Consider the following 281,845-nt stretch of genomic DNA (forward strand, 5'->3'; position numbering starts at 1 on the left):
GAGAGAGAGAGGCAGACATAGAATCCAAAGCAGGCTCCAGGCTCTGAGCTGTCGGCACAGAGCCCGACTCATGAGCTACAAGATTATGACCTGAGCTGAAGTCGGATGCTTAACCGACTGAGCTGCCCAGACGCCCCTTAAGTATCTGCCTCCAGAATGCTCTGCATCTTGCAACACTGAAACTCTGTCCCCATAAAACAGCCTCTCCTCACCCCTCCTCCCCAGCCCCTGGCGACCACCATCCTACACATCGTCTTAATCAATGTGACGAATCTAACGACCCCACATCATTGGAATCATTGAGTATTTGTCTTCTTATGACTGGCTCATTTTGCTCAGAATAATGTCCTCATGGCTCAGCCACACTGTAGCACATAACTGGGCTTCTTCCTTATTAAGGCTGATAACGTCCCATTGTATGGATAGACCGCATTTTGTCTCTTCATCAGCTGACGGACGTTTGGGTCGTTTCCACCTATTTGGCTGTCGGCCGGTCACCTACTGGCCATCACTTCTTCCGGATGTATGCTCAGAAAGGGGGTTGCCGGATCATACACTACGTCTGCTTTTAATTTTTTGAGGACCCACCACCCTGCTGTTCTCCATAGTGACCACACCATTCTACATTTCCACACCCAGTGCACATGGATTTCTGTTGGTTTTTTTCTGAAATGGATGTTTTTTGACCCTTGTGTATTAGGGCCAGTTTTGAGGACTGAGTTTGTCCAGGACAAGGGGAGGGAGAGAGGCCAGCAGGAAGCAGGCATCCTCCCGGACGGGGGTACTGAATTCCCCAGGGTTGATATGGGGCCAGTCATAACTGCACAGGGCACTGACCAATGAACCCAGATTCTCCCAAACCACACACGGGGCAGGCACTCAGGGCCTCTGAGAAAAACCACACGGGGTACGAGATTCTGAAGTCAGTGGACCCGCAACTCACTTCTCTCGTCTGTCAAGTGGGGGGGGGGGGGACAGTGATGCATACATCTGACCATAAACTTCTGTGAGAAGGAGACATAATAGTAATCAATTATAAAGGAGAGTTTGATGATTGTATTAGTCATGACACTTGGTTCCAAGTGAAAAAAACACCGATCTCGAAGTGACCTAGAAAAGGTGAGGTCCTTGGAATTAAAGGGGTCATTCAGGGCTGCCCAACCCGGCACTACTAACATTTGGAGTTGGATAATTATTCTGGGGGGCAGGTGAGGAAGAAAAGTGCCTCCTGTGTAACATAGGATGTTTGCAGCATCTCGGATATCTACCTACTCCACGTTCCCTTTTCCAGCTGTGACAACCATGGTGTCTCCCGACATTCCAGATGTCCCGCAGGGGGCCAGACTGTGCCCGGCCAGACACAGCGGGGATCCAAAGCTAGTGAATCTTGGGAAGCATGAGGATACCACCTGGCTTCACAAACTAGAATGAGGGACTGGAGTCTTGCCCAGATTCTCTTCCTTTCTGACACTTGTGTCTTTATTGTACCTGTTTCATTCTCTTTTAAACTTTTTAAAATGTTTTTATTTTTGAGAGACACAGAGCGTGAGTGGGGGAGAGGCACAGAGAGAGAGAGGGAGACGCAGAAGCTGAAGCAGGTGCCAGGCTCTGAGCTGTCAGTGCAGAGCCCGAAGTGGGGCTTGAACTCACGAACCGCGAGATCATGACCTGAGCCAAAGTCAGATGCTTAACTGCTTTACGGACTGAGCCACTCGGGCACCCCTGTTTCATTCTCTTTTAGTGGGGACCAGTTCCCTCTTTGGGGCAGAGAGCTTCGCTTTTAAAGCTGAGTTTCATAGCTCATAAATTCTACTCCTGGAGAAGCATCCGGCTCTCCTTCCCAGACCAGTTCAAAACAGACAGACAGATAGACAGACTGGGGAGGGCTGTGAATAGTCCTGGTTAGCTCAGCCTCTAGATCGATCCTAGGAAATGCTCATGGAAGGATGCCATTCAAGAAAACCCAGCCCCATCCAGGGAGACTGGAATGTAGGAGGGTAATGAACAGTTCCTAAAAGAATGAGAGTTGCTACCCTTTGATCCGATCCTATGGGCTGAAGGTCTATGTCAAACCCCACCCCCCCAATTTCATGTTGAAATCCTGACCCCTAAAGTGACAGCATTAGGAGGTGGGGGCCTTTGGGAGGAGCTTAGGTCATAAGGGCGGAGCCCTCATGAGGTCAGTGCCCTTCTAAAAGAGACCCCAGAAACTCCCTTGTCCCCTTCCTCCACGAGGGGCTCTAGAAGTCTGCCGCCCAGAAGAGGGCCCTCCCTGGACCATGTTGCCCCCCTGGTCTTGAACTTCCTGTCTCCAGACCTGTGAGAAAAAGGTATCTGCTGTTCATCGGCCCCCTAGCCTGTGGCATTCTGTTAGAGCAGCCCCAATGGACTAAGCCGACGACGGGGAGGTACGCCCAGCAAGTGTGTTTGCTTCAGAGTCACAGACCCCCGAACAGAGCAAGAAAATCCCAAGGTCCGGATGTTGATCTGAAGCCCATCGGCCACACGGGGTAGAGGAGAATGTTTGTCTCTGCCCCCTGCTGGGGCCATGGAGCCCAGGAGTGAGGCAGGGGATTCTCACATCTAGGATTCACCTGCTTCATGCTGTTTTCTAGGTCAGCGTGAAGGACATTCCATGTCCCCTCCACCAGGGAGAAGTAAGGCAACTGGGGGAAAGGGGAGAACAACCACGCAACCAGGGATGGGCACCCATCACTTGGGTACATGGCCCCACCGTCTGCAAGTGTATGTACGGACTCTTGCGTTGCAGATAATTATAACCGCTTGGATTTGGGCTGGGGCCAGTACCTAACAAGCTACCTTCCTACACATTCCTTAGCTTCCCTCTGTCTCAGCTTCCGTATCTGTCAGGGGTTCATAGTAGTACCTACACAAGGGACTCGTGCTTGGGATTTTGAGGAGTTATTTTACCTAAATCCCTCCTAAACTGTGTCCGGTGGACAGCAAAATATTATCTAAGGATCTGCCATTATTATCATTATGAAACACCCAAAACTTCCTCCTCTGACTACTGAAGCAGCTTTATCAAGAACTCCATTCCTCAGGGGAGACTTTCCAGGAAACAGAGAGCCTGCATATCCCTCGGAAGGTACCAGTAAATATCCTTATCGTTATAATGAATGATAAATATTAGTGGAAAATTCCATGACCTGTTAAGGGCTTCCTGGTTCTAAAAAAGCCCATGGGTGCGTGTCTGTGTCTTTAACTCAGTTCAACTGTACGTGACACGGTTAAGCACCGATGAGATGGTCCTTCCAAAACAGGATGATAAAACAGAATGGAAAGAAAAATACCACAAGCTAGATTGGCTCTCTGTAGGAGGGGGAAATTTTACATAATTTTGGGTTCTTCCACAGCTGGTGAATCATTTTTTTTCCCACTTCTTTATTTATCCTTGGCATATGAGGACACTTCTGAGTTTTTTCCTCGATGGTCATAAATATTGCTGCTTCTGACATGAATACATCAGTGACAGGACGCTTCACCAAGAAGGACCCGGGAAGCTGTTGTCAAGTTCAACGTCGACCTTTCCTGTCTTCCTTCAGCCACGGTTCCAACCCTGGCAACTGTCGCCAAGGGCAAGACTGAGGAAGAGAGGAGGACATCATGGCGGGGAGGGGGTGTTCGGCAGGCAGATGACTGGGTACAGGTGCATTGGCAGATTATTGAAAATGGAGCCCGAGGGGCGCCTGGGTGGCTCAGTCGGTTGAGCGTCTGACTTAGGCTCAGGTCACGATCTCGCGGTCCGTGAGTTCGAGCCCCGCGTCAGGCTCTGGGCTGATGGCTCAGAGTCTGGAGCCTGCTTCCGATTCTGTGTCTCCCTCTCTCTCTGCCCCTCCCCCGTTCATGCTCTGTCTCTGTCTCAAAAATAAATAAATGTTAAAAAAAAAAAAAAAAAGAAAAAGAAAATGGAGCCTGAGGGTTTCCCTTTGGGATTCGCCAGAGCCTTTTACAAACCCTCACAGTTTTACGCGGCTCTTGCAGGGGCCAGAACCGTGAAGCTGCAGCTACACCCCTGTGTTTGACTTGTGGGGACGTGAGCGTCACCTGACTGGCCAAGGGCAGGAGGCGGGGAGAAAGTGGGCAGCAGGAATCCTGACAAAGGACAAGGAAAGAGAAGTCCCTCACTTTTGGGTCACCTCTTATTTTCCTCAGGCCACTGGTTGTCCCCTGGGGGCGATTTTGCCACTCGGCAGCGTATGGCAATGTCTGAGACAGTTTTGGCGGTCACAGCTGGGGGTGGGGGATTCTTCTGGCATCTAGGAGGTAGAGACCACGGATGCTTCAAAACACCCTACGACGCAAGGACCCCTCCCCGCGAAGAATCATCTAGCCCCAAATATCAGTGGCGCCCAAGAGGAGAAATCCTGCTGTAGACCCACTGTCTAGTTTCCAGTTAGACACCAGAGTTCTTGCAGGGATCTCACAGGTGGAGACCATACTCTCCTCCAATTCCTGAAGACTCGAATTACTTAAACTACGTGCCCCAGACCAGTAGCTGTTTCAGAAAATACTTACCAGTGATACTGGCATCACCTGTCTTCCTTGAAGGCCGCTTGTGATGTTTGGTTTTTTTTTCTTTTCTCCCTTTATTCCGGTTTGATTTGTCTCCAGGCTCCCAGAGATTTCTTCGGAGCCAGACCCCAGGGTTTCGTGGGGTTTCCTCGTCATTTCCGAAGTTGGAACAAGACGAGTGCAGTCTCCGGTTCGGAGGAGAGCAGAATGCAGCTGGCGGTGGGGGAGGCTGAGTCGGCAGGAGGACGCTGGGACAAACGGTGTCCCACCTCCTGACGGTGTGGCTGTGCAGGGCAGAAGTGAAGAACCATAGGCGGTACCACAGGGAACAGAGGAGACAGTGGTCGGGAGTCAGCAGGCTTCCCAGGCTTGCCTTCTCTGAAGTGTAAGGCTGAGGGTGGAGGTCGCGGCTTCAGGCTCGAGGAGGCGGGGCCTACACAGCTGTGGATGATAAAGGCAATGAAGAGTCATGTGGTGTCACATCAGTAGAGCTTTGTGAAGCTTGGCTCTGCTACTCACTGCCTGTGTGACCCCGGGCAACTCTGGAGCCAACAAGCTAGAGACCCCGGGAAGAGGTGATGTCGAGTCTGAAGGCAGCCGGAAGCCGAATTCCTTCATCCTCAAAGGAGATCAGTCTTGTCTCCTTGGACCTTTGACCGATTAGAGGAGGCCCACCCACATGACAGAGCGTAATCTGCTCCGCTCAAACTCTACCGCCTTAGATGTTAAACACATCTTCTTTTTAATGAATTGACTTAAGATTGCATTTGCTTTATTTGACTGTAATTCCAGTGTAGTCAACACAGAGCGTTATATTAGTTTCAAGTGCCAGCTTCCTGGCCACCTTTCTAGGCTCGTATTAGACCCAAACAACTGGGTACCGCGGCCTAGTCGAGTTGACACATAAAACTAACCATCACACCCGCCCACACGGGAGTCTTGGGGTCCTTGAGTGGGGTCTGGACATTTCTGGAATACACTCACCTTCTCTTTCTGCATTCCATCTTACTTGTTTCCTAGCTAAACCTAAAACTCACAAAAATTTCCCTCCAGAAACCAGCAAGACAACGGATGAGGATTAGCTTCCTTTTGGGGCACCTGGGTGGCCCAGTCAGTTAAGCGTCCGACTCTTGATTTCAACTCAGGTCACAATCTCACAGTTTGTGGGCTCGAGCCCCGCATCGGGCTCTGCACACTGTCTGTGGCACTGTCCGTGCGGAGCCCGATTGAAATTCTTTCTCTCTCCCTCTCTCTCTGCCCCTCCATCACTCTCTTTCTCTCTCAAAATAATAATAATAAAAAAAAAAAACCTAAAAAGAAAAGAAAGAATTTCCTTTCTTTCTTTTTTTATTTTTTATTTAAAAAAAAATTTTTTTTAACGTTTATTTATTTTTGAGACAGAGAGAGACAGAGCATGAACGGGGGAGGGGCAGAGAGAGAGGGAGACACAGAATCCGAAGCAGGCTCCAGGCTCTGAGCCATCAGCCCAGAGCCCGACGCGGGGCTCGACCTCACGGACCGCGAGATCGTGACCTGAGCTGAAGTGGGATGCTTAACCGACTGAGCCACCCAGGCGCCCCAAGAATTTCCTTTCTTTTGAGAAATCTGAAAAAGTACTATCTAGTAGAAATAACAGTCAAATATCAGATAGTCACGTATCCACCACCCATAATTATACTTGTTCACATTTTCTCATATTTGCCCCAAAGCTGTTTTCTTTCCACAAGATAAAAAAAAAAAAAGAAGTCCTTTTTCTCTCTCAACATTACTTCTATTATTTTTCCCCTTTCCAGAACTTTCCGCCCTGAAGTTGGTGTTATTTCTGTGCAGGTGTTTACACTTTTACTACATAGACATGCCTTTGTAAACACAGCATAGAGTTTTGCATTCTATTTACAATTATTTAAGTTTAAAATTTAACTCTAGGGGGCGCCTGGGTGGCTCAGTCGGTTGGGCAGCCGACTTTGGCTCAGGTCACGATCAGTCTGTGAGTCTGAGCCCCACGTGCTGACAGCTCAGAGCCTGGAGCCCGCTTCAGATTCTGTATCTCCCTCTGTCTCTGCTCCTCCCCCTCTCACACTCTGTCTCTCTCTCTCAAAAATAAATACTTAAAAAAATAAAATAAATAAAATTTAACTCTAGAATTCTCTCTTCTAGATAAAACTGAAAGGAAATCACCCAAGGGAGCAGAAACAGGACTCGGTAGGAGCACGGATCTTACATACACTCATCCAGGGGTGGGATGAGATATCCTTGTGACGCTGTGAACTGTCCACACCTGGGAAAGTTCTCAAGGATGTCTGTCTGTCTTGTGGTGACGCCTGAAGGCTGTGGCTCAGTGCGAGGTCTTTCGAGGTGGGTAGGATTAGGGGCACAGCCCTGCCTAGTTACCTGGGCCACTTTGGAAAGGGAACTTCAAATCTCTGATGCCCAGCTTCTGCTCTGTGAAATAGGCATCACTCTGTCGCTCTCCCGGGATACTTGTGTGAAGAGAATGTCGTGAGAGCTCCAGCAAGTGGTAGGAATGTGATCGACGGGAGACACAATGAGGTGCCTCAGTGCACACTCAGGGAACAACTGACCCTCTCACCTACTATCCTCTCCCCAGGGACCACGGGGATTCCCCCCCCTCGCTGTGGTCTTTGCCCTTCTCTTCCTGCTTGGAGCCTTCCTCATCTACAAATACACCCGGTGGGGCGGGTTCAGGAAAACAAGGGCTAAGTACCTGGGAGGAAATGGGAGAAACAGAACGGGAAAGTAACATCACAGGGTCAACACTGTCTCTGTCTCTTTCATCCCCAGGGGCGGCTCCCGACAAGATGACCCAATGGTAGAGCTACTCAGCAAATCCCATCAGCCCATACCGAACCCTTCCCCCACTATTGCCTTGACCACTCAAGACCCCCTTTCTTATCTGAACCTTTCGTGTGCCCCCGACCAGCCCTGACGATCATCCCCAAGTGTCTCTCCACGTCCTCTCTTCTCATGACCACCTTCCACTTCTCGCTCAATGTTCTTCCCTTGGATCCTCTCCTCGTGGACCACACTGTCCCCAACCACTTCTCCTCCTCAGCTCTCAAGACTTTGCTGAGCACCTGAATGACGTGGGGACCCTCGTGTGGGGTGTATGAGCTTGGAGGAGGTTGGGGGGGACTTTGGTTTACACATAACCTTGCTGGGCGCCTCACCTCCGCCTCCCCGCAAGGATCCTGACGTCTCACTCCAATTCCCTTTGTCTCCGGTGCCTGTTTCTCTCTTTCAGCTCCTGCTCTTCTGAGGAAAAAGTGGGGACAAGTAATCAGCCCGGGAAAGAGAGCGATGGTGGGTACACATGTGTATGTGTGTGTGTGTATTTGGATGCGTGTGGTGTGCTCACACAAGCATGTATATTTGTGTGTGAGTCTGCACGTGTAGGTGTGCAGGGATGTATGTACGCGTGTGAACACGCATATGCACGTAGAGGTACGTGAATGTGTGTGCATGTGTATAGACGTGGATGTTTGTGTGTTGTGCGTGCACACGGGTGTGGTTTGCACGTCTGTTGCACGTGAATGTGGGGTATGTGTGTGTCATGTGCATGCCTTATTTGTGTGTGCACACACACGTGCGCGCATGTGTGTGTGAGGATGTATAATGTAAATGTGCATGTGAGTGGGATTGTGTGTCCAGAGTTAACCCCTGGGGCCTGGGGGTGAAGCAACAGCAGGACCTTTTCCCTCCCAGATACAGCCACAGCCACGATGAACCGTCCTCCTGCGTCGGTGAGTGTCCCCTGTGGACATCTTCCATCCCCTCCTTGTCCCAGGGTCTCCGTTCCTCCTGCCAGTTTTGTCAATGGTCTGGGTTCCCGCGTCCATCCACCGCCACCCTCACTCTACATTCCAGGAGAATCTGGTCTGAACCCTTCTGTGCCTTCTCTGGCCAGGGGACCTTCATCCCATGTCCTTTCTGAGGACATTTTCCCAGGTGACTTGTGATGAACATCACCTTTTTGTTTTTATTTTTTTTTACGTTTCTTTATTTTTGAGAGACAGAGAGCAAGCAGGGGAGAGGCAGAGAGAGGGGGAGACACAATCCAAAGCAGGCTCCGGGCTCCGAGCTATCAGCACAGAGGCTGACGTGGGGCTCCAACTCGTGGACCGTGAGATCATGACCTGAGCTGAAGTCGGACGCTTCAGGCACCCCCGCATCACCTTCTCCCTGGGATTAACAGGGTGGCTTAATGAGCTCAGAGACACAGAGGGGTCAGTGGGATCTCAGGCATGCCCTAAGCATTCAGTACCCTGAAGCTACTGCTATTATAAACCATTGGTTATAATCGCGGGTAAGTGACTCTCCCACCCTGAGCCTCAGGGTCTCCATGCGCACAATGGGGGTAATATGCCCCACCTGTTGGTGCAATTTAGGAAAACACGGTAAGAGCTCTTTGTAAAGCACATACCGTGAAGTACCCACACAGCACATTTATTAATAGTAACGCTTATTTTATCCTTTACAGTTCAGTTTCTTTTACAAAATTGTGGCGAAATGCACATAAGCCTAAAATCCACCATTTTAACCCGGGATATTCACAACTTTCGGAATATTCACAACGTTGCCCAGTAATACCCCACGAATCCAGTTCGAGAACATTTTCATCACCTCGAAGGAAACCCCACACCCTGTAAGCAGTCTTTCTGCACACCCACACCGCCACCCCAAGCCCCTGACAACCACTAGCTTCCTGTCCCTAAGGATTTGCCTACTCTGGACATCTCACATTCACACTAATGTGATGGCTGTCTATTTGAGTTATCTGAAGTTTCATAACAAATCATCCCCAAATGCAGTTGGTTAAGGCAACACTTAGGATCTCAGTGTCTGCAGGGAAGGAGTCTGGGTGTGGCTCAGCGAGGTGGTCTCTCATTGGGTCTCACAAGGCTGGGAGTTGGGTCTCACAAGGCTGGGACGAAGGCATTGGCTGCTGGTTCAGGCTTGAGTAAGAGAGGATTTGCTTCCACACTCACTCACTCAGGTGGCGGTTGGTGGGACTCAGGTCCTTGCTGGCTGTTGGCCAGAGACCACGTTGGCCATAGGGACCTTTCCGTACGGCAGCTCCTAACACAGCAGCTGGCTTGATCAGCATGAGTGAGGGAAACAGGTGTGAACAAGATGGAAGTCATAACCTTAGTCTTTCATAACCTAGTCTTGGACACGACACATGACAGCCCATCCTTTTTGTTTATTCCAACTGACAGATGCAGGTCACTAGGTCCCGCCAACCTTCGAGAGGGGAAGGGACTGCATGAAGGCTCGAAGGGCAGGAGGCTCTTCCTAACACAGCTGTCTACCACACTGTCATCACAAACGCTAAATCTCCACAATCTAACACTCTTTCTTGGGGAGACTTGATCCTTCTCTCCCTGCTTACCTTCAGGATGAAGCATCCCAGGTCTCAAGAGCTGAGGAACCCCACGGAGTGACATATGCTGAGCTGGACATCAGAGCCCTAAGTGAGGGTCCTTCCAGCCAGATGGAACAGCCCCTAGAAACCTGTGTGTACTTGACCCTCAAGACATAGCTGGGAGAGTGCCTGAAGCCCAGCAAACAAGATCTTCCGATGGATGATGGAGAGCCCTTGGGGCACCAGGCAAATGGGGATCCCTTTCCTCAAATCTGCAGTGAAGACTCGTTTCCTTCTAAAAATTTATTTTTTACATGAGAGGTATCAGGGCGCTGGGGTGGCTCAGTCGGTTGAGCGTCTGACTTCGGCCCAGGTCATGATCATGATCTCATAGTTCATGAGTTTGAGCCCCACGTCATGCTCTGTGCTGACAGCTTGGAGCCTGGAGCCTGCTTTAGATTCTGTGACTCCCTTTCTCTGTCTGTCCCTCCCCTGCTCATGCTCTCTCTCTCAAAAATAAATAAACATTAAAATTTTTTTAATAAATAAATAAATAAATAAATAAGAGGTATCATTTGCACAGAGTAAAATGCACAAATCTTGCACAGCTAAGTGACTACAGATAGATGACTGACAGACAGATATAGATATATAGATATCCCAATAATCTATCTCTACCTATCCCCTTTGGTATAACCGCCATCCAAATAAACACAGTATTTCCAGAACTCCAGAAGGTTTCCCTGTGACACCCTCCAGTCAACCATCACAGCCCCAGAGACCCTTCATTTTTTCTGCCTTTTCACCACCTTTTCATCACTTTTCAAGCCTGTTCTTCATATGCCCTCACATACACGCAGCCACGCTATGTGTTCTCTTCTGTGTCTGGCTTCTTTCACCCAAATACGTCATTCCTGAGGTTTATCCCCGATGTTACATGTAGTTGTGTTTTCTTCCCTATCTACCGCTGAGCATCACTCCAATGCACATTCGTGCCACGGTCACGGAGAATGGCCTCCAGGGGATGAACAATTGGGTTGTTTGAAGGCTGCGGCTTCTGTGGGCCAGCTTGCACAAACACTCTTAGCTATGTCTTTGCAGACGTGGGCACATGTGCGCACTTTCCCCCTGGATTATAAATAGTGGGATGGCTGGGTCAAAGAACAGGTGTATGTTTAATTTCATTTGCTACTTCTGAACAGTTTTCTAAGGGGGTTGTACTACTTCCTACTTCCTTCCTGACAAGCGCTCAGTGTCTTTCTTCATAGCCGCTCTTCTGTTCACACTCCCTTCTCGCCACAAAGCTGCCCCATCACCTTACACAAGTTTGCGGATGCGAGCAAAGCCTTCACTGTGACCTGTGACCTCCAACTATTCTCACTCCTGGTATTTGTGTCCCTGGGCCATCCCTCCCCTGGTTTTGTCAACTTGCTTCTAACCTACAGAATATGGCAAAGGAGATAGGATGTCACTTCAGTGGTTATGCTACTGAAGAATACAACTGCCATCTTGACAGTGGGCTTTTTCTACCTTCTTTGTTCATTTGGATGATGATGTGGAATCCCTGTTTTGGGAAAAGCCCACTTGGCAAGGAACCGAGGACCGTCTCCAGCCAGCAAGGAACTGGCTTCTTCCAACAAGCATGTGGGCTTGTGTTGTATAATAAAGAATTTGGCTGGTCGTTGTCCCTGGCTCCCGGGAGCTAATCTCTAAGCGCTTGGAATCTATCTCTCACCCTTTTTTGAAGTTTATGTATTTATTTTGAAGAGACAGAGGCAGTGCAAGTAGGGAGGCGCAGAGAGAGAGGGAGAGAGAGAATCCCAAGCAGGCTTCGTGCTGTCAGCACAGAGCCCGATGTGGGGCTCAAACTCACAAACTGTGAGATGGTGGCCTGAGCTGAAATCAAGAGTCAGACGCTCAACTGACTGAGTCCCCCAGGGAACCCCTTGGATCTCTTGGGTAACAGCAGCGTCTTTATTATTCACAGCAGGCACCTTGGACCACACCTGAGTTTATGGCAGTGAGATGACTCAGGATGGGGGCTGGTGGTGCCAGAAAGACCATGTGATTACAAGGTTACAGCCTTGACCTCTGGGGATGAGAAGAGGCTGCCGATAGAGTCAATCATGTGGGCAATGCTGCAATCAATCATGCCTATGTGATGATATCCCCAAGAAAACTGTGCACACTGAGGCTCAGGGAGTTTCCTGGCTGGTGACACATCCTGAGACCATAGGAAGCTTTGCTTTTGGGGCCCTCCCAGGCTTCACCCTATGTGTTTCTAAATCTAGATGGTCTTGATTTATATCCTTTATAATAGAAATTGTAATCATAAATATAGTGCTTTCTTGAATTCTTTGAGTGGTTCTAGCAAGTTATTGAACCTCACGGAGTAGTGGGAACCTACAAAAATTTAGGTCATCTGTTCATGGGTGCAGGTGGCTCGGGAACAGCTGAGCACTGCAGTGAGGACAGTCCTGTGGGCCCCTCACCCTTAGCCTGTGAAGTCTGTGCTCACTCTGGGTGATGCGTGTCAGAACTGCAGCACGGAAGTGGATCCTTCCCCAGCTGAGCTTCCGGATTAGACCCCAGCCCCGGCTGACTCGGTGATTGCAGGTCACAGACAACCCTGCTCAGCGATGCTTCGGCTCCTGGCCCCCGAAACAATGAAATACTGAAGGTGTGCTGCTTAAGCCGCTACCTTCGGGGTAATGCTGTTACACAGCAATAGATAACCGAAACACTCACACCGTTGTGGGCATCATTCCACAGAATGGACCCAAGACACAGAGACACCTTCACCACTGGGGGCCGGGGGTGGGGAGCGTCATGTGATTTTCTGGAAAGGAAATAGGCTTTGGAGACAGAGCTGGGTTCCAACTCCTGCACCTGCCTCTCCTCCCTCTGTGTCTTTGTGCAAGGAGACCTGCCTCACTGCCTCTCAGGTTACATATTCCCAGTTAATTTGCCCCCACCCGCCAAATTTTACCAAGTACAATTTGGAATTTTGTCAAATACAATTTGGTAAAAAATAATGGTTCACCTACACCATGAAGTCAGCAAGTTGGTCAAAGTGTGGGTAAACTGGGATTTACATTAAAAAAAATTTTTTTTTAAATTAGGGGTGTCTGGGTGGCTCAGTCAGTTAAACGTTGGACTTTGGTTGAGGTCGTGATCTCATGGTTCATGGGTTCGAGCCCTGCAATCTCACGTTTGTGGCTTTGAACCCCTCGTTGGGATCTGCACTGACAGTGTGGAGCCTGCCTGGGATTCTCTCTCTCTGCCCCTCCCCACTCACACTTTCTCTCTCCCACTCAAAACAAATAAATAAACTTAAAAAATTTGTTTTAAGCCCCGCCCAACTGGGCCAACCTCATTCTTTAGGAACACCATGCGTCTCTCTGCCTGCTTAGTTTATGGACTATAAAGTGCTTCATAGTTTGATTTCTAGGGGAAAACAATACAATTTCCATTGTATTTCAGTTTGCTGGTCCATCTATTCATATTTTTTCTTTTTCTTGGATACAGAAACAGAAAAAATTTATTTTTATTTTCAATGTTATTAAAAATATTTTAAATTTTTTTCTACCGTATTTTTTATTTTTGTAAATTTTTCAAATTCTACTTTACTTCCATCATTTCATCTTATTGTATTTCATTGTATTCATTTTTCAAATTTTCAAACTTTTTCCTTTTTTTTCTTATCTTTCCCTTTTTTCTCTAATCTATCAAGCTCCTTTCAACAACCAGACCAAAATACACCTAGGATCTAGCATCATTTGATTTTTTTGTGTATTGTTTTAAATTTTTTAATTTTAATTTTTTTACCTTATTAATTCCTTTTATTCTCTCAAAATGACAAAATGAAGGAATCCCTGCCTCAAAAGAAAGAGCAGGAAGAAATGACAGCCAGGGACTTAATCAACACAGATATAAGCAAGATGTCTGAACCAGAATTTAGAATCACGATAATAAGAATACTACCTGGGGTTGAAAATAGATCAGAAACGCTTTGTGTGGAGATAAGAGAAGTGAAAGCTAGTCAGGATGCTTGGAAGTAGGCCTCACGCCCAGTGTGGAGCCCAACGCAGGCTTGAACTCATAACCTGAGATCAAGACCTGAGCTGAGATCAAGAGTTGGACGCTTAACCGACTGGGCCACCCAGGTGCCCCTGAGGATTTACATTTTTAAGTCGCAGCAGTGCATTTTCCTACCTAGACACAAAATCAGTGGAGGAAGCAACAAGAAATGGAAAAGGGGCCGTTTCGGACCTTCTGATAATTTCATTTCTTGGCTAAGTAACAGCCTGTGAGTCCCACACAGCTTTTCCAGGAGACGAAAGTGATCTTGGGTGCAGAGAGCACGGCGTCCCCTGAACCACTGCGCATCCTGAGGAACGTGGCTCAGTGGCCACACACGAAGGTTACTGGAGCACTGTGCTGTGAGGGTCGTTCCAGCAGGAGCTGGTCTGAGCTATTTGGCTGGCATGACGAGGTATCCCATGACACTGACTTCTGGTCACGGGAGGAAACCTACTCACCCCTAGTGTTGCTCTGTGACCAGAGGTCCAAGGAGTCCCGGGGAGGTTTGTGCCAGCTTCTCACAATTACTTATTGGTAAACGTGAGAACAATGATTTATACCGGGTCCCGTGAGACCCATCCAGAGGGCTCTGCCCCTGGGGCTGGCAACATGCCCATCATGGAAGAAGAAACCCAAGCCCAGGACCCGTTTTGGGTCTCCTGGTTCTGAGGTGCTCTGTGAACGTACTGGTGGTTCCTGACCCAAGAGAGAAAGCCCATCTACTATACAGCTGTGAGGAAGGACAGAATTCCTTTTTGCCTGGGATACATACTCTCATTTTATTATTTTTTATTTTTAAGTTTATTTATTCATTTATTTATTTAAAAAAAATTTTTTTTAACGTTTATTTATTTTTGAGACAGAGAGAGACAGAGCATGAACAGGGGAGGGTCAGAGAGAGAGGGAGACACAGAATCTGAAACAGGCTCCAGGCTCCGAGCTGTCAGCACAGAGCCCAACGCGGGGCTCAAACCCACGGACCGTGAGATCATGACCTGAGCTGAAGTCGGACGCTTAACCAACAAGCCACCCAGGCGCCCCAAGTTTATTTATTTTTAATTTTTTTTAATGTTTATTTATTTTTGGAAGAGAGAGACAAAGTGTGAGCAGGGGAGGGGCAGAGAGAGAGGGAGACACAGAATCCCAAGCAGGCTCCAGGCTCTGAGCCATCAGCACAGACCTGATGAGAGGCTTGAACCCACGAACCGTGAGATCATGACCTGAGCCATGGTCGGACACTTAACTGACTGAGCCACTCAGGCGACCCTAGTCCTCAGCTCTTAAGACAGTGGACAATGTCCAGCAACCTGAGTGTCCAGCATTTTCCAGTATTCTCAACAGTGAAATATCTTCATCTTCTCTTAGGAATCCTTCAGGCTCACGCCCCAGCTACGTGGGGGGTCGCATGTCTGATGCATGCAATCTGAAGACAGACAAGGACTGAGGACTTCTGTGAGTCAAATCCTTGAAGCTGGGCGTGTGAGGAACATGTTGCAATCAGCAGCACTGAGAACGTTTCCAGTTTGTAGCTGTGAAAGGAGGAACTTAACAGTTAGCGAAACCTTGTTCCTGCCCACACTCTGGAGTCAGGAGCGAGGTTGTGGCCGTCCCAGCTCCGCTCCCTCCCACAGGCTGCACAGCTGAAGACGGGGCTCTGGACAGGCTGGTTTGCTGCCATGATCCCTAGGCTGCTCCCACTGCTCTGTCTCAGTAAGTCTCACAGGGCGACCCTAGAAAACAACAGACTCGGTAAGAGGTTTGGGCTGGGGATTGAAAGAGAAAGCAAAAGCATCAATCAGCCTTGGTTTATTGAGCACATACTACGTATCAGAAATCTTGCCGAGTGCAATCAATGCACACATTACTTCTAAACTGGTGCTTTACAAATTTCAATGAATGTTCCAAGTTCATGATTTCTGCAGAAAAGCCTTTGCTACCTGTACTTTATTGGCTTAACGTGTTTTTTTTTTAATTTAAAAATAATATTTATTTACTTTTGAGAGAAAGAGCACAAGTGGGGGAGGGGCAGAAAGAGAGGGAGTCACAGAATCCGAAGCAGGCTCCAGGCTCTGAGCTGTCAGCACAGAGCCCGACGCGGGGCTCGAACTCACCAACCGTGAGATCATGACCTGAGCCGAACTTGGACGCTTAACCGACTGAACCACCCAGGCGCCCCGGCTTAACGTGTTTTGCTTTTAATACTGACTTAGCCTTTTTTACCTAAATAAAAGTGCTTAGGAAAGAAACTTTCGATACTATGAATGAAAATCCAGGTCGGGGCACCCGGGTGGTTCGGTTGGTTGAGCATCGGCTCTTGGTTTTGGTTCAGGTCATGGACCTCATGGTTTATGGGATCTGAGCTGCGCATCAGGCTCGGCACTGACAGCATGGAGCCTGCTTTGGGGTTCTCTCTCTCTCCCTCTCTCTGCCTCTTCCCCACTCAAGAACACACAGACCCGCGCGCTCTCTCTCTCTCTCAAAATAAATAAATAAACTTAAAAAAAAATCCAGGTCAAATACAAAAACTATGAAGTAAATGCAGCGAGAAGGAAACAGTATTAGCATTCTCTAACTATACGCTGGTCCTTGTCAAGCTTCTGGGCCTGAGAGCTGCTAGTTCTCTGCTATGGAGGCAATTAGCCCCCATCCAGGTATGTCAGAGGCTAGCTTCAAGGAGGCTCTCTTGGTGCTTACTGCACACAATCACGCAGCGCTTGGACTGTCCTTCCTTCCGCCTCGAACTCATCACGTCTAACACTGATGGGACGTATTCCACATTTGGGAAATACCACGCTGGTCCCCACCCCTCAAAAAATAAAAACAACACTCCCCACAACACAAACCCTGCAAGAGAGAACGAGGTCCACGTCTGCAGATTAGGAATCCAATCTGAGTCTGCAGAGCGAAGTGCCTCGTCTCGGATCGCACGGGTGGTATGCAGGGAAGCCAGATCTCGACCCAGAACCGCCGGGTTCTAAAAACGTTTCCACTCAGCCAAGATGTTGAAGTAAGAGGGACACACACATGGGGTCCTTGGTATGGAGCACTTTAGGAGTGTCTGAAAGGGTTTCGGGGTTGGAAACCCCTGAGGAGGCAGAGATACGTGATTCAGAATGTCCCCAGTGATGGACCAGAGACCAGAACTGGTCTCCAGAAACCAACAAAGCTTGATATCCACAAACAGGAAAGGAGGACTCACGTCAGCGTGGCTCTTTGCACTTGGCTTCCTGCCATCGCCACGGATCTCTGATCCCAAGACTTCAGGCTCGCTCACAGAGGGCCCCTTATGTCAGAGGCTCGTCGTAGGAAGACACGCCTGTCTGTGTCCAAAAAAAAAATATGTCTACTATCCCTTTTATCGTTCATTCTCCTCTGGCTGGGTTAGGCACAGGTTCAGCTAGCAACACCTTCCAGAGATCGTCTCCGGACACATGTCTGAAATCTTCACTCCTTTTGATGGCTGAGTACTATTCCACTTATACATGGATCTCATTTTGTTTCTCCATCCGCCTGTTGGTGGGTGCCTGGGTTGTTCCCACCTTTTGACTATTCATTCTCTGCCTCACTGCAATGAGATAAACCTTTTTCCATGTTTGGCTTTGAGAGCGAGTGAGTCTCTCCTAAGAGGACTTCCTCTTGCCTCCATAAGCAACGAGGCCTCTAAGCAAGTGTCCTGCTCAAGACAGGGGTGAGATCAGAGGAGATGTGCCGGGAGCCTGGGGCCGAATGATAAACCCCACGTGGCCTGAAGGTGTGTCCAACCACCATCTACCAAGTTCCATCTCCTTCCTGCTAACAGAGCACAGGAGGCCACTGAAGCGATTAGGCCCATGTTTCTAACACATCTCCTTTTTTTTTTTTTTTTTACCCTGTGTGGACCACCAGTTTTGTGTCTCAGAAGTGAAAAGGGGGGAACTACCAGATCTTTTTTTTTATTTTTTATTTTTTTTAACGTTTATTTATTTTTGAGACAGAGAGAGACAGAGCATGAACAGGGGAGGGTCAGAGAGAGGGAGACACAGAACCTGAAACAGGCTCCAGGCTCTGAGCTGTCAGCACAGACCCCAACGTGGGGCTCGAACTTGCAGACTGTGAGATCATGACCTGAGCTGAAGACACGTAGCCTGCTGAGCCACCCAGGTGCCCCTAGAGCGGAATATTTTAAATGCAAAGGTAGGGGGCGCCTGGCTGACTCAGTCGAAGGGGGCGAGACTAATGATCTCAGGGTTGGAAGTTCAAAAGCCACGTTGGGCGCAGAGCGTACCTTTAAAAAGTAAAACATAAAGAGGGGTGCCTGGGTGGGTCAGTCAGTTAAGCATCTGACTTTGGCTCAGGTCATGATCTCACGGTTCATGAGTTTGAGCCCCATGTGGGGCTCTGTCCTGACAACTCAGAGCCTGGAGCCTGCTTTGGATTCTGTGTCTCTGTCTCTCTCTGCCCCTTTCTCGCTTGCTCTCTTTCTCTCTCTCTCAAAAATAAACACTAAAGGGGCACCTGGGTGGCTCAGTCAGTTGAGCGTCCAACTTCGGCTCAGGTCACATCTCACGGCTCATTGAGTTCAAGCCCCTCGTCGGGCTCTGTGCTGACAGTTCAGAGCCTGGAGCCTGCTTCAGATTCTGTCTCCCTCTCTCTTTGTCCTTCCCCCACTTGCCCTCTGTCTCTTTCTCTCAAATATAAATAAACATTTAAAAAAATAAACACTAAAATTTTTTTTTAACGTTTATTTTTGAGACAGAGAGAGACAGAGCATGAATGGGGGAGGGTCAGAGAGAGGGAGACACAGAATCTGAAACAGGCTCCAGGCTCTGAGCTGTCAGCACAGAACCCGACGCGGGGCTCGAACTCACGGACTGCGAGATCATGACCTGAGCCGAAGTCGGATGCTTCACCGACTGAGCCACCCAGGCGCCCCGAAACTACCAGATCTTTATGCTAAAACTGTCTCCCTCCCTCCATAGTTCTCTGATCCCAAGACGTCAGGCGGCCCCACAGAGCGATCCTTACATCACCTCCTTACCTCCCTCAAAGGTGTTTGGGACCGAGCGTCTTGAGGAGTGCAGGAGGGGGCTGAGGGACACAGGGCTGGGACTGCAAAGGCTCTGAATTTTCACAGGCCCTGAAATGTCCCGTGAGGCAAGACAGAGCACACGCTGACTTCTCTGTCCTAATCGCAATCCCCTTGTGAGCTGTCCCATGCCATCTAGAATTTATTTTTTCAGACTCCCACTTTGTCTGGCATTGGTGAGAATTTTCTTTTCAATACCGTAAACACACCCATTATGTTCTACTTTTTATTACGTTAAATATATGTAAATAATATTGATCCTCTTAACTCTCTGTAAGTACACAGTTCGGTGGCATTTCAGTGCATTCACAACGATGTGCAACCTTCACCCAAAACGTTTCTGTCATCCCCGACATAAACTCTGTACTCGTTCATCAATACTCCTTTCTGCTTCCTCCCCAGCCCCCTGATAACCATGCATTTGCCCATTCTAGCTAGGTACTTTGTGTCAGTGGAATCACACAGTAATTGTTCTTGGGTGTTGGGCTAATTTCACACAGCAAAGTGTCATCCAAGTCCACTCAGGATGTAGCATCTATCAGCATTTCATTGCTTTTAATGTTTATTTACTTTTGAGAGAGAGAGACCGAGTGAGAGCAGGGGAGGAGCAGAGAGAGAGAGGGAGACACAGAAACAGAAGCAGCTCCAGGCTCTGAGCTGTCAGCACAGAGCCCGCCGTGGGGCTCGAACCCACGAACTGCGAGAGCATGACCTGAGAGGAAGTCAGATGCTTAACCGACTGAACCACCCAAGCGCCCCAGCATTTCATTCCTTTCAAACGGCAGAAGAGTATTCCACTGTCTGTACAGACCACATACCTTTCCTTTATCCACTTATCCTTCACTGGATGCTTGGGTCTTTTCATGTTTTGGCTATTTATCACTTTTTCTTTTTCTTTTTTTTTCAAAACATGGAATGTAGTATTTTTGATTTCCCCAATTTTAGCACAAAGGCCTGGTAACTTTCCCCTTTTCATGACTAAGACACAAAACTGGTTCACACAGGGAAAGAAAGAAAGAAAGAAAGAAAGAAAGAAAGAAAGAAAGAAGAAAGAAGAAAGAAAGAAAGAAAGAAAGAAAGAAAGAAAGAAAGAAAGAAAGTCTAAGTCAACGGATTTTTTTTTTTAAGTTTTTATTTTTGAGAGAGACAGAGTGCAAGCGGGGGAGGGGCAGAGAGAGAGGGAGTCACGGAATCCGAAGCGGGCTCCAGGCTCTGAGCTGTCAGCACAGAGCCCGACGTGGGGTTTCGACTCATGGACCAGGAGATCATGACTGCAGCCAAAGTTGGACGCTTAATGGACTGAGCCACCCAGGTGCCCCTGGCATAGAGCAGCCTTCAGCATGGGGTGGGGAGGGGTTCTTCCGGTACAGGTGAGGCTGTCTGCAGACTGTCAGGCCCACTCAGGGTCTCAGACAAGATCAGAGGTGGCCCAGGGTCACATTCAAGTCCCATGCTTCCTGATCTTTTTCAGGGTTACTGCCTTCTACATCCAGGGTGAATTGGCGGGGGCCGGTGGGGGGGATGTTCAGGAACTGTAACACCAGCTTGACAGAAATGCAAGAACCTGTCCATGATAGAGGCTGAGAATCCAGGGGTCTGTGGACGTTTGTGAAGCCAGGAGAGCCCCTGGAGTGGCAGGTGGCATCTAAAGAGGAGACCTTCTGTGGGAAATGGGGCAGGAGCTGAGGGCGGAGTGGAAGCCTGGGTCCAGCATGGGGAAATGAGAACCCTCCCAGATGCGTGACCGCCAGGGTCTGGTCTCAGTGGCAGCACCCTCCCCCCACCCCGGGGAGGTCCCTTGAGACAGGGCTCAGGTCTCACAGACAGATGGTTCTCTTGCAGGACTGTGCACTGGCCAAGGAATCAGGGGGACTGACGGTGAGTGTTCCTTCAGTTAAACCCTCCCTCTCCTTCGCTCCAAATTCCCCGCATCCCTTCTCTTTCCTTCAAGGGGTTTCCTGACAGCAGGCGAGGGCACCAAATCCTGTCCCCAATCTGCTTCCTTCCAGAGCCCCTTCCCAAGCCCACCCTCAGGGCCTGGCCCAGCTGGGTGGTGCCTCCCAGAAGCAGTGTAAGGCTGCAATGCCAGACCCCGACCAAGGATGTCGACTTTGTTCTCAAAAAGGGTAATGTTGTTTTGGACGTTTCACGATCACTGGCTTCCAAGAAGGGCCTGGCTGAATTTCACCTCACTGACCTAAGAACCAGCCACGCTGGAGATTACACCTGTGAGTGCTACAGACCAGGGGCCCCGGACATAAGATCACCGCCCAGTGAGGTCATCCTGCTGCTGGTGACAGGTGAGGAGCAGGATGGGCCTGGGGGAGGGACCAGAGGACGGGACAGAGAAAGTGGAGAAACACAGTGACTTGGTCGGCCTCATCCAGGGCTCGTGGGGGCGGGGGGACCTCCTTCCCACAGAGTCGAAAGAGGGTGACACCAGGGATCTGTGTCCCACACTCAGAAGGAACCCCCCGTGGGAGAACAAGGGTGAGTGGGGGACCCCAGGCTTCTCCCCGTGACCTCGGAGCCCCCCTTCTCTTACAGGAGGTCTCCCTAAACCTTCCCTGCAAGCCCACCAAAGGGGTGTGGTAACCGCAGGAGACGATGTGACCCTGCAGTGCCAGAGGCCAGACAATATTTTCAGGCCCATGAGGTTCGCTCTGCTGAAGGCGGGAGTGGCAGAGCCCATCCGGCTCCGGACCCCAGTCGGCAAGGAGGTGGACTTCTCCCTGCAGACTGTGACAGTCGGTGACGCCGGGAACTACAGCTGTGTCTACTTCCAGACCGGGACTCCTTTCTGGGCCTCACAGCCTAGCGATCGTCTTGAGATCCGGGTGAGAGGTGAGGTTTTGCACGACTTTTCAGAAGTTGGAGAAATTCAATTCATTTCTTCATCAGCTTGTTTTTATTTTGGCTGTTTTGCTTGCTTTCCCAGTTGGGTGGACCCATCACTGACTTACAACACTATCCGTTTAAGGTGAACGACGTGCTCTTTTTTCTACCTGGAGAGCGTTGCTTCTGTTCCTTTCTGATTCTTCTTTCTCTTCTGATTTTGCTGTCATCTCCTCCTCGCACCTGCCCTTTCCTAACCTCTAGTCTTTGGCCTTTGTTGTTCTGTATTCCTGGAGAATTGCTCAAGTTGTTCTTGCCAACGATCCATCCCGCCAACCGTCAGCGTCCCTTCCCCTACGCTTTGCGTCTCTTAGACTTGTGGGTCGTCCCGGTGATGGCAGCCTCATGGCTTGCGGTCTCGTTCTTAGTGCGCGGTGCTGTCCCGGCCGCCGGGTTCTGGGTCACCCGTGGAGGATCTTCCACAACCATCTTGTGTGTCTGGCCAGAACGTTGCTTCCTTGGATGCCACACCCCGTGCTTCCGTGGCACCGTAGACGTGTGCATGTGAGCCGTGGTGGCCCAACACCCTCTGGTTGGAAAGCAGGGACCATGCAGCCAGCACACACAGGTGCAGAGAGCACCCTGGGCTCCGCGACGTCACCACGGGTTCCTCCCACGGACTCTGTCTCCGGGAAACGTTGTGGCTGGTGGGCTCACGCATGAACTCTGCACCCACGACCTGTGTGACATGGAAGCTTCACTGGTCCTCTTAGGAGCCAGGGCCAACCCCGAGCCCAGGTCCTGGTTAGGAGCCAGGGCCAATGCCCAGCCCAGGTCCTGGTTAGCAGCCAGGGCCAACCCCGAGCCCAGGTCCTGGTTAGGAGCCAGGGCCAATGCCCAGCCCAGGTCCTGGTTAGCAGCCAGGGCCAACCCTGAGCCCAGGTCCTCGTTAGCAGCCAGGGCCAACCCTTAGCCCAGGTCCTCGTTAGCAGCCAGGGCCAACCCTTAGCCCAGGTCCTTGTTAGCAGCCAGGGCCAATGCCCAGCCCAGGTCCTGGTTAGCAGCCAGGGCCAATGCCCAGCCCAGGTCCTGGTTAGGAGCCAGGGCCAATGCCCAGCCCAGGTCCTGGTTAGCAGCCAGGGCCAACCCCGAGCCCAGGTCCTGGTTAGGAGCCAGGGCCAATGCCCAGCCCAGGTCCTGGTTAGCAGCCAGGGCCAACCCCGAGCCCAGGTCCTGGTTAGGAGCCAGGGCCAATGCCCAGCCCAGGTCCTGGTTAGCAGCCAGGGCCAATGCCCAGCCCAGGTCCTGGTTAGCAGCCAGGGCCAACCCCGAGCCCAGGTCCTGGTTAGGAGCCAGGGCCAATGCCCAGCCCAGGTCCTGGTTAGCAGCCAGGGCCAACCCCGAGCCCAGGTCCTGGTTAGGAGCCAGGGCCAATGCCCAGCCCAGGTCCTGGTTAGCAGCCAGGGCCAACCCCGAGCCCAGGTCCTGGTTAGGAGCCAGGGCCAATGCCCAGCCCAGGTCCTGGTTAGCAGCCAGGGCCAACCCCGAGCCCAGGTCCTGGTTAGGAGCCAGGGCCAATGCCCAGCCCAGGTCCTGGTTAGCAGCCAGGGCCAACCCTGAGCCCAGGTCCTCGTTAGCAGCCAGGGCCAACCCTTAGCCCAGGTCCTCGTTAGCAGCCAGGGCCAACGCCAGCCCAGGTCCTCATTAGCAGCCAGGGCCAACCCTTAGCCCAGGTCCTTGTTAGCAGCCAGGGCCAACGCCAGCCCAGGTCCTCGTTAGGAGCCCAGGTCCTCATTAGGAGCCAGGGCTAATGCCAGGGCCAACGCCAGCCCAGGTCCTCATTAGGAGCCCAGGCCAACACTGAGCCCTAGCTCTTCTTGGGTGCGGTGGGAATGAAATGCACAGTGCTCTCGGTGCTTAGCTACTGGGCTTGAATTTTCTTGAGCTCACGGCCACCTGAAGTCTTTGCCGTGAGGAGGGGGTGCACAGACACCCACCGAATCATTTCCGAGCTTGGGGCAGCAACTTTGGGTTTTGGTCTTGGTCCTAAGCCTGATTCCTAATATCAGGAGGGAGAAGGGAAAAGGGACACGTGGGAGGGTCAAATGATATGAAGAGCCAATAAGTGAAGGAAGAGAGACCGAGCAGAGAGAAGACAAAGGACAGAAGACCAAGGAAGACCCACTAGAACCCTCACGAAATCCCACGTTGGGTTTTCAGTGATTACAACTTCAGGGCGGCCACAGCTGACCACTGGCCAGGGCACACAAGTGGGTGCAGGAGCGTCCCGTTGGGCAGATCCATGTGGGAAGGATGGGCGCTCCTCTACTGGCTGGTGCTGACGCTCTCCTCTCTCCCAGTCCCCCCAGGTGCCATATCGAGGGACTACACCACGGGCAACCTCATCCGCCTGGGTCTGGCTTCCCTAGTTGTGGTTATTATGGGCGCTGTCCTGCTGGAAGCCTGGTGCAGCCAGAAGGAGTCTCCACGTGGATCCACGTAGAACAGCTGAGCTGTTCTTGTCTTGTTCATGGGCTGGTATAGTGACGCGGGGTTCTCTGAACACCAAACTCCACCATGGGGACATGCTGTGTTTCTCACCATGGGCACAATTGGCACTTTGGGTGGGACTGTCCTGTTCCTTATGGGAACATTCAGCACCATTTCTTTTTCTCATTAAAGAGCGGCTGAAGCCCCAGTCATTGTGGGACAAGATAATGAGTGCTACCAGGACCTTTCCCAACATTCCTAGAGACGGGGAATGGGAGGTGGGGTGGTGTTCCCCTGGTGGGGAACCCTGTGTTAGGAGGCCAGGGAAATAATATTCTTCCTCTTCCTTCCTCCCCTGTCCTTAGGTCTGTACTACCCACATGCTCCAGGGCTTCCCAGGGAATGACGAGTGCGGATGGAGAGACCTGCCGATCCTTAACAGTCCTGTGGAACCTACATTCTTAGCTCTATGAAGAACCACTCAAGGACGAGGCTTACCTCTTGCCACAGCTTTGCCTGGGGCAGAGCACAGAATGGAACATAAAGACACATTCAAAAAATTTGGATGATTTGAAAAAAATACTTAAAACTTCAGAGTCTGGCTGGGTAGCACGTGCAGTTACCTCCATAGGAACCGTGATGCCATTGACATGTAGGGAAAACACTGCTTCCTGCATATTATCAACCCCCCTCCATTCTCTATTTTGTACTTCAGGACCAGCAATTAGTCAAGTGTGAAACTTTCCTTATTTATCCTATGTGTCTTTTCAATTTTATTTCATAGAGTCTCCATATTTTGCCTAATTTTGGGAGGCTCCCTCTCAACTTCATAGCATCAAGTTGCTTCTGAGCTGTACCCAGGATTTCTTCGTCATCTGGTGCAGGTGTAAAAAGGTTATCCACAATATTTTCACCTTCATGATCTGTTGCTGTTTGTTCATAATCCTGTTGTCACCAATACTCATTCTTATTTTAGAACTATTGTCTCCTCTCTTAAAACCCGGGATATATGCTTATAAAAATCGAGTTCTGGGGCCGCCTGGGTGGTTCCGGCAGGGGTCTTGACTGTTGACTGTGGTTCAGGTCATGACATCAGGATCATGAGATCAAGTCCCACACCGAGCTCTGCACTGAGCATGTAGCCTGCTTAAGTTTCTCTCTTTGTCCCCCTCTGCCCATCTCCCCCACGTGCTTTCTCTCTTTTTCTCTCAAAAAGAAAAAAAAAAAAAGTCCTGTTTGGAGTAGAGATGATTCTTGCAAATGTAATTCTTTGTTTCATCTGCTTCGTTTTGTTGCACTGGCTTTCATCAGATCATGGACGAGTCTTGCTTCGGGGTTCCGGGGGCAGACAGGAACTTCTCCCAGGCTGCAAATCTTTTGGCAGACTTTTTCAATGTGGACACTCTGGTAGCCTCAGGCACCAGGAGAATTTTTCTGTTCCTTCTACCCAATGAGTGAAACTCATGGTTCCTACTGAGAACAGACCCCCTTGGCTGGTGTTTGGCCAAGAGTGGTCAAATGGACAGAACTTTGGATTTATGCCCAGTATGAGTGTGGCACATCACAGAGACACCAGTTGTTCACTGGACAACCACATCTTGCTTCAGTCTCTGCCTTGGCTGTGCATGCAACAGACTTTGTGATGTTTCCACTCCCTAACGTGTGACTGCCCATGTCTGTTTTAGACTGCCTTTCCTCTTCAATCATATCTTACTTTTATTTTGAAGTCATTCAATTCACAGGAAGTTGCAAACTCAGGACAGATACTTGTACCCTGCACCCAATTTCTCCAATGGTTCCATGATATGTCCATTACAAGATCCAAACCAAGAAGCTAACACTAGCACAATGCGAGGGTAGGGTTTGATGTTGTTTTGTCACGTGTAGATTTGTGGAGCCACCAGCACAACCAACATAGCGATCCATCTATCACCTCATGCTGTGCCTTACTGTCACACCCACCGCTCTCCCCAACATCACCCTCCAACCTGGGCAACCGCTGGTTTGTTCATCTTTACCACTGTGTCATTTTCAGAATGTTTTATGTGACATCACCTGACTTTCTTTTCCTGACCTGCGGGTCACATGAGAGGAAGGAAGGGAAAGGCTGGAGGAAAGAGGTCACTGCCCACATGGAGCTGTCCTCCGTTCAGGGGTTGCAAAGCTGAAGAGGGATCCTTGGATCAGGCTGCATGGCCAGTATGACCGTGGAACTCCTTCCTTCCTTTGCTTTGGTACGTTCCTTAGGATGGTACGCTGGGGGGTTCAAGATAAGGGTGGATGGACAGGTTGAGAGACAAAAGACATAACACTGGTTGTATTTACAGACCGCTTCACACATGTCAGGGCCCACGCTGCAAGCTTTACATCCATTCATCACTCAAGTTTTTTCCAATATTCAAATATGTACATTCCACATTCATGACTGTGTGCTATGCCTGCACCACTGTTACTCATTTAGTAATTTACTAATAGGAGTCAACGTTTGTTCTTTAAATACACGTTTTTATTTGAAAATGGAAACAGTTAGCAATAATTTAAAAATGCAGTGTCACCTACCTGGTAAAGGAGGGTAAATATAAATATAGAATATGATGGAAAGGCAAAAAATGTTAGGACGTGCTAGCCTTACACTGTTGATGGTCAGGCTTCTGAGCCCACGGCCAACCACTCCCTAGTTACAAAGAGTGATGAGCCAGAGATAAAGGTGTTCTAAAGTCGGCTTGAAATGCATCTTCTCTCCTTGATGTGATCAGAAGGGCATAACGTGATTGAAAGGGTAATAACTTTCTAACGCCATGATCAAAGCTATAGAATACCACGTCACTGCATTGCCCAAAATCATCTCCTAGAGCATTCTGTGGGACATGTCACTCTGACCCTTGCAAACACTCCTGTGTGGTGGGAATTAGGCCCACTTGGATAAATGAGGACCCTGGGACCGATGGCTGAGGGTTCCTGCTCAGGGCCACAGGGAGAATGAGCAGAGAAGTCAAAGCCCAAGTCCATCTGCTTCTAAAGGCATTTCTGTTTCCACTGGGTTACAATGGGAAATTAAGACAGATACAAGTATGAGGTCTTCAAAACAGAAATGTCCTTGGGGTACCTGACCAGATGCTGAGGGGGGGACATTCCAAAGACACAAAAGGGAGGAGCTCATGATGCTAAGTGAAAGTCTAGTCATAAAGACCATATAATACACGATTCCACTCATAGGAATTCCCTCCAGAGGAGGGAAACCCACAGAGAAAGCAGGCTAGTGTTTAGGGCTGCAGGTGGTGGGGGTAGGGAAATACAGCAAAAGCTTTAGAGTAATGGGGGGTCATTTTGAAGCCATGAAAACGTTTTAAATTTGGGTGGTATTTGCACGCATCTGTGAATAAAGGAAAGCCGCTGGACTGCACGTATTACATGGGTGAACTGTATGGCATGTGAATTACATCTCGATAAAGTTGTTTTAAAGTTTCCTGGGTGTGGAACAGGGTACAGCTCAGGATGTCTGCCTACAGGTGCCAAAACCCCTGGTTTCATCAGGCAAGAATGGCTTGTGGTTCTCAGCTTGGTTTTGGGCACGTGACTGGATCCAAGTTCTTACCACATCTCTCTGATCCCTAGATTCTAGGTTAGTCTATGCGCTCTCTTTACATCAGACCCTCACCGTGGGAAAATGAAAAGAATGTCCTTCTTAGGCCTTCTAATTGTGTTTCCAGGAAAGAAGTGAATTCAACTCATGTTTTGGAGCCTCCTCTCCTGCGCACGCGGGTTGTGGTGCCTGGGCCCGATTTCCTTATCCATACAACGAGGACAGTTATGCCCGTCTGCAGGGCTGTCACAGTGATTAGAGACTGCTCATAGGAAGATTACTGCTATTTCCATGGGGGAATGAATCCTATCGTCCCCTCCCCCTGGCTCAGGAGCTATTTCTACTGGAAACCCATCACATAGGACTGTCCGTCGTCTGTCAGCAAAGAAAGCATGTCCCTCCTGTCTTCTGTCCTTGAGAGAACGTGTGCCCCTGTGATCAGGCTTCGAGGCAGCCCCAGTGAGATTCTACAATGGTCTACAAAAGACTTCTACAATGGTCCCCTCTGATCACTGTGGAGGTGCTGTGCAGAGTGAACCTGAGTTCTGTGGCCTGGGCCAGTGTGATGAGAAGCCACGTGGTCAAGCCTGTGTCCAACCAACATGTTCTTCCTAATCATATTGGGTGAAACCCTGGAGCCTCAGAGAGATATACCCCAGTGGAGAAGCAGGGAGAGGGTCCCCGTCCCTACCAGCAGCATCCATGGCAGTGAGTGAGGGCAGGCGTTGGGGAGGCAGGAACTGAAGAGCTCTGAAGGTTTCAGAACCTGCGTGGTCCTCAGTCAAGAGACGGCAGGTGGAGGGCACTGAGTTCTAGCAGGAATTCACTTGAAATGACTACATGATGCTTGCTGATATGTTTTCTTCACTAAGTTTAATTTACAGGGTAAGCTGGACTCTCACACTTGAGTGCCTCCCTCTACTCTGATCTTCCAACAGCTATGGGCAGCTTAAGGTCCTTTCACATCTGTGACTCCAGCCATCCCACTCGCTCCCATAGGAAATCTCATCTCCACCACTAAATCTGCTCACACTGTGTGCGGTCTGACCATGGTCTTCTGCCTTCTGCCCAGTTTCAGCAACATCATAAGTGGCACATGCCCTCCTGCCACAGTACGGCCCATCACAATGGGGACGGATCTGTTCTGGGGCTCTGCCCTCTCTGCAGGGACTGGGCAGGAGGGACAAGGGTCCAGGCCCCTGGTGCTTTGATGCACAGGGACCAGGCTCTGTCTAGACGTGGGGGTCATGCTGCTTCCCATGTGCAACTTCTGAGGTGTCCACAGGTCTCTGCTCTCTCTACATGTTTCTTTCCTCCATTTTTTGTGTTCCTCTGACTTTGCAACAGCAGTCCTTAGCATGCCTTGGCATACGCCCACTATCTTCCACTTTCTCAGACTTTCTTTCTTTAATAAAAAACCATTTTTAATGTTTATTTTTGAGAGAGAGAGAGAGAGAGGGAGAGAGAGAGAGAGGGAGAGAGAGAGAGAGAGAGAGAGAGAGAGAGAGAGAGAAAGGCACAAGCAGGGGAGAGAGGGGCAGAGAGAGAGAGAGACAGAATCTGAAGCACACTCCAGGCCCTGAGCTGTCAGCACAGTGCCTGACGCGGGCTCGAACTCACAAACTGTGAGTTCAAATTCAAACTCATGACCTGAGCCCAAGTCGGCTTAACCGACTGAGCCACCCAGGCACCCCTGCTTTTCTTGATGCGTGCACGTGTTTGCACCTAAAAGTCCTATCAACTTCTCACTTTCCCCCAGAAACACCAAACCGTTTTTCCATACGGGAGAAGGAAATTTCTCTTCTTAGAAATGCATGTCTAACTAAACTCCTTGTGAACGTAAAATCTTTATTACAGTAATATTCATGTACAGGCATGATGTCAATTTCCAGGAGCTCTTAGCACTCAGGCAAAAGTACGTACCCACACACACACTCCGCAAATCACACTATGACCGTTCTCTATCCCAAAGTGCACTTAATCTAGCCATTTCTTCTACAGCCCCTGATACATTTTTTTTTAATTTTTTTTTAACGTTTATTTATTTTTGAGACAGGGAGAGACAGAGCATGAACAGGGGAGGGTCAGAGAGAGGGAGACACAGAATCTGAAGCAGGCTCCAGGCTCTGAGCTGTCAGCACAGAGCCCGACGCGGGGCTCGAACTCACGGACCACAAGATCATGACCCAAGCCGAAGTCGGCCGACTAACCAACTGAGCCACCCAGGCGCCCCCCTCCCCCCCCCCGATACATTTTCTAGATTGCTCCAGCGGGGCAATAACCATGAGGCAGTCTGGGGAAGCCTGGTGACTGAGTCTAACTCTAGCCAAGTGTTGCCAGTATCTAAGGAAGTCTGTCATAAAGTGACTGGGAACCTTGTTCCACAACAATAGCTTGTATCTCATGGGTGATTCTTTTACAGGGCTGTGTTTGGCCAAAGAGACACAATAGATGGTGATTATTTTTCCTACTTGTTCTTTCATCCCAAATTCCCTATCCTTTCCATGTCCTTCTTTAAATTTTTTTTTTTTACATTTATTTATTTTTGAGAGACAGAGTGAGACAAAGTGAGAGTGCAGGAGGGGCAGAGAGAGAGGGAGACACAGGATCAGAAGCAGGCTCCAGGCTCCAAGCTGTCAGCACAGAGCCCGACGTGAGGCTCGAACCCACAGACCGTGAGATCATGACCTGAGCTGAAGTCAGACGCTCAACCGACCGAGCCACCCAGGCGCCCCAGAAATATATTATTTTTAATCAAAGACTGTTCTGTTAGTCTTTGATTCTCATTTCTCCATTGCGTCCATTATGTTCCTTTTAAGTCTTTCATCGTTTCCATTTGTTTCACCTTTTTTATTTTGCATTCTTGGATGATCTCTCCTGTCAGTCTTTAAAATCATTAAGCTGGTCACCAGCAGAATTCCTTCTACTACTGTCTGCAGCTATTACCATTTTGGTTTATCTTCGCGTTAACAATTTAATTTTCGATGACTCTGTCTTGTTCTCCAGATGCAGGGTTTCTACAGCACTCTGCTTTTGGGTCATGTGTGTGGTATCTACTTGGGTCGCCAGGCCCGTACTACATCGTTGAAAATTACCTTGGTTTCTACTATAATTCTACTTCACTGGATGCTACAAATGAATTTCTTGGTTTATAACTTTGTGTCTTCCTGATTCTTCCCACAGTCAATAAACGTTTTATAATTAGAAATGAAGGCCTGTATGGTCAGTAATGAGAGGGGGAGGGGACTTTCTAAATATGGTGGCATCATCGGGGCCTGGGTGGCTCAGTCAGTTAAGCATCTGACTTCGGCTCAGGTCACGATCTCACGGCTTCTGAGTTTGAGCCCCGCGTCGGGCTCTGTGCTGACAGCCCAGAACTTGGAGCCTGCTTCCGATTCTGTCTCCCTCTCTCTCTGCCCCTCCCCTTCCCATTCTCTCCCTCTCTCTCTCTCAAAAATAAACAATAAGAAATTTTTAAAAATATGGTGGCATCATTAGAAATTACTCTGCATGGACCTCACCTCAGGGAACGTGGTTACCACTGAGTTTACAGATAGACTCGGCAGTAACTGGGATGTGTGACGCTGAGAAATTCCCTGTTTATAGGCCATAGCTATTCCCAGTTCTACTGAGAGGGATGATGCACATACAGGCTCCTCCTTAGGAACCAGGTCCACAGCCAACTTCAAGCCCTACTTGGTTGCAGCTGATATGCACCATGACCCAGATGCTTAGCTTCTGAATTCCAAAATTCCCGGGCTCACTGCCTATATGAAGTTTAAGTTTTGTGCTATGAGGATACTGGGCCAGCTATGAGATTTTGGCACTCTGCTGGAGCCGTAATGGGTTGATTTTTGTCCCCCAAAAGGTGTGTGTGAGTCCTAACTCCCAGTACCTGTGAATGCGACCTTATTTGGAAATAGCATTATCTGGTCTTTGCAGATAATCATTTGTTAACTTCACATGAGGTTACACTGGATTAGGGAATACTCTTACTCAATGTGACTGGTGTCCTTAAAAGATGAGGAGTAAGTAATGACACTGAGACATACTGAAGGAAGACGGCCATGTGAAAACAGAGGCCGAGATTGGAGTGATGTGGCCACAGGCCAAAGAGTGCTTGGAGCTTCCAGGAGCTAGAAGAGGAAAGAGGGAAGGATCTTTCCCTAGAATCTTTGGAGAAAGTATTGCTCTGTCAACACCTTGACTTCAGACTTCTGTGGGAGGCCGGGCCCCGGTGCCAGGCTGAGACCGGGTCGAGCAACGGCTCCCTGTTGACTCAGCCAACCTGGTGGTTCCCCCTCCCATTCATGTGGGAGGCCGGGCCCCGGTGCCAGGCTGAGACCGGGTCGAGCAACGGTTCCCTGTTGACTCAGCCAACCCGGTGGTTCCCCCTCCCATTCCCCCACTTTCAAGGGCATACGAAAGCCTTGTCAAGGCTGAGAAAGTTAATTCCTGAAGCCTGTGGTCTGCAGGTGTTGGCAGTAATGCTACCTCCCTTTTTCTACCCCGAGTCAGATAGAAACAAACATGGGAATTGTGTTTTGCTAGCAATCTTATCAACAAGGTCTTGTTGTGACCCGTCTAGAAAATTCACAAGAAACACAGAACTAAATGTTTTGGTTGGCAGCGATTATGTGAAACCTGTTTATTCTTAGAATGGCCTGACCCATAAGAGTCTGGATATAAAAGATTGTGTACAGCAACAATAAAGCCGTCACTTGGGCCATCAGCCCAGGGGACCCTCCTGTTCCCAAACTTTCTTCTCTTCTTTTTTTCTTACATTCCCCTACCCTCACTCAGGACCCTGATCTCGGTGTTTGTTGCGCCGGTCGCAACAGACTTCGAAACTTCAGACTGTGAGAGAATACATTTCTGTTGCTTTATGTCACCCAGTTTGTGGCATTTTGTTATGACAGCCTGAAGAAGGCAATAAAAGTGCTCTGAGTCTTTTGTGTTGCTCCTAATCCCTAATCCCTGGAGGGAGAAAGGAGAAAGGAAATGCGGGAAAGTGGAAATGAGATAAAGACCAAATAAACGAAGGAAGAGAGAGAGGGCACAGAGAATATAAAGGAAAGAAGACAAAAAGAAGGGCCATTATAGACCTCATGAAATCCTACATTATGTTTTCAATAAAACTTGAGTGAAGGTACAAGACCACTGGCCAGGAAACACAAGAGGGTGTGTGAGAGTCACATTTGGTAGATCCATTTGAGCAGAAGGGATACCAGTCATGATCTCGTTCTTTCAGTTTTCTCAGGTACCACACTGGGGGATTACACCAAAGTCAACCTCATCCGACTGGGTCTTTCTGTCATGTTTCTGATTATCACCAGGACTGAAGCCTGGCATAGCCAGAAGGGAGTCTCCACAAGGAACCACGTAAAGCAGCTGGACTTTTGTAGCGATATATGGTTCCTTAAATCCCAAACCCTATCATTAACACTTCCTGTTTCTCAGTAGGAGGGCCAATGGCCTTGTAGGTGAGGTATTTCTTTACCATGTATGCCTGTCCTATTGATTACAGAAACACTTAGCATCTGCTTTCCCCGTTAAATACCAGTTAAAGCCCCCAATAAGCACGGGAGAAGAAGAAAAGCACATACTATAGCAGTTTCTCAAACATCCCTAGATATAGATGTTGGGGAATGGGGTGGTATTCCTCTGGTGGAGAACCTGTGTTTAGAGGCCAGGAGAAATAATATTCTTCCTTTTCCTTCCGCCCCCCACTGTGATCTCTTTCTGTCCTTCTCCCCACAGACCCCGCAGCTGCCCAGGGGAATGATGGGTGTTGATCAGATCAGACCCACTGACCCTGAACAGTTTCTTATGGAACACGCATTCTCACCTCTGTTGAGAATGTTGTCGCTCCAGGAGAAGATGACGGCTTCCTCTTCTGTACTCTTCACCTGGGACAGAGGACAGGCATAAAGATCAGTCCAACAAAGTATGAATTTATGCAACACATAACAATTAATCTTTCTCCTACTGATCTACCATTTCTGTCATAAACCAAAGTTCCATATGTGTGTGGGTCTGTTTCTGGGATCATTATTTATTTGGTCAGTGTGGCTTTTACTGTGCCTTTTCCTGACCTATGTTGTGAGCACTTTCTCGGGTACTACTGGAAATATGTATATATTCCTCATGAAGTATATGAAGTATATGAGTATATACTTTGCCCTTTTTAAAAAAAAATTTTTTTTTAATGTTTATTTACTTTTTAATTTCTTTTTTAACGTTTATTTATTTTTGGGACAAAGAGAGACAGAGCATGAACGGGGGAGGGGCAGAGAGAGAGGGAGACACAGAATCGGAAGGAGGCTCCAGGCTCTGAGCCGTCAGCCCAGAGCCCGACGCGGGGCTCGAACTCACGAACCGTGAGATCGTGACCTGAGCCGAAGTCGGACGCTCAACCGACTGAGCCACCCAGGCGCCCCTTTAATGTTTATTTTTGAGAGAGAGACAGAGAACGAGCAGGGGAGAGCCAGAGAGGGCGACACGGAATCTGAGGCAGGCTCCAGGCTCCGAGCTGTCAGCACAGAGCCTGACGCAGGGCTCGAATTCACAAACCGTGAGATCACGACCTGAGCTGAAGTCGGACGCTCAACCGACTGAGCCACCCAGGTGCCCCTACTTTGTCCATTTTTTAATTTGGTTGTTAATCTTCCTGATACTCTGTGGTAAGAATATATATAATCTGGGAATATGTCCATTATTAACAGACACATCTTGCAAATATTTACCTCAGTCTGTTACTTCTCTTCGCATTTTTAAATGAAACTTTGCATCTTCTTAAAAGTCGGAGTTTTGACAAAAGTTCTTCTTTTATAGCTAAAACTTTTGTATTCTAACCAGGAAGTCTTGCCACACATATACTATGCACCCTTATAGATGGTATCAGCTAAGAGTCAGTGTTCATTCTTTTCACATATAGATTAACTCAGTTGTTCCTGCACCATTTCTTGAAAGGATTCTTCTTTTTCCACTCAATTACCTTGGCATTTTTGTTTAAAAACCAGTTTGTCATAGATTCATGAGTTGATTTCTGAACTCTTGTTCCAGTAATCCATTTTTCTATACTTTGGCTTATACCACACTATATCGATTACTGTAGCTTTTTAAAAGTCTTGAAAACAGAGGCTATTGGTTTATCAGATTTTTAAATGATCCTGGCTATTCTAGATCTTTTTAATTTTCATGTACATGTAAAAAAATGTTTTAAGTATATATATTTAAAAATTTTTAAGTTTGGGGCTCCTGGGTGGCTCAGTCGGTTGAGCGTCCGACTTCGGCTCAGGTCATGATCTCGCGGTCCGTGAGTTCGAGCCCCGCGTCAGGCTCTGTGCTGACAGCTCAGAGCCTGGAGCCTGTTTCAGATTCTGTGTCTCCCTCTCTCTAACCCTCCCCCGTTCACGGTCTGTCTCTGTCTCATAAATAAATAAACGTTAAAAAAAAATTTTTTTTTAAATAAAAAAAAATTTTTTAACGCTTATTTATTTTGACAAAGAGAGAGGGAGAGAGTAAGTGAGTACAAGTGGGGGAGAGGCAGAGACAGAATCCCAAGTAGACTCCACATGTCAGCGGAGTCCTACATGGGGCTCAAATTGGCAAACTGTGAGATCGCAACCTGAGCCAAGATCAAGACTCCGACGCTTAACTGACTGAGCCACCCAGGCACCCCTTTAAGTATATTTTTAAGTTTATTTATTTATAGAGAGAAAGAAAACGTGTGTGTGAGCAGGGGAGGGCAGAGAGAGAGGGAGAGAGAGAATCCCAAGCAGACTCCACGGCGTCGGCACAGAGCCCAGTGTGGGGTCTGATCTCATGAACCTCGATATCATGTCCTGAGCGAAAATCAAGTTGGACGCTTAACTGACTGAGCTACCTAGGTGCCCCATCAAATGCATTTTAGAATCAAATTGTCAATTTCTCCCAAAGGCTACTGGGATACTGAATGGGATTGCGTTTACACCATACATCAACTTGGAGGGAATGTGAACCTTAATAATATTGAGTGTTCTGATCCAGGGGCATGGTTTATCTATTTTGATTTTCTCTCATCAGTGTTTTGCCTTTTTCACTGTTCAGCTCTGACATATGTCCACTTTAATTTTATCCTTAAGTTTTTCATGTTCATTGATGTGATATAAATGTTGCTGCTTTCTGAATTATCGCTTGCAGTGGTTCCCTGAGTGGGCATATGAATACAATTATTGTTTTTGTTACTGACAAATGCTGCTACTTTCCAAGTTCATACATTATTTCTTACAACTTTTTGTAGATTCCTTAGAAACTTCTACATAGTTTATCATATTCTCTGTGACTAAAGACAGTTTTACTTGTTCCATTTCTATTCTGCATGCCTTTCTTTAAACTGCCTAATTTCTTGGGGCGCCTGGGTGGCTCATTCAGTTAAGCATCTGACTTTGGCTCAGGTCATGATTTCGTGGTTCATGAGTTCTAGCCCCAAGTTGGGCTCTGTGCTGACAGTTCGGAGCCTGGAGCCTTCTTCAGATTCTGTTCTCCCTCTCTCTTTGCGCCTTCCCTGCTCACACTCTGTCTCTCGAAAATGAAAAAATGTTAAAAAAATTTTTTTTAAATATGCTACTACTTGTAGGTTTTTCACAGAAGCCCTTTATAAGTATAAGGAAGTTCCCTTCTGCGTCCTGATTTGCTGAAACCTCACACCTTATAAAAATGAAATCAGGGGCGCCTAGGTAGCTCGGTCAGTTGAGCATCTGAATCTTCATTTTGGTTCAGGTCATGATCCCAGGGTTGTGGGATCAAGCCCATGTCGGGATCCATGCTGGGCAAGAAGCCTGCTTAAAGTTCTGTTTCCCTCTCCCTCTGTCCCCCTCCCCTGCTCGTGCTCTCTCTAAAATAAAAATGAAATAAAAATAGATTATCTAAATGAAGCCACATTCATAGGTCTTGGAGGTTAGGAGTTCAACATCTTCTGGAGGGACACAAATCAACCCATTTGAAAGATGGCTGATGGCCTGTCTACCCCATTATTTAAGTGTTTGTGTATCTTTGGTTGGAATTGTTAGAACTACTTCTTCACTTGACTCTATTTATCAGATTTTGGAAAAAATACTTAAAAGCACAGCATATGGAGCATATACTGCAGAAGGGAGAGATTTCTGGTCATTTAATAAGGCTCTTATTCTTTCTTGTAGTCAGAGGACCAAACACTAGGATGTGAATTTTACCTAATCTTTATTAGTGCATTTTCTTTTAGTGAGTTTTTGAATTAAGAATCATTACGGAGGGGCGCCTGGGTGGCTAGGTCACTTGAGCGTCTGACTTTGGCTCAGGTCATGATCTCGCAGTTTGTGAGTTTGAGCCCCACATGGGGCTCGCTTCAGATCCTCTGTCCCCCTTTCTCTCTCCCAACCCCCCACACCTCTCTCTCTCTCAAAAATAAACATTAGGGGCGCCTGGGTGGCTCGGTCGGTTAAGCGTCCGACTTCGGCTCAGGTCATGATCTCACGGTCCGTGAGTTTGAGCCCCGCGTCGGGCTCTGTGCTGACCGCTCAGAGCCTGGAGCCTGTTTCAGATTCTGTGTCTCCCTCTCTCTCTGCCCCTCCCCTGTTCATGCTCTGTCTCTCTCTGTCTCAAAAATAAATAAACATTTTAAAAAAATTTAAAAAAAAATAAACATTAAAAAAATGAATATGAAGCAACAATTTTCCATTACCAGGCATTACAAAAGATATAAAATGCATTCAGTCTTCTTTGATATTTATCTTTCATGAAATCTATTAGTAATGGGAATGTTTCCACCCAATGGAGTGCCCAATTAAGGACACCTAAATAGCATCTATAAACTGCAGTGAAAAGGAGTGCATACTAAATTAGAAACACAGAAAATTAAGATGAAAATAATCTCACAACATACAAATTAACATCTTTTTAAAGAAAGGTGCAATCTGCAGATATCTCATCTGTAGCAACTTCCAGCCTACACGGTGTCCGAGTACAGGAGGAAAGCCTTCTGGCTTGCAAACCATTCCAGAGTGCGACACAGTGACGGTCATCGCCTGCACACTCCAGTGTGTGATCCCTGCAGATATAGGTGTTCTTTTCTACAACCACAGGACACCCCTTAGAGTCAGAACTCAACACGGATACATGGCTGCATTCTCGTACTCAAGAGCTCATTCAAGTTGTGCCAATGGTCCCAGGACCTCCCTTCCCAAGGAGAGAATCCAGTTCGGGGTCACGTGTGGCACTCAGCGGCCACACTTCCTTCATCTTCTTCCCTCTCGAATGGTTTTCCCTTGATTTTCGTGAGCTGAGACTACAGGCTAGTTACTTTGCAGAACGACCTCAGTTGGATTCGTCTCGTATCCACTCACTTTCAGATTCAGGTTATCTGTAGGTCAACAGAACCTTCAGAAACATGATCTTGCCTCCCAGCAAGTGGTACACCATTTTGACTTGTCTTGTTTGATGGATGTTTGACACCTCTTTACTTTCCCTAAAGATTTCCTAGAGAATCCACTTCTCCCAGAGCATGTAATTCTCTACAGAGATTTGGTGCAGAGTTACAGAGGGGGTACTGCACTCTGCTAGGCTGACCAGGGAGAATATTCCAAGGGCTCAGAGCCCATCCCTCAGGAGCTGCCAAAGTGAGCCCTGAGGGGAAGACAGGACTTTCTTAGTAACACATAGGTTCTGAGCAAGGCGGGCCTGCTGACTTAACCCTTCCCTGCACACCTGCCTGCCTTCTGGTTGTTAGAAGCAAGCCGCTACAAATGGCCCGTGTTCCAGAAGAGGAGAATTCGACTCTAACTTTTGGTGTGATGAACAGAAAAGAATATATAGACAGGTTTAAACCGTCGTAAGTCCAAAGTAACCGCCACACGCTCCAATCTCCTAAATACGTATTAAACTAGGACTTAGAGCCCTCACTCCCAGAGACACAAATCTTCTCTTCTTTTTGCTTTTTTTCCTTCTTGCTTTTTATTTTTAAGCTTATTTTTTTTTAACGTTTATTTATTTTTGAGACAGAGAGAGACAGAGCATGAACGGGGAAGGGGCAGAGAGAGAGGGAGACACAGAATCAGAAGCAGGCTCCAGGCTCTGAGCCATCAGCCCAGAGCCCGACGTGGGGCTCGAACTCACGGACTGTGAGATCGTGACCTGAGCTGAAGTCGGACGCTTAACCGACTGAGCCACCCAGGCGCCCCTAAGCTTATTAATTTTTAAGAGAGAGGGAGCACGAGCAAGCAGGGGAGGGGCAGAGAGAGAGAGAGAGAGAGGGAATATATCCCAAGCAGGCTCCTTGCTGTTAGCACAGAGCCTAACACTGGGCTCAGTCTCACACAGACTGTGAGATCACGACGAGAGCTGAAACCAAGAGTTGGATGCTTAGCCGACTGAGCCACCCAGGCGCCCCTAATTTTTATTTTTAAAAACTAATTAATTATTATTATTATTATTCTTTAGAGAGAGAGAGGCAGAGAGAGAGAATCCCAAGCAGGCTCTGCACTGTCAGCACAGAGCCTAACTCAGGGCTTGAGCCCATGAACCAAGACATCATGACCTGAGTCAGGTGCTTAATTGATTGAGCCACCCAGGCGCCCCACCTTTTTTGTTTTTAACAGTGCATGTGGCCTATTTTGGTTAATGCTTCATGCCTACTTGAAAATAATGTACAGGGGCGCCTGGGTGGCTCAGTCGGTTGAGCGCCCGACTGCGGCTCAGGTCATGATCTCACAGTCTGTGAGTTCGAGCCCCGCGTCGGTCTCTGTGCTGACAGCTCAGAGCCTGGAGCCTGTTTCAGATCCTGTGTCTCCCTCTCTCTCTGACGCTCCCCTATTCACGCTCTGTCTCTGTCTCAAAAATAAAAAAAGTAAACGTTAAAAAAAAATTAAAAAAAAAAAAGAAAATAATGTACATTTTGTAACTGCTGGGGGTAGTGGTGCTCTGAAAACGTTAACTAGGTCAAGTTGGTTAATCCTGTTGTTCTAATCTTCTTTAGCCTGATATTTTTGCTTGTTTCATCAATAACTGTGTGCAGATCAAAGTTTTCCATGATGGGGCGGGGGGGCACCTGGCTGATTTAGTTAGTGGAGCACACAACCCTTGATCTCAAGGTTGTAAGTTCAAGTGCATGTTGGGTGTAGAGATTGCTTAAAAATAAAATCTTAAGGGGTGCCTGGGTGGCTCAGTTGGTTAAGCATCCAACTCTTGATTTTGGCTGAGGTCATGATCTCAGTCGTGGGATCAAGCCCTGAGTCGGGCTGCACATGAAGTGTGGAACCTGCCTAAGATTCTCTCTCTCCATCTGTCCCTCCCCATTTCAGGCTGCCTCTCTGTCTCTCTCTCAAGAAACAAAACAAAAACCCTAAAAATAAAAAAATAAAGTCTTAATTAAAAAACAGGGAAATCTTTTTTTAAAAAGTTTTGCCATGAAAGGTGTGCCTGGGTGGCTCAGCTGGTTATGTGTCAGACTCTTAATTTCATCTCAGGTCACGATCTCACAGCTTCGTGGGTTCAAGCCCACATCGGGCTCTGTGCTGACAGCACAGAGCCTGCTTGGGATCCTCTCTCTCCCTCTCTCTCTGTTCTTTCCCCACTTGTGTTCTTGCTCTCACAAAATAAATCAACCTAAAAAAATGTGTTTTTTTTCCCATGATGGAAGAACCCTCGTGTGCCTGGATGGAGGGGTGGGGGTGTTTCACGCACTTTTTAACGACCTTAATGAAGGGTCTCGCTATAGCCGTTCAAACACTCAGCAATGTGGATGACCTCATTTCATACCAGTCTCCAGCGTCTTTTCCATTAGCCAGGGAATTAGCAATATTCTCCACATCAACCGGTTTCCGTATCCTCAAACAGAATCCTTTGGTCCCAGTGCTCGGGGCTAAGAGGAGTTAGAACTGAGACCTGAGCTCGCACGCAATCAGAGCAGGATTGCGACACCAGAAGTACTCGCTTGTGGGGCTGTTTGTGCACTCCACCTGGTTCTCACCGTGGGAGCATGGGTGTGTCATGAAACTCACGGGTCAAGAGAGAAGAAGGAAGAGCAGGGCGGGCCAAAGATACCACCGTGGGGGGCTTCCCTCCTTCCTATGGTTGCAAAACTGAAGCAGGCCCTTCGAGCAGGCTGCAGGGCCAGGATGATCCCTGAATTCCTTTGCCTCCTCCGCTTTGGTAAGTTCCTTGGACTGCTTGTACTGGGATTCAGGACAGAGGTGGGCTGAGTAAGAGACGTCGTTAAGGTAATGAAGTTGGAAAGAAATACCGTCAGTATGCCTTCATTGGCGGCTTTAGACATGCTTCCTATAAAGTGATGGCAATATTTAAAACTTACATTTCATATCCATGACTGTGCTCTATGCCTACATGGCTTCCACTTTATTTATTTTTAGCAACTCAGTATTTTTCATTTAAATGTAGTTACTCGGGGATGGACACTTTCAATATTCTTCCCCTTAAAAAAATTTTTTTGGAGCACCTGGGTGGCTCAGTCGGTTAAGCGTCCAACTACGGCTCAGGTCATGATCTCGCGGTCCGTGAGTTTGAGCCCCGCGTCGGGCTCTGTGCTGACAGCTCAGAGCCTGGAGCCTGTTTCAGATTCTGTGTCTCCCTCTCTCTCTGCCCCTCCCCCGTTCATGCTCTGTCTCTACCTGTCTCAAAAAGAAATAAACTTTAAAAAAAAATTAAAAAAATTTTTTTTGATGTTTATTTATTTTTGAGAGATAAAGAGAGGGAGAGAGAGAGAGAGAAAGACAGAGCATGAGGAGGGGAGGGGCAGAGAGAGAGAGGGAGACCCAGAATTCGGAAGCAGGCTCCAGGCTCTCAGCTGTCAGCCCTGAGCCCAACATGAGGCTCGAACTCACGAATGAGGAGATCATGACTGGGCCACCCGGGCGCCCTTCTAAATTATTTTTAATTCCAAGGGAGCCAAGAAGTAGCCAGGAGTAAGAACAACTGGGTTGGAGTATCCTACTTCTATGGACTGAATGTCTGTGTTTCCTGAAAGTTCCCATATGGAAGCCCTAACCCCCGAGGTGATGATGTTGGGAGGTGGGGCCTTTGGGCGCTAACCAGGTCGTAAGGGGAGTCTTCGTGCATGGGATTAGTCTCTTCTTGTGAGAGACCCAAGAGAGACGATCTGTCTTCACTGCAGGAAGATACAGAGGAAAAGGCAGCGGTCTGTAAAGCAGGAAGAATGTCCTCACAAGGATCCAAACACGCTCGTACCCTGGTCTCAGAATTTAGCCTCTAGAGCCAAGACCCCCCACCCAAGTCTAGGGTCTTCTGTTAGAGCAGCGGGAGCTGACAAAGACGCGGCAAATCCACCTGTGTGGGGGACAGAGGTGGATGGACCTTTTTCCTTTTTGAATATCCACTTGGATTCGGAGGTTTGTTTTGGGGCACCGAGCAGTGAGCCTCGTCCCGTCTGGAGTATCAAGGAATGAAGAACGACGATGGAAAAGATTGGTCCAAAAACCTTTCGATGCCAGAGCTAAGGCTGTCACTTGTTCCCTGCGATGATGGGGCTTTCTCCATCTCTGAGCCAGCCCTTCATCCCATCAACTGGAAGTGGTGACAACGGCGTGCTGTTCGAAGTGGGGTTCACCGGGTGGGAGGAAGATGGTGAGTTATGGCGAGTGTGCATCTTTTCACATCCTAGAAAAAATCTTTGTGAGTCGTGCTTACACTGGGCACCCTGTCAGTCTGCCACTGTGCATTTGTTGAGGTCCTACGACATGCCGGGACCTGTGCAGACATAGGGATGCCAAGGTGGATAGCACAGAGTCCGGGCTTTCTGGGTGAGTGACATCTTGTACCTCCCATGGCGTGAAGCACGTACACTTGGTATAAACACACGCAAGAGTTTACAACCAGAGCGATGTTAGCATCATGGTGACAGGAGTTGGTCCTTTCCTCTCTCATTTTTGGGCACAATGAATCCACATCTGTAACTGAACGACAGCACCTCTGCACAGCCCACTAGGACACCAGAGGTTCATCCTTCTGTGCAAGGAAGGTAGGTGGCCGGGGCCTGGAGGTGCCTGCAACATGACAGCAGTGGTGGCTTTGGCAGTGGAGGAGGTGGGCAGCGAAGGGGTCAGTGGAAGTCTGCATGCCTGGCTGTGGCCAGACGGTCCCCCGCTCTTCAGCAACACCCGTATTTCGGAGGAGAGAGTGCCAAGACCAGTGGGAAGGCTGGGGTGAGGCTGGGCAGGGGGAGGGTGCACACAAAACTGAGAGAACTGGCTCCTGCTGCCTGTGCTGTCTGCCCAGGAGGAGCTCTGGGACACCCCCTCTCCAAGGTGGGGACATACCCAGAGCCACAGCGCTAAGCACATACTTCTCCCCACTTTGTGCCACCCCCACCGTTTTCCCTCAACCTGCTTTTTCACATGCTCCCAACCTGAGCTGGAAGACGGCACTGGCAAGAGAAACCAAGACTTATGCCCTAGCGCCACCTTCTGGAAAACAAAAGAAAGGCTCCTGTGGGGCTCATCGGTTGAACCATTAGATTAGACTCAAAGTAAACAGAACCTTACCCAAAAGAGGGTCCCTACTTCAAGTGCGGGGTCAGGGATACTTCTCATCAAACACCATGAAAAATCACGGCCACATGGCCTCACAAAAAGCAAATGACAATTTTCCAGCAACCAACTAAACCCAAAGACACAATACTGTGAGCTGACTTACAAAGAATTCAAAAGAGCTGAGGTGCCCAGCTGGTTCAGTGGGTAGAGTGCACAACTCTTGATCTTGGGGTTGTGGGTTTGAGGCCCATGTTGAGTGTAGGGATTAGTTAAAAAAAAATAAAATATCTGGGAGCCTGGGTGGCTCAGTTTTAAGGATCTGAGTCTTGATTTTGGCTCAGGTCATGATCTCATGGTTTGTGAGTTCCAGCCCCACGTCGGGCTTTGTGCTGGCAGTGAGGAGCCTGCTTGTGATTCTCTCTCTTTCTTTCTCTCTCTGCCCCTCCCCTGCTCATGTGTGCATGCTCTCTCTCTCTCTGAAAATAAATAAATAAACTGAAAAAAAAGTAAATAAAATCTCAAAAAAAAAAAAAAAAAACCCACCCACAAAACCCTCCAAGAACAATCAGACTCCATCAGAGGAAACAACACAAGATTAACAGGTATGATGGAGAAGAGAGGGTGAGGGGAATAGAGACTGTATTTAAAGAAACAATAGCTAAGAACTCCCCAAACCTAGGGAAGAAAGTGGAAAGCCCATGAAGCTAACGGAACACCTTATAATCTCAAGGCAAAAAGACCTTCTCTAAGACACATCACAACAACACTGTCAAAAGACAATGATAAGGAAAGAATTTTAAAGGCAGCCGAGGTGGCAAAGGGAAGGTAGTAACCTATAAAGGAACCTCCATCAGGGTATAAGCAGATTTCTCAGCAGAAATTCTAGAGGTCAGGAGAGACTAACGTGACCTCTTCAAAATACTGGAAGACAGCAACTGCCAGCCAAGAATACTCTCCAGATATAAGGAGAGGAAAGACTTTCTCAGACAAAAGCTGAAGAAGCCCATCGCCACTCAACCTGCCTAACAAGAAATGCTGAATGGAGTTCTTCAAGCAGAAACAGGACACAAATACAAAAAAAATCTGATAAAGGTGATAAATAGCATTAGAAAAGTGTAACTCTTTTTAAGAATAGTATATTAAACACTGAAATACAGCATGAAGGTTAAAAAAAAAAGAGCATTAAACATAACCACAGCCACTGCAATTTGGTGATGAAATCACGGCATCCAAAGAGGTAATTTATGACACCAAAAATATACAGAAGAAGGAGGAGTAAAAGGATGGGGCCTTTACAGGCGAATGAAGATAAACTACTATCGGCAGCAAGGGCACTATTTCATCTATTCGATGTTTGGTGTAAACCTCATGGTAATCACAGGGCAAAAAACTACAGCAAAGACATGAAACATAAAGAAAGGACAGACAGAGCAAATCACAATGGAAAACCACCAACTTACAAAGACAGAAACAGAGGAAAAAAGAAACAACAGAGAGACAAAATAACCAGAAGGTAAAAAGATAAAAGGGAGTAGTGAGTCCTTACATCTCAGCAATCACCCTAACTGTAAAGTGGTTGAACGTGCCAATCAAAAGGCACAGACTGGCTGGTTGGATTTAAAAAAACCCACTCAACTCTATGCTGCTTGCAGGAGACTCATTTCTGCTCTCAAGACACAGAGAGGCCCGAGCTGAAAGGATGGAATTGCAAGCAAACATAAACCAAAAGAAGGCAGGCAAAACCATACTTCTATCAGACAAAACACACGTCCAGCCAAAAAGGGTAACAAGGGACAAAGAAGGTTATTATATAATGATGAACAGGTCAATACATCAAGAAGACAATAACAATCATAAATATATATGTTCCTAATGCCTGAACGACAAAGTATATGAAACAAATACTAACAGATCTTAAGGAAGAAACAGACCATGATACAATGATAATAAGGGACTTCAATATCAGCAACATATAGATCATCCAGACGGAAAATCAACAAGGAAATGTTGGAACTGAACCACACTTTGGAACAAGTGAACTAATACAGAACATGCTATCCGACATTTACAGAAACCACATTCTTCTCGAGTGCACAGGGAGCATTCTCCAGGACAGATTGAGACAGGCCACAAAATAAATCTTGGCAAATTTAAGAAGACTGAAACCACACCAACTATCTTTTCTGACGACAATGGTCAGAATGACCAGTGAAACATAAATCAACAACAACAAGAAAATGAGAAAGAAGATCTACAAATATGTGGAAACTAACCCACTTCTAAACAATGGCTCGAGAAGAAATCAAAGGGAAATTAAAAATTATCTTGAAACACATGAAAATGGAAATCAAATCTTTTATCAAATCTTGTGGGACCCAGCAAAACCAGTTCTGAGAGAAAAGTTATAGCAATAGTGGATATATTAAGACGTTAGAAAGATCTCAAATAATCAAGTTAACTTTACACTTCAAGAACTAGAAAAAGAACACAACCACAAGAAAAGTACAAACCAATATCCCTGATGAATATAGATGCAAAAATTCTCAGCAAAAATCAATAAATGGGACTGTATCAAACTCAAAAGCTTCTGCGGAGCAAAAGAAACAATTAACAAAATGAAAGGACAACCTACAAAATGGAAGACAATTTTTGCAAGCCATATATCAGATAAGGGGTTAATATGCAAAATATATAAAGAATTCACACAACCTAGTAACAACAATAACAAAAACCATCCAATTAAAACATGGGCCGAAAAAGTAATTGACATTTCTCCAAAGAGGACATCCATTTGGCCAACAGGTACATGAGAAGATGTTCAATGTCACTAATCATCAGGAAAATGCAAACTAAGACCACAATGAGATATCACCTCACACCTGTCAGAATGGCTCTCATCAAGAAGAGGGGTGCCTGGGTGTCTCAGTTGGTTATGTGTCCTACTCTTAATTTCAGCTCAGGTCATGATCTCCCCGTTTGTGGGATCAACTCCTGCATCAGGCTCTGCACTGACAGTGCGGAGCCTGCTTGGGATTCTCTCTCTGCCTCTCTCCTATTGGGGCATGCACACATGCACACATGCTCTTTCTCTCTCTCAAAATAAATAAACTTAAAAAAAAAAAGACGAGACAAAAAGTGTTGGTGAGGATGTGGTGAAAAGTAAAACCAAAAACAAACCCTTGTTCACTGCAGTGGAGATGTAAATTGGTCCAACCACTGTGGAAAATAATATGGAGATTCCTCAAAAAATTAAAAATAGAACTCTGTATGACCCAGCAATTTCACTTCTGGGAAGATCCCCAAATGAAATGAAACAGGATTTCAAGGAGACCTCTGCACACCCATGCTTATTGAAGCATTATTCACAAGAGCCAAGATACGGAAACAACCAATGCCTATCAATGGATGGACAGATAAAAAGATATAGTATACGGGCACTTGGCTGGCTCAGTTGGTGAAGTGTTGGTGACTCTGTTGGTCTCAGAGTTGTGAATGGCTCAGCTGGCTCAGTTGGTGACTCTGTTGATCTCCGAGTTGTGAATTCTAGCCCCACATCGGGTATAGAGATTAATTGAAAATAAAATCTTAAAAAAAAAAAAGGTGGAGTATGCATACACAACGGAATATTAAGGGAAGATATCCTTGCCATTTACAACAACGTGGATAGACACTGAGCACATCACGATAAGTGAGATAAGTCAGACAGAAAGACAGGTACTGTGCTATCACTCATATGTGGAATCTAAAAAAAGTCAAACCCATAAAAAAAACCCCAGAGAGTAAATGGTGATTAGCAGGGGATTCAGGGATTAGACGAGGCTGGTTCAGAGTACAAACTTGCAACGAGCAGGGAATAAACCAAAGATCTAATGCTCGGCATAATGAATATAGACGATAATACTGTACTATAATTACACAATGTGATAAATATCGCTATAATCATGTTAACAACATATAAATGTCAAAATGATATATACACCATAATTTTACACAATGCTACAGGTCATTTTTTTTAATGTTTATTTTTGAGAGAGAGAGAGAGAGAGAGAGAGAGAGAAACGTGAGCAGGGGAGAGGCAGAGAGAGAGGGAGACAGAATCTGGACAAAGCAGGCTCCAGGCTGAGCTGTCAGCACAGAGCCCCATGCAGGGCTCGAACCCACGAACCGTGAGATCATGACCTGAGCCCAAGTCGGAGGCTTAACTGACTGAGCCACCCGGGTACCCCTAAAAGTCAAATTTATCCAATAATAATAAAAGGTCTGGCATGCCCCACTTGAAGAATCTAAAGTGTTAAGGGGCTCGCCGGGTGGCTCAGTGGGTTGGGCGTCCGACTTACATACTTAGGGCGCTCTTTGGGATGCACCCCCTGAGCGCCTGAAGTCCCGGAACCCCCCTTTCCCTGCGAGGCAGGGGCGGAGGAGGGTCCCGCGGGTGCCCCCGGCCCTCCCGCCTGGGGCTACGGGGCGCCCCCTAGGCCGCGAGCAGCGCTCTCCAGGGCCGGACTCGGAGGCGTCCTCCTGGGAAAGCGCGCTCCTCGGGCGGCGCCGGGGAGCTCGCGGCCGCTACTCACCCGTGGGGCCACCGCTCCTTCACACCAGGACGCGAGGGACGCGCCCACGCCGCTCCCACGCCTCTCCAGCACAGACGCGGGCGGCGCCAGGGCGCGGACGGCGCGCACCGAAGCTTCCCGAAAGCGCACGCGGCGCGCACGCTCGGGCCCCCGGCGGAGGGAGCGCAGGTGCGGAGCGCGCGGGCCGCGGGTGCCCTCGGCGCCCTGCTCGCCCGCCCACGCTTAGCAACAGTGCGCGGTGCGTCCCGGGCAACGTGGGGCCCCGACCCTGCGCCGCGAGAGACTCCAGCATTTTGTCCGGCTGGAGCCCGCTCGGAGGAAAAACGCTGCGCGCCCCCTGACCCCCACCCCGGGCACGCGGTCTGGCCCGCAGGGGCCGCGGGGACTTGTAGTCCCCAGGGCGGAGCCTACGGATCCGTCATCCCCTCTGGGAATCTGTAGGGTAGGGGACCAGTCCGTTTGCTTCACCTGCACCATTGAGTGCTTGCTCTGTGTTCAGCTCCTTGCTGGGATTGGTAGGTGAGCTCGTGCCCACTCGAGCTTAAGCAGGAAGATGAACTTGGAAGGTAGGAGGGAAGGGGGGAAAAAAATGACAAAAAAAAAAAAAAAAAAAAAAAGTGCTGTTTGAAGGTTGCACTCCTCTTTTGAGTTTTCCTCCAGGGGAGACTATCAGTACAGGCAGGGAGATGCGTCTTGAGGCTTAAATAAAAGATGGCATCTCCCCGTTTGTTTCCAGGTTCTCGACCTTGTGGCCTGTGTTTGTAAACTGTTTCGGCATTTATCGGATTTTTAATGTCCCCCAAATCCCAAGGGAAGTGGACCCAAATCTTTCTTGACTTAAAGGAGCACGTTGATGCTTTAGGACTTGGTCCTGAGAGCAATGGATGATTTCTGAGAGCAGTTTTGATGTCTTTCAATGACTTATACATAAACTCACACATCAGAAAATCCTTTGGGGCACCTGGGTGGCTCAGTTGGTTAAGTGTCTGACTTCGGCACAGGTCATGATTTCACCGTTTGTGAGTTCAAGCCCCGTTTCAGGCTCTGTGCTACAGCTCAGAGCCTGGACCCTTCTTCATATTCTGTGTCTCCCTCTCTCTCGGCCCTTCCCCACCCCACCCCCCAAAATAAATGAACGTAAAAAAAAAATCCCTTGCCAGACCACTTGCTCTTAGCTTTTGATTTCGGAAAACAAAATCACAGTTAAGTAAAGGATATTTATTCTCCAGTTTGTCAGCTAATGGAACACCTAGAAGTCAAGATGCTTTTACTAGAACGTTGCTGAATGCTGTATCACAGTTAAGTAATTGTAGAATTTTTTTGGTTAAAGTCTACCTTTTCCATATCCTAGTACTAGTGAAAGACAGCTGGTGCCATACATTTTATTAATTTTGATTTTGACATAAAAAAATTACAACCAAATGATTCTAAATTTATCTCATCCTAAGCACCAAGAAGCCTTTAATATTGGGGACAGTTCTTGGTCACTTTATCTCAGGTGTCACTCTTAGGAGACATAGGGGCCACTTTGTGTCTTTGATATTGTCAGGAGATGAGTGAGATCTCATCTCATCTGCAAACTTTCCAGACCTCCCCCCATGGTATGCCTTCTGTCCCAGGAGGGAAGAGAACCAGTAAAATCTCACACAAGCTGGTAACTTGATCAAGGACTCATCATTCCCCATGGTAACTGTGGAGCCATTGCATGCAAGGACAGACCTGAGGACAGGGAGTAAGGAAGAGAGGAAGTATTTCTCCTGGCCTCCTAACACAGGTTCTCCACCAGGGGAACACCACCCCACCTCCCATCCTCCGTATCTAGGAATGTTGGCAAAGGTCCTGGTAGCACTCATTATCTTCTCCCACAATGACTGGGGCTTCAGCTGCTCTTTAGTGAGAAAAAGAAATGGTGCTGAATGTTCTCACAAGGAACAGGACAGTCCCACGTGCTGAAGAAATATCCCACCCAAAGTGCCAATTGTGCCCATGGTGAGAAACACAGCATGTCCCCATGGTGGAGTTTGGTGTTCAGAGAACCCCGTGTCACTATACCAGCCCATGAACAAGACAAGTGCTCAGCTGTTCTACATGGATCCAGGTGGAGACTCCTTCTGGCTGCACCAGGCTTCCAGCAGGAGAACGCCCATAATAACCACAACTAGGGCAGCCAGACCCAGGCGGATGAGGTTGCCCGTGGTGTAGTCCCTCAATATGGCACCTGGGGGGACTGGGAGAGAGGAGAGCGTCAGCACCAGCCAGTAGAGGAGCGCCCGTCCTTCCCACGTGGATCTGCCCAGCGGGACGCTCCTGCACCCACTTGTGTGCCCTGGCCAGTGGTCAGCTGTGGCCGCCCTGAAGTTGTAATCACTGAAAACCCAACGTGGGATTTCGTGAGGGTTCTAGTGGGTCTTCCTTGGTCTTCTGTCCTTTGTCTTCTCTCTGCTCGGTCTCTCTTCCTTCACTTATTGGCTCTTCATATCATTTGACCCTCCCACGTGTCCCTTTTCCCTTCTCCCTCCTGATATTAGGAATTGGGCTTAGGAGCAAGACCAAAACCCAAAGTTGCTGCCCCGAGTGTGGAAATGATTCCGTGGTTGCCTGTGCACCCCCTCCTCACGGCAAAGACTTCAGGCGGCCGTGAGCTCAAGAAAATTGAAGCCCAGTAGCTAAGCACCGAGAGCACTGTGCATTTCATTCCCACCGCACCCAAGAAGAGCTAGGGCTCAGTGTTGTCCTGGGCTCCTAATGAGGACCTGGGCTGGCGTTGGCCCTGGCATTGGCCCTGGCTCCTAATGAGGACCTGGGCTCCTAATGAGGACCTGGGCTGGCGTTGGCCCTGGCTGCTAACAAGGACCTGGGCTAAGGGTTGGCCCTGGCTGCTAATGAGGACCTGGGCTAAGGGTTGGCCCTGGCTGCTAACGAGGACCTGGGCTAAGGGTTGGCCCTGGCTGCTAACGAGGACCTGGGCTCAGGGTTGGCCCTGGCTGCTAACCAGGACCTGGGCTGGGCATTGGCCCTGGCTCCTAACCAGGACCTGGGCTCGGGGTTGGCCCTGGCTGCTAACCAGGACCTGGGCTGGGCATTGGCCCTGGCTCCTAACCAGGACCTGGGCTCGGGGTTGGCCCTGGCTGCTAACCAGGACCTGGGCTGGGCATTGGCCCTGGCTCCTAACCAGGACCTGGGCTCGGGGTTGGCCCTGGCTGCTAACCAGGACCTGGGCTGGGCATTGGCCCTGGCTCCTAACCAGGACCTGGGCTCGGGGTTGGCCCTGGCTGCTAACCAGGACCTGGGCTGGGCATTGGCCCTGGCTCCTAACCAGGACCTGGGCTCGGGGTTGGCCCTGGCTGCTAACCAGGACCTGGGCTGGGCATTGGCCCTGGCTCCTAACCAGGACCTGGGCTCGGGGTTGGCCCTGGCTGCTAACCAGGACCTGGGCTGGGCATTGGCCCTGGCTCCTAACCAGGACCTGGGCTCGGGGTTGGCCCTGGCTGCTAACCAGGACCTGGGCTGGGCATTGGCCCTGGCTCCTAACCAGGACCTGGGCTCGGGGTTGGCCCTGGCTCCTAAGAGGACCAGTGAAGCTTCCATGTCACACAGGTCGTGGGTGCAGAGTTCATGCGTGAGCCCACCAGCCACAACATTTCCCGGAGACAGAGTCCGTGGGAGGAACCCGTGGTGACGTCGCGGAGCCCAGGGTGCTCTCTGCACCTGTGTGTGCTGGCTGCATGGTCCCTGCTTTCCAACCAGAGGGTGTTGGGCCACCACGGCTCACATGCACACGTCTACGGTGCCACGGAAGCACGGGGTGTGGCATCCAAGGAAGCAACGTTCTGGCCAGACACACAAGATGGTTGTGGAAGATCCTGCACGGGTGACCCAGAACCCGGCGGCCGGGGCAGAAGCGCGCACTAAGAACGAGACCGCAAGCCATGAGGCTGCCATCACCGGGACGACCCACAAGTCTAAGAGACGCAAAGCGTAGGGGAAGGGACGCTGACGGTTGGCGGGATGGATCGTTGGCAAGAACAACTTGAGCAATTCTCCAGGAATACAGAACAACAAAGGCCAAAGACTAGAGGTTAGGAAAGGGCAGGTGCGAGGAGGAGATGACGGCAAAATCAGAAGAGAAAGAAGAATCAGAAAGGAACAGAAGCAACGCTCTCCAGGTAGAAAAAAGAGCACGTCGTTCACCTTAAACGGATAGTGTTGTAAGTCAGTGATGGGTCCACCCAACTGGGAAAGCAAGCAAAACAGCCAAAATAAAAACAAGCTGATGAAGAAATGAATTGAATTTCTCCAACTTCTGAAAAGTCGTGCAAAACCTCACCTCTCACCCGGATCTCAAGACCATCGCTAGGCTGTGAGGCCCAGAAAGGAGTCCCGGTCTGGAAGTAGACACAGCTGTAGTTCCCGGCGTCACCGACTGTCACGGTCTGCAGGGAGAAGTCTGCCTCCTTGCTGACTGGGGTCCGGAGCCGGATGGGCCCTGCCGTTCCCGCCTTCAGCAGAGCGAACCTCATGGGCCCGAAAACATTGTCTGGCCTCTGGCACTGCAGGGTCACATCGTCTCCTGCGGTCACCACACCCCTTTGGTGGGCTTGCAGGGAAGGTTTAGGGAGACCTCCTGTAAGAGAAGGGGGGCCCCGAGGTCACGGGGAGAAGCCCAGGGTCCCCCACTCACCCTTGTTCTCCCACGGGGGGTTCCTGCTGAGGGTGGGACACAGATCCCTGGTGTCACCCTCTTTCGACTCTGCGGGAAGGAGGTCCCCCCCCCCCATGAGCCCTGGATGAGGCCGACCAAGTCATTCTGTTGCTGTGTTTCTCCACCTTCTGTGTCCCGTCCTCTGGTCCCTCCCCCAGGCCTGTCCTGCTCCTCACCTGTCACCAGCAGCAGGATGACCTCACTGGGCGGTGATCTTATGTCCGGGGCCCCTGGTCTGTAGCACTCACAGGTGTAGTCTCCAGCGTGGCTGGTTCTTAGGCCAGTGAGGTGAAATTCAGCCAGGCCCTTCTTGGAAGTCGGTGATCGTGAAAAATCCAAAAGAATATTTCCCTTCCTGAGAGCAAAGTTGACATTCTTGGTCGGGGTTTGACATCGCAGCCTTACACTGCTTCTGGGAGGCACCACCCAGCTGGGCCAGGCCCTGAGGGTGGGCTTGGGAAGGGGCTCTGGAAGGAAGCAGATTGGGGACAGGATTTGGTGCCCTCGCCTGCTGTCAGGAAACCCCTTGAAGGAAAGAGAAGGGATGCGGGGAATTTGGAGCGAAGGAGAGGGAGGGTTTAACTGAAGGAACACTCACCGTCAGTCCCCCTGCTTCCTTGGCCAGCGCACAGCCCTGCAAGAGAACCATCTGTCCGTGGAACCTGAGCCCCCATCCCGAGGGGACCTCCCCAGGGGGCTGCTGCTGAGACTGGACCCTGGAGGTCATGCATCTGGGGTTCTCATTTCCCCACACTGGCCCCTGGCTTCCGCTCTGCCCTCAGCTCCTGTCTCAGTTCCCCCAGAAGGTGTCCTGTGCGAATCTCACCTGCCATGGCCCCAGGACTTCTGCTGGTTCCACAAACATCCACAAAACCCTCAATTCTTTAGAGTTTATGTACTTCATGCCACAGGAGATACAAAGTGTCACTGTTCTGTGAATACCTGGAAGGTAGCTGCTCTGGGCTGTTCACCTCAGCTTCCCCAGTGTCTGTACACATTCTGTACTGTACTGAGACTCAACAAATGCATGTTGATCAACTGAAGAGATGCCCCAATGGAAGCATGGCTCAGAGAGATTTTTCAGGTGGAAAAACCAGTGACTTTGGAGGCGGACAGGCCTGGGTTTGAATGTTGACCTTTCTGCTAATTCTCTGCATGGCCCTGAGCAGGAACCTTGAGCTGTCAATCTCAGAGTCCTCATTTCTCAATGTGGGCCTAATTCCCACCACGCAGGACTGCTTGTGAGGGTCGAAACGGTATTTCCCACAAGGTGGATTACAAACCATGGATGCTCTAGGAGCTGACTCTAGGGAATGCAGTGACATGGTATTCTATAGCATTGAATACCTGGGAAAGGCATTGAAAAGGAAAGGCATTACCCTTTTAAATCACTTCCACTTCTTTGATCACAACAAAGAATTTTTCAAGCTAGAGATCAACCTTTTCTGCCTTGTTGCCCTTTGTAATAAGGAAGAGCTGGCCGTGGGCTCAGAAATGTGATGGGCAACAATGCGTGGCTAGAATGTCCTATCATCTTCTTCTTTGCAATGTATATATGTTTACATTGACCTATTTTTGGTAGTGACCCTGGTTTTTCTTTTAAATTTTATTTATTTAAAAAAAATTTTAATGCTTGTTTAATTTTGAGAGAGAGAGACAGAGCATGAGCAGGGGAGGGGCAGAGAGAGAAAGAAACACAGAATCCCAAGCAGGCTCCAGGCTCTGAGCTGTTAGCACAGAGCCCGACATGGGGCTTGAACCCACGAACCGCAAGATCATGACCTGAGCCGAAGTCAGAGGCTTCACCGACTGAGCCACCAGGCACCCTCAAATTTTTTTATTTAAGCAATTGGCATATCTTCAGATGAATGTACTTGTTTAAAATAAAGATATTGAGCCAGTAAAATTTTAAATAAATAGGGATGAGGTAGGCCTACAGGATAGACCATGGATGTGGAACGTAAGGATTTGCATACTGGAAAACATTTGATGTACCTAAAGCCTCTGCAAGGTACCTAACACATACGAGGCAATCAATGAAGACAAGCAGGTGGTCACATTTCTTTCCAGCCGCCCCCACCTCTAATCCCAGTATACAAGCCCAAGAAACTTACCAAGGCAGAGGAGGCAAAAGAATTCAGAGATCATAGTGGCCCTGCAGTCTGCTCTAAGGGCCCTTCTTCTATCTCAACCACGACAGGGAGGTAAGCTGCATGTGGGTGGTGACATCTTTGGCCAACCCTTCCTTTCCTTCCTCTCATGTGACCTACACATTTTGTGTCCCACCCACATTCAGGAAACAAGAAGGAATAAAATGCTCCATGAGATCATACTTCACGCAAGCTCTTTACGTGAACATGGTGAATTCAGTACACAAATTCAAACCCACTTACAAGAGCAAGAGGTGCTGGAAACCAGGACCCAAACAATTCCACTGAGGAGATGGAAACAGGCTGGTGCAGAGACCACTGGAGCTTCTCTGGCCTATAGGAAAGATACCGGACTTTGGAAGTGAATGAAGGAATTGGTGTTAGTGACTCTTTTTGAATGACTGTAACAGATGAGGTGTTTCTCTGAGGTCAATATGCAGAAATGGAGCAAGACTGATGGTTCATGGGGGTGTCTGTCTGGCTGGCTCAGTTGGTGGGTCATTGCAACTCTTGATCTCAAGGTTGTGAATTTGAGCCTCATATTGGGTGTAGAGCTTACTTTAAAAAACAAAAAAGAGCATGATTCATGCATTTGAAACAAATTTAGTCTGGAGAGTTATACTGTGTAAAGATTTTTTTTTTGTCTTACGTGGAAAAATATGACATAGCTATTAGTAAGTCAAACGTACATGTTGCCAGCCATAGGGTAATCACTAAAAGAAATGAACAAAAAACAAATAGAGGTAAAAAAAATAAGGTGGGGGGAGTTAAAATGGCCTATTAAAAATAACAATAAGAAAAAAAATAACAATAGGGGTGCCTGGGTGGCTCACTTGGCTAAGCATCTGACTCTTGATTTCGGCTCAGGTTGTGATCTCATGGTTCATGAGATCAAGTCCCAAGTCGGGCTCCACACTGAGCACAGAGCCTGCTTGCGATTCTCTCTCTCCTTCTCTCTCTCTGCCCCTCCCCTATTTGTGCTCTCTCTCTCTCTCTCAAAAATAAATAAATAAACTTTAAAAAATAACCATAATTGTTTTTAAAACAAAGGCTTTGGAAATGAGGAAACATAAAAGAGATGCACAAATAGAAGGATTAGCAAGATGATAAACTTATATTCTGTGAATAAGTAATTACATTAAATGTAAATGGGCCCAAAAATTCAAATGAAAGACTATTAGACTGGGTGTTTTTTTAAAAACCTAAATATGTGCTGTTTTTTAAAGACAAACACTTTAAGTATATGCAAAGATGAGTTGAGAGCCCAAAAAACCCCCCACAAAAATATATAACATATAACCAGAAAAAGAAAGATGAAATGGCTCTACTGGTAGATTTTTTGGCAAGAAATAGCATTAGATATGAAGAGGAATATTTCCTAATGATAAAATAGTCAATTCAAGGGAAATACATAATAATTCTAACTTTGTATGCACCTACTAACATAGACACAAAAATCCATAAAAGAATTGTCGATACCATAAAGAAATAAACATATAATCACTTTATCTTGTAACACATCTCTCTCAGTAACTGCATTCCACATGGAAAAAAACCAAACCAAAACAAACAAACAAAACCCACACAAGCCCAAAGAAAGAAAGAAAAGAAAGCCATTTGCTATTCCAAGCAATCAAACCAGGAGAAGGTAAATAAGATACCATTTCACTCTATCTTTTTGACAAAAATTTAAAAAAAAATTTTTTTACATTTATTTCTTTTTGAGAGACAGGGCCCAAGTGGGGGAGGGGCAGAGAGAGAATGAGACAGAATCCGAAGCAGGCTCCACGCTCTGAGCTGTCAGCACAGAGCCCGACGCAGGGCTAGAACTCACAAACTGTGAGATCATGACCTGAGCCGAAGTTGGACGTTTAACCAACTGAGACACCCAGGTGCCCCCAAAAGTTTTTAATGCTAACATGTAATGTTGAATAGAATTTAGGAAAATATACATGCGCATAATCAGTTTTTAGGATGATAAATCAATATTCTTTACTAAATGGCAACTAGCTTATGAAGCTTATCTGCCTTCCCCCACCACTACACAAAACATTTATAGTCTTTCACCTGGGAGTTTAAGTCCCAGTAGCTTGCCCTGAGGAATAATTAAAGTTGTCCAAAAGATTTACAAGTTGCTCATTTTAACTATGTTTATATTAGCAAGTGAATTGGAAGCAATATAAATGTGCAAAAGTAGGAGATTGGTTAGGTACAAATAAGTACTTACTTCCATAGAGGGGAACACTATGCATCCATTTGAGTCACATTGTGGAGTATACAAATAAAATTTCAATTTTCCAGGAAGATATGATAATGTATACAAATATGTATAAACAAATGAAAGACTCAAAATTCTAAAAAATTTCTATAAATAAATCACACTGTGGAAGCAATTTATGGTCATGTTGTGAGAAAGTACTCATTGGCATGGAACACTCTTTAAAATGTATTGGTTTGTGACAAAACAAGATAACAGTATAGGATATACATACACACACATGTAAATATATATTCCCCCCAAACATTTCTAAAGTACGTGAGCCTTTTAAAATGAAGATCTTCGGGGCACCTGGGTGGCTCAGTCGGTTAAGCATCTGACTTCGGCCTAGGTCATGATCTCATGGTTCGTGGGTTCAAGCCCTGTGTTGGGCTCTGTGCTAACAGCTCGGAGCCTGGAGCCTGTTTCAGATTCTGTGTCTGCCTCTCTCTCTGCCCCTACTCCACTCATGCTGTGTCTCTCTGTCTCTCGCTCTCTCTCTCTCTCTCTCAAAAATAAATAAACACTACAAATTGTTTTAAAAATAAATAAAATTAACACCTTTCCTGAGCGCAGTGGTGGGTTTGGGTATGAAGGTGCAAGGGGTCAATTGGTAGATGATCTGAACTGTTCTGTATAAAAATGAGTTAACAAATTCAGAGTGGGGCTAAAGATGGAATCTAGATGAATGACATCATAGAAACCAGGGACATGTGCAGTGGGGAAAAAAATGGGAGAAAATCAACAGTGGGGAGTGTGATATAAAACTCCTTCTCGAGCTCCTCTGTGACATAGCAGACACAAATCTCCACGGACCACTCATGATTTCTGTGTACATGAAATCTTTCAGGAAAGTGAAGAAGTTGGCTTGAAACTTTTTTTGTTAAGGCCTTTAGGAAGACTAAGGTGATATCAAGTACATTGGCTAGCTGGACAGAAGATTTCTTGGAGAAAGCTTAACAAAGTGTACCCGCAGGATCCCGGTTTGCCCAAAACACTATCGTTAAATGTACGGAGAGAATTATGTCTCAAAAAGAATGGTGGCTGTATGTTCTACCATATGGGATGGGTTGGTGTCAGATGGATAGAAAGCCACAACATTTTTGAGAGCTACGCTGGCAAAATTGCTCCCAGAACTACTTAAAGAAATTACACAAAGGGGCGCCTGGGTGGCTCAGTCGGTTAAGCGTCCAACATTGGCTAAGGTCAGGATCTCACGGTTTGTGAGTTTGATCCCTATGTTGGGCTCTGTGCTGACAGCTCAGAGCCTAGAGCCTGCTTCAGATTCTGTGTCTCCCTCTCTCTCTGGCCCTCCCTTGCTTGCACTCTCTCTCTCTTTCAAAAATAAATAAACCTTAAAAAGAAAAAGAAAAAGGAAATTACACAAAGACTTGAAGGCTCAATTTTCTTTGGGCAGAAAGCGAGCTGAGAAATCGTACCATCCATCAAGAGGGTCATATTCTCCAGGGTCCTCTTCAGAAGTGGAGAGGAGGGTTGATAAAATAAAGATAACTCAGAGGGAGGAACCAAGAGCTGTGAAGAACAGTGGGCTGAGAAGCCCTTCTCAGAGAATAGAACTGAAACTTTATGAAGGAACATTTCCATCCCCAGAATTGTGGCATCTTGCAACGTTTGCCCAGAGTGATTTTGCAATTGCTATGAACCAGTGACTGCTGATGTTTCCCACAGGGAAGAAGCCTTTTCACGTGGGAGTGCTGTGGTTATCCCACTTCTGTTTTGCTATTATATGGAAGATGTATGGGACAGCTAATTTTTCTTTTTAGTGCGTGTATCCTGGATCAAAAGGAGCCACATATAGACTTGATAATGATCAGTAGATCCTAAATTTGAAGACTAATGCCATTATTGGATGAAGATTTAGGGGAGCAGGGCCTGGGATGGAGATGAGCATATTTTGTACATGGGATGGATATGAATAACTGTGGCCAAGAAGTCATAGTGCAATAGATTTCATTAAAGCCCTTTGACTATGGGTTCACCATGTTATTTGCTTTGGTCAAGAGGATAAAGTGCAAGTGACAATATTTTAGCTCCAGCCCAGGTCCTCAGGGGCATGGCATGTTTTGATTCGGCCCCTAGTACATCTTCCATTTCCACCAGAAGAATGTGTGAGGGCTAGCACATTGTTCTCAGCAGGAAGATGAAAGAGCCAAGTCACCCCATCTGAATGCAGAAAGGGCTGGACAGAAATAAGTAGATCTGGGAAATATGGAGAGCATGTGTGCACATGTGCATTCACACACACATTCTTATTACTAGTTAGGGTTGAACCTCGGTGATTTCAAATCTTAATGAAAATCAGAACTCACTTTCCACTGGTGTTTTGTTGGAAATTTAACCTCTGAAAAATTGTACTTAAAAAATAGTTGCAGGACAAGGTTGAGGTGAATCAGAGGGCATATAAGTATCAAACAAGCTATTTTTAGTAGACATGGAGTGGTCCAGGGTTGGGGCTTTTCTCCATTTCCGAAGTCTTCCCTTCCAATCTTAATTCCTCCAATACTTTCAATCCAAGTGGGATTTGTGGGATTGAGCCCCATGGCGGGCTCTGTGCTGACAGCTCAGAGCCTGGAGACTGCTTCAGATTCTGTGTCTCCCTATCTCTCTACCCCTCCCCTGCTCTCTCTCTCTCTCTCAAAAATAAATAAATATTAGAAATTTTTAAAAAATGAAGTGCTGGCATCTGCTTTGAGGTGTAGTATACGATTTTTCAACCCTTGTGTATCTGCAAACAACCATGTTTCCTCCCAACTCCCCTTACCTCCAGGCAAGGGACCTAATAATTCTAGAAAGCTGATGTATAGCTGTTATAACATTATGGCACCTGCACACAATTTCAGCAATCTCATGGTTAAATATTCATGGTTAAGGGAGAGAAGAATCATAGATTAGTTCTGGGAAGGAGGCAAAATCTTGCCTGGGCACAGCCTTACATGGGCAGACGAAGGCACATAGTGGACAGTATTGACTTTTTGCATGTCTAACTACTCATATCCTGTATATCCTGGTAAGACTATCTTTACTGGGACATTGGCCAACTATCACTTACTCTCTGTGGTTAAATAAGATTGATCCAACTTTCTAGCTGCAGGTGTGCTCATTGCCCCAGAAAGGCCAATCAGCATAATCTATCACACTGGCTACATTGATCAATTTAGGAACAGACATGTAAACCAAGATCAAGCAATGTTGAGTCTGCCTTATGAGTTTTGTTGCAAGTGTTAGTGCAAGCATACTATTTTTTTTTCAAGTATATTATTTCTGCCTGGATATGCTGGTGGATATCTTCCCAGAACATAATGAGAAATAACCTGAGAGTGAAGTCTACACAGTGGGAAGTGGCGCCCAGACATGGAGAAAGACAGAGTTCTATTATTTGAGCATTTGGATCTACCCATGCTTGAACCCATTACAACCCTAGTGTTTTCAGTTATGTGAGGCAATCATTAATTAACAAGAGTCTTAACTAACTTGGGAAGCAATGAGTAGCTGGGAAAGAAAGATGTGTGTTGTACTTCTAGAGAGGAATTTTCTCCCTTAATTCATCAATATTTCCTCCTTGTTCCCGGAAAATGGAATTACACTCTCCCCGTGAGGGGAAAAAAAATTGAATGGAAGCTTTCCAATTTCCCTTGATTACTTTCTCTTCTGTAAAAGACAGCACACTAAAAATCCAATGTGTGACCCATTTGTCAAGGTTTACTAAGAGACAAGTTTACTCGGCTTCAAAGGCAGACATCCATTTCTGCTTTCTTGTTGACCAACCTGCTCTCACGGGCAGCGGGTGCCCAGCTTTTACCAGAGACTCCTGCATTTTAGACGTTACCATGTGCTTGCCCAGCCACTGTATTGTGCTGATGCTAAATTTCTGGGTTTGATAATGTACTGTACTTCTATTACCATTAGGGAAAGCTGGTTGATGGGCACATGGGAACCCTGTATTTTTTTTTTTTTTTTGCAACTCTAAAACGTTTTCCAAGACAATTATTATTTTTTTGTAAAAGAAAATATCTTGGTCAGGACTTTAGATGAGATAAGACAGATCTCGGGGTGGGTGGAGCTGGAGCCACACACACCGGATTTATGAAGGAGATGTTGTCATTGATCATTTCCTGGCTTGGTTGTGAGAAGGAAACTCTACACCAGGTGGTGGAGAACCAAAGTGTCAGGGTGAAACCTCTACCCACACAGCCTGGGCACAAAGTGGCAGGAGGGAGCCATGATGGCCCAGTCCCCCTTCTTCCTTTGAACTATAAAACTGAAGACAGGATCTCGGTCTGGGTGGAAGGGACACTATGATCACAGAATTCCTGTCCTTGCTTTGCCTCGGTAAGTCTCCAGGACCGGGATGGATGGGTTTGGGTGGGTGAGAAAATTTACCATGAAGTGGAGGTTGATGTGAATTGATGGCTTCTGTGTCTTAGACACATGCCACCTGTCAGACTTTGGTGGGCTGTGGTACAACATGCCTCTGTACTGGTGCTTGCACATAAGGAATGAGGAACCAAGGTTCAGAGATGTGTAGTGACACCCTGGTTTACTCAGCTGTGAAATGCAGAGCTCCCATGGGGTCCCCAAACCTGTTTTGTCTAAATACCAGTCTTGCCATGAATGCTTGTAGGCATATAGGAGGGTGGGGTATGTACAGTGTAGAGTGGTGAGTTTGGGTACAAATCAGGAATTCAGTGAAGAGTTATGCTGCAGACAATGGATGACATGAAAATTTTCTGGCCAGCCCTATCCTCAGCCTGATTTTAACTGTCCTCAACTTGAACGTGATGTAATCAGATGGATCTGAGCCTGTAGAAAGGAACGCCTCGATTATAACTGTGACTTGGTCACACAGGAGCTCTAGACTTTGAACCAGCAGCTCCACTGACCAAGCCCCCACTTCCTCCCTGTTTCGTGAGTAGGAGGTGAAGGGTGTGTGTGGAGGACAGCAGGACTTCTCATCTGCCCCAGTTCCTTCCTCCTTCTTCTGGGGTATAGACCTTCCCTTTGGGGTATTGTTCCTCCCACACACACATTTGAACTTCTGGGGTGGCTGTCAGTCACTGTACCCCAAACCTCCCGCTGTAGGGCAGAATAATCTGGGAAGTCAAGAGACTGACCTTTTCCTGCCCATATTCACTTCCTGGGGCTGCTGTCACAAAGTGCCACAAGCCAAGTGGCTTAAAACCATAAAAATGTATTCTCTCACAGTTCTGGAGGCCAGAAGTCCAAGATCAAGGTGCAGAGCTGGCCTTGTGAGGGCTCTGAGGCTCAAAGGGAGAATCTGTTCCCAGCTCTCCTCGCTTCTGGGGATGGCAGGCAGTCCTTGGGCTCCTTGTCTGTAGATACTTTGCTGGGGTCTCTCGTGTCTTCAAATGGCCGTCTTCCCTCTGTGTCTGTTTCCATGTCTCTCCACCTCTTCTTATGCAGACTTAGGGGGCCATCCTACTCTCCAATAACACTATTTCCAAATAACATATTAGGACTTGAACATATCTTTTGAGGGGGACACAAATCAACCCATAAGACTGTCCTCCTCTTTGACCATAATCATTATTCCAGGGATGATGCAAAGCAAGCCAGCCCAGTTCTGTCGGGAAGTTTCTCAAACTGGCATCGGGACACAGATAAATTTTGGTCCTCTATGAAGTGACCTTCCAAAGATGCCAGACTGTAGTTGCCCTCAGCCCCGCTCCCAGGCTCTTGGTCCTATCCTGACCATATTCAGAGGGAGTGATGCATGCCAGTGAAGAGAAAAGGCCCTAACAGCACTGAATCCCTGGATCAGATGGCTCTAGAGGCCAGCCAGATCCACCATTGCACTTGATGGAGGTTGCTTGCGATACAACTAGGCATTTCCACTTAATCTTATTTCAGGTGGACTTTTGATACCTGAATCTTTGTGCATCTTTAGGGCAAAAGTACCCAACTTACATAAAAATGTTTAAATGTATTGAGGTACAGTTCACATGAGAGTAACCATTTTAAAGTATTCAATTTAGTGGCATGGTAGACATTCACATTGTTATGTAACCATCACAAAATGACTTCATCACCCTTAAAGGAAATACTATACCTACAAGGCAGTCACTCATCATCCTAACCCTAACCCTAACACTAACCCTTCCCCCAGACCCTGGCAGTCATCAATCTACTCTGTCTCTCTAGATTTAGCTATTCTGGACATATCATGTAAATGGAATCATATGATGTGTGACCTTTCATGTCTGGCTTCTTTTTCTTGGTATATTTGTAAGGTCCATCCATGGTGCAGCATGTATCGCTGTGACATTTCTTTCTATAATGGAATAAGATAATATTTTATATAATATACTATAATCTGAATAATCTTTTACATAAAAATTTTCAAGCTTTCCAGATGATGAGTTCAAAGGATCTGTTAAGTTGTAATTTAACGGTAACTGGGAGACCCAAGTTTGGCACCCAGTTCTAATGTGTGAGGGTGGGACCCTGACACCACCAAGCAAGTCTTGAACACCAGTTGGGTATACTATAATTTCACTCAATTGTGATACTATCTAGCTGGAGGTAGCATCAGATCCTATAGGTAAGGTGTCAGTTCTACAAGAACGCCCCCTCTCCATTTCAGACGCCAGTCACCAGTTCAGGTGGTCACCTGGGCTTCTGATCAACTGTCTATATATCAGGAGTTCCCATGACCCCCTCTTTTGTCCAGTTAGTTTGCTAGAGAAGCTCATAGAATTCACAGAAATATTTTACTTACTATATTACTAGAATATTATAAATATAAAAATATAAATATAAATGGCTCTGGAACAGCCAGATGGAAGAGGTGTGGAGGGCCAGGTATGGGAAAAGAGCACAGAGTTTCCATGTCTTCTCCAGGTGCACCATTCTCCCTGCACCTCCATATGTTCACCAACCTGGAAGCTCTCTGAACTCGTCCTTTAGAGCTTTTATAGAGGTTTCATTCCATAGGCATGGTTGATGAAATTATTGGACATTGGTGATTGATTCCATCTCCAGCCCCTCTCCCCTCCCCAGAGGTCAGTGAGGTGGGACTGAAAGTTCCAGCCTTGTCTTCCTTGGGTTGATTCCCTTGGCAACCAGCCCCCATCCTTAGGTGTGGTCCAAAAGTCCCTTCATTTACATAATGAAAGAATGCTTATCGCTTTCAACACTTAGAAAATTCCAAGGGTTTCAGGACCTCTGTGCCAGGAACCAGGACAGAAACCAAATGTGTTTCTTACCATAAATCACAGTATCACATTAGTTTTTAGGGAACTGTGGTTTCTAGGGCCCCCACTCCTTCCTATCTCAGTAAAGGTAATAGCCCCTAACTAGGCTGGACATTGTACAGCTCTCCATTTGATGTCTGTAAAGGCCATTCTAAGTGTTAGATGTAGGATACGTGGTAGAGGTGGGCAAATATCAGCCAAATGTAAAGTCTCAGCCAAATGACAGATACTTGATCATTGGTAGTTTCTCTATTGTAATTACTTCCTGGGAAATGTGCTTTTTCAGGTTATCCTGAATGCCAGTGGGTTTCTTCCCCTTAATGACAGCTTTCTCCATTTCAGTCTTCCTTGTCTAAGTCAGCTGTCATCCGTTAGGAGAGATGGACAAGTTCTGAGGAATCCAATGCGCCGTATGGGGACTTGAGTTAATGATTCTGTATTCTCACCACACACACACACACACACACACACACACACACACACTCACAAAGGGTAACTATATGAGGTGATGGAGGTGTTAACTAGCTTGAAGGTGGTAATCATTGATTGATAGATAGATGATAGATAGATATAAAATCATCATATTGTAGAACTTAAATATACACAATTTTATTTGACAAAGAAAGAGGACCCCTCCCTCACTTTCTATTCTCTGGTAGGGTTTCACAATGTAAAATGAACTAAAGGCAACTGTATGTTTGTGTGTGTGTGTGTGTGTGTGTGCGTGTGTGTGTTTAAGGGAATCACTATTTGAGCAGAATATTGGCTGATATCAGAGCTGAGATATCATGAGTCTGAAAGCAGGATTGGTGTGTGTGGGGGGGCACTAAAAAGGGACCATGAGACCTAGGACTCCCTGACCACCCAGAGGATGATTTCCTACCTACTAATCCCAGACATTGTCACTGCAAGTGCCCTCTCAGCACACTGTCTACACTCCACCTCCTTCCTTCTAGGTGAAGCTTGGGGGTCCCTGTTGTGAGCTGACCTCTGAGTTTAAACAAAGGCCAGATGTCTTGAGATACTCTTGCATTGAGAAATTCTAGCTTCAACTCTTGGCAGACCCCAAGACTGGTTTCCCATATTTTCATCCATGGGATGATGTTCCTGTCCCAGAATGAAATAAATAGAACAGAACACAGGAGAGGGAGGGGCTGATGTTTGTCAAGATCAAAGCCAAGAGTGAAGAAAGCATTTAAGACCACGAATGTCTTGAATTCTTCGTGAAAAGAAGAACTTTGTTAGAGAGAGCAACTTCCTCTCCAGAGAGGAAACCCTCCACTCATACTCCACAATAAAATAACCATTGCATCATTTAAGTGGTAAGGGTGAAAACTGCCATCATAAAAGACAGGAGAGGAAAATATAGGTAAGTGTGCAATGATTTCTAGATGGTGAAAGAAAAGACTAATTGTGAAAGCAACACAATAAATCAGGAAAGGTTACTGGAATTTGGTACATAAACATAACTCCTGAATGAGAAACAATGGGACATAAGCAAAAGGTAAAAAATAAACCCAAGGAGGGACACCTGGGTGGCTCAGTTGATTAAGCATCTGACTTCGGCTCGGGTCATGATCTTGCAGTCTGTGAGTTTGAGCCCCGCATCGGGCTCTGTGCTGACAGCTCAGAGCCTGGAGCCTGCTTCGGATTCTGTGTCTCCCTCTCTCTCTCAGCCCCTCCCCTGCTCGTGTTCTGTCACTATCTCTCTTTCAAAGGTAAATAAACATTAAAAAAAATTTTTTTTAAATCAACCCAAGGAAGTACCTTCAAGAAATGGGATGGATCTTTAACAAATTAGTCACGCATCATCTGCCTGATTTGTACTCTAAGATGAGTATATAAACTCATGTCTAATGAGAGTTTCTCTTCCAGGGCTTTCCCTGGGCTTTGAAGATGAGAAAAAGAATGGTGAGTTTTCTTGCATACACTTGATCTGTTCCTGCATCCCAAGTTTTCTGTCTGATCCTCTGAATTCTGGGAGGGCATTGGCAGTCATCACTTGGAAGATTCAGACTAACTCTGAATTCTTTCCAGAGACACTTACCAAACCCTACCTCAGTGCCTTGCCCAGCCCAGTGGTTGAACAGGGACGTAACGTGACCTTGAGGTGCCTGGGTCACCGCCACAATGTGACATTCATGCTGGGGAAGCTGCAGGACTCTGGGTACAGACAGGAGCAGAGATCTGCAGGATATGAGGCTGAATTCCTCCTCACTCACCTGGAGCCAAAGGATGCTGGGACGTACTTTTGTGCCTACAAGACAATGGACTCCCAGGAGTGGTCAGAGGCGAGTGAACACCTGCAGCTGGAGGTCACAGGTGAGAAAGGCAGCTTCAGGTTTGCCCTTGAGGCCCATATTCCTTTTCCTGTGATGGAACCTGGCTGGGGAGAGAAGAGTCCAGGAAACAAAAAGACAGCTGTGACCGCTTGAGTGTAGAGAATTGGGGGAAGGCGGGCATGGGAACTGAATTTGGTGACCAGTTCTCATCAGAGATTCCGAATGGGTATCAATGAGGTGGGTGTGGAGGGTGTTTTAGAATATAGGTATTAACAGAAAATTTGAAGTATGACCAAAGATGGAGATGTGATTGTCACTGGGGAAAAAAAAGTGTTTGTTAGAGTTTCCAAGAGGGGGATGCCATGCAGGACCACACAGAGAAGCACCAGGGCTAGTCAGGAAGCAGAGGGAGGGAGAAGATGGGGCAGGAACCTTTACTGTGGCTTCTGTGGGAAGGAACAGGCTTAAGATTGGCTCTGGGGTATAGAGGCTGTCCCTGAGTGTCTCGTATCTGACCCTGGAGTCATTAGGGCAGGGGAATAGTGGTCCAGAGGGTGGGAGCCATAGAGGAGGTGGTCAAGAGTGTGAGTTCTGGATTGCTTGGGTTGCATTTGAGAGGCGTGCTTGAGGGAGAGCTGTCTCCTATCTCTAGGAAGTAGATACCCTGGGAGGGGAATATCTCCAGGGTCAGCAAGGTCCCAAAATGTAAAGAATCAAATACAGAAAATAAAAGACATGGTTAATACAGAGATGGGTAAGAATGTCCCCAGGGAAACCCTGGTCCTCCCCTTTACCCCCGTTGCTTTGTACTCTTCAGGATCAATCCTAAAACCTTCCCTCTTACTCAGCATAGATCCCGAGACAATTCCAGGTCACAGTGTGAGACTCTGATTCCATACAGCAGAACCAAATGTATGGATATTGTTCTGCTGAAAACGGTGATGGCAGAGCCACTACAAGTTGAGAAAATAAGAAAACCCAAACTGAGCATCGTGGCAGCATAAGACATCCCTCATTTTTGTACCAATCTTCCATGCCAACAACAGAAATGTGGCATCCATGCACAAACAAAAGTGCTTTTGTGGGAGTTGTGGGATCCGGCACCAAACACCAAGGGACCCAAGAGGAGTCTCACCCACCTGTGAGTTGAGTAGTAGGCAGACAGACCTCAGTACCAGCTGTGGAACCTGCAGGAGACTGTAAATTATTTCCAGGTCCTATTGGCCATGGTCTGGAAGCACCTGGAGATGTGATCAATAACTTATGGACAAGGGAACCTGTGTGGACATCTACAAACCAAGACTGAATCATGAAGAAATAGAAAATCTGAACAGATCAATAACAGAGAAGGAGAGTACCTCAAAAATCAAAAACCTCCCAATGAAGAAGAGCCCAGGACCAACCAGAAGGTTTCACTTATGAATTCCACCAGACATTTAAAGAAAAAATAATGCAAATCCTTCTCAGAGTCTTCCCAAAAATGGAAGAGGAGGGAACACTCCTACTCTCATTTCATGAGGCCGGCATCACCGATACCAAAGCCAGACAGCAACACTAAAAGAAAACTACGGAGCAATATAATATCCCTGATGAACATAGATGCAGACATTCCCAAAAAAACATTAGCAACCAAGTTCAACAGCACATTAAGGTTACACGTCATGGTTAAGTGGGATTTGTCCCTGTGGTATGAGGATGGTTCAACATATACAATCAATAAATGCGATAGACCACATTAGTGAATGAAGGACAGAAGTCATACGATCATCTCAGTAGATGCAGAAAAGGTATTTGACAAAATACAACATACTTTCAAAATTAAAAACTCTCCACAAATGGGGTATAGAAGGAATACATCTCAACATAACAAAGGACATACGCAAGTCCACAGTTGGCATCATACTCGAAGGGGAAAGGTCGAAAGCTTTTCCTCTAACATCAGAAACAAGACAAGGATGTCCGCTCTCACCACTTCCATTCAACATAGCAATAAAGCAATCAAACAAGACAAAGAAGTAAGAGGCATCCAAACTGGAAAGGAAGAAGTAGAACTGTCTTTATTTGCAGATGATGTAATCTTACATATGGAAAATCCTAACGACTCAACCAAAAAAATGCTGGATCCTGAATGGTCAAAGAAATATGGAGAAAGAACAAAGTCGGGGGTATCACACATCCTAATTTCAAACTATACTAGAAAGCTACAGTAATCCAAATGGTACGGTACTGGCATAAAAATAGACACATAGACCAGCAAAACAAAACCAAGAGCCCAGAATTCAAGCCTCACGTATACAATCAACTAACATTTGGTAGGGGAGCCAAAAATACGCAGTGGGGTGAGGGTAGTCTCTTCAATAAACGGTGTTGGGAGAACTGGATGCCAGAAGAATGAAATTGGACCCCTATCTTACACCACTCACAAAAATCAATTCAAAACGTAGTAGAGACTTAAACATAAGACCCCACACCATAAAACCCCTCGAAGAAAACAGGGGAAAACTCCTTTGCTTAATCTTGGCAATGAGGTTTTCAGATATGACACAAAAAGCATTAAAAAGGCAAAAATAGGGGCGCCTGGGTGGCTCAGTCAGTTGGGCGGCCGACTTCAGCTCAGGTCATGATCTCGCGGTCCGTGAGGGCTGTGAGTTCGAGCCCCGTGTCGGGCTCTGTGCTGACAGCTCAGAGCCTGGAGCCTGTTTCAGATTCTGTGTCTCCCTCTCTCTGACCCTCCCCCATTCATGCTCTGTCTCTCTCTGTCTCAAAAATAAATGTTATAAAAAAATTTATAAAAAAAAATTTAAATAAGGCAAAAATAAACAAGTGGGAAGGCATCAAGCTAAAAAGCTTCTGCGTGGCTGAAGAAACAGTCAACAAGATAAGAAAACTTAACCAAATGGGAGAGAATATTTGCAAAATGGCCGTGCTCTTGCCTGAGATAGGGAAGACTGGCAAGGAACAGGATTGGAAGGGGAGGGGGGAATTAGTGGGGTCATATAAATATTTTTGTTATTAGAAATAATATCAAAACTCCAAGAATATTAGAAAGAGCAATCTCATATTCTGACCCTGGTTTGCGAACCCAGTGAGCATCCCAAGAGTGGGGAAGACATTTTCTGCTTCCCAAAGAAGGCATAGAGTCCGTAAGTGGGACATGAGGACATAGGACCCCAAGATCCCCACACAATCATTGTGATTTTTTTTCTTACCTCCTGTTTTCTAGATGACCGCAAAAAACGCAGAGCCCCTCCAGGGGGAAAAGGTAAGATAAATTGAAGAATGCTTTTCCAAATTATACCCACCTCATGAGACAGGGGATCCTTTTTGATTAAAAGGCACAAGAAGCATCTCGATGCATGATTTCTCAACGCGATTGGGAGGATGATTGCCTCTCTTGGGCAATGACTGCTGAGCTCCTCCTGGGTTCATAAAAATCTGATGAGTAAGACAGCACAAGGTGCATCGTTTGTCATTTTACATAATGAAAACACTATGGTGGAGTTTTGGGAAGAATGGGGATGAGCTTGTGTGTCTGGTTTGGGCAGCACGATCCCTATGCTGTGGAGTCCACGTGCTTTGGGAATATGTATGACCAAAGGACTTGCTAAAACTTCTAAATTCTCGGGGCACCTGGGTGGTTCAGTCGGTTAAGCGGCCGACTTCGGCTCAGGTCATGATCTCGAGGTCAGTGAGTTCAAGCCCCGCGTCGGGCTCTGTGCTGACAGCTCAGAGCCTGGAGCCTGTTTCAGATTCTGTGTCTCCCTCTCTCTGACCCTCCCCTGTTCATGCTCTGTCTCTCTCTGTCTCAAAAATAAATAAGCGTTAAAAAAAATTATTAAAAAAAAAAAACTTCTAAATTCTCAAACACAGCTGAACATTCAGTTACTTTTCTCTGATGCTGCTTTTCCATGAAGAATTGGCTAAGATTCTATCCTCAGAGATGCCTGTAAAAGTTAGAGCTTTTGACATCTTTGGATGAAAACAGGAGCTCATCCAGATTTTAATGGCCAAATATATAATGTAAATTGGCAACTAGGTGCTTACTCATCTTTAATTTCTGCAACTTGTAACCTCCCTATAAGCTACTTCAAAGAGCCAAAATTGTTCAGGGCTGTCATTAGAGTTGACACTGACATAACCAGCTTTTTTTTTTTTTTAAAGGTATCTCCCAAAATGTCCTTGCAAAATAAGTAATAGTCTTTGAAAATGTGTTTATTCAGGATTAGCAGACTTGGGAAATGATTTCTACTCCAGCTTTAGGACCATAATGCATGCCAGGAATGTCTTCTTGGAGAGATATGAAATCTGATAGCATCCAGGAGCATGAAAGGGTCAGAAATAGAGCAGGAAGAGCCAGGGATGGTGTCAGAGGGGAAAGAGGAAGAGAAACGGTGATTTTGGCTCTCGCGTTATTTTCTTTCTTTTTGATTGATACATAACTCACACTCCCTAAATTCACCCTTTTGAAGGATATGACTCAGTGGCATTTTAGTATGTTTGCAAGGCTGTGCAGCCACAGCCACTATACAATTCCAGAACATTCTCATCACCCCCAAATGAAATCGCCAGCCTGTTAAGTGGTGTCTCCCCATCCCCATGGTGGACATTTGGGTTGTTCATACCTTTTTGGTATCGCAATAATTCTACCCTGAGAATTGGTGTGCACGTACCTGTTTGAGTCCCTGCTCCCAATTTTTCTTCCGTATCTACCCATGGGTAGAATTGGAAGGGCATATGTTAACTCTACATTTAACTTTTTGAGAAACGGCCAAGTTATTTCCCAACGTGGCCGCCCCATTTTACATTCCCACCAGTAATGCATGTGGGTTCCAATATCTCCATATCCTTGCCAACCCTTATTTTCCTTTTATTATAGACACCTTAGTGGGTGTCTTAAGATGTGCTTTCTGAGTTCAAATTTATACCACCGCAATTCTAAACAGAATAAAGCCTTTAAGCTCAGACAGGATGTCCCCAGCCCGCATACGAGGCCAGTCTTCTCTTCTGTGCCTGTGACTTTATTTACGCCCCATGTCAAGCTGTATCCCTTTGCTCGTCTGATTCCTTCACACCAACACCAGAGACCCTTTGTAGTTTATTCTGGCAACTTGTAAACATGGATGTGAAATTTGGCCAGGAAATGTGGACATCTCAGGGTGAGCTCAGATCGATGGGTGTGGGGCCATAGGAAGAGGAAAGTCTTGTAATAGTTTACTTCTCATTTCTAGTGAGCTGCTGTGGGAGAGAAATCTAGGCTAGATGAAGGTTGAAGCTTCTCTGCATCCATTCGGGGCCTTGCTAGTCCGGGAAGAGCTGCTCCTGCCCTGTGTCTCACGTCCCTGGTGATGTGCTGATAGATTGCTGTGTTTGAGGGTGTGTTGGATTCAGGGCTGCTAGAAGCAGACTCTCACATAAGTATGAGCGTGGAAACGATATTGTAGAGGGCACGGGGGAAGAAGGCATGAGAAGGAAAGGACAGAACACGAGTGAGTGTCTTTTGCTCAATGCCACGGGAAAGTGCAGGAGATGGAGAAGGTGACACACACGGGCAGCCAGGGCTTAAGGCAGGAAACCACAATCCAGAGTGCATAAAAACGGCAAAGGGATCTGGGGGAGCAGGGAAGGAGGAGTATCAGCATCATCTGCTACAGAGGGAGACAGGTGTGGGCGGGATATCGGGGGAGAAAATAATCATTATCACTGCGATCTCATTATCCTACATGGTGAGTCAGATTCTAGACTGAGCGTTGTAAAGCCAGTACTCGCACCTCCCATCATTATCCAGCTCTGTGAGTCAGGTATTCTCACCCCACCCCTCTCCTTCCGGCCCCATCTTTATGGAGCTGTAATCGGGAAATAAAAGAAGGTATTTAAAGTGTGCCCCGTGATGGTTGGGAGTACAAGTACGCCGTGAAAGGAATCCCCCCATCAAATGAATGAATGCACCTGCCCCTCATGTACTCACTTCTTTTTTTTTTAGTAAGAATGCTTAACATCTCTTTAAGCAAATTTCAATTATACAATAGAATATCGACTACTGTCACCATACATTACATGTCCAGAATTTATTCACCTTTTTAAAAAAATTTAATATTTATTTATTTTTGTGAGAGCGAGAGAAGGAGTGTGAGACAGGGAGGGGCAAAGAGAGAGGGAGACACAGAATCCGAAACGGGCTCCAGGCTCTGAGCTGTCAGCACAGAGCCCGATGTGGGGCTCGAACTCACGGACTGTGATGTCATGACCTGAGCCGAAGGCAGATGCCCAACCAACTGCGCCACCCAGGCAACCCATGTTGTCTTTTTTTTTTTTTTTTTAATTTTTTTTAACGTTTATTTATTTTTGAGACAGAGAGAGACAGAGCATGAACGGGGGAGGGGTAGAGAGAGAGGGAGACACAGAATCGGAAGCAGGCTCCAGGCTTCGAGCCATCAGCCCAGAGCCCGATGCGGGGCTCGAACTCGCGGACTGCGAGATCGTGACCTGAGCTGAAGTCAGACACTTAACCGACTGAGCCACCCAGGCGCCCCCCATGTTGTCTTTTATAAGTAATTTTTATTCGCTTCTTTTGAATGCAAACAGAGTCGATGTGTTCACATTCTTTCCAAATTTAAAAGACTGAAAAAAAGTACTATCAAACAAAAAAATTCAGTTCTTATGGTCTTCTGTATAGGAGGCATTTTGGAAGAAAAATTCCACACGAAAGATGATTCTAGTAAGCCTCAGTCAGCAAGAGAACCCTCCTGTGAAAATACTCACTAACTGGTGTGGTTCTGTTTAGAAATAAGACATATCTAGATAATTCAAAAATAATGTTCCTAGCAGCCAGGAAATGTTCATTGTAAATTCAAGATCTCACGTAAAGGGAAAACTTCATGTGATTGGCAATAAAATTGCTTATTATGTGCCATTTTGACTTAAAACGCGTATATGTTAGATATTAAACAGTTACGAATTTGCATGAACATATTTCTCCTGATTGGCGTTCCCGTTGCCCCAAAAGGTGAATACCAAGGAAAGTAATGTATTTTATGAACTTGAATAATCACTGTACACATCCTGTATCACCTCTGGATTTCTCTCAAAACTTGTTTTACTCCTTTTTTTTTTTTAAGTTTTTTTTTTAAGTTTATTCATTTTTGAGAAAGAGAGAGAGAGAAACAGAGCGTGAGCGGGGGAGGGGCAGAGAGAGAGGGAGACACAGAATCCGAAGCGGGTTCCAGGCTCTGAGCTGTCAGCAGAGAGCCCGACGCGGGGCTCGAACTCATGACCTAAGCTGAAGTCAGATGCTTAACCGACTGAGCCACCCAGGAACCCTTATTCATCTTTTAACTGGAAGCTTCTCCTCACTTACCCTGCCCTCAGCCCCTGGCAACCATCTACCCTCTGCTTCTATGAGTTCAATTTAAAAAAAAATTTTTTTTTTTTAAATTTTTTAGATTCCAAGTGTAAGTGGAATCCAATCATGTAGTGTTTGCCTTTAGTTCATGTCACTTAGCATAATGCCCTCCAGGTTTCATAGGCTTTGTTGCAGATGGTCGGATTTTCTGAATAATACCCCAGGGGTGTATAACATTCAAACAACCCTTGAACTGGGAGAGAGTTGGGACTTCCATTCATGTCTGATGGGACTTGCCTCTGCCAGCACCGCCGTGATGTGGGGAAACGCGTATCTGCCCAGACTGTGAGCTCAGTTCTCTGGGGTTTCCACACCCAGTGGCCAGCACAGAGCTGCCCAGACCCGGGGCCGCCTGGCCTGAAGGGTTAGACATCCCAGGACTTGAAGCCCATCCCGGCTGTGTGACTTTTTTTTTTTTTTAATTTTTTTTAAACATGTATTTATTTTTTTAAATTTTTTTTGACGTTTATTTATTTTTGAGACAGAGAGAGACAGAGCATGAATGGGGGAGGGTCAGAGAGAGGGAGACGCAGAATCTGAAACAGGCTCCAGGCTTTGAGCTGTCAGCACAGAGCCCGACGCGGGGCTCTCACGGACCGCGAGATCATGACCTGAGCCGAAGTCGGACACTTAACCGATTGAGCCACCCAGGCGCCCCAACATGTATTTATTTTTGAGAGACAGAAAGAGACAGAGCATGAGCAGAGGAGGGGCAGAGAGAGGGGGAGACACAGAATCGGAAGCAGGCTCCAGGCTCTGAGCTGTCAGCACAGAGCCTTGAACCCACGAACTGTGAGATCATGACCTGCACCGAAGTCGGATGCTCAACCAATTGAGCCACCCGGGTGCCCCATAAATCTTCATTATTATTGATATGGCTGACACACTGATTGGGAATTTCCCTTGGGCGAGGCCCTCTCTGGGAGTGCCCACCTGGTTACCCCCCAGCCCCCCACCATGCAGTGCAGTCAGTAGCTACTATTCCCATCCTCGCTTTGAATGGGGAAAGGGAGGGGCGCCTGGGTGGCTCAGTCGGTTAAGCATCCGACTTCAGCTCAGGTCACGATCTCACGGTCTGTGAGTTCGAGCCCCGAGTCGGGCTCTGTGCTGACAGCTCGGAGCCTGGAGCCTGTTTCAGATTCTGTGTCTCCCTCTCTCTCTCTGCCCCTCCCCCATTCATGCTCTGTCTCTGTCTCTGTCTCAAAAATAAATAAACGTTAAAAAAAAAAATGAATGGGGAAAGGGAAAGTCAGATTCACTCCCCTAAGACATGGGAAGTTCCAGCTCGGAAGCAGCAGCTGAAGGCTTTAGAAGCCCGATTGTCTGGCTGCTGACAACTGTCCTGCCACATGCAGATCAGGGTGTCTGGGCAGCCAAACTGATGGTCTGACCTGCTCTCTCCCACCAGCCACCAGATCCACCATTGCTGCCACGTGCAGCTGTCTCTCCATTTTGCTCCTCTTCCTCTCCGTCTTCCTCATCAACAGATGCACCCAGCATGGTGAGTTCAGGGATGCACTGATTTAAAACACGGGGGAAGGGGAGTGAAGTGAAGGATTTTCTCATTAGATAAATTCCTCCCTGTATTATTATTATTATTATTATTATTATTATTATGTGTTTTTTTTTGTAGATTTGTCACATGAAGAATCCACCAAGAGGTAGATAAACTCGACGTATCTCGTGCCCCCTCCCACCTTTCACAGACCCTCTTTGCGTGTCTGTGATTCCCACTCCCGTCCAACCCGTGCTGTGACTCTCTTCTTCTCTCCAAAACCCTATCCTCTCCCCCAGTCTTCATATCCCACACTTTAATGTGTTTCTGTCTCTCAGAACCAGCCATTCCAAACTTCCCCAGCAGGAGGCTATGGGTGAGTGATAAGGGAAGAAACCACATGGGCATGGTGGGATGGGAAGGGTAAGTCTGACTCCTGCACTCTGAGAACTGATTTTTTTCCCCCTTTCTCTCACAGATGCAGATTCATCTGACCTGGAAAGGACATCTGTCTTGGTGAGTTCTCCCCACGAGCTCACTTATCTCCATAGGCCGACCCTGTTCACCCGCTGGTTTAACCCACACTCTGGTTATATGACTGCCCCCAGCTCACACAATTGACTGGAGGCCAATGAACATTGTGTTTAAAAACATATGCTTCGGCCAAACTCATATAAACTGAGGGCAGAATGGTGGTTACCAGGAGGTGAGAAAGTTGGTAGATAAGTAAGTTCTGGAAATGAAATGCACAGCATTGTGATCATGGTCCATAACGATGTATTCGAACTTCAGAGTTGCTAAGAGATTACATCTTAATTGTTCTCACTGCTTGGAAAAGACATGATAATTATGTGACGGGATTCATGTGTTAGCTAGCACTATGGTGGTAATCGTGTTGCAATATATAAATGTATCAAATAAACACTTGGTACATTTATATATTGCAACATGATTACCACCATAGTGGTAAAACCTATACAATGTTATATGTCAGTTATATCTCAATCAACAAAGATACATGGGCTTTTTGTTCCAGAGTAGCAAGACTCCAACTGCCCATGGCTACTATTTATTACCAATATGGTCTGAGACAAAGCATGAAACCCCTGTGATCTGGACCCTTCATTGCCTCCCATATCGAGTGGGAATCAAAATCCCCCATGAGAAGGCCTGTGTGAATCCACTGATGTGCTAATCATAAAGGGTTTGCTGGAGTTTCCAGCAAATTTTAAACGTCAGATGGCATAAAAGCATCAATTAACAAATGTTAACCAATGTACATTATTTTTTTCTATTTAAAATACTGTTTACTTGTGATTCAACATTAATTAGCATTACCTTGGGGCGCCTGGGTGGCTCAGTTCGTTAAGTGTCTGACTTCAGCTCAGGTCATGATCTCGTGGTCTGTGAGTTCAAGCCCCGCATCGGGCTCTGTGCTGACAGCTCGGAGTCTGGAGCCAGCTTCGGATTCTGTGTCTCCCTCTCTCTCTGCCCCTCTCCCACTCACGTCCTGTCTCTGTCAGAAATGAATAAACATTAAAAAAAAATTTTTTTAAATTAGCATTACCTCTAAGAGCAATAACAGATAACGTTTATACATTTTTCCCATAGGACACAGAGGTCCATTGGTTTATTCTTTATGTCAAAGCAAGTAAAAAGAGGCATTAGCAAAAAGTACAAATGGTTCAATGTTGTGTTTAAAAAATATTTATGCACATGGCATTCACTTAGATATGCATATAATTTTTTAAGGTATGGAAAAACATAGTTCACAGATTTGCAAATAAAGCCTCAATGAACAAATCTGGCCTATTTTAAGCGTTGGATTAATGACATTGATTAGCAAATTGTTGATCATAATATGAAAATAATATAATATTACGATGTGCTACCTCCATACAGTGAAATTCTATTCAGCAATAAAAAAAGGAAGTAGTGATAGGTACCTTTGGTACAAGGATGTATTGCAAAAACCATTTTGCTAAGTGAAAAAAAGCCAGATACAGAAGACTGTCCATGGTGGTGTTCCATTGTGTAAAATCTCCAGAAAAAGCACATTAGTGGTGGCCTATGGCTGGGGTGGGGAGAGCAGGTGTAACTGCACATAGGCACGAGGGAACTTTTTTGGGTGACGAATGTTCTAAAACTTACTGTGGCGATGGCCAGCCACATCATTCTACCGATTCACTAAATGTCATCAAATTTCACACATGGTACATAAATTATATCTTAATAACACTGTTTTTTTTTTAATTTTTTTTTAACGTTTATTTATTTTTGAGACAGAGAGAGACAGAGCATGAACGGGGGAGGGTCAGAGAGAGAGGGAGACACAGAATCTGAAACAGGCTCCAGGCTCTGAGCGGTCAGCACAGAGCCCGATGCGGGGCTCGAACTCACGGACCGTGAGATCATGACCTGAGCCGAAGTCGGACGCTTCACCGACTGAGCCACCCAGGCGCCCCAATAACACTGCTTTAAAAACAGTGTAATATTACATAACCAGTCGGAATTTTTGAAGGATAGTAGTTCTTATTCTCAAAACGATGCATTTGCAATGACTGTTATTAGTCCCACTTACACTCATTAGCATCGTTTCATTAAAACCAGAGTCAAAACCCTCATCGTCCGTGAAACATGGCCATTCCTAGAATGGCTCTGTCCAGTAGGACTTCCCGCCATGATGGAAGTGTCCCAAAGCTGTGCTCATACAACAGCCACTGGCTGCATGTGGCTTGTGCACATTTGAGATGCATCTGGTGTGACTGAGGACCTGAGTTTTGAGTTCAATTTAATTCACTTAAATGTAAATAGCCATATGTGGCTTGTAGGTACCATATGAGACAGCTAAGCTCTAAATGCCCATCTCTCTTCCCCAAAGGCTGAAAGACCCCCAGGGAGTGAGCTATGCTGATCGAAACCCCAAGGCACCACCTGCGGTAGCTTCTGTCCCCCGCCGAGGAGCCCCCAGGATCCTGTGAACGTACAGTGCTGTAGGATCCCTGGAAGGAGGAGAACTTGATTTTAGATGGTGGAGGTGACTGAACACATGGAAACCAGGTCACTGTGTGTCCTTGGCTCACAATCCATAGTAATGAAATGAAGTTTCTGCTTTTTTGCTTCCACACCTCTCAACAATTACTGGTCTCAAAAATAAATAAAAAAAAAAAAGTTAAAAAAAATTAAAAAGAAAAAAAGAATTACTGGCTGGATTTCCCCAAAATTTGGAGTGTGACTTTAGTACAGTTTGGCTTAAAACATAGGCTAAGAACACATACCATGTGTATGGGCTGGTAGTACCAGGATACCCACTTAGGGAATTCTAGATGGCACCCCATACATAGAAAACTGTTCCCCCAGAAAACTCCATTGATTGCTGTGGGGTGAGGCATAGAAAACTGTTCCCCCAGAAAACTCCATTGATTGCTGTGGGGTGAGGCATAGAAAACTGTTCCCCCAGAAAACTCCATTGATTGCTGTGGGGTGAGGCATAGAAAACTGTTCCCCCAGGAAACTCCATTGATTGCTGTGGGGTGAGGCATAGAAAACTGTTCCCCCAGAAAACTCCATTGATTGCTGTGGGGTGAGGCATAGAAAACTGTTCCCCCAGAAAACTCCATTGATTGCTGTGGGGTGAGGCATAGAAAACTGTTCCCCCAGAAAACTCCATTGATTGCTGTGGGGTGAGGCATAGAAAACTGTTCCCCCAGAAAACTCCATTGATTGCTGTGGGGTGAGGCATAGAAAACTGTTCCCCCAGAAAACTCCATTGATTGCTGTGGGGTGAGGCATAGAAAACTGTTCCCCCAGAAAACTCCATTGATTGCTGTGGGGTGAGGCATAGAAAACTGTTCCCCCAGAAAACTCCATTGATTGCTGTGGGGTGAGGCATAGAAAACTGTTCCCCCAGAAAACTCCATTGATTGCTGTGGGGTGAGGCATCCCACAGACCAAGGGATTTTGAAAAGGAGCACAAGATACAAGCCACAAATATAGACACCTAACTGCGATCTATCCAACACAACCCTAAGTCGCATGCACCAGGGTAAGTCACTAAACGTGTTTGGTTCATGATCCTTCCAAGCCGTACTGGGCAGAGCCATCCAGTCTTAAAGTTAGGACCAGTTTCCTTTCTGATGCGAATGGGAGAGTTTTCTCAGTGCCATCGTGTTTCTATCTATATTATTTCTTTGGAATCGAAGGATACGACGAAGCTAGACTTGCCAAGTATATGTTGGTGTTGTCATTGGGCACCCATAACTTCATTAATTTATGTATTGTGTCTTTGTAAGGATTTTTCTGAGGGTGGGCTCTTTTGTGTGACAATGACACCGAATGGCCAGTTACGTATCAACACAAATACACGAGCTCTGATTCCAAAGTTATGTCAGCCAATCAGGTTTGGAAGTCACTGTTTAATATGTGAATGAACCAAAGTATAGGCATTCAGGATGCACATGTAAATATTCTTAGCTCACAAGCATATACAGGGTAACTCTTCTCTTTCTAGGTTAGGTTTTTAATTATGAAGTGATTCAACCATAATGGAAAACACCCAATAGTATAAATGGAAACAGGCACACTGACCTTACTTTCTAGACATTAACATTTTGCTGTGTTTCACCACTACCACATCCACTCTCTTGTCCTTCCTCTCTCCCCAGAGGTGAACATTATCCAAGCTGCTATATGTTATTATTATTATTTTTTAATTTTTTTTCTTTAACGTTTATTTATTTTTGAGACAGAGAGAGACAGAGCATGAACGGGGGAGGGTCAGAGAGAGAGGGAGACACAGAATCTGAAACAGGCTCCAGGCTCTGAGCGGTCAGCACAGAGCCCGACGCGGGGCTCGAACTCACGGACTGCGAGATCATGACCTGAGCCGAAGTCGGACACTTAACCGACTGAGCCACCCAGGCGCCCCTGTTATTATTTTTTTTTAATTAAAAAATCTTTTTTTAACCTTTATTCCTTTTTTGAGGGACAGAGAGAGACAGAGCATTAGTGGGGGAGGGGCAAAGAGGGAGACACAGAATTGGAAGCAGGCTCCAGGCTCCGAGCTGTCAGCACAGAGCCTGACGCGGGGCTTGAACCCACGAACCATGAGATCATGACCTGAGCTGAAGTCAGAGGCTTGACCGACTGAGCCACCCAGATGCCCCTGCTGTATGTTATTCTTATGCATTTTTTCACTTTCACTACACAGACATCTACTAATATTCAATATAGGGCAAGATTCTCTGTGTTATTAGTATGTATACAAATATACGGAATCATGTTGTATATTATAATTCTGTGACTTAATTGTCCTCAATATTATGCTTTTGGAAACCGCCCCGGGGGAATTTTGTGGGTCTGGCTCAATATCCACTGCATAGAATTTAGCTGTTAACCATACCAGGGAATATTGTTCAGCCACAAAAAAGAATAACATGCCACTACACGAATGAACCTTAAAAAGATTGTGCTCAGAGGGGCGCCTGGGTGGCTCAAGTGTCCAACTTCGGCTCAGGTCATGAGCTCACAGCTCATGAGTTCAAGCCCCGCGTCGGGCTCTGTGCTGACAGCTTGGAGCCTGGAGCCTGCTTCGGATTCTGTGTCTCCCTCTCTCTCTGTCCCTAACCCACTTGCATTTTGTCTCTGTCTCTCTCAAAAATAAATAAACATTATAAAATAATGAATGAAAATGGAATTATTACAACCAATCCCTCAGAGATACAAGCAATTATCAGGGAATACTATGAAAAATTATATGCCAACAAACTGGACAACCTGGAAGAAATGGACAAATTCCTAAGCACCCACACACTTCCAAAACTCAAACAGGAAGAAACAGAAAGCTTGAACAGACCCATAACCAGTGAAGAAACTGAATCAGTCATCAAAAATCTCCCAACAAATAAGAGTCCAGGACCAGATGGCTTCCCAGGGGAGTTCTACCAGATGTTTAAAGCAGAGATAATACCTATCCTTCTCAAGCTATTCCAAAAAATAGAAAGGGAAGGAAAACTTCCAGACTCATTCTATGAATCCAGTATTTCTTTGATTCCTAAACCAGACAGAGACCCAGTAAAAAAAGAGAACTACAGGCCAATATCCCTGATGAATATGGATGCAAAAATTCTCAATAAGATACTAGCAAATCGAATTCAACAGCATATAAAAAGAATTATTCACCACGATCAAGTGGGATTCATTCCTGGGATGCAGGGCTGGTTCAACATTCGCAAATCAATCAATGTGATACATCACATTAATAAAAGAAAAGATAAGAACAATATGATCCTGTCAATCGATATAGAAAAGGCATTTGACAAAATTCAGCACCCTTTCGTAATAAAAATCCTCGAGAAAGTCGGAATAGAAGGAACATACTTAAAGATCATAAAAGCCATTTATGAAAAGCCCACAGCTAACATCATCCTCAATGGGGAGAAACTGAGAGCTTTCCCCCTGAGATCAGGAACACAACAGGGATGCCCATTCTCACCGCTGTTGTTTAACATAGTGTTGGAAGTTCTAGCATCAGCAATCAGACAACAAAAGGAAATCAAAGGCATCAAAATTGGCAAAGATGAAGTTAAGCTTTCACTTTTTGCAGATGACATGATGTTATACATGGAAAATCCGATAGACTCCACCAAAAGTCTGCTAGAACTGATACATGAATTTAGCAAAGTTGCAGGATACAAAATCAATGTACAGAAATCAGTTGCATTCTTATACACTAATAATGAAGCAACAGAAAGACAAAGGAAGAAACTGATCCCATTCACAATTGCACCAAGAAGCATAAAATACCTAGGAATAAATCTAACCAAAGATGTACAAGATCTGTATGCTGAAAACTATAGAAAGCTTATGAAGGAGATTGAAGAAGATATAAAGAAATGGAAAAACATTCTGTGCTCATGGATTGGAAGAATAAATATTGTTAAAATGTCAATACTACTCAAAGCTATCTACACATTCAATGCAATCCCAATCAAAATTGCACCAGCATTCTTCTCGAAACTAGAACAAGCAATCCTAAAATTCATATGGAACCACAAAAGGCCCCGAATAGCCAAAGTAATTTTGAAGAAGAAGACCAAAGCAGGAGGCATCACAATCCCAGACTTTAGCCTCTACTACAAAGCTGTCATCAACAAGACAGCATGGTATTGGCACAAAAACAGACACATAGACCAATGGAATAGAATAGAAACCCCAGAACTAGACCCACAAACGTATGGCCAACTCATCTTTGACAAAGCAGGAAAGAATATCCAATGGAAAAAAGTCTCTTTAACAAATGGTGCTGGGAGAACTGGACAGAAATATGCAGAAGGTTGAAACTAGACCACTTTCTCACACCATTCACAAAAATAAACTCAAAATGGATAAAGGACCTGAATGTGAGACAGGAAACCATCAAAACCCTAGAGGAGAAAGCAGGAAAAGACCTCTCTGACCTCAGCCATAGCAGTCTCTTACTCAACACATCCCCAAAGGCAAGGGAATTAAAAGCAAAAATGAACTACTGGGACCTTATGAAGATAAAAAGCTTCTGCACAGCAAAAGAAACAACCAACAAAACTAAAAAGCAACCAACAGAATGGGAAAAGATATTTGCAAATGACATATCAGACAAAGGGCTAGTATCCAAAATCTATAAAGAGCTCACCAAACTCCACACCCAAAAAACAAAGAACCCAGTGAAGAAATGGGCAGAAAACATGAACAGACACTTCTCTAAAGAAGACATCCTGATGGCCAACAGGCACATGAAAAGATGCTCAACGTCGCTCCTCATCAGGGAAATACAAATCAAAACCACACTCAGATATCACCTCAAGCCAGTCAGAGTGGCCAAAATGAACAAATCAGGAGACTATAGATGCTGGAGAGGATGTGGAGAAACGGGAACCCTCTTGCACTGTTGGTGGGAATGCAAACTGGTGCAGCCACTCTGGAAAACAGTGTGGAGGTTCCTCAAAAAATTAAAAATAGACCTACCCTATGACCCAGCAATAGCACTGCTAGGAATTTACCCAAGGGATACAGGAGTACTGATGCATAGGGGCACTTGTACCCCAGTGTTTATAGCAGTACTCTCAACAATAGCCAAATTATGGAAAGAGCCTAAATGTCCATCAACTGATGAATGGATAAAAAAATTGTGGTTTATATACACAATGGAGTACTATGTGGCAATGAGAAAGAATGAAATATGGCCCTTTGTAGCAACGTGGATGGAACTGGAGAGTGTGATGCTAAGTGAAATAAGCCATACAGAGAAAGACAGATACCATATGGTTTCACTCTTATGTGGATCCTGAGAAACTTAACAGAAACCCATGGGGGAGGGGAAGGAAAAAAAAAAAGAGGTTAGAGTGGGAGAGAGCCAAAGCATAAGAGACTCTTAAAAACTGAGAAGAAACTGAGGGTTGATGGGGGTGGGAGGGAGGGGAGGGTGGGGGATGGGTATTGAGGAGGGCACCTTTTGGGATGAGCACTGGGTGTTGTATGGAAACCAATTTGACAATAAACTTCATATATTGAAAAAATAAATAAATAGATAAACATTAAAACAATTTAAAAAAAACATTATGCCCAGTAAAATAAGTTGGTCACAAAAACCTGCATACTATAGGATTCCATTTATTCCATTATTAAATAGCCAAACTAGGCAAACCCTTAGACACAGAGAGCAGATTCATGCATGCCAAGGGGCTGAAGGAAAAGAGAATAGGCATGGGGTTCCTTTATGGGGGTGATGGAAATATTGTGGAATTAGAAACTGGTGATGGTTGCACAACCTTGTGAATATATTTTTAAAAACCCACTGAATTATACACTTTAGAAACAGATTATGGGGCACCTGGCTGGTTCAGTCAGTGGAACGTGCAACTCTTGATTTCGGGGTTGTAAGTTCAAGCCCCACACTGGGTGTAGAGATTACTTAAACGTCTTAAAAAAAAAAAAAGCAGCATAGATTTTTTTTTGATGTGTGAATTAGATTTCAATAAAACAAATTTTTGAAAAGAACTTGGTTAAATTGCACAAACCATGATTTCCCTTTGTTCTTTCCTTGACTGCTAGATGTTTGGGTTGTTTTTAGAGTTGTGCTATCAGAAAAATCCTGCAAAAGACATCCTTGTACCTACCCTCTTGTTCACAAATGTGATCTTTCCATGGCATACATTTAGAAGTAAAATCTGTCTTTTCTGATGTGCACACCTTTAATCCCACGAGGAGAGGCAAACTGAAAAAAACTAAGGTACTTTTCCCTATTTATACTTTCACCAGGGATGTATAAGTTCCCAATTCCCCCATGTTCTTGCCACTTCAGAAATATATTAAACTTGATAATTTTTTTGCTGATTAAAATAGATGAACTCATAACCCAATTTAAGCCTCCTATATAAAGGTATCTCATTGTTGTTTTAATTTGAACTTTCCTGACCATTTGGGGTTTCTTTTCTGTAAATTGATGGTTTCTATCCATTGTTCATATTTCTGCTGAGCTGTCGGTCTTTTCCTTTCTGATTTTTATAATTTTTTTAATGTTTATTTATTTTTAAGAGAGAGAGAGAGAGAGACAGAGCATGAGTGGAGGAGGGGCAGAGAGAGAAAGAGACATAGAATCCAAAGCAGGCTCCAGGCTCTGAGCTGTCAGCACACAGCCCAATCCGGGGCTTGAACCCACCAACTCTGAGATCATGACCTGAGCCGAAGTCGGATGCTTAACCGGCTGAGCTACCCAGGCGCCCCTGTTTCTGATTTTTATACAGCAGGCACACCTTTCCTTTGTAAGCCGTGTGCTGCAAACATCTCCTGGAAGTCTGTGACATATTTTCATTCCTTTTGTATCTTTTAAATGTTAGCTACTCAAAGTAACTCATCTTTTCATCTATATGTTGAGAGACTTCTCTGTGTCCTGACTAGCTTTACATGACAAATATACTCTTCTATATGTTCTAAATTTAAAACATTTTCAATTTTTGGGCGCCCGGGTGGCTCAGTCAGTTAAGTGTCTGACTCTTGACATCAGCTCAGGTCACGATCTCACGGTTTGTGAGATCGAGCCCCACATTGGGGCTGCTTGGAGCTGCTTGGGATTCTTTGTCTCCCTCTCTCTCTCTGCCCCTCCCCTGCTCATGCTCTCTCTCTCTCTCTCTCTCTCACATACACACACATACACAGAGAAATAAATAAACATTAAACAATGTTTTCAATTTTCTTTTTTATATTTCATACATCTGATACTAATTTTTGTCTGAGGCATGAGGTGGGGATCTAATTTTTTCCACTTGCAAAACCAATTGCCCTAGTGCCCTTTATTATTGAAAGACCTGTTTTTTTCCTTCAAATTGTGTCTTCATAGTGCCTGAGTGGCTCAGTCAGTTAAGCGTCCAACTCTTGGTTTCAACTCAGGTCTTGACCTCATGGTTTGTGCGTTTGAGCCCTGTGTCTGGCTCTGTGCTGACAGTGCAGAGCTTGCTTGAGATTCTCTCTCTCTCCCTCTCTCTCTGCCTCTTCCCTGCTTGCTTTCTCTTCTGAAATAAATGAATAAACTTAAAAAAATTGTGTCTTCAATCTGATGAAATATGTTCACTTGTTTTTACTTTTTATTTTATTTTTAAAAATAAAAATAAAAAATAAATATTTATTTATTTTCGGGAAAGAGAGGGACAGAGTGAGTGGAGGAAGGGAGAGAGAGAGAGAGAGACACAGAATCCAAAGTGGGCTCCAGGCTCTGAGCTGTCAGCACAGAACTTGACGTGGGGCTCAAACCCACAAACCATGAAATCATGACCTGAGCAGAAGTTGGATGCCCAACCGGCTAAGCCACCCAGGTGCCCCTTCTTTTTTATTATTTATTTGAGAGAGAACACAAGCAGGGGAGAGGGGCAAAGAGAGGGAGGGAGGAGGGGAGGGAGGAGGGAAGAGAGAGAGAGAGAGAGAGAGAGGGAGAGAGAGAATCTGAGGCAGGCTCCACACTCAATACAGAGCCCCACATGAGGCTCAATCCCATGACCCTGGGATCATGACCTGAGCTGAAATCAAGAGTCAGGTGCTCAACCGACTGAGCTGCCCAGGCGTCTCAAAATATGCCCCCTCCTATTCCACCATGCTGCCTTCCATTCTTAGCATAGTTCAAACTCTTGGTAGGAAGTGACAAAAGGAGAAACCTAATTTGGAAGGGCTTGAAAACAATAAGGAAAAATGGGGTGGGGGTGGGGGTACTGGGCTTGCTTCAGTTGGTGCAACATGTGACTCCTGATCTTGACTTGAAGCCCCATGTTGGGTGTAGAGCTTACATAAAGAGAGAGAGAGAAAGAGAGAGAGAAGGAGGGAAAGAAGGAAGAAATTGAGTCATGTAACCTAACTAAGCAAAAGACAGAGCTACAGATATCTTCTGACAATTGCATCCACAGGCTCAAATATCATTTACACTTCTCTTCTCTGTATCTCTCTTCCCTATTTCTATTTCTGGGTTATCATTATTATTCAGACCAGCTGTCCCGAGGAGTCTGGGACTGACAGTGACAATTCTAGGCTTACAGCCTTGCAGACTTTTAGCCAAAGAGGTAAGGGGGGCTTTCACTTACTAGATCAATTTAGAAAAAGATATTATCGGCTACCTTTGGAACATGCTAGAAACCCAACTCACAAAAGTGTTAAACACAGAGGAAAGAAATCAAGCATTTATCTTGCCTTTCACTTATAACCTGCACCTCAGGAAAACTACACAGTTTAGGAGGCCAAACTTCCACTCGTACATAATTACAACTAATCCATGAAGAAGAAAGCCTCCAGCACTTATCTTGGGTGAATGCATGCCCCCACCTTATCAGGAATAATAAGGGTTTAGCATCCTTCATCCATGTATCTAAACAATGGATAGAAAACTCAAGCCTCCCAGCTCCTAGACCAGAGGTCAGCAAATTTTTCTGAAAAGGACCAGAGGGTAGTATTTTCAGCCTTTGTGGACCACAGGATCTCTTATGACAACTCACCTCTGCTCTTGAAGCATGAAAGCAGCCATATCTGTTATGTGAAACAAATAGATGGGGCTGTGTTCTAATAAAACTTTATTTACAAACACAAGTGATGGGCCTATGGCCAACACCCGTCCTAGACCATCGCTTTTTGAAATCCGAATGCATCACCGGAATAAGAATTGAATTAAGCTAGGACATATGTGTTCTGGGGTGCAACGGGAGACCTTTTTGCCCCTTCCTCAGTTTTCAGATCCAACAGAGTGGGAAACAAGCAGGATAGAATGGTTCCTGGGGTCCTCTCTGTCTTGACATGCAAAGCCCCAGGGGCCATCCCTCCTACCACAGAGGTGGTTTTGCCTAAAGGAGGGGCCCATGAGGTCATAAGAGTGGGGCCCCGATCTGCGAGGATTAGTGTCCTTATGAGAAGAGCCACCCAAGAGTTTGCCCTCTCTCTCTGTCTCTGTCTCTCTGTCTCTGTCTCTCTCTCCACCCACTGCATGAGCACAGAGAAAGGTCACATGAAGACACAGCAAGAAGGTGGTCATGTGCAAGCCTGAAAGACCACTCTTGCCAGATAGTGCATTGGCTGTCACCGTATCCTGCACCTCCTGCCTCCAGAATTAGGGCGATAAATGCCTTTTGCTTAAATCACCCATTCTAGGGACGCCTGGGTGGCTTAGTCGGTTAAGTGTTGGCTTTGGCTCGGGTCATGATCTCACAGTTCGTGAGTTTGAGCCCCGCCTCAGGCTCTGTGCTGACCGCTCAGAGCCTGGAACCTGCTTTGGATTCTGTGCCTCCCTCTCTCTCTCTGCCCCTCCCCCACTCACGCTCTGTCTCTCAAAAATGAATAAATGTTAAAATAAATAATAAATAAATCAATAAATCACCCATTCTACAGCCTGTTATTTTGGCAGCTGGAGGGAGTCTCCTATGGTGTGTGTGTGCATGAGAGAGAGAGGAGAGAGAGAGAGAGAGAGGAGAGAGACTTTGTAGAGCAGAGGCCCCTCTAGGTTCACAATCCAGAGTGTGTCTTCTCTTTTCCCTTTTTTCCCTTTCTCCAAGCTTACTGACCCCTCACCCTCCTCTGCTTCCTGTCCTCACCACAACCCCCCCCCCCCCCCCCCCCCCCCGTGCCCAGTGCCCTCCCCCAACTCACACAGTGGGAGCAGAGAGGCAGACACACCCAAAGAAGGTGGGAGAATCTGGGACAGGCCAGGGCTCCAAGATTCAGGAGGCCTCTCTGCTCTGGGACTTGTTCACCCCCTTCCCAAGCCAGTTGCTATAGTCAGTGGCAGCGATGCGACCGGGACTGTCAAGGTGAGGCCAGAAGCTGCAAAATTCTCCTGGAAACAAGCTCGCATCCAAGTTGCAGAACCAGCTGTCTCTCTTCACAACGAGAGTAGGAACTTGTTCCCAAGATACACGCCTAAGAGGTTCAAGGTGGCAGGAGTAGAGCAGGAAGCCCCAAGCCCGGGGTCCCTTCTGGAGGTGAGCTCCTGTGACTTGCTCTGTACCCCCTGGAGCTGGCTTAGCTGGCACCCCAGCTTCAGCCAGAAACTCCCAGGATCTGGGCCCCTGAAGGAGCTTCCACTTTGCTCCCCTCTGCTCCCCACACAGGCTAATGAGGTGCTGGAGAGCCCCCTCCCCCCCCCGCCTCGGGGAGAGGGTGGTAGCTGGGGGGAGGGTGATCGTACCTCTGTTCCTCAAGTCCAGGAAGTCATTCTCTTCAAAACTTGGGAGTTCTCAGCGCCCATCTGTCTCACCATGTGGAGGAAGCCGCTCTTTAACAAGAAACCCGAGGATGATTCAGAGCCCCCCCCCCCCCTCCAAGGAGAACAGGGAGTGCCTGTCGCTTTTGTTTTCTTGCTCTCACTGCTTCCCAAACTCAGCACCCCCTCCCTGCCCTCCATCCGCACAGCTTTCTCGCTCAGTCATTCCTGGAACCCTCTGAGCCCAAAATAAATTAATTAATTACATAAATGGCACCCCCCACCAAAAAAAAAAAAAAAAGGTTTTTGAGTCAGAGCTAGTCTGAGGAGGGATTTTGTTTTCAACACGGTCTTGACAAATATCGTTAAAACCGATGACCCCGACAGCTATCATTCCTGGACATCCCCTCTGGTGTTCCTCCTAAATTACTAGAGGACATCTCCAATTTTATTTTATTTAAAAAAAATTTTTTTTTCAACGTTTATTTATTTTTGGGACAGAGAGAGACAGAGCATGAACAGGGGAGGGACAGAGAGAGAGGGAGACACAGAATCGGAAACAGGCTCCAGGCTCTGAGCCATCAGCCCAGAGCCTGACGCGGGGCTCGAACTCACGGACCGCGAGATCGTGACCTGGCTGAAGTCGGACGCTTAACCGACTGCGCCACCCAGGCGCCCCCCAAAAAAATTTTTTTTAATGGTTGTTTATTTTTGAGAGAGAGACAGAGCGTGAGTGGGGGGAGGGGCAGAGAGAGAATGAGACACAGAATCCGAAGCAGACTCCAGACTGAGCTGTCAGCACAGAGCCCGACGCGGGGCTCGAACCTACCAACTGTGAGATCCTGACCTGAGCCGAAGTCGGGCGCTTAACCGACTGAGCCACCCAGGCACCTCTTCAGTTTTAAGGAAGTGACTCCTGATTGCTTATTTTCTAAAATTCTAAATGCAGCAGCCAGGGCACGTCCACTGTTGTTCTCCTAACTTGTGTCCAGTGGGTGCGACCCGAGGGGGAAGAGGCCAGGACTGTGGAAAGGGAGTGTCCTTTGTTTTCAGATGGTGTTGGGTATATGTTCGGGTCATGTGAACCTAAGGAAGATTTCTTAAAATCTCTAGGACTCCACGTCCTTGCCCTAGAGAGACAGGCATCCGATAGGGTTGCTGTGAGTGGAAAGACCCACTGTCCCAGTTTTCCCAGGACTGGGGGGCGGAGGAGGAGGGGGTGCGGGGGGGGGGGGGTGTCCCAGGATGTGGGAACAAGGAGTTTCACAGGACACGGATGTTTCAGTTTTGGGGGCTAAAACTGAGAACATCGCGGGCAAATAGGAAGACTGTGTCACCCTCATTGTAAGCATACAAGCTGTAAAGACGGAGGTGTGATAAGTACATTGGCTCAGAAAACCGCTCCTTCCTTCCGCCCCCGTTACCCTAATGCAGCCACCTCCCAGGTCTCCTTCTTTACCTGTGCCCGTGGGGGACATCTAAGGCAAGTCTCGCGACCTCCACGGTCATCTCAGGTAATAAAGGCGTCCAATTAGGTACATGCAAGGGAAAAAGAGTGTCAGTTCGGTAATTGAAACGCTTTTGTCAGGTTGCAGGCCGCTGCAGCGAGCACAGTCAGCTTTCTCTTTATTTCCCCAGCTGGTGCTTCTGTCCACTCTCCAGCCCTGGTTCTCACCTGCAGTCCCCCTGATGCTTGTAAATGCACCTCTTCTGGGCGTTCACAGAGGGCCCCCCTGCTCTGCCTTTGGGGTCCATCACATCGCCAGCCTCTCTGCAGGGCTCACCTTCTACCTCCAGGTGGCGCCGGTGGAAAGGACATAAGACACCTGATTCATTCATTCTGTCCCAAGTGTCTTCAGAGGCATGGTCTCGAGCCCTTGAAAAGTGTCAAAGGTGGACACGATCCCATTCTTCTCTGAGCCTGCTCTCACCCCAAACCAAGTGGAAGCTTCTTCCCCCCATGAAGCTTGGAGTGAGAAACTGGCAACCTTGTTACACTCCCACGTTGGGACTCCCAGCACCCCAAGAGCTCTCGGAAACAAACACACGAAAACAAAACAAATCAAGGGTTCTAGTTCCGACACCCTTTTTTCGTACCTTCAGGCGAACACGAACCCTGTCCCTGGTCGCTGACTGTCACTCTTCAAAATCGTCAAGGTCATTCAAAACAAGCAAAGTCTGGAAACCATTGCAGTCAAGATGAGGCACGATGTATCAATGTCATGTATCCCCGAACAGGACAAAGGATGTTATGTAGAAACTAAGCACATCTGAATAAAGCATGGACTTTAGGTAACAGTAATGTATCAGTGTTGGTTCATCAACTGTGACAAATGTACCATACTAATGGAGGATATAGGGGAAATTGATAACAGGTCATAGAGTAAAGGGGGATCTTTTTGTACTCTCTTTGCAATGTTTCTGTAAATCTAAAACTATTTTTTTTAAGTTTATTTCTTTTGAGAGAGAGAGAGAGAGAGCATGTGCACGCACGAGTGGGGTAAGGGCAGAGAGAGAGGGAGAAGGAGAGAATAAACCGTGAGATCATGACCTGAGCCAAAAAAGCAAGACTCTGATGTTCAACTGACTGAGCCACCCAGGTGCCCTGATCTAAAACTATTCTAATTAAATGCTTCGTTGTTAGGGGCGCCTTGGTGGCTCAGTCGGTTAAGCATCCAACTTCGGCTCAGGTCACGATCTCATGGGCGGTGAGTTCAAGCCCCGCGTCGGGCTCTGTGCTGACAGCTCAGAGCCTGGAGCCTGCTTGGGATTCTGTGTCTCCCTCTCTCTCTCTCTCTCCCCCTCCCCCACTCATGCTGTCTCTCTCAAAAACGAATAAACATTAAATTTTTTTTTAAAAAAATTAGTTGTTAAAGGGTGAGAGAAAGCGTGTAAGTGCAGGGTGCTGGGAACAGCCTGAGTGCAAGGTGCTGGGGACTAGCATGGGCGCAGGGTCCTGGAACGTCACTCCCAGCCATTCAGGTCCTCCTGGCTGATGCTGGGATATTGTGGAGCAGACATCCCCACCCCCACTGTGCTCTGCCCAGATTCCCAACCTTATGATCCAATGGTGACAGTTGTTTTAGGCCACTTAGTTTTGGGTGGTTTGGCATAAACCAATAGATAACCAGAACAGGGAAGGAGCAACACTGGGAGCTGGCAATTTGAAGGGAGGAGGGGGGGAAAGCCTGTATTCCCACGGCCCCTGCTCCACGTCTAGGTTGCTGCTGCCATTTTTTGCCACTAGGTGGCGGCTAATGATTGTCTCCAGCAGAAAGGAAGATGGGGAAGAAGGTCCTCCCCCCCCCCAGTCCACGCAGCCCTGAGTCTAGTGTCCAACAAACCTCACTTAGAACCGTAATGGCGATTTCCTAACAGAAACTCAGTCCCATCCTGCACATCTCCACACTCATACCCTCATTTCCAGCCTCAAGCTGTTTGCACGATCCCAAGAGGCTCCCCAAAGCAGATCAGGAGCCACACACACACACACACACACACACAGGGGTCCCTTTTCCTTGTTCCAAAAACCCCAGTTCTGCAGTTTGAGAGAGAGAGAAAAGCTGGGGAGGTCATGCTTCCCCCCCCCGCCCCCGCTCTGCTTTCTGCCCCACGGTTGGTCTTTTGCTGACCCTTCAGGAAATGAGATATAGTTTATTGCGACATCATGCTCCCCACTGAGCCTGCCTCTCTCTCTCTCTCTCTCTCTCTGTCTCTCTCTCGCTGTGAGTCCTCACTGACACGACAAAAATCCAGACCGTCAGATTCCAACTCATCAAATAAGACTTACCATATGCTCCAGCTGTTCTGTGTCTGGGCATACAAGCCAAAGAATCAAAAGCCGGGACTCAAATGTGCAGATTTGTATCAGATATTTGCATGCCCGTGTTCACAGCAGCATTATTCGCAATAACAGAAAGGTAGAAGCAGTCTACCAGCAGATGAATGAATAAACAAAATGTGGTGTGTGCATACATATTAGTTAGCTTAGGCTGCAACCCCAGAATATCATAGCTGGGCAGCTTAAGCAACAGAAATGTATCTTCTCGGGGGCGCCTGGGTGGCTCAGTCGGTTGGACGTCTGACTCCGGCTCAGGTCACCATCTCACGGCTCATGAGTTCGAGCCCTTCATTGGGCTCGGTGCTGACAGCTCAGAGCTTGGAGCCTGCTTCCGATGCTGTGTCTCCCTCTCTCTCTGCCCCTCCCCCCCACTCATGTTCTGTCTCTCAAAAAAAAATAAACGTTAAACATTTTTTAAAAAAAAGAAAAGACACCAGTCCTAATAGGGTGCCGTCCTTATGACCTCATTAAACCTTAACTATCTCCATAAATGACCCAACTCCCAATATAGTCACATCGGAGGTTAGGGCTTGAACTTACGACTTTGGGGCAGACAGATTCAGCCCATTAAACCACACACTGGAATATCATACAGCCCTTAAAAGGAAGGACCTTCTACACTTCCCATGTTACAACATGGATGAAACTCAAAGACATTATGCTCAGTTAAATAAGCCAGGACGTAAAAGGACAAATCCTGTATGATTCCTCATACATGAGTGCCTATGGTAGTCAAACTGATAGAGGCAGAAAATAGTCTCCAGCGGCTGGAGGGAGAGAATGAGGGGTGATTGCTTCATGGCTACGGAACTTCACTGTGGGAAAATGGAAGCCCTTCTGAAGGAAATGGACAGCAATGTGAATGGACTTCCTGCCACTGATCTGTAGCCTTTTTTAAAAAAAATTATTTAAATATTTATTTATTTTGGAGAGAAGGAGAGAGACAGCATGAGCGGGGGAAGGGCAGAGAGAGAGGGAGATACAGAATCCGAATCAAACCCCAGGCTCCGAGCTGTCAGCCCAGAGCCCGACGTGGGGCTCGAACCCACAAACTGTGAGATCATGACCTGAGCCAAAGTCAGACACCCAACCGACAGAGCTACCCAGGTGCCCCTGAACTGTATGTAACCTTAATAATGATTAAAATGGTAAATGTTATGATTACACATCTTTTACCACAATAAAAAAATTTTTTTTTCCTAACTCGTGTGGATTAACCAGAAAATCCCTAGGGGCCTGCATCTGATGCAATAAGATGGAGAAAATTAACAAGTAAGCCTGCAGGAGAAGAAACTTGTAATCAAGTCAGGTGGCCCATCAAGGAATGACTCCTGCTTTAGGGCTTTCCCTGTACTTTACCAGGGTTGCACCCATAATGGTTAAACTCCCTGTAATGGTTAAACCCCTGTCAGGGAAACAGGAGACAGAGGCTGATACAGCTCCCTGTCTTGAGCAAATCCCCCATTTCTGGAATTATTTTATTTATCTAGCTATTTAACAAACATTTGTTTAACACCTACAATGTGCCAGGTTTTTTGGTTTTTTGGGGGGGGTTTTTTGCAAGGGCTATTACTATTTTTTAAATGTTTATGTATTGATTGATTTGGGGATGGGGGAAGGACAGAGAGAAAGAGGAAGAGAGAGAGAATCCCAGGCAGGCTCATCAATGTCAACACAGAGCCAGACATGGGGCTCGATCCCAGGAACTGAACCATGAGCTCATGACCTGATCCCAAATCAAGAGTCAGACGCTTAACCAAATCAGCCACTCAGGTGCCCAGGGCTATTACTATTTTTAAAAAAAGAGCCAAAAATAAAAAATAAAAAATAAATTTGAAAAAGGGGGGCGCCTGGGTGGCTCAGTTGGTTAAGCTTCTGACTTCAGCTCAGGTCACGATCTCATGGTTGGTGAGTTCCAGCCCCTCGTCTGGCTCTGTGCTGATAGCTCAGAGCCTGGAGCCTGCTTTGGATTCTGTGTCTCCCTCTCTCTCTGTCCCTCCCCTGCTCACACTCTGTCTGTCTGTCTGTCTGTCTCTCAAATATAAATAAAATTAAAAAAAAAAAGTAGTCAAGGTCCCCACCTTCATGGAGCTTATATTCTACTTGGAAAGATGGGCAGAACCAAGTAAGCAAATATTTACAGATTATGCTGGATATAAACAGGGTGATATGATAGAACCTAAAAGATGTGTGGAGGGTAGGTCTTACCTTTAGGAAGGGAGTTAGGGAAGGCTTGGAAGGAAAGTGTTTATGAGAATTAAACACCGTGAAGTATCCAGCCAAGAGAAATGGAAAGGGAATTGCCATTCAGGCAGCCATTCAACCAGTGCAAAGGCCCTGAGGCAGGGGAAACTTGGCATATTACACTTCTAAAAACTGATACAAGACCAGTGCAACCCGGGGCAGCACAAAGCACAGGAAGAAAGGTACAAAGCCAGATCATGCGGAGCCAGGAGAAGAAATCTGAATTTCCATCTAAGCGGAAAGTGCCTTCGTAACACTGATAAGGGAGACGCGAAAATTCCTAAGAGCTCCTTATCTTGTGGTTTTTTACGTCTCACACTAGAGGGTTCCTTGTTTTTCCTTGAGTAGACAGTGAAGGTTTAGAGCTGATACCCTCAGATTCTGCGCTGTGCCCTCCTCTGACACCACATAGACCTCTCTGGGCTCCAGTGGATAGTGCTGCCACAATGTTCATGGACAGGTCTTTGTTGCAACACCTGTTTTCAGTTATAGGAAACATCCAGCATTGGTCAATCCACAGAGACAGAAAGTAGACAAGGGGCTCTCAGGGACTAGGGGTAGGAGGAAATGGAGAGTAGGTGTTCGGTGAGGCCAGGGTTTCCTTCTGGGGCATAAGACATCTCGTAACAACGTTGGGAATGTACTAACTTCTGCTGGGTGGTTTGCTTAAAAATGGTTAATGGTTGGGGCGCCTGGCTGGCTCATTTGGTGAAGCATGCGACCCTTCATCTGGGGGGTATGAGTTGGAGCCCCACGTTGGGTGCAGAGATTACTTAAAAATAAAATCTTAGGGGCGCCTGGGTGGCGCAGTCGGTTAAGCGTCCGACTTCAGCCAGGTCACGATCTCGCGGTCCGTGAGTTCGAGCCCCGCGTCAGGCTCTGGGCTGATGGCTCGGAGCCTGGAGCCTGTTTCCGATTCTGTGTCTCCCTCTCTCTCTGCCCCTCCCCCGTTCATGCTCTGTCTCTCTCTGTCCCAAAAATAAATAAATGTTGAAAAAAAAAAATTTAAAAAAAAAAAATAAATAAAATCTTAAAAAAATTTTTTTTAATTAGTTAATTTATTTTGAGAAAGACGGAGAGAGCGAGCCGGGGAGGGACAGAGAGAGAGAGAGAGAGAATCCCAAGCAGTCTCCACAATGTCAGTGCAGAGCCTGACGTGGAGCTCGAACTCACGAACCATGAGATTATAACCTGAGCCAAAACCAAGATTCGGATGCTTAACCGACCGAGCCACCCACGCTCCCCAAAAATAAAATCTTAAAGAAAAAAAAAATGGTTAATGGTTAAGTTTACATTGTGTGAATTTCACCTCGATTAAATAAGTAAACAACTTTGTAAATATCATGACGTCTAAACAAATACGTCTGTGGGTCTTATCTGTCCCTCTGGCCATGAGTTTGAATCTTCTACTTCGGGCTTTAAAAAAAATAAAAAGACAAATATTACACAGAAAAATTTACAGGGTTAGACTGCATTTTCATGAAGTTCAAACATAAGCAAAATGAAACAACTTTCTTTAAAGAATAGAATTATAGTTTGCAAAACTATAAGGAAAAGGGAAGGATTTGGGGTGCCTGGGTGGCTCAGTCAGTTAAGTGTCTGACTTCAACTCAGGTCATGATCTCGTAGTTCATGAGTTTGAGCCCTGCATGGGGCTCTGTGCTGACAACTCAGAGCCTGGAGCCTGATTCGGATTCTGTGTCTCCCTCCCTCTCTGCCCCTCCCCTGCTCATGATCTGTCTCTCTCTGTCTCAGAAATAAATATTTAAAAAAATAAAAATAAAAATAAATAAAAATAAATGATGGGCCGCCTGGGTGCCCAGGTGGTTAACTGTCTGACTTCAGCTTGGATCATGATCTCACAGTTTGTGGGTTCGAGCCCCGCGTCGGGCTCTGTGCTGACAGCTCAGAGCCTGGAGCCTGCTTCGGATTCTGTGTCTCCCTCTCTCTCTGCTCTTCCCCTGCTCACTCAGTCTCTCTCTCTCTCTCTCTCTCAAAGATGAATAAATGTTAAAAAAATTTATAAATATATAGAAGGTGAAGTGATGCAAGTTAATGCTTCAATAACTGGTCCCGTATCATGATGTGTTTCCAGTTACTGGTCTTTGCTGGGTCTCCGCTCCCTTCCCCCACCTCCGAGGAGTCCACCAGACTGCAGGTGGCAAAGAAGGTGCAGAGTGAAGGCCTTGCTGCACAAAGAGCCATTCCCAAGACCAGAGGACTCTCCCCCGAGGCAGACAGCTCTCAGGGCATCCCCGAGCCGGCTGGGCTCAAAGTCAAGAAGGAAAAAAAACAAACGTGTTGCTGATCCCCTTCCCTGGCTCTGACCGGAGTTTATAATTACACGTCCATTACTGTGATTATGTGATTAATATCTGTTTCCCTCACCAGACTGTCAGCTCCCTGGGGGTCCCTTTTTTGCTCTCTACTGTATGCTGAGCCCAAAGTGCCACTCGATAAATAATAACAGCAGGGCTGATCGAGTCATGACCCCGTGCCAGGTTGTCCTCCAGGGCTCTGCAGGGATTAGGACAGCATTACTCCTGGCAGCGGCTGTAGGGGTAGCACACAAGGAGCTCCTGTAAGGGATGAAGAAGTGGCGAAAAATTGCTCGGGCTGTGTAAGGTGGAGCCAGGGTTTCCCCACCAGCCCCTGCCCCACGCTCCCGCCACCTGTCCAAGGCCGTGAACCCACCTCCCCATCTCTTCCCCAACAGCATCCTCAGCAAGGAGGCTGCTGGGAACCCTGGGACAGTTTGTAATCATATAACATGTCGTATCATACAAATATTAACTTACATGTTATATTATAAATATCGTACGGATACACTACAATAGATTATATTGTATGTTATGTTTCATATATGTAACGTTATGAATGCTATAGTCATATAACATGAGAGGCTACTGGGCGCCTGGGTGGCTCAGTTGGTTGAGTGTCCGACTCTTGATTTCAGCTCAGGATTTTGGCTCACGCCATGATATGGTTCGAGCCCCACATTGGGCTCTGCTCCAACAGTGTGGAACCGCCTTGGAATTATCTCTCTCTTTTCTTTCTGTCCCTCCCCTGCTCTCTTTCTCTATCTCTCAAAATAAATAAACAAACTTAAAAAAAAAAAAAAAAAAAAACGAAAACAAAGGGGCACCTGGGTGGCTCAGTCAGTTGAGCCTCTGACTTCGGTCCAAGTCATGATCTGGCAGTTCACGAGTTTGAGCCCCATGCCTGGCTCTGTGCCGATGGCTCAGAGCCTGGAGCCTGCTTCGGATTCTGTGTCTCCCTCTCTCTCTGCTCCTCCTCCACTCATGTTTTGTCTGTCTCTCTCAAAAATAAATAAACATTAAAATTTAAAAAAATGAATAAATAAAAAATTATATTTAAAAAAACCATGATAGGGGCGCCTGGGTGGCTCGGTCGGTTAAGCGGCCGACTTCGGCTCGGGTCACGATCTCGCGGTCCGTGAGTTCGAGCCCCGCGTCGGGCTCTGTGCTGACGGCTCAGAGCCTGGAGCCTGTTTCAGATTCTGTGTCTCCCTCTCTCTGACCCTCCCCCGTTCATGCTCTGTCTCTCTCTGTCTCAAAAATAAATAAACGTTAAAAAAAATTTTTTTTTAAAAATAAATAAAATAAAAAAACCATGATAGGCTATTAATATAAATCATATTTATGTAATGATTACTATAATATATAATGATGCTATATGGCTATATAGTTACTTAATTGTATTTATTTAAAAAATATTTTTAATGTTTATTTTTGAGAACGAGAGACAGAGTGCAAGCAGGGGAGAGCCAGAAAGAGAGAGAGACACACAGAACACAAAACAGGCTCCAGGCTCTGAGCCGTCAGCACAGACAGCTCGCAGGGCTTGAACTCATGAACTGCGAGATCATGACCTGAGCCGAAGTTGGATGCTTAACCAACGGAGCCACCCAGGTGCCCCTATAATTGTATTTATAATATGTAACTAAACATAGAAAATGTTAAGATAACATATCAACATATTAAATATCCATATTATTAATATAGTAACCAATTAACTATAATCACACACTATATATTATTAGTATATAAAATATTATATATGATATGTGTAATTATCTTTAAGTTGTAAATATAACATTTAAGAAATCAAACTCATGATGTTAGCACATTTGTATTCATAAATCAGCACATTTTCTCTATTGTAATTTTTTTTTAAGATTTTATTTGTCAAGTAATCTCTACACCCAACGTGGGGCTTGAACTCAAGACCTCAAGATCAAGAGTTTGCTGTACCAGCTGAGCCAGCCAGGTGATCCTATTTCAAACATTTTTAAGTTTAAGAGACTTTGGCCTTTGAGAGGTAACAGACGAGCTTCAGCTATTCCTGTGACACCAAAGAATGCACTCAAGCCACGATTTTCTTTCTTTCTTTTTTTTTTTTTGGCTGCGTCTACAGAAAGGCAACTTTCTCTTTTTTTAAATACTCATTTATTTTTGAGAGGGGAGGAGGGGCAGAGAGGTGGGGGGCAGGGGGACAGAGGACCCCAAGCAGGCTCTGCTCTGACAGCAGAGAGCTCCAGGTGGGGCTCGAACTCACCAACAGTGAGATCATGACCTGAGTGGAAGTCAGACGCCCACCCGACTGCGCCTCCCGGGAGCCCCCTCCAGCTGTGACTGTGGAGTTGAAATACACACCTGGTCTTCCCAAGGTGCGAGGCCGGTCCTTGGGCCTGAGCGCTGGAGCCCTGGACGTGGGTCTTGGTTCTCTGTAGCATCAGCTGGTGCTGTTCTGGTTCCTACCAGCTTTCTAGTGCACAGTGATGACAGCGTTCCCTGAGAACACAGCCACTGTCCCTGCAACTCTCCCTGCCTCCTTCTGAGCCCTGGGGATGCATGTCCCCACCAACCGTCTCCTGGAGCCCAGGGCGGCTCTTCTGTCAGGCACCTCCAAAGCCCCCTGCCTGTCCCTGGCCCCGTCCCAGAGCCCCGTGTGTCACACCGTTTCCAGGCACTAGAATCTGTCCAGCCCGCTGGGGCTGCCCTAACAAAGCACCACAGACCAGACCGGTGGCCTGAAGGACACTGTGTACTGTCTCCGGGTTCTGGAGGCAGGGAGTCCAGGGTCAGGGAGTCTCGGGGTTGTCTCCTTCTGAGGACCGTGAGGGAGAATCTGTTCCCGGCTCTCTCCTCGGTTCACAGGCAGCTGAGGGCCTCTGTTTCTTCCCTCGGCGCCTGTCTGCGTCCTCCCCTCCTTACCAGGACTCCAGTCATACTGGAGGAGAGTCCACCCTGATGACCTTGCTTTCACCTGGGTACCTCTGTACAGACCCTGAGATCCTGGGGGTCGGGATCCCAGCAGAGGCGTCTGGGTGGGATGCAGTTCAACCCACGATGTGTGTGCTCTAAGCTGCTGAGTTTTCTGGTCACTCTGTGGGTTTGTTGACATATGACTTCGGGGCTGCTAAGTAGGTTTCTGGACAGCACAAGGGGTCACTCTTCGCCACCCCGGAACACACAACCATATCCAAACAGACTCCAAATCAAAGCTCTTAAATTTCCAAACCTTTAATCCCAAACCAGACCACAGCGAGGCCAGACCCAGCGATTTCCCCTCCCCCTCCCCTGTTTCCCCAAGGTTCAAATTAGTTGGAAGATGCCTCTCCCACAAGTGAATACATCCAGATCTGGGAAATGAATCGGTCCAAGTCCGTCCTAAGACCCCCTGACCTCATCCCTCCCACCCTACTCCCCAGTTACCCCATCAGGTCCCCCTGCAAGCCTTCCCTGGGGACCCTCGTTTGTAAAAGCCCTCTCTCCATCGTACCCCATGCATCCCAATTCGGCCACCGAGAAGAACATATTCACAGAGGGAAAACATGAGGCAGGAGAGGGAGGTTTGTGCAAACAACGTGTGCCCCACAGCAGGCAGAACACAGTTTCTCCAGGACAAGGGGAAAGACTTTGAGGGATAAGAAGAAGAAAAGGAAGGAGTTAGAGAAGGCACAGTGCTGGCTCTAGGTGGCCCTGTGCCCCACCTTGGGGCAGAGTGAGCCCCAGGGCCCCGGAGGCAAGGTGAGCAGGAGGAAGCAGCCACTGGCCAGCAGGAGGACCAGGCTGGCCCCCATCCCACAGCCCAGGGACCAGGAGTATTCGTAGGCCAGGGCTGGGGCTGGGGGAGGCTCAGGGCTGACTCTTTGCAGCAGGGCTTGGACAGAATGCCGGAACACCTCCAGGCTGACCAGGAGCAGCAGGCCTGTGGGGAGAGGACAGGCATGGCGCTCAGGCCCCCGGGGACCCCGACCTGGGTCTGAGCGTCTCCCCAGCACACCCCATCTCATGCTCGTTCAAACAGGAAACCTGGGGGGCCCTCAGCACCACCCCACCTAATTCCTTCGACAGCTACTTACTAAACACCAACCCTATAGCACGAGTCTGGAAGCTGGAGATAAAGAAGGAACACAACACAGACAGAGGCAGAAGGGAGAGTAGTGGTCACCAGAAGCTGAGGGGCTGGGGGAACGGGATGGGGGGTGGGGGCTGCTGTTTGATGGGGACAGAGTTGTGCTTGGGGAAACACGAAAGTGAAAAGGCTCTGGAGATGGATGGTGAATGTGCTTAGTGCCACAGAACTGAGCACAAAACAGTTGAAATGGTAAATTTTATCTTATGTGTGTTTTAGCGCTTTAAAAAAGAAAAATGTGGGGGCGCCTGGGTGGCTCGGTCGGGCGGCTGACTTGGGCTCAGGTCATGATCTCACGGTTCATGGGTTCGAGCCCCGTGTCCGGCTCTGTGCTGATGGCTCGGAGCCTGGAGCTGCTTCAGATTCTCTCTCTCTCTCTCTCTCTGCCCTTTCCCCGCTCACGCTCTGTCTCTCTCTCTCTCTCAAAAATAAACATTAAAAAAATTTTAAAAAGGAAAAAGCAGGGGTGCCTGGGTGGCTTAATTGGTTGAGCATCCAACTCTTGATTTCAGCTCAGGTCATGATTCCAGCGTCGTGGGATCAAGCCCTGTGTCAGGCTCCAAGCTGAGTGTAGAGCCTGCTTAAGATTCTCTCTCTCTCTCCGCCCCTCACTCCTGCTCACTCTCTCTCTCTCAAAAAAAAAAAAACAAAAAAAACAAAAAATCAAAGTCCAAAATCAAAAACATGAAAATCAATTAAAGACTACATTAAAGAAATTGTTTGAAAAAATAAAAGGGGCACCTGGCTGGTTTGGTGGGTAGAGAATGCGACTCTTGATCTCTGGGTCATGATTTCAAGCCTCATGTTGGACATGGAGTTTACTTTTAAAAAAGTAAGGCTTTTGGAAAGAGCGATAGTAAAATCTGGAATAGTTGAACTCACCATGGAAGCACAGAACAGAAGGTGGTTGCCAAGGGCTGGCGGGGGAGGGGAAAGGGGAAGATGTGGGGCAAAGGTACAGAACTCAATTACGCAAGACAACAAAGAGTGGTGGGGATTTCATGTGCAGCAGGGTGACTATAGTTAGCAATACTGTATCACACATGTTACAAGATGAGAGCCTCGGTTTTCTCACCACACACACCAAGGTGGCCACGTGAGGTGATGCATGTTGTTAACTAGTTTAACTGTGGTGATCACTTCATGACGTGCATGTATATCAAAACCCCAAGTTGTACACCTTAAAGATCTACAATTTCTACTCACCATTCATACCCCAATAAAGCTCATCAACCATACCCCAATAAAGATGATGAATCACAAAACAAAAGGAAAGGCAGTCAAGTTAAGTTGCAATGAAATTTGATTTAAAAAAAAAAAAAACATGACACAAAAACAGACTCTCAGATCAATGGAACAGAATAGAGAACCCAGAAATGGACCCACAAACGTATGGCCAACTAATCTTTGACAAAGCAGGAAAGAATATCCAATGGAATAGAGACAGTCTCTTCAGCAAGTGGTGCTGGGAAAACTGGACAGCGACATGCAGAAGAACGAAGCTGGACCACTTTCTTACACCATACACAAAAACAAATTCAAAATGGATGAAAGACCTAAATGTAAGACAGGAAGCCATCAACATCCTCAAGGAGAAAGCAGGCCAAAACCTCTTTGATCATGGCCACAGCAACTTCTTACTCAACACGTGTCTGGACGCAAGGGAAACAAAAGCAAAAAGGAACTACTGGGACCTCGTCAAAATAAAAAGCTTCTGCACAGCGAAGGAAACAACCAGCAAAACTGAAAGGCAACCGACAGAATGGGAGAAGATATTTGCAAATGACATATTAGATAAAGGGTTAGTATCCAAAATCTATAGAGAACTTATCAAACTCCACACCCAAAAAACAAATAATCCAGGGAAGAAATGGGCAAAAGACATGAATAGACACTTCTCCAAAGAAGACATCCAGATGGCTAACCGACACATGAAAAAACGCTCAACGTCACTCATCATCAGGGAAATACAGATCAAAACCACAATGAGATACCACCTTGTACCTGTCAGAATGGCTAACATTAACAACTCAGGCAACGACAGATGTTGGCGAGGATGCAGAGAGAGAAAGTCCCTTTTGCACTGCTGGTGGGAATGCAAACTGGTGCAGCCACTCTGGAAAACAGTATGGAGGTTCCTCAAAAAATTAAAAATAGAACTACCCTACGGCCCATCAATTGCACTACTAGGCATTTATCCACAGGATATAGGTGTGCTGTTTTGAAGGGACACATGAATCCCAATGTTGACAGCAGCACTATCAACAATAGCCAAAGTATGGAAAGAGCCCAAATGTCCATCGATGGATGAATGGATAAAGAAGATGTGGTATATATATACAATGGATTATTACTGGGCAATCAAAAAGAATGAAATCTTGCCATTTACAACTATGTGGATGGAACTGGAGGGTATTATGCTAAGCAAAATTAGTCAAAGAAAGACAAATATCATATGGCTTCACTCATATGAGGACTTTAAGACACAGAACAGAAGAACATAAAGGAAGTAAAACAAAAATAATATAAAAACAGGGAGGGGGACAAAACATAAGAGACTCTTAAATATAGAGAACAGAGGGTTACTGGAGGGGGTGTGTGAGGGGAGATGGCTAAGTGGGTAAGGGGCATTAAGGAATCTACTCCAGAAATCATTGTTGCACTATATGCTAACTTGGATGTAAATTAAAAACAACAACAACAACAAACAACAAGAAAAGAAGAAAGTACAAGACAGAGACCCTAACCTCATGGAGTTTGTATTTTAGATGGAGGGGACGGGCGGTAAACAAATAAACCAAGGCTTGCAAAACTCAAATGTCTGCAGGAGGCAATGAGAAAGCAGGAGTCAACAAAGCAGGTGAGTGCAGTGGCTGGTGGGGGTGGGGGGAGACAAAGAGTCCAAAACTCAGCTTCAGCCAACTGCAACCCTTCAGAAATGGGGACTTAAATTGCCAGATCTTCTGAGTTTTTAAGATTAGCTGGAATTTTTTAAATGATTACTATTTTTTATGGGAATTTGCCCAACCTTGAAACATTGGCTCAGAGAAACGTTATGCCCTGCCCGCCAAAGTCCATTTATGGGTCATCGCTGGCTACAGGCTGCCAGGTTGTAACATCCAAAGTAAACACATGAGAAGACGAGATAATTTCAGAGAGTGATGTGTGCCGGGAAAGATAGAACAGGGTGATGGGAAGGCGAGTGACATCCAGGAGCAGAGCACAGACTTTGAGATGATGTCACCAGGAAAAGCCATTTGAGCTAAGACTTGGAGGATGAACAGAAGCCAGGTTCTGGAGCAAGCACAAAACTAAGTGATGGCCGGTGCAAGAGGAAGGAATGGCTTGTGCAAAGGCCTGGTGGTTGAATGAGTACAGTGTGTCTGGGGGAGAGAGAGGTCAGTGTGGCTGGAGAAAAGACAGTGGGGAGGGGAGAGTGGTGGGGAATAGACGTGCAGAGGTGGGCAGGGGTCAGATCTTGTAGGACCATCTGATAGCCCATGAGTCATGGGTCCTAGCTACCCCCTCTCTCAGACCCCGGACTCTTCTTCCCCCACCCCACTCCCTGGTACTTCGTTCCCCCCATGGTTTTTAATCGGGGTCCTGGAGAACGTAGCCAGGCGTCTGTGATCTGTGGGTCAGTAGCTCCCCTCTGAGGCCTCCTTGGCCCCACGCAGCTCAGCTTGAGGACCCAGAGGTGGAAGAGTATTCAGACAAGACACTCTCCAGTCCCCTTGATTCCTCTGCAAATTCATGCCTCATTGATTCATTCAACACATCTTAATTGAGCCCCCATTATAAAATATATAAACAAGGCTAACAGGGGTACCTGGGTGGCTCAGTCAGTTGAGCGTCTGACTTCGGCTCAGGTCAGGATCTCGCAGTCTGTGAGTTCAAGCCTCCTGTCGGGCTCTGTGCTGACAGCTCAGAGCCTGGAGCCTGCTTCAGATTCTGTGTCTCCCTCTCTCTCTGCCCCTCCCCCACTCACACTCTGTTTCTGTCTTTCAAAAATAGGTAAATATTAAAAAAAAAAAAAGACTAACAAAGGCCTTGTCCTCTTGGAGCTCCATCCCAGAAGGAGAATTAGACAATAATAGGGCAAATGTATTGCTGTGGACTGAATTGTGCCTCCAAAAGTTCAGCTGTTGGAGTCCTGACCCCCTAGTTTCTTGAAATGTGACTATATTTGAAGATAGAATTTTTTTTAAGTTTATTTTTTTGTTTTGAGAGAGAGTGTGAGGGGGGAGGGGCAGAGAGAACAGGAGACAGAGAATCCCAAGCAGGCTCCCAAATTCACAGATGCAGGGGGCTCTCACTCAGGAACTGTGAGATCACAACCTGAGCCAAAACCAAGAGTTGTCGGACACTTAACCAACTGCCACCCAGGCGCCCCGAAGGCAGAGTCTTTAAAGTAATAATTAAACAGACATGAGGCCACTAGGGCCTTAATCCAATATGGAGGGCAATATGGTGGTGTCCCCACAAGAAGAGGAGAACACAGATACACAGATTGAGGACACGGGGAGAAGACAGCCGTCTACAAGCCAAGGAGAGGCCTCGGAGGAGACCGACTCTGCCCATGTCTGGGTCTCAGACCTCCAGCCTCCAGATCCATGAGACAACACATTTCTGTTCTTTAACCCTCCCGGGGTTGTGGTACTTTGTTATGGCAGCCTGAGCAATGGAATACACACACAGGTATGTAATTTCAGGGAGTGATCAATTCCATGAGAGAAGAAAAGGGGGCAAGGTAGGGACACTGCAGGCAATGGGCCTCCTAAGTGGTCAACCAGATCAGAGACTTAAATGACAGGAAGGGATGAGACATGGGATGATCTAGTGGAGACTGAGGGGATAGCAGTGCAAAATGCTCTGAGGGGGAGATGAGATTGAAGTGTCTGAGGAACAGCAAAGAAGCCAATGAAACCAGGACAGAGGGAGCAGGTGGTAAGAGACAAAGTCCCACGGAGCCAGGAGCCAGGCCACATAAGACCTGGGAGCCACATTATTCTAGTGGTAGTAATTGATTGTGAACCTGATTTGAATCAGGTAGGAACCACAATAGGATTTATGGTTTAAAACTAAGACTAACCCCAAAGCAAAGGGCAGGTAGGATTTGGCCATGGGCTGTAGTCAGTAGACTCTTAGCCTTGGCTTTGTGAAAAGAATCTAACCAAACACTCTCTCATCTCATCTCTTCCCACTAGACCTCATGAGGTACGTATTATTATCCCCACTTTACAGAGGGGAAGATTAAAGCCTGGAGAGGTGGAGCTCAGGTTTGATTAAAGCCAGGTCTACTCCATAGCTTCTTCTCTTAGACACGCCTCTGTACTTCCTCCCCGACCAAGCCTGACATGCCTTGTATGACCTAGAAGGGCCTACGTGATCTGGCCCCTGCCTCCTTGTTTGTGCTCATCTCCCCAGCTCTTCCCACCCTAAAATAGTGGGGAGTGCAACGTCTTTCAGTCTGTATGTTTTATTGTAGAGAGAGAGAGAGAGCGGGGGAGGGGCTGAGAGAGAAGAGAGTGAATCCGAAACAGGCTCCATGCTTGGCACGGAGCCAGATGCGGGGCTTGATCCCACAACTCTGGGATCATGACCTGAGCTGAAACCAAGAGTCAGTCACTCAACCGACTGAGCCACCCAGGCGCCCCTCTCTCAGTCTACAAATGCACCAAATTCTTTCAAACCTGGAGACCTTTATGCTGCTTGGAATAATTTTCTGCTTACCCTTCTCTGAGTACTGCCTTACACATCCCTACTGTTGCTATTACTATCACTATTACTATTTATTACTATTTATTACTATCACTATTACTATTACTATTTATTACTATCACTATTACTATTTATTACTATCACTATTTATTACTATTACTATTTATTACCATTACTATTTATTACTATCACTATTTATTACTATTACTTTTTATTACTATCACTATTACTATTACTCTTTATTACTATTACTATTACTATTTATTACTATCACCATTGCTATTTATTACTATTACTATTACTCTTTATTACTATTTCTATTGCTATTTACTGCTATTGCTATTGCTATTGCTATTGCTATTACTATTACTATTACTATTACTATTACTATTACTATTACTATTACTATTACTATTACTATTACTATCACTGCTTTTGCACTTCTGAGAAGCCCTCCTTAAGCACTGCCACTCAAGTCTATATCAGATCTCCCTGTTACAGATTTTCCTCCACACTCTTTCATTTTCATTTGTAGCATTTATCACAGCTGGTAATTATTAGCATATATTAATTTATATTAGTATTGTCTATTTGTCCCATGGCTATCTCCCTCGCTATCATAAATCCATGAGAGCAGGAAACTTGTCTGTCTTGTATCTCTAAAACATGAACAATACCTGATGTATATATTTCATGGAGAGAAACAATATAATCTGAACATGTCCCTTTATTTAAGGAGATCTTGAAAATTCAATCTGTCCAGGGCCTGATACCAAATATAGCCAAAATACTTACAGCATCAAATCCACCCCCTCACTCTCACTTGCTTGTACAGTTTGCAGAAAAATTTCATGCCTGAGACTTCCATAAAACACTTTTATATCCTCACTTTCATGGCACCCCCTGGAATAACATGAGTATGAGTTCAATAACCAAATTCCTACCATGCTATAAATTCTACAAAAACAGGGATCATCTTAATATTATTCATCATTCTATCCCCAGTGGTATCAAGCACAGCATTGAGCACCTACTGGATAAAAAAAAAAAAAAATACTTGTTGAATAATTGGATGGATGAATAGAAGGAAACAGGTAAAAGAGAAAGGAGAATGGAAAAGGAAGAAGGGAATGGGAGGAAATTAATGAATCAATGGATGGATGGATGGACGGACGGATGGATAGATGGGATGAATGGATGGATGGATGGACGGACAGATGGATGGATAGACAGAAAACAGATAAAAGAGAAAGGAGAATGGAAAAGGAAGAAGGAAGTGGGAGGAAATTAATGAATCAATGGATGGGTGGATGGATGGATGGATGGATGGACGGATGGATAGATGGGATGAATGGATGGATGGACGGACAGGCGGATGGATGGATGAATAGACGGAAAACAGATAAAAGAGAAAGGAGAATGGAAAAGGAAGAAGGGAGTGGGAGGAAATTAATGAATCGATGGATGGATGGATGGATGGATGGATGGACGGATGGATAGATGGACGGACAGATGGATAGATGGAATAAAAGGATGGATGGATGGACGGACGGGGATAGATGGGATGAATGGATGGATAGAGGGATACTTGACAAATGGATACTTGGATGACTGACTTCATGGATATGTGGGAACTTGAGCTCAGAGATAAAAGATTTGCCCAAGATCACACAACTTGTCAGAAGTTAGACACCAACCTAGATGTTTGGATTCCCTGTTGATTTCCTGGTCCATCTTTGACCCCAGTGTCCTCCTCACTCTCCTTCCTCCAGCCACACTGGCTTTCCTTCAAGACCTTAAATTCACCAAACTCTGTCTAGCTTGGTTACTCAGGGAGGCCCTCACTAACTCTCTGCTTTAAATCAGGTGCTCTCATTATGCACTCTCACAGAAATCTACTTTTCTTTTCCTTTTATAGCACCTAGAAGTTTGTAATTGTGGGATGATTTGTGTTATTTCGGTGTCCTTAACCAGTAATCTCCCTAAGGGAAGGCACCTTTCTGTCCTGTACATTCTGATAATATTACATATACAAAAACGTACAAAAGTGTGTAATATGTCTGTGTGTGTATCAATGAATAAAATGAATAAATGAAAGAAAGGAAAGGAGATGATTGAATTTTCCCCTTTATTTAGGAAGATCTCTAAGGGAACAAAATAATAAAAATTGATCATTATTATTTTCCATTCATATGTTCATGTTCGTGAAGACTTATCATTTCTCCCTTATCTTGTACTAGAGTCTACCCCACTTGTTAGTTAAGGTTACCATGTCCATTTGTGACAGATTTTGCCTGCTTTATGCTCTGACCTTCATTCTGTTCCTCAAACTTGTCAAATCGCTATTCTATCACCATCACCACCAACATTGTCACCACCACCACCACAATATACAACATCATCAATATAGTCACCACTACTGTCACCACCACACTTTGGATGATTCCTATTCACCCTTCAATTACCAGCTTAAATACCACTTTCTCTGAGTTTCTCTGATACACCCTCACTGCAGTGTCTACCCCTAATATGCTTTATCATGACTTTCATCACAATTATAGTTGCATCATTATATGTGTAATTACTGGCTACTGTCTATCTCTGCTAGGCTCTGTGAGGGGCAGACTGTCTCTGTCTTGTTAGTCATATATACCCAGCCCTTAGCACAGTGCATGGAACATAGTAAGTGCTCAGTAAATTCACAGAGGATGAACAAATGAAGCTTATATAATTAGTGACCTTTCTATCTACCTTAGCAAACATCTGATCCAATGAGCACTACATTGACAAGATGTAGAATTTTTTTTTTGACCATCAGCTCCAAGAATGCAACATTCATTGAAGACCTAAGTTCCAAAGCTAAAAGAGTATTTGAAGACTTTCCAATTCCCAGCCAATAATAGCACTTAGAACTCTCACATTGAGCCTACTACAGTCCTGGTGCTTCCCAGCATGCAACAGTGCTTAGAGTTGTCCTCCAACTTCCCAGCATGCATCAGTGCTTGGAGATGTCCTCTAACCTCCCAGCAAGCAACAGTGCCTGGAGATGGCCTCCAACTTCCCAGCATGCAACAGCAATTGAAGACCTCTGGGTTCAAATTGGAGACCCCTCTGGGGACAGCAGGGCTTAGAATTTTCCATTCTTTGAGACCTCTATAGCCCTTAAGATTCCTCCAATCCCCATGGTACAACTGTGTTTGTGGACTCTATCTCCAAGCAGGCAACAATTCTCAGAAACCCTTGGTCCAAATTTAAAATAGTGTTTGGAGACACTTTAATCTCTAGGCAACAATAAAGCTTGGAATTCTCCCATTTTTGAGAGTACTACAGCCAGTGGGTTTCCCTCAACTCTCAGCATGCAACAGTGCCCTGGAGATTCAAACTCCCAGCATGCAACAGGGCTTGGACACTCTACCTCCCTGCATACAACATTACCTAGAGTTCCAAACTCCCACCATGCAACAGTGCTTGGACACCCTACCTCCTAGCATGCAAGAGCTCTTGGAGATCCAACCTCCCAGCATGCAATTCCCTCAGTCTCCAGGCTCCCAGCCCTCACCTGAGAGGCCAAAGCAGATGGCTCCAACTCGGAGTAGGAACTCTGCACCTTTGCTGAGCACCATGATGATACAGAGGCACCCCAGGGCCATGAGTGCCAAGCCTACCACTGCTATCACGGCAGCTGCCAGATTCACCTCTGCAAGGAGAGTAAAGGGAAGAAGTAGAGAACATGGGAGGGAGGAAGTGGGAAGGACTCCCCTATAGAGACCCAAAACCAGGAAGACGGAAGATTCAGAACTAGAGAATTTTCAAGTACGTCATTCAGTCCAATATTTTACTTACACTGTTGAAGGAACTAAGACACAGAGAGGCTCAGTGATTTGCCTGAGGCCACAAAGCAAAGAGGAGACACGGTCAGGATTAGAAAGAAATGGGAACTACCAATTATTCCTTGGGATCTGGTCACTGTTTGTTTACAGGTGAGGAAACTGAGGCAGTGAGCATGTGGGTGACAACAGAGAAGGTAGCTTGTTACAGTGAAATGATCCAAGTCTGAGTTCTGTACAGCCACTTCCTTGCTGGAAGCTTATAATAATGTCACCAAACTTCTCTGAGCCCCAGTTTCCTCCTCTAGAAAATCAGGATCGAAATCCCTATTTGACTGGGCTGTTGTGCGGGTTAGAATTAGTTTATAAAAAGTGCTCAGTGCAGTGCTTAGCACACAGGAGCTGTGCTATACACGTGCACTGTGATTATTCACTATCCCAGAGAAGCACAGTGTCTTGCCCAAACTCACTTAGCACAAAGACAAGACAGAAAGGAGCAGGGAGGGTGGGAACCACTATTGACTGAGGGCCTCCTATGTGCCAGGCATCACACTGTACGTTTCAGCTGTATCATCTCATTAAACCCTTACAGAGGCTGGATAGGAGTCATGACATGACCACAATCTCTTTACTGGTGTGGATGGACACTGAGGTACTGGGGTGACGGAGAGACTGTGGCTATAGCAGAAAGGGTAAAACCTGTGCTGACAGCAGAGAACCTGCTGCAGGGCTCGAACTCGTGAACTGTGAGATCATGACCTGAGATAAAACCACGAGTCTGACGCTTAAACGACTGAGCCACCCAGGCTCCCAAGAAAGGGTATAGTCTCTTTTTCTTTTAATGCTTACTTGTTTTTGAGGGAGAGAGAGGGAGAGACAGAGCACGAGTGGGGGCAGGGCAGAAAGAGAGGGAGACACAGAATCCGAAGCAGACTCCAGGCTCCGAGCTGTCAGCGCAGAGCCTGATGCGGGGCTCAATCCTACAACCCTGGGATCATGACCTGAGCCGAAATCAAGAGTTGGATGCTCGGGGCGCCTGGGTGGCTCAGTCGGTTGAGCGTCCGACTTCGGCTCAGGTCACGATCTCACGGTCCGTGAGTTCGAGCCCCATGTCCGGCTCTGGGCTGATAGCTCGGAGCCTGGAGCCTGCTTCCGATTCTGTGTCTCCCTCTCTCTCTGCCCCTCCCCCATTCATGCTCTGTCTCTCTCTGTCTCAAAGATGGATAAACGTTAAAAAAAAAATTAAAAAAAAAAAAAGAGTTGGACGCTCAACTGACTGAGCCACCCAGGTGCCCCAAATTGAAACGAAATTTTAAAAACTTAGTCTCTGCATCACACCAGCCACATGCACCCAGCAGCCACATGGGGCCAGTGGCTACCACATCGGTCAGCACAGGTACAGAGTATTTCCATCTCACGGAAGATTCTACAGGAGAGCATTGCTTTGGAGTCAGGATTATTTGGGACTGATTCTGCCTCTGCCTCTGCCCCTTCTGGAAAAAGTAAATGTAACCATTTTCTGGACTATCGTTTTTTCATCCACAAGATGAAGCCACCTCCCTGCAGGGTCATGGCAAGGACTGGAGTTATTATCAATGAAACACTCAGCACTCTGCTTAGCATGTGGCAGGTGGACATCTTTAAGAAAGTCCCAGAAAGGGGCTGTGACTGTCCCAAAGTCACACAGCACATGACAAAGGTGGAGCTGGGGTAGGAGCATCAGGCACAGGGCTCTGGAGAACCTCTTTCCCCCAAAGATGGGACCTCCCCTATCCCCTCCTGCCACCCCAGGGCAGAGCAGAGAGGAAGACCATGCTATCAGGAACTCTTCCGGCATGGTCCGCGTACCCCTCCCACCACCCCACCACCCCACCGCAGGGTGGTTCTCACCTTTCTTTGTAGTTCTCTGGAAGATGTGTGCATTTTCCCCCGTGGTAAAGAATTTAAAATAGGTGCAGTTTGCTTCTGTGGGAACAGGAGAGAAAAAGAGAGGTGATGATACAGACATTGCTGGCGTAAGCTCAGGGCTGGGCATTTAACAGAGCTCACAGCAGCCTAAAAATAGGATATCAGCATCCCTGATATACACAGGAGAGAACGATGCTCAGAGAAACAAAACCCGCCTGCCGTCATCCAGCTATACAGGAGCTGGGATTCCAGTCTGGAGCCTAGAGGTCCAGATCTGTGGCCTTGTGAAGGCTGTTGACCTCTCTGCAGCCTCTGAATCTTTCTCTATAAAATGAGATAATAGTCTCTTTCCTGGCTTCATCAGATGGGTTTGTTGAGGGGTCAAGTGGGATTAGAAACGGATGATCACTTTATTCAACAAAGGACACGAAGATAGAGGGAACAGAAGGCTAACAGACTCAGAGGAGATTCTCATCCCAGAGAGGGTTTCTAACTAGAACACACAAAGAACACCTGGAGACCAGCAAGAAAAGAGAGGAAACCCAATTGATAAATGGGCAAAGGACAGGAATAGTCAATTCACAGAAGAAGAAGTCTGAATGACTCACAAGTATATGAAGAGATGCTTCACCTCACCAGGGATCACAGAAATGCAACTTAGATCAGCAGGGAGAGGGCACTTTAGATCAATTAGATTGGCAAATATTAAAAGGATAATATCAAGCACTGGAAGAATAAGAGGAAACAGCTGGGGACCAGAAACTGGCACTAATGTCTTTCTGGAAAGCACTCTGATATCCTTTATGAAACGAGGTACGTTTATACCCTATAACCCAACAATTTCGTTTCTGGGTCTACATCCAGAGAAACACTACAGGCAGGAACATATGTGTGGATAATTGTAGCAGCACTGTTTGTAAGAACAGGGAGTCAGAATCAACCTAAGTGTCCATCTCAGGGGGATCAAGAAAATGGGGCAGATGTCCTCTGTGCAAATCTCTGCAGCATGCAGTAGCCATGAACTACGAGAGCAGAAAGCAAAGTGGGGAGATCCGAGAAATAGCGTCGAGCAAATAGATAGATAAATAAGTAAATCACAAACGGGGACAATCCACAGCGCGATATCATTTATGTAAATTAAAACACATACAGATGTAAAATAACACTGTATAGTTTCCAACTTAAAATATATACTGATGTATGGAAACCAATTTGACAATAAATTTCATATATTTAAAAATATATATATACTGATGGATATATATCAAACACATTAAAGAGATAGAAAGAAATGGGGGGGGGATAATACTGTAAAATAAAGCAAGAGAAGGCTGGCGATGATTTTGTGATGTAAATGAAAGAGTAAAGTTTGCCCATCTTTGAGGTCCCAGATAAACCTAAACTTAAAAAAAAAAAAAAAACCAAAAAGGCTGGGGCGCTCTCTAAACTGTATTTGAGGGGCGCCTGGGTGGCTCAGTCAGTTAAGCGTCCGACTTCGGCTCAGGTCATGATCTCGGGGTTCGTGAGTTCAAGCCCCGCATTGGGCTCTGTGCTGACAGCTCAGAGCCTGGAGCCTGTTTCAGATTCTGTGTCTCCCTCTCTCTCTCTGACCCTCCCTCGTTCATGCTCTGCCTCTCTCTGTCTCAAAAATAAATAAACGTTAAAAAAATTTTTTTTGAAAAAAAGAAAAAATATAAACTGCATTTGAAAGCTGGAACTTCCCACAAAATTCCTCTAGTCCCATGTTCTCATGCTACGGATGGGGAAACTAAGGCACAGGAAGGGGGAGGAAGAGAGGTAGACAATAAGACAAGTACAAGAAGACGAGCCAGGTGGGCTAGAGAAGCAGAAAGGAACCTTCCAGTTCAAAGAAAGATGTAGAGGGACAAGAAATAAAGTCCTGAGTCAGGTGAGGCAGTGGGACACTGCACCTGCCCTCTGAGGGAAGGAGAAGTGCAGGACGTGTTCTATCAGGAGCAGTGGGACGGGAGTCCTTACCCCACAGCATCAGCAATCCTGCAGCAACAAGGAGGAAAGGATACCTCTTGCAGCAGGGCTGATGATGCTATTGGTAGCAGTCAGTGGGGGACACATGGTCTTCATCCATGAGGGAAGCGTGAAGTCCCATCTAGAGAGTAAGAAGGTGTGGTCCACCTTTCTGAGAGAGCGTGGGGTGTCTGGCCTCCCATCATGGCTACTGGTGATTTAGGACATCTTGTCTCAGACTCCAGATGGCATATGCCATTTGGAAAAGAGTAGGGTGGGCCACACACACCGTCCCCCCCACTTGTAGCCAAGGGAATTAAGGGTGTCCTTTGATGGACAGGGCAATGTGTGGGATATTTCTGAGAAAACAGAAGTTGTGAACTTTTGGACGGTCCCCTCTGGAGGGTCAGGACTGTGGGATGATGAGACGGTCCTGTGAGGAGGCTGAAGTCCTCTCTGACCAACAGGGGGACATCAAAGGATATGAGGAGTCCTGTCTTATGGAGTGGGGTTGGGGGGGCATCCCTTATAGGGCAGCGAGGACCTTTGGGGCATCTTTATGGACTCCTGGGATGCGATAGAGTGCAATTGTGAAGAACAGGGACAGCCAGGTTCAAATCCCATATGACTAGCCTGGTGCATAGATGGAACCACTTCCATTCCTTACTCCTCATGTTTGGTTTCTCTAAAATGAGGATGATGGAGGGGCGCCTGGGTGGCTCAGTCGGTTAAGCGTCCGACTTCGGCTCAGGTCACGATCTCACAGTCTGTGAGTTCGAGCCCCGCGTCGGGCTCTGGGCTGATGGCTCAGAGCCTGGAGCCTGCTTTGAATTCTGTGTCTCCCTCTCTCTCTGCCCTCCCCCAACTCGCACTCTGTCTCTCTCAAAATATTAATAAACACTGAAAATAAATGAATAAATAAATAAAAATAAATAAATAAAAATAGATAAATAACTAAATAAGTAATAAATAAAAGGTCCCATGGGGCGCCTGGGTGGCTCAGTCGGTTAAGCGGCCGACTTCGGCTCAGGTCACGATCTTGCGGTCCGTGAGTTCGAGCCCCGCGGCGTCGGGCTCTGTGCTGACAGCTCAGAGCCTGGAGCCTGCTTCCGATTCTGTGTCTCCCTCTCTCTCTGCCCTCCCCCAACTCACACTCTGTCTCTCTCAAAATATTAATAAACACTGAAAATAAATGAATAAATAAAAATAAATAAAAATAGATAAATAACTAAATAAGTAATAAATAAAAGGTCCCATGGCTCAGATGCCTGGCTCAGAGCCTGGAGCCTGCTTCCGATTCTGTGTCTCCCTCTCTCTCTCTGCCCCTCCCCCATTCATGCTCTGTCTCTCTCTGTCTCAAAAATAAATTAAAAAAAAAACACAAAAACGTTAAAATGAGGATGATGGTAACTATTCATAAGGTTGCTAGGAGGATATGAGGATTAACGAGTTAACGCACATGACGTACTTCAAACAGAGCCTGGGTGCTACGTAAGCATCGAAGCATATTACATAAGCATATTATTGCCAGGGCACCCCATTTTGCAAAAGTTTGGGAACTTCCTGCTTGAGGCCGTGAGGGGCAAAAAATTAGCCCATCTGCAGAAGTGAGGTGTTGAATCTGGACGTTGAGTGTGTGGATACCTCACATGACGAGGGGTGGGGGTATCCCACTCTGCTATCAAGGGTTTGGGATGTCCTATTTTGGACCCTATGGGTGGAAGATAGCATGCGTGGATAAGTGAGGGGGGAAATCCCATTGGAGCCCAGAGGGATAGGAGATCTTCTGTGGGAGGCACTGAGGTTATAGGACACTGTTTGGAGATCTCACATGGGTGATCAAGCCTGGGACATCCTACATGGACCGTGAGGGGTGTCAGATAGTTTCCTTGGGTCAGTACGTGTGGTGCAAGAGCCCATTCCCGTTCCCAGGGGGTATAGGATGTCCCAATGGTGTACGTAAACGGCATGGCATGTCCTGTCCGGGAGAGCAAGGGGTATGGGAGACCTGTGTGGCATTGCCACGGATGAAAGGCCATTCTGCGGGACCGTGAGGGGTGTGGGGTGTCTGGAAGAGAAAATAAGAAGGGCTGGAGGGTCAGGTCTGGGCATCTGCAGGTGACAGGACCAGGAAATGGAAAAGCACATCTCCCAGAAGCACGAGGTCTCCCGGGGGGGGGGGGGGGGGGGGGGGGGGGGAGGGTGTTGAGGGGTGTTCGGTGAGAGGTGTGTTTCCCAGTATCGGCCGTGGGGGTCCAGCACAGATTCCATTTTGGGGTTGGCATTAAGGTGATCTGTCTCCCCGGGGCCCACGGGATAGGAGTGCGGCCTGTCTCCAATGTGGGAAAAGCAAGCTGACCCCGGGAGCCCAAACTCTCTCTCTCTCTCTAGGGGCACAGGCTGGTCTAAGGGTTTGGGCGAGTTTTAGGGTACAGACTAGTCTGGGGGTACAGATGTAGCTGCGGACAGGCTGCTGGGGAGGGGGGTGGACAGGATGGCCGGTACACAGACTAGTCTGCACGTACAGACTTTCTCTCCCAACCCCCCCCCCCCCAGCCCCCAACTACCGCCCCCCAGCACACGCAGTTGGTGCCTGGAGCAAAGGTTACTCGGGGAGCACAGGTTGGTGTAGGCTTGGGCTGCTCTCTCCTTGGGGCTCGGGTTTCCCTGACTCCGCCCACTCTCGCTGTCTCTGGGAACAATCCCCGGCCCGGGGGCGTGGCCTCTCACCTCCGGGCAGCTCCGCGGGGCCACAGGTGTCTCTGCCCGCGGGCACGTCCGCCTGCCACAGTCGCTTGGTGCACATCTTCCAGAGCCCCAGGTGGACAGCGTCGCACACCGCGCTGCCATTGGCCTTGTAGGTGTTGAGCTCCACCCAGAACTCGGTGCCCACGGCCAGCACGGCCAGCGTGGCGCCCACCGCGCTCAGCAGGAGTCCCAGCTTGATCTTTCCCTCCCGCTCCGGCGTCAGCCGGGACTGGTGCTGCCCGAGAGCCCGCCGCCGGCCTGCCGCCTCCCGCCGCCGCCGGTCCTCCTCTTGCATGAAAAAGTTGGACCACATCATCATCCTCGGGGCCGTAGCCGAGCAGGTGCAAAGGAGGCAGAGTCCTGAGGGTGGCCCGGTGGCCCGGGGCGGGGGAGGGGGGGGCGGTTGGAACAAGTGGGGTGCTGAAGGAAGTGAGGGGCTCACTTTCCAGTGGATTCTGAGAAAGGAAGATCGGGATCTTCCCCTGGAATCTCCAGTGGGGCAGTGGAGGTCGCCTCTGGAGCTTGGAAGAGAAAATAGATCTTCTGGCCCAGGAACCCTCTAAGTTCAGGGGAGGCCCCAGGGAGCCCACAGAAACTCGGGGAGGAGCGTGGGACCAAGAAGAGAAAAGCAAGGTACCCCCAAGGCCCAGAGCTAGAAGCTGGGTATCCAGGAGGGGCACCTGAGGGCCCGGGAGAAAGGAGAACTGAGTACTAGCTGAGCCTTTGAGGGGCTGCTCTGGGTCCCCACTGGGAGGAATCTCCAGGAAACTGGGTGTCCTGGGGGACGGGCTCTGAGCACCCCACTAAGGCTCAGAGATTGGGGTACCCAGGGAGGGTTGCCGAGGCCCTCTATGTATTGGAGAGGAGATGCCTCCTGGTTTCTCTGGGGCTCAGGGTCTGGGGAGGGAGAAGTTGGGTCCCCACTGCGGTTCAGAACAGGTCAGAACTCCTTCTGGGTCTCAGAAAGGCAGTAGGACGCCCCTCCCCAACATTCACAGAAGGGGGCTGTAGAGTGCCGGCTGGGCTTCAGAGAAGGGGCGGGCGACCTCCTGGAAACCAGGAGAAGGGAGTGGGTGTCTCCCCGGCCATTCGGGGAAGAGAGGTCAGAGAAAGTCTCCCTGGGTCTCAGACAGGGGACTGCTGGCTCAGAGACATAATGGGGTCCGGAGAAGGGGGCTGGGGGACGCCCCCGGGGCTCAGGAGGGGGACCTGGGGTCCCAATCCGGGTCAGGAGGAGGGGCTGTGGTCCCCCACAGCGGCTCAGGAAACAGGGACGCAACCCCCCGGGGTTCAAAGGACCACGGGGACCCGGAAGGGATTCGGCGTCCCTTCGGGATCACTCGGCTCCCCCTCCCCCGGGCTCCCAGGGCCGGCGGGGCCAGGACCGCTCCAGGCTCAGCTCCAGGCCCGCCGCCCCCCTCAGGCCTCCCGCCCCGGGCTCCCGGGCAGGGCCCCGTCTCGCTCTCCTGCCTCCGCGCCGCGCCGGCCCCAGCTCCGCGCCGCCTCCCAGCCGGCCTGTCCTGCACGCCACCGCCTGCTCGGCCCGGACGCGCCGCTGCGCTCGCTCCGGCCTCGGCCCCAGCCACCCACCCCCTCGCCCTCCCGGGCTATTTCAGGCCCGACCCGTAAATAACACCCACACCTGTCGCCCAGCGCCTGTTGCCATAGGGACCCCGGGTATTTTAAGGGGACGCGGGGGGAGGCGGGAGGCTGTCCCGGGAGGAGGGCCTAGGGGCGGGGTTCTGACCCGGCTGGAGCCTGGGGGGACTTTTACCCCCTTAAGGGGCAAGCGTCTGAGCCGCGGGTCCCATCTCCAGGGTGGCCGGAGAGGGAGCGGGCCTGGCTGGGAATCTTAATTGCTGGGTCTGAGAGAGGAGGGGCCGGGGGGCTGGACTCCTGGGCCTGAGGGAGGAGGGGCTGGAGGCCAGGACTCCTGGGTCTGAAGGAGGAGAGGGTGGGGGCCTGGACTCCTGGGTCTGAGGGAGGAGGGGCTGGGGGTCAGGACTCCTGGGTCTGAGGGAGGAGGGGCTGGGGGTCAGGACTCCTGGGTCTGAGGGAGGAGGGGGCTGGGGGCCAGGACTCCTGGGTCTGAAGGAGGAGAGGGTGGGGGCCTGGACTCCTGGGTCTGAGGGAGGAGGGGCTGGGGGTCAGGACTCCTGGGTCTGAGGGAGGAGGGGCTGGGGGTCTGGACTCCTGGGTCTGAGGGAGGAGGGGGCTGGGGTCTGGTCCCCTGGGTCTGAGGGAGGAGGGGCTGAGGTCTGGACTCCTGGGTCTGAGGGAGGAGGGGCTGGGGGCTGGACTTCTGGGTCTGAGGGAGGAGGGGCTGGGGGCCAGGACACCTGGGCCTGAAGGAGGATGGGGCTGGGGGCCAGGACTCCTGGGTTGAGGGAGGAGGGGCTGGGGGCCTGAACCCCTGGGGCAGAAGGCTGGGGCCCAGCTCCCTGGATCTTGATGGATAGAGCTGATTCTGGTGCTGGATGTCTTCAACTCCCCAGAAGTGAAAAGGGCTGGGTGTCAGGGGCACTGGAACCAGAGCCACAGTCCTCATCATTGAGTTTATTAGACAGGGCACCCCCGGGGGACCTTCCATGCAGTTTCAGGTCCCCCAGGGGCCAGGACGGGGACAGCCATGTGGAATGGCAGCAGGGCCTGATCTTCACCCCATCACCCCCTCCCTCAGCCCTTCTGCGCACAGGCCAGGTGGGACCCACCTTTCACCAACTCCTTGGTCCGTGGCTGGTTGCTCTGGTGCACCCTGGCCCTATCTGTCCACCCTGCTCTGGACGCTCACAGCGCCCTGTGCTGCTTGTATTGGAGCATGAGTCAATCTGGTGTGATTGTGTGTGTCTGTGTCTGGCTCTCCCACCAGGCTGGGGCAGGGGGGGGGGGGGGTCCAGGAGCAACTCAGCTCCGTGTCCTCAACACCGCCCAGCCCAGGGCTGGGTGCACAGAGGCCTCAGATGTGCATTAGGTGATTGGATGAGTGGATGGACAGATGCAGGGAGGAATGGATGGATGCAGGGATGGATGGAGGGACAGAGGGATGGATGGAGGGAGGGAAGGAGGGATGGAAGGATGGATGGAGGGAGGGAGGGAGGAGGGCAGGATGATGGAAGGGTGGATGGAGGGAGGGAGGGATGGAGGGAGGGAAGGAAGGAGGGAGGGAGGGAGGGATGGAAGGATGGATGGAGGGAGAGAAGGATGGATGGATAGAAGGGTGGATGCATGGAAGGATGGAGGGAGGGAGGGAGGAAGGGTGGATGGATGGAAGGATGGAAGGAGGGAGGGAGGGATGGAAGGGTGGATGGATGCAGGGATGGATGGATGGATGGATGGATGAAGTAAGATGGTGACACACAGGCATGTCCTCCCAAGCTGTGCCCCATCAGGGAACAACTCCCTCTGCCTTCTCATTGGCCCGGCCACCTGTCTCCTGACCTGCAACTCGGAGATTACGCTGCCCAGCACCTGGAAGGCCCAGAAGTCCTTAACTGAGTTCCACCTGCTCCTTCCTTCCCCTCACTGGGTTTTCCCCGGGCCTTGACAGGGCCGAGAGGGGAACCAGAGCATTCTGAGCAGACACAGCCGGCGAGGCATGTCCGTCTGTCCTGCCTGAGTCCATCTTCCCCTCCTGGCCCACCTCCCACCATCCTGCGTCTTGTGTGCTCTAACAGTTCTTAGTTCAGAGTGTATTTTTCTGTTTTCCATCCCCTTGCCCTCTTTTCCCAGAAAGGGTATGAACTTTCTTTGGTATAAAAGCTCTTATTATTTTCATGCCAAGAAGATGGGCTTCTCCCCGCCCCCCACACCCTGCCACCAAGCAGAGCTCCGGTCCCTACCACTGCACTGAGATGACCTCTTACCAGGTCAGACCTAGCAGTCCCCTTCTTGGCTCAGTTCTCAGCACGTCTGGCCACTTCCTCCTGGCCTCCGCCTACCTCATCGTCACCCCTTGTGGCTCCCTTTGCTACATCCTCTTCTTCCCTGTTGCAGATGTCCCTGAGGCACTAGCCAGGGTCACTTCTCTGTCCACCTTCTCCCCCTGGGTCACCTCATCCAGCCCCATGGCTTTCAATATCTCCTATATGCTGACGTTTCCAAAACTTATATTTCTAGCCATGGCCTCTCCCCCAGGCTTGCATATCCAACTGGTTACCGGATACCCAGACTTGGGTTTCTGGCAGGCATCTCCAACTTGACAGGTCCAAAGAAGGACGCTTGGTCCCTACCACCCAAATTCTGATTCCTTGCCCCCCGGGGGGAGAGGGGGGCCCTTCTAGGCAATAAACCACAGCATCATGTAATCTGTGCAAGCCCGATTAAGAGTTCCTCTTTCTGGGGCGCCTGGGTGACTCAGTCGGTTAAGCGTCCACTCTTGGGTTCAGCTCAGGTCATGATGTCACAGCTTGTGAGTTCGAGCCCCTCATTGAGCTCTGCGCTGACAGTGCGGAGCTGCTTGGGATTCTCTCTCTTTCTCTCTGCCCCTCCCCTGCTTGCTCTATGCCTCAAAATAAATAAACTTAAAAAAAAAAAAAAGAGTCCCTCTTTCTGTCAGTCTGACTTCTCATTCCTTCTTTGTCCTGCTACGTTCGCATCCCTCCCCACCACTGTGGGCTCCACCTGCAAAATCTGGGCCCCATTCCTCCATTTCTCTCTGTCCTCACTGACGCCACTTCGGTCCAGGCCATCGTCAGCCTCAGCTGGACAAGGACAACGGTCCCTAACTCCTTGTTTCCACGTTTCATTCCTAAATCTATTCTCAGCACAACCATGCCGTTCTGTTCTGTTGTTGTTGTTGTTGTTAAAAATAAAAGTATGATGTCATGTATGTGCTCAAAACCCTCTAAAGGCCTCCCGTGAAGTGTAGAATAAATGCAGATTTCTTTGCTAGACTACTAGACCCTACATGCTGGGCGCCCAGCCTGCGCTCTGACCTCACCCGGATTTGCTCACCCCTTGTTAATCTGCCTGCCGGGGGGGGGGGGGGCTCCTCCCAAACCTGTACCCCCCCACCCCAGCTTCTGTGCTGCCTTTGGTGGCCCAAATGCTTGTCCCGTCCCATATCTGTCCAAACATAGGGCTCCCCAGGAGAGCAGGACCTTCATTCCTTAGGCCTAGCCTGGGTCTAGAACAGGTTGGTGCTCAATAAATACTTCTTGAATCCTGAAGACAAAACCAAAGACATGGGTCATTCCCATCCTGTCCGCTGTGCAAGCTTCCAAGTCTCCACGCTTCCTTCTGGGCATGTCTCTGGATCCTTCTCTGTAGATCCACCTCCCCATCTCTGTGTGGTTTTGTGTGTCTGAGACATCTCTCCTCTCCAGGTCACCCTCAGTGTCTTCAACTTTCCCTCATCCTTCCTTCCTTCCTCCCCCTCCTTCCCCTGCCCCCTCCCCCACTTCTCTCTCCTCCCCCGCTCCTGCCCATCTTCCACCTCTTTCCCGCTCTAGGTTTGGCCTTTGGACCTAGACTCCACTGCCGTAACCAGGCCTTCCTCCTCCCAGCAAACTCTCTTTTGACTCCACCTCTCCCTGCCCTTCTCTCCATGCATCTTCCCTACACTCAGTTCTCCTCTGACTCTTGCTAACTTGTATTCCTTTCCCCACACTCTCCACCCTCTCTCCCTGGAACTGTCCCCAGGGAGTTCCTCCCTGGCCCTCTGCCCTCCAGGCTCCCCCTCTTTCTAGTCTACCCACTACCCACAAGGTGCCTGAGGGGAACTCCCAACACCCAGCCTGATCCTGTCCCTCCTTTGCTCTACCCCTTTCTGCTGCCTCACTTTGTCATCGTCATCGGGACAGAGGCTGCCCCTGGGCACCACCAATTACCACCCCCTCCCCATTTGTGTCCGTGTCTGGCTTCCCACAAGACTGGGGGGCCTTAGAGGGCAGGGCAGGGTCTGAAGCATCTCCAACCCCCAGCATCGCCCTGCACAGGGCCTGCCACACAGGAGACCTTGGGAGATATTCACTGAGCAAAGGAAGGGACATCCACTAAGTCCTATGTGCTTCCTCCATCGTCCATAGCCTTCAGATGCATCCCCCTGCACCCCCACAGCCCTTGGTCAGCTCACCGGCCACATCCCACAGCACCAACCTCCTGTTCACCCCTTTCCCGAGTGGCTCCTTCTCACACCCACGTCCAGTCCTGCCCTTCTGCTGCTCAAAGCTGTCCCCCGTCTCCCCACTACCCTCAGAATAAAGCCCAAACCCCGCAGCCTGGAACTCCAGCACTTCTGACTCTGGTTTCTAGCTGCTTCTCTGACCTAACCACCACCACCACCACCCCTGTCCTCCAGCATCCCAGATCTCTGAGCCCTGTCTCCAGTACAGCATGCTATGTCGCCCCCCTGGCCTTTGCATGAGTCACCCCCCTTCATCCCTTGGCAGATTCCTACTCATCCTTTTTAAACCTAGGCTGGGACTTATGTTCTCCAGGAAGTCTCCCTGAGTACAGCCCACTCCTGGGACTTGGTCACTCTGTTCTCCCCATTGTGGTCCCTGTCACAGCACCCATCACCCTGCCTGGACTGCAGTTTTTGACGACTCCTCCTTGAGGGCAAGGAGAGGGTCTGTTTCATCTGGGGCAATCCTGATTCCAACATACTGCCTGGTGTGTTCACAGAGGCACAGAAATGTCAATGAGTGAATGGCTGAATTAATGAATGGATGAAACACAAATGTCTAAATCGCACCAGACACCATGCCTGTGCTTCAGTATTTTGTGTGATTATCTGCGTCCTCCCAGGAGTGTGAGTTTCAAGGGCCAGTCCCTGTGTTTGATGCTGAATTTCAGCCTGTCTCTGCCTCTCACTCTCCTCTTTGAGTTCCTGCCTCCCTTTTGTACTCCATTCATGTTATGCTTCCTTTGAAAGCCATTCCAGGGCCCCCTGCTGCCCTCAGAATAAAATCCAAACTCCTGATGTAACTTCTGAGGCCCTGGGCAGTCTGGCTCTGTTTACATCTCCGGCATCATCTTGGCCCATCTGCATCCAGCTCACTATGCCGTAGCCCTCCCTTAAGCTCTTCCTGCCCCAGGGCCTTGGCATATGCTGTTCTCTGGCTGCCACACTTCCAGCCTCACCTGGCTGGCTTCCTGTCATCCTTTCAATGTCAGCTAAAATATTTCTTCCTTTTAAACTGGGTTACCCATCCCTGACAGAACATTTTGTAGCATTTCAGACTTCTGTGTCCTAACTGTACCTTGCTGCTTGTACACACAGTTCTTTGATTAATGTCTGTCTCCTGCACAAGATGCAAACTCTGTGAGGACGCTGGGGAGACCCTGTCTGTCTTCCTCCTTTCTGTAGGCTCAGCATCTGGCACAACGCCTAGTGCTTAGGTGCACAAATAAATTTCGGATAATGAATGAACCAGTCACTCTGTTCGCCTGTTTATGTTCCCTCTCCAGCGCCTTCCTGGTACACAACAGGCACTTAATAAACCCTTGTGGAATAATGAATGAAAAAATGAATGAATGCCCACATCCACTCTTCGTTACTTTGCCTTTCTGCCTGCCTTCTCTTTACCTTTCTGTCTCTTTACAAAGGGCATATATATAGTTTGTAGGTATAACTATATATTCGTGTGTTATGGGCCCCTCTCCAGGAGTTGGGCCGGGCTGGGCTGGGAGTCCCTCCCTCCCCCACCGCCCCGCCCCCACATGCACACAGCAAAACATTAAAAAGAAAACATCTCAAAACTGCAAAAAAACTCCACAGCCCTCCCCCCGCCCCGCCAACCCACAAAAAAAAAAGTAAATAAATAAAACACGACGCCCCCTCCCGACGGCTGCCTCCCTCAGGGTCCCCGACCGGAAGGCGGGGCGTGGGGAGGGCCACGCAGTTCTCCAGCGCGCTCGCGGGGAGGGGGTCGCCCCCGCCCCACCCCGGCAGCCTCGTTGCACGCGCGCCCGCGCACGCGCCCCGGACACGCCCCCTCGGCGCCCCCCGGCGCGCCCCTACACCGGCGTGGTTTTCCTGTTGAGCGTGTTGGTGTTGGAGGCGGCGGCCTCCTTGGCCAGGGTCCCGGGGGCTGGCGCCGCGGGCGCAGGCGGGGCGGGGGCGGGCGCGGCGGGCGGCCCGGTGACCGTGACCGTGACCCCGCCGCCCGCCTCCTTGGGGAAGGCATTGTGCAGCGTGAGGAAGCCGGGCGCCCCCCCGCGGTCCCGCTCGGCGCCCGCCCCGCCGCCGCCGCCGCCCGCGCCCGCCGCCGCGCCGCCGTACGCCCCGCCGGCTCCGCCACCGCCGCCGCCGCCGCCGCCGGCCCCCGCCAGCCCCGCGGCCACGCTGCCCTTGGACGGGTCGCGGCTGAGAGTGTACATGGAGATGTCCGTGGAGGCGAAGCCCGGGCCCCCGGCGCCGCCGGGAGACGCGTCCCGCGACGGCGACGGCTCGCTGGAGCGGGAGCTAGAGCGGGAGCGGCGGCGGTAGCGGAAGCGGTAACTGGGCAGACGGAGGATGGCCGAGGGGCCGCTCCCGCCACTGCCGCCCGCGCCCCCGCCGGCCTTGAGCAGGTCCGAGCGAGACTGGCAGTGCGCCTCGCGGCTGCGCTCGATGTAGATGTTGACGGCCAGCACGCCGATCACCTCGGCCAGGATGAACGACAGCCCGCCGAAGTAGAAGGACCAGCCGTACGAGTAGTGGTTCTTCTTCTCCTCGTCCCGCTTCGGACCCGGCTCGCCCGCGTTGGCCGAGATGTACACGATCACGCCGATGATGTTGCTCAGGCCTGGGCGGGGACGGTCAGACGGGAGCCTGGAGGCCACCCCCGGCCCCGCCCCCGCCCCGCCCCGCCCGTCCCAGCCCGGCCCCAGGTGCCCTGAACTCTTCCAGGGCTGCCCCGGGCCCCGCCCCGGCTGGTCTAAGCTCCACCCCCGGACGGTGTAGGCTCCGCTCTAAGTGCTCCCTGTCCCGTCCCAGGTGCCCTGAACTCCTCCGGAGCTGCCCAGGCCCCGGAAATCGTCTGGTCTAAGCTCCACCCCCTGGCGGTATAGGCCCCGCCCCAAGTGCCCCCTGTCACGCCCCAGACGGCCCCTTCCAGTCCCAAGTGCTGTAAACTCCTCCCCACCTGGCCCAGGCCCCGCCCCAAGTGCTCCCTATCCTTACCCACCAGTCCCAGCCCCGCCCCAGGTTCCCGGAACTCCAACCCAGCTGGCTCAGGCCCCGCCCCTTCTGGCCTAAGCTCCACCCCCAGGCGGCATAAGCCCTGCCCCAAATGCTCCGTCCTGACCCGGACGGTCCATGTCCTGTCCCAGGTTTCTAAATTCCTCCCCGGCTAGCCCATGTTCCACCCCGCATTGGTCTAAGACCCACGCCCCGGTGGTGTAGGCCCCCTCCCCAAATGCTCCCTATCCCGCACTGGATGGTTCCTGTCCTGTCCCAGGTGCCCCGAACCCCTCCCAACCTGGCCCAGGCTCCGCCCTGCGCTGGTCTAAGCTCCACCCCCAGGTGGCATAGGCCCCGCCCTAGATAGTCCTCACCCTATCCCAGGTGTCCTACACTCCAACCAAGAGGTGCAGACCCCGCCCAGGCGGACCTAAGTCCCACCCCAGGGCGGTGTAGGCCCCGCCCCTGTTGGTCTAAGCCCCAACCCCTGGAGGTGTAGGCCCCACCCCGAATAGTCCCTGCGCGGTCCCAGGTCCTCTAAACTTCCCCCTGCCCCAGCTAACCCAGGCCCTGCCCCAAAACAGCCTAGTCTGGACCACGCCCCAGCCCCACGGCCCTAGGCGGTTCAGGCCCTGGCTGGCCCGAGTCCTGTCACAGATGGTCTAAACTCCTCCCGAGTTGATCTAGGGCCCACCCCTAGAGGGCCGAACTCCCAGTGAGCCCAGGCCCTGCTTAGTCTGGTCTAAACCCTGCCTGTGATGAGGTGATCCCAGCCTGTGTTTACAGGCCCTACCCCGGCTGGTCTAACTCTACCCTTAACGTTATAAAGCTGGGTTTTCTCTTGGGCCCTATGCTCCTTTAAACTCTGTTAATGAGGTACTTCTGTCTGATTCTCTAGGCCCGGTACCTTGCTGATGTAAACTCTTCATGGTATTAACCCAGACTGGTTATCTAGTCTAGGCCCTCCCCCTGCTGGTCTAAAATTCGTCTTTACTAGAGCACGTTCACACACACCCACCCACCCGTCTACCCTAAGCCCGCCTCCAACTTGTCAAACCCCGCCCCCTGCGGGTCCCCTCTTACTCCTGGCCCCCGCCTTTCTAGTCCTCTGGCTCAAAAGCATATCTTGACCCACCGCCAAAGCACACCCTGCTCTTTATGCTAAATCCTTCCCCTTCTCCGAATTCTGCCCCCTGGAATTTCCGAGCACTACTCATTTCATGTAGAAAAGCGGGGGAGGGAGGAGGGAGAGGAGCGTGGGGAGCCTCACTCCAAGTTGGTCTGGATGGTTTTCCAGCACCAGCCTCTTCTTGGATCCACCAAGGTCCACGAGGCCCCGCCCCCTAAAGCAGGTTCCTCCCCCTCTATCTGCAGCCAAATTACTTTCTCCCGGTCCCGCCCAGTCCTCGGATGCCAGCCCCACCCATCAATCCCCAAGATCCCGACTGTCTCAAGGCCCCACCCCCTTCACCAAGCCCCGCCCCTTCCGTCTCCATAACCGCGCGGGTTTTGGAACCTAAACTCCCGGCAATCCCGATTACACGCTAGACACCTGTCAGTGCTGGGTTGTTCCCCTCCCCCCCACTCCGAAGACGGCGCTAAGGCGACACCTACCTTGCCCAGCGGGTGGCGATGGAGCTTAGGAAGAGCCTAGGAAGGCTCTAGGCCCCCACAGGCGCCTGGGGCAGGGTGGCTTTGCAAACGCGCCGGCACACACACACACACACACACACACACACACACACGCACACACGCGCGCGCACACACGCACACACGTGTGCGCGCGCGCGCGCAGGTGGGCCGCCCCAGCCGGCCGCCCCCCTCCCTCTGCCTCTCACCTGCTGCCACGAACAGGATCCCTGCGCCCAGAATGATGTTCCTCTTGGATTTGTAGACCCGGGAGGCCGCCACGCACACGCCCCCGAGCAGCAGCAGGATGGCGCTGAGGATGGGAAAGATGCTGGAGGCCCGGACGACTCCTGCGAGGGAAAGGAGGGGAGAGAGAGGGTGGGGAGCCAGGGAGTCAGATGCGGCCCTTTGCTCCCCTCACCAGTTTTCGTCTCCGCTTCTCTCGCTGGAATCCTCCCATTCTCTCTCTCTGCCTGTGTTCTGATTATTTCGTTTTTTGTTTCATTCTCTCCCCTTTAAAATTTCTCTATTTCTCGGTCTCATCTCCTCTCCCGCCTTTTTCTTCGTCCTTTTCTTTCTCCCTCGGGCTATTTTTCTCTCTCCTGGCGTATTTATTTTTCTTTTTCCTTTCTCAAAATCACTCTCCCTCTCTCTGAACTTCTCTGTGACCCCTCTCTCTTTCTCTCTTTGCCCTCCTTCTCTGCGTATTTCTTTCCTTTCTCCAGATCTATCAAATCTTTTAATATCTTATCCACCACCCCTTTCTGCCTGGCTTCATGTCCCTCTTTGGGCTCCCCTCCTTTCCTCCCCTTCTGTGTCACCCCCATGCTTCTGCTTGGCTCCATCTATTGCTCCGGTCTTCGCTTGTGTGTGTCTGTCTGTCTTGTCTGTCTTTCTCTCTGCAGTCTTTCCCACCCACCCTCCAAACCACAGCAAACGGATTTTGCGATTTCTGAGCTGGCTGAGGCCGCAGCCAATCATAATTCAGGATTTGCCGCGTTCTCGGCGTAGCTACCAATCGCATCACCGGCTTCCCCAGCCTGCTCGAGAGAGTGGCCAGTCCGCGCCGCAGATTGCCTCACGGCCCAGGGCGCACTGGCCAATCCCAGCCCAGACACCGACAGCCAGTCACAGAGCAGTGTTGCCAAGGGCGCCGAGCAGCAAGGCGGCCAATCCCCTCCCAGGATCCCCCATCAGCCCGCCTCGAGGTGAGAGGAGGGGGCGGGAGAGGGATCACTGAGCCAATAGGGAGCCAGAGGATCTCAGCATCTGGATTTGGATTGGCTGACAAGTTCATCTCCGCGTGTCGATCTAAGTGCCGCTCCCCAGCCCCCTCTCCGCTCTCTAGGCGCCCCTCCCCGTCCCAGCAGCGCCCCCACTCTGACCCAGACCCCCACGTACGGAGCAGATACTCCGCGCTGTCATGGTCGTAGTCCGTGTCCTCCGGGAAATGGTTGATCTTCACGCAGACACCTCTTTTCAACCCTGGAGGGGGATGGGGGTGATGGTGGGGGGTGTACTTAAGAGTTGGGAGAACTCCCCTGTGAGAGACGACCCCTCTTCCCCAAATCCCTTCTTCCTTCTGGGCCTACTGAGAGACAGGACATCCTTGCTCCTGGGCCTGTCAGCGTCTGGGACAAACTTTCAACCTCTCTGGCCTCGGTTTTCCCACCAAAAAAGAAAAAGAAAGAAAAACCCACGCAACACTCGCTAAAAGGCCACAAGGACCCTTGCCCTGCAACCCGAGCTAGGACACTCAACCTCTCTGGCCTTCTGCCTACCCCTAAGAAAGAAGGTGCTGGTTTCGGCAATGTCAAGGCGCTCTGCAACTCTGAACTCGACGGGTCTGAAAATGCGTGAGAAAACCAAGGAGGGCACAGAAGGGGAGGACTACATTTCCCATGAGGCTCCATGGAGTCTTAAATCCAATTGTGAACGCTCAGCCCCAGTGGATCATGGGAGTTGTAGTCTCTTCTGTTCTGCCTCTAGGGAAAGGGATTCCGAGCCTCTTACCTGGAATCCTCGGGAAGTTGGAGTGGCTGGAACAAGTAGAGGCATTCGATGAGGTATGCCTCTAGACGTCATGCAGTCTTACCCCCTTCTTCCATCCCAGACTCCTCATCCTCACACCCTTTGGGGACCCGTCTTCTCTCTCACTTTGGGGACTTGGGGACGGTTCCTATTCTACTACCTCTAGCACACAGCTGGAGATTGATATGTAAGCATAAATATAAATACACTTAGTTTCCTCGATTCTCCAGGCTCCTTTCAACCTCCAGGCCTTTGCCCATGCTGTGGATTCCGTTCACATTCTTCACTGATGAAAAACTTACCCTGCAAGTGGGAGGCTCACAGGGTACCTGTTTGAGGAAGCTCTCCCTGTGCGCGCGCACGCCTCCTACCAAAGTTGGGTCAGTCTCCCCCTCCAGGAGAGCGGAGTTCCTCCGGGAACAGCGCCCTGCGATACCCCTCCCCCTCCCTTTTTTTTTTTTTTTTTTTTTTTTTGGCATGCATAGGGTTCATTTATCAGCTCCTTCCTCAGCAAACTGGGAGTTTCTGCAGGGGGAAAGCATGGGGTCTGATTCCTCGTGTGTCCCTAGCATTGCCTGGCACAAAGGAGGCCTCAAGAAATGGGTGTTGAATGAATGAATGAAATTATGAATGAATATAAGGATAGCAGAAGGGGAGGCTGGAGGCAGAAGATGGCAGGGAATGGAGATAAAGGAAAGGATTGGGAAGAAGGAATATAAGGCAGTGAGTAATTCCACTAATCGCTAACACTTGCTAAATGCTTCCTAGGTGGATTAACTCCCAAGAGTCCTATGAAATAGATAATGTTATTGGTGCTGGGCAGTGGCCAAACGTTGGGAATTGGAGCCACGCTGCTTGATAATGAAACTCGACGCCCTCGTGTCCTTATTCTGTGACCTTGTTGGTATTACTGAGGCCAATTGGCTTCAATCCTTTCACCTATAAAGAGGGGATGATAGGACCTATGTCATGGGGTTGTTGTGAGGATTGAATCCAGGTAAAGAGATTTAGCACTTTCCATAGAACATAATTAAGTGCTCAGTTGATATCAGTCGATATACCCATTGTCCAGATGAGGAAGCAGAGACACAGAAAGGATTCATCAATTCACAGCTGATGGGGGGAGGGGTGGAAGCAGAATTAAAACACACAGCAGTTTGCCCTACTGGAATATAGGCTATGGGCTGTTCACCACTGTATCCCGAGCATCTACAACAATGCCTAGCACTTAGTAGGTGCTTAATAAATGTTTTTATGAAAGAATGATTGAATGGGCCCAAGCACTTGAAAAGAGGCTCCACATCACTCATCATTAGGGGAATGCAAATCAACACCACAATGAGGTACCACATCATACTCCTTAGGATGGTTACTATTTAAAAAAAAAAAAAGTAAAACAGAAAGTAAGCGTTGGTGAGGATGAGAAATTGGAATCCTTGTGCACTGTTGGTGGGGGTGTAAGATGTTGCAGTTGCTACAGAAAACAGTATGGAGATTCCTCAAAAGATGAAAAACGATATCACTATATGACCCAGCAATTCTACTTCTGGGTGTAGACTCAAGAGAATTAGAAGGCAGGGTCTCTAAGAAATATGTTCACACCCATATTCACAGCAGCGTTATTCACAACAGCCAAAAACAACCTAAGTGTCCACTGACAAATGAAAGGATAAACAGAATGTGATCTCTACGTATAATGGAATATTATTCAGCCTTAAAAAGTAAGGGAATTCTGACATGTGTTGCCACATGGATGGACCTTGAGGACATTACGCTGAGTGAGACAAACCAGTCATAAAAATACAAATATTTGTACGATTCTATTTATATGAGGTCCCTAGAGGAGTCAAATTGATAGAGACAGAAGGTAGAATGGTGGGTTCCGGGGGCTGGGGGATGGGGGATGGGGAGTTCTTTAATGGGAACGGTTTCATTTTGCAAGATGGAAAGAGTTCTGGAGAATGGGTGCACAGCCATGTGAGCATAGTTAACACTAACTGTACTCTACGCCTGAAAACAGTTATGATGATACTGTTTAATGTTATGTTTTGTTATGTTATATTTTACCACAATTTTTTTTAAAAAGGAATGAATGATTGATTGATTATATACCTCTCAAGCGCAAGTCTTATCCATCAGCCCATGCATTATGGTGTGGTAGGTAAGACTGTGGGTTCAAGTTCTCTCCTTTTCTTGAATGGGATCACATCACTTCTCTCAAAACATGAATCATAATTAATTAATTAATCATAGACCCTCTCAACAGATTAGTGATGACAGCAGTAATGATAACTAGTAGTTACTGAGGGCTAACCACACACCAGGCACCTGTCCAAGCATCTGACAGGTATTGACGCACGCGATAATTATGACTAGTCCCAGGGCTACTGGACACTAACGATATCCCCACTTTACAGATGAGGAAACTGAGGCACAGAGTGGAAGAAGTTGCTCGGTCCCATGTAGATGGTAAATCATGGGGAGATTAAGTGCAGCTGAACTTCAGGGGGCAGACGTATTTAAGGCAGGGGAGCACGGTGGCTGTGGTGGCCAGGAGCACGGACTCTGGACTCACATTCCCTGGGCGGCCACTTCCCAGCTGTGTGGCTTTTGGGCACTTGAATGCCCCTGAGTCTCAGCCTCCTCCTATGGAAAATGAGGACAATGATATGACCTCATAGGGTTTGAAAAGTGTTCAGTGAAATACAGAGTTGAGTGCAGAATACAGGGGGCTGTGCAGCATGCATCTGTGTATCATCTGACCTGACGGGGCTGAGCCAGGAGGTTTCATGTGCAGGGATGGCAGTGATGTGTCCCTGGGTCCCCCCAGAGTCTGCCTAGCACAGACCTTGGTGGGGTGGGTGTGAAAGGGCTGGGTGCTGCAGTGAGGACATGTGGGGATGTGGGCTCCAGCCTGCTCTGACCCTCACATGTTGGGTGGCCATGTGGCTGACTCACTTCCCTTTCTGACCATCAGCGTCCTCCAGTGACAAACTCGAATGGTCATAATACCTTCCCCCCTTGGCACAATTAGCAGAATTCGGTGAGATAAGGCATGAAAAGTCCTGAACACAGGGGCTTCAGATAACCTGCTCCAATAAATGGAGCTGTGGGTCCATTGAGGCCTGACAGGCGGCTTTTGGGCACCAGAAACGTGGCAACTGAGGTGAGGTATGAACATAAAATACGCACCAAATTTCAGACTTAGTATTAAAAAAAAAGCATAATATTCCATCAATAATACTTTATATTGCTTACATATTAAAATGATAATATTTTGGCTATGCTCGCTTAAAGAAAACATATTATTAACCTTTATATTGATTTATTATAAATTTATAATTTCTATTTTTAAAATTATATTCATTGAACCTTCTCCCTTTTCCTTGTTTGAATGTAGCTCCTGGAAAAATTTAAGTCATATATGCATTTCTGTCGGGGAGTGCTGGATCAGAGAGGCTGGGGCTTCTGGGCTATCAAGGAAGGGGAAGGGGGGGCCTCAGGGCAGTCACCTGAATTCTGAATAATAATTAGAAGAAGAACTACAACAAAATGAAATGACATAATCCAGCCCTTACTCTGTGCCTGCTGGCCTTTTAAGTGCTTTACAATGGTAGCTCACTGAATCCCTCTGAAATCCCTATGGGTTGGGGGAGGGAGACTATTCCAATCCCCATTTCACAGATGATGGAAAGGAGGAACAGAGAGGTTAAATATGTGGCCCTAGGTCACCTTGCTGTGCGTGACAGACAGGAGGTAAACCCAATCAGCCTGGTCCTAAAGTCTGCCACCCTCAGTCACTCCATCTACCGCATCTGTCGGGGAGACTCACAGGGACATGGGAATGAGACCCCAAGTCGCCGGGGAAGACGGTGCCTTCAGGAGGCAATGGCTCAGGGGGTTCGCTTTCTACATTCCCAGGTCCCCGATGGGCTGGGGGCTGATGGATGCATTGTTCTGTTCTCCTAGGAGATAAACCAGACCTGGATTCAAATCCAGACTCTAGTACATACTGGTTGTGTGACCGTGGGAAAGCCACTCGGCTTTCTCTGAGCCTTAGCTGCCATTTCTAGAAGGTGGAGATAACAGGGGTCCGTATGAAACAGGCTTATCGTGGGATTTCAGCGGCCAATAAATGACAGTTACAGTAATAATAAAGCCAGCCTTCGTCTACACCCTCCTTAAGACACTTGGACACTTGCTTTGGTTTCCAGGACACCCGCTTACCTCATCTTCCCCAAACCTCCACAGCCCCTGCTTCCTGGGCTCCTTCGCAGGTGCTCTCATCTCTGTTAACAGTGGACTAGCTCAGGCTGCAGCCCTCAGCTAATTGGTTTGTTTCCTTCCTCATTCTCTAGGTGACCTCATCCATCCATATGCAATGACCCCCTCCCATTTATATCTCCCGCCCAGACTGTCCCCTGAACTCTGGCCTCCTCAGTCATATCACTAACAGCCTAGACCAGGGGTCAGCAAACCACAACCTAAGGGTCAAACCCAGCCTGCCAAAGCCAGTGAAAGAATGGGTTTTATGCTTTCTGAGTGATTGAAAAAAATACATATATCAAAGGAGGCTATTTCGTGGCACGTGAGAAAGATATGAAAATTCAGAAGCCGGTGTCCGTGCACGAGTTTAACTGGAACGTGGTCTCTCTCCTTCACTCGCGAGTGGCTGTGACAGGGACCGGAGGGTCCACAGACCCTAAAATACTGACTGTATGGCACTTTTCTATGCTTGCCCCTGTCCCAGGTGATAGCTCTAGTAGGCATCCTAAATTTAGCGTGGCCAAAACAGCTCATGATATTGCTTCTCACAATAAATTAGATCAGAGATGATAAAATAAAGGAAACAAAACCCCCGCTGTTCCACCCTTTGGGTGCCCCCCCACCCCCATCCCGCCCCGTTCTCAGTCTCCCACAGCCTTGGGAGCGGTGACTCTCAACTAGGGGTGAATTTATTCCTAGACCAGAGACAGTTGACAATTTGGGTTGTCACGACTTGGGGACTGCTCCTGGCATGGAGAACGTGGAGGCCAGGATGCCGCTAAGCAGGACGGCCCCCACAACACGGAGCGATCCACACCAAAGTGTCAACAGTGCTGAGGTTGGGAGATGCTGTTTTAGAGATTCCTCTCTCTCTCTCTCTCACATCCCACAGCCACCCTGCCACCGCTTTAGCTTTGGGACACGCTCTGAATTCAAATCACTTCTTCAACTCCACGGCTCCCCCTCCAGAAAAACCACCTCCCGTTCCCCCTCTTGCCTGCCTGTTCGCCTTTTGTCTCTCAGTGTAAGTCAGTTCTTGTTTCTCCTCTGCTCAGGAACCCTGGTCCCAGGACCTAGAACTCGGGAGACAGGGTCTGTTGTCTCTTCAATTGCCCCATCACGTCCCCTTCACTCACTCTGACCACACACACAGGCTCCCACCTCAGGGCCTTTGCACTGGCTGTATCTTTCCTCCAGAGAGTCACATGGCTCTGTCTCTCACTTCCTTTAGACCTCCACTCCAGGGTCACCTGCTCGGCAAAGCCTGACCTAGTCTCCTCACCTGCAACTTCACGTAAGTGTCCTAACACATTCCATCCCCTCCCCTGTCCCCCTTAGCGCTGAGTGCCATCTAATACCCTGAAACTTTTGCTTACTTATCTTTCTGATTATTTGTCTGTCGTTCTGGAATATAACACATACAAATCCAGGGATCTTTTGTTTTTCACTGCTGTAGCCCCAGAATCAAGAACAGTGCCTGGCATATAGTATAAAGTCAATAAACATCGGTCATTGGACGGATGAACGAATGAATGAATGAATGGTAGTTTTACTATATGCCATACACTGTCCTAGGGTTTCAGGATGCCAACTTCCACATGTGGCTGGTGCCTGGTGCTTGGTCAGACCAGTGAAAGGACATGGACTGCACGCCTGGTCTGAAGGAGCGCATGCCGCTTGGGCTGGCCCACCGTGGCCCCTGCACAACGAGGCTGCACAACGTCCACTGGTTCAAAGCTGGAAATCAGATTTCCAATGTGAAGTCTCCCTATTTTTAAACGTTGGCAACTGATTCAGATTTGGGTTTCAGTTTTAAATGCTTGGCACACCAGACAAAGCTTATCTGCACATCACTTCCCTTAGACCTGAGTTCTCTTGGTTCTGCCCCCCATCACAGCTGGGCGACCTTGGGCAAGTGGCTTAACCTCTCTGAGCCTCAGTCTCCTCATCCCCCAACGGGAGGGTGCCCCTGCCTCGCAGAATTAAACGACGGACCATTGCGATGCACTCCTCGCTCACGCAGAAGGAGAGCTGTGAGGCTCAGGGGGGTGAACAGACAGCGATCACAGGGGACAGACGCACGGTGGGGCATAGTGGGCCGGTGGGGCATGGTGGGCGGGGACCCCAGGTCTCCTGCCTACCCAACCCCCACCCCCAGCGCCTCTGTGCTCTGCAAAGCTGAGTGGGAGGGAGAGGGCAGGTGAGCCAGCGGAGGGGAGGCAGAGGGCCCGGAGCAGGCAGAGCAGGACCCAAAGACACAGCAGAGATGGAGACTGGAGGACGCAGTGGCCTTAGGGTCCAGAAATGGGGCCTGGGAGGAGGAGGAAGAGGAAGCGGGTGTGGCGGAGTGGGGATGAAGCAGAGCAGTGTGGAGAACAGAGGAGGCCGCGGGCCGGGATGGGAGGTTGGCGGAAACCCTAAAGGGGAGAGGCAGGCAGGGCCGGAGTCTACAGGAGGGGGCCGAGGGTCAGGAGCTCTGACCTGATGGGGCACGACCCACCGTGACGTCTGGGGGACAGCGGGGAAGAAGGGGGTGGGGGTGTGGGGAGAGGCGCAGGGCACCGGGAGGATGGTGGAGGGTAGGGGGAGGAGGTGAGACTGCCCAGGAGAGGGACGGAGGCTCCACACACCGGGTGGGGGGCAAGCGAGGAGGAATTGCAGAGGGCTTGCAGAGGGCGCAGCGGAGGAAGGAGGCAGAGGGAGGGACGGGAAGGGGCAGGAGGGTGTGTGTGGGGTGGGGGGGGGGGATGCAGGCCGGGATCCCAGCAGGGAGGGCGGGCGCGCGGGCACCCACCGCGCAGGGGAGAGGTCCGGAGGAGGGGAGGAGGGGCGCGAGGCGGCCCCCCCCCCACATACCCTACCTTCCAGGCAGCATATCCTCCAGAGCCCCGAGTGGGTGAGGCCGCCGGGGTCCTTCTTCTCCGAGGAGCCGCTGCCCCCGCGGTGGGCCGGCGCGTCGTCGCCGGCCGTGAGGTTGGTGGTGTTGCAGATGAAGGCGCGCGTGTACAGCCAGTAGTCGGTGCTGATGGCGATGGTCATGAGGCCGAAGGCCGCGAAGGCGCCCACCGTGGTCAGCACCACCTGCACCCCCTTCTCGCACCAAAGGCCCCTCTCCTCGTTCCAGCGCTTCAGCGACTCCAGTTTGACCACGGGCAGCCGGGGGGCCGTGGGCCACCACCGGGGCAGCGGGGGCGGGGCCGTGCCGGCGGCTGGGTGGGGGGCACAGCGCAGGCAGAAGTGGGGGCCCGGGGCCGGCCGGGCTGGGCTGGGGGGGGGGGCGGCGAGGAGGAGGCGCGCGCCGGGGAGGGGGTCAGAGGGCGGCCATGGTCGCCGGCTGGGGGGGCGGGGGGGCGGGGAGCAGATACAGGATTAGTGGAGAGGCACGGTACCTCCCCCACCGCCGCCCCCACCCCACAGAGCACCCCCCACCATTTCCCGGGGGCCGGAGAAACTCCTTCCACCGTGGTTCCCCCTGCCTCCCTTTTCTCTGAAAAAGTCTCCCTCCTCCCGGGGCAGTCTTCCCACTTAATCCCACTGGGAGAAGTCGCCCCCACCCCCACCACAGTTCCTGCCACTGTACATCCTCCCGGGCCCTCCCGCTCCAACCCCCACCCCCACCCCTCCCCCGTCCTCACCTTCCCCAGAGGCCGAGCCACCCCGCACTTTAGCCCCTGGGCTCCCCCTTCCAGAGGAACCCCTCTCCCCTCCCTCCCTCATGTCCTACAAGACCCGCATCACCATCCTTGTTTCATGCAGTGCTGCCCGGCTCCCCAAGTCCCCTGAAAGTTTCACCTCCTCACCTACTACGTCCTCTACTCAAGAAAAATAAACCTCTCCATCTCTCAGCTAAAAAAACAAAAACAAAAAAAACCCCCAACCTCTTCCCAACTAATCCTCGCTGTTTGCACAACTGAGAACCACAGGGTGACCACCACTGCCACCCTCGACCCCCGCAGTCTCTCCTGCATGGGAACCCGCTTCCCCACTCAGACCCCTGAGTCTCTGGACCAAGCTTCTCAACCCCAATCCCTCAGTCGCACCTGGAAATCACCAAAGGATCTCAGACACCAGGATACCGGTGCCCCACCTGAACCCCACCTGAGCAATCCCCATTTCATTGGTCTGGGGTGTGGCCCTGAGCATCTAGGTTTTTAAAAGTTCCCCTGGGGGGATTCTCATGGGCAGTCAACACCTCGCACCGGACCGTCTGGTTTGGAAGAATGCCCCCAGCTGCATCACATCCACTCCACAGCCCCCACGGTCTCCCTTGGACCACCTCCCATCTCCTACGTGTCTTGATCTCCAGGAACACCTCCCCCCCCCACCCCACCCCCCACACACACTCCTTTTGCTTAAAGAAGTCTTTGAGTCTGGCCCCTACTGTCTTTACAACTTAGGCAAACTCATCAGTGCCATCACTTTCTCCTCCTCCATTAAGAAAAATTTCCTCCATGGGCTCCTTAGAGGAGTACTCACAGGAATCCTCCCCCCAGACCCCCAGTGCCTCTCCATTCAGGAATGGCTCAGTGTTTGGCCTGAGCTCCCACTGCTGTCCAGGGAGCTCCCCGCCCCCTCTGCCCAGCTTCTCCTCTGCCCCTTCCACCATCTCCCACTGCCTGAAAATCCCCTGACTATACCCCTTGCTGCCGGTTATCTTTATCACACCGATGAACACCCCCCCCAACTCTACATCTCCCCAATTCACTTGGACCTCCTACTCTCCTCAACTTACAGGAACCTCTTCCCCCTTCCCTGACTTCTCTCACATCATCAAGAATCCCCTTCCTCCACCAACATCTCATCTACTCAGGAAAATTCCCCAGATGAATCCTCACCAACTTCCCTTCTTGGGACACCCCCCGCCCCCCCCCCCCCACACACACACCCTTTCACCTGTGCAGGGACATGCTGTATAGATAACTCTACTTTCTTCCAAATTTACATGGACCCCCCCCCCCGCATAGTCAGTACCCCTTAGAAAAATTTCATCCACGAGGCTACAACTCTTTTAGTTACACATAACTGTACACTCTGCAACCCCCATGTCTGTTCATTCCCCCCCAGGCACAGCATGCCCACCACCACACCCCCAGCCCTCCCTTCCAGGCAAGCGACCCTAACCCCCTTCCACCACTCACTGTTTCCTAGACTTCTTCCCCAAACCCCCAGTTACAGTTAAGAGCCTGGGAGCCAACAGGGGAAAACAGAAGAAACCCTGGGTCCTAGCATCAGGGTGACCTTGGCCTTTTCCACCCCCATCAGCTGGCCCCGCCTGGGTCTGCTCTTAGGAGGGGCTGCTGAAAAAGGTTGTCTATGGGGGGTGTCTCCATGGCAACTGGGCCTAGTGCCCCACACGAGTGTTCCCTCCCCCACCTCCACTCAGCTGCCCACACGAAGCCCCTACCGTCCCCTTCATCAGCCCACTGGACACTCATGCCCCCCAGCCCCTGTCCTTGGTTCTGGCCCCTTCCTCCTTCCTCTCCAGACGGATGCCGAGTTTCCTCTTCTTATCTACTGGCTCCTTCTCCCCCATCTGTGCCCCTCACCACCAGCACCACCACCTCAACTGTCCTAGCAAATCTCTGCTTCCCCCCCCCGGAGTGATCCCATGACCCCGAGGTGCACCCCTCCCCCAGCTGGGCCCCCCCCAACCCAGGATCAGCAGGGGATGGAAACGGGGTAAGTGAGGGAAATTCTCCCATCAAAAAAAGATTTGAAGATCTTTTCATTCTGTCGATTTGAGGGGCAATCTGTTTGGTTTTAGGGACTCTTCCTTTAGTCCATCTGTCAGCGGCAGCAAAGAAGGAGGGAGCAGGGGACCCCCAATTCTAAAGCTTCCGGATATGACAGGGGTCACCAGCCCTTCTCCCTCTGAAGGGGCTGGCTCCTTCCTCCAGAATTAGGGGGGTCACAGAACCTTCCTTGTACATCCACCCACCTCCGATTAATAAAAAGATCTGTCTCACCTCTGTTAACGATAGGTCAACTCTCCGATGCACTGGGGAGGGGGACGATGAGCCCCCCTGCCTGCACCCCCCCCAGAAAAACCCTGGTGGCTCCCAGTTCTCACTGCTCCCCCTCCCCCAGCAGCGAGGGACCCAGGCGTCCGACCTGGTTGGGGGTGTTGAGGTGGGAGGGGAGGCTGAGGGGCTGCTCTTAGCTCGGGCCCCAAGGGAGTGGGGGTCGGGATGAAAAAAAAAAAAAAGGTGAGGAGACAATTTGGTTCCCGTGTCGCTGGGTAAAGTGCGGAGCTGGAGGACGAGAGAGGGAGGGAGGAGGGAGGGAGGGGGAGGGGAGCCGCTGGGGATGGGGGAGCCACAGAGAGGAGGTGGGGGGAGGGAAACGATTGGGGGGCAGGGTCTGGGTGGCAGAAGGAAGCTGAGGGAAAAGAGAGAGAGAGAGACCCAGAGAGGGAGGGAGAGAGACACAGAGAGACAAGGAGAAGCGGAAAGAGAGAAACCCAGAGACTGTGAAACAGAAATGGGGGAGGGAGAAATTTGGGGGAGGCAGCGGCTGGTAGCAGAAGGAAGTTGGAGAGAGAGACACACACAGAGAAATATCCAGAGAGAGAAGGGGACAGAGACAGAGACACAAAGAGAGAAACCAAGAGACTGGGGGACAGATGGGGGATGGGGTAAGGGAGAGGATGGGGGGGGGTCAGGATGGGATAACAGAAGGAAAGAAGAGACAGGGACAGAGTCATCCAGAGAGGGGGAGGAGAGACAGATGGGGAGAGACAGACAGAGACTGAGGATGGGGGAGAGAACGAAACAGAGAAAGGGAGAGAGAAATTGGGGGGTGGGGGCAAGGTCTTAATAGAGAGAAGGATGATTTAGAGAGAGAAAAATGGAGAGAGAGAGCGGACAAGAGAGTGAATAATAAAAGAAATTTAGGGGAGAAGGTTCTGAGTGGCAGAAGATGCCTGGACACAGAAAAGCCGGTGCAGAAGGAAAGAGAGAGATAGGTGGAGAGAGCCTGCCTGGGAGAGACCCCGGGAACGAGAGACAGAGAGAGACTGAGGAGGCATCAGAAGGAAGCTGGAGGAAAACAGGAGAGGGGCCAGGCTCCGATGGATGAAGGAGGTCAGAGATCGAGGACACCCGCGCCCCCTCCCCCACCACATCCCCAGCCCCCATCCCTGCCCCCATCCCCATTCCAAAGCCACCACCCCACCCCCACTAGCCTCCTTCTCTCCACAGCATCGCTTTTCGCCGCCACCGCCTCTTCCTGTCGCCATAGCAACAGGATCCAGGCGCCCAGCCAAGGCTAGCAGCGGCGCCGGAAATAAGGGGAGGGCCTTTCCAAAAGGACCCCAGGAGCTGTCCCCTTTCCCCAAATCCAAGGGAAAGCTCAACTTCCCGGGCCTCCTCCCCCCCCCCCCCCCCCCCACACACAACTGCCAAGGGCAAAGAGCCCCTGAAAATAAAATTCTATTCTATTCAATTTACCAGGATAGCAAGCCCTTTGAGTTTCACCAATATATATATTTTTTTAATTTTCATTTCACCCTCTACCTGCCCCTAGCTCAAAGAGTTAGATTCCCGCCCCCCCCCAGACAGGGACTGGCATGAGGGGGGAAACAGAGTATGAGAAGCTCGGGTGGAAATATGCCTCAAAGAAATCTGCCTGGGGTTGGGTGGGACAACTTTGCAAGTTTTAAGAATAATGATGGTTGGAGTTACAGAACTAGCCAGTAGCCAGGGGGTGGGAAAATCTGAGATGAGAGTCAGAAAGTTTGGTTTTGGACTCAAATCTCAGAGATGGCCGTAGCCACCCTGTGACTTTGGGCAAAACATTTCCTCCTTTCTAGACTCGGTGATTATGGGAACAAAACCCCCCTCCAATTAATCGAGAACATCGGTGAGACAAGGTCTTGCACACTGCTCTACACTAGCAGTTTGTTCCGGGCTGTGACCTCAGGCAAATGGTATCCAAAACCAAAAGCTGGCCATGACCACAGACTTGGGCTAGGCAGTTTGCAAGCTTCCTTGTCTCCCAGAATTCTTACGGTATCCTTGCAATGTGGACGCTGACATTCCCATATTACAGATGAGCAAACTGAGGCCTGGAGATGTATCGTGATTTGCCCAAACCACTCAGGGAATAAAAGGCAAAGTTGGAGATGAAGCAGTTTCTTTGTGGGGGTTGACAGTGGTGGTCAGCAGTGGGTGAACTTCAGAGCCACTTAACATGCTGTTTTGGGGGAACAGGTCCTCCCTTTTGGGGACTGGTGGAGACAGAGAAAACCTGTGTTCCCCACTCATCCAATCCACTCCCCCAGAGGAGCCAGAGCCTTCTGTACACAGCATCTCACATTTCCAATGGAGTTTCCAGAGGTCAGATTACTTAATTCTCACCATGCCCCCCCCCCAGGGGATGGGGGGGAGTTTAGAGAGGCATTCTGACACCCCTGGTTTAGAAGTAAGGAAGCACCAGCCTCAAGGGAAGGGGCCTGGAATTCATTCATTCGAGAATTATTTGTCCCTCTTCTGCTCTTTTGCCAGGGAGAGGGACGCAGCTGTGCACAATAACGGTAACCGACATAAATTGAACGCTAAATATTACGGACTCAAAGTCATTTGCAGGCATCGACTTGGTCCTCCAGCTTCTGCGGTTAGCCCCCATTTTCAAGACGTGTAAACTGAGACAGAGAGGTAAGCACATCAGGAAGGTAGGAAGTGCGGTGGCAATGAGAGCCAGGGCTTCAGATCCCAGAGCCTGCGCTGTTTTCTCTGCTAAAAATAAACAACAAAAAACAGAAACCTTCAAAGGGTGAACACAACGATGAGGGTAATAAAACAAGCCAGGGTTTCTAAACCTAGAACCAGTGATGCTAGCTGGGTATTTCTCTGGGGGAGAGGGGGGTGGCATCCCAGGCCACTTCAGAATGTCCACCAGCATCCATCCACAGACTCTACCCACCAGATGCCAGGAGCAAGGGGTATAATAAAAAGAACTCAGGGGTGCCTGGAGGGTGGCTCAGTCGCTCTTAATTTCAGCTCAGGTCATGAACTCAGAGTTCCTGAGCTCGAGCCCTGCATGGGGCTAGGTGCTGACAGTGACGACCCTGCCTGGGTTTCTCCTTCTCTCCCTCCCTCTCTGCCCCTCCCCTACTCACCCCTCCTTCTCTGCCCCTCCCCTACTTGCCCCGTCCCCCTCCCTCTCTCTCTCTCAAAATAAATAAATAAACTTAAAAAAAAAAAGAATTTAGTCTGTCCCACCTCAAATCTTGTTCCTTATTGGAAAAGCCTTTGAATGTTTTTAGCTGTTTCTTCTCTTACTTCCTAAATAAGGAAGTAAATAATAATTATCTTTTGAATGTGTCAGCATTATACATTCTAGATTCCTTTTCTCTGATAGATAAGGATTTAACTCATGTAGACCTCACTTTTCCCTTCCTTCCTCCCCATATAAATATTTTTAGTTCTTCTACTGGTTAATTTTGAGGCAGTAAGTGATAGACTATTTACATCATGATTTCTTGCCTCAGAGACCATATATCTGGTTTCTTGTCAGCAGCTTTATTGAGATAGAATCCACATACCATACAATTCACCCAAGAAAAGTGTATATAACTCAATGGCTTTTCGTGTAATCATAGAATAGGGCAACCATCAAGTTTAGATCCATTGCAGAACATCCTTCTTAGCCCAAGGAGTAACCTTGACTTGGTCATCGTCCCCATCGCCCAGCCCCCCACACCCTATCCTAGCCCTAGGCAATCACTATGCTACTTTCTGGCTGTATTGGTTGGCCTGGTCTGAACATTTCATATCAATGGAATCACACAATATTTGTTTATTTGTGTCTGACTTTTTACTTAGCACAATGTTTCCAAGGTTCACCCATGTTGTAACATATATCAGTACTTCATTTCCTTTTCTTGATGAATATTATTCCATTGTAAGGATACATTATGTTTTACTTATCCATCGGGTATTTGGGTCGTCATTTTGGCCGTTGTACACATACTGCCGTGAACATTTGTGAGTTTTTCCATGGACATATGTGTTCACATCTCTTCGGCATGTACCTAGGGGTGGAATTCTGCCTCCTCTGTTTACTTGTCCTCTGGAGAAATGAGATATCACCTCTGGACTTTGTGTTGTAAGATACAAATGTTAGACCCAGTGGTCAACCCTTCTGTCCGTGGAAGGACCCCTCAGAAGTAGTGTCACTGAAGGTGCAGGGATTTTTTTTTTATTTGTTTGTATTTTAATTTCTTTTTATTTTCTATTAATTAATTAGTTTATTTATGTATTTATTTTGATAGACCCAGTGACCAACTTTTCTGTTCATGGAAGGACCCCTCAGAAGGAGTGTCACAGAAGGTGCAGGGGGTTTTTTTGTTTGTTTTTTAATTTCTTTTTATTTTCTATTAATTAGTTAGTTTGTTTATTTTGATAGACCCAGTGACCAACCCTTCTGTTCATGGAAGGACCCCTCAGAAGGAGTGTCACAGAAGGTGCAGGGGGTTTTTTTGTTTGTTTTTTAATTTCTTTTTATTTTCTATTAATTAGTTAGTTTGTTTATTTTGATAGACCCAGTGACCAACCCTTCTGTTCATGGAAGGACCCCTCAGAAGGAGTGTCACAGAAAGTGCAGGGTTTTTTTGTTTTTTAATTTCTTATTTTTTTTAATGTTTATTTATTTTTAAGAGAGAAAGAGAGAGACAGAGTGTGAGCTGGGGAGGAACAGAGAGAAAGGAAGGTATAGAATCCAATCAGAAGCAGGCTCCAGGCTCTGAGCTGTCAGCACAGAGCCTGACAAGGGGCTTGAACTCACAAGCTGTGAGATCATGACCTGAGCTGAAGTCCGATGCTTAACCGACTGAGCCACCCAGGCGCCCCCGGAAGGTGCAGGTTATGGCCTCTTTCAGATCTCATTTCTAAATTTGCTTATAAAGTCATGTCACATTATCCAAGGTTTCCCGTAGGTTTAACCTAGAGACCTGTAGGCTGTCAACTCAGAGATAAGTCTGCTAAGCCCCTAGCCTAGAGAAGGTCCTCCACCCTTACTTCCCTTGATCCCATGTGGTTGGCAGAACTCCAAAATGACCCCTAAGAAGATCCTAAGATTCCTGCCCACCCCCCCCCCACCCCCCGCGGTATACACCCTGTAGGATCCCCTCCCTTTGAGTCTGGGCAAGACTTGTGAGTAGGGTGGGGTGTCATTCCCGTGATTGGGTAACATTATATGGCAAGGTGAAGGGATTTTGCACATGTAATTAAGGTCCGCAAATCAACTGATTTGTAGTTAATCAAAAGGGAGGTTATCCTGGGTGGGCCTAACCTAATCAGGCGATCTCTTTTCAAATGGTCGAGAACTCAGAGAGATTCAGAGCAAGGGATTCTCCTGCTGTCCTGCAGGAGCAAACCCAAACCGCCCTGCTCCAGAGAGGGCCATCTGAGGATGCCATCTGCTACCAAGAGCACAGAAACGTCAGTCGTATGACCACAAGGAAATGATTCCTATCTCCCGGAGGGAGCTTGGGAGTGGATCTCTCCCTAACTGAACTCCCAGATGAGGACACAGCCAGTTGGCATCCTGACTGCAGCCTTGGGAGACCCTGAGCAGAAGACCTCCCTGCACTGTGCCGGGTTCCTGAGCCATGGAAAGTGTCAGATAGATAAGAAATAGATGCTGCTTTAAGCCACGGCATTTGTGTTTTTTGTTACGCGGCAATGGGTAACTGAAACACTCTGTAAAGCAGGCTGCACTGTGAAGGTCGCTACGGCTGCTCAGCCAGTGTTGCGTTAATGCCCCCTCTCCATAACTCCCTGGCCATCACTCCCAACAACCAGCCAGTCCCCGTGTGCAGGGCCCTCTCCTCCCTGGATTCCAGCCTTGTCTTATGCCATCCTCACAACTGCCTCCCACAAACAGAGTGGATTCCCCTACTCTGCCCAGCTCCTTAGCACTTTTGAGGTTCCTGAGTGTGGTCCCCCGGCCCGGAATCTCCTTCCATCTCCAACATGAAGGTTCAACTGAAATGCTTCTTCCTCCAGGAAGCCTTCCCTGACTTCCCAAGGCTGCATCAGAGGAGACAGCTGTACCTCGCCCTGGAGTGCCCTCCATTAAAGCACAGTCACTCTGCATTGTGATTGGCTTGTCGGTCTGTCCCCCACCTTCCAGTAGAGCCAGGGACTGTTCAAGACAGGCACGGGGCTGGTTCACTTCCATATCCCCAGTGCCCAGTTTGGTTTTGGTAGACCGGAAATCTCAGTCTGCAGGTGCTGAATGGATGGACAGACAGATGGATGGAGGAAGGAGCAAAAGACTCCGGGAACAAGTGGATACATATTCTAGAGTCCTCTGGCAGCCAATTACAACCTCCCATCCCTGTCCGACCCCTCTCCCCGCCTCATATCCTGAGTGAGCGTTCTCCCAGGTGCTTGAGCATATCTGGTCAACAACAGCTGGGGCCTTTGTGTTTTCTCAAGAGGAACAGAGTGGTGGTGGCATGTTTTCCCGCTGTACCAGGAAGAGAAGATCAGCGTTTCTCAAACGTCCTCATTCAGGGTGAAGTGGAAATATTCCAGTGCTGAGGAAATCAGGTGGCCTGAGTTCCAATCCTTGCTTTTCCTTGCCTCCCTGAGGGACCCAGAATCAAATACTGTGCTCTGGGCACTTTATCTGCTTGTCTGTAAAGGTGGGGAGGGGGTGAGGGAAGTGATCTCACTGCAGATGGGAGGTCCTGGGACCATGATTCAAAATCACACATCCTGGGAATTCTGGCAGGGTTTTTAGGGTGTCTGTGAAGCTCTGGAAATTGCTGATGAAATTGTGTGAATGTGGGTGCTCTTTTCTGGGGGCCCACAGCTTTTCTCCCGTTCCCAAAGGGACCTTGAGTCCCCTACAAGAGTCACTGCCTATTGACAGATTTAGCAAAATCTCACTTGTGTCAATAACAATTGTGAGAAAGCAAGGCAGAGTATATGAATGCATGGATATTGTCTAAAGCCAGTTTCCTCGACCTGAGCACTAGTCCCATCTTGGACCTATCATTCTTTGTGCTTGGACTAGTCCCACCTTGGACAGATCATTCTTTGTGCTAGCCGTCATTCTGTGCACTAGAGGGTGTCCAGCCACATCCCTGGCCTCCACCCACCCCATGGGAGGCCAACAGCACCCCCTCCCAAGGATGACATCCAAAAATGCCCGAAGACATTGCCTGATGTCCCCCCTACCCCCCGGGGGCATCATCACCCAGGCGGAGGGCTGCCTACTGGACAAAAGGAAACTGATAACAATCACTCCCTCTGGGAAGTGAAGCTGGGGTCGAGATCAGTAAAAAGATGAAAGGTACTTTTTTTCTTTCTATCCTTCTCTGCTGCTTAAATTTGAAATTCATGACTAGGTATTACATTTATAATAAAAATGAGTTTATTGCTAAAATGAGTTATCTCCATTCAAGGGACACACACAGCCACTGAAAAAATGACGTGAATCTCTACATCTGACAAGCTGTTTGCCTCCGTGACATACAGCCACAATGCTTAACGTGTTTGGTCTCAGTACCCCTCTATATGCTTAAAAATTGGGGGGGGGGGGCTCAGTCAGTTAACTCTGGATTTCAGGATTTCTGGATTCAGGATTTCTGACTCATGATTTCAGGATTCGTGAGTTTGAACCCAGAATCAGGTTCCGTGCTGCAACTCAAAGCCTGGAGCCTGCTTCGTATTCTATGTCTTCCTCTCTGTCTGCCCCTCTCCCACTCTCTCTCTCTCTCAAAAATAAATACATATTTTTAAAAAACACTTTTTTTTTTTTTTTTTTTAATTGCAGGGGACCTGGGGCTCCTGGGTGGCTCAGTCGGTTAAGCATCTGACTCTGGACTTTTTGACTCAAGTCATGATCTCATGGTTCGTGAGTTTCACAGCACAGAGCCTGCTTGGGATTCTCTCTGTCTCCCTCTCTCTCTCTGCCCCTCCCCTGCTCTCTCTCTGTCTCAAAATAAATACATATACTTTTTTTAAAAATTGCAGGCACCCCAGAAGTGTTTGGTTATGTGTGTTATGTCTATCGATACATTATGTATTCAAAATTCAAACAGAGGAGATGTAAAAAATCTGTATTGTTTTCAGCAAAATAATAGTAAACTCATTGCATGCTTACATAGACAACTTATTTTAGCGAAAATAACTGTATTTTCCCAAGCAAAAAATATATAATGGTGTTGGCTTATATAAATACATATTTATAAATGTATATAAATGTTTTAATTTATTTTTGAGACAGCGAGAGAATGGGGGAGGGGCAGAAGAGAAGGGAACAGAGGATCTGAAGCAGGGTCTGTGCTGACAGCAGAGATGAGCTAAGCCAAAGTTGGAGCCTTCGCTGACTGAACCACCCGGGGAACCTGGCTTATATTTTTGAAAATCTGGTGCACCTGGGTGGCTCAGTCGGTTAAGCGTCCGACTTCGGCTCAGGTCGTGATCTCGCGGTCCGTGAGTTCGAGCCCCGCGTCAGGCTCTGGGCTGATGGCTCAGAGCCTGGAGCCTGCTTCCGATTCTGTGTCTCCCTCTCTCTCTGCCCCTCCCCCGTTCATGCTCTCTCTCTGCCTCAAAAATAAATAAACGTTAAAAAAAATTAAAAAAAAAAATGGGGATGAAAATAAAAGGCAGCGACTTCCTTGGGTTATTGAATGCAAAGTGGTTGGCATGTAGAAAACACTCAATAAATTATGCAATTAACTTATGCAAACTATCCTTATTAAGCATCCTTGAAAAACAATAAGGTAGAGTTACATAACTCTTACTGATTCTCCCCAATACTTTGCCATGTGCAATTGGAAGGTGCAGAACTATGTGTATAAAATGATAAATGCTGTGTCAAATAAATATATATGGGCTCCATACCTGGGCGGATTGAAACACATGTGTAAAGACCTCCCTACGCATATAGTAATGTTGAAATTATACATGGTAAGAAGATAATTCAGGGCAAGGGGGACTTCTGGAGTTCAAGAAGTCAGAAGTAGGACTGACTTTTCACAGCATGTATTTATTTATTTATTTATTTATAATGTTTAGCTATTTTTGAAAGAGAGAGAGAGAGCGCGTGAGCAGGGGGCAGGCAGAGAGAGAGAGGGAGACACTCTGAAGCAGGCTCCAGGCTCTGAGCTGTCAGCACAGAGCCTGACAAGGGGCTTGAACTCACAAACCGAGAGATCACGACCTCAATGCAAGTCAGACCCTCAGCTGACTGAGCCACCCAAGCGCCTCTCACAACATTTTTTTTGTTTATAATTTTTTTTTAATGTTTATTTTTATTTTTGAGACAGAGAGAGACAGAGCATGAACGGGGGAGGGTCAGAGAGAGAGAGGGAGACACAGAATCTGAAACAGGCTCCAGGCTCTGAGCTGTCAGCACAGAGCCCGACGCGGGGCTTGAACTCACGAACCATGAGATCATGACCTGAGCCGAAGCCTGACGCTTAACCGACTGAGCCACCCAGGTGCCCCTCACAACATTTTTTTTTTTTAAAGATAAGCAAATCTTTAATCTTTAAGATCCCATTCCATTTTCAAAATGTAAAAAACACAAAACAAAAGAAAATGAAAAGCTAGCTTGGTTCTTTAAAAAATAAAAATAAAAAAGGGAGGTATACGTTTAGGAAGCTGGGTTGTCAAATTCTGGACAAAATTTGCAAATACCCAGCACTTGCGCTGAAACTACCCTTCCTGTGGGCAAGACAGCACCAATCAATGGGAGATCCTTTCCCACTGAGAAGATATGCAGAACCTTTCTCAACACGGAGCTCCAGCCTGCCACTAGGAATCGATTCGTCTTGACAAAGAAGCTGAAACATCTTTCCACCCCAGCTCTCAAGCATGACCTCCAGAAATTCCTGAAATCATTGGAAATGACTCAGAGTATTTCCCTCAGGGAGTCTGATCCTGCTGAATCTTACTTTCCTGCTAACCTGCCCCTGCCACTCTCCCTGTTCCAGAGGGATTTGGAGTCCTTCTAGCCCATCCCCCTTCCTTTTTACAGAAAAAAAGTAACTGAAGCCCCAGAGTTTAAAAGACTTCTCAAGGTCACAGAATGAGTTTGCATCAAAGTCGTGGTAGTGAAACATAGTGGCTGAGAGAGAGAGAGAGTAGGTTCTGGGATCGGACAGGCCTGGGTGGAAAGTCTTTGCTCCTTACCGGCTGGGTGATCTCAGTTCCCCGAGGGGAGTGCCCAGTGCCGGTTCATCTGCAAAGTGGGGCCGTCTGCAAAGCCTCGTTCCCAGGAGGTTTGGGAGAACCCATGGAAAGCGTGCAGCAGTGTCTGGCACCTAATGGTAGCTTGGTAAGTGTGTTGGTGACGGCCAGAGCTGTCCTGTTTGTACCCAAGAGGCTAAGCCCGGACAAGGCAAAGAGCCAAAGGGCTAGCACTGTGTCTCCTCTGGAAGACACTTCAAGAAGCAGCTCGTTAAGCATCCAGGCTGTTTTCAGTCCCTCTGTGGAGCAGGCGAGATCACAGATCTCAGGACTCGCTTTGCAGCCTCTGATACAGGGCTGTTGGGAGCATCTGGTGAGATCCAGTACAGGAGGGGAGTGTGCAGCTCACAGTAGAGGCGCCCTACGTGGTGGCATTGATTTCTCAGCACAGTCACAGAATCAAGCCTTAAGAAGACCCACTGTTTCCCAGTGCAGGGGGAAGGAAGCTCAAGCTTTGGAACCAGATGAATCTCCTTTCAGCTTTGCCTCTGCCGGGTTTCCACCTGTGACCCCGGGTGAGTCATTTCACCTCCGTGGCCCTACCCGCAAAATGACTTCAGCAAACTCAACGTGAAGGCTTGGGGAGAAAACTAAATGAAGCAATGAATGTAGAAGGGAGGCAAGTAATAGTAACAGTACTCTAAGTGGTCACGGTTAACACCAAGAGTTACTTTTTATTGGTCCTGGTGGGTGTCATTTGCTGTCCTACATGCTTTACACGCACCGAATTATAAAGAGTTGCTGTTAATAACGATGAAGCAACTTAAACAGAAACCAATCTAACCTTATTCTGCAGGACTCGAGGCCCCGACCCCTGGGGGTTATAGAGACCTGGACCCCAGACCCTGTATCCAATGCCCTCCCCCTGGGCAGGCGGAGACGTGTTTGAAATAAAGTTTATTGAAGTTTCTCTTGGTATTTACATATGATACACGGCAAATAACAGAGCCAGGCCCCCCACCCCACCCCTTCCCCCACCCCAAAGCCCCCCTCCCCCCAGCCTCGTTAAAAATCGCTGCGTAAAGACAGGTTAACTGCTGCAGTCCCCCCTCCCCCCTCCCACTTAAGATGCAAACTAAAAGCCCCCGTCCCTCCCCCTGCCCCCCTCCCCCCACCCCGGGGGCCTTTCTGGTTCGTTGTACAACACTGTGCTACCTCGCCCTCTCCCCCCCAATAAGGGTGGAGGGCGAGTTTCTGGTGACCTTCCCCCCAAATCTGTCCAAGGGGGCGGACGGACCCTTGAAAGAGGCCAGAGTTGGGGGGGGGGGTTCTGAGATGGGAAGGGGGACTTCAATGAGGGGGGGAGTGCCAGAAAATGGAAGACTTCGAGGTTTGGGGGGTTTCGACCCCCGCTACTGCCTCTCCCTCCCCCAACGGGGCCTTGAGGGGGAAGAGGCGGGCACAGGTGTGGAAGTGGCACAGAGGAATTCCCTCGAACCCTAGGGTCTCCATCCCTGTCCTGTGGTGTGCGGGGCTAGATGCACCTAGGGGCTTTGGATGCGCGGGCAGAAAGGAGGGAGACAGAGTGGAGGAAGAGGAAGAAGAGCAGGAAGAAAAAGAAGCCCAGGGCAGCTGAGAAAGCAAGGAGATCCGTTAGACGGCGCCCCCTAAAAGGCAGGCGACCTTCAAGAGGTCCAGAAGAGCCCAGCCGGTGAGGAAGAACGGGGCCTCCCAGGGGAGCGGAGAACTGTGGGGGGGCGGGGAGGGAGGGAACGCCAGGTTAACCGCGCCCCGGCGTCCAGTGCCCCGCTCCACCCCGCAGCCGCGGGCACAGCAGGAAGGCCGCCCACCGCATCCAAGGACCGGGAAGGTCGGGAGATGAGAGTGGGCGGGCGAAGAGAGAAGTCGGGGGCCCAGGGGAGAAGAGAATGGTTGGCATTCCAGGTGGCTGCCGAACCTACTCTCCAGCCCAGCGCCCCTGCGGCGAGGCGGCGGCGGGTTGCGGGGCTCAGGGTGGGTGGGCGCTGGGCACCGCGGGCCCTGCGCGCTGGGTGCGCGCTGGGTGCGCACAGGAGGGAAAGCGGTGGGGAGGAGACTGGAGGGCGGGGCGGGGCCCGAGGAAAGGGGCGGGCCCCAGGGAGAGGAGGCGGGGCCGTCTGCAAGTGGACGGGACCGGTAGGGGGAGGAGCCCTTGGCAAGTGGGAGGGGCTAGGGCGGCGGGGCGGGGCCACCGGGAAGCGGACGCGGCTGTAGCGTGCACGCAGTCCTCCGGGACGCATCCCGAAGCCCGGAGGGAGGGTGCGGAGCTGTGGGGCTGGAGACCCCTGAGAAGGAGGAGGAGGAAGAGGAGGAAGAGGAGGAGGAGGGAGAGGAGGAGAGGGGGGCTCCGAGGGGCAGGCCTCAGCACGGCGAGGTGGAGATGTGCAGGTGGTCCGGGTACTTGATGGCTGGAGGGTAGTTCTGAGTCATCTGGATGGAGACGTCGCTGGAGATGTCGGAGGGGCTGCGGCCGCGGCGCCACGCCTCGGGCTGCAGAAACTGGCCGGAGTAGTCCGAGCAGTCGCTGAGTCGCGGGCGGTAGAAGGCCGGGTGCGGACGGTACATCTCCTCCTCCGCGTAGCGCTTGGTGAACAAGTACACGGACATCACGCCAGCCCCCTGTGGCAACGCATGATCAGAGTCCCAGAGGCTGGCCCCCCCACCCCGAGCTCCCGATGACCCCAAGACTCCAGACCCCCCACCCCCATCTCGCTCAGACCCAGGAGTCCAGCCTCCCAGCCCCTCCTCCCCCAGGACCCCAGAAGTTGGGAGCTCCCAGACCCCTCCTCCAGGACCCAGAGGTTAGGCCCTCAGCTGCCACCTCCCTCTTAAATCCAAAGTCTACACCCCCAGCTTCCTCTTCCTCCTGGACCCAGGAATGAGGGCCCCCCAGAGCCCTCTCCATTCAAGTCTGGGGCCCGCAGACATCACCTCTTTCAGTAGGAAGGAGGAAGCGGCGAAGGCAAAAGACCACCCGTAGCGATAGTGGAAATACTGCTCAGAGCTGCTGGGCCGGTTCATGACCTCGTCATTGATGCTGGAAATGTAAAGGACCAAGCCCACCACCAAGGAGAGGCCTGGGGGAGCAGAGGGGGCCCTTGGGCCGTTAGCAGTGAATCCCTTGCTCCAGCCCCAGCCCCTCCCCCATATCACTGCCGCCCCTTCCTGCCCCCTCCCCTCTCTTCCCTGCTGGGTCCTGAACTAAATTCCTTTTTTTTTTTTTTTTTTTTTTTTTCTGAAGCCCCTTGTGCTGGGCCTTGGCTGGGTGCAGGGATCGCAGAGATGAATGAACTTCCTCTCCTCACTCTTCCCCTAATCTGCTGTCCAGGAGCTCACAGAGCAATTGGGGAAGGCAGATGTGGGCATTGGTCAGTCGTGGCATACACGGTGATATGCACAGTAAGGGAAGTAGTAACACAGAGTTCTCTAGGTCCAGAAGAGGCACCAGCCCACATAGGTGAGGGGCAGGGACAGAGGCAGGGGCAGGGGAAGCCAAGGAAAGCTTCCTGGAAGAATGGTCTTTGTCTGAGTCCTAAAGGATGAGGCCTGGGTTGAGACTGTATGAATAATAATAACAACAACAAGCAACTATGCGCCATGGGCTAAATCCCACCCACATCCTGTTTTTGTATGGCCCTTCTAGCTAAGCATGGCTTTCATAGAATTAAATTGTTGGGAAAAAAATCAAAAGAAGAATGATATTTTGTGGCATGTAAAAAGTATGCGAATTTCAGTTGGCAGTTCCTAAAAGTGTTAAAGATAGAATTACCACATGACCCAGCGATTCCTCCACTGGGGATCTCCACCCAAGAGAATAGGAAACATATGTTCACACAAAAACTTTGCATGAATGTTTGTAGCAGCATTCTTAATAGCTGAAAAGCGGAAACAACCCAAATGTCTATCAACTAAGTGGATAAACAAAATGTGGTATAGCCGTATAAAGGAATATTATTCAGCCAAAAAAAGGAACGGCATACTGATATATACGGCCACGTGGATGAACTTAGAAAATCAGCTCAAGAGAAGGAAGACAGATGCGTGCTGTAGGGTTCCATTTATATGTGATGTTGAAAATAGGCAAATCCGTAGACACAGAGAGTAGATTAGCGGCTGCCAAGGAATGGGGTGGAGGGGAGATTCCGACTGTTGTTAAAGGGTAAGAGGTTTCTTTCTGGAGTAATGAAAATGTTGTGAGATCGGGTGATAGGGATAATTATACCACCTTGCAAATATACGAAAACCACTGAATCATACCAACTTTATGTTTTCTGAATTAGAATACCTCAGTTCAAAAAGTATATGCATTTCAGGGGCGGCCTGGGGGCTCAGTCGGTTAAGCATCTGACTCTCGGTGTCAGTTCAGGTAATGATGTCGCGGTTCTTGAGTTTAAGCCCCGCGTTGGGCTCTGTGCTGACAGCGTGGAGGCCACTTGGGATTCTCTCTCTCTCTCTCTCTCTCTCTCTCTGCCCCTCCCCAGCTTGTGCTCTCTCTCTCTCTCAAAATAAATAAGTGAACTTAAGAAAAAAGTATATGAATTTCTAATGTCAGGGTCTATAAATAAAATTTTATTGGTGCACAGCCACGCCCCTTTGCTCCTGTGTGGCCCGCACTCACAGTGGCAAGCACAGCCTGTATAGCTGAGGATATTCATATCTGGCTTTTTACAGGAAAACTTTCCTGACCCCTGAATTGCAACGCATACACGATCTGAGTGTCACCAGCCTCATCCCTGGTCAGTTTCTCTGAGCTCCCTCTACTTAGATCGCATGACTGTCTCACCCTGCCTTGAACTTGTCCAGCTTATTTCTGTTTCAGGACCTTTGCTCTTGCTGTTCCCTCCAACTGCAAGACTCTTCCTCCAGGCTTCTCCAAGTCTCTCTTTCACTTCATTTACATCTCTCTTCCTTTGTCCCTTCTTTGAGCTCCTTGTTTAAAAAAAATGCTCTTGGGGTGCCTGGGTGGCTCATTCGGTTAAGCATCCAACTCTTGGTTTTGGCTCAGGTCATGATCTCATGGGTTCATGAGATGGACCCCTGCATCGGGCTCTGTGCTGACCGTGCAGAGCCTACCTGGGATTCTCTTTCTCCCTCTCTCTCTGCCCCTCCCCTGCTCTCTCTCTCTCTGTCTCTCTCTCTCAAAATAAATAAACATTTTTAAAAATGCTCCTTTACTCAGAATAGAAGAAATGGGAACCGTGAAGAGATACTGTTTCTCAACCATCAGGTCACCAAAAGTTAATAACCTTCACAACATGTTCTTTTGGTGAAGCTGGGGAAACGGCAGCTCTTACGTGTTGCTAGTGGGAGTGTAAAATGGCCCAGGCCCTGTGGAGGGGAATCTGGCCAAATCTAACAAAACCACACATGTATCTGTCCTTTAACTCAGCCATCTCACGCATAAGAATTTACCCTGAAGCTATCTGTCCAACCACACAAAAGCGCATATGCACATGTTAATTCACCACATTACTCATAACTGCAAAACAATGGAAATGACCTAGATGAACTTACAGAGAGGATGAGTGGGATACATTGTAACACATCCCAGAGCAGACGACTGTGCCACTGTGAAATGAGAATGAGGATGGTCTCTATGAACTGGTGTGCCATTCAGTGAGAGTTCCAGACACTGTCACTCAGCTTAACAACAACAACAACAAGAAAGAGTAATGCGCAGAAGAATCTACGAGTATACAGAATGCTAGCTTTTAAGGAAAAAAAAAAGTACATAAAATGCATATGTGCATCTGTTTATTTTTGCAAAAAGAGACATGGTAAGGAAAACAAAAAACGAGGCTGATCGCCTGCAGGAGATAAGGGAGAAGAGGAAGGAAGGGATGAGAGAAAAGTGGCGTTGCTGATTTTTGCATGATCTGGACCCTTGGAACAATGCTAATGTTTTATATGTTCAAAAGATGAAATCAACAAGGATGGAGAAAAACCTAAAATTGGATACAAACAAAAATAAATGAAGCTAAGTTTGTATCAAACGAGTAGCACAACCACAGGAAGGAGTAAAAGTATTATTCCAAGTGACTTTTGAATACGGTACTTTGATTATATATTTCACTCTAAAGACAAAAGATCTGCAGAGAAATCTTGAACCTTAGTGGATTTGGGGGGCAGTGGTCTAGAGGTAGCAGTTCTTAAGCAGTGTAGGGTTGAGCAAATGTTCAAATATACTGATATTTAGGGAGCTGGAATTTTTCATTTGGAAGAAAGGAAGACACAGATAAGAATGGGGTGAGGTAAGGAAGAACCCTGGGGCGTCAGTATAAAACTCCTGTTTTACAAGCACATGATTCCCCACTTTGTGCCCTGAAGCATCCTAGCAGCAGTGACACCCCAGCAGCAATGAGCACAGCAAGCACCCAGAGTTTGGTCTCTAATATCATCCCTCACTAAATAATAAGCTAGGGCTTCCAGAAGAAGTAGCTAATTTGAAGCCTGGGGGAGAGGCAATAAAAGTGTAATTGTGCCATAAAGCAAAGAAATATGCAAAAAAAAAAAAAAAATGATGGGGACATATCAGAAAAGGATGCAGGGACTAGTCTGAAGAGAGTTCCTGGGGCACCTGGGTGGTTACATGTCTGACTTTGGCTCAGGTCATGATCTCATGGTTTGTAAGTTCGAGCCCCACATTGGGCTCTTTGCTGTCAGTGCCAAGCTCACTTTGGATCCTCTGTTCCTCCTCTCTCTGCTTCTCTCCCATTAGTGCTCTCTCTCTCTCTAGAATAAATAAATATTTTTAAAAATGAAGAGGGTTCTTGGGGTATCTGGGTGGCTCAGTCAGTTGAGCATTTGACTTCAGCTCAGGACACGATCTCACAGTTTATGGGTTTGAGCCCTGTGTCAGGCTCTGTGTTGACAGCTGCTTTGGATTCTGTGTCTCCCTCTCTCTCTGCCCCTCCCCTGCTAGCACTCTGTCTCTCTCTCAAAAATAAATTAACATTAAAAAGTTAATGTTTATTTTTTTTTGGGGGGGGAGGGTCAGAGAGAGAGGGAGACACAGAATCCAAAGCAAGCTCCAGGCTCTGAGCTGTCACCACGGAGCCCCACGCAGGGCTTGAACTCATGGACCATGATCTCATGACTGAGGGATTGTGAGATTGGCTCAGGTCATGATCTCGAGGTTCGTGGATTCGTGTCCCGCATTGGACAGCTCAGAGCCTGGAGCCTGCTTTGGATTCTGTGTCTCCTTCTCTTCTCTCTTCTTCCTCTCCCACTCACTCATCTCTCTCTCTCTCTCTCTCTCTCTCTCTCTCTCAAAAATAAATAAATAAAAAAAATAAAAGCTTCTTTTATCATAAAGGAACTTAACATACCATCTCAAGCAAGTGACCAAAACGAACATCACCAATAGTGGAGTTGACTGACACCATTACCTCCTGATGTGAGCGTGCCACAACTCCATTTACGTGGCCTTCCTGCTGGAAATGTGTAACCTGAATCCACTCCTAAGGAAACTGTGGCCATTCCACTAGACAACTGGCTGAGCTCTTCAAAAAAAGTCAACATGAAAGATATTTCTTCTTTAAAAAGGCACAGGAACTATATAAAAGATGAAAGGCAACGAAAGAGACAGGATGGGGATATACAACGTATGCTCCTAGATTGCAAACTGAATTGGGATGAGAGGGGGCAGAAATGACTACAAAAGACAGCATTGGGACCATTGGTGAAATTTGAATATGGATGGTGTTTTAGCTATAATATTGTATAAATGTTAAACTTCCTGAATTTGATTATTGTACTGTGGTTAGAAAAGGGAATGGAGGGGCGCCTGGGTGGCTCAGTCGGTTAAGCGTCCAATTCAGCTCAGGTCATGATCTCACGGTTTGTGGGTTCAAGCCCTGCATCAGGGTCTGAGCTGACAGCTCAGAGCCTAGAACCTGCTTTGGATTCTGTGTCTCCCTCTCCCTCTGCCCCTCCACTGCTCATGATCTGTCTCTCTCTCTCTCTCTCTTTCAAAAATAAATAAAAACATTAAAAATGAAAGAAAAGGGAATGGATACACTTGTTTTTAGGAGATACTTGCTGAAGTATTTAGGGGTGAGGTGTTTGCTACTTATGTTCAAGTGTATACATATATTTAGGTTTATATATATATATCTCAGATACAATATGGATAGAAAGAGAGAGAGAACATGGCAAAACATTAAAATTTGGTCCACCGGAAGGGTATATGTGAGTTTACTGCATTATTTTTGGCTAATTTTTCCGTAGGTTGAAATTTTTTTCCAGAACAACAAAAAGAAATTCAACAAACTAGGTATTCCAAAACAGGATTTTTCCTCCCCAAGGTACCAAAGTATCACCCGGGAAATCACTTATTCATTAGAAAGAGGAAACTCCCTTTTCAATGAACAGCCCTGATGACCATTACCTTTACCAAAGTTTCAAACTTTGTTCCCGTCATGGGGAACGACCTGACATTATTCACCACCCGAAGTGATGGGACATACGAACGCAGCACTCCTCTGTATCTGCTTGCCAAACATTTTTAACCTGGATCTAATAAAGCCTCTAGTGTAGACATGACTCCCAGTTTACAGAGAAAGCAAGCAACAAGGAACAAATCAAACGACGCCATGGAAAAACAATCAAACAGATCTAAGACGGGGACCTTCTATAGTAACTGACACCTTGGTCAGCAGGCTTCCAAAGGACAGTGATACGGGTCAAGCCAGTAACACTGCATCCAGTGATCATTCTTAACACCCCCCAAAGACAGACAACCAGGCATTGTGTCTCTGGATGCAGTGCGGTAGGATATAAACAGCACCACCTATCTTTGAAGTATTTTTTTGCCAAACACACACACACACACACACACACACACACACACCGGAAACCCATAAACCTGGATTGGATCAACAGTTTTATAGGTAAACACAGGGATGAATGAGCATATTACACAACATGAGAGGGCAACGGGAAAAATCCTGGAGGTGGGAATTCTACAAGACACATGACCAGATTTCAGCAACAAATAAGTGGCAAGGAAAAAATAGGAGAGAGACTATTATAGATTAAAAGACGCTTCAGAGATCTATCAGCTAAATGCACAGGTGGAATTTGAATCCTGATTTGCAACAAACTAACTGTAAAAAGGCAGTTATTTATGAGATATGTGGGGAAGGAGAACCCTGAGTAGATATTAAATGATATTAAGCAGCTATTCTTAATTGTTTGGGCATGATGGCTATGTTAAATAACAAAGTACTTACTTCTCCGAGATATACTGAAATATTTGTGGGTAAAAATGATTTAATGGCAGAGGCTGGCCTTAAAATAACGTAGTGAAGTGCAGAAGGGAGATACGGCCGTGGGACTAAAAAAAGATTCGCCATATGTTGGTAACTTTTTGAAGCTGAGGGAAGGATACACGGGATTTCACTTATTTATACTATTCTTTCTGTATTTTTATAATGAAGTACATTTTAGAAGTCAGTGTTGTAAAAAAAAAAATAGTGGGGGAACTAGTCTAGAGTAAAAGAGACGTGAACTAAATGCTGTGTGTGAACCAAGCTTGAATCCTGGTTTGGGGAGGGGAGCTATAAAAGGCATTCTTGAAACAATGGGACAGTCTGCGAATGGAATAAATTATATTATGGCATTACTGGAAGATTTCTTGGTATGATAATGGTGGTGTAGTAGAATGCCCTTCCTCTTAAGAGATGCATCCTACAGTGTTTAGAGATGAACTATTGTGATGTCCATAACTTAATTTTAAATGGTAATGTCGGGGCGCCTGGGTGGCTCAGTCGGTTAAGCGTCCGACTTCAGCTCAGGTCACAATCTCGAGGTCCGTGAGTTCGAGCCCCGCGTCGGGCTCTGGGCTGATGGCTCGGAGCCTGGAGGCTGCTTCCGATTCTGTGTCTCCCTCTCTCTGCCCCTCCCCCATTCATGCTCCGTCTCTTTCTGTCTCAAAAATAAATAAATGTTAAAAAAAAATAAATAAATGGTAACGTCCCAGAAAAGCATGGGGAGAGGGGAGAAAAAGAGGAGGGTGGAAAAAAAGAGAAAGAATATGGCAAAACATCAGAAAAGTGCAGGATTCAGGTGGAGGAAAGTATACAATGCTCATTGCACTCTTCTATTGATTTCAAAGTTTTCATTAAAAAATTGGACGGATTGGGGCAACTGGGTGGCTCAGTAAGTTAAGCATTGGACTCTTAATTTTGGCTTAGGTCATGATCTGACGGTTGTGGGATTGAGCCCCACATCAGGCTCTGGGCTGACAGTGGGGAGCCTGCTTGGGATTCTCCCTCTCCTTCTCTCTCTGCCCCTGCCCTCTCAAAATAAATGCATAAACTAAAAAAAATTGGAGTGAGGCGCCTAGGTGGCTCAGTTGGTTAAGCGTCCAACTTCAGCTCAGGTCATGATCTCATGGCTGGTGGGTTCAAGCCCCTCATTGGGCTCCATTCTGATAGCTCAGAGCCTGGAGCCTGCTTCAGATTCTATGTCTCCCTCTCTGTCTGCACCTCCCCCGCTCATGCGCTCTCTCTCTCTCTCTCTCTTTCTCTCAAAAAATAACATCTAAAAAAGATTGGAGTGATTGAGATAATGCCCCCCATTACTCTCCTTCCCCTGTCCTATTTTTTTGTCACTCTGATTACTACCTAACATGTAATTTGTATCTGTAATTGTTTCCACCATACATCTCCCCCACTGGGATGCTTGGAACTAGACTACCTTGTTCCTGTTTGCATCGCTATCATGTAGCACAATAATAAATACCAGTTGAATGGATGAGTATACTTGCCAAGCAACTCGAGCTTCTAGCAAAGCTCATTAGTTGCTTTCTTTTTTTGAATGCACGCTAAATCCCCCCATTTCTCCATTTCCTCTAGGAATTAACTTTTCCTTGCTCTGAACATCCATAGCACTTTCAATTTCTAGAATTCCATAATTTTGGTATTCAAGAAGAGTGGGCCCACAAAGTGTGGTGGAAAAGCATCCAAGATAGATCCAGAAAGATGACCAGGCTTAAAGAAAAGAAATAGCAAAGGAATCCTACAATCCACACTCACTCAAGTACGCATGTCCCTAGTACCCTAGTCAGGTACCAGGGGAGTCATCCTGATTTTACTCTCTCTCTCTCTCTCTCTCTCTCTCTCTCTCTCTCTCTCTCTCTCTCATCCACCAAAGATTCTCAGTCATCAAGTTATGTCCATTTTACTTCCTGAATCTCTCATAAATCAAAACCCCTTCTTGTGGGGTAACTGGGTGTCTCAGTTGGTTGAGCATCCAATTCTTTTTTTTTTTTTTACATTTATTTATTTTTATTTTTATTTTTTTTTTTCAACGTTTATTTGTTTTTGGGACAGAGAGAGACAGAGCATGAACGGGGGAGGGACAGAGAGAGAGGGAGACACAGAATCGGAAACAGGCTCCAGGCTCTGAGCCATCAGCCCAGAGCCTGACGCGGGGCTCGAACTCACGGACCGTGAGATCGTGACCTGGCTGAAGTCGGACGCTTAACCGACTGCGCCACCCAGGCGCCCCACATTTATTTATTTTTAAAAGAGAGAGAGAGAGAGCAGTGGATGGGCAGAGAGAGAGGGAGACACAGAATCCAAAGCTGGCTCCAGGCTCTGAGCTGTCAGCACAGAGCCCAATGTGGGGTCCGGACTCACAAAAGTGAGATCATGGCCTGAGCTGAAGTCGGATGCTTGACCGACTGAGCCACCCAGGTGCCCCATATTCTTTTTTTTTTTTTTAACGTTTATTTATTTTTGAGACAGGGGGAGACAGAGCATGAATGGAGGAGGGTCAGAGAGAGGGAGACACAGAATCCAAAACAGGCTCCAGGCTCCGAGCTGTCAGCATAGAGCCCGACGCGGGGCTTGAACTCACGGACCGCGAGATCATGACCTGAGTCGAAGTCAGCTGCTTAACCGACTGAACCACCCAGGGGCCCCCAGGGGCCCCATATTCTTGATTTCAGCTCAGGTCATGGCCCCGGGGTCATGGGATAGAGCCCTGTGTTGGGCTGTGCGCTTAGTGTGGAACCTGCTTGAGATTCTCTCTCTCTCCCTCTGCCCCTTTCCCCTGCTCTCTCTCTCTCTCTCTCTCTCTCTCTCTCTCTCTCAAAACAACAAACAAACAAAAAAAAACCTTCTTGTAACCACAAATCCTCTGGCCCAGTTAAGGTTTATTGTCAATGCTTATACCATTGCCCTTAAACCCCTATCTCCCTGCTTTAGGTACTGGTTCTTTCTAAAACCCATACAAACTCTAGCCTTCTCTTGTCAAAATTCTTCCTTGGCTCCCTGTTGTGCACAGTTTTTCATTCCTCAGCCTGACATCCCAGATTCTGCGATCTGACTCCTGCTAACCACCTTGATTCCGTTTTAGATTACAGTTCTAAACAACAGACATTCTGCATAAGGCAAGTCAGGAACAAAGGTTGATAAGGAAACAAATAAACAAATATTTCCAAAGAGAGAGAATTTTTTGTGGCTTTTTTTTTTGCTTTTTTTTGTTTTTAGTAATTAAAAATCATGTAAAAACAATAGCAAAAGTTATTCTCATCATTCTTTCTACTTCCTGGATATTTTGTAGTGGCTCTGGTTCTCCAAAAATAATCTTTCCCCTTTTTTTCTCCTTTCTTCTCTTTCTCCCTCCTTCCCTCCCCACTTCCTTTCTCTGTGATCCAACTCCCACTACATCCCCCCCCCCCACCTCGCCCCACATCTGGTTCAGAATATCACCCTAGGCAAGAATCACCTACATTCCAAGCTGAATAGAAACAACCCGGCCTTAGAACAATACGGTTTCAGGACCATGGAGAGCTGCACATGAGTCTACCTCTGCCTTAGATGCTTTCTAGGGCATTAACACCTGCTGTGAATTCCACCACCGTAGAAGGCACTATTCTTTCTTCATTTGAAAAATTCCCCCTCGCCCTTTCAGCTTCATCTATTCAGATGTCACCTCCTCTTGGAAGCCCTCCCAGGTCACTCCACCACCACCCTCCACCACCCTACAGTACCAAGTTAATACATCTTCCCCTTTCCCAGAATGCCTTAAGCTGTCCTTATCATTCATCCTTCATACAAATATTTCAATGTGTAGTTTGTACCAGAAACTCATCTAGGCTTTGCAGACACAAATGAGAGAATGTTTGTAAGTGTCCATGTATTCTGGAGGGTACATTCTGGTAGGAGGCAGGAAGCAAATAAGATGACAATAGCAATAAGTGTGATGAAACAAATATAAAGTTTGCAATGTGGTACATAGTATAGTGGGGGTGAGGCAATATTACATACTGTTGTCAGGGAGACAAACTCTGAAGGGAGAAAGTTCAAGCCCTTTGAGTACCAGGAGGAAGAGACTTCCAAGCATGAAGGGATAATGAGTGCAAAGTCCTCATATGGGACTGAGATGAGCATTTTCAAGGAATAGAAGGAGGCCAGTGTGGCTGAGGTTGTAAGCAATGAAGAGAGTGTTAGTGGGTTAGGAAATGAGGTCAGAGATCTGAGCAGTAGCCAAATCATGGAAAACCTTGTAGGCTAGCATGGGGAGTTTGGATGTATTCTAAGTGCAATGGGAATCCACTGAGCATTGAAGGGATTTAAGCAAGTGTGTAGTTTTGATTTGCTGGGTAATTGGGGCTGTTTTGTAACTGACTGCATGTGAGCTCTCACTTAGGATTCAGCCACATCTTCAGTGCTCTGTTCAGGACCTGGCATGTAGGATGTCTGGGTAAATGTTTGATGAGCAAATGAATGAGTAGATGCATGTTGCGGGTCAGGGGTTAATATGGGCTTTGCATGGGAAGCATGCTTCTTATGACCTGGAAAAAGAAAATCAATGACATTCCATCCTCCTCCCTGCTTCTCTCACCAACCATATCGAGTCAGTCATCTGGTTCTATTGATTCTTCTGTCGATCTACTTCTCTGTCAAAGTCATCCTGTTGCCTTTAGCTTTCCATCCCTAGCCCAGCTCAGGCCCCAGCTGCTCTTGCCCAAACCACTGCATAAGCTTCCTCCTTGGTTTGCCAATTTCTTTTCTTTTCCCCCTACTAGTCCATTCCCAACATGCTCCCTGAAAGATGCTTAGCACCCAGGTGTGACCCAATCCCTCCCCTGCCCCAAATCTCCCACCACTTTATCCAGAATTGAATGCCAAACCCACCATTTACCAGCCCTTGGGCAACTAACTCCTGTCTCTCTCTCCAAGTCTTGGTTTCCTCACTGGGAACATGAGGCAGATAGACTAGATTATTCTGTTCTAGGATCTAAGAAGCTGGTACTGTTTCCATCCTTTCCTCTACTTTTAAATCTCTTTAATTTTTATGATTTTTTTAAAAAGCTTTTTATTTTTTATTTTCTTATTTTTTTTGAGTAATCTCTACACCCAACATGGGGCTCAAACTCACCCCAAGATCAAGGGTCCCATGCTCTACTGACTGAGCCAACCAGGTGCCCCATTTTTTGTGTGTGATTTTTCATTTTGGTGGGGCAATACAGTGCCATAGTGAAAGCTTGGGTGGGGGATCCTGCTTCCACTATGGAGCAAGGTCACCTGTGAGTGCTTCTGTTTCCTCACCTGGAGAATGAGAATCACAGTGGCATCTGCCTTACGAGGTAAAGAAAATGAAATAACCTGCATAAAGCACTTAAGACTTCCCCAAACCATGGCACTCCATGAAGTGCTTATTATTTTGGCTGTTGCTGTGATTAGTACCATGTATGTATATATGTATGGTTGCCCTTCACATCTATGATCTGGACCAGGGGTCAGCAAACTACCGTTTGCTCCAACACTTGTTTTTGTATGGTTTGTGAGCTAAGCATGGTTTTTCCATTGTTAAATGGTGAGAAAAACAAAACAAAACAAAACAAAACAAGAAGAATATTTCATGGCTCGTGAAAATTACATGGAGCTCAAATGTCAAGATCTATAAATAGTATCGCTGGGACACAGCCATGCCCACCGCTGCACCTCTGGTTGTTTTGACACCACAACCCTATGGCTCACAAAGCCTGAAATAGGTACCATTTGGCCCTACATGGGTTTGGTATTCCCTAAGATTTGTCTTCTCCAGACACCTGGGTGGCTCAGTCGGTTAAGCGTCTGACTCTTGGTTTTAGCTCAGGTCATGATCTCATGGTTTCATGAGTTCGAGCCCCATGGGCTGACAGTGTGGAGCCTGCTTGGGATTCTTTCTCTCTGCCCTTCCCCCACTTGCATGCTCTCTCTCTCAAAATAAATCAACTTAAAAACATTTTTTTAGGGGCGCCTGGGTGGCTCAGTCGGTTAAGCGTCCGACTTCAGCTCAGGTCACGATCTCGCGGTCCGTGAGTTCGAGCCCTGCGGCGGGCTCTGGGCTGATGGCCCAGAGCCTGGAGCCTGCTTCCGATTCTGTGTCTCCCTCTCTCTCTGCCCCTCCCCCGTTCATGCTCTGTCTCTCTCTGTCTCAAAAATAAATAAACGTTAAAAAAAATTAAAAAAAAAAACACATTTTTTTAAAGGGGTGCCTGGGTGGCTCAGTCAGTTAAGTGTCTGACTTCAGCTCAGGTCATGATCTCACAGTTTGTGGGTTCCAGCCCCATGTCAGGCTCCGTGCTGACAGCTCAGAACCTGGAGCCTGCTTTGGATTCTGTGTCTCCCACTCTCTCTACCCCTCCCCTGCTCACACTCTGTCTCTTTCTCCTTCAAAAATAAAAATAAAGGGGCGCCTGGGTGGCGCAGTCGGTTAAGCGTCCGACTTCAGCCAGGTCAGATCTCGCGGTCCGTGAGTTCGAGCCCCGCGTCAGGCTCTGGGCTGATGGCTCGGAGCCTGGAGCCTGTTTCAGATTCTGTGTCTCCCTCTCTCTCTGCCCCTCCCCCGTTCATGCTCTGTCTCTCTCTGTCCCAAAAATAAATAAAAAACGTTGAAAAAAAAAATTAAAAAAAAAAAATAAATAAATAAAAATAAAAACATTAAAAAAAAAAAGATATTTCCTCTCAGCAATTCCATACTGTAGCCCATGAAGTTAAGGGGAAGAATTTGAATGCAGGGTTTTCTAGGTTCACAGCAGTATGAACTGTCGGTCACTACACCCCAAAACCTTGAAAGCACATGACCATAGGCCGTATTTTGTGAAATGAACTCAAGGAAGGGCTTTAGGAAGCAGTCTTCAATCTCCCCAAATTGCTCTGTTGGTACATCAGAGGCCTGACCTCCAGCCATGACGGCACCATTGATCCTCAGCCTGATCTTGGGAAGTCAGGTCCTGGGGCACCACAGGAGCATGAACCTGGGTTTTGGGAGGAGAACACCCTCTATGCTAACCGACTACTGTGTCACTGGGCTACGCTACCCCTTCTGTGAACAGCAAACAATGGGATTTTCCTTCTAGTGTTTTGGGTAGATTGAATAAAAGCGACTACCCTTGCCCCACTTCCTCTCTCTCTCTAGGACACTATTTTTCCATATGAAAAACGATGAGCCCTTTCGGCTCTGACGCTCTGGGATGGTGATATTCTATGTGCCTTATTTTAGCTCAGTGTCTGGCTCCACATGCTGCGATTCAAGTTTACAGGCAGGTTGCACCCTGGTTTCTTTGGAAAACGTCTCTTCAGGTTAGGTTGGAGGCAGGGGGGAGGTTTGTCCTGGAGAAAGCTGGCTGAGGAGCAGGGAGGAGATTGGGGGTACCCAAACATCCATCTTCAACTATCTGTGGAGCCAACACTACAGAGGGATCCAAGTGCAGGACCCAGGGGACAGAATGGAAATGAGACGTATGCAGGCTTTGTTCATAAAATATCAACTGAATTAGAAGGACCCGAATGGAGTGTAACTAAATTATGTTGAATGAATCTGAGCCAAGTTGAAGAACTGAGTCAAAATACACTGGGGTTAGTTGGACCAGATTGATGAGTTAAATGTGTTAGGGCTGAGTTGACCTGGGCTGAACTGAGCTGAGATGGACTGAAATGGACCATGCAGTGCTGACATTGGAGGAGGGTAACACCTAAGACAGAACTCTGCAGGGGAGCTCAGGACACTCGGTCCCCCAGCACCAGTTTATGCGTCTTGGGCAACTCCCTGCACAACTGTGGGCCTCAGTGCCCCCATTTTATCAAGTGAGTGCTAATAATAACACTCCCTGGCAAAGATGTGATGGAAAAGGTGTGAGATCACTTGTGCAAAAGATCCTCATGTCTCAAAAGAAGAAACAAACAAATATTGAAATGTAGCTAATGATGTGCATGGTGAAATACTTTGGGTGAGATTTATGGACACTTTTCTTTGAACTGCATAAAGAAATAAAGGTAGATTCATGGATGGATAGAAATATAGATAGATGGACAGATACGGGGCAAAGCAAGTCTAGTAATAGGGTAACAGTTGACTCTAAGTGGTGGGTCCGTCCATGGGTGTTCATTCCAAAATCCTTTCCACTTTTCTATTTGAAAAATTTTCGAATACAATGTTGCACAGGAAATAAAGAGCCTTATGATATGTTAACTGCTAAAATATCGGGAGTGGTTAAAAAACACAGCCTCTGGAGGCGCAAGGTGTGAGGCTGAGTCCCAGCTCTGTGTCACTGGTCGTATGGGCCTGAGCAAATTACTTCATCTCTCTGATCATTTGTTTCTGCATCTGTAAAATGGGGCTGTTGATAGCATTTACCTCACAGGGTTGTGGAGAGCATCAGAACAGAGCCCCATACCTAATTAGCACCCCATAAACATTCGCTATGATTTGGTCCTCCCAACAAGCTGTGAAATGGGTGCTGTGATTTCCATTTCACAGAGAAGGAAAGTGGGGGCTCAGAGAGGTTCTGCAACCCCTCCAGATCACGCAGCAAGGAAGCGGCTTTCTTAGTGGAAGAGAGACCACAGGTTCCTGGAACCAGCAACAGTCCCCCAGCCCCTAAGTCCTTTCCTTGGGCTCACCCGAGAGGATGAAGAAGATACCAGAAACGAAGGCCAGAATGGTCCTCTGTGGGCGGATGTGGCCGATGTTACTGATGACGAAGGCCGTGAACACTAGGAAGAGACTGACCATGGGGAAGGGGGTGGCTGTGCGCACCGTCTCTGAGAGAGGGGTAAAGGGAGAGACAGGGGGTGAGGGGAGACTCTGGGGGGGGGGGGTGACACCTTCCCATTCCCCCTAACTCTCCACTCCCACCATCCCCACCCCCTTTGTGGCTCCTCCCCTTTCCCATACCTCCACTGCTGGCCCCATTCCTTAGCCCAGGCCCCACCCCTTTTGGTTTGGCCCCACCCATTCCTGTTGACTCCACCCACTGCTCAGGCCCCGCCCCATCAACCTGGACGGTTCTCTTCATCCAGCCTCTGCCTTCTTTCAAGCTTCCACTCCTTCCCTTCCACCCCACCCCTTCCCTGGTGCTGCCCTTTCTCCCAGGACTCTCCCTGTGATCCTGCCCCCCTTTGCCTGCCCCCCGCCCCCGCTTCCCCTCACTCAGAATATTCTCCGTGTTTTCCGTCACCAAGTTGATCTCCGGTTCGAGGAAATACTCCGAGGCCACACAGCGACCCTTCTCCCGGCCTGGAGGGGGGGAAGACAAGAAGGTAAAGCTGGATGAGAGGCTCCTGAGTTCCGGAGAGGCAGGGTTTTTATTCTGCCCATTCAACACTGGAACTGTCCAGGAGACAAGGACTGATGGACTCTCCAGGGATTGGGGACCCTGGAATTGTGTGAGCATGGGGCTCTCAGATCCAGGACATAAAGGGCTAGAGGTCGGGTCTCCAGGAGAAAAACAGGACCAGTTTCTGGACTTCTGGAACCCAAGGGATAGAAGTACAGGTAAGGGCTCTCGGGTCCCAGGCAAGGCAGGGGCAGTTGAATGGACGGCAGGTGAGGTCCGTACCTGCAAAGAAGCAGACCCGCCAGAGGCCTGCGTGCAGGGCCATCTTGACCTCCGTGGTCTGGTTCTGTGGCAGCACCGTTCCCTCTTCCATGTACAGCCAGTAATCAGTGCTGACCGCGATGCCCACGAGCAGCAGGCCACACGCACCGAACACGCTGCTCAGCAGGGTCAGGGCGCGGCTGCTGCAATGACTCATCGTCAGCGGCGGGGGGCGCCCTGCGGGGCCTGAGTGAGAGACAGAAAGCTGGTGTCCTGGAGAGCCCTGGTGGGGCTAACTAGATTCCCCAACCCCAAGCAAACACCTGGACACTGGACCCAGGCTCTGACCTCTGTGCCCTAATCCATGACCCCGTTTCTGGATGGGAACCAGTGACATCAACTGTTGACCTTCAACCCCAGGCCTGGCCTTCCCACACGTGACACTTGTGTTCTGGATCCTGATGAGAGGCCCCACACCAGATCGCCAGCCCCAGAATAAGATTTTCAACTGTAACCCTTCAGCCCAGATCCAGAGATTGGACCTTAGCTCCAACCATGTGTCTGGACCTGGGTCCCAAATATCATGACTCTGACTAGAAGCTCAACTCCCATATTCTCAATGCCAGAACCAGGCCCTCCAACCCTAACCTTAGGCCCTTTCCCGAGCCCCCCACCAGAATCCTTAACCTTGAGCCTGGTCCCATGACTCAAACTTACACTGACCAGGCATTCCAACATAAGAACCAGGCATATCTCCCCAATCCTGACTCGTGGTACCTTAACCCTTTTCTCTTGGAGTCTGTTTCTGAATAGTTACCAGAAACCCCCCAAGTGGGTCACTAACAAGAAGAACCCTAAGTAAGGGTCCCACTAACCAAGGACCCACTAACCAAGACCTTGAGCAGAGGCTCCTGCCCAAGTTAAAACACTTGGACTCTTCTCTTGACATTTAATACCCAATTCTGACACCAGGACCTTGACCCCATGACCTTCTGACTCTGTTCCTGTGCCTTGACCTCAATTTGATAACTCAATCTGATACCTCAATCTGAGATCGTGGCCCATGACTCAGAGGTAAGATTCCAGAACCCTAATCCCCCCCATCCCAGATCCAAGCAGGTTCACCTGGGATGCTGGGGCTCCATCTCAAGCTGCTGGATCCCAGAACACTGGGACTCAGAGACCTGGAGCCTGGATTTTGGCTAGAGATTCCAGAATGTCAAAACCATGAGCTGGGACCCGCCCACCCCCTCAATTCAGCACCCTAGCCAGAGTACCCTAGACCATCTTTCAAACTAGGGATCAGTGCTCTGAACCCTAAACCCCCAAATCAGGAAGTCCATGATTCCCCCTTCATGTGCCATCACAAGGTCCCCAAATTCCCTACCAGAGATTCCAGATTCTAACTTCCAATGTTAGGACTTCCAATTACACATCCAACCTGAAATTCTGATCCCTCTAACGCTGGAGCCTCAAAACATGAGAGATCTCCAGTTCATAGCTGTGGCCTTCCAAATTCCAGTTGGGGAGCTGGAGTTTCGAGCTAGGGAGCTCATAATCCCATACTTTCCACTCTTGTCCCCCCATCCCCCAGCCAAGAACTTTCCCCTGCACCACACAATCCCATGATTTGGGGGGACTCAACTTGGGATTCCCATCCTATTTCATCCAGGGATCTCTGCGTCCCTGAATACCCGGGATCCCCACCATCTTTTTAAACTAGGAAGGTGAAGGGGCGCCTGGGTGGCTCAGTCAAGCGTCCTACTTCAACTCAGGTCACGATCTCGCGGTCCATGAGTTCGAGCCCCGCGTCGGGCTCTGGGCTGATGGCTCAGAGCCTGGAGCCTGCTTCGGATTTTGTGTCTCCCTCTCTCTCTGCCCACCCCCCCCCCCCCCCCGTTCAATGCAGCCAAGACTTGAGACCCCGCTTTCTTTAATCAGAATTCTTGGAGCCTTGAAACTCTGCCCCATGCCAATAAGGATCTTGGAATCAGACAACTTTCATCACCGCCCACCCCCCATCTCAGCACCCAGAGCCCTCACCCACCCCCAGCCTCCTGGAGGAGTCAGGGATGCAAGTCTGGCAGAGCTCTGTCCAGCTTTTCCTCCCATCCCCCATCCCGACGCTCCGGGGCTTAACCGCCAGCTACTTGCTCCCCTTCCAGTCCACTCAGCTCAGAAACAAGCATCAAAACCCCAGTCACCCTGACTGCCTGAGTCCCAGGTAGCTGACCTCAGCTCCCCCCACCCGCCATGACTCCTTGGACTCTCAGCTGGGACCTTGCCCACTGACACCCTTCTCACTTCCCCTCAGAAACCCCCTCCTGCTGTGCTCTGATTCCTCCTGACTCCAAGTGGCCTGCCCAGATCTCATTCTCCTCTAGCCCTTTTTCCTTTGGGACCCTCCCCCAGGCCTGGAGCCACCTTCTTATCCTTCTGTATCGCAGCCTCTTCTGGATTCAGGATCCCTCGGATCCCAGGGGTCCCATTCTCCAAGCCCCAAGTCCAAACTCCGTCTCCCTCCAATCTCTTGAGGAACGTATTCCCCGTTCGTGGGGACCCCTTCTCAGACTCACATCCTGCTCTCACCGGGCCCGGGCCCTCCCCCCTCATCCAGGACGGCCTCCCTCAAGGACCTGGCCTGCACCCTCCTCAGGGCCCACGGTCTCTAAGACTCGGACATTAAGAGTACAGTTGCCCCACTCCAGGACCCTCGGACCCTGTCCTCCCGGATTCCCTAGGCCCGATGTCCCCCCACCCCTCATTGCCTCCCGAACTCGGGCGTCCGGACCGCCAGAATCCCACACCCCAGGTCCCTTCAGGGCCCTTTTAGCCCCAACCCCTAGCTCCCAGCCACCTCAAGGGGACCCCCCACTCCTTCCAGGACCCTCCCCTCGCGCTCACCTCGCTCAGGGCTGGGCGGACGCTCCGGGCCGCGGGCCCCGCAGCCGCATGACCGGCCCCGCGGCTTCCCCCGGCCGCCGCCGCCGCCACCGGGGTCGCCGGTGCCCGCGCCCCCCGCCCCCGCCCCGGAGCCCGGCGTCCCGGCCCCCTCCCGGCCTCCCACCCCCCACCCCCCGCGCCCGCGGCCTCACTCGGCGGACGGCGCCGGGAGCTGGGACCGGCGGCCGCTCATTGGCTACTGCGGAGGAGGGGAGGGGCGGGAAGGGAGGGGGAGGCTGCAGGGAGGGAGGGAGCTGGGCCTTGAGAATGGGGGAGGCAGGGAGGGAGAGAGAATAGAAACAGAGGCAGAGAGCCCGAGAGGGGCAGGGGCGCACAGAGAGGCAGAGAGACGGGGCCGAGGGTCCGGGACACACGGAGACCTCGAGGCTGAGAGATGCTGAGACTCGCAGGTCTGGGGACCAGGGGAGACACAGAGACGGCCTAGAAGAGACAGAGAGAGAGAGAGGAAAGGAGAGACAGGATCAGCTCTAAGACCCCCTCTGCCCTCAGGCTCAGAGATTCCGGGGCTCTGGAAGTGGAGAGGCCAGAGAGACAGAGACAGAAAGAGACAGGAAGACGCTCAGAGGCCCTGGGCTGAGAGATGCTGAGACCCAGAGACCTTGAGCTAGGGAAAGAGGCAGAGAGAGAGAGACAGAGAGACAGGGGGGAGAGAGAGAGAGACCCTGAGAAGGAGAGAGCGCGGGGGCAATCCTGGGGCTCCCCTGAGGAGGACTGGGGCTCTGGCCAGGCCTGGGGCGGAGCCTGGGGTCTGGGCGGCTGCAGGAGGCGGGAGGGGGCGTCCCGGGCCGGGGTCCCCAGAGCAGCAGGCGGGCGCAGAGCGGAGCCGGGTCCTGCAGCCGCCGCGGAGCCGGGAGCCGGGCCAGCCCACCCCCCCCCCCCCGCCGTGATGTCAGCGGGGCCACTCTTAAAGGGGCAGGCCGCCCGCCGAGGGTCGGAGCGGGGCTGGGGGCCGCGGGCAGAGCATGGGGGTACCCCCACGGTGCTGGGGGAGCCAAGGGGGTCCCCAGCATCCAACTGAACCGAGTCCCCGGAACCCAAGAGTCTGCAGAGACGAGGAGACGCCGGGGCTCCCCGAGGGAGCCTGCGAAGCTCTGGGGCTCAGTCCCCTCCAAACACACAGACACAGGCACACCATTCAACCGGCCTGCCCCGGGTCTGGGACTACATTTTCCATCAGCCCCGGCGGAGAGGGGCCGCACTTGGGGGAAGGGGCCGCCGCGGTGTCTGCTGGGAACTGTAGTCGGCTGGGACTTCTTTCCACCGCCCCCCACCCCCACCCCCCTTCTCCGCAAGTGGGTCAAGGCAAAGAGGCCCGGAGGGCGCGTCCGCCGGTCTTCGGCCTCCGTGGCTGAGTCTTAACCTCACAGGTTCTGGGTGTCTGCCTGCTCTGTCGTGGGGTCTCCCAGCGATCAAGTCTCCAGACCCCTCAACGGGAGGCTGGCCTGTCATCTCCCCGCTCAGGACTGCTTCCCCCCACCCCCACCCCCATCCCCCGCCCCGCGCCAGACTCTGGGTTTCAGTGTGTCTGTGAGCGTATGCGTTGCTCTGGGTGAGTATGTGAATGTTTGTGTCTGTGCTGGGGCGGGGGACGGGCTCCACCGGGCATCCCCAGTGGTCTGCGTGTCCATTCCTACCTCCTTGTGCATGTGCCCACTTTGGGCCCTCGCGCCCCTCAACCCCCACCCCGTCTCTGCTCTTTCCCTCTCCCGCTGTGGGTCTGTTCTGCCCACTTTATGGGTCTCTCTGCTTTCCCTCTGTCTCTCTGCCGCCCCACCCCCAGCCTGTATGTATGTGTGAGCGCGCGCGCGCGCGCGTTTCCGTGTACGTTGTCCCACCTCCACACCCCGCCCCCCTTCCTTCTTCAAGCTTTAGAAGAAAACATCCCAACACCCAGCATCAGCATCCCAAATTTATTCTCCAGCAGCTGTGGCCGGGCGAGAGAGCCAAAGAAGAGGGCAGTGGGCAGGGGGAGGAGGACAGAGCCCCCCCCGCCCCAGAGTGGCAGGCACGGGAAGGGGGGGAAGGGGAAGAGGGAGGGGAGGTGGAGGAGGTTCCGAGCAGGACTGGAGCCATGCACCTGGCAGGCGAGCAGTGACGGGTTCGGGGTAGGGGCGTCTAGAACAAAAGCTGATTGAGAACAGCTGGGGTAGGGATCCTTCATCCATCCCAGGAATCCCTAGAGTGTGGACGAGGCGCACGGGAGCGTGGGGGCACAGCCTCCCACTCACTCCAGAATGGGGTGGACGTCGTTGGTGGGGGGAGTGGGGGGCAGGTCAGAGGTGAAGGGTTGTTCTAGAATCCAAGTCTAGAACAGCCCACCCCATGAGACTATTTCCCAGAAAGAAAGGAGAAGAAAAAAAAAAAAGGGGGGGGGGGAGACAGAGATTCTACCAACACGGAGTCTAGAACCCCACGGAGTTGGGACCGTGGTGAAGGTTCTGGTAGCGCAGAGTCCAGAACACCAAGGTGGGTGAGAATCCCGGGCTCAGCACAGCAGAGTCTAGAACACAGTGAGGCTCCAGAGACTGTATGGAGCTTAGAATGCCAGGAACGCTTGGGAGGGGCATCTAGCACCCACGGGGCAGAGGCCAGAATGCTGGGGAGCAAGATCTAAATCGGAAAGGGGGTGGAGGTGGGGGTTGGGGGGAAGGTGTAAGACTGGTGCGGGGAGGGAGCAATGGGGACACCTAGTGGTGGCAGGTGAGATTACATGACTGGCACCGGCGGCGGGCTGACGGGGCTGCGGGCGTCGGGGTGCACGAAATCCGGGTTCACGTAGGTGAAGCCTTGGAAATCGGCCTGGTCGATGCTGGCCAGAACAAGGCGGTCTGGGGGGGTCAACGCTGGCGCCGCCCGCGTAAAGAACTTGTCGAAGTTCTCGCCGCTGCGTCCACACTGTGGGGAGCACGGGGAGGGAAAGATGAAATTCCGTCTGCTCCTTGGTGTCCCTCTGTGTCCCCTGTGACCATGTCCTGTCTCCTCTGGAATCAGCGCATCCTCCGTGGGCTCTGCATCTCCCGTTGGGGCGTCTCCGCAGAGGGAGCCCCACCCCACCTCTACATATGGGAATGGGAGCTCCTGGGTCCCCCATCCCCAGGGACCAGGGTTCCCGCAAGGTGGCTAACCGGACGGGGTCTGAACGGAGGCGCGATCTCCAGTCGTTCCAGCCGCTCCCAGTCCATCCAGCGGAAAAAGCCATGAGCACGGATGGCGGGCTCCCCGTCCGGCCCTGAGCCCAGGCGTTTCGCTGGGTGCTTAGTTAGGAACTGTGGAAAACACAGAGACAGACAGACAGACAGGGTCCCGGACAGGGAGGCACAGAGAACGAGAAAGGCAGAAAAGCAAAAACAGCAGAACAGAGACACAGCATAGAGAGAGGGGGGAGAGATAGAGACCCAGGGCGAGTGCAGAGACCCAGAGAAGGTGGGAGATAAAGCAGATGGGGGGGGGGGGCAGAGATGCGGAAAGAGAGAAGGGTGGAGATCCACGAGACAAAACCCCAGAGAGGATAAAGACACAATATGAAGGCAGAGACTCAGAGAGGAGGAGAGTTCCAGAGAGAGAAGGACCCAGTGTGTGTGTGTGTGTGTGTGTGTGTGTGTGTGTGTGTGTGTGTATGGCAGTCGGGGTAAGTGGGTAACAGATGCCCAGAGAGAGGGGGACACAGATACAAGGGGTTGACAGAGAGCCCAAGGGACACAGAGAAATGGTAGTGACACAGGAGGCCCCATCAAACGTAGATGGAGGCAGAGATAAGAGACAGAACCCAGAGAGTGAGAGTCAGAGAGAATGGAGACAGGAGCCAGAAACACAAGTGTGCTAATGCTCTTGGAAAAGCTGCCATAGGCTAGGCTCCTTATCCTGCATTAGCTCCATAACCCCAAGAGAGGAGACAGGCTCCCAGAGTGTCAGTGGCTTGCCCAAGATCCCCGGAGGGAAAGTGGCAGGAGTTAGGTTGACCTGATCCACCCCCTTGCAGAGGCAGGCCCTGGCCTTCCAGCACTCCCTGCAGTGAGCTGAGGGGTGGGTGCAGCAGAGAAGGAGACAGAGGCCATCATGGGACAGGAGGTGACAGCACGGCAGTCAGTAATTAATGTTCTAACAAAAGCTCTGTATTACACTTTTCTAATGTGCACAGGGACACTGCCCAGGCAACCCTGGATGGCGGCGGTGGGGCAAATGGGTTGTGTCAGAGGGTTCTTACCCCCTTGCAGATGGCCACAGCTTCCCGGGAAAGTGACTTGGGGTAAGTGACGGTTTGTTCCATGATAGCCTGAAACAGCTCTTCCTCATCCTCCCCATCGAAAGGGGGCTGAGGGAAGAGAGAGGAGAACGTGTCAGGACTTGACAGACTGCCTTTCCCCACCTTGCAAACCCTCAGCACCCACCGTGAACATGAACACCCCCCTCCAACATCCTGAGGAAAATTTTGACCAAACCACCAAAGCATTCTCTCCCTTCCTCTCAGACTCTTGTTTCCTATCTCAAATGGACCTTGTTTCCTATCTCAGCTCTCTGCACCTCTTTGCTGTTCTGTCTTTCTCTGCTGTGCAAAATCAGCAGGGTGTTAATTAGACAATATGTCATTTAAATAGAAGACAGGAAAAAGTGCAGGAAAACTGTAAAAACATTCTCCTGGTTGGATGAGTGGCCTCCAGTCTTCTGGAATTAGGAGACACAAAAGCAAGGCAAGGATTCTTAATGTGGGCTCTAGGAAGTCTGTTTGTGCAACTGAAGGGGCCTGTGAGCTTGAATAGGAAAAAAAGCATATCTTTATGTTTAAAAATCACTAACTGCAATTTCTCATTCCCTTCAGTTATGAATGGTGGGCAAAAACCACAAACAGTTATGAAGTACTTATAACTTCATCACCAACAGGAATCACAGATAATTTCTTATCACATTAGAGTTGCAGATATCTCAAAATATTAGTCATCTCAACTTCAAGATTACTGGTAGACTTGCCTATTTACTTCCCATCACCATGAGCTATCACTATTTAATTCATGAATAGGAAATCACATATACATCCACATCCCTATGTGTAATATTTAGGCAACTGTATACATTTAAATTAAATGTATTTAGTTGGCTGAACTAAGTTAAATCAAAATTTTAAAGTTTTGATAACCATATTTCAATATGACTGATTTCCTTTGTAATCCTATTATTTTATTTCATAGATTTAAACACATTATTCTGGGGTGTCTGGGTGGCTCAGTCAATTGAGCATCCAACTTTGGCTCAGGTCATAATCTCGCAGTTCGTGAGTTCAAAGCCCCTGCTTCAGATTTTGTGTCTCCCTTGCTCTCTGCCCCTCCCCCACTCGTGCTCTGTTTCTCTCTCTCAAAAATAAACAAACATTAAAAAAAAATTAAACACGTTGTTCTGAGATGGGGTCCTTGTCACCAAAAAAAATACAAAAAACAAAAAACGTTTAAAGAACCCCAGGCCTGGGGTGCCTGGGTGGCTTAGTCGGTTAAGCATCCGACTTTGGCTTAGGTCATAATCTCACAGTTCGTGGGTTCGAGCCCCCTGTTGGGCTCTGTGCTGACAGCTCAGAGCCTGGAGCCTGCTTTGGATTCTGTGTCTTTCTCTCTGTTCCTCCCCTGCTTGCACTCTGTCTCTCTCTCCCTCAAAAATAAAGATTTAAAAAACAAACAAACAACGAATTTAAAGAACCCCAGGCCTATGGGAAAATAATGCTTCAGGACCAAGGACAGCGCTATCCAGGCGTGATATTCCCAACTGCTTAGCACCCCTCCTTAGATGACAGACATCACTTCCTACCCTGCTCCTTTAAGATAAAGGCCTTGTAACAGGTGGCATCCCCCGCTGTGTTGCCTTTAGGCAGGCCAGCCTGTCCCCAGCTTCCCTTACCTGTCCTGCCAACATCTCATACAACAGAACCCCAAAGGACCACCAATCAACAGACTTTCCATAGGGTTGGTAGGCAATGATCTGGTGAGAGAGGATGGAAGGCAAGGTATCATGGTTTGTGCTTAAAGAAGCCTAAGACCCCCTCTAGCCTCACCCCCAGAGAACCCTACCCACACTAAGTGTTGTCAACACAAACTCTTCCCACTCAGAACACTTCAGTTCCATCTTTTTGGAAAATTCAGAAACAAAATTTTCCTACTTAGAATGTTCCTTTGGTCCCAAATATGAAGATTATCTAAGGACCAAGTCAAAAGTTCCACCCAGCCAAAATATTCTGGTAACTAGACCCTCTCCTTACAATAACAGGTGCATGAGGGCTAATTTTCAGACACCAGAGATTCTTAAATCTGGATGCATTTAAGATTCACCTAGGGGGCTGTTCCCTAGCCCTAAAGAATTCCAGCCTCAATAGACCAGAGTGAGAGTCAGTAATATGTGTGTATATTTCAAAATGTCCACGGGTGATTCTGATTCCCAGCCATGTTTTGAAACCATTGACATTATTTGGGCATTAGCATTGAATCACCCAGAAAGATTAAGGATGACACTTCCTCCTTCCACTGAGAAAACTCAGGACACTCTATCTACTTACATACAGTCAGATCATTAGCTCCACCCCTTTAACAAAAAGTTAGAGTATATTCCACCCACCTGAAATATTCAGGAAATGCTTAGGGCTGGGGGGGTGGGTGGTGGAGAGACACAGGCCCCACCCACTCAAGAGTACACCTTCTTAGAATAGTCCTGTAACAGGTGCTATTGTCTGAGAATTGTTACCATTAGAGAGGGTTCCACTCTTTTAGAACACTCACCCAACTCTCTGCCCACTTAGCCTGTTTAGACACCCAGCTCTGCCCACTTGGAATGCTAACACGCAGGCCTTTCTGCTCTGTTTGCTGTTAGATCACCCATGACTCATGCAAAGACCCCAGGGTTAGGGGGCACCTGGGTGGCTCAGTTGGTTAAGCAGCTGATTTCGGCTCAGGTCATGATCTCATGGTTTGTAAGTTAGAGCCCTGAGTCAGGCTCTATGCTGAGAGTTCAGAGCCTACTTCCGATTCTGTGTCTCCCTCTTTCTCTGCCCCTCCCCCACTCGCCCTCTCTCTCTTCTCTCTCTGTCTCTCAAAAATAAACATTAAAAAAAAAAAGACCCCAGGGTCAGCCCCCCGACATTCTGAATGTTAGACAACTGGCCATACCCACTCGGCGAACTTGTGTAGCACCAAGGACAGCCAAGGGAGGGTTACCTCAGGAGCTATGTAGTCTGGGGTCCCACAGAAGGTGCGGGTGGTGGTCCCAGGGAAGACGTTCTCCTTACACATGCCAAAGTCAGTGATTTTGATGTGTCCTTCAGCATCCAGCATCACGTTGTCTAATTTCAGGTCCCTGGGGGTAGGGGGTTGGATGGACAGGCATTGAAGGAAGGGTAGCGTTCAATGGGCTGGAGTTACAAGGTTTTGATCTTTGTTTTGTTTTTGTTTATTTTAGAGAGAGAGCACGCACATGTGTGAGCAGAGAAGAGAGGCAGAGAGAAAGAAAGAATCCCAAGCAGGCTCCACAATCAACGCAGAGCCCAATTCAGGGCTCAATCCCACAACCCTGGGATCATGACCTGAGTCAAAATCAAGAGTCAGATGTTCAACCGAGTGAGCCACCCAGGCACCCCTTTGTTTTGTTTTTCAAGTAAGCTCTAGGCCCAACGTGGGACTTGAACTCAGGATGCCGAGATCAAGAGTCGCATGCTCTATGCACTGAGCCAGCCAGGAGCCCCTAGAGCTGTAAGTTTGATCCCTTTCCCTCTAGGGGCCTGACTGCCTCCACTGAAAGGCCCAGACTGCTCACCGGTAGATGATGCCCTGATTGTGAAGGAAGAAGAGGCCGATGGCGATTTCTGCTGCGTAGAACCTAGAGAAGGAGGTGGGAGTTAGAAGCTCAAAGGCTGGGGTCCCCCTGGCCCCACCCCTCCTCTCTCAGCTGAGACTCACGCTGCATGGGGCTCCTTAAACTTGCCCAATTGCTGGATGTGGTACATCAGGTCGCCCCCGGTGACATACTCCATCACAAAATACAGACGGTCCTGCCAGAGAGGTGGGGTGCTGGTGCTTAGAGGGGGTAGGACACGTCCATTCCTGCCCACTCGAGACAAACTTGGAAGGCTCCAGATCCACCCAATCAGAACTGGGAGGCCCCAATGATTCTAACCCAGCCAGCTCAGAATCTCAACCTGACATATCCCCTATTACTCCGAACTGGTCCTGCCCTCTTAGAATTGAAGGCTGAGGCCCACCATTCCCTGGAAATCCTAAGGATACCAAAACCTCTTTCCATAGCTACTCACACACAAAAGCAATCCTGACCACCTGCTAGGAACCAAAGATTTTTTTTCAGGCCTCATTTGCAATGGATACTAATTTCTTTCTTTCTTTCTTTTTTAATCCAGGAATCTAACTGTGCCCATCCAGAGCTTTTTTGAAGCACTCATGCCTTCTCAAACCTCTGAAGGTTTCTGGGGCACCTGGGTGACTCAGTCGGTTGAGTGTCTGACTTTGGCTCAGGTCATGATTTCACGGTTTGTGAGTTCGAGCCCCGCATCGGGCTCTGTGCTGACAGCTCAGAGCCTGGAGCTTGCTTTGGATTCTGTCTCCCTCTCTCTCTGCCCCTCTCCCACTCATGCTCTGTCTGTCTCTGTCTCAGAAATAAATAAGCATAAAAAAAATTAAAAACAAACAAAAACCTCTGAAGGTTCTGACTTGTCGTCCCATTCCTCAATCTTTGGGACACGCACCGTTTCTGATGAGACATTTACTCAGAATCCAAGAGTGACGACCACATTACTTAGCGCGCAGCTATTGGCACACCACTCACGTACTCCTTTACTCAAAAATCCTTCACTCAAAAAAAAAAAAAAAAAAAAACCCCACCCACTCAAGACCAAGCTGGCTCAGGTCCCGCCTAGTCAGGATCCCACCCATCTGGCCACGCCCAGTCAGAGTGCGGGGGCGGGGAAGGTTCTTTTTGTCTGTAAACTCAGAATCCCAGAGCAGACGCTCGACCTGAGCCGGACTCCGCCCCCTCCTTCCTCACCGGGGTCTGGAAGGTGGAGTGCAGCTGGGTGAGAAAGTGGGGCCGGCCTCCCGGGCCTCGGCCCCCTAGGGCCAGCACGCGCTTCTCCACCAGGGTGCAGTCCACATCATCATCCTGGACGATCACGTCTTTCTTCAGGATCTTGATGGCGTAGAGCTCATCAGAGCCCCTGCGCTCAGCCAGCATCACCTAGCGACAGAGGCCCCAAAAGGCCCAGTCCATCATGGGCCTCCCCCATGCCCTCCCCCTTCAGAGACACAAAGAAATGAAATCCCAGGTCCTCCCCCTCTCTCTCAGGGACTGGGCACCCTGGTTTTGCTGACCACTCCCTCAGGGAAAGCATCAGAATCTTTATGCCTGTCCTCTCAGAGGCACTCAGGTGTCCCACTGACCCCCCTCTGGGGGGCTCAGTAGTCTAGTGTCCCTCCCCATGTACCTCCTTCCTAAGGACCAGAAATCTGATCTTTCCCCAGACATCTTCCCCTTCCCCCAGAGCCCCAGGAATCCAACCTTCCCAAAGCTGCCTTTTCCTAGAACCATGAGGAAGCTGAAGTCAGAGATGTGCAGACGTCCAGGGCTTGTCCCAAAGAAACAGCGTTTGGAGTCCGTGGGACTAGGGGATGGGGAGGGGATGGGAGAGGAAGAGGGACCCATCCGCACCCGCTGTGAGAAAGGAGAGAGATCCGAAGGTAGTCAGACCCCAGATGGGGACAAGGAGATGTCTCTAAGAGAGACAGCAGCCAAGAACAAAAGGGATGAGAAGAGAGGGAGAGAAAAAGGAAAACTGTCTCTGCACCCCCCCGTCCTTGGCTTTAGAACTTGTGCTGATTTTCCATAACCTGGAGGGTTTATCATTTAACACTCAGACAGATCACTCTATGCTGTTAGATAACCCTGTTATCACCACCATGCCCCATTTTAGAGAAGAGAAAGTTGGCACAGAGACACTAAATAACTTGCCCAAAGTCACACAGCAAATAAGCAGCAGAGCCAGAAATCAAAATCCATTAAAGCCAGAGACTGTGTCTCCCCCCTTTTTGCATCTTCAACATCACCCAGCACCTGAACACCTTTACCACTCCTCCCACCTGAGTCTCCACAGAGCCTCCTCCCTCTTTCCCCCTTTGCCTCCACCATCTATTCTCTACAAACAGCATTTGTCTTGTTCCGACCTAAACCATCCTAGGCCACCTTCGATGCTCCCACGGCCCACCGGTTTAAGATAAAATCCTTCCAGTGAAGGACAAGGCACGCTCCTTCCCTCTCTGGCTTAATGTCCTACTTCTTCCCACTCTCTCCCCCCTTCAGCCCCACTGTCTTCCTGGTGCTACAGACACGCCTCACCCGCTCCCACCACAGGCCTGCTCTTCCTGCTGCCTGGAAGGATTTCTAGCCTTCAGCCTGGAAATATGGTCTCCCTCTCCTTGCACTTCCTCTGGGGCTCCCCTCCCTAGGAAGCTTTCTCTGGCGCTCCCAGGCTGAGCCAGGTGCTTCCAATTCTCCCTAGTGCCTGAGGCTACTACCTCTATTACCAAACATCTTCCTTCCAGGAGAATGTCTCCATCTGTCACTTTCTCCTACTTTGAAAACGGAGCTCCCCAGGGAATGGACTGATTCTATGCCCAGAACAGGGTTTGGCTAACAGGAAATAGGTGTTGAGAGAGTGAGAAAATGAATGGAGGAGAGAAAGGCCACAGTGACAAATAGAAAAACTCAAAAGTTCAGTTCAGCAGTCACCTCCTCAAGGATTCACCCTCCCCCAGCACCTTCCCCCCAGGCTGGATGAGTGTCTCCTCCAGGCTCCTGGGGGAGGGGGGGGTGCTCTACCTCTAATGCACTACATCATCCTGGAATTTAAGTATCTGTGACTGTGTCTCCACCTTGGGGACTTGGTTAAGGGTCAGATTCACCTCTGGAATGCTAGGTTTACTCAACAAGCACAAGACCACCTCCAAACCTGTGCTCATCCCGCGTGTGTGGGTGTGAAAACTGATACCAGGGGAGGGAGAAGACATGGGGAGACAGACATAGACCACAAGGGATGAAAATGTCTCCATTCCAGGCCTGAGCTTCACGCACCTCGTACAGTTCCAGGGGGTAGTTACAGGCCTGCGGGGAGAGGGGGTGGAGGAGAAAGCCAGAGTCAGAGCCCCGAGAGAGGTAGGGGGATGCCCTAGAGCAGGGGGTGGGGACTCCAACCCCCCAAGCCAAGGGGATGGATAGGAACTCTAATTCCCATCATACCCTGGGGCAGGAGTCCCCTAGAAAAGCAGGGGGAAGGGAGCGCCAGGGTCTTCTGGGAATTGTAGTCCCAGGACCAGTGGGCAACAAGTGGGTGCAGGGAGGGGGCAGCTCTGAACTGTGGGTGGCAGGGCTGGGCTCCCCCTGGGAGAAGTGGGGCCTGAGTACCTCAAACTTCTGGAGGAGGCTGCAGTTGTCAGCATCAGCCACTGGCACATTGTAATATTCGCCCTCCTCCTGGTTCAGTAACTTGTACCTGACATACAGAAGGAGACCAGAGTCGGGCAGGAGTTGGGCAGAAGGGGGGCACCCGCGGGAGAGGCAAAGGTATCAGAGGGGGGAAAAAGACACAGAGAGAAAGACACGGAGTGGAGAGAGTGGGATAGACGAGAGAGACACGGAGTGGGGGACACAGGAAGGGAGGAGGAGGGGAGAGGGATGGGGACAAGGGAGGGAGAAGTGCAGGGAGGCAGAATGAGGGTGGCCCGAGGAGACTGCACACAGAGATGGACAGGCCAAGGCACAGCCTCCGCCCCCGCCCAGCCCTCACCAGCCGTCCACCGGTGCCTTGAGCAGCTCCGAGACCCCGAAGGACATGGCGCCCATGAAATCGTTGCGGGAAGTCCGGTCCCAGTCCCACACCTCCACGCTAAGCCTGCGCTCCACGTCTCCTGGCTTCAGGTTGCTGCGGGAAGGGGGCGGCGGAGTGAGGGTCCAGCTCCCCGCTGCCTCTGCTCCCCATCCCTGGTGCTGGTGGAGCAGGCAAGCCCTTCTGGGGCGAGCTGGGGTCTGTTCCTGCTCTCTAAAGTGTCCTGTCGTCTCTGATCCTCCACGAAGGGGGTCTCCCCCAATATCAGGACCTTGAGTACATGTAGACAGCTCTCAGTCTCTCTCCGGTCCTCCCACATTCTTGGCTCCTTCCCATCCCTGTGTCCTGTCTTTTCTCTCCAGATCTCTCTCCTGAGTCTCTGTGCCCCCCTCCTTCCTCTAGGTCTCTGTCCTTCTGTCTTTCTGTTGATTGGCTTCTCTTTCTATTCCTGCCACCCTCCCCTGCTCACACCCACTCCCCATTCTGTCTCTTTGGGTTTGTGCCTTCTTCTGAGAATCCCCCCCCCCCCCCCCCCCCCCCGATCTCTGTTTCAATCTAAAGTAGTGGGCTTTGATGGAGATTAAATGCACAGATGTCTGTCTCTCTGTTTCTCTAACTCCAGCCCTCTCCCTCAGCCACTCTCTTCCCTCTCCCACCGCCTTTTTTTGGGATCCCCCTATCCTAACACCTCCCACACTTTGCTCTCTGGGGTCTTGTGGGCCACCAGGACCCTCCGATCATTCTCTGTCAGTCATCACAGCATCCCCTGCACCCGAAGCTCACAACACAAAGGTCTCGTTCCACACAGGGTTTAGCGTGGCTTTCACGGTCCGGGTCTTTTGCTTTGTCAAGTTCCGAGGGTCTGGGATGAGCTTCAGCTTCACGTAGGGGTCAGACAGACCATTGGGGTCCATTGGGATAAGGTTACGGGCCTCGCCAACTGAGAGAGGAAGTGAAGGGGTGTAGGCTGGGTTAGAGATCCAGGAAGAGGCCCCAGAGTTTTCCCCAGCGGCAATCCCAAATCCAAGCGCCCAGCCTTTCTCCTGACCCAGGCATCCAGAAGATGAGGCATAAAGCCCTTTCCCCAGCCAGGGACCCAGAAATCGGACCCAAAGCCCCCTCCTCCCTTAGGACCCCAGAGTGAGGACCCTGGCCACGTCACCCATAGTAATCCCAAGCCTCCCTCGGAACCAGGTTTTTTCTCATCCCCCACTCCCAAGGACCTTGATCTAAAATGGCCATTAAGAGGCCCTGAAAGGGGCACCTGGGTGGCTCAGTTGGTTAAGCATCCAACTTCCGCTCAGGTCATGATCATGGGGTTTGTGGGTTCGAGCCTCACATCGGGCTCTGTGCTGACAGCTCAGAGCCTGGAGCCTGCTTCGGATTCTGTGTCTCCCTCTCTCTGTCTCTCCCCTGCTTGCCCTTTCTCTCTGTCTCTCAAAAATAAACATTTAAAAATTTTTTAAAAAGGGGCACCTGGGTGGCTCAGTCCGTTGGACATCCGACTTTGGGTCAGGTCATGATCTCACAGTTGGTGAATTTGAGCCCTGTGTAGGGCCCTGTGCTGACAGCTCAGAGCCTGGAGCCTGCTTTGGATTCTGTGTCTCCCTCTCTCTCTTCCCCTCCCCCTCCGCTCATGCTCTGTCTCTCTCTCTCAAAAATAAATAAACATTAAAAAAATTTAAAAAAAAATAAAATTAATTAATTAATTTTTAAAAATGGCCCTGAAAGTCACAAGTCAAGGCTAGAGTCCAGGCTACAGGTTGGAAGGGGCGTGGCTGGGTGGCGCTCAGCCTTTGCAGACGGGGGTCAGGATTGTGGGCGGGACCTTCCGGTTCGGCTGGGTGGGCCGCTCAGGTGCACCCTGCCCTTCCGGCGGGGGTGGAAGGGGAGGGACCGGACAGAGGGGCGGGGCCTCACCTGTGACGTGGATCTCATCCGCGGTCGGTGCTCGGATCTCCAGCTGCAGGCGCCCTCGGCGCTCCGTGTGGTCCACCCCGCACAGAGAGGGCACGCTGCGCACACAGCGGCGGTGCACGTTCATTTCGCAGCCTGGGGGAGGGGAGGGGGGGACAAAACGGGAGGTGGCACTTCTGGCCGCCCCCCAACTCCAGACTCCGTCCCCCGGCCCTACCCGGAACCCAGACACTGTGCTTTGACCCCCCCCCCCACCCCCCCGACCCCCCCCACCCCCCCCGGAGCGCCAGGTTCGGCCAGGAGCGGCAAGCGTGGACTACTCACAGGAGCATTTCATGCCCTGGTGCACCAGCCCATAAAGAAGGGAGCCACAGTGGTCGCAGAAGGTGGGGCTGCTGTAGCTGTGCAGACGGAACTTGTGCTTGTTCCGGGGGTCCTGGGGGCCGAGGGGAGACATCAGAGGGGGTAAGGACAGAGAGAGAGAGAGAGAGAGAGAGAGAGAAGCCCTTTGAACGCTTCCTCCTTCCGCCTTGCTCTCCCAGTCCTGCTCCTCCTCACTCATTCACGCTACAGTATTTATTGAGTGCCTGCTGTGTGCCAGGCACTGTTCTTGGTGCCAGGACCAGCCGTGAACAAAGAAACAAAAACTGCTGTCCACATGGAGTTTACTTTCTAGGGAAGGGAGACAGAAAATAAACACTGAATAAATGAAAGAGTATGATGCATGGTAACAGGTGCTCTGGAGAAAAACGAAGCAGGCAAGTGTCAGCCAGGGGTGGGGGCGTTTAAATTTGCATAGAGTGATCAGGGTGGGCTTCGCTAACAAGGTGGGATTTGAACAGAACCTGAAGGTGGTGGCGGCTCCCATCGTCCCATAGTCCCTATGCTCCACCCCCCTCCCCAAAGCTATTTTCGAGCACTTGTGGGCCACAATGAACGCCAGATCCCTCACTGTCAGCCTCTGTCAATGTCTGCCCACTCTTGATCTGCCTTCTCTGAGCCCCTTGTGAAATGGGGAATAGAACCTCTCCATTAAAAGGACCCCTCAGTTAATGAAAGACCAAGTGTCGGGGTGCCTGCCTGGCTGGGTCGGTAGACATGTGACTCTTGATCTCGGGGGTTGTGAGTCTGGGTCCCACATTGGGTGCAGAGATTACTTTAAAAAATAATAAATTTGGGGGCTCCTGGGTGGCTCAGTCAGTGAAGCATCTGACCTTGTCTCAGGTTGTGATCTCACAGTTTGTGCGTTCAAGCACCTCGTTAGGCTCTCTGCTGTTAGCATGGGACCCTTTTGGGATCCTCTGTCTCCCTCTCTCCTCTGCTCCTCCCCTACTCATTCTCTCTCCCTCTTCGATAAATAGAACGTTAAAAATTAAAATAATAATAATAATGATTTAAAAAGAAGAAAGATTAAATGTAAACTGCATAGCAGGGCCTGGCATGTTAAATGTGTTAAGTACGGTTATTCTTAGTGCTGTGGTTACTATTAGTGATTTTATTGTGGTCCTCACATAGACCTGGGTTTAAATAAGGGCGAGGCCATTTACCAGCTGTGTGATTTGGGGCAAGTTAGTGCCCAATTTTGAGCCTCAGTGTCCTCCTCTACCCAGTGGAAATAATCTAAATCTTGAAGCAATGCTAAATGTCCAGAGTGCAATTAAGCATGAATTTAGGACACCAGTAAGACATTCCTTCCCCACCCCTGGCCATGTCTGAGTGTTAAATAAGTTGGTATTTGTCTCTTTCTAGGAATGCATTGCAAAAGTTATGATAGGTGATGAGGCACCTCAGTGGCTAGGTCAGTTAAGCATCTGATTTCGGCTCATGGGTTTGAGCCCCGCGTCGGGCTCTGTGCTGACAGCTCAGAGCCTGGAGCCTGCTTCAGATTCTGTGTCTCCCTCTCTCTCTGCCCCTCCCCTGCTCACCTCTCTCTCTCTCTCTCTCTTAAAAATAAACATAAAAAAAAGAAGAGTTATCCGAGGTGAAAATTCAGGATATTCTTGGGCTTTTATTTATTTTACAGGTTTTTTTTAAGTTTATTTAAGAGAGAGTGTGTGAGCAGGGGAGGGGCAGAGGAGAGGGGGGAGAGAGAATCCCAAGCAGGCACCACACTGTCAGTACAGAGGCTAATGTGGGGCTTGAACTCGCAAACTGTGAGATCATGACCTGAGCCGAGATCAGGAGTCAGATGCTTAACTGACTGAGCCACTCAGGCGTCCCCTACTTTGCAGCTTAGTGGGGACTCTAATTTGAATGACACTCAGGTGCGGTGATCTCTTTCGATGCTCCCGGCCTCTAAAGATCTTCAGCTGACCCTAACTCAGCTGCACTAAGTGATGGTCTACATAACAGCCCTCAGCAGGACACCGGACACAGACACACAGGCTCCACCACTCCACAGAGAGAAGCCCTTATTATTCTCAAGGTGAAATCACTACTAAAAAGGAGACAGGACCACAGCTCCAATTAGATAGATTAGCGTCCACATTTTGACTCTGCCCACCATCTAGCTCTGTGGCTCCCCCACCCCCCCCACCGCTTTGCAGAGACCCAGCCATCCTCCCTATAAGATGGGTCCATGAGGCCTCCCTGAAAGGGGTCTAAAGGAAATCATGCTTGCCAAGCCTTCACCATTTCCTTAGCCCTTGATCCACGTTACTTACAACAAGATCAAAAGCATTAAGAAGAAGAAGAAGGGAAAAAAAGCTGGAGTGATATAGAGGAAGACCCCTCCTCAGTTTTTGCCTCTGTTTCTTCATGGGATATAGTCATAATTCTACAAGGATGATAACGGATATATTGTCTCTTGTCATATATCAGGTACCGTCCCAAATACTCGACTCATTTAGTCCTCAAAGCAATCCTGTAAGGCAGGCATGATCATCAGCCCCTTCTATAGATGAGGAACTGAAGGGGTGCTCAATATATGTTCTGTGAAATCACATTCTCTATGCAAACTTCAATTTTCTTCGCCTAACCAGCTGGCAAAATGTCCCATGGACTTCCGTAGATTTCTCTCTCCCTTTCTGTCTCTCTCTGTCGCCATTTTTCATTCTCTTTCTCCATCTGCTAATCATAAAACTATCTCCACCCCTCTGTCAAAAGCTGGGCTAGACTCTGAAGTCACTCGGCTTCATTGGACTATCAAAACAAGCCTGGGGGCGGTGGGGGACGGTGCCTGGGTGGCTCAGTCAGTTGAGTACCTGACTTCTGTTCAGGTCATGATCTTGGTCATGATCTCCAGGTTTGTGGGTTTGAGCCCCATGTTGGGCTCTGTGCTGACAGCTCAGAATCTGGAGCCTGCTTTGGATTCTCTCTCTCCCTCTCTCTGTCCCTCCCCCACTCATTTTCTCTCTCTCTCTCAAAAATAAATGAACATTAAAAACAAAAAAACTAAAAACCAAAAAACACAAGCTTGGGTATGTCTAGATTAATGCTGTCCCACCCAATAGCCACTAACCACAAGTGGCTATTTAAATTTAAATCAATCCTGGGGTGCCTGGGTGGCTTGGTCGGTTAAGAATCCGACTTTGGGACTTCGGCTCAGGTCATGATCTCACGGCCCGTGAGTTCGAGCCCCGCGTCGGGCTCTGTGGTGACCGCTCAGAGCCTGCAGCCTGTTTCAGATTCTGTGTCTCCCTCTGTCTCTGCCTCTCCCCTGTTCATGCTCTGTCTCTCTCTGTCTCAAAAATAAATAAATGTTGAAAAAAAATTTTTTTAAAAATAAAATAAATTTAAATCAATCCGGGGCGCCAGGATGGCTCAGTTGGTTAGGTTAAGTAAGGTCTGACTCTTGATTTCAGCTCAGGTTATGGTCTCAGTTCATGGGTTCAGGGCCTCATGTCGGGCTCTGCACTAAGAGTGCAGGCCTGCTTGGGATTCTCTCTCCCCCTCTCTCTCTTCCCCTCCTTTCCTCATATGTGCATGTGTTCTCTCTTTCAAAATAAATAAACATGAAAAAAATTTAAAAAATAAATTTAAATCAATTCAAATTAAATGGAATTTTAGATTTCCATTCCTCAGTCACAGTGACCCCTCTCAAGCGCTCCTCTAGCCAGCTATGCGGGGCTGGTGGCTGCCATATTGGACGGCATAGATAGAGAACATTTCCATCATTGCACAAAGCTCTATTGGTCAACACTAGACCTTCAGCCCCATTTTATAGAGGGGAAATTGAGGCTCAAAGAGAAAAGCCCCCAAGCCAGACAGAAAGTGAAGGGGCACATAGGATCCACTGTTCTTGTAAGTGAATCCAACATCCCCCTGATGTGAAGGGTGAAGGGGAGGGAGGGAGACAGAGGTGTGTGTATCTGTGTGTGTTCATGGGGGACCTATAATGCACATGTGTGTGCTCATGGGGGAGATATATATATATATACACACACACACACACACACACACACACACACACACATATGCATATGCACATGTGTGCGTGTGTGTGCATGAGAGATCTGTACTTGCACATGTGTGTGAATGTGCATTGCAGGGTCTCTCTGGGCCTGCCTCCCTCTGGGCAACTTCTAAGCGATTCTCCATATCTACCATTTTCTATTCTAGCTTCTCTCTCTGGGTATCTGCAGCCCTGTCTCTCTGAGTTTCTTGTCTCTGTCTGTCTCTCTCAGTCCCTGTGGCTCGCCTTTTCCTTCCGCCTGCGTTGCTGTCTCTGTTCCAATCCTCTGTCTGTCTGTCCGTCTCAGTCTCTCTGTCTGGGTCTCTATCATTATCTTTTTCTGCATTTCTGTGATTCTGTCTTATCTGTATCTGCATCAATAGTTGTCTGTCCCTCAACGCTCTGTTTTTTTAAATCTCTTGACCCCTGGATGACAGCCCATCCTCTCCAATGTTGGTCTTTGGTCCCCTCACACCTGCCTCCTCTCTGTCCCCCACCTATGTCCCCAGCCTGTCTCAGCCCCTCTCATTTCCCCTTTCCAGGCCAAGGGCAGGGAATCTGGGCCAGACTAGCTCCCCCTATCTCTCCAGCCCCCCTCCCCTCCCAGCCTTAAAAATAGCAGGAGAAATTGGGACGGACGCCGAGGGGGTGAGGGCGGGGGTGCGGCCCAAGGAGGAAGAATCAGGTGTCCGGGCACTCACATCCGTCTGGGGGCCCTTCCCAGCGCCTGGACACTCGAAGGTCACAAATTCGTGGCATCGTCGATGAACCACAAAGCTGCAAACTGAAGGTGAGAATCATAGAGACACAGAGACAGAGAGTGAGCCTAATGGACAGAAAATCAGAGAGAAGGAGACTCCAACAGAAAGAAAACCAGAGGGGGGGCCCCAAAATAGAGTTCAATAGAGAGCAAATCAAAGGAGAGACCCCAACATGGAATGGGGGAGAAAAACCAGGACACAGAAATTCAAGAGATGGACCCCAAAACAGGCAAGAGAGAATCACAGAGCAGAGAGAACCCAGTGCCTACACACAGCCAAAGGGAGACACAGAGACGCAGAGACGGAGTGAGGACGACAGAGAGACAGGGACACAGAGAAAATAGGATCCCGTCGACAGAGACAAGAAAGCAAGAAAAGAGCAGGCCAAGGAGGAGGGAGAAACAGAGAGATGTCCTCTCATAGAACGGAGAGAGCAGCAACTTGGGCAGAAGTGAGTCTGGGGGCGCCATTGCAGCCTCCCCCTCCCTGACTCACTCTGTTCTCAGCAGTGGCAGCTGGTGCTTTAGGACTCGCCCCCCTCTCCCGCCCCCCAGAACTGCCAGCCCCGCCCGGCCCCCACCCGCCCATTGGTGACCCCGCCCGGGCCTGCCCCTGCCTAGGACTGTTGCTGTTGTCATGGCGACAGCAGCTTGAAGGGGGGGGGGGGCTCTGACTTCGCATCTCCAGCCCCCCCCTTTCAGCTCCCCTTTTCCAAATCTCTCTGTTCCCATGGCAACAGATTCTCCAAATATCTGTCCCCACCTGGAGCCGGCCGAGGGAGGGGCCCCCAGCACCACCTCCGCGGTGGCCCCGCCGTCAGAGCTCCCTCCCCACCGCAGGCTGTGTCTTTGCCACACCCCCCGCCCCGGGCTCCCCCGCGCCTCTCTGGGGACCAAAGAACACGTGTGTCAAGCCTCCTGGGCCGTGGGTCCCCAGCCTCCACCCTCCTGAAGGTCCCAGGAGTCCAGATCCCCAGCTCTTACCTTGACATTGCAGGCCTTGTTTCCCAATGCCCCTGCAAGATCAAGGATCAGAGGTCAGTGCAGATAAGGGTACCTGGGCCTCCCACCTCTGCCGGCCACACTGCGTCTGACTCCCTCCTGTAGCAAGACCCCGGAGTCGAGCCCCAGCTGCCTCGTTTACTGGAACCCAGAAATTCTGACCTCCAGCCTTTCTTCTCTCAGACCCAGGAACCCAGGCCCCCAGTCCTTCTTCTCTCAGACCCAGGAGCCCAGGCCTCCAGCTCCTCCTCCCTCAGAACCAGGAATCCGGGGCCCCAGCCCCTCCTCCGTCAGACCCTGGGGTCCGGGTCCCCAGCCCCTCCTCCCTCAGACCCAGGGGTCCGGGTCCCCAGCCCCTCCTCCCTCAGACCCTGGGGTCCGGGTCCCCAGCCCCTCCTCCCTCAGACCCAGGGGTCCGGGTCCCCAGCCCCTCCTCCCTCAGACCCTGGGGTCCGGGGCCCCAGCCCCTCCTCCCTCAGACCCAGGGGTCCGGGTCCCCAGCTCCCTCCTCCCCTAGGACCAGGCGCCAGGGTTGCAGCCCTCTCCTTCCCGAGCACTCCGGGTCTGGGGTGACAGGAGTCTCTATCCCTCGTTGCCTCCTCCCTCAGGCCCCCAGCCCCTTCCCTCACCAGATGAAGTCTGTGCAGTGGCTGCAGAAGGTTGGCTGCTTGAAGAAGCGGGCGGTGAACTTGTGGCTCTTGACTTCGTGGACCACCTTCTGCCTCAGAGCCCCCTTTCTGCAAAACAGGGGCCGGGGTCCCCCCTCTGAATCGCCTCCGCCGGGGCCCAGGCCTGCCATGGCCCCAGGAACGTAGCAGGGACCAGGGTCCCGCCTTGCAGGGGCAAACAGGTAGAAGGGCGAGGAGCCGGAGACTCGGGAGAGCACTGAGCCACGGGGAGACTGCGAGGAGGGAAGGAGAGGGGCGAGGCACCTCCAGGCGCGGAGCGCAGGGCAGGGAGCGGCACCCCGGGGCGCGCCCGCTCCGCCAGGGGGAGCGGGCGGGCAGGGCGGAGAGCCGAGGGCAGGGGCGCCGAGGAGCCCGAGGCAAGGGCGGCGGCGGCGGCGGGAGCTCCAAGCTCAAGCACCTGCTGAAATGTGGGAGCCCCGGCTGGGGGGAGGCGTTGCCATGACGACCGAGGGGCGGGGTTTCAGCTTAAAGGCGTCCCTCCGCCCCCCCCCCCCCCACCCCACTCCCGGAGGCTCGGGACAAATGCCCTCCCCGCTCCCAACACACGTGCGCACACCCGCTCCGGGGGCTGGCTGGAGGGAGGGGGGCATCCTCTGAGAGGCGCCCTCCCCGCCCCCCACCCCCTCCTCCTGTTGCCTGGCCGGGTCCTCCTCCCCACCGGGGGGCCTCGGTGGGCCCGGTTAGCCCTATGAGACGCCACCCGGATCTCGGGGTTTCTGACTGTGTCACTCGGCCTCATGACACGAACTTTGCCGTCAGTGCTGGGGACCCAGTGCTGAACGGGGAGGCCTGGTGTCTCACTCTCTCGTCTGCTGCTCAGGCCTTGATTTCTGTCTCCCGGCCTGGGTCTACGTCTCCCTCTGGGACGATCTCTTGTTCTTGGTCTCTCTGTCTCTGCTGCGTGTCTCCTTTATGCCTGTCGCTCGTCCTGTGACCCTCGCTGGGTCTCGGGGTCTCTCTCTTTCTCAGAGGTGTCCGTCTCACTGTGAATCAGTGTCCCTCGGCCTCTCCCTGCAGGTCTCCTAAATTCCTGCTTCTCTCTCTCTCCCAGAAGCTCTCCCTCTTCCTGACTCTGTACGTCTTTCTGGCCCTGTGACTCTCTCTCTCTCTCAATCGGGGACCCAGTCTGTGATTCTGTGGGCCTCTGTGTCTCCCTCCCTCTGCGTCTTTCTCTTTTGAGAGGCAATCTCTGTCTCCCCCACCCCTTCAGTCCTTGCTGTCTCTCCCGCTCTCCCACTGTGTCCCTGTCTCTGTAAGTACTTTTGTCTCTGTCTCTGCAAACCTCGCTGACCCACTCTTGGGCTCAGTCCCACCCTCTGTCGCTGGGGGTCTCTCTCTGAATGAGTTCATTGGTCTCTGTCCTTCTCCCCCTCCCCCCCCCCCCAAACGCCCCCCACCTTTCTCACCCTCCCTGGCTATGAACCTCTCTCTTCGTCTCTGGGGGTCTCCCCCTCCCTCCACGTCTCTCCCCCTCTCTGGCTCTGGAAAACCCTGTGCCGCTCTGTCGGTCTCCTCCTGTCTCCCGTCCGTCGCTCTGCCCGCGTCTTTGCCTCTCTCAGGTCGCGCTCCGGCCCCGCCACCCCCACCCCTACCCCCAACTCCCGTGCGCGTCCGGGTCCCGGCTCCCGGAGACCCGCTCTGTTGCCAAGGGCAACCACGGCCCTCCTCGGGCTGCGGAGTGCAGTGCATCCTGGGACCTGTAGTCTGAGCCTGCGGACCGCCTGTTGCGGCGACGCGGCCGAGAACTTCGTTTCCCGGCGTGCCCCGCGATAGGGGGCGGGGCGCCACGGGCGGGGACCCAGGGAGCCCACCACACCTTCTCTGGGAATTTTGGGGGTTCGGGTCGGGCTTCCCGAAGCCGAAGAGGAGGTGAGGGAATCCGACTCTCCTCCTAACCCCCCCCCCCCAGATATGGGGGCGTTCTGGCCTTGCCAGCCACCTCCAGGCGTGCGCCCTGCCCAAAGGCAAGTGTAGGGGTGGGAGTGGTCCTGGAAGCTGACCTGAGAATCCCACCTTGGTCTGCTTGGCTGCTTTCCTCCATCACCAGCACACCACCCCCGGGGTCTGGAGCTGCTCTCTCTGGTGCCTTCCAGAGTGGGTTCAAGCATGGGATGGGGTGGGGAGGGGGCGAGACGCCCTTGCAGGAGGCAGGCATCGGTGTAGGTCGGAATTCTGGGGTGCACGCTGCACAGATCAAAAGGAGACTTCTCCTGGCTGGAAATCGGTGCGTCTGTTCCAATTAGCCTTTCCCGCCCTTCCGGAGGGGGGGGGGGACCCCGGGGGGGGACCCCCTCCCTCCCTCGGAGTAATTCGTTTGCTCTTTATCGAGGTCTTCTGTGGAAGGGTTGTCAGGGAGGTTAGAACTAAAGGAAAGAAGGAGCTGATGATGGCAACGCAGGCAGGGTCAGATCCTGAAGGCCCAGACTGGAGCTTTGGTATTACCTGTAGGCAGTGGGTAGTAGGATGTGGAAGGATTTGAGCAGGGGAGGGCAGTATCAGACCTGGATGCTACAAGCATCCCTCTGGGGCCAAGGTGGGCTAGGGGTGGGCTAGTCAAGGGGGGGGCTGAGATGCTAGTTCAGGAGAAACAAAATACCTGAGCTAGGTCAGGAGCCTGGAGAAGGGGACAGTTGAAGGAAGGACAGACAGACAGTGGCTGGTGAGCCACTGACAGAAGTCGGTGAAGAGCCAGTGCCTGGGTTCTCAGCTGTAGGAGCCTGTTCCTGAGATTGGAAACCTGAAGAGTTGATTTTGGAAGAAACATTGCACTCAGATGGAGACACTATTTCTGAGGTGCTCCTGGACTCTGAGGAGGGATAAATCTTGTCCGTTTCGATCCTAACTAGTTCTGGTTGGAGAGAGTAAACTGGGAGATTCAGAAGATAGAGTTGTCCCCTTCTGGGGCACCTGGGTGGCTCAGTCAGTTAAGCGTCCGACTTCAGCTCAGGTCATGATCTCACGGCTTGTGGGTTTGAGGCCCGTGTCAGGCTCTGTGCTGACAGCTCGAAGCCCGGAGCCTGCTTCGGACTCCGTGCCTTCCTCTCTTTCTGCCTTTCTCCTGCTCCCCCCTTCTCTCACTCTCTCTCAAAACAAAACAAAACAAAAAGAATAAACATTAAAGTTGTCCCCTTTTCCCACCAGTCCTAAGAATCTAGTCCTTGCCCTCTCTCCTGGAGCCCTCCCCAGTAATAAAGCAAGCACAATTTTTTTATCTTTATATTGATGTAAAAAAAAAAATTATGGATGTGGGAATAGGGCGACGGACAAGTCTTCCCTCTGTGGTCGACAGAAGGGACCCATGGGGACCAGAAGCTCCAGGGAATTAAAAAAAAAAAATAAAATATATATTTATACATTTATATATATGACGTTATGCATGTGAGTCCCAGAGAAGCAAGGAAGCAGCTATAGGAAGCGACTAACACACAGAAACACACCTGTGTGTGTGTGTGTATGTGTGTGTGCACCACACTCCAAGTAATGCAATCCCTCTAAGGCAACAGCAACCCCGCCCCCCCCCCCAAGAAAAAGAAATTGAAAAGCAACTTCCCCTTTTAGAATAGGGCCACTCAATGTAAGTTTTGCCCTCGTAACCAGGAAGAGGAAAAGAGAAAAAACAAACCCAGGCTAGCATTGCCGTTAAGGCACGCAGTGGCCATTTTTTTTTCTCCCAGCAAAGGCAGGACGGGCTATTTTTAACACTAAGGCTGGAGGGCCACATCGCTGCCCCTCACAAATACTTCGGACGGGTTTTTGATAACGCAGAGAGCAGTCGGGCTGGAAAACGTTCACCCTTGATTTCCTTTAAGATGGCCTCTAGGCAGTGGATTCTTAGTAAGCCTGGCAAAAATTCTGGAGCCAGTCTCAGGCGAGGCTGGGTGCCGAGCAGGACCCAGGGACCCGGGGTCTGTCTGTGGGTTAAGTGTCATACCCACCGAAAATCTTTGGCCTCCAGAGATTTTTTTTTTTAACTTAAAGGGGACCTGTACGGTACACCCCCCTCCCCTGGGAGAAAGGGAGCCCAATCCCTAGCTACCCTCCCCCCCTCTCCCCCAAACACACACGTACACACCAACAAGGCACAGCCAGGGCGGGCAGGCATGCTTTGGCAATGAGGCCCCTCGGGGAGGCCAGGGGTATTAACAGCTGCAGAGAGAGGTGTGGGACAGGTGGAGCTCAGCACCTTTGGAGGTGGGGGTAGAGAAGAAAGGAGTCTTGGAGCTCCCAAGGAAATTGGAAGAAAGAAAACGGGAAGGGGTGGCTAAGACACAGGCAGATGAGAAAATGAGAGGACCAGAAAAGAGCCGGGAGAGGCAGAACAGGTCAGAAAAGAAGACCATGAAAACAGAAGGGCAAATGGGCCAAACAGGATACGGGCAACCAAACAAAACAGGAAGGGAAGGAGAGAGGAGCCCAGAAGCGAAAGAAACGGAAAAGAGCAAGGGGAATTGGGAAGGACAGGAGAAAGGTGGAAGAGAGGGAGCCCGGAAGAGGAAATGAGAACCTGGGCACAAGGGGGGAGTCAAGAGCCCCCGGCCGGAGCCTCACACCCGAACAAAAACCAGGCGGGCCGAGTACACGAGGTCAGCCACATAAGCCAGCAGGTTGATGGCCGTCAGGATGGCCACGGCCAGCCGGCGGTCCCAGGTGCACACGTAGGAGGTGTGCCTGTTGCCGCAGTTCACATCCCTTGAGCGCCGCGGTTGGCCGCCGTACTTCTCATCGAACTGGTAGAGCGGCCAGAGAACCAGGGCTGTGGCATACAGGAGGACGGACAGCAGGGCCAGCCCGGACAGGAAGCTGGGGAAGGAGATGGGCAGCACGTTGGTGCAGTCACCCAGGTTCAGCAGGATGGCCACGGCCGCCAGGATGAAGCAGATCGAGTACACGGCCACGCACCACTCCAGCGCCGGCTGGTGCTGGTACAGGTACGGGCTGCTGATGAAGGCAAAGATGACACAGGCCACGAAGGTCTCCAGCACCTTGAGCAGGCCTGGCACGGTGGCCATGTATCCGGTGATCTCCCCGGGCCGGGCCCGGGTCCAGGCCACTTCGGTGGCATAAGCCACGCAGGCGATGCAGGAGAAGGCGGTGGCGGCGATGGCGTGGTCCCGGGAGCGGCCATGAGACAAGAACTGGACGTAGGTGGTGGGGTAGATGATGGAGGCCGACAGGCAGAAGAGGGCGGCGTAGCAGGCGTAGGTGATGGGGAAGTTTCGCCAGGACAGGGGGAAGCGGGCCTGGAGCCCGCCCAACTCGACTATGAGGATGATGAGGGTCACGGAGAAGCAGAAGCACCACGTGAACATGGACCAGTTACCCATGGACCCCGTCCAAGCACCCACACTGGCCACCAGTGAGAAGGCCACGCAGGTGGACACCAGCTGCAGCAGGCGGAGGAGGCCCAGGGGCTGGGTCAGCGCCCTAGGGGACCCCACGATGGTTGGGGAGCCCAGGCCTGAGGAGGACGACATGGTGGTGGTGACGGTCGTGCGGGTCACGGTCACCGGCATGGCTGGGAAGAAGGGAAAGGAAGAGTCCTAAGAAGGTTCCAGATGTGGGAACCCAGGCCCTCAGCCCTTCCTCCCCTGGGGACAAAGGACTCAAGCTGGCGGAGGGGGGAGACGCGGCAGGCCTAAGGGGCTGAGTTGGTCACCCAAGTGCCAGCCCCCTCCTCCGACCTGACTGGGGTTTCCCACATCCTGTGGCAGAACCCAGGAGTCTGGGCCGCTGTCTCTGCTTCCCTCTCTCTGCAACCCAACTACCGTGAAACCACCCCAGACTCTCAAAACTGCCCTCCTTCCCCCAGGGACTCAGCCTCCCAGCCACTCAAAAACCTCCCCGACCACACGTCAGAACAAGAGGTTCTGACCTCTTCAGTTGGGCTCCACCTCCTCCCTCTGGGTACCCAGGGCTCCACTCCCCCGGCTCCTTCTATCTTCTAAGAAGTGCCCACCTTCCTTCTATCACCCTGCAGGCATTTCCAGCCTCCCTGGGTGAGAACGTTCTCTGGGACTCACAGGTGATCACAGGTGATCAGAGCCTCTGCCCTCCCGACCTGTCTCTGGAACTGGACCTGAGATCTCCACAGCACACACGCCCTCTCACCTCGGAGATCAAGAGTCTGGGCCCTCAGTCTGAATCCCACCTGGGATTTGGGTGTGGAGTACTTCACCCAGGGACGCCGAGCTTCCGCCTGCCTCTGCCCCTCCCGCCTCCCTCTGCCCCTCCCGCACGTGGAGTCCAACCTCCAAATTCCCCAGAGCGCCCAAGAAGCTTGGCTCGCCGCGACCCAGCCCCTTCCACGGAAACCTCTCACGTCCTGTTACACAGCTTCAGACCCCAGGACTCTGGGCCCTCAGCCTTGGGCACACCAGACACCTGTGGTTTGGGAAATCCACTTCTTTCTTCTGTCCCTCCAGAACCTTCTGTCTCCTTGTCCTACAGACCCTCAGGAATAGAGAGGGTCCAGCCTACTGGGGACCAGGTGTCCAAATCCTCCCCCAGGTCCTGAAACCTCTAGTCTCTCAGCTTCCACCCTAAGTTCAGAAGGCCTCTCTCAGCCACAGGGAAATAAAACTTCCTCCTTCCAGGGTCAGGCAGTAGAACAGGCTTTAACCTTACCTAACTGTCCCTAGGAGAGGCCCCGAGGGCGCAGGAGCCCAGCTCCTGGGCACACTTCTCCCTCGGGTACACAGGTGTCTGGGTCTCGTTCCTTGGAAACCAAGCTCCCAGGTCCTTCTCTCGGACCCAGGAGTCCAGGCCCCCAGATGCTCCTCCCTCTGACACAAAAGTCTGGGCGGGAAGCCCCCTCTGCCCTCAGACCCAAGGAGGCTGGGCCCCCAGCCCCTCCTCCCTCAGACACGGGGGGTCCCGGCTCCCACTCACCAGCAGTCTTTGCGGAGGACCCAGACGCAGAAAGATCCGGCTCTGGAGGTGGATTAGGTCAGACACCTGGAAAAGGCCAGTCAGAGCACTGGAGGGAGGGAGGGAGAGTCCGCGCCCAACCCAGCCCCCGCTCCGCCCCTCCCGGGACCCAGGCGACCAGCCCGCCCAGAACGCGCCGCCAGCCTCCGCAGCCCCGGCGCCCTCCCAGCCAGGGCGGGGATTTGGCCTCGGGCCGGGAGAGGTCCCGGCGGTGACCCCAGGGAAGCCCCGCCCCTGCCCCGTCCCCAAGGCCCCAAACTGCAGAAGCGAAGTGGAAGGAACCCGGTGAAAGTGCACGCCCCGCGCGCGGGCCGGCGTGGGTGTGAGTGATCTTAACCTCGCCCCAGCCCAAGAAAGTCGCGGGCCCGGCCGGCGGGAGGGCCCTGGGCGGTGGCTGCGGGGGCGGGCGGCCTGGCCGGGCGCAGCGTCTCCGTGCCTTATAAGGGCTTCAAGTCGGCCCAGCCATCTGGAATGTGCCGGGGACCAGGGGGCGGTGCTGGGACCTCCGCCCCGCGCCGGCCTCCGGGATCGCCGCCCCACTTGTGGATTCCGGGGAGGGGGGTGGGGCGCGAGTCCAGACTCCAGGTCCCAGGAAGGGAGGCCCGAAGCCTGAATTTCTGGGGCCTCCAAAATGTGAGTCCTGGGTCCCTAGAGCATGGACTGGGAGCCTGGACCCCAAGAAGAGACCCCCGGGTTTGCCTAGGGGAACCCCGCCCCCCCCACCCCATCCCACCCCAACCTCGAAGCTGGAAACCGCACTGTTGGAATCCAGTCCAGAGATTACTAGGCACACCTCCCACCGGCCCTCGGAAGTCAGGTCTCCCTGCGGGGGCTGGGCCTCCGGGGCCACCTGGGAGGTGCTGGGCGGGAGGCGGCCGCCTCCAGCTCCCCGCCACGCCCTCCGGGAACCCGTTAGGAGGAAGTCAGGGCTGGCCTGCGCTGGGGCGCCCTGGAAAGCGGGTACTGCCGGGTCCCGAGCGGGGAAGGAGAAACAGGGCGGGCCACAAATCCAGAAGTGCCCCCAAGGAAGGAGGGGGGTGGTGCAGGGACCACCCGGAGGGGAGGGGGGGGGTCCTTCTCCACCCTCCGCGCCTCCAGCCGCCGCCTGAGGTCAGAACTCAGGAATGCATCTCCGAAGACAGGCGGAGGGAGAGGAAACACCCCTTGGCCTTCTGGGCGCAGTTTAGGACTCCCCCGGCCACGCCCCACGCTTTCTCCACCTCCACGCCAAACACCACACCCCATCACCCGCACAGAATCGCGTCCCTGAACCCCAGCCTCCACTCTGAGCAACCCAAGGCCTCTGGCCTCAGCCTTGGCTTCTCCCAGCCTAGGACACCAGCTTCCCAGCTTCCTCTTCGCCTTTGCGAGCACGGTGCCGGACCTCAGCCCACCGCCTGTCTGGCCCGAAGTTCGAATTCTGTCTTCGGAATGGAGGGGTGGGGAGCAGGGAAGACCCCTCTCTTTCTCAAACCCAAGCTCCCAGCTGCAAGCGCCTCCTCTCGTGAGGACCTCCTCTTGCTAGATTTTAGCCCCCTTCAACCAGGGCACTTAGGAGTCCCCATCCCTCCTCCTCAGACCCAGGAGTCCAGGCCCCCAGCCCCTCCTCCCTCAGACCCACCCAGCTCCTCTTCCCTCAGACCCAGGAGTCCTGCCCCCAGCCCCTCCTCCCTCAGACCCAGGAGTCCAGACCCCCAGCCCCTCCTCCCTCAGACCCAGGAGTCCAGACCCCCAGCCCCCTCCTCCCTCAGACCCAGAAATCCAGATCCCCGGCCACTCCTCCCTCAGACCCAGGAGTCCAGACCCCGGGCCCCTCCTCCCTCAGACCCAGGATTTCAGACCCCAGCCCCTCCCCGCTCAGACCCAGGAGTCCAGGCCCCAGGCCCTTCCTCCCTCAGACCCAGGCGTCCAGACCCCCAGCCCCCTCCTCCCTCAGACCCTGAAGTCTTGAACCCCAGCCCCCTCCGCTCTCAGACCCAGGAGTCCTGACCCCCAGCTCCTCCTCCCTCAGACCCAGAAGTCCAGACCCCCAGCCCCCTCCTCTCTCAGACCCAGGAGTCTAGGCCCCCAGCCCTTCATCCCTCAGACCCGGGAGTCCAGGCCCCCAGACCCCTCCTCCCTCAGACCAGCAGTCCTGCCCCCAGCCCCTCCTCCCTCAGATAGATGACATGTGAGTGCAGGTCTGAAGCCCTGTCCTCTCCAGAATCCGAGTCCTGATCCATGACCCAGTCTTTCTAGACACTCAGACACTCGGAACCCCAGCCCTTCCCTCCCTCTGCACCCAGGAATCTTGACCGCAGCGTCCGCGCCGGGGGGGTCCCCGCAGCCTCACCTCTCGGGCTGTGGCGGCTGCTGCTGAGACAGAGGCGACAGCTGCAGACTGGAAGCGTTTGCTAACTGGGTGGGGTTGGTGGGCGGGGGCGGGGCCGGGGCGGGGGCGGGGCCGGGGACCCGGCGCGAGCGCAGGGCCAGGGCTGAGAAAGGGACTCCCTGAGCCAGGGGTATCCCAGGCCCGCCCCTGAGGCGGAGCCGAGAAAAGACCACGCCCCTCCCCGGGAAAAATGGACCTGGGCTCTCCGGCCCCGCCAGTGCGGGGGGGGGGGGGGGGGCGGGGAGCGGGGTGGAGGGCTGAGGTCACTGTTGCCGTGGTGACAAAACAGGAAGATACAACAGCTGGCGGTGTGGGGGCTCCTGGGGGCTGCCCTCCCCGACTCGGCCCTAGCGCAGTCTCCAGGGGAGGCCCGGGAAGGCCGTTGCCATGGCAACCCGTCTGTTTGGCGTCTGTTTTGGACGGAGCCCCCAGCCCAGGTCCCCACCCCGGTATCACCTCCCTCAATTCTCCCTCTCCCTTCCGGCCCCCTCCCCTCGTCGCCTGCCGCAGTCTGGCTCTTCCAGGCCGGATGCAATCTTGGACATCTGGGTCGCGGTGGGTGGGGGCACCGGGCCTGTCAGTTTGATGGGGTCTGTGGGCCAGGGTCCCTGAAAGAGCCGATCCCTAGGCTTTAAGAGCTGGGCTGAGGTCCCCGACTCCCGGGTCCCCAAATCCTCATTTGAGCAGGGACTCGCCCATTGGTGGACGGGACTCCTGGGTCCCAGCTCACAGTCGATGGGGGCGGGGGGAGGGATGTTGACAGCAAAATGTCTGGATCTCGGGCGGTGGGAGTCGAAGCACGGGACTCCCAGGTTCCAAATGACGCCTAGGCTGGAGGCCCAGATTCCTGACGCAAAAAGCAATCAAAGCTCACACTCCTGGGTTTTCATCCGCTCAGATGTGCTCGCAAGCCGAGCCTCCCAGGTCTGGAGCTGAGAGATATTTTGGGCCTGCATTCCTGGCTCCCGGAGAGAGGGAGGGGCAGGGAAGCTCGAGGAGGACCGGGCCGGGGGCTGGGGGGGGGGGTGGGGGGAGGGAGAGGGATGCTGCTGGGGGCGTCCGATTCATGATTCCCGCAAGAAGGGAGGGGTCCGAGGAGCTGGTGTGCCCGAGGCCCGGCGCAAGGAGGGGGCCCAGGGTCCTTTCTCAGGGAGGCTCTGGGGCCCTGAAACTGAGCCCCAGAGTCCAGAAGCAAGCAGGAGCTGAAGGTCGGGGTGCCCGCCCGGGGTAGGGGCGGGGCGGGGCCCGGGACGCCTGGGACCCTCCCTACTGGCCCGGCTCACTCACCGCGCTCCGCAGTCGTCCCTGGCGCGGCCTTGCTCGCGGCTGCTCCTGGGCGGGGCCTGGGCGGCGGCTGCGGTTGGTGCGCGACTCCGAGCTAACGGGGCCCTGCTGCCGCTGGGTGCCTTCCAGGCGGACAACCAAGGAGGCTTTGAGACCCAGCCCGCGCGAGTCGCGACCGGGTGGGGTGGTCGGGAGGGGTCCAGGAGCCCTGTCTAGCAGTCTGCGTGCCCTACGGAGGTGGGAGGGACTGGGGGGGGGGGGCGCGCTGGACGCCGTGAGCGCGGCAGAAGTGGGGGGGGGCGCATGGGATGGTGGGGGAGGGATGCGGAGCTTGCATGCCCGCTTTTGTGCCCCTGCGGAGGGGGTAGGCACAGACCCTCTCTGTCCTTCTGTGCTCTGCATAGGGGAAGGGGTCTCCGTGAGCCTGGCATCAGGCCCTGCCTAAGGAGTCAGGACACGGTGCCAGTTGGAGGTCCTCCAGGGTGGTCCCCAGGCTCCACTCACACATCTCCTTGGCCCCCAGTGCACAGGCAGCTCTTTCCTGCTCCCTGCCCCAATCTTTGCCTGATCCCACAGTGGCGCTCCTGAGGTCCCCCCCAATAGTTCAGGAGAGGCCTCCACTCACACAATTCACTACGTTGTCCTCTGGTGGAAACAGAGAGTTCCCCCAAACAGCAGAGTTCAGCTGGACAGGAAGAGGAAGCCAACGTTTAAAGAATGAGTCACTGGGTGTGATCTTGAGAAGTGATACCTTAGGGCTCCTGGGTGTGTGTCATCTGGCATCATGGAGGCGCCCCTGGTTCAGAGTGTTTACCCATCCTGTAGGACAGCCTCCCTCCACCTGGAGGATGTTGTCTCCAACCTGGCGCTGTATTCCAGCCCCAAACAGGCCGTACCTCTGTTCTGTGAAGCTAGCTGGGTAGGGGTGACGGGGTGCACGGACCCACCCACCGACTTCCTAATAAACGGAGCTCCTTGATCAGAAGCAATATTGTGTGACAGTGAACATGATGGTGAATAGGGCCATTCAGCGGGTACATAGATGCGGCTGTTGGCAGGAGTGGATAAGGCAAGGCAACCAAATAGCAACCCAGATTTAAATATTCCAGGCAGGAGGAAGTCATCGCTCCATTCATGATGGAAGGAGTCCAAGGTAATTCTCAGGCCACCAGGTATTTGGCTGGTCTTCCTAGGAAGCGTGCAACGTTGGTGGGGGAGGGTTACCAGTGCCACAGCTGGCTGAGCTTTGCTGGGGCAAATCCATGCCTAGCCCTCCAGGGCCACTTTGTTCATGACTCCATTGTGCCAGGACCAGGGAGGCTAATGCTGAGCTCTGTGAGGTCATCTGATCTGCCAGATGGCTTAATAGCCTTCTCTGCAATAGAGGTTTTTTTGGGAAGAGTTCACCTGGATACAGATTACGTGCTGCTTTTCACTCCTGATGCATCTGACACCAAATATATGTTGTTTTTTTTTTTCATACCGATGGCCAATCTCTAACCCTTCTGAAACCAAGTGTCCAATGATTTGTTTTAAAGATTTTATCTTTTTTTTTTAATTAGAAAAATATTGATTTATTTTTGAGAGAGAGACAGAATGCGAGCGGAGGGGGGTGGTGCAGAGAGAGGGAGACACAAGCAAAGCAGGCTTTAGGCTCTGAGCTGTCAGCACAGATCCCCATGCAGGGCTCGAACCGAACCAGGAGATCATGACCTGAGCAAAAGTCAGACGCTTAACCGACTGAGCCACCCAGGCGCCCCTAAAGATTTTATCTTTAAGTAATCTCTACACCCAGCACATGACTCAAACTCATGAGTTGTACCCTTTACCGACTGAGCCAGCCAGGTGCCCCTGTGGGGCCAAGGAATTAATTCCATTTGATTCTAGGTACCTCATGACCTGGAAGTAATGCAGAACCCACAGGTACTGGCTCAGTCCCACAAGACCCCCCATACCTGCCTCCCTTCCGATTCCAGTCCAAGTCCCAGGCATGCCATACTTGTGACCGACTGACTATAAATCAAGGGTTCCTACAACCCCTTTTTGGGGGCCCATAATTTGCTACAATGGCTCACAGAACTCAAGCAAGCTCTTTATTTAGTATTACTGATTTATTACAAAGGATGGATCTCGGGAGCCTGGGTGGCTCAGTCGGTAAGCGTCTGGGTCTTGATCTTGGCTCAGGTCATAATCTCAAGGTTCCTGGGGTGGGATCGAGCCCCTGCATCGGGCTCTGTGCTGACATTAAGTAGCCTGCTTAGGATTCTCTCTCCACCCCCCACTCTGCCCCTCCCCCACTTGTGCATGGGCTCTTGCGTGCACACACGGGCCCTCTCTCTCTCAAAATAAATAAATAAGCTTTAGGGGCACCTGGGTGGCTTGGTCGGTTAAGCGTCAGACTTCGGCTCAGGTCATGATCTCACGGTCCCTGAGTTCGAGCCCCGTGTCAGGCTCTGTGCTGACAGCTCAGAGCCTGGAGCCTGTTTCAGATTCTGTGTCTCACTCTCTCTCTGCCCCTCCCCTGTTCATGCTCTGTCTCTCTCTGTCTCAAAAATAAATAAACATTAAAAAAATTTTTAATTTGTTAAAATAAATAAATAAGCTTTAAAACAAAACAAAACAAAAAACAAAGGATACAACTCAAGGACAGCCAAATAGGAGACACATAGGGCAAAATATGGCGGGCATGCCACTTCCCATACCCTGCTGTGTTTACCAACCAGGAAGCTAAGAAACCCGTTGTTGAGGAAATTTTATGGGGGGGGGGGCACCTGGGTGGCCTAGTCAGTTAAGTGTCCGACTCTTGATTTCAGCTCAGGTCATGATCTCACCATTCATCAGTCAAAGCCCCACACTGGGCTCTGCTCTGACAGCACGGAGCCTACTTGGGATTCTCTCTCTCTCTCTCTCTCTCTCTCTGCCCCTCCCCTGCTCACATTCACTCTCTCTCTCTCTTTCAAAATAAATAAATAAACTTAAAAAATAACAAATAAAGGGGCACCTGGGTGGCTCAGTCGGTTGGCGTCCGACTTTGGCTCAGGTCATGATCTTGCAGTCCGTGAGTTCGAGCCCTGTGTTGGGCTCTGTGCTGACAGCTCAGAGGCTGGAGCCTGTTTCGGATTCTGTGTCTCCCTCTCTCTGACCCTCCCCCATTCATGCTCTGTCTCTCTCTGTCTCAAAAATAAATAAATATTTAAAAAAAAATAACAAATAAAAATTAAAATCCCATCTCTTAAAAAAAAAAAAGGAGGGGTGCCTGGATGTCTCAGTTAGTTAAGCATCTGACATTAGCTCACGTCATGATCTCATAGTTCATGGGTTCAAGCCCCAAGTGCTGACAACTCAGAGCCTGGAGCCTGCTTTGGATTCTGTGTCTCCGGCTCTCTCTGTCCCTCCCCCACTCACACTCTGTCTGTCTCTCTCAAAAAAATAAATAAACATTAAAAAATTTTAAAAAAAAAAGAATTTTATGGAAGTTCCATAATATAGGATGGTCGCTGAAAATTCCAACCATCCAATCCCAGGATTGGTTTCTCAGGCATCCAGCCCCCATCCTGAGCCACCCAGCTGGGGGCTCACCAAGACTCATTCATTAGCATAAACTCAGGTGTGGTTGAAAGGGGTTTACATGGGGCGCCTGGGTGGCTCAGTCGGTTAAGCGTCCGACTTCGGCTCAGGTCTCGATCTCGAGGTCCGTGAGTTCGAGCCCCGCGTCGACTCTGGGCTGATGGCTCAGAGCCTGGAGCCTGCTTCCGATTCTGAGTCTCCCTCTCTCTCTGCCCCTCCCCCGTTCATGCTCTGTCTCTCTGTCTCAAAAATAATAAAATAAACATTAAAAAAAATTTTTTTTAAAAAAGAAAGGGGTTTACATTGAATAAAAAAGATCCTCCTCTCATCTCCTACCACTCAGGAATTACAAAGATTTTAAGGGGCTCTGTTATATCAACATCACACAGATATTTCTATACGTCCATTGGAAACTCACTCATTCATCAACAAAGATTTATGAGTGCCTCCTATGTGAGCACAAATGCCCTCCTCCAATGGGGATTTTTCTCTAGATGTAGTGACTTCATCTGAATGGGATATTCCCACTGTCCTCAGACTACCGGATTCTCAGCAACTTCCTTGAGGTGACAGGCTGCCCAGTTTTCATGGGGTTTATCTCCCATGCTCTGGCATGTGTGTGTCTTAATGAGACGTACAGTGTATGTATCTTCTCCTTCCCACTTTTTACACATTATCACCATTATGTCATACATGCAGTTGGCCACGGTGGAATCCATGGGGTATTGAATGATGATCTTGGTCTGAAACTGAGTCATCAGCGGGCCTCACTCACTCTGAAAGCTCTAAGGGAAAATGAGTGCCTTGCCTCTTCCAGCTTCTTAGAACTGTGGTTTCCTTGTCCTGTGGCCTCATCACTCCAATATCTACCCTCTGGTTTGTTTTTTTTTTTAATGTTTATGTCTTTATTTTGAGAGAGATGTAGAGAGCAAGGAGCAGAGAGGTAGGAGCAGAGAGAGAGGGAGGGAGAAAAAATCCCAAGCAGGCTCTGTGCCATCAGCACAGAGCCCGATGAGGGGCTCGAACTCATGAACCGTCATAGCCTGAGCAGAAACCAAGAGTTGGCGGCTTAACTGACTGAGCCACCCAGGTACCCCTACTGCCTGCTTTTATGTCCCCTTGTCTTCTGTGTGTGTGTGTGTGTGTGTGTGTGTGTGTCTTCTCCTCTTTGGTCTGTCTCAAATATCTGCCCCCCTCTCTTCTCAGGATATTAGGACATTTACCATTGGTTTTAGGACCCACCTGGATACATGGATTGGTCATTCTAGATGCCAAGGGCTGGGTTGATTTCATCCATCAAGGAGACCAGCTGAAAGTGGAGTTGCCCTGCTGGGTGTCCTGTCTTTCCAGCCGTGAGCCTTGTGGACATGGGGACAAACGTGAGGCAGTAGATCTCAGTTTTCCCCAGGGAGGTGGGGTTTCTTGAGATGATGGAAACCCATGACCAGGACCCTACAGGAGGGAATCTTAGATACTGGCTCTCTCAGTCACCACCACCCTACTCCAGCTCCTCCCTGCTCAAGTCCTCAGAAACCCTTGATTTAGGGGCAGCTGGGTGGCTCAGTTGGTTAAGCGTCCAACTCTTGGTTTCCGCTCAGGTCATGAGCTCACGGTTCGTGAGTTCAAGCCCCACGTCTGACTCTGTGCTAACAGCGTTGAACCTGCTTGGGATTCTGTTTCCTTCTCCTTCTCTTTCCTTGTCTCTTCCTCTTAAGTAGGCACAATGCCCAACATGGGGCTTGAACCCACAACCCTGAGATTAAGAGTTGCATGCTCTTGGGGGTGCCTGGGCGGCTCAGTTAAGCGTCTGACTTCGGCTCAGGTCATGATCTCACGGCTTGTGCGTTCGAGTCCCGCGTTGGGCTCTGAGCTGAGAGCTCAGAGCCTGGAGCCTGCCTTGGATTCTGTGTCTTCCTCTCTGTCTCTGATTCTCCCCTGTTCACACTCCGTCTCTCTCTCTCTCTCAAAAGTAAATAAACATTAAAAAAAAAAAAAAATGTTAAAAAGGGGTGCCTGGGTGGCTCAGTCAGTTAAGCGCCTGACTTCAGCTCAGGTCATGATCTTACAGTCTGTGAGCTCAAGCCCTACATTGGGCTCTGTGCTGACAGCTTAGAGCCTGGAGCCTGCTTTGGACATGTGTCTCCCTTTCTTCTGTGCATCTCCCCTGCTCATGCTCTGTCTCTCGCTCTTGAAAATAAATAAACATTAAAAAAAAAAAAAAAAAAAAGAGTTGTATGTTCTTCCAACTGAGCCAGCCAGGCTCCCCAAAGTCACTTCTTTAGCTATTCTTTCTTCTCTCACCTTCCCTGAAATGAATTACCCGCCCTCCCCCCCGCCCCGCCCCCCAGGCTGTTCTCTGGCCTTATCACCTTTTTGTCATCTACTGACCTCCTAGTCACAGATGTACCACGAACAGGTCATAGATGGGCTAGAGGTATTGATTCCCTTGACTCTCAGAGTGGCCTGGCTGCCTCTGTTTGTGGCAGGCTTATCTAATTAGCTCCGTGAGCTGCAAAAATATCGTCATGTTTCTATTTGCTCCATGACGAGAAACCATCTGGGAGACAGTAAGAGCTGCAACGTTGATGGTGCCCTCCACCACAACCATCTTCTCACTTTCCCACATCCCTCTGACATCAACCACCTGCCACCTTACTTTCTCAGCAACCCCACCATCACCTTTTCTCAACTTGATAGGAACCCCCATCTGCACACCCTCTCTTTCCCTTGGATACGACTCCACGGTCCATCATTTCAATAATACTCTTGCCGTGTTGGCTGTCTCACACTCTTCTGTCTTTGTAAGGCCCCAGTCTTGGAGAAGAAAAAGCCCACCTGTCAGGTTCTGTTTTGTTTTCCTGAGCTTGTCTCTAAAGCAAGTGAGCATTACTGGAGAAAGTCACGTTACAGGGCAGAGTGGTTCCACCATGAATACGTGATGGCCCAACTCCACGTGCTCTGGGCATTGCCCACAGTCCCACTGCTATCACCTGGTCAACTCATTGTCATTTCCGTGGTGACAAGTGTAATATTTTTACCCTCTTCAATCTCTGACACCCTTTATGCCTCCAGCCCCATGCATTCGCAGCCTATGATCTGCCCCCTTTATTTGAGAGATAATAGAAGCCATCCTCTGGAAAGCCCCTCAATGTCCTACACTAAAACCACACACCTGACTCTCTTTCCAGGACTACCTTCCTCTAACAATTGCAGAGTTGTTCTTCACCATCCTCTGGAAAGCCCCTCAATGTCCTCTACTAAAACCACAGACTTGGCTCTCTTTCCGGGACTACCTTTCTCTAACAATTGCAAAGGTGTTCTTCTCAACTCATGCCAAGCCTTCATGGCTTTTTGATTTTGATTATTTTTTTTCAACGTTTTTTATTTATTTTTGGGACAGAGAGAGACAGAGCATGAACGGGGGAGGGGCAGAGAGAGGGGGAGACACAGAATCAGAAACAGGCTCCAGGCTCCGAGCCATCAGCCCAGAGCCTGACGCGGGGCTCGAACTCACGGACCGCGAGATCGTGACCTGGCTGAAGTCGGACGCTTAACCGACTGCGCCACCCAGGCGCCCCGGCTTTTTGATTTTTAAATACGTCCTTCTCATACCTTGGCTATTGTGATTACTATTCTTCCTCTTTTTAGGTGGTCAGCATCTCCCACTCAAAGAATCTTTCACTGACTTAAAATTTTTTTTTAATTTTTAATAATTTATTTATTTTTTAACTTACATCCAAGTTAGCATTATAGTGCAACAATGGTTTCGGGAGTAGATTCTTTCACTGACTTTTTCAGAAATAATAGTTATTTTTAATTGTGGTAAAAATACATATAACATAACATTTACCTCTTCAGCCATCTTTAACTGTACAGTTCAGTGGAATTAAGTGCATTCACACCGTGACCCTGTGAAGACACAGGGAAAAGATGGCAGTCTACAAGCCAAGGGGAGGGACCTCAGAAAAAAGCCAACCCTGATGATACTTTGATCTGGGGTTTCTAACTTGCACAACTATGAGAAAATTAATTTCTGTTTATTTCTGTAACTTCCATAAATTCCTGGATCACCCAGTCCACCGTACTTTCTTGTGGTGGCCTAGCAAACTAATATAGTTCCCTACCACTCTGAACAACTTTTTGTTCTTTTCAGTTTTTAACTTTTTTTTAATGTTTATTTATTTTTGAGGGGGGGGGGAGGGACTGTGACTGGGGGAGGGGCAGAGAGAGACAGAGACATAGAATCCAAAGCAGGCTCCAGGCTCTGAGCTGTCAGCACAGAGCCCAAGGTGGGGCTCGAACCCACAAACTGTGAGATCATGACCTGAGCTGATGTTGGACACTCAACTGACTGAGCCACCCAGGTCCCCCAGTTTTTATCTTTCTGACCTCTCAAGTAACTGATGCAGTTGGTACCTCCTTCCAACCTGAAACACTGCTCTCTAAGCTTGTAAGGCACATCATTCTCCTGGTTTTCCTATTGCTTCTCTGGGCTCCTTCTCTGACTCTTTTGCAAGCTCATACTCCTTTGAATACTAGAGTCCCTCAAAACTCTTCCAGAGCCCCTGCTCTTCTCATGACCTACTCTTTTTAAAAAAAAAAAAATTTTTTTTTAACGTTTATTTATTTTTGAGACAGAGAGAGACAGAGCATGAATGGGGGAGGGTCAGAGAGAGAGGGAGACACAGAATCGGAAGCAGGCTCCAGGCTCTGAGCTGTCAGCACAGAGCCCAACGTGGGGCTCGAACTCACGGACCGTGAGATCATGACCTGAGCCGAAGTCGGACGCTCAACTGACTGAGCCACCCAGGCGCTCCTCATGACCTACTCTTGCTAGGGGACCCCCTACACGTGACTTCAAGTGGCACCAATGAGTACATGACCCGTTACTAGTGATATTCAGCTGCTATAACAAAGGCAAAATATCAATGGCCTAAACCAGCGATGACCAATAAAAAATTAATGTGAGCTACATGTGCAATTTTAAATTTTCTAGTAGCCACATTACAATGAAGTCAAAGGGAAGGGTTCCTTTTAACAGCATATTTTACTCAATCCAATATATCAAAATTTTCAGTGTGTGACACCAGCCACGCTTTCACTGTCCAATAGCCCCATGTGGCTGATGGCTACCATATTAGACGACGCAGGCCTAGACAAGAAGACGGTTTATTTCTCTCCAAGGTTGACATGATGTTCACAATCCAAGGTTGACATGATGCCTCCATGGTCTCAAGGAGTCATTCTCTCTTGTTGGTCAGTCATCTTCAACAAGCGCTTCTATCTGGGATCCAACACGTGATCCAGACCATACCATTATATCGGCATTACAGCTAGCAGGAAGAGGGGAGGGGGGACAGGTTCGCATGCTTCCTTCTTTTTGAAGGTATAATTCTGAGACTGCACACATCCCATTGAACGGAGTTTAGGTGCCTGGCCATGCAGAGCTGTAAGGGAGACCGGGAGGACCTAGTCTTCAGTTGGGGAAACATATATGCAGATAAATCTTTTTAAAATAATTTTTTCAGTGTATTTATTTATTTTGAGAGAGAGACAGGGAGAGAGCATGGGGGAGGGGCAGAGAGAGATGGGGCAGGGGGAGAGAGAGAGAGAGAGAGAGAGAGAGAGAGAATCCCAAGCAGGCTCTGAGATGCCAGCACAGAACCCAACACGGGGCTCAAACTCACGAACCATGAGATCATGACCTGAGCCGAAGTCAGACGCGTAACGAACTGAGCCACCCAGGCGCCTCCTTTTTTTTTTTTTTTTTTTTTTCCAAACTGAACACATCTAAAATGAACAGACGACCTTTCCTCCAAAATTTTGTCCTTCCCAGCAACACCAGCAGTGCATGTCAGCAGCCTTCATCGAGTTGCACAATATTCCTCAGGCTCTCCTGACTGCCCAAGGACAAAGGAAAGGAAAGAAAACCAAATGGTAACTGATAGAGATCACAGTCCTTCAGGACAGGAATCTCCATCAGTTTATAAATACCTTAGTGAATTACAAGAAAAAGGCAACCTTATCAAATAGCCTCATGTCCAGGAACTACCTACTGTCTTAAAGTTAATGCTTTGCTAGAGGGAAAAACAACCTTACCTTGATAATCGCTAGACTCACCATCTGTGAATCTTCTTTAGCATATGGAAATCCCTTCAAGAAACTCGTGGGGTGCCTGGGTGCATCAGTCAGTCAGTTAAGCATCCAATTCTTGGTTTCAGATCAGGTGATGATCTTGCGGTTTCCTGAGTTCAAGCCCAGCATCGGGTTCTGCCCTGGCAGTGTAGAGCCTGGGGATTCTCTCTCTCCTTCTCTCCCTGCCGCCTCCCCCACTCATGCTGTCTGTCTCAAAATAAAGAAATAAACTTAAAAAACTAAAAAAAAAAAAAAAAAAAAAAACCCAGAAACTTCCTCTTGACTCTACCTCCCCCAACTCCATTGTATATAACCAGTCATTCCGCACAACCCCGGTGTGGCTCTTTCTGCCCACAGGTCCTGTCTCCGTGCTTTAATAACATCACCATTTTTGCACGGAAGACGTCTTCAAGAATTCTTTCTGGGCTCTGGGCTCTGAACCCGCAACACTCCAAAACCCCATCACTGTCACTTTGCCTTCTGTATTCCCTCTCAAATTCATCTATTTTTTTTTTATTTTTTTTAATGTTTATTTATTTTTGAGACAGAGAGAGACAGAGCATGAATGGGGGAGGGTCAGAGAGAGGGAGACACAGAATCTGAAGCAGGCTTCAGGCTCTGAGCTGTCAGCACAGAGCCCGACGCGGGGCTCGAACTCACAGACCGCGAGATCATGACCTGAGCCGAATTCGGCCGCTTAACTGTCTGAGCCACCCAGGTGCCCCAAATTCATCTATTTCTATACATCTCTGTATTAGTCACATGCTGCTGGGTAATAAATTGCCCCAAAATTTGGTGTTTAAAGATTTTTCTTATTTAGAAAAAAAATTTATTAAAAATTTTGTAATAAGTTTTTTTTTTATGTTTTATTTATTTTGAGAGCAAGCGGGGGAGGGTCAGAGAGAGAGAGGGAGACAGAGGATCCAAAGGGGGTTCTGTGCTGACAACAGTGAGCCTGATGAGGGGCTCAAACTCACAAACTGTGAGATTGTGACCTGAGCTGAAGTCAGACGCTGAACTGACTAAGCCACTCAGGTGCCCCTAAATATTTTTTTTAATGCTTATTCATATTTTGAGAGAGAGAGAGACAGACAGACAGACAGATAGAGCATGAGCAGGGGAGGGGCAGAGAGAGAAAGACACACACACATTATCAGAATCAGAAGCAGGCTCCAGGCTCTGAGTTGTCAGCACAGAGCCCGACATGGGACTTGAACCCATGAATTATGAGATCATGACCTGAGCTGAAGTCGGATGCTTACCTGACCGAGCCACCCAGGTGCCCCAAAACTTAGTGTTTTAAAGGACAGAACACCAGGGGCTAGAGGCAGGGAGAAATGGGAGTTAGTGTTTAAGGGATACGGAGTTTTAGTTTGGGCTGCTGAAAGGTTCTGGAGATGTGTCTGGAAATCTGGTGATGTTGTAGGACGATGGAAATACAGGGGTACCTGTCGGGCTCAGTGGCTAGAACATGGGACATCTTTTTTTTTAAGAAGTTCTTTCTTTTTTTGAGAGACAGCACGAGTGGGGTTGGAGCAAAGAGAGAGAGAGGGAGACAGAGGATCTGGAGTGGGCTCTGTGTTGACAGCAGTAAGCCCGATGTGGGGCTTGAACCTGCAAACTGTGAGATCATGACCTGAGCTGAAGTCGGATGCTCAACTGACTGAGCCACCCAGGCGCCTTGAGAATGTGACTCTTGATCTCAGGGCCCTAAGTTCGAGCCCATGTTGGGTGTAGATACTACTTTAAAAAATAAATTAAAAAAAAAAAAAAAAAAAAGACTTGCTTACAAAGCCAAGTAATTGAGTGAGTGTGGTTTTGGCACAAAGCCAGACAAATAGAATAATGAAACACCCTGGAACATTCAGAATGGAACAGAAAAAAAAAAAAAAAAATAGAAGAGTAAGTACCCTGACTTTTTGTTTTATTTTATTTTATTTTTTACCATTTATTTATTTTTGAGAGACAGAGCATGAGCAGGAGAGGTGCAGAGAGAGAGGGAGACACAGAATCTGAAGCAGGCTCCAGGCTCTGAGCTGTCAGCACAGAGCCCGACGCGGGGCTCGAACTCACGGAGTGTGAGATCATGACCTAAACTGAAGTTGGGCGCTTAACCAACTAAGCCCCCCAGGCGCCCCTCCTGATATATATATATATTTTTTAAGGAATGTTTGAGTATTGCGGTGGGATCTATAAATCTGTACTTGGTCCTTCAGATGACCAAATATATACTTCTCATGATTCATGGGTTCTGGTTCACAGCTCTTGAAACCCGCACCGGCAGGATTTCCTGTGAGAAGGATGATAAATGTGTCTTTTGTTAAGAAGTCACGTTAAGGAGGTGACTCTTTGGACTCCACCCAAGGGTGGGGGCTGGCTTCTGGGAGGATCAACTAAGTGCTCAGAGGGTTGGAACTTTCACTCTCCCTGGCTTCTGGGGAGGGGAGACACAGAGGTGGAATCAGCCAATGGCCAGGAGTTAGTCAACCAGGACTATGTCATGAAACCTCCATAAAACCCGAGGGAGAACTGGCTAGATTCAGAGAGCTTCTGGGTTGGTGAACACGAGGCCCTGGGAGAGAGTAGCCTGGAAACCTTTCCCCACACCTGGTCCTAGCCATCTCTCCCATCTAGCTGTGGATTCATATCCCTTATCATATCATTAAATTTTTTTTTAACTTTTGAGAGAGCACACAAGTGGGGGAAGGGCAGAGAGAGAGGGACCTAGGATCTGAAGCAGGTTCTGTGCTGACAGCACAGACCTGATGTGGGGCTCAAACTCATGAACCATGAGATCACGACCTAAGCCAAAGTCAGACACTCAACCAACTGAGCCAGGCACCCCTCATAGCATTTAAACCTAAGTGTTCCCCTGAGTTCTGTGAGATCCTCTAGCAATTTATTTATTTTAAAAAAATTTAAGCTCTGTCCTGACAGTGCAAAGCCTACTTGGGATTTTTTTCTTTCTCCCTCTCTCTCTGCCTGTCCCCTGCTGTCTCTCTGTCTCTCTCTCTCTCTCAAAATAAATACACTTTTTTTTAATTAAAAAAAATTTTTTTTAATGTTTATTTATTTTTGAGATAGAGAGAGAGACAGAGCATGAATGGGGGAGGAGCAGAGAGAGGGGGAGACACAGAATCGCAAGCAGGCTCCAGGCTCTGAGCCATCAGCCCAGAGCCCGACGCGGGGCTCGAACTCACGGACCGCGAGATCACGAGATTGTGACCTGAGCTGAAGTCGGAGGCTCAACCGACTGAGCCACCCAGGCGCCCCAATAAATACACTTTTAAACAAATTCTGAACTCAAAAAAATAAAAAATAAAAAAATAAATTTATTTTTGTAATGTTTATTTATTTTCTGAGAGAGAGAGAGACAGCACGAGTGGGGCAGGAGCAGAGAGAGAAGGAGACCGAGAATCCGAAGCAGGCTCCAGGCTCCGAGCTGTCAGCACAGAGCCCAGTGCAGGGCTGGAACTCATAAACCTTTTTCATGAAGCTTTTTTTTTTTTTTTTCTTGGAATGTGCCAGCCTGAACCAGCAAACAGATTACAGCAGTATATAAGAAAAAGATACATTGTGGGGCGCTTGGGTGGCTCAGTTGGTTAAGTGTCCGACTTCAGCTCAGGTCGTGATCTCGTGGCTTGTGGGTTCAAGCCCCACATCAGGCTCTGTACTGACAGCTCAGAGCCTGGAGGCTGCTTCAGATTCCATGTCTCCCTCTCTTTCTGCCCCTCCCCTGCTCATGCTCTGTCTGTCTAAAAAATAAATAAACATTAAAAAAAATTTAGGGGAGCCTGGGTGGCTCAGTTGGTTAAGTGTCTGACTCTTGATTTTGGCCCAGGTCATGATCTCACAGTTTGTGAGTTCGAGCCCTGCGTTGGGTTAGTGACAGCTCAGAGCCTGGAGTCTGCTTCCCATTCTAAGTCTCCCTTTCTCTCTCTGCTCTTTCCCTGCTCACGCTCTGTCTCCCTGTCTCTCAAAAATAAATAAAGATTAAAAAAAAAAAAAAAGATACATTGTGACCAAATGGAGTTTATCGGAGAAAAAGAAGAATGGCTAATATTCACAACACTGTTAATGAGATTTATCATATTAGCAGAGCCAGGTAGGAAAAAAAAAAATCATCTGACAATCCCATATATGCGAAAAAGAGTGCTTGGCAAAATGGAATATCTATTGCTGTTTTGTTTCGTTTCATTTTTATTTATTTATTTATTTATTTATTTTTAACGTTTATTTCTTTTTGAGAGAGAGAGAGACAGAGCGTGAGCAGGGGAGGGGCAGACACAGAATTTGAAGCAGGCTGCAGGCTCCGAGCTGTCAGCACAGAGCCGGACGCGGGGTTCGAACTCACAGACCACGAGATCATGACCTGAGCCGAAGTCGGACGCTCAACCGACTGAGCCACCCAGGCGCCCCCTGTTTTGTTTTAAAAACAACCCTGAATAAGAAGGAAGTTAGACATCTGTGGCTCTCCAAGCCTCCTGCTCTGTGAAGGGATATCCCTGGTCTCCCATCTCAGGACACATGTCTTCTGCCCCTGCATCCCAGAATGCTCTTTGCGGAACTTCAGCATCTATAAACACTATAGACAATGCCTGATATTTGGGGATCTCCCAGTATCTAAACAGCCACCTTATTTCGGCGGCAGTGCCCCACGGTGGGTGCAGCGGTGGGAGCTGGTATCTGACTTTTTAGAAGACTAGGGGGCCCAGACCTTCACAGAGCAGGAGCCTTGGAGAGCCACAGATGTCTAATGGAAGTCTCTGGAAGGTATGGGATGGGTAATTGAATGCTTCCTCCTGGGACTTTGATTAGGCAGGAAAGAGGCGAGGACAGAGGGAAGTGTCGAGTTCAGCGGGAAGGGTGAGGTCATCAGTCACTGGTCCGGCATGAGAGAAGGGAGTGTCCAGCGGGGATCTTGGTAGACCCAGCTTCCCGGCCGGGCTGCGGTCACACATGTGACTTTAAGAACGCTCTCTGCTGTCTGTTCTTGGCTTCCCACCAAATTCCCAAGCCTGATTGTCTAGACTTCCCATGCATAATGTGATTTAGGCAGGGTCCTTCCTATAAATTCCGCCTCTGCTTCTTAGGTCCAGAAGAAATGTCATGGGCAAACCAGAACCTCGATTCCCTATTGAGGTCACGGGGCCGCCCCGCAGGAGACCCTCAGGAATTAGCCTCAGTGGGGTCCGGAGAGGAAGAGTCAAGCCCATGAGACGATTTTCCTTTCCTCTGTAATGCAGATTGGATTAACAGATGGTGACTTTCAGCCTCCTTCAGCAAAATAGACTGAAGGCTTCTGTTTTGAAGACGTAGGCTGCATTTTGGGGGGGAGTGAGGAAGGAAATCTATTCGATTTGTAAAACTCCCCTGCTAAATGTTCTTATCAGATGGGAAATAAGTCAAGTCCCCATCTATAGGGGACCAGGTAAACAAACAGTGGCATCTCCAGATAGTGCCACAGGGTGCATATCTTAAAAAAAAAAAACAAAAAAAGAGGGGCTCCTGGGTGGCTCAGTCGGTTAAGTGTCCAACTTTATCTCAGGTCATGATCTCCGGGTCTGTGGGTTTGAGTTCCAAGTAGCGCTCTGTGTTGACAGCTGAGACCTTGGAGGCTGCTTCAAATTCTGTCTCCCTCTCTCTCTGCTGCTCTCCTGCTCACACTCTCTTCTCTCTCAAAAACTAAACATCAAAAAAAAAAAAATAGAATAGGGGCATCTGGGTGGCTCAGTGGATTAAGCGTCCAACTTCGCTCAGGTCACGATCTCACGGTTCGTGGGTTCGAGCTCCGCATCAGGCTCTCTGCTGTCACTTCAGATCTCTGTGCCCTCTTCCTCTCTGCCCCTCCCCTTCTCACGCTCTCTCTTTCAAAAATAAATAAACATTAAAAAAAATAAAAATAAGGGCGCCTGGGTGGCTTGGTCAGTTAAGCATCTGACTTCGGCTCAGGTCATGATCTCATGGTCCGTGAGTTCGAGCCCCGCGTCGGGCTCTGTGCTGACAGCTCAGAGCCTGGAGCCTGTTTCGGATTCTGTGTCTCCCTCTCTCTCTGCTCCTCCCCTGTTCATGCTCTGTCTCTCTCTGTCTCAAAAATAAATAAACATTAAAAAAAATAAAAATAAAAATAAGGATAGGTATGTCCATGTGGTTATGTTTGTTTCAAACCTGCAAGGATACAGAAGAGATTCCTAAACGTGGAGACCTGTAAGGTTGGGCAGAGAAAGAGATGTGGGGTCCAGGTGTGGAAATGAAGCTTCTCCGTGTGTATTTTAAACATATCAACCAATCGTTTTAATTACATCTGTACATAGATTATACGACTCAATGCACGTAAAAACGCTTAGCATGATGTCTCCTCACCAGCGCATGTTAATTATGATACAATACGGAATATGTGCTAATTTGTATAAAATAAGCTACAGAAAGTTCTAGAAAGATACAAAAGAAACTGGGTTTGACCAGAGGGAAAGCAGAATGAGACACCTGGCACACAGGCACGTGTGAGAGACTTAATTCACTATCTACCCCCCCCCCCTTTTTTTTTTTTTTTGTATTTTCTGAATCCTCTGCCATGGCAAATACATTACCAAGTCAGAACACGTAAGTACGCATGCATTTCAACGGGCTATTTTTAATCTGCCAGGCAAGGAGCCTTGTGATGATAAATGAATACAGATGCCTTTTTCCTATTGAGCTCCCTTTCTCAGATTAAAATAGTGGGGATCAAACACACAGTTTGAGGCTGATTTATTCCTGTGTCCGTGATCTGCACGGGATGCTGTGGGGTACCAGATGGCTACCCAGCCCAGTTCACCTCTGCATGCCCTCGCTAACCTAGAGCGGGGCCTGGAGTCAATAAAAATACCTCATTTGGGGTCATCTAGGGCTGAACCTAGGCTCCCACCATTTGTGGTCTCTCTGAATTTGTATTTAAAAGGCGTAGTTCATGGGGCGCCTGGGTGGCTCAGTCGGTTAAGCGTCCGACTTCGGCTCAGGTCACCATCTCACGGTATGTGAGTTCGAGCCCCGCGTCAGGCTCTGGGCTGACTGCTCAGAGCCTGGAGCCTGTTTCAGATTCTGTGTCTCCCTCTCTCTCTGACCCTCCCCCGTTCATGCTCTGTCTCTCTCTGTCTCAAAAATAAATAAACGTTTAAAAAAAAAAAAAAAAAAAAAAAAAAAAGGCGTAGTTCAGTCAAAACTCACAAACAACTCCAGATGGCCTGCAGGACTGGGCCGCCCTCTAGGGGACCATGAGGTGTGCAAGGCACTCGTCCCATGTCCAGAAGAGGCACCTTTTTCTTCTCATTCATTCCAAGTGAATGCACGACCCTGTTGAGCACAGGGGACACGTGAGTGAACGAGACAGTGAATATGCAAATACAGACACAAGTTGTTCTGTGTGATGGAATAAAATATGTGGAGGACAGTGGGGGTCTGTTCTAGACGGAGTGGTCAGGGGGCTCCTGGGTGGCTCAGTCGGTTAAGCATCTGACTTCGGCTCAGGTCATGATCTCACAGTTCATGAGTTAGAGCCCTGTGTCGGGCTCTGTGCTGACAGCTCAGAGCCTAGAGCCTACTTCAGATTCTGTGTCTGCCTCTCTCTCTCTCTATCTCTCTCTCTCTCTCTCTCATGAATACATAAATAAACATTAAAAAAAAAATAGTTGGAGTGGCCAGAGAAGGGCCCCTTTGGGGGAGGGGTAACATTTGAGCCCAGAGCTGAAGGATGAGGAGATATTATCTCCGAAAGAGTGTGAGGAAAGCACATTCCAGCAGGTGCAAATGCCCCAAGGGAGAGGGCAGAGCCGGAAGCAAGTACCAGAGGTCTCACAAAGACAGATACAGATTCAGAAACAGATAGACACACAAAAACTCCCTTGACTTAAGGACTAACATATGCCACGTTGTGGTGGAGAAAGGGATGGGCTTTTTTTTTTTTTGACTCCCCCTGAACCCATGTCCCTGAACGGGTTCAGATCAAGACTCCTCAAACAAGGTGCCACTTCGGCATGTGGACTCTTCTGAGCTGAAGGCAATCGAGACCCTGCAAGCTCAAGAAAAAGTTTATGCCTCTCCCTTAACTGCCTAGAAGAATCTAAACTGGGGGTGTTTTCCAGAATTAGAGCCATTACCAGTGATAAGTTTTATCTGAGTGACCCATCTGTATGGCAGGGCAAACAGCTACTTCCCAAACATCCGACTCCTTAGCTCAGGACGATGTGGACCCCTCATCTCACCTTTCTAAATTTTTATTTTATTATGTTTATTTATTTATTTTGAGAGTATGAGAGAGCGTGTGCAAGCAGGGGAGAGAGAGAGAGGGAGAGAGAGGGAGAGAGAGAGAGTCCCAAGCAGGCTCCGTGCTGTCCAGCTCTGCACTGAGCCGTTACACGGGGCTTGTAAACCACAACCCTGGGATCATGACCTGAGCCGAAATCAAGAGTCAGATGCTTAACCGATTGAGCCACCCAGGCGCCCCCTTATCTTACCTTTCTGTCTTGGAACCTCTCAGGTATGTGCAATTCCTGTGTGTACAAGTGAAGTTTGATTTTCTCCTGTTAATCTGTCTCATATGGGTTTAATTCTTAGACCAGCCGGGAAAACCTTTGAAGAAGGTAGAGGAGGGAGAATTTACCCTTCCAAACAACCCCCACCCCGTACCATCCCCTCAAATACATTTCCAGATGATTCTGAGGTCTGTGAAATATAAAACAACACATATTCAGGGTGCCTGGGTGGCTCAGTCTATTAAGCGTCTCTCTTTTTTTTTAATTTCTTTTTTTTTAACGTTTATTTATTTTTGAGACAGAGAGAGACAGAGCATGAACGGGGGAGGGTCAGAGAGAGGGAGACACAGAATCTGAAGCAGGCTCCAGGCTCTGAGCTGTCAGCACAGAGCCCGACGCGGGGCTCGAACTCACGGACCATGAGATCATGACCTGAGCCGAAGTCTGACGCTTAACTGATTGAGCCACCCAGGCGCCCCTAAGCGTCTGACTCTTGATCTCAGCTCAGGTCTTGATTTCAGGGTCATGAATGAGACCCTGTGTGGCTCCATGCTGGGTGTGAAGTCTACTTAAAACAAAACAAAATGAAGCAAAACAAAACAAAAGACCCAAACAATAAATGTTCAAGAATAAGACGTTGGAGGTAGGCCTGCCTGGGTCAGTCAGAGGAACATGGGACTCTTGATCTCCAGGTCTTGAGTTCATGAGTTTGAGCCCCTAGTTGGCTGTGGAGAGTACATCAACAAAGAAACACACAAACTTAAAAGAAAGCATCTTTGGCATTTGGGATTGACAGAGATTTCTTAAACAGGACACAGAGGGTAAGTTGGGCTATGTTAAAATAGAGAAACTTGTGTTGCTATAGACTGAATGTCCACCCCCACCCCCACCCCCATATATTGAAATCCCCAGTGTGATTGTTTGGAGAGGTGATTATATCATGAGGGTAGAGCCCTCGAGAATCTGATTGATGCCCTTTTATAAGACAGACCCCAGAGGTCGCCTTGCCCCTTCCTCTGTGTGAAGACAGAGTCCTCCATGAGCCAGGAAGCGAATCCTCGCCAGACAGAATTGGGCCGGCACCTTGATCTTGAACTTCCAGCCTCCAAAATTGTGAGAAGTGAATTCAGGTTGGGGCGCCTGGGTGGCTCAGTCGGTTAGGCGTCCGAATTAGGCTCAGGTCATGATCTCACGGTTTGTGAGTTCGAGCCCTGCATCAGGCTCTGTGCTGACAGCTCGGAGCCTGGAGCCTGCTTCAGAGTCTGTGTCTCCCTCTCTCTCTGCCTCTCTGCTGCTTGTGTTCTGTCTCTCTCTCTCTCTCAAAAATAAACATTAAAAAAAAATTTTTTTAATTAAAAAAAGAAAAGAAAAGAAACCGAGTCTCTCCCAACAAGAGAAAAAGCCGAGAGTCAACAGAGTCTGTTGTAGTGACTTCAGGCACCTGGGCAGATTCAGAGGATCGTAGAGAACAGTGGGTACGGTTGACGAGAATGGGAGATGGTAACTGGATTATAGATGACTGCTCACGTCCACATCCTCTGTATAGATGTTCCCAGGCCTCCCCATTCCCCGAGTGAACGTCTGTTTTGCCTGCATGGGTCTGGCCTCCAGAGTAGCCATACCCCACATCGGCCTTCTACCCACCGTGTGGTTTTCAGATATGTCAATGTGCGTGCAGGGCACCTTTGGAGCCAGCAACCACGAAACTCAAAGGGGTCACTGGAGGAGAATTTAACTATTTGCAAAGGCATAGGGTGGTACAAAGGCAAACAGCAGGCCCAAAATGGAGTCACTTGTGTCAAAACCCCACATCAGGAAACCAAGACTTAAGATCTAACCTAAATGCAATGCCAGCCCCCAAGAATGTGACCTTCAATCGGTCAACTTGGAATTATCTGGTAAACACCAGTATGGATGGGCCTCTCAGTCCCCCTAGGAGGAGACCTGGCCTGAAATGATGCGTTTTTTTGCTCATGATTTCCGCTTTCTACCGCTTTTCTGCCTTTATTTATTAAAAAAAATTTTTTTTTTAATCTTTGATTTTGAGAGACAGAGTGTGAACGAGGGAGGGGCAGAAAGAGAAGGAGACCCAGAATCTGAAGCAGGCTCTGGGCTCCAAGCTGTCAGCACAGAGCCCGATGTGGGGCTTGAACTCACAAACTGCAAGATCATGTCCTGAGCTTAACCAACTGAGCCACCCAGGCACCCCCTTTTTTTTCCCTTTAAAAAACTATCTTTCCTGTAACTTTTTTCTGTTTGCTGCATGGGACGCTGCCTGATTCGTGAATTGTTGAATAAAGCCAGTTTGATCTTTAAATGTACTCAGCGGAACGTTTGTTTCTATTTTCTTTTTTTAAGATTCTTTTTAAAGTAATCTTTACACCCACCATGGGGTTTGAACTCACAACCCTGAGATCAAGAGTCCTATGTTCTACCAATGGAGCCAGCCAGGCGGCCCTACTCAGTTGAACTTTTGTTATTTAACAGAACAGAACCTAGGAAAATCCCCAGGAGCTATTTTCTAGTAAGATAAGCAAGCACAGATTAGGATTACGTCATCATTTGTGTGAGGAAAGGTTTAAAAATGGGAATATGTTTTCCTGTCTTCTGGGTTGTGCATAAACCCTGGAGGGAAATATAAGAAACCCATCAGAGTGATGACCTATAAAGGAAGGATATTAAGTATGACAGGAGGGATAAGACGTTTTAAAGTGTACCTTTTTATGGTAGTGGGATTTTTTTTTAAGTTTATTTACTTATTTTGGGAGAGAGAGTGAGTTGGGGAAGGACAGAGAGAGAGGGAGGGAAAGAGAGAGAATCCCAAGCAGGCTCCACACTATCACCCCAGAGCCCGATGCAGGGCTCAATCTCACAAACCTTGAGATCATGACCTGAGCTGAAGTTGGACACTTAATGGACTGGGCCACCCAGGTGCCCTGGGATTTCTTAAACCCATAAATGTGTTACCCATTTGGGGCGCCTGGGTGGCGCAGTCGGTTAAGCGTCCGACTTCAGCCAGGTCACGATCTCGCGGTCCGTGAGTTCGAGCCCCGCGTCAGGCTCTGGGCTGATGGCTCAGAGCCTGGAGCCTGTTTCTGATTCTGTGTCTCCCTCTCTCTCTGACCCTCCCCCGTTCATGCTCTGTCTCTCTCTGTCCCAAAAATAAATAAAAAACGTTGAAAAAAAAAAAAAAAAAAAAAAAAAAAAAAAATGTGTTACCCATTTAACAGTTATGTATTAATTATGAAGCTCAAATCAAATAGAGCACTTAGAACAGAGCCTCAATATTGCAACATCCTGTTGCTTGCTAATGATTAAATATGATCTTGTATATACAGTGAATTTCTGGAGAAGATAATGAAGAGGTAAGAGGGGAGGGGGATTGAGACTGGAAAACTGGGATGGGTGGGAGACTTATTTGACTTTAAAAAATTTATTTTTATTGGGTCACATAGGTTAAGCGTCTGACTTTGGCTCAGGTCATGATCTCATGGTTCGTGGGTTCAAGCCCCATGTCGGGCTCTGTGCTGACAGCCTGCTTCAGATTCTGTCTCCCTCTCTCTGCCCCTCACCCCCTAGTTCTCTCTGTCTCTCCCTCTTTTTCTGTCTCTAATAAACTTAAACATTTTTATTTTTGTTGAGATATAACTGACATATAATATTGTGTGAGTTTAAGTTGTACACCATGTTGATTTGATATTTTTTAAATTAATTTTTTTAATGTTTATTTTTGAGACAGAGAGACAGAGCATGAGTGAGGAGAGGCAGATAGAGAGGGAGACACAGAATCCAAAGCAGGCTTCAGGCTCTGAGCTGTCAGCACAGAGCCCAACGTGGGGCTCAAACCCACGAACTGTGAGATCATGACTTGAGCTGAAGTCGGGCGCCCAACTGACTGAGCCACCCAGGTGCCCCTTGATATATTTATATATTGCAAAACTGTCACCTGATCTATTTATATATTGCAATACTGTCACCAAAGCATTAGCTAACATCTCCAACGTGTCATACACTTACCATTTCACTGCTGTGAGAATAGTTAAAATCTAGACTCTTAGCAGCTCTGAAACTGATGATACAGTGTTGCAAACTATACTCCGGATTCTGTGCCGCCCATCTCCACGACCTGTTTATCTCCTAGTCCCAAATTTGCACCCTTTGACCAACATCTCCCCAATCCCCCCGCCTCCTGGTAACCACCATTCTTCTGAGTTTCTAGGAAGTTCAGCTTTTTTAGGTTCCACACCATAGCCTACCTACGGTATTTGTCTTTCTGTGGCTTAGCTCACCTTGCATAATGCCCTCCAGGTCCACAGGCATTGATTGTTGCAATCTTGCGTTCTTAAGTGTTCACCATCCTCTCCTTTGTACAAAAGTACTTTATACTTTGCAGTTTACCATGTAAGTGACGCCGGAGTCGAGGCTGGATACGGAATTTAATCCGGCCAACAGGGAGCCATATAATGGAGACTAAATGCTTCTGGAAGGAGACTCGAGTGAGCTTGCCCCTGGGGAGCAGACACCTGGCTCCCGGCGAAGGTGAAGAGACTGATAAACAGTAGCAGTTGTTCTGTCCCCGAACAGGCAGCTGGAAGGAAGGCCAGAATTTGACCCCAAGGGTTCATGATTTGCAGACTCGGGCTCCACCCTGGCATCTGTCGCCGGGACCCAGTGTTCTGTGAGTCAGGCTGTGGCCACCCTGGCAGACTGGGAGCTGCTCCAGGGCTGGCACCACATCGCTCCCTCTCCTGGCAGGAGGGTCCTAGGAGGTTTCCAAAACCATGTGTCATTTCCCAGATAAACTCAGGCCTGGAGAGTGAGAGACGGGGTTGGCCCCGGGGGGTTCTCACCCCTCGTGATGTCTCTCCGTGTGTTCTTAGACCCGAGTCTGCGGTGGGGCATTTCAGGAAAGAGGCTGGGTGAAGTTTTATGTGAGACCTTGGGCCCTGGGGGGGGGGGGGGCTCTTGCCCGTGCTGAGATCATGCTCTAGGAGCTATGATGAGAAAATGCATTTATCCTAGATATTGATGAAGATGGCAAAGATTCTTTTACTCTCTCCTTCGGCAACAATTTGCTGGCTGCACAGGATGGTTGCAAGCAGGGGGCATGTGGCCGAGGAGAAGACAGACGTGGCCCATGTGGGGCACACACATTCTGGCAACAGAGACAGACAGTACAGGGTCAGACATGGATCGGATCCTTTCAAACATGACAGGTACAATGCATGGGAGGGTGTACAGGGGTCCCTGGAGGGAGGGGTCCCCCGTTAGACTGACCTGGTGGGAAGGGCCACATCTGAGCTGGTTAATCTTTGAGCTGGAACTGAGGGATTAGGAGAAGCCAGCCAGGTACAGAGTGGAAGAGACTGAGTCTGGACATCTCAGGCACAGGGAGGAATCCTCTCAAGGGCCCTGAAAAGGAGGGGTGCGATTGCAGTGTACCGAAACGAGGTCCCAGGCCAGTGCAGCGTGGGACAGAGATGGCCGACCAGGGGGCAGGAAGTAAAGCCACTGACGTGACTGAGAGCTGGATTGTGGAAGGTGTTTTGGGACACGATAAAGCCTGGCTTTTGTTCAAAATGGAAAAGGAAGCAATGAGAGGCTTTTAAAACTGCACATGACATAACCTGATGTCTGTGCTTAAAATAATCCTGCTGGGTGGAGAAAAGCCAGGTAGGGAGGTGAGGAGGCCAGGGGAGGCAGGGGCCAGGGGGGAAAGACGCAGGTGTCCCCACTGGGTGGCTGCAGGGGCGCCAGGTCAGTGTGCTGGGCGGGGTAGGGGGGGGCGAGGGGAGACACCCACCCAGCAGCATGAACAGATGAACAGAGTGCACTGTGCCCGTGAGGTCCTCACTCGCTTGCTGTTCCACAGGGGAGACTGACCTTCCCCGCAGGAGCACGCAGACATGTGGCTGGACGTCCGAACCGTATGGAGGAAAATAAAACAGCGGACGGTAGGGATTCCAGGCTAGGTGATCAGAAAACGCCTCTCTGCCTGGGGCCTGAATGCCTCAAAGCAGAGAGCATTCTTGGGAGCAGGAATCACAAGCTAAAGCGTGTGGGGGTGGGAGCGTGTTTGCTTGTTCTAAAATAAGTAAAACGGGGGGCGCCTGGCTGGGGCAGGCAGTTAAGCATCTGACTCTTGGTTTCAGCTCAGGTCCTGATCGCCGGGCGTTGTGGGATCGAGCCCCACGTTGGGCTGTGTGCTGACGGGCACGGAGCCCGCTAGGAATTCTGTCTCTCCTTCTCTCTCTGAGTAAACAAATAAACTTAAAATAAAATAAGTTAAATAGGGGCACCTGGCTGGTTCAGTCCACGGAGGTTGTGACTCTTGATCTTGGGGTTGTGAGTTCCAGCTCCACATTACGAGTGGAGCTTCCTGAAGAAACTAAAATCTTTATTTATTTATTTTAATGTTTACTTATCTACTTTTGACAGAGAGAGAGCACAAGCAGGGGAGGGGCAGAGGGAGAGGGAGGCACAGAATCCGAAGCAGGCTCCAGGCTCTGAGCTGTCAGCACAGAGCCCGATGCGGGGCTCGAACTCACGGACCGTGAGATCATGACCTGAGCCGAAGTCGGGCACTTAACCGACTGAGCCACCCAGGCCCCCCTAGGCTCACCCAGCAATTGTGGGTGAGATAACCTGAGTAGTTTCAGGTAAGGAGAGGCATCTAACTGTTCACGGCAAGGTAGCATAGACATCCAGCAGGTAAATAAGGCACTGTTGTTGGAGGAGGCTGTCCTTTGTGGACCGTGGACCCCCTGCCTGCTGCTGGGTAGGCCATGAGGCACAGCCCTCCACGGAGCACCTGGCCATCTCTCAGGGCTGAGTTTGAGGGGTGAGGGGCTGTCTCCTTCCTGGTCAAAGAGCAAGATTGCTCTACAAGATGTGGACCCCTGAGCTAGTGTTCGTCAGCTTCAATGCAAACCACTGCCCGTGCAGAGCCCATCCGAGCCCCTCTGGGTTCCCCAGGTAGGACATGGGGGGCCAGGGGAGCTGGCACAGACATGGTCCTCCTGCTGTGAGGAACAGATCCTTTGTGACTCTGGAGTACGAGTCTTCCGCCCGCATCCACGAAACAGGGACAAGATTACTCATGCGTTGGCAAGAATTCTGAAATCCCAGACTTTGGCAAACAGGCCCGTGAGGCATGAAGTGCCGATGCCTCTAATCTCTGGGGCTCACCGGTGGATGTGGGCTCAGACTGGGCTGTGGTCATGCTTCCCGTTCAAGTTAGGAGCTTGGTCTCCCAAAAGCATGTGGAAGAATGCCCGGAACATAGTAAAAAGGTTAAAAGAAAGGAGCCTCTCTTGGAATTATTAAATGGTTGCTGCGGAGGTAGACGCACACTTGAGGAGGAAGAAGGGCTCCTGTGGGGATATTCTGGGAAGGAAATGAATGCATCCAGGGGATCTGGGCTACGGTTTTCTGGGAAACAGATGAATCCCCTTGGGAGTCTGCCCTCCCACACTTGGAAGACTTGCTCATCCAGTGGTCATAGCTGATAGGATGATGATAAGAATGGTTTTACACACACACACACACACACACACACACACACACACACCCTAAGATCTACATTCAGCAAACTGGAGACCCAGGAGACCTGATGGTGTACATCTGGTCTGAAGCCTGACAGGTTCAGGGTCCAGAAAAGGACAAAGGCAGGAAAAAGAAATGAATTTCCCAGCTCAAAGGCAGTCAGCCAAAAAAGAATTTTTTGTTCTAGTCAAGTCTTCAACTGATTAGACGCGGCCCACCCACATCATACAAGGTGATCTGCTTGACCCAAATGTTAATGTCATCCAGAAACACCCTCACAGACACTCCTGCAATAATGTTTGACCAAATATCTGGATGCCTCCCTCTCTCTGACCCTTCCTTCGATTGCACTCTATCCCATGCACGCTGTCTCTCTCTCTCTCTCAAAAATACAAAATAAACATTAAAAAAAAGTGGTTGACACCAGTGAGTGAGTTGATTTAACTGGATTAGTCATTAACCTTTGTGTAAATGGCTTACAAAAAAAGTTAGCAAACAGCTACAGTCCAAGGTCTTTAACATTAAAGTCAAAAGCATTTACTTGCCATCAGAAAAGACAATACTTTAAGAGCACCTATAGATTTTTAAAAATCGTTCCAAAGACTATCGACTTGAAACCTTGAAACCGTGGCTGTTAGGAATAGACAGTTATGTTTGTTGTGAAACATTCTGAGGGTCCAAGTTTACAAAAGGAAATGAGTTTGCTGAACAGACCTGTGATAATTACGGACGGCAATGGCACGTGTGTGATCAGCACAGCATCGCGTATAAACTTGCAGAATCACTGTCTTGTGTGCCTGAAACCGGTGTGATATTGTGTGCAATTATACTGCCATTTTACTTTTTTTTAATGTTTATTTTTGAGAGAAAGAGAGACAGAGCAGGAGCAGGAGAGGGGCAGAGAGAGAGGGAGACACAGAATCCCAAGCAGGCTCCAGGCTCTGAGCTGTCAGCAGAGAACCTGATGCGGGGCTTGAACCCATGAACTGTGAGATCATGACCTGAGCCAAAGTTGGATGCTCAGCCGACTGAGCCACCCAGGGGCCCCCTGACCTGCAACTTTTATAATAAACTAGTTCTCAAGCAAAGCACCTTCCAGAGTTCTATGAACCATTCCGGCAAATTCTCAACCCCGAGGAGGGGGTGGTGGGAACCTCTCTGGTTTACAGCCATTCGGTCAGAAACAAGGTGGCAAATTGGGACTTGCACCTGGCATCTGAAGTGGGGGGCAGTTTCGTGAGACTGAGCCTTAACTCACAGCGTCCGACACGATCTCCAGGTAGATGGTGCCAGGACCAACCTGAATCATGGGACACTCAGTGTCCAGGAAGGTGGAGAACTGGTTGGGGGTTTGGGGATGCCCCATGCATTTGGGGTCCCAAGTGTCAGCAGTAGAAACAGCACAGCTACATTCCCACATCCCAAAAGGAGGGGGCAGGCCATGCTGTGGGGGCGGGGGAGGCGCACCAGGGTGAGGCAAGAGGCAGAGGGAGGGAAAAACGGGGGCGGAGCCTGATTGTGGGTGTCTGTGGGAAGGAACAGGTGAGGCCAAATGAAGAGATTTGTGTTGGGCTCTTGGCCATTAGGGGATGTCCCTGGTTGTCCGGTACCTGGCCCTGGCGATTAGGGCAGAGAATAGTGGCCCGGAGTGTGATAAAGGGGTGGTCGGAGGGGGGCCCTGGCTGGCTCACTCAAAGGAGCGGGAGGCTCTTGATCTCGGGGTTGTGAGTTCAAGCCCCACGCCGGGTGGAGAGACTACTTAAAAATAAAAACAGTCTAGGGGTGCCTGGGTGGCTCAGTCGGTTGAGCGTCCGACTTCGGCTCAGGTCACGATCTCACGGTTCGTGAGTTCCAGCCCTGCATCATCGGGCGCTGGGCTGACAGCTCAGAGCCTGGAGCCTGCTTCCGATTCTGTGTCTCCCTCTCTCTCTGCCCCTCCGCAGCTTACACTCTGTCTCTCCCTCTCTCAAAAATAAATAAACGTTAATAAATAAATAAATAAATAAATAAACAAACAAACAAATAAATAAATAAGTCTTAAAAAAAATAAAATAAGGGACTCCCGGGTGGCTCGGTCGGTTAAGCCTTCAAGTCTTGCTTTTGGTTCAGGTCACGATCTCGTGGTTTGTGAGATTGAGCCCCACGTGGGCCCTGTGCCAACAGCTCAGATCCTGCTTGGGATTCTCTGTCTGGCTGTCTCTCCACTGCTCCCCTACTGATGCTGTCTCTCCTCTCTCTCCCCAAATTAACCAACTTAAAAAAATAACAAATAGGGGTGCCTGGGTGGCTCAGTTGGTTAAACGTCCGACTTGAGCTCAGGTCATGATCTCACAGCTCGTGAGTTCGAGTCCCGCGTCGGGCTCTGTGCTGACAGCCCGGAGCCTGGAGCCTGTTTCAGATTCTGTGTCTCCCTCTCTCTCTGCCCCTCCCCTCCCCATACTGTGTCTCCCTCTGTCTCAAAAATAAGTAAAACATTAATAATAAAATAAAATAATAAAATAAAAATAAAGGGGCGATCTGCATAGGAAGAGGCACACTCAAAGGCCAGCTGTTTGATGTTTCTAGGAATCAGCGAGCCCCGACCAGGGCTGCCCCTCCAGGGTCAGCCAGACCCCAACATGTCAGAGCATCAGCAACAGTCAGAGGAGATGACTAAGACACGCCTCCCCACCCGCGCCCAGCGGCTTCGACGTCTGGAGACAGTTTGGGGCCCAGTTGCTGCACGTGCACAGAACAGCTCCCTCCCCGCAACCCGCTGAAGAATGAGTCAGCTCCAAACTCCAGTTCTGCTGAGGCGGAGAAACCGTGCTTCAGGACGCAAGGAGAACCGTGACTGACTCCGCAGACCTCCCCCGAGGTCCCCTGTGCCCTGGACCTCGTGCTGGCGCATGGGGACAGGTCCGGCGGGTCCTGCCTCGGCGAGAGCCCTAACCCGCTATCACCCACCGCCTCAAAGACCCGGAGGTGCAGAAGGCCCTCGACGGAAGCCCGAGGAAGAGCGGAACGGAGAGTTCTCTGTGGCAACGGTTCATACTCCTCTTCCTGAGTGTTGGGTTTGAGGAAGAGACATGAGTAATTGTGTTGTTCTGCAATGCGGAGTGACATCTGGTGCGTGTGGAGAGCTCCCTCCTGCGTCTAGGCTTCCGATTCGTGGCTGTCCCTGGAATCGTAGGTGTGCACCTGCGGACAGCTGGGAACGGTGGGTGTAGGAGTACTCTGGATGGGTGGCGGAAGGAGTGAATGAATGCATGGGAGCCACGGAACGATGAATACACGTAGAGAGAGGCAAGGAGGATCTGGCTTTCCATCTCGCGGATTCCTTCGTGAACAACAAACGGAACGCAACACCAGGAGAACAGGCGCAGCAGAGAAAAATACCCACGGGCAACATCCTCAGTAAAACGAGGCGGGCGAGGCTCCCGATGAAGTCTACGATGCAAGCAGATGGGCTCAACCCGATACAGACTTCTTGTTCTGAATCACAACATCCCGGCACAGAGACAATAGCAGTTATGTCGAGAGGCTCTGTAAACGCAGGAAATCTCAGAAAGGAGTTGGGGGCCGGGACGCTCGGAAAGAGGCAGTGACAAGGTCCAGGAAGGGACCAGGCATGAACAGGCCCACAGAAAACGTGGTGGGCCAAAGTGAGGAACAGAACAAAACAACCCAGATATAAATGAAGAGGTTAGAAACCGTTCACGAGAAAGTGGGAGGAAAAAGGAGAGACAAGGAAACAGCTAAAGAGGAAAACAAGGAAGGGAAACCAGAAATAAAAGCCAGGATCTAAAAAAAAAAAAAAAAACCAAAACCTGTCCCAAAATACGAGATTTGGGCCTTCAAATTGAAGGGCGCAGGATGAAACTAGGCAAATCAACCACAGGCCTCAGCATGAGGCATTCTAGAAAAAGTACCACTTGGTTTTATAATTTTAATTTTTTTCAAATTTACTTATTTATTTTGAGAGAGAGAGTGATTATGGGGAAGAGGCAGAGAGAGAGAGAGAGAGAGAGAGAGAGAGGGAGGAAATCCCAAGCAGACTCTAAGCTGTCACAGATCCCGGGGTGGGGCTCAAACTTACAAACTAAGAGGTTACAACCTGAGCTGAAATCAAGAGTCAGATTCAAGAGTCAGATACACAACAGACTGAGGCACCCAGGCGCCTCCGTGTTTTTTTAAGAGGAAAACAATTATTTAGACAATTGAGCAATAGATCAAATTAACTTAGAAGGGAAAGAAAATTGAATTAGCATCAAATTTTTTGACCACAGTGCTGTGTTCCAGGACAGACTGGTACTCAGCAGCATGTTAAAAAAACAAAAGCAAAAAACCATTTTGACTGAGTGGGGTTTCTTCTGGGGATGCAAGGATGGCCCAAATCAGGAAATCATTAATTTATCACCTTAACAGAGATAAGTAGAAAAAAATCCTATGATCATCTCCAGATATGCGAAAGGGGCATTTGACAACATTTAATATCTATTCATGTTGACACACAGTTAAATAGAATGTGATGGTTCTTTAAAATATTAGCTAGAGGGGCACCTGGGTGGCTCGGTCGGTTAAGCGTCTGACTTTGACTTGGGTCATGATCTCGAAGTTCATGGGTTCGAGCCCCGTGTCCAGCTCTGTGCTGACAGCTCGGAGCCTGGAGCCTGCTTTGGATTCTGTGTCTCCCTCTCTCTCAGCCCCTTCCCCACTCACGCTCTGTCTGTCTCTCAAAAATAAATAACCCTTAAAAAAAATAAACAAATATATTAGGTATCTTAGCCTAAAGTTCGGGATCTCAGTGAGTAAATATTATAGGCTGTAATAAAAAATACCACCCGATGCTAACCCTAAGTCAGGGACAAGACGACAGCGCCCATCCCACTGTCTCCGTGACTATTGAATAGTGAAGAACATATCTTCCCTGGAGTCCTGGCAAGGACTTCCTTACCTGCCTGTCAGCATTTGGGAAAATCCATGGAGATCCCAGTGATGTGCTTCAGGTTTGCCTATGCTTCATGGAACCGACAGGTGAGAGGAATCCAGTTACAAATGACCCAGCAGGACCAGTTGCCAAACATTCTATGCCCTCCTGCACTTGTCAGGCACTCGGCTAGGGTGAGCCCGGACAGATCGGGACCCTGGGGGTCCTGGTGACAGTCGGCCACACGTTTTATCTTGGTTCCTTGAGGGGTTTTATCAGCACGCACAGCTGCTACTTTCTTCCCAAGGGACTCCAGATGGGATTGTGTGTATCTGGGAAAGCCGTCCAGGGGACTGCCCCCACTAACTCCTGGTGATTCGTCTCAGGGTGGCATTGTGTGCTGTTTGGGACTGCCCCCAACTAGTGGACAGAAGGGACACTTGCTTAGCTGGTGTTTTCTTCCTCTCTCTTTCTCCTTCCCTCCTTTGGTCTGTTCTGTCTCCCTCCCTCCCCCCCTCCTCCCTTGCTTTTTTTTTTTTTTTTGAAAGTTTTTCTTAATGTTTATTTTTATTTTTAAGAGAGAGGGAGACTGGATTTGAAGCAGGCTCTGTGTTACAGAGCCCAACACAGACCCAAACTCATGAACATGAGATCACAACCTGAGCTGAAGTCAGAGGCTTTAGGGGTTGGAGCCACCCAGGCGGCCCTCCCTTGCTTGCTTTTAAGGAAGTTAATTGCTTGTCCTGCCTTTAAATAACCATGTTGTCAGGACATCTGGGTGGCTCAGTCGGTTAAGCGTCAGAGCCTCAGGTGAGGATCTCACAGACCGTGGGTTCGAGCCCCAGGTCAGGCTCTTCTCTGACAGCTCAGAGCCTGGAGCCTGTTTCAGATTCTGTGTCTCCCTCTCTCTCTGCAACCCCCCCCCCCCCGCACCTCTCCCAGCCTCCCCCCTCCCCCCCGCCTCTCTTTTTCTTTCTCAAAAATAAATAAACATTTAAAAACTTAAATTAAAAAAAAAAAACAAAAAACAGTTACCTTACCCAGAGTTGAATCACTGATGGCAATCACTTCTACAACTGGTTTCCTGAAGAAAGGTGTCTCTTCACCGCCCAAGATCCTTAGACATGTGACCACCCAGATTTTTTCCAACGAGAACAATGGCATCTTTCAACGCATTCCTTACGGTTTTATCCTGTTACGGGAACTTTGCCGCCTGGAGCACCGAGATCACTTCCCGGAGCGCTGCCTTAGGTTAGAGGCGGGGAGTCACTAGCAAGTGCACGGGCCGGCTCACCTGGGCGAGCCTGGCCGGGCTGGCACCTGCTGGGTCGGAGCGCCCTCTGCTGGCGGCGCGGGCCCTCTGCAGCCGCGGGCGGCCCCCAGGCCGAGGTCAGAGGTCAGCCTGCAAAACTGAGCTGGGGCGTGCTTCCTCGTCCCCTTAGGGAAATAATCCCCAATTTGATGGCCACTATCCTCCGGAGCTCCGGGTTTTTTGTTTGTTTGTTTGTTTGTTTTTTAACATTTATTTATTTTTGAGACAGAGACAGAGCATGAAGGGGGAGGGTCAGAGAGAGAGAGGGAGACACAGAATCTGAAACAGGCTCCAGGCTCCGAGCTGTCAGCACAGAGCCCGATGCGGGGCTTGAAGTCATGAACCCCGAGATCATGACCTGAGCCCAAGTCGGACGCTTAACCGACTGAGCCACCCAGGCGCCCTCCGGTTTTGTTTTTTTATAAGTGTAGTTTTTTTTCATGTATATTTATTTTTGAGAGACAGAGACAGAGAGACAGAGCGAGAGCAGGGGAGGGAGAGAGAGGGAGGGAGACACAGAATCCGAAGCGGGCTCCCGGCTGCAAGCTGTCAGCACAGAGCCCGACATGGGGCTCGAACTCACAACCCACGAGATCATGACCTGAGCATTAGTCAATTGACTGAGCCACCAAGGTGCCCAGCTGGTTTTTGGAGGGAGTTTTTTTTAACTTTTTTGGGAGGCGGGGATCCAGATTGATTGCTGGGCAATTTGTCTTAAGATAACATTATGTCTGAGGCTCCTGGGTGGCTCAGTCCAAAGGGCATGTGATTCTTCAACTCAGGGTCATGAGTTCCAGCCCCACCTGGGCCTAGCGATCACATGAATGAATGAATGAATGAATGAATGAATGAATGGATGGATGGATAAATAAGTAAATAAAATATGTGACGTTGTTTATGATTTTCAGTAACCATTAACTATGTAACTCGTGCCTCCTGTGCTCATCTGTAAGGAATGACTCCCACCTGCCCTGGGTTGTGTCCGCTGATTTCCTTGAGTGCCTTCAGATTCGCGTGGCCCGGGACGGCTATCAGTACAAGTCAGCACGGGTCCTAATAGTTTTCCATACTAACTTTGACCAGGACAATTGCTCCTACAACTCTCTGGATCTATCCAGCGTTCATTCTGGGTAGAGTTAATTCTGTGGAAACGGGATCTCCAATCGGCCCGTCAAATGAGTGTGCTTTGTATCCGGGGCCTGAGTCAAGAGCACACTACATTTTGGATAAGATCGTTTGATGCTTTTTAAAAGGCCTGGCATAGGGGCACCTGAGAGGCTCAGGTGGTTCAGCATCCAACTCTTGATTTTCGCTCAGGCCATGATCTCACGGTTCATGAGATCAAGCCCCTAGTGGGGTTCTGCACTGAAAGTGTAGAGCCTGCTTGGGATTCTCTCTTTACCTCTGTCTCTCTGCCCCTCCCCTGCGTGCTCTCTCTCCCTCTCTCTCCTAAAATAAACAGACTTAAAAAAACAAATAAAAGGTCTGAAATATACATTTGTAGAATCAACTAATTTTTTTCCTATCCGTTGGGCTCCACTGATAGGGACCTTCATGTTTTTGTTGTTAAGCCACTTTGAGGGAGTTAGTGTGTGCCTTTTTTTCTTTTTTTTTAATTAATTAATTTATTTATTTTAGGGCACCTGGGTGGCTCAGTTGGTCAAGTGTCCGACTTCGGCTCAGGTCATGATCTCGCGGTTCGTGAGTTCCAGTGACTGGGCTCTGTGCTGACAGCTCAGAGCCTGGAGCCTGCTTCACATTCTGTGTCTCCCTCTCTCTCTGCCCCTCCCCTGCTCGTGCTCTGTCTCTCTCTCTCAAAAATAAAATAAACATGAAAAAAATAAAAATAAATAAATTTGTTTATTTATTTTGAGAGAGAGACAGCACCAGTGGGTGAGGGGCAGACAGAGGGGGAGACGCAGAATCCCAAGCAGGCTCCACACTGTCAGCACAGGGCCCAACATGGGGCTCAAACCCACGAACCGTGAGATCATGACCTGAGCCGAAATCAAGAGTTGGACACCTAACCGACTGAGCCACCCAGGTGCCCCTGAGTGTCAGCTCTTTCTTATAAATCACAATATCACAGACTTCTTGATTCACTGCTTCCCCAGACGCTGAGCCATCAATATTTGTTTACCTGCACATCCTCACCCTGCTAAGAAGGGCCGTATCACAGCGGTTATGTCCTCTGAGCAACCCTGAGAACAAAGGTACCTTTCTTTCAAGGCTTCTCATCAGGCTGGAGCCCTTCCTGGTGGTTTGTACATCCTTGTCAGGTGCACCAGGTGGCCGTGGCCAGCCTGTCCTCCAGCGGCGTCCTGAGTACTGTCCTGCACCTGCCTTCATCAGGGGGCCACTGGAAGTCCTCCTAGGCCCACCTCTCCCACACCCAGCGGTCTCCCTCAGCTACCGGAGCTGTCTCATTGCCTACCTGAACCCCACGCAGACCAGGAGGCTGGACCTCAACAGCGGGGCCGCCTTCTCCAACACCCCAATGTCACCCCCGTGAGCCCCTTTGGTCTGCTGCCTTAGCACTGAGCTGGTGCAGAGATTTGCTGATCAAGAAAGTTTTCTTCTAAGAAGCTCGGGGCGTCAGCTTTGCAGATGACTGCTTGTTACTTGCTTTGCGTTTGTTTGGGGGTTTTTTTTTTGTTGTTTCCAGCGAAGGCAATTTTTTTTCCCCACATGAGTAGGGAGGAAAAAAAAATTGCTAGTTCAAGAGCTGACTGTGGTTATAGTCGTGCATTCCAGGGGAATGGAAGATGGAAAAAAATTGCTTGCTTGCCTTATTTATTTATTTATTTATTTATTTATTTAGAAAAACACGGGGCGCCTGGGTGGCTCAGTCGGTTAAGCAGCCGACTTCGGCTCAGGTCATGATCTCGCGGTCCGTGGGTTCGAGCCCCGCGTTGGGCTCTGTGCTGACAGCTCAGAGCCTGGAGCCTGTTTCAGATTCTGTGTCTCGCTCTCTCTCTGCCCCTCCCCCGTTCATGCTCTGTCTCTCTCTGTCTCAAAAATAAATAAATGTTATTAAAAAAAAATGAAAATTAGAATAAAATGAAGGAAAACCCCAAATTAAAAAAAAAAACAAAAAAAACCCCACAATCTTCTGGCGGTAATGCTGGAGGCTGTTCATCATTCGGCTTCCCCAATCTCTACTTGGGTAATGGAACCCTTTGAAGTTTATCTGGGCACAGGATGGCCCAGTTTGGGGAGGCTCAGGGTAGACGGCGGATGAGCTGTGTAATTTATGGATCGTGGTTTCCTCAGAAAAGTGCTTGCTCTCCTTTTTTTTTTTTTTTTCTCCCCCTCCCATCTTCCTGCTGCCTGGGTAGGGTGACAACAGCCGCGGAGGTGTGGAAGCAATCTGTTGAGTAGAGTGGAGGCATCCATCCACCAGCCTGGTCCCCAATGAGTCTGGAACAGACCCACCTGCTGGCCGTGCACCAACCTCATACTCCTCCCTCATGAGAACTAAAGGCCCGTCTTACGGAGCCATATGCATTCTGGGATTCTCTGTTACATCAGCTTGCCGTGGCTTTCTCCTACTCCTTCGGCCACAAAAGAATGGGAAAGTCCAGGGGCAGGACTGCTGTACGTTGTGAAGTCAAAATGTGTCCACTGCAGAGTGGAGAGGGTGTTCTGGAGATTGTCACTGTTTGGGGATCCAGGACCGTGGGGAGAGGAGACAGGAGGTATCCGTTCTCCATTTCCAGAGTTCGAGCCTCACCCCAGTTCTTCTGGAGCAAACCTGCTTTGGTCAGCCCACCGGTTGGCTCCTGGTGGTCATAGGCTAACTACGCGAGGACGGCGTCTAACTCCAAACCATGCTAAGTTCCGTGGAGGACATGTCTGGCGTTCTAAGGGAGCTCGTAACGGCAAGACATGACCTGGTTTGAGATGTTGGGAGCATAGCAGATTTCTTTAGGCGCCTCGTGCTATGAAGTTTCCGTATCATGAGCAAGTGGCCCTCTCTTCCTGGTCGGTCAGGGCAGGAACGGTGGGGTCCTGGAGGGCGAGGCTCGAGGTGACTGTCCCCAGCCCCGTGGGGGAGGGGCCGGCTGGGCTGGGCGCTTCCTGCCAGGGTCTGCGGTCAGAGACAGTGAGGACACAGCTCTGCAGGAAGTTTCACAACCCCTGTGCTTGGCCCCCCACGAAGCTGTGACTGGGCAGTGGGGGCGGTGACCAGCTGAAGTTGACAGCTTCGGGGATGCTAAATGATGGTCTGCAGGGGACTTCACTTCTCTGGGCGTCAGTATCCCCCAAATTGGAGGAGTCGCCTGGTGGGTAAGTGTCAGTAACGGTGTAAAAGCTGGAACTTGGAGCCAGACAGGTCTGAGTTTGGAACGCATGTCCCTCACTGTCTAGCTCTGCAATGGAGGTGCACGCTCCTGCGGGCCCCGGTTTCCCCATCTGCAGGCTGGAAGGGTGATTTGCGTCTTATGGCCAGTTGTCTGTGAGCTGGTGATGCTGGGGGTGCCGACAGCAGCCGTGGCACTCGACGTCCTCTCTCTCTCTGACAAGGGTAAATGTAAACCTCTGCTGTGACACCCCCCACCCCGGGGCAGCTCCTGGTCTCGTCCAGTGCTACCTAAGGACTCAGCACTTTGTCACATCTCTTGCAAAAGCAAATCCATTTCTGTGTCTCTCTCAAAAATTAATAAACATTAAAAAAAAAAAAGATAAATAGAACTACCCTATGGCCCAGCAATGGCACTACTAGGTATTTATCCAAGGAATACAGGGGTGCTGTTTCGAAGGGACACATGCACCCCAATGTTTACAGCAGCACTATCAACAATAGCCAAAGTATGGAAAGAGCTCAAATGTCCATTGATGGATGAATGGATAAGGAAGATGTGGTATATATATATACAATGGATTATTACTCGGCAATCAAAAAGAATGAAATCTTGCCATTTGCAACTACGTGGATGGAACTGGAAGCTATTATGCTAAGCGAAATTAGTCAGCAGAGAAAGAGAAACATCATATGACTTCACTCATAAGTGAGATTTAAGAAACAAAACAGATGAACATAAGGGAAGGGAAGCAAAAGTATAAAAACAGAGAGGGAGACAAACCATAAGAGTCTCTCTCTTTTTTTTAACGTTTATTTATTTTTGAAAGAGAGGTGGGGAGAGGCAGAGAGAGAGAGGGAGACACAGAATCCCAAGCAGGCTCCAGACTCTGAGGGGTCAGCACAGAGCCGGATGTGGGGCTCGAACTCAGGAACTGTGAGATCATGACCTGAACTGAAGTTGGATGCTTAACTGACTGAGCCACCCAGGTGCCCCCTGGAGACTCTTAAATACAGAAAACAAACTAAGGGTTGATGGAGGGAGGTGGGGGGGGGGGGATGGGCTAGATGTGTGATGGGTATTAAGGAGGGCATTTGTTGGGATGAGCACTGGGTATTATATGTAAATGACGAATTACTCAATTCTATTCCTGAAATCATTATTAACTATATGTTAACTAACTTGGATTTAAATTAAAATAAACAAATAAATAAATAAACAAACTAAAAATAAATAAAATACAGAATAATAAAAATTTTTTTTTGTTTTATTTATTTTTGAGAGAGAGGGAGAGGGACACACAGAATCCAAAGCAGGCTCCAGGCTCTGAGCTGTCAACACAGAACCTGAAGTGGGGCTCAAACTCAGGAGCTGTGAAATCATGACCTGAGACAAAGTCAGACACTTAACCCACTGAGCCACACAGGTGCCCCAAAAGGGGACAATTTAATATACATATTATGTTCACATAGTTATAAGTTATGATTTGTATGTAATTACAATTTCGTATATAGATATGAAATATTCACATTATGTATATTTGAAAACTTTGTGTGTGTGCATATATATATATATATATATATATATATATACACACACACATATGCATATATCTTATATATAATTTTTAAAAGTTCTCCGGGAGATCACAATGTTCACCTCCAGCTGAGAACCAAGGTGGGGACTATCACCCCAGCTTTGATTGAGTTTAGACTTGATTCTGCCTTTTACTCTATTGGTCATGTGACATTGATCAAGTTACCTCCATGGATTTATTGTCTCCTACGTACTATGGGTACGACAGTCCCTGCTTAAGGGTGGTGCAGATTCAGTGAGATAACAGTAATGCACTCCATGGTTGGAACAAACTCATTCATTCATTCACTTCCTCATCTATTTACGTAATTCATTTATTCAAACATTAAGAACATCTCTTTTTTTTTAGTATTTATTTATTTATTTATTTATTATTTTCAGAGAGAGAGAGCATGCAAATGGGGGAGGGACAGAGGAAGAGAGAGAGAGAAATTTTTTAAAAAAATTTTTTTAAATGTTTATTTATTTTTGAGACAGAGAAAGACAGAGCACAAGCAGGGGAGGGTCAGAGAGAGAAGGAGACACAGAATCCAAAGCAGGCTCCAGGCTCGAAGCTGTCAGCACAGAGCCCGACGCGGGGCTCGAACCCACAAACTGTGAGAACATTACCTGAGCCAAAGTTGGATGCTTAGCTGACTGAGCCACCCAGGTGCCCCTGTTTCTTTCCACTTATTAACACACTAGAATCTTGTATATTAAAGACATGACATTTTTGTAATCAGAGCAATCACATTTTCTTGGTGGGGGGAAAAAAAAGTCTGAGGAAACGTTTTCAGTGTTTCCTAAACTAACCGTCATAAAAAATCGTCTTTCCTTGTCTTTAGACCCTGAGGCCCTTGGACTCAGAGGCTGGGATGGATTCATTCCTGTGTTTGTAAAAATAGTGCTGAGCTACCCAAGTCCCCAGATATTGCCAATTGTCTTCCTTCCCAAGAGAAGAAAGGACTTATTTGAAAGGAGATGTACGAAGTAGTTATAGATTCAGCTTTCCTCCACCCTCCCCTCTGCATTCTTAGAAATCTTTTTCCTCCTGCGACAGTGGTGGGGAAGGAGGTCAGAGAGTGAGTCATTCAGGGAAGCTCATATGTAACTCGTAAAGAACCCAGGTTAGGGGTGCCTGGGTGGCTCAGTTGGTTAAGCATCTGACTTTGGCTCAGGTCATGATCTCATAGTTTATGAGTTCAAGCCCCTGTGACGGGTGAACCTTCAAACATTTTACTAAGTGAAATAAGCCTGACATAGAAGGTCACATATTATATGGTTTCATTTTTTTTAGTTTATTTTTTTATTAAAAATTTTTTTAATGTTTTTATTTATTTTTGAGACAGAGACAGTCAGACAGAGTGCAAGCAGGGGAGGCGGAGAGAGAGAGGGAGACACAGAATCTGAAGCAGGCTCCAGTCTTCGAGCTGTCAGCACAGAGCCTGATGTGGGGCTTGAACCCATGAACCGTGAGATCATGACCTGAGTGGAAGTCAGATGCTTAACTGACTGAGGCACCTAGGTGCCCCTAAAAGAATTTTTTTTTAGGTTATTATTTATTTTTGAGAAAGAGAGAGAGACAGAGCATGAGCAGGGGAGGGGCAGAGAGAGAGGGAGACACAGAATCTGAAGCAGGCTCCAGGCTCTGAGCTGTCAGCACAGAGCCCGACACGAGGCTCGAACTCATGATTCAAGAGATCATGACCTGAGCCAAAGTCGGACGCTGAACCAACTGAGCCACCCAGGTGCCCCTGAACTGTACGTTTTAAAATAGGTAAAGTGGTAAATGTTATGCAGTGTGTATTTTTACCTCAATAATAAAAAAAAAAATGCTCCATGGCTCCCTATTGCCCTCGGGATTGAGTCTAAGCATCACTCAAGGTGTTTCTGACGTGTCTTGGTACTCTCACCTACTTCATCTCCTGATGTCCTGTTCTCCCTCTACCTGCCAGACCCCCTGGCCCCTCAGCGTCCCCCCCCCCCCGCAACCTGCCCAGCTGTGGTTCCCTCCCCTGCTGAACCCTGCCCACCCTTCAAGACTCACTTCGCACACCATGTCCTGCAGAAGGCTTCCTGAACTCTCCAGTCTGCATTTTGTCCCCTTCGTAGCATCTTCCACACTCTGAAATCCACACGTTTGTGTATTTGTTTGTGTTCCTTTATTTTGTCTCCATTAGACAGGAAGTCCCACAGAGGCAGAGAATTTGCTCGTCTATCAGGGAGACTTCTGGCGGCCGCAGTACTTAGTGAAAGTAGGAAGATGGAAGTAGGTCATGTTTGAGGGTCAGAGCCCAATACCTCACCTCTGAGATTCCCATTTTACAAAAGTTATGTAAGGACTTGTCCTGCGACCTATTTCTCCATCCTTTGCTGGGCCTTCAGAGGTTTGGAGTCAAGGTAAGGTGACTCTCCCAGGGTCACTCTGCTGGTGCGGTGGAGAGGTGCGGGGCCCGGGAGAGGGGCCCCTGTGGGATCTCCATGTGGCACCACCGACCCTGGAAAGTCCGCAAGAACTCTCCCCAGCGTGCAAGTCAGGTGGTCGCTGGCTTGCACAGAAACACTTACGGACTCTCTGCTCCCTGTGGGGGCCGCTCATCTTTCTGAGTCCTGGCGGAATAACGTTCCTGATTCCCTGTCTCCTGCCTCATGTCAACTGTCTTATCCTCCTGATAAATCCAGACCAGTAATAATAATTTAAAAATTCCTGCACAACATTCCATGAAATTCCCCACCCTTCATCAAGCACTTCACCATTTCCATATGAAAGTGAGGCAAGGGGGGCACCCTGGTGACTTCGGCTCAGGTCATGATCTCACGGTCCGTGAACTCGAGCCCCGCGTCGGGCCCCGCGTTGACGGCTCAGAGCCTGGAGCTGCTTCGGATTCTGTGTCTCCCTCTCTCTCTGCCCCTGCCCCACTCGCATTCTGTGTCTTTCTCTCTCAAAAATAAATTAACATTAAAAAGATTAAAGTCTTACTTTCCATTCCAGGTAGTTTAACAAAATATATTTATTTATCTATTTTCTCCAAACTGTGCCCTCCCTTAGATAATGTCTCCATCTTGGGTCACATAAAATGCTATATGCATGTGTGATTCATTCATTATACGGCTCATCAAATATAAGAGGGGCATTTACTGTATTCCAGGTGCTGTTCTAGCTGCTGGGAAGAAAACGGTGATCAAAATAGTTTGGACTATGGGGCAGCTAGTCAGTTAAGTCATGATCACACGGTTTATGGGTTCAAGCCCAACATCAGAGTCTCAGCTGTCAGCAGAGCCATGTAGGATCCTCTGTCTCCTCTCTCTCTGCCCCTTCCTCATTCGTGCTCTCTCTCAAAAATAAATACAATATTCAAACAACAACAACAACAAAACCCTATTTGGGGCTCAGTTGAACCCCATTCCCAGGGTAACCGATATCTTTTTTTTTTTTTTAAGGTTTATTCAGTTTTCAGAAACAGAGAGAGACAGAGCACGAGCAGGGGAGGGGCAGAGAGAGAGGGAGACACAGAATCTGAAGCAGCTCCAGGCTCCGAGCTGTCAGCACAGAGCCTGACGTGGGGCTCGAACTCGCAAACCATGAAGTCATGATCTGAGCCAAAGTTGGATGCTTAACGGATTGAGCCACCCACGTGCCCCTAGAACACACTTTTTAATATCTGGCTTCCCTTGCTTAACATTATGCCCACAGGCTTTATCCATATTATTTCTTGCAGCTGTGGTTTGTTTCTCCTCCTTGTTTAAGGCATTGGAATTGGGAATCCTAGTTCCAGCCCACGGCATCCTAACTGAAACAATGCTGCTTTGACTGTCTCCTAAAGTAATTATGTCCCTCTGCCAATCAGTCTGGGCTAAGGTACTGGCAGTAACCAATGAGCCCTCCACCTTCCTGACTTATGGCAACGTTGTTCACATGCACGGTCCCTATAGCAACATTGTCCACATACACAGGACCCATAGCAACATTGTTCACATACATGGTCCCCGGGGGGCCTGTTAGCTGTGGCTTCATCTGTATCCTTTTCATTCCTCGCCCAAGGCAGAAAAAAGAGTCTGTATCAGTCCCTTGTGCTGCTATAACAAATCACATGTCCACTCTACATGTGGACTATTTTACAGTTTGGGAGGTCAGAAGTTTGAAACAGGGCTAAAATCGGGGTGTCAGCAGGCTGTTCTGTCGGAGGCTCTGGGTGAGAATGCGTTTCGTCTCCTTTTCCAGCCATCATCACATCACTCCTCCTTCTGCTCCCATCGCCCTTACCCTCTGACCCTGGTCCTCCTTGTGACTTTTCTGAGCCCATCTGAACCATCCAGGGTAATGTCCCCATCTCATGAGCCTGGCATTTAATCGCATCTGCAAAGTCTTTTTTGCTCTGTAAGGTAGCACATCACAGGCTCCGGGGATTGGGACACAGACACCTTTGGGGGACCATTGCTCTGCCTACTTACCACACAGTCCCCCTCTGGGATATGGCAGTCTTGTGGCTGAGAAAAGAGAAAATAGCAGACCCCTGCGGTCAGGTTTGTAACATTTCCACCTAGAAGAGAGGTTTGCCCACACGGGTTGACGTTTCACACTCACGCTTGCTCACGGACCATCTGCTCATGCAGGTGGCCTGTCCAAGCCTGATACCAGCAGAATGGGGGGGTCTAACCACAAGGAGGGCAGTGACTAGCTTGAGGATACTGCAAAGGCCCACAGGCAGGGAGAGGTAGGAAGGAGTGTGGGGAGCCGGGAAGAGGGAGCAGAAGTGAAATTCTTTCTCGTGGTGGACAACTCCTGGGATTTCCTAATCTGCCCAGCTTCCTCTTCTTAGACGGGAACACCCGCCAGTGCGTGGGGCCCAGGCGTCACCTGCAGGGTGAGGAAGCTCTATTTCATCACAAGGACTGTCCTCTCTCGCTCCTCCAGTCTCGCCTGCGGCGGATCAGACGGTGGGCATGTTGGAATCGCACACCTCGTGTGGACACACTCCAGGCTCCGGCTGCTGTCCCTTGGGGTTCACGACGCCCCCATGCCCCGAGCCCCGCTTAGCGACAGCCTCTGTCGCCTCTCGGCCTACCTGGAAGAGCTGGAGGCCGTGGAGCTGAAGAAGTTCAAGCTGTACCTGGGCGCGATGCCAGAGGCTGAGGGGGTCAGGATCCCCTGGGGGAAGCTGGAGCCAGCGGGGCCCCTGGACACTGCACAGCTGCTGGTGGCTCACTGCGGGCTGGCCGCGGCCTGGCCACTGGCGCTGGGCCTCTTCCAGCGCATCAACCGGCGGGACCTGTGGGAGAGAGGACAGAGAGAGGACCCGGTGAGGGGTAAGGAGGCGCTGGGCGGTCAAGCCGCACCCCGACAGCTCCCTTCCTTGGCTTATCGCCTCTGCCCTTGGCCTTGCTGGGGCTGTGTTGGGTGCACAATGCCCAGGCTCCAAGGTCTTTGCCGGGAAAATTCCTACTTATCCGTAGAGCCCTGGAGGCAGTACCCTCTTTGTGAGTTCTTTCCTCTGCCCTGTCCCACCCCTCGTCCTTGAGGGGTGTGTCTTCTGTCCTAAGAGATAGTTGGGCTGCTGATCAGATGCTTCTGATTTCCTCCTATAACATGGCATGCATGTTGCGTAATGATACGTGCTGTGTTGTAAATGTTGTGTGATAGATATGATTATTATTACACCTATCATAGAGGTGGGAAAACTGAGGCTCAGACAACCACCAGTTGCCTCCAGATAAGAGCTGCCAAGATAAAACATACAATGCTTTTTTTTTTTTTTAATTAATGTTTATTCATTTTTAAGACAAAAAGAGAGGGGCACCTGGGTGGCTTAGTCGGTTGAGCGTCCGACTTTGGCTCAGGTCATGATCTCATGCCCTGTGAGTTCGAGCCCTGCATCGGGCTCTGTGCTGACAGCTCAGAGCCTGGAGCCTGTTTTGGATTCTGTGTCTCCCTCTCTCTGACCCTCCCCTGTTCATGCTCTGTCTCAAAAATAAATAAACGTTAAAAAAAATTAAAAAAAAAAAAGACAGAAAGAGAGAGGGAGAGAGCATGAGTGGAGGGAGGGCAGAGAGAGAGGGAGACACAGAATCTGAAGCAGGCTCCAGGCTCTGAGCTGTCAGCACAGAGCCCAACATGGGGCTCAAATCCATGTACCACGAGATCATGACCTGAGCTGAAGTCAGTCACTTAACCAACTGAGCCATCCAGGCGCCCCTCTTTTTTTCTTTAAAGTAATCCCTAGAGGGGCACCTGGGTGGCTCAATTGGTTGAGCATCCGACTTCGGCTCAGGTCATGATCTCACAGTCTGTGAGTTCAAGCCCCATGTCGGGCTCTGTGCTGACAGCTCAGAGCCTGGAGCCTGCTTTGGATTCTGTGTCTCCCTCTCTCTCTGCCCCTCCCTCACTCATGCTCTGTTTCTCTCTCTGTCAAAAATAAATAAACATTATATATAAATTTTTTTTAACGTTTATTTATTTTTGAGACAGAGAGAGACAGAGCATGAACGGGGGAGGGTCGGAGAGAGGGAGACACAGAATCGGAAGCAGGCTCCAGGCTCTGAGCCATCAGCCCAGAGCCCGACGCGGGACTCGAACTCACGGACCGCGAGATCATGACCTGAGCTGAAGTCGGATGCTTAACCGACTGAGCCACCCGGGCGCCCCAAAAATAAATAAACATTAAAAAAAATTAAAGTAATCCCTAGAGATGCCCAATGTTGGGCTCAAGTTCATCACCCTGAGATCAGGAGTCACATACTCTACGGACTGAGCCAGCCCGGTGCCTCCTTTGTTTCTAGCTTTTTTGTTTTGTTTTTTTGATGTTCATTTGTTTATTTTGAGAGAGAGAGAGAGAAAGTGAGTACATGCAAATTGGGGAGGGGCGCACAGAGACAGAAACCCAGGCAGGCTCCACACTGTCAGCCCAGAACCCGATGTGGGGCTCAAACCCATGAACCGTGAGATCATGACCTGGGCCGAAATCAAAAGTCAGACGCTTAACCGACTGAGCCACCCAGGCGCCCCTGTTTTGCTTCTTTAAAGTAGCCATCCGAGTAAGTCCAAAGTCTGATTCCTATCACTTTTGATTGGTTTTACTGGGGCATCATATCGGAGTCCTTGTTTCCCCAAACCTCACACATCCAGGCTTTGTCAAATCCCAGCACTTACAGCTCTAAGCATTTCCCCCCACTTCTGCTGCCCAGCGCCCAGCGGGTGACCCACCTTGCACGTGGCTGACTGCCACCTGCTATGCTTGACCCTCACCCCTCACCTCTCCGTACAGGCTTTCCCCACTCAGCAGGCACAATAATCTTTACAACCATGGATTAAATCACCTCCTCCCTTGCTTTCAAGCCTCCAGTAGCCTCCTGTTGTGAGTAGATTGTAATCCAAATTGCTCAAGGTGTTCCTACAAGGCCCGCTGAGCCAGTCTTTCCAAACCCACCCAGCACTTACCCCAAAGCTCATTGCTGTTGTGTCATTGTGTTCTTCCCCAGGACCTTTACACTTGCTGCCTTAGGTTGTTTTGTTTTGGTTTTGTTTTGTTTTTTTTTTTTCTGCTTAGAATGGCCCTGCTCACATATCTGGCCCTTTGCCATTCAGATCTCAGATTAAGTACCTTATCCTCTGTTCTGATCACCCCCTATTCACCCCACTGGTGAAGGAGACATATCCCACCCTAAGTGGTTTCAGATGGCTGAACACAGACACCAAACACAGGACGGATGAGACTAACATTTGTCGCATACACTCACAGCTCAGAAGAGGAGACCCCATGCACCATGGGAGTCTCACTGGGTTGATTTCAGGAAGGTAGTGAACCTCAAGGGGCTGTAGGAGGCAGCCTTTGTAGACAGAGGAGTGTGGGGGCTTTGGGATTGTTGGAAGAGGACAATGTTGGCTTGTCTGGATAATTTCACGGGCCAGCAGAGAACTGGAACTCGGGAGAATGAGGACCAGTGAGGTGCAGTCAGTCTAGGAGGTGGGGATGAGGCAGCTGGTCCAATTCTAGTAGGAACACTAGCCAAGGGGGCAGGCTGTGTCACTAGGTGGGGACACACCTGGCCAGAGCACGGGAACTCACACTGAGGCTTACACTCCGGGGTCCTGTGAGATCAAAGATGTCCAGGAAGCACTTGGAATATTTGATCTTACAATACACCCACAGAAAAGCCATTCTTGTCCACCCAAACTAAAATACTACTGTTAATTACTCTGTCATGTACTCTTATTTCATTGTAAAGACAATTTCCATCATTATCTGAAGTTTTGTGAAGTGTTTACTTTTTTTTTTCTTTTGAAAGAGAGAAAGAGAGAGGGAGAGAAGAATCTTAAGCAGGCTCCACACTCAGCACAGAGCCCGATGCATGGCTCAATCCCAGGATCCTGGGATCACAACCTGAGCCAAAATTAACAGATGCTCAACTGACTGAGCGACCCAGGCTCTCCTGAAAAGTTTGTTTTTTATGTGCTCAACTCTCCACACCATAGAGAATAAGGTCCACGGGGTAGAGACCTTGTGTCTTGTTTATTGCTGTGTATCCAATGCTAGGAAAATGCATGGATAACACTGGTGCCCAAAATAGGTATATTTTTTGGGTGGCTGGATGAATGGATGGATGGGGTAGGTGGGTGGATGGGTGGATGGATGGAATGGGAGAATGGGTGGGTGGATGGATGGGTGGATGGGTGGATGGACGGGTGGGTGGAGGGATGGATGGATGGATGGATGGATGGATGGATGGATGGATGGAGGCAGGGATGGGTGGAAGGATGGATGGATGGATGGATGGGTGGGTGGGTGGATGGAGGGATGGGTGGATGGGTGGGTGGGTGGATGGAGGGATGGGTGGATGGGTGGGTGGATGGATGGGTGGATGGATTGGTGGATGGATGGAGGGGTGGATAGATGGATGGGATGGGTGTATGGGTGGATGGATGGATGGATGGATGGATGGATGGATGGATGGATGGGTGGATAGATGGGTGGATGGATGGATGGATGGATGGATGGATGGATGGATGAATGGAGGGATGGGTAGAGGGATGGAGGGGTGGATGGATGGGTAGATAGGTGGGTGGATGGATGGGTGGATAAGTGGGTGGATGGATGGATGGAGGGAGGGAGGGAAGGATGGAGGGAGGGATGAGTGTATGCATTGGATGGATGGATAGATGGGTCGCTGGATGGATGGAGATGGATGGATGGATGGATGGATGGGTGATGGGTGGATGGATAGTTGGATGTGTGGATGGATGGATGGAGATGGAAACATGGGTGGGTGGATGGGTGGATGGATGGATAGATGGGTCGCTGGATGGATGGAGATGGATGGATGGATGGATGGATGTGTAGATAGATGGATGGAGATGGATGGATGAGTGGATGAATGGATAGTTGGATGGGTGGGTGGATGGATGGGTGGATCGATGGATGGATGGGTGGGTGGGTAGATCGATGGATGGATGGGTGGGTGGGTGGATGGATGGCTGGATGGATGGGTGGATGGGTGGGTGGATGGCTGGATGGATGGGTGGATGGGTAGATGGATGGGTGGATGGATGGATGGGTGGATGGGTAGATGGATGGGTGGATGAATGGATGGAATGGTGGGTGGGTGGGTGGATGGATGGGTGGATCGATGGATGGATGGGTGGGTGGGTAGATCGATGGATGGATGGGTGGGTGGATGGGTAGATGGATGGGTGGATTGGTGGATGGATGGGCGGGTGGGTGGATGGGTGGGTGGTGGATGGAGGGATGGAGGAATGGATGGGTGGATGGGTAGATGTATGGGTAGATGGAGGATGGAGATGGATGGATGAATGGATGGATGGATGGATGGATGAATGGATGGATGGATGGATGAGGTGTGGGCAAGGACTGAAGGAGAGGGAGGAAATCCAAGCTGACTCACGACTTCCTGCCTGAAAGGATTTGTTGGATCAATGGAGGTGCTGATCCCCACAATGTGTACCCAGGAGGGAGAGTGGGTTATGGAGAGCAAGCGTTTTCAACAGTAATGCATGTGAGGTGAATGCCAAACATTCTGGGGTGTGGGTGGACAGGGAATTATCATGTAGACAGGCTGATGTAATAGTAACTAGTATTTTTTTAATTGACATATAAATTATATTAGCTTCAGGTGTTAAAAGTAGCTAATATTATTGAGAGCTAGCCAGATATATGCTAGCTGATCTTCCAAAATTTCTCTTCCAGATACCCCACCTGATGGCTCATCCTCACTGGAGAGCCAGTCAGTATGTTGTCTGGAAGTCTTTCCTGGAACGCCAAGGAAAGGTGAGTCATGAGCCATGTATCTGGTAGAATACACGAGGCTACACGTATCAGACTGTCCAATGGACTAGATCAAGCAAAAAAAAAAATATTTAATGTTTGCATTAAAGAAAAGCATAACAAGAAATCTTGACATGGGTGGTTTCTGCACATAAACTCTGCCTTATGTGGCCGGTTAGCAACACCATCAAATCCCCAACTTCCTGCTGTTACACTTGTCCTAAGATTTGTCACCTCATGGTTGCAAGATGGCAACCAAACCATTTCATGCAAGTGAATTCCAAGCAGGGAAAAAAAAGAGAGACAAAAGATTTTCCTCTTCATGAGAGTATCATTTTTTAAAATTTATTTTATTGAGAGAGAGAGAGAAAGAGACAGACAGACAGACAGCAGGGGAGGGGCAGAGAGAAAAGGAAGGAGTGAGAATCCCAAGCAGGCTCCACACTGTCAGCACAGAGCCCAATGCAGGGCTCGAACTCATGAACTGTGAGATCGTGACCTGAGCCAAGATCAAGAGTCAGTTGCTCAACTGACTGAGCCACCCATCCACCCATCCATCCACCCATAAAATCTTTTCAACAAGCTTCCCCCTTCCCGGTGGTCATCCCTTTGTACCTCATTGGTCGGAACTGGGGCACATTCCCAGACCAGCCACTGCCAACAGGGAATGAGATTGTTCATGACTGGTTTAGCCAAACTGTGATTCATCCTCTGGGGCTTGTGAAGGGACAGCATATGGCTGGTATCAGGCATCAGCTCTGGGGCATCTGGCTGGCTCAGTAGTGGACCATGTGACTCTTGATCTCTGGGTTGTGACTTAGAGCCCCACTTTCAGTGTAGAGATTACTTTAAAATAGAATATAAAAAGGGGCTCCTGGGTGGCTCAGTCGGTTAAGCGGCTGACTTCAGCTCAGGTCATGATCTCACAGTTAGTGAGTTCAAGCCCCACATTGGGCTCTGTGCTGACAGCTCAGAGCCTGGAGCCTGCTTCAGATTCTGTGTCTCTGTCTCTCTCTGTTCCTCCCCCACTCACACTATGTCTCTCTCTCTCAAAAATAAATAGAGATTAAAACATTTTTTTTAAATCTAAAAAAAAAAAAAAGGAACAGCATCCATCACCTTAATAAAATTGGGACTGTTGGTGAAGAAGAAATGAGTATGGGCTGCTGGACAGAGAGTATCATTGTCAACAAGAACACAAATGATTCTGGACACCTTTCAAGGGTATCTTTATGCACTGGGCATAGCACATGGCCAATATGTGGTAATTCCATTTTCATTCTCATCATTATTTTAAACTTTTCTATTTTCCTAATATTCCCCATGTCTGAAAATAAGAGCCCTTTCTCTACAGGAAAAGATTAAGACTTCTACAAAATCCAAGCATTACTGTCACAATTATCTTTGTTCAATTAAAAAAAAAAATGTAGGGGTGCCTGGGTGGCTTAGTCGGTTAGGGGTCCGACTTCAGCTCAGGTCATGATCTCACGGTTCGTGGGTTCAAGCCCCACATCGTGCTCTATGCTGATGGCTCAGAGCCTGGAGCCTGCTTCAGATTCTGTGTCTCCTTCTCTCTCTGTCTCTCCCCACTAGTGCTCTCTCTCTCTCTCTCAAAAATAAAATATTAAAAAAAAAATACAATAAATTAAAAAAAAACCTTTCTACGCGAAATAGAATCACCATTGATGAAAGAGAAGTGCAACTGGTATATTTATAAACTCAGAAGTATTGATATTTATCAATACACATTAAGGGAGGAATAAGATAACTTTATCAGAGGATGAATGGATCAACAAAATATGGTATATATACATACAATGGAATATTATTCAGACTTAAAATGGAATGAAATTTTGATACTTGCTACAGCATAGATGTACTTCAAAAACATTATGCTAAGTCAGGGGCGCCTGGGTGGCTCAGCTGGTTAAGCATCCATCCATCCACCCATAAAATCTTTTCAATAAGCTTCCCCCTTCCCGGTGGTCTCTTGGTCTCAGCTTGAGACTCTCCCCCTTGAGACTCTTGGTCTCAGCTCAGGTCTTGATCTCAGGGTTCAAGACCTGCATTGGATTGTAAGAAAAAAGAAAACATTTTGTTAAGTCAAATGAGCCAACACAATAGGACAAATATCGTGTGATTCCACTTATATGAGGTACTTAAGTAAGTCACACTGGAGACAGAGAGTGGACCAGGGGCTGGGGGTGGGGGAGGAATGGGGAGTTAGTGTTCAACAGGCACAGAGTTTCTGTTGAGGACGAACGAAAATTTCTGGAAATGGACCGTGCTGATGATTGCACAACGTTGTGAGTGCGCTTAATATCATTGAGTCAGTCTTACCCTTAAAAACGGTTAAAATGCTACATTTTATGTTATGTGTATTTTCCTAGAATTCAAAATAAAAGAGTACATGCATTCCTTTTGAGAGAGTCCCAGGATCAAATTTAGATCTCTTTTTTAACCTTCCTTTAGGCAGGAACCATTCCTTTAGGTCCAATATTATGGACCTCTGGGGACATTCAAATGCAAAAGGAGGCTTGCTTTTTTTTTTTTTTTTTTTTTTTTTGAGAGGGAGAGATAGCAGGGGAGGGGCAGAGAGAGAGAATCCCAAACAGGTTCTGCACTGTCAGTGCAGAGCCCAATGTGGGGCTCAAACTCACAAACTGTGAGACATGACTTGAGCCGAAATCAAGAGTCAGATGCTTAACTGACTTAGCCACCCAGCCACCCTGGCCTCCACCCACAGGATGGTCGTAGCTGGTGCCCCACCCCTCAGTTGCTAGGGCCCAAAATATCTCCAGACCTTGCCAGAAACCCCCTAGGGGAGGACGCAATCATCCTGGTGAGCACCACTGTTCTAGATTGTGCATTCACATCTATACCAAGTAGATTTCCCCAAAGAGACATTTAGCAAGGGGCTTATAGAGCGGACAAGTTCTCCAGTGCCCACGCACAGCGGCCGTTTTTCAAAGGCAGAAACCTTGGGAGCGCTGCCTTCTCAAACTTCAGCGTGCAGGCAACTCAGACAGCAGTCCTGGTACGGATGCAGTTCGTGGTTCTGCAGCTGGGGAGTGGGGCTCACTCTCCCATTTGCGACCAGCTCCTTGTGGGACCGTGTGGGATTTCAGTGTCTTCCCCGGGAGGACCCGAGTGAACCCGTGGCTGAGGCTGACAGCCTCCTCTAGGGGCCCTTGCTGTGTTCCATCAGCAGGTGCTGGAGGTGCTCTAGGGTGTGGACACCCCGTTTGAGTCGCCAGGATAGACTCCTGTGCCCGAGGACAGTTTCCCTGTTAGTGGCTTTGCTTCCCATGAGAACAGTACCAAGCCCCCCAGGCTCCCCCCAGAAAAGCATCCCGAGGATATTGCAGAACAAACAGGCACCAAGAGACCGTGGTTTGCTCTCACCCGCCGATCCACGAACAGTGGCTGATGAGTCTCCCATGGACCCCCCTCCTCACTCCCCTCCCTTAGATCCCCGGGAAACCTACAAGGACTACGTCCGCAGGAAGTTTCGGCTGATGCAAGACCGAAATGCGCGCCTCGGGGAATGCGTCAACCTCAGCCGCAGGTACACCCGCCTCCTCCTGGTGAAGGAGCACTCAACTCCCATGTGGGCCCAGCAGAAGCTTTTGGACACAGGCTGGGGACAGGCAAGAGCCGTGGGGCACCAGGCCAGCCTCATCCAGATGGAGACCCTCTTTGAGCCGGATGAGGAGCGCCCCGAGCCCCCGCGCACTGTGGTCCTGCAGGGAGCGGCCGGGATGGGCAAGTCCATGCTGGCCCACAAGGTGATGCTCGACTGGGCCGACGGGAAGCTCTTCCAAGGCAGGTTTGATTATCTCTTCTACATCAACTGCAGGGAGATGAACCAGAGCACCTCGGAGCAGAGCGCCCGGGACCTCATCTCCAGCTGCTGGCCGGAGCCCAGCGTGCCCCTCCAGGAGCTTGTCCGAGTCCCCGAGCGCCTCCTGTTCATCATTGATGGCTTCGACGAGCTAAAACCCTCTTTCCACCACCCTCAGGGCCCCTGGTGCCTCTGCTGGGAGGAGAAACGGCCCACGGAGCTTCTCCTCGGCAGCCTGCTTGGGAAGAAGCTGCTGCCTGAGCTGTCCATGATCATCACCACCAGGCCCACGGCTCTGGACAAGCTCCAGCGCTTGCTGGAGCATCCCAGGCACGTGGAGATCCTGGGCTTCTCGGAGGCCGAGAGGCGGGAGTACTGCTACAAGTATTTCCACAATGCAGAGCAGGCCGCTCAAGTCTTCAGCTTCATGAGGGACAACGAGCCCCTGTTCACTCTGTGCTTTGTCCCCATGGTGTGCTGGGTCGTGTGCACCTGCCTCAAGCAGCAGCTGGAGGACGGGGGGCTCCTACGACAGACGTCCAGGACCACCACGGCCGTGTACCTGCTCTACCTCCTGAGTCTGATGCAGCCCAAGCCGGGGAGCCCCACGCTGCACCCCCCGGCCAACCAGAGGGCGCTGTGCTCTCTGGCGGCGGACGGCGTCTGGAACCAGAAGATCCTCTTCGAGGAGCAGGACCTCCGGAAGCATGGCCTCGATGGGGCAGATGTCTCCTCCTTCCTCAACATGAACATCTTCCAGAAGGACATCAACTGTGAAAAGTTCTACAGCTTCATCCACCTCAGCTTCCAGGAATTCTTTGCCGCCATGTACTACATCCTGGGCGCCGGGGAGACCGGGTCCAGCCCAGAGCAGAGCGTGACGAGGCTGTTGGCGGAGTACGGGTTTTCGGGAAGGAGCTTCTTGGGGCTCACCGTGCGCTTCCTGTTTGGCCTCCTGAACGAGGAGACGAGGAGCTACCTGGAGAAGAGTCTCTGCTGGGAGGTCTCGCCTCACGTCAAGCTGGAGCTGCTGGCCTGGATCCAAAGCAAAGCTCGGAGCGAGGGCTCCACCCTCCAGCAGGGCTCCCTGGAGCTCTTCAGCTGCCTGTACGAGATCCAGGAGGAGGAGTTTATCCAGCAAGCCCTGAGCCACTTTCGAGTGCTCGTCGTCGGCGACATCACCACCAAGATGGAGCACGTGATTGCCTCCCTGTGCGTGAAAAACTGCAGGAACGCCCTGACCGTGCGCCTGCAGGGGGCTGCCTACAGCCCGGAAGAGCACGATGGCGGGAAATGGACTTCCGGGCCCCAGGCGCTACCCGCACCGTCGTAAGTACCCGGTGGGGCTCGCTCTCCGAGTTCATGATCTCGGCTGGGGATGATTTTTGCCCCCACCCCAGGAGACACTTGGCAATATCCGGAGAAGGGTTGGGTGGTCACCGCTAGAGGAGGTGGGGGGAGGGGAGGTTGCTATGGTATCTGGAGGGAAGAGGCCAGGGATGCTACAAAGATATCCCACCGGGGGCGCCTGGGTGGCTCAGTTGGTTAAACGTCTGACTTTGGCTCAGGTCATGATCTCGCGGTTTGTGGGTTGGAGCCCCATGTAGGGCTCTGTGCTGACAGCTCGGAGCCTGGAGCCTGCTTCACATTCTGTGTCTCCCTCTCTCTCTGCCCCTCCCCCGCTCATGCTCTCTGTCTCTGTCTCTCAAAAATAAATAAACATTAAAAAAAAAGAAAAAGACATCCCACCGTGCCCAGGACGGGCCCCCACAACACAGGATGGTCTGGTCCTCACGTTGTCAACAGTGTCCAGGTTAGTGTCCTGCTCCTAAACAGGACTCTGTTAGGACTAAATTGGGGCCCCTGTCAAGGACAGTGTTTCCAGCCAACAAATGTTATCACGGGCACTTTCCTACAGAGTCCAGACAGCGGTGAACATGCCAGTGGTGCCCCCTGCCAGGACTAACATCCTCATGGGAAGGGAGAGAGCCAAGAGCAGTAAATAAGTCAGCAGGCAAACAAGCAAACAAGAGTTGATCATTAGGGTAGTTTCAGATAGAGAGAACTGGTATGAGAAAATAAAACAGGGCGGGGTGATAGGCGGCGACAGGGAGGGCTGGGCGGTGTGAAGGGGGTGGATGAAGGAAGGAAGATCTCAGGAAGTGACTCTTTGAGCTTTTTGGCTAAGATTTTTTTTTTTTAATTAAAAAATTTTTTAATTTTTTTTTTTTACTTAAAAAATTTTTTAATGTGACTTGTCAGCACAGAGCCTGATGCAGGGCTTGAACCCACGGACCGTGAGATTGTGACCTGAGCCGAAGTCAGATGCTTAACGAAGTGAGCCACCCGGGTGCCCCACTAAGACTTTGTTTTGGTTTGGGTTCCCCAAGGAGTAACCCTTAGACAAAAGGATTTGAGTGTAAGTAGAATAAGAGAGGAAAGTCATCCTTTTTCCTTCCTTCCACCCTCTTAGGTGCAGAACAGAGGCCTATAAATTAAACTCACAAAAGACAGATTCACAGAGAAAAACAAAGAGAAGTTCATTAGGTGTCTACTAATTCCGGGGCACCTGGCTAGCTCAGTTGGTAGAACATGTGACTTCTGATCTTGGGGTCATGAGTTCAAGCCCCAGGTTGGGCACACACACACAAAAAAGGTTTATTAGTTCATCTGCACTTATATGGGGGAGTACCCAGAGATTAGTAACTCAAAGGGCTGGCTAGAACCTGGGCTTTTATAGCATCCTAACACAAGAACAATACATTTTTAGAGATATGGCAAGACAAAGGAAAAGGACAATGAGCTTCTCTGGAGGTTAACTGTGGGAAGGCAAAAATACGGGGGAAACAGATGGGGTAAGGTGTATTTGTACAGGTCCATCTTAGAGCTCTAGGGGAGGAAAATTCTCCTTCTCCCTCTTTGGGTCTCTGGCTGGGCCTGAGAATTAAACTGACATATGACAGATTCACAGGAGGAAAGCAGACACGTTTTAATGAATTTTTACATGTGCTTGAAAGCCTGCATCAGAGCCGGAAGCTCTCATACATTCAGATAAAAAAAACAATCAACTTGCAAAGAATTGACAAGCCATCTGAGGACATGTCAAGCTGAATTTTGAATCAGCTTTATAAATGTCATTACATAGAGAGAGCTACCTTAAAAGATCTCTGGGGGAGCCTGGGTGGCTCAGTCGGTTAAGCATCTAACTTTGGCTCAGGTCTTGATCTTGCGGTTCGTGAGTTCAAGCCCCACTTCAGGCTCTGTGCTGACAGCACTCCGGATCCCCTGTGTCCTTATCTCTCTGCCCCTCCCCTACTCACGCTCTCTGTGTGTCTCAAAATAAGTCAATAAAAACTTCAACAAAAAAAAAAATCTGTGAAATTAGGGGCGCCCAGCTGGCTCAGTCAGTGGAGTGTGTGATTGTTGATCTTGGGGTTGTGAGTTCGAGCCCCACATTGGGCGTAGAGTTTACTTAAAAAAAAAAAAAAGAATTGATAAGACAAAGCACTCTGGGCTGGGGGCAGTCAATAGTGAAGTAATAAGGTTTGTTTATTTAGGCTTCTTGGTCCTGAATTCACTCTCTGGTGATCAGGATCCCTCCCTTCATTCTGGTGGAGGGAGGAGATTCTTCACACGGGAGACTGATCTGCTCTCAGAGAAGAGCCAGATGGTGGTGGGGTAGGGCATCAGGGACCCTTCTCAGACTCCTTCAGCTCGAGGTTTTTCCATCTTCGTGGCCATAAAACTTCCCCAGGAGAGGGGCCCTATGGGAGTCGTCACTTTCACCAGTGGTCGGAATGGGAAGATTTCTTTCTGCATCTCGTTTGCCTCAAACTCAAAATAATCCTTATGCCAAAGTGGCATATTTGGGGGCAGCATATTCTGGTCCCCTAGAGGACTTTCTTTGGGAAGTGGTCCCAGTAAGTCGAGAAGACAAGGAAGGGAGGCAGCCAACAAAGGGAACCCCATCCAGCTCGTCACCAATGGGACTCAGACGTACCTCCCACCCCTCCTCGACGCAGGGGGGCAGGGGTCTTGAGCTGTGCATGAATCACGTGTAAGTGGGTGGGGGTCGGCTCACAGGGTCTCCCAGTCAGCTTGACAGACGTCTGCTTCTGACTTAAGCTGTGTGACAATCCAGGAAGGAGAGGTGTCTAGGACCAGGGGATACAGATAATAGGGTCGATGTGCTGACGTCTCCCTCCGACTGGAGGCTTACTTCCAGTGACCGTGCTGCCTGGCTCTTCACAAATCTTCATCCCATGTGGAATCACAGTTCTGCGAACCAGCTTCCGCACTGACCTAGATGCCATAAATGCACACTAAATGCTTTTCTGTGGGGCCGTGTGCCCAGGACTTTACGTTATTGTGCTCAGGGACGCAAGAAGGTCATGGTGGCCAATAGCCCGGGGTCTGGAGTCACGCGCACGTGGCTTAGAATCCCAGCTCCACTGCTCCCTAGCTGTGCGGCTTTGCGCAAGTCACTTCTGCTTGTCAAGCCTCAGTCTTTCTATGCGGGAAATGGGATTTCAATGCCTGCCTTTTTGGGTTCGTGTAAAGGCTCAACAGTGGGTGGGTTGCGTACAGGGTCAGAAATCAACAGGTGCTGATGTCACTTTTACACCGTGATGTTTTCGTAACAGTGTGGACACTCTGTGTGCAATGATTTGTTAAACCCACCGGTACATATAACTCTGTCATAGTTAAGGCCTCTAGGGTTTTGGGGGGTCACACAATTTTACATATTTATTTATATTATATATTTACATTATATATGTATTTATATATATTTACATAAAATATATAAATATATATATAATTGCATATATGAGTATAACCTTATATGTAATAATTATAAATATGTTATAAACATACGTTTTTTTTTTATTTTTTTTTAACATTTATTTATTTTTGAGAGAGAGAGAGAGAGAGAGACAGAGCATGAACGAGGGAGGGTCAGAGAGAGGGAGACCCAGAATCCGAAGCTGGCTTCAGGCTCTGAGCCATCAGCACAGAGCCCGATGCAGGGCTCAAAGTCACGAGCTGTGAGATCGTGACCTGAGCCGAAGTCGGACGCTTAACCGACTGGGCCACCCAGGCGCCCCTAAACATAGGTTTTAAGACAGACTATACAACCAGAAGTAAATCAGGAGACCTTATTGGCTGCATGTTTTACCTTGTACCATGTGAGTCAGGCCATTCTTTTTTTTTTTTTTTTTATGTTTTTGTTTATTTTTGAGAGAGAGAGAGTGTGACTGGGGAAGGGACAGAGGATCCAAAGCAGGCTCTGGGCTGACAGCAGAGAGCCCAATGCGGGGCTTGAACTCATGAACCATGAGATAATGACCTGAGCCAAAGTTGGCCACTCAACCGACTGAACCACCCAGGGGCCCCTATAGTGGAATATTAAAAAAAATTTTTTTTAATGTTTATTTATTTTTGAGAGAGAGAAGGACAAAGCATGACGAGGGAGGGGCAGAGAGAGAGGGAGACCCAGAACCTGAAACAGGCTCCAGGCTCTGAGCTGTCAGCACAGACCCCAACGTGGGGCTCGAACTCGCAGACTGTGAGATCATGACCTGAGCTGAAGACACGTAGCCTGCTGAGCCACCCAGGTGCCCCTAGAGCGGAATATTTTATTTTTAAAAAAAATTTTTTTTTTTTTTTTTTAATGTTTATTTATTTTTGAGACAGAGAGAGACAGAGCATGAACGGGGGAGGGTCAGAGAGAGGGAGACACAGAATCTGAAACAGGCTGCAGGCTCTGAGCTGTCAGCACAGAGCCCGATGCGGGGCTCGAACTCACGGACCGCGAGATCATGACCTGAGCTGAAGTCGGCCGCTTAACCGACTGAGCCACCCAGGCGCCCCAAGAGCGGAATATTTTAAATGCAAATGTAGGGGGCGCCTGGCTGACTCAGTCGAAGGGGGCGAGACTAATGATCTCAGGGTTGGAAGTTCAAAAGCCACGTTGGGCGCAGAGCGTACCTTTAAAAAGTAAAACATAAAGAGGGGTGCCTGGGTGGGTCAGTCAGTTAAGCGTCTGACTTTGGCTCAGGTCATGATCTCACGGTTCATGAGTTTGAGCCCCATGTGGGGCTCTGTGCTGGCAACTCAGAGCCTGGAGCCTGCTTTGGATTCTGTGTCTCCGTCTCTCTCTGCCCCTTTCTCGCTTGCTCTCTTTCTCTCTCTCTCAAAAATAAACACTAAAGGGGCACCTGAGTGGCTCAGTCAGTTGAGCGTCCAACTTCGGCTCAGGTCACATCTCATGGCTCATTGAGTTCAAGCCCCGAGTCGGGCTCTGTGCTGACAGTTCAGAGCCTGGAGCCTGCTTCAGATTCTGTCTCCCTCTCTCTCTTTCTGTCCTTCCCCCACTTGCCCTCTGTCTCTTTCTCTCAAATATAAATAAACATTTAAAAATAAATAAATAAACACTAATTTTTTTTTTTTAACGTTTATTTTTGAGACAGAGAGAGACAGAGCATGAACGGGGGAGGGTCAGAGAGAGAGGGAGACACAGAATCTGAAACAGGCTCCAGGCTCTGAGCTGTCAGCACAGAGCCCGACGCGGGGCTTGAACTCACGGACCGTGAGATCATGACCTGAGCCGAAGTTGGCCGCTTAACCGACTGAGCCACCCAGATTCCCCTAAAAAAAATTTTTTTTAATGTAAAACAGAAAGATGACACTTTGTAAATTGTGAAAGGGACACACGAGTGTGGCATAATCGTTGCACGGAGTCTGGCCCAGCTCCACTCTGTCCTGTCTTTCCTTCACGCAGACCCGAGACGAACGTGTTGCCAGATGCCTACAGCAAGCAGCTCGCTGCGGCTCTGAGCACGAATCCACATCTGCAGGAGCTGCTCTTGGACCGCAACGCCCTGGGCAGCCGGGGCGTGAGGCTGCTGTGTGAAGGGCTCAGACACCCCAGCTGCAAACTTCAGAACCTGAGGTGAGTCCAGGCGGGTCTGCGGGCTTCTGATGGACCCCCACACACACCCCGTCTTCACGGGGCTCACTCAGAAAGAGTATATGGTGGTGTTTGCTTCCGCTGCCCTAGCAAAGCCCCACAGCCTAGGGGACTTAGACAACACGGATCTGGAGGACAGAAGTCCCAGGCCCAGGTGTGGGCACGGTCGGTCTCCTCCGAGGCCTCGCTCCTTGGCTTGCACATGGCTGTCTTCTCCCCGTGTCCTCACATGTGCGAGTCTGTGTCCAGTTTCCTTTTTTTTTCACCCCTTAAGTTTATTTATTTATTTTGAAAGAGGAGAGATCATGAATGGAGGGAGAGACAGAGAGAGAGAGAGAGAGAGAGAGAGAGAGAGAGAGAATCCCAAGCAGGCTCCATGCCGTCAGCACAGAGCCTAATGTGGGGCTTGAACTCATGAACTGTGAGATCATGACCTGAGCCAAAATCAAGAGTTGGTTGCTTCACTGACTGAGCCACGCAGGTGCCCCCAGATTCCTCTTTTTATAGGGACACCAGTCACAGTGGGCTAGGACCCACTCTAGTGACCTCATTTTTTTTTAAGTTTATTTATTGGGGCTCCTGGGTGGCTCAGTCAGTGAAGCATCCAACTTCAGCTCAGGTTATGATCTCGCTATTTGTGGGTTCGAGCCCCGCATTGGGCTCTGTGCTGGCAGCTCAGAGCCTGGAGCCTGCTTCAGATTCTGTGTCTCCCTCTCTCTCTGCCCCTCCCCCGTTCATGCTCTGTCTCTCTCTCTCTCTCTCAAAAATAAATAAATGTTAAAAAAAATAAAATAAAAAAATAAAAAATAAAGGAAGGGGGAAATAGGTCTAGACCAAAAGAAGGAGGGAGAGAAAGGACGAGGGGCAGAACCCACCCTCTGGCCACAGGAAGTGACCTGGTTCTTGTCCCCTCCCTCGTGCCCAGGCTCAAGAGATGCTGTGTGGCTCCCTCTGCCTGCCGGGACCTCGCGGCCGCCCTGATGGCCAATCAGAATCTAAGAAGGATGGACCTGAGCGGCAATGGGCTCGGGCTGCCGGGTGTGAAGCTGCTGTGTCAGGGGCTCCGGCATCCCAGATGCAGGCTGCAGGCGATTCAGTGAGTCTGCACCCCGGACCGGTCCTTGGTCTGTGCCGTAGGGCTGCCCGGAGACCGTAGACTCCTGCCCCGGACCCTTCGAGCTTCAGGGAACCCCTCCCTGGCCTCCTTGGACCCCAGCCACCTCACGTCCACTGTGGGGAGTGCCCAGGCCACTCACCCTCGCAGACCCCACACCTTACTGGTCAGCGACACCCCGAGGGGTCTGCACGCCGAGCTCCTGTGAGCTCGTGACGTTTAGCCGCGCCGTCCCTTCTCGCCGCAAGGCCACGGTTGTGGACAAGCCACCTAGCGTCCCCTGGGGGTCTGCCCCACTCCCACAGAGGACACTGCTTCTGATGTTTCTGGTCACCAATGTGTGGGATTTCCCACAGCAAGCAACCCTGCAACACCAGTGGGGTGTCCTATAAATCACTCTGCCTGGAGGTGCTGTCAGGCCCCACAGGTGAGGACTCCCCCGCCACCGCCCGAGACTGCCCCCCAGCCCCCCCCCACCACGTCCTCACCCCAGCCTCAGATGCCAGTTACAAATCCAAGTTGTCACCTGGCTTCTATCCAACCCCCTGCCCCAGGTTTGATTAATTTCCCAGAGTGGCTCATAGAACTCCCGAGAAACACTTAGGTTTCTCAGTTTATTAGGTTGATGATAACTAATGATCCTGTATGATACAGGATACAGTTGAAAGCCAGGGGGAGAGGTGCATGGGAGGAGGTCTGGGAGGGTCCCGAGAGCAGGAGTTTCTGTCCTCACGGGGCTGGGTGCACCGCCCTCCCGGGGAGGATGGGGTGGACGTGTTCACCAGCCTGGCATCTCCCAACCATGTGCTATCGTTTGTTTTTGCTTGTTTGTTTTTTGCGAGACAGACAGAGAGAGAGAGCACAAGTGAGTGAGGGGCAGGGAGAGCGAGAGAGAGGGAGAAGTGGGGCTCATCCGAAGCGGGACTGGAACCCACGAACTGTGAGATCATGACCTGAGCTGAAGTCTGTTTGCTTCACCAACTAAGCCACCCAGGTGCCCCGCTCTTGGGGTTTTAGGGAGCCTTCCTCCTGTGGTGAATGGATCATTACTCCATTTCCAGCCCCTCCCTTCTGGAGGAAGGGGGGGGGGGCAGGGCTGAACGTTCTAAGCTTCTCATCAGGCCTTGGCCTCTCTGGTGCCCAGGCCCATCTGGGAGCCCACCCATCCCAAGATACAATCCTGGTGTTCTTACCACTTAGGAATTACAGGGATTCAGGAGCTCTGTGCTGGGAACAGGGGCAGAGATCAGTATATATATTTTCTATGATCTCTTACCACGTCCCGTCTTATTCCTCCGAGGGAACTCCTACTTAGCCTTTGAGAACCATCCCAACCCCCCAGAGAGTCTCCCCTAACTGTGCACAGGTTGCCAAACCTGGGTTAGGTTTTGTTTTATTTTATTTTATTTTGTTTTATTTTATTGTATTGCATTGTATTGTAGTGTATTGTATTGCATTGTATTTTATTTTATTGTATTGTATTTTTAATGTTTATTTATTTATGTTGAGAGAGAGAGAGGAGAAAGAGAGAGAGGCAGAGAGAATCCCAAGCAGGCTCCACACTATCAGCACAGAGCCTGACTTGAGGCTCGAACTCACGAACCCTTGAGATCATGACCTGAGCTGAAACCAAGAGTCGGACGCTTAACCCACTGAGCCACCCGGGCGCCCCACCATGATGGTTTTAATAGACAGTAGCTCACCGTCCCAGCGCCTGTTGTGCGTCAGGCGTGGTTCTACGTCCTGTCCCCTTAGCAAATTTTGTGCTCCTCGCAAGAGACTTAGGAAGCAGGTGCGACCATCATCCTTATGTTACAGGCAGTGAACCTAAGGCAGCACGTGAAACAGGAAACAGACTTGCAGACGCTTTGCTTGAGGGTGCAGAGCTAGCGAGTGGCAGAGATAGACGCACCCAGACCTTGAGCTCTGGAGATCCTGCCGTGAGCTGTGGCTCACTCCTGCCTCAATGGCACTGCCTTCCCTGGAGTACAACTGCTTAGCCCTTTGCCTCGTTAGGCAGGATGCTCCTGCTGGAGACGATGGCCTCTTGTTCATCTCTGAGCCGTAGTGACACGTGTAGGTTCGTGTTGGGTGACTGGGCGGGCCAGGGGGGGAGCCAGGAAAGCAACATGGCAGCCTCTTCAACGTCTCTTCCCTCCCGAGGTTGAGGAAGTGTGAGCTGGAGGCCGGCGCTTGCCAGGAGATCGCCTCGGTGCTCAGCACCAATCAGCATCTAGTGGAGTTGGACCTGGCGGGGAATTCGCTGCAGGATTTGGGTCTGAGGCTGTTGTGCCAAGGCTTGGGGCATCCAGTGTGTGGACTGCGGATCCTGTGGTGAGTTCTGCACGGGGCCAAAGAAAGAAAAGGTTAGATGGTAAATTTGATGTCACTTATACATACATATATATATATATATATATATATATATATATATATTTTTTTTTTTTTTTTGGACAGAGAGCACAGAGAGACAGAGAGCATGAATGAGCGGGGAAGGGGCAGAGAAAGAGGGAGACACAGAATCCGAAGCAGGCTCCGGGCTCCGAGCTGTCAGCACAGAGCCCGATGCGGGGCTCGAACTCATGAACCGTGGGATCATGACCTGAGCCGAAGTCGGACGCTTAACCGACTGAGCCACCCAAGTGCCCCCGTGTCACATATATTTTACCACAATAAATCATAAATAAATAAGCATCAAGGCAATACTAACATCAGTGTTAACTGCCACAGAGCTCCCTACAATAAAGGCATCCACCAAAATTCCTGTGGTTGTCGGGACAGACACCTCATCTCAGTGTGGCTGGAGACGAGAGTGGGTTTGTTGGTTTCTGTCACTGAGAGAAGTCCGGAGGGAAAGACTGGTTTCAGGCACAGCTGGGTCCGGGGTCTCACGTGGTAAATTCAGGACTCGATCTCTGTCTTCTTTTTCTTTTTTTTTTTTTTTTTTTAAATTTTTTTTTTTTTAACGTTTATTTATTTTTGAGACAGAGAGAGACAGAGCATGAACGGGGGAGGGTCAGAGAGAGGGAGACACAGAATCTGAAACAGGCTCCAGGCTCTGAGCTGGCAGCACAGAGCCCAATGTGGGGCTCAAACTCACGGACTGCGAGATCACGACCTGAGCTGAAGTTGGACGCTTAACCGACTGAGCCACCCAGGCACCCCTTCTTTTTCTATATATAGGAAGACGCTGTGCTATATGTCAATGGAGGACACCTTTGAGGAGTGGGTTTTGGGGCAATAGTGTTTTCCTGCTCTGTACTTCTGTCAGTTGAGGTGCATCCCAAACACATTGCTGCTAATTTATGGCGAAGCATCAAAGACAGGTTGAGGAATCACACACGATGAGCACAGAAATGCTGTTCTGTATTTGCTGGATTACTTTAGCCAAGAAAATGCATCACACTAAAAAAAGAAAAGAAAATACACGTATCATAAAATTTACCATCTTATCATTTTTTAGGTAATTTCAGGGCGCCCGGATGGCTCAGTCACTTGAACGTCCGTCCGACTCTTGATTTCAGCTCAGGTCACGATCTCACGGTCCGTGGGTTCGAGCCCCACGTCGGGCTCTGCGCTGACACCGCAGAGCCTGCTTGATTCTCTCTCCCCCTCTCACCGCCCCTCCCCCTCTCAAAATAAATAAATAAAAAGTAATCTCTACACTCAACGTGAGGCTCAAACTCACGACCCAGAGATCAAGAGCCGTGTGCTCTACCGGCTGAGCCAGCCAGGCATGCCTTCTATTTTGCCATTCTGAAGCATACAGCTTCACGGTCTTAAGCTATTAAGACTATTCACTATTCACTTTTCACTATTCACTATTCACTTAAAGACTATTAAGCTATTCACACTGTTGTGCAAAGCATCACCACCATCCACCGCCTGAACTTTTTCATCTTGCAAAACTGAGACTGTCTGTTAAACACCGCCTCCCCATCTGCCTGCCCCGGCCCCTGATAACCTCCATTCTACTCTCTGTCTTTATGGTATTTGACCACTGTAGGTACCTGATGTAACTAGAATCACGAAATATTTGTGTCCTCTGTGTGTGTGTGTGTGTGTGACTGGCTTCTTTTACTTAGTGTCTTTTCAACTTTCGTTCACATCGCTGCGTTACAAGTTCCTTCCTTCTTAAGGCGGAATAACATCACATTACGTGGATATACCACAGTTGAATCCATTCAGTTCATCCCTTGGTGGACACTTGGAGTGCTTCTGCCTTTTGGCTACTTTGAAAAATGCTGTAAACATTGAGCCACAAATATTATTTGGAGCGCTTACTTTCAATTCTTTGGGCTATGTAACCAGAAGCGGAATGGATGGAGCATAGGGTTGTGTTTAATTTTTTGTGGAGCTGCCATATTGCTTTCCACACTCACTTCACCATTATTCCTTCCTACCAACAGTGCATAAAGTTAATTCCTTCACACCCTTGCCAACATTCGTGGTGTTCAGGGGCCTTTTGAAATTCGTAAAAAACGTTATTATTTTTTACGATAGCTATCCTAATGGATGTGATGTGGTACGTCCTGGTGGTTTTGATTTGCATTTTCCTAATGATTAGCGATGCTGAGCATCTTTTCCTGTGATGTTGGACCGTTTGTTTATTTTCTGCAAAGAAATATCTACTCACACTTTTACCCGTTTTTAAACAATGAGTTGTTCCTTTGAAAATGCATTACTTTTGGGGCGCCTGGGTGGCTCAGTTGGCTAAGCGTCCGACTTCGGCTCAGGTCATGATCTCACGGTTCGTGGGTTCGAGCCCCACATCTGGCTCTGTGCAGACACGCTCGGTGTCGGGAGCCTGCTTCGGATTCTGTGTCTTTCTCTGTCTCTGCCCTCCCCTGCTCACGCTCTGTCTCTCTCGAAAATAAAATGAAATAAAACATTAAAAAAATATGTTAAAAAAAGAAAATGCATTACTTTTAAGATTGGGGGTAGGGGAGATAAAATTAACGTTGTATAGAAAACACTCATAATACATGTTGGATTGGATTTCCTACAGGTTGAAGATTTGCGACCTTACTGCTGCTGCCTGTGAGGACCTTACGTCCATCCTCAGTGTTAACTGCAGCCTGAGGGAGCTGGACCTAAGCCTGAATGACCTGGGGGACCCCGGGGTGCTGCTGCTGTGTGAGGGCCTCAGGCATCCCCAGTGTAGACTCCAGACCCTCCGGTGAGTCCTGTGTTCCTCACCATCATCTGAGTCTGCTCTTCTATCTGGGCTCACTGGGGTCACTCCCTCTTCTCCTAACCTCTAGCTACATCTGCCTCAAAGATTTTTCTGCCACAGGGCCTTTGCACAAACAGTTCTTTCTTCCTGGGATGCCCTCCTACTTTGCTATTCCTCCTGTTTGCTGGATAACATCTGTTTTATCTGTTAGGACTCCAAACAAATGCTTCATCCCCATGGATTCCTTCCTTAACCCCTAAATAAGGTCTGGGTTCTCAGTTTGGGGATTTAATTTGAGCTTACGCTCCTCAGCACCACGTATTTTTAAACAATTTTTTAAGTTCATTTATTTTGAGACTGACAGAGAGAGGCAGAGAGAGAATCTCAAGCAGGCTGTGTTGTCAGTACAGAGCCCGACGCAGGGCTTGATCTCATGAACCATGAGATCATGACCTGAGCCAAAATCAAGAGTCAGTGTTTAAATTTTAATTCTAGTAAAGTTAATATATTTTTATTTTTTTAAAGCTTTTATTTATTTTTGAGACAGAGACCAGGCACTAGTTGGGGAGGGGCAGAGAGAGAGGGATACACAGAATCCAAAGCAGGTTCCAGGCTCCAAGCTGTCAGCACAGAACCTGACTCAGGGCTCAAACAGGTGAACCATGAGATCATGACCTGAGCCAAAGTCAGATGCCCATCCAACTGATCCATCCAGGCGCCCCTAGTTAATATATTTTTACAAGAAGGAATGGATGAATAAACCGAGGAACAAAAAGAAAATGCAGAAGGCTGTCAATTTCCAAAAAAAAGTCATTTTTCTCTATAGTCCCAAAGGAGACTCTGTCTGTCCTACAAAAGTCTCATCTATTATCTGATGTCATTCACGCTAGAAGTTTTGTTTTGTTTTTTTCTTTCAAGACATTGTGCACAGCCGGGCTTCTATTCCTTTTGTTACATTTGGACAAATGCCCCATTTCTTCATTCTTTTCTCTACTGCATCCAGTCCACACTATCCCCATGGAAGCACACACACCTCTGTGTGTGTTTTAAATATATATATAATTTTTAAATGTTTATTTTTGAGAGAGAATGCACAGGGTGGGGGGGGGGAGAGAGAAGGGGGACAGAGGATCCTGAGTGGGCTCTGTGCTGACAGGCCCATGTGGGGCTTGAACTCACAAACTTTGAGATCATGACCTGAGCCAAAGTCAGATGTTTAACCAACTGAGCCACCCAGGCGCCCCCCACAGGCCCCTGTTTTAATTTTGTCTCCTTCCTTCGCTCCCCAAAGATTGTCTGTAAGCACTCCTGTCTTTATGTAAATGATACAACTCACCAACCTCTCCCCCTCCCCCACTCATCTTTATAACTGAGGATGTGCTTGGTGCAGACATATCTAAGGCGTCCCTTTGAGCTCACCTGCGTTCAGTTATTTGCACGCACCAGATACTATGGAGCTGTGCTCCCGTCCCCAGCTCTGCTGTGATGTTCATTCTTGTGTGTCCTTTCCTGAATGCCCCCCCCACCAGCCCCCACCCCCAACCTGGAGTCAAGTCACACACTCAGACTGAATTTGACATCTCCACCTGATCTGAATAGCTCTCTAGAAAGATGAGGTTTACACTTCCGACCGACCGCTATTTAGGAAAAGCTACTTTGCTGGTATCTTGATGGTTATTCAACTTTCTATCTTTAACACCCTGGTGGGTGTAAAATGTTCTTAAACGGCATTTCAGTGTTGAGTATCTCTTCGTGTGCTTATCGGCTTTTTTGGTTTCCCCGTTCTGTGAATTTCCTAATTGCATAATTTATTTGTGTCTTTGGTATGTGTTCTATATTTGCCTTGCTCTGCGAATGTTCCCCGCTTTAGATATTAATCTTCCGTTGAGTGTGTATCTTGGAAACGTCTGCTCGGTAGGCCCTCAACCTGTCAAATTGTCTGTGGATGCTTTCCTCAGGCACAAATCTTTATGTTTTGAGGTCAGATCCGTATGCATTTCTATGATTTATATCCTTGTGAGGTGTGCAAGAATTCCTTTGCCATGTGCCTGGCTGGCTCAGAAGAACGTACTTACAGTTCTGGATCTCGGGGTGAGTTCAAGCCCCACGGTGGGTGTAGAGACTACTAAAAAAATAAACTTAAAACAAAAAAGAAAGAAAATAAAATCTTTTGCCAGTACAATGTCAAGGGTGTTCTCAGTTTCTTCTTTGTGTTTACCTGTGTGGTTAGGTGGAGTTCAGTTTTTTTCTTTAATTTTTGCAATGCCATTTAATAAAGTAAGGAAATCCTGCCCTTAGCATTTTCTTTTTCTTTTTATGTTTACTTATTTATTTTTGAGAGAGAGAGAGACTGAGCAGGGGAGGGGCAAGGGTGGGGTGGGAGACGGAATCCCAAGCAGGCTCTGCACTGTCAGCACAGAGCCTCATGTGGGGCTTGAACCCACAAACCACGAGATCATGACCTGAGCCTAAACCAAGAGTCGGACGCTTAAACGACTCAGCCACCCTGGCGCCCCTTTTGTGTTTTCTTCTTGCAAATTTTCAGTTATTCATACACATTTATTCTGCCATTACATTTTAGAATGCATAAAAAGGTTGGGGCGCCTGGGTGGCTCAGTCGGTTAAGCGGCCGACTTCGGCTCAGGTCATGATCTCACGGTCTGTGAGTTCAAGCCCCGCGTCGGGCTCTGTGCTGACAACTCAGAGCCTGGAGCCTGTTTCAGATTCTGTGTCTCCCTCTCTCTCTGACCCTCCCCTGTTCATGCTCTGTCTCTCCCTGTCTCAAAAATAAATAAACGTTAAAAAAAAAAAACTTAAAAAAAAAAAAAAGGTTGTTTTTTTTTTTTTTTTAGTTTATTTATTTTTTACTCCTGTCTTTTCCCAATGTGGGGCTCAAACTCCCCACCCCGAGATCAAGAGTCGCACGCTCTTCTGACTGAGCCGGCCAGGTGTCCCTATAAAAAAATGTTCTAGAAGGCATTTCTCCACTTACCCCAATGTGGCTCTTATTGGCTGAGGCTGGGTTCTTTCCCTTGTCCAGACACAGCAGGTCAACCAGATGTTTATATGTTTATAGATCTACATGTCGCCTGAGGGAAACACGGACACCCTCAAAGGAAAGGAGAGTTCAGGTTTTCGCCCTATGGGAGCCATATCTAAGGACAGGCAGGAATGTCTGAAAATCTGGGAAAAAAAAATACTATACAGTGAAATAGCACTTTTTAAAAATGTTGATTTACTTTTGAGAGAGAGAATGCATGCATGCATGAGAGGGGAGGGGCACAGAGAGAGGGAGGGAGAGAGAGAGAGAGCGCAAGTGAGGGAGGGGCAGAGAGAGGAGACACAGAATCTGAAGCAGGTTCCAGGTTCTGAGCTGTCAGCACAGAGCCCGACGCGGAGCTTGAACTCACAAACCTTGAGATCATGACCTGAGCTGAAGTTGGACCCTTAACTGACTGAGCCATGCAGGTGCCTCTGAAATAGCATTTTTGACTCTCTTAAGTCCCCCCAAATAGTCTTTCGATTGCAACAGTATGCAAGGACAGTGGCTAAGTGAACCCCAGCTCCGTGACCTTGAGCACGTGTCCTAACAACAGATGGTAATAGCATTCTCCTCCCAGTGGCTATCATGAGAAACAGACGAAGTTGTGCTTAAATTACTTGCTGTTGGGGCACCTGGCTGGCTCAGTCAGAAGAGCATGTGACTTTTGATCTCAGGGTCGTGAGTTTGAGCATCACGTTGGGTGTAAGAAAATGTATATTTTAATTTACTTAAACTAAATAAAATTAAAAAAAAGAAAGACCCTTATAAACCACTTACTGCTATGGGCTCATCTGTATAAAAAAATTCCCATGTTGGGGCACCTGGGGGGCTCAGTGGGTTGAGCGTCCGACTTTGACTCAGGTCATGATGTCATGTTTCGTGGGTTCGAGCCCTGCGTGGGGCTCAGAGCCTGCTTCAGATTCTGTGTCTCCCCGTCTCTCTGCCCCTCCCTTGCTTGTGCTCTGTTTGTGTCTCTCTCTCAAAAAACAAAACATTAAAAAAAATTAAAAATCAATTAAAAAAGAAAAAGAAAGAAACTGGGTAAGGATATAGCTCCGCCCTCCCCCCCCCCCATTCCAGGGTCTTTGCAGATAAAATTAGTTCAGATGAGTGCCAGAGCAGGGAGGGCCCCTAATGAGGTGTCCTCATGAAGAAGGGAAATTTGGACACAGACACCTGTGGAGGAAGACGCAGTGTGAACATGGAGGCAGAGACGGGGTGATGTTGGCGCAGGACAGGTGTACCCCAAAGATGGCTGGTGAACACCAGAAGCCTGGGGAGAGGCTGGACCAGGTTCTCGGCTGCCAGGGGCGGGTGGGGCGGGGCCAGGCTTCCCTCTAGAGCCGTGAGACAGTCAGTGTCTGTCTTGTGAACCTCCGGTGTGGAAACTTGTTACAGCAGCTGGAGGAACCTGATACACGAGCACTCATCGGATGGATACCCAACCCATACTGAGTATCATCCTTCCTCTGGACCATCTCCCTGTGTTCCTTCCTTCCTCTTTCCCTCTTTCTTTGTTATTTCTCTCTGCCTCCCGTCTTCCCACCCACCTGCCCCTTGCTTCTCCCTTTTTCTGCCTCGGGTGGTGGTTGGTCGGGGGTGGGGGGGGGGATGGTGTCTGATCACCTCTCTGCATGGGCACCTGGACAGAAAGAAACCCTCCCCGGGGACGCCTTTGGGGTTATTCAGCTCGCCTCTGTGCGTCCTGTCTTCCAGGTTGGGCATTTGCAGGCTGGGCTCGGCCGCCTGTGAGGGTCTCGGTGCTGTGCTCCAGGTCAACCCCCACCTACGGGAGCTGGATCTGAGTTTCAATGACCTGGGCGACAGGGGCATGTGGCCGCTGTGCGAGGGGCTGGGACACCCCACTTGCAGACTCCAGAAACTGTGGTGAGCCCTGGGCATCGGGACTGGTGGCCTGGCGGGGGCGGTCTCCGGCTGGGGGCGCATCTCTGCCCTGTGCTTCTATCGGAGGGACATCCCTCCCCCGCTCTGGAAGAGGGCCAGCGGGAGCCCCGAGGTGGAGAGAAAACCCGCAGAGAGCTCAGGCGGTAATTTATTCTCTGCAGGAGGCAAACATAAAATGCCTCACTTTACCTTCCATCATTGCCTGTAAACATTTTCTGTAAACTTTCCTCTTCTCCGCTGACATTTACTTGGGCAGATTCTTGGCTTCTCAGTGACCTTTATATAATAAAAAGTCAATCTGTTCCAGTGTGAATTTCAGTCAAATGTGAGTTATCACTCCTCCTCCTTCTTTGTCCCCAAAACCCGCCTGGCTCCCACCCCGAGGGATTGTTTCTATTGTCATTTCTGAGGCTCTGGCTTATGTGCTGGTCTGGGTAGGTGGGCATCAGGATGGGGGCGGGGGGATGGGGCTCAGGGACAGCACTTTCCCCACCCCCCATCTGGCAGGCACCTCTCCCGGGGATCATATGCGCGTTCTTACAGGGACCCTCCACCCCCACCCCGGGGAGGCGCCTGCCCAGGGGGACCTCCTTGCACACCCTGTCTACAGGTTGCACCCTCATCTTCCTCTCCTGACCCCCCTGCACCTGTGACGTGGGTGGTTCTTCGTCAGCAAGCTGGTTTTTTCTCTTCCTCTGCGAGTCCCGAGCTGTTGTCTTGTGCCTCGTTTTGGGAGCTGGCATCTCTCGCCTCACAGCCTCAGCCAAACTAAGATTAAAATATTTCCACTTAACATCCCTGCTGTGATACTACTTCTTTCAAAAGTTGCTGTGAGGAACAAATGAAGTAAACGCAAAGCCCTTAGCAAGGTGCTCGGCACACAGTTGTTCCTCAGTAGGTGCTACCTATTCTTGTTGTTACCGGAAAGGCAGAGAATGCAGGAAAGAAACACAGTGGGAGGCAGATTGGAAATTAGAGAGAATCAGATGGCATATTGTTTGGGCAGGTGGCAGCCCAATTCATACTGGCTCCTAAAAGAGAGAGATTGACTGACTTATGTAACTGAAAATTGGCTTCAGGTATGGCTTGATCTAGGCATTTGGATTCGTGATCTCCATTATCTTCCTCACTCGTTGCTGTATTGGCTCCTTTATCAAATAAGCTTTGCCTTGATCCTGCTTGTTGACAAAACACAACTTCTTACCAGGTCTAAGTTCTGAAAGAAAAAGCTCGGGAAATCAAGTATGGGTCTGATGCACTGGTTTGGGGTGGGTCCTGTGTCCAACTGAAACCATTCATGGTGACTTGGAGACATGGGAACCAATCGACTTAGGCCTGGATCCTGAGCTCAAGGACAGCATGAACCCAAGATGGACTGAGACTGGGGTTTCACTGACAGACGGGGATCGAATTACCATAAAGGGGAATGGATAGGACTGCACAATCAGTGGGTTAACCTATGGAGATGAAGTTGTGAATTGAGAAGCATCCTTAAATGCTTCCCTTAAATGTTTTCCAGCACATTGGCCTTAACCTGGACTGGCTGGGCACCACTCTGCTTTCTCTGAAACCGGTCTCCTAAAACCATCACCCTGAATCCCCTTGAAGACACTGCCCCAAAGTAGCTCCTTATATTGCTTCAACCACTGTCTTCCACAGGCTGGATAGCTGTGGCCTCACAGCCAAAGCTTGTGAGCATCTTGCTTCCGCCCTGGGCGTCAGCCAGACCCTGACGGAGCTTTATCTGACCAACAACGCCCTGGGGGATACGGGGGTCAGGCTGCTGTGCAAAGGGCTGAGTCATCCTGGCTGCAAACTTCGAGTGCTCTGGTGAGAGACGGGTTTCTGGTTCTGAAGGAGGCGGGACCTGGGGCTTGGAGTTGGGAGTGAGGGTCAACAATCGAGATGCCCATCGGAGATGGGCAAGTAGGCCAGAAGATTCGGAAACGTCTCCTTCATGCACTAACGTATGCAAGCAGTGTGGGATGGGGAGGCCTTCCGGCCTCTTCGCTCCTCAATATCCCCATCTATAAAAGGGGGGAAACCTGGCTGCTTCTTCTTAAAGATGGCCACAAATTAAACCAGTCAAGAGGTTAGAGACCTGGGACAGTGTGGTGGCTCAGAGGCCAGCCTACCTCCCCATGGGACTCGGTTTGCAACCAAGTACCGGATGATGGGATTATGTTAACAAGGCAGGACGTGTGAGAGATTTGAGGTTACCTTGGAACGCCGCCGCAGCCTGGGCCTGGGATAACCTTTCCCGCTGTGTCCTCAGGTTATTTGGGATGGACCTGAACAAAATGACGCACAGAAGGCTGGATGTGCTTCGGGGAACAAGACCTCACCTGGACATTGGCTGCTGAATGGCTCTAGCTCTCCTCTTGAAGGCAGGGCAGAGGAAGAGCATCCCAGGACCCCGCTGGTCAACGGTGATGAGCAGGCTCTCCTGTGCACTCCCATTGCAGGATGGATCCTTTCTGCTTGGGGACTGGGTCAAGGCATCGTGGAGCCTGGAGCGTGGAGCTTTAGTTTGGGGGATGCTACGGTCATGGACAGGACCTGAGGATTCTTGAGCAGGGGCTCTAAGCCGAGGGCAATTTTTGCACCCCTCCCTGGGACACTTGGCAATGTCAGTATTCTCCAAATGCTAACCATCGTGTAACACACAAGACAGCCCCCTACAGCCAGGCCTGCAGCCGAAATGGCATCTGTGGCAAAGTTGAGGACTAGCAGTGCTATGAGGGTGCTAGACAGTCTCGAAGGGCGGGGCCGGGTGCCAGAGAATACTGGTCAGGCCAGCAGCCCCGCCACCCACTCCCTTGCAGTCCTGCTTTGCACACGGTCCTGCCCGCTGGCTGGATACCTCACCGGGATTAGCCCACTGGAGGCTGGCCTGTGACCTGTCCCATGCTGCGGAGGACTCGGGCGAAACCAGACTTTCCCCATTGGGGACTGGAGATAGGGAGACTCAGTCCAAACCAGTGATTGATCCCAGGAACGCCCAAGGACACCATGAGTGTGCTGAAATGAAGCCATTAGTCTAAGACTGGAATTTAGTAGGAAGCACCTGGAGCTTATGGAGGAAAGTGACCCTGGAGCCCGTGAAAGCCTGGAAAAAGGAAGCTAACTCAGACTCTGCAGACATTCCTGTGGACATCAGGGTCTCATTAACACTTGACTCTTGAAACCAAGGCCTTTCCTTCCTGAGAGCCCTTGATTTGTCTGTCCTCCAGCCCCTTACAACCCCATAAACCATGCCCCAGACCCTTTGCTGAAGCTGAACAAGGAGAAACCTGGCCCACTCACCACCCAGGTCCTTAGGTGGCCTCCAGGAAGATCTATGCACATGTCTGGGGAGTAGGAATATGTAACATGCCTTGGAAGAGGAACGGTGCGAGGGGATCCTGGTCTGACAAGGTCTAGAATGCTGGGGCAAGACTGCTCCTTGATGTGAGCCAATTTCAGGCACAGCCCTCTAGGAGGCAAGTGTTGAAATGGAAGCTGCCCTGACATCAAGATCTTAGGAGCAACCAAGCTAGTGTTGGTTTGGTACCATTAACCCACTCACTTTAGAACCCGCAATTAGGCTTGTATCTCTAAGATACACCCCCTTTCCTTGTGATTCTTTCCCAATGTGCAATCAATTTTGGCTTTGCCTGTAGCCAATCTGAATGGAGGCCACATCACCCATGTCCCTATACTATGGTGGGGAAGTCCAGGACTTTTCAGGGCTCAATTGGTGGTTTCTAATGTTCTACAAAACCTGTTTTAAGGTCAAAGATTTCCTTTATTGAAGGTGGGGGGGAAGCAGTGGGGGGAGCAGAGATGATCTAGCCCTTCCCTCCCACATTGCTGAAAAGCCAAGGGCCCATTTTTAAACAAAGCCACAAACCCACACAAAATCATGGTTATTTTATTGAAGTGTTTCACCATTTGGAGATGTTAAGGCTAAAATAGGACCGGGAGCGCCTGGGTGGCTGAGTCGGTTCCAGCTCAGGTCCTAATCCTCACGTTGCCTGGCATTGGGCTGAGCTGCCAGAGCAGACCACGCTTGGGATTCTCTGCCCCTCTGCTCGTTCTCAAAGAACCCGAACTAGGACTCAATGTAGAATAAAGGGGGTTAAGGCATTCAGAGGGAAAAGGCATTCAGAGGGAAAACCGGTCCTTGGCTTCTTACTACCCGTGGGCTAAAGGTTGTACACAACACTCCATTAGAACAAATGGCTGTGGGGGGAGCCAGCCTGCAGGAGGGATGGGGGGGCTGGAAGCCGCAGCTGGGGTCCAGGACAGCAGGTTGGGAAGCTAAGCCTTCCAAGCTCTAGGACGTTGAGGATTTCCTCAGACAAGGACACACAAAAATGGGAGCACTTTCCAGACAGAGAACGGGAAGTGCCCCCATTTTGTGTATCCCAGTCTGAGCACTGCGGAAGGATTGGTCTCCTAGCTGGAGGCACCACCGGGACATCTAGGTACAGAAAAAGTCAGGTTATGAACGCATTAGGGGTGCACTGAATGGCCAGGTCATGGGTGTTGACCTCGCAAAACCAAAGGTAGGTCTCCAGCCCATTCCCTGTGCCCCCAAACCCCACTTGCCTTGGAGAGCTCAGCAGCTGATACATAAGCTGTGACAGTCTTGACGAGAGCAAGATGGACTCCGCTGATGGTGCCCACCAGTGACACCCAAATACAGTAGCACTTTTCACTGATTTGTCTGAAGAGTGCTTCCACATTTGAGTACCACGGGAGAGCAGAGCATTGCCCAGAGGGAGCCCGGACTGGGCTCAGAAGAACCCGACGGGTCTTAAGGACCCATCCCACGGTTCTGTGTAGATCTTCCCAATCGGTGACACTCAAAAAATGGCGGCACTTTCCTACTTAGAACAGAAAGTGCCCCCACAGTTTGAGTACCACAGACTGTGCTTAAGGAACGCCAACCATCCCACCAGGCAAAAATTGCTTGCAGGATTGGATTAAACCCACCTTGACCCTAGGTCTGGGAAGCGGTACACTAAAGATTTGTTAGAAGTCAAAGTTCGCGCAAAACGCCAGATTAGCACAGAAATAGCTCAGCTAAGGAGAACACTGTGCCCATGTATGTATCCGTCACCCCAGGCCCAAAGAACTTAACCACGGTGCTGGGTAACTTAGGAACTAACTTGGGGGCGGCTGTAGTTAGGCCTTCACGTGGATTGGAACAAGCCTTACTACCCTGAAGGCCACTCCTACCCTAAACACCCTTGAAAAATGAGCCCCAGTCACACCCACGGGGTACCTGTAGGCAAGAACCCCAGAAAGATGGCCAACACACCTCATGGGAGAGTCCTTGAGAAAGCTTGGGAGCTGGGGAAACAGGGACCAAGGGGCAGGGGAAAAGCCGTCAGTGCACGATCAGAATGCAGGAAGTAAGGGAAACATCTCCAAGATGGGAGATGGGGGAAAGTAGGAAAAAGGAGACAGCTGATACTCACAAAGAAGAAAGCAGGAAGGCCGCAACCCGTCTCAGGCAGGGAGGTCTGGGCTGCTGGGCTCTTATATAAACCGAAAGCTCACTCCCTTCTCTCCTTCTCCGCCCAGACCCACCCTAGCCCCTCTGATTGGAGCTGGTCTGGGTCAGACACACCCTCACCTGTTTTCTTAAACTACTTTTTTGTTTGGTCCGTCACCAGGACTAGGGAAATGCCAAATCCTCAAAGGAAAGTAATTTCACCTCCTGGGAATTCCTGGGAATCAGTCATTCCTTCAGCAAATATTTAAGCATAATATGTATTATGTTTATTGAACTTCTGGGATGTACCTGGCATTTTGCTAGGTCCAAGGGTAAAAGGGATACGTAAAGAAGACCCTGGGTTTTTAATCGCCTAGAACAGTGGTTTCCAATCAGGGGTGTTTTTTTGTTTTTTTTTTTTTTCCTCCCCAGGGGATAATTGGTGAGGTCTGGAGACATTTCTGGGGTCGGGAGGGGTTGGGCAGGGTGTTCTCAGCATTTAGTCCTTGGGGGCCAGGTGAGTCTCCTCTCCAGGAAGAATGGTCCCTGGCCCAAAACCTAACACCTATAGCAATAGAGTGATCAATCGGCAGGAAAAAAAAAAAAAAGCCTTCCTCCCCAAAATGAGCAAACAATTACTGTTCCTATTACATCATCTCAATATTGCTGCACATTCCTATAAACGTGGATGTTGGGAGCTTCCATGTTTTTTAAATTCAATACAAAGTTTTTAAAAAGTATTTTAAGGACGCCTGGCGGGCTCAGTCGGTGGAGCCTTGATCTCGGGGTTGTGAGTTCGAGCCCCACGTTCGGTATGAAGATTGCTTACAAATAAAAAAAATTTTTAATTAAAAAAAAAAAGCTCTGTTTTAACCACAAATGTTAGAGCACGACTTCTCAACATGTTCTGATACCTTTTAAAAGTGTGCACCGTTTTGACTTAATTCATGCATCTGCCTGAGCTCTGAGGCCTTCTTGGAATTCTCCCCTTGGCAAATCTTGGAGGTGTGCCTGAGGCCCCTGAGGTTTGCAAAGAGAGATTGGGGGCATTAAAATACATAAATAGTGGAAAAATCGATAAAATGTGCTTTAATGGCTGAAGGGCAATACAGAGTATGCGTTTATCATAATTTCATTCGTGAACCCCCTACTGTTAGACATTTTCAATTTTTCAAATTTTGGGATTTTTTGTTTGTTTGTTTAAGTAGCCTCCATGCCCAATGCGGGGCTTGAACTCACAACCCCCAGATCAAAAGTCGCACACTCTACCGACTGAGCCAGCCAGGCGCCCCCAAAACTTAGGATAATTTCTTAAATGACCCTAGACATTCATGACAGCAGCTCTAACAAGAGCCCAGCCATTTCTAAAATCTTCTGCGAATCGCTGTTAACCCCTCAAGAGCTGTGGGCACTTAGCAGGCAAGGCCAATAAAGGTGCAGCGACGGGCACAGGAACACAGGGTCAGAAAGAAGGAAAAGTGCCACGGAGCCCGAGTTTAGAAGTCTGGGCTCCTAAGTCTTGCTTTGGTCCTTGTCAGCTTGCTGGAGGGCAGTGCATGGGACCAGGCACGTGCTCCAGATCAGATCTAAACCGGGATCCCCTCCTCTGCCGCCACACCTGGGCGCCTGGACCTTCAGGTGTCTCCCCAAATTCACCCGGCTCCTCCCCATCGCCTCACCTTGTCTTGGCAATTTTCTGGGCTTTCTCCTCCCGCCCTGGACCCCCCCGCCCCATGCAGCACATTTATCCTTGACCCCATACTAAAACCCTCTTCTCTAGGGGGCTCCCCCAGTGCTATGTGATAGCACCCTACATCCCTTTACTGACTTCACGCTCCACGTGCCTACATTTCTGATGATGTCTCGAATAACAGGCTTACCCCTTCTCAGGTATTTGTCAGTTTTTTATTTGCCTCTGGTGCTTAGGTCCTGGGGAACAGCGGCTATTCTGTCTTATTCACCTGTGCCC

At 49.5% G+C, this 281,845-nt stretch overlaps 9 protein-coding genes and 1 long non-coding RNA gene across 24 annotated transcripts; 3 read left to right on the forward strand and 7 right to left on the reverse strand.

Annotated features, from left to right (window-relative positions):
* The first annotated feature begins 15,605 nt into the window (after positions 1 to 15,605).
* On the forward strand, positions 15,606 to 25,512 carry LOC122208504 (T-cell-interacting, activating receptor on myeloid cells protein 1-like). Of its 3 annotated transcripts, none has more exons than XM_042919625.1 (6): positions 15,606 to 15,712; positions 20,910 to 20,945; positions 21,077 to 21,367; positions 21,615 to 21,911; positions 24,263 to 24,440; positions 24,758 to 25,512. In XM_042919625.1, the coding sequence occupies exons 1-5, from the start codon at positions 15,679 to 15,681 to the stop codon at positions 24,403 to 24,405; spliced, it is 801 nt and encodes a 266-aa protein (XP_042775559.1). In that variant the 5' UTR covers positions 15,606 to 15,678; the 3' UTR covers positions 24,406 to 24,440; positions 24,758 to 25,512. The 3 variants fall into 3 exon arrangements, with proteins under 3 accessions (XP_042775559.1, XP_042775560.1, XP_042775558.1); XM_042919624.1 differs by having other exon boundaries at positions 15,646 to 15,751; XM_042919626.1 differs by lacking the exon at positions 20,910 to 20,945 and having other exon boundaries at positions 15,625 to 15,712.
* On the reverse strand, positions 16,481 to 48,127 carry LOC122208505. The gene is made up of 3 exons (XR_006197264.1): positions 48,068 to 48,127; positions 33,824 to 33,884; positions 16,481 to 17,322 (listed from the first exon to the last, which is right to left on the reverse strand). It is a non-coding gene; the product is annotated as an uncharacterized LOC122208505 (long non-coding RNA).
* A 2,024-nt stretch (positions 48,128 to 50,151) lies between these two features.
* LOC122208808 (T-cell-interacting, activating receptor on myeloid cells protein 1-like) lies at positions 50,152 to 54,930 on the reverse strand. Its single transcript, XM_042920265.1, has 5 exons — positions 54,884 to 54,930; positions 53,368 to 53,403; positions 52,946 to 53,236; positions 52,395 to 52,691; positions 50,152 to 50,294 (listed from the first exon to the last, which is right to left on the reverse strand). The coding sequence occupies exons 1-5, from the start codon at positions 54,915 to 54,917 to the stop codon at positions 50,152 to 50,154; spliced, it is 801 nt and encodes a 266-aa protein (XP_042776199.1). The 5' UTR covers positions 54,918 to 54,930.
* Positions 54,931 to 61,323: 6,393 nt separating this feature from the next.
* On the forward strand, positions 61,324 to 78,728 carry LOC122208362 (V-set and transmembrane domain-containing protein 1-like). Of its 2 annotated transcripts, XM_042919342.1 has the most exons (9): positions 61,324 to 61,526; positions 66,284 to 66,319; positions 66,446 to 66,730; positions 69,914 to 69,952; positions 75,498 to 75,590; positions 75,723 to 75,750; positions 75,923 to 75,960; positions 76,063 to 76,100; positions 78,466 to 78,727. In XM_042919342.1, exons 1-9 carry the CDS (start codon positions 61,493 to 61,495, stop codon positions 78,496 to 78,498), a joined length of 624 nt encoding a protein of 207 aa, XP_042775276.1. In that variant the 5' UTR covers positions 61,324 to 61,492; the 3' UTR covers positions 78,499 to 78,727. The 2 variants fall into 2 exon arrangements, with proteins under 2 accessions (XP_042775276.1, XP_042775277.1); XM_042919343.1 differs by lacking the exon at positions 66,284 to 66,319 and having other exon boundaries at positions 78,466 to 78,728.
* A 22,443-nt stretch (positions 78,729 to 101,171) lies between these two features.
* Positions 101,172 to 118,321, reverse strand: CACNG6 (calcium voltage-gated channel auxiliary subunit gamma 6). 3 transcript variants are annotated; one of them, XM_042920293.1, is made up of 4 exons: positions 117,985 to 118,321; positions 113,251 to 113,325; positions 111,093 to 111,230; positions 101,172 to 101,605 (listed from the first exon to the last, which is right to left on the reverse strand). In XM_042920293.1, exons 1-4 carry the CDS (start codon positions 118,319 to 118,321, stop codon positions 101,367 to 101,369), a joined length of 789 nt encoding a protein of 262 aa, XP_042776227.1. In that variant the 3' UTR covers positions 101,172 to 101,366. The 3 variants fall into 3 exon arrangements, with proteins under 3 accessions (XP_042776227.1, XP_042776229.1, XP_042776230.1); XM_042920295.1 differs by lacking the exon at positions 111,093 to 111,230 and having other exon boundaries at positions 117,985 to 118,318; XM_042920296.1 differs by lacking the exons at positions 111,093 to 111,230; positions 113,251 to 113,325 and having other exon boundaries at positions 117,985 to 118,318.
* A 7,640-nt stretch (positions 118,322 to 125,961) lies between these two features.
* CACNG8 (calcium voltage-gated channel auxiliary subunit gamma 8) lies at positions 125,962 to 138,088 on the reverse strand. Its single transcript, XM_042919791.1, has 4 exons — positions 137,896 to 138,088; positions 130,139 to 130,222; positions 128,947 to 129,087; positions 125,962 to 126,731 (listed from the first exon to the last, which is right to left on the reverse strand). The coding sequence occupies exons 1-4, from the start codon at positions 138,071 to 138,073 to the stop codon at positions 125,962 to 125,964; spliced, it is 1,173 nt and encodes a 390-aa protein (XP_042775725.1). The 5' UTR covers positions 138,074 to 138,088.
* Positions 138,089 to 153,536: 15,448 nt separating this feature from the next.
* On the reverse strand, positions 153,537 to 172,990 carry CACNG7 (calcium voltage-gated channel auxiliary subunit gamma 7). The gene is made up of 6 exons (XM_042919886.1): positions 172,949 to 172,990; positions 170,066 to 170,290; positions 169,657 to 169,743; positions 169,128 to 169,268; positions 154,156 to 154,301; positions 153,537 to 153,843 (listed from the first exon to the last, which is right to left on the reverse strand). Exons 2-6 carry the CDS (start codon positions 170,259 to 170,261, stop codon positions 153,586 to 153,588), a joined length of 828 nt encoding a protein of 275 aa, XP_042775820.1. The 5' UTR covers positions 170,262 to 170,290; positions 172,949 to 172,990; the 3' UTR covers positions 153,537 to 153,585.
* A 1,934-nt stretch (positions 172,991 to 174,924) lies between these two features.
* PRKCG (protein kinase C gamma) lies at positions 174,925 to 196,591 on the reverse strand. 4 transcript variants are annotated; one of them, XM_042919647.1, is made up of 19 exons: positions 195,624 to 195,724; positions 193,564 to 193,671; positions 192,917 to 192,948; positions 191,874 to 191,956; positions 187,104 to 187,215; positions 186,783 to 186,914; positions 185,646 to 185,802; positions 184,824 to 184,958; positions 184,442 to 184,529; positions 184,112 to 184,141; positions 182,543 to 182,695; positions 182,033 to 182,221; positions 180,934 to 181,025; positions 180,791 to 180,853; positions 180,196 to 180,334; positions 178,889 to 178,969; positions 177,213 to 177,320; positions 176,134 to 176,274; positions 174,925 to 175,903 (listed from the first exon to the last, which is right to left on the reverse strand). In XM_042919647.1, exons 1-19 carry the CDS (start codon positions 195,662 to 195,664, stop codon positions 175,715 to 175,717), a joined length of 2,073 nt encoding a protein of 690 aa, XP_042775581.1. In that variant the 5' UTR covers positions 195,665 to 195,724; the 3' UTR covers positions 174,925 to 175,714. The 4 variants fall into 4 exon arrangements, with proteins under 4 accessions (XP_042775581.1, XP_042775582.1, XP_042775585.1 ...); XM_042919648.1 differs by lacking the exon at positions 182,543 to 182,695 and having other exon boundaries at positions 195,637 to 196,591; XM_042919651.1 differs by lacking the exon at positions 195,624 to 195,724 and having other exon boundaries at positions 193,564 to 193,980.
* Positions 196,592 to 197,169: 578 nt separating this feature from the next.
* Positions 197,170 to 204,904, reverse strand: MYADM (myeloid associated differentiation marker). 3 transcript variants are annotated; one of them, XM_042919587.1, is made up of 4 exons: positions 204,831 to 204,904; positions 204,209 to 204,327; positions 200,512 to 200,577; positions 197,170 to 199,138 (listed from the first exon to the last, which is right to left on the reverse strand). In XM_042919587.1, exon 4 carries the CDS (start codon positions 199,134 to 199,136, stop codon positions 198,168 to 198,170), a length of 969 nt encoding a protein of 322 aa, XP_042775521.1. In that variant the 5' UTR covers positions 199,137 to 199,138; positions 200,512 to 200,577; positions 204,209 to 204,327; positions 204,831 to 204,904; the 3' UTR covers positions 197,170 to 198,167. The 3 variants fall into 3 exon arrangements, with proteins under 3 accessions (XP_042775521.1, XP_042775522.1, XP_042775520.1); XM_042919588.1 differs by lacking the exon at positions 204,831 to 204,904 and having other exon boundaries at positions 204,209 to 204,396; XM_042919586.1 differs by lacking the exons at positions 204,209 to 204,327; positions 204,831 to 204,904 and adding an exon at positions 202,883 to 202,972.
* Positions 204,905 to 240,348: 35,444 nt separating this feature from the next.
* On the forward strand, positions 240,349 to 278,523 carry NLRP12 (NLR family pyrin domain containing 12). Of its 5 annotated transcripts, XM_042918198.1 has the most exons (11): positions 240,353 to 240,473; positions 246,978 to 247,369; positions 252,262 to 252,342; positions 255,811 to 257,512; positions 262,965 to 263,135; positions 264,079 to 264,249; positions 266,431 to 266,601; positions 269,276 to 269,446; positions 274,203 to 274,373; positions 276,051 to 276,221; positions 276,667 to 278,523. In XM_042918198.1, the coding sequence occupies exons 1-11, from the start codon at positions 240,397 to 240,399 to the stop codon at positions 276,752 to 276,754; spliced, it is 3,366 nt and encodes a 1,121-aa protein (XP_042774132.1). In that variant the 5' UTR covers positions 240,353 to 240,396; the 3' UTR covers positions 276,755 to 278,523. The 5 variants fall into 5 exon arrangements, with proteins under 5 accessions (XP_042774138.1, XP_042774135.1, XP_042774134.1 ...); XM_042918201.1 differs by lacking the exon at positions 276,667 to 278,523 and having other exon boundaries at positions 240,350 to 240,473; positions 275,911 to 276,096; XM_042918200.1 differs by lacking the exon at positions 266,431 to 266,601 and having other exon boundaries at positions 240,352 to 240,473.
* The last annotated feature ends 3,322 nt before the right edge of the window (positions 278,524 to 281,845 follow it).

This window comes from Panthera leo, chromosome E2 (genome assembly GCF_018350215.1).
Source record: "Panthera leo isolate Ple1 chromosome E2, P.leo_Ple1_pat1.1, whole genome shotgun sequence".
Classification (NCBI taxonomy): Eukaryota; Metazoa; Chordata; class Mammalia; order Carnivora; family Felidae; genus Panthera; species Panthera leo.

What these genes read in the sequence shown, in the direction of transcription:
- LOC122208504 (XM_042919624.1), top strand. Translation starts at nt 15,679, where the DNA reads ATGATCCCTAGGCTGCTCCCACTGCTCTGTCTCAGTAAGTCTCACAGG. An exon ending in CATCCTGCTGCTGGTGACAG is followed by an intron (nt 21,368 to 21,614) that starts GTGAGGAGCAGG and finishes CTTCTCTTACAG; the next exon opens with GAGGTCTCCCTAAACCTTCC. An exon ending in TCTTGAGATCCGGGTGAGAG is followed by an intron (nt 21,912 to 24,262) that starts GTGAGGTTTTGC and finishes CCTCTCTCCCAG; the next exon opens with TCCCCCCAGGTGCCATATCG.
- LOC122208808 (XM_042920265.1), bottom strand. Translation starts at nt 54,917, where the DNA reads ATGATCTCTGAATTCTTTTGCCTCCTCTGCCTTG. An exon ending in CTTTTGCCTCCTCTGCCTTG is followed by an intron (nt 53,404 to 54,883) that starts GTAAGTTTCTTG and finishes GTTCTCTTGCAG; the next exon opens with GGCTGTGCGCTGGCCAAGGA. An exon ending in TCTTGAGATCCGGGTGAGAG is followed by an intron (nt 50,295 to 52,394) that starts GTGAGGTTTTGC and finishes CCTCTCTCCCAG; the next exon opens with TCCCCCCAGGTGCCATATTG.
- LOC122208362 (XM_042919342.1), top strand. Translation starts at nt 61,493, where the DNA reads ATGATCACAGAATTCCTGTCCTTGCTTTGCCTCG. An exon ending in AGCCCCTCCAGGGGGAAAAG is followed by an intron (nt 69,953 to 75,497) that starts GTAAGATAAATT and finishes CTCTCCCACCAG; the next exon opens with CCACCAGATCCACCATTGCT. An exon ending in CATGAAGAATCCACCAAGAG is followed by an intron (nt 75,751 to 75,922) that starts GTAGATAAACTC and finishes TCTGTCTCTCAG; the next exon opens with AACCAGCCATTCCAAACTTC.
- CACNG6 (XM_042920293.1), bottom strand. Translation starts at nt 118,321, where the DNA reads ATGATGATGTGGTCCAACTTTTTCATGCAAGAGGAGGACCGGCGGCGG. An exon ending in CCAGAGAACTACAAAGAAAG is followed by an intron (nt 111,231 to 113,250) that starts GTGAGAACCACC and finishes CTCTCCTTGCAG; the next exon opens with AGGTGAATCTGGCAGCTGCC. An exon ending in CATCTGCTTTGGCCTCTCAG is followed by an intron (nt 101,606 to 111,092) that starts GTGAGGGCTGGG and finishes CTCTCCCCACAG; the next exon opens with GCCTGCTGCTCCTGGTCAGC.
- CACNG8 (XM_042919791.1), bottom strand. Translation starts at nt 138,073, where the DNA reads ATGACCATCGCCATCAGCACCGACTACTGGCTGTACACGCGCGCCTTC. An exon ending in GAGGATATGCTGCCTGGAAG is followed by an intron (nt 130,223 to 137,895) that starts GTAGGGTATGTG and finishes ATCCCCCTCCAG; the next exon opens with GGTTGAAAAGAGGTGTCTGC. An exon ending in CAGCGCGGAGTATCTGCTCC is followed by an intron (nt 129,088 to 130,138) that starts GTACGTGGGGGT and finishes TTTCCCTCGCAG; the next exon opens with GAGTCGTCCGGGCCTCCAGC.
- CACNG7 (XM_042919886.1), bottom strand. Translation starts at nt 170,261, where the DNA reads ATGAGTCATTGCAGCAGCCGCGCCCTGACCCTGCTGAGCAGCGTGTTC. An exon ending in GCGGGTCTGCTTCTTTGCAG is followed by an intron (nt 169,744 to 170,065) that starts GTACGGACCTCA and finishes CCCCCCCTCCAG; the next exon opens with GCCGGGAGAAGGGTCGCTGT. An exon ending in AAACACGGAGAATATTCTGA is followed by an intron (nt 169,269 to 169,656) that starts GTGAGGGGAAGC and finishes CCCCTCTCTCAG; the next exon opens with AGACGGTGCGCACAGCCACC.
- PRKCG (XM_042919651.1), bottom strand. Translation starts at nt 193,733, where the DNA reads ATGGCAGGCCTGGGCCCCGGCGGAGGCGATTCAGAGGGGGGACCCCGG. An exon ending in ACCCCCTGGAACTGTACGAG is followed by an intron (nt 182,696 to 184,111) that starts GTGCGTGAAGCT and finishes CCTTTCTCACAG; the next exon opens with CGGGTGCGGATGGGTCCCTC. An exon ending in AATCAGGGCATCATCTACCG is followed by an intron (nt 180,335 to 180,790) that starts GTGAGCAGTCTG and finishes CCCTACCCCCAG; the next exon opens with GGACCTGAAATTAGACAACG.
- MYADM (XM_042919587.1), bottom strand. Translation starts at nt 199,136, where the DNA reads ATGCCGGTGACCGTGACCCGCACGACCGTCACCACCACCATGTCGTCC.
- NLRP12 (XM_042918198.1), top strand. Translation starts at nt 240,397, where the DNA reads ATGCTAAATGATGGTCTGCAGGGGACTTCACTTCTCTGGGCGTCAGTA. An exon ending in GAGAGAGGACCCGGTGAGGG is followed by an intron (nt 247,370 to 252,261) that starts GTAAGGAGGCGC and finishes TTTCTCTTCCAG; the next exon opens with ATACCCCACCTGATGGCTCA. An exon ending in TGCAAACTTCAGAACCTGAG is followed by an intron (nt 263,136 to 264,078) that starts GTGAGTCCAGGC and finishes CCTCGTGCCCAG; the next exon opens with GCTCAAGAGATGCTGTGTGG.